The 237,793-nt window shown below is 38.0% G+C and overlaps 24 protein-coding genes, 4 long non-coding RNA genes and 2 pseudogenes across 75 annotated transcripts; 14 read left to right on the forward strand and 16 right to left on the reverse strand.

Annotated features, from left to right (window-relative positions):
- Positions 1 to 4,350: 4,350 nt before the first annotated feature.
- LOC108620305 (Golgi-associated plant pathogenesis-related protein 1) lies at positions 4,351 to 5,282 on the forward strand. The gene is made up of 3 exons (XM_018017209.2): positions 4,351 to 4,697; positions 4,779 to 5,005; positions 5,071 to 5,282. Exons 1-3 carry the CDS (start codon positions 4,503 to 4,505, stop codon positions 5,156 to 5,158), a joined length of 510 nt encoding a protein of 169 aa, XP_017872698.1. The 5' UTR covers positions 4,351 to 4,502; the 3' UTR covers positions 5,159 to 5,282.
- Positions 5,283 to 18,381: 13,099 nt separating this feature from the next.
- Positions 18,382 to 19,724, reverse strand: LOC149269694 (uncharacterized). 2 transcript variants are annotated; one of them, XR_016269115.1, is made up of 3 exons: positions 19,583 to 19,724; positions 18,671 to 19,500; positions 18,382 to 18,608 (listed from the first exon to the last, which is right to left on the reverse strand). It is a non-coding gene; the product is annotated as an uncharacterized LOC149269694 (long non-coding RNA). The 2 variants fall into 2 exon arrangements; XR_016269114.1 differs by having other exon boundaries at positions 19,571 to 19,712.
- Positions 19,725 to 19,751: 27 nt separating this feature from the next.
- LOC108609475 (protein no-on-transient A-like) lies at positions 19,752 to 22,424 on the forward strand. Its single transcript, XM_018001195.2, has 5 exons — positions 19,752 to 20,152; positions 20,442 to 21,627; positions 21,696 to 21,944; positions 22,004 to 22,047; positions 22,180 to 22,424. The coding sequence occupies exons 1-5, from the start codon at positions 20,000 to 20,002 to the stop codon at positions 22,273 to 22,275; spliced, it is 1,728 nt and encodes a 575-aa protein (XP_017856684.2). The 5' UTR covers positions 19,752 to 19,999; the 3' UTR covers positions 22,276 to 22,424.
- A 3,404-nt stretch (positions 22,425 to 25,828) lies between these two features.
- LOC149269695 (uncharacterized) lies at positions 25,829 to 27,248 on the forward strand. Its single transcript, XR_016269017.1, has 3 exons — positions 25,829 to 26,009; positions 26,089 to 26,381; positions 27,146 to 27,248. It is a non-coding gene; the product is annotated as an uncharacterized LOC149269695 (long non-coding RNA).
- On the reverse strand, positions 26,889 to 30,184 carry LOC108612157 (uncharacterized). 7 transcript variants are annotated; one of them, XM_089463909.1, is made up of 8 exons: positions 29,681 to 30,184; positions 29,511 to 29,599; positions 29,308 to 29,434; positions 28,932 to 29,075; positions 27,451 to 27,598; positions 27,289 to 27,377; positions 27,139 to 27,220; positions 26,889 to 27,071 (listed from the first exon to the last, which is right to left on the reverse strand). In XM_089463909.1, the coding sequence occupies exons 3-8, from the start codon at positions 29,401 to 29,403 to the stop codon at positions 27,004 to 27,006; spliced, it is 627 nt and encodes a 208-aa protein (XP_089320035.1). In that variant the 5' UTR covers positions 29,404 to 29,434; positions 29,511 to 29,599; positions 29,681 to 30,184; the 3' UTR covers positions 26,889 to 27,003. The 7 variants fall into 7 exon arrangements, with proteins under 7 accessions (XP_089320035.1, XP_089320037.1, XP_089320036.1 ...); XM_089463911.1 differs by having other exon boundaries at positions 29,350 to 29,434; positions 29,511 to 29,624; XM_089463910.1 differs by having other exon boundaries at positions 29,320 to 29,434; positions 29,511 to 29,624.
- Positions 30,185 to 30,323: 139 nt separating this feature from the next.
- Positions 30,324 to 31,516, reverse strand: LOC108612156 (uncharacterized). Its single transcript, XM_089463907.1, has 2 exons — positions 30,744 to 31,516; positions 30,324 to 30,493 (listed from the first exon to the last, which is right to left on the reverse strand). The coding sequence occupies exons 1-2, from the start codon at positions 31,333 to 31,335 to the stop codon at positions 30,426 to 30,428; spliced, it is 660 nt and encodes a 219-aa protein (XP_089320033.1). The 5' UTR covers positions 31,336 to 31,516; the 3' UTR covers positions 30,324 to 30,425.
- Positions 31,517 to 32,678: 1,162 nt separating this feature from the next.
- LOC108609799 (myosin-2 essential light chain) lies at positions 32,679 to 33,629 on the forward strand. The gene has a single exon (XM_018001547.2). It carries the CDS (start codon positions 32,924 to 32,926, stop codon positions 33,401 to 33,403), a length of 480 nt encoding a protein of 159 aa, XP_017857036.1. The 5' UTR covers positions 32,679 to 32,923; the 3' UTR covers positions 33,404 to 33,629.
- Positions 33,630 to 34,596: 967 nt separating this feature from the next.
- Positions 34,597 to 35,159, reverse strand: robl22E (dynein light chain roadblock 22E). Its single transcript, XM_018005048.2, has one exon. The coding sequence runs from the start codon at positions 34,955 to 34,957 to the stop codon at positions 34,664 to 34,666; it is 294 nt and encodes a 97-aa protein (XP_017860537.1). The 5' UTR covers positions 34,958 to 35,159; the 3' UTR covers positions 34,597 to 34,663.
- A 2,050-nt stretch (positions 35,160 to 37,209) lies between these two features.
- On the reverse strand, positions 37,210 to 39,264 carry LOC149269696 (uncharacterized). The gene is made up of 3 exons (XR_016269207.1): positions 38,539 to 39,264; positions 37,923 to 38,452; positions 37,210 to 37,798 (listed from the first exon to the last, which is right to left on the reverse strand). It is a non-coding gene; the product is annotated as an uncharacterized LOC149269696 (long non-coding RNA).
- A 3,098-nt stretch (positions 39,265 to 42,362) lies between these two features.
- Positions 42,363 to 44,739, reverse strand: LOC108612146 (uncharacterized). Its single transcript, XM_018005047.2, has 2 exons — positions 44,490 to 44,739; positions 42,363 to 44,433 (listed from the first exon to the last, which is right to left on the reverse strand). Exons 1-2 carry the CDS (start codon positions 44,553 to 44,555, stop codon positions 42,541 to 42,543), a joined length of 1,959 nt encoding a protein of 652 aa, XP_017860536.1. The 5' UTR covers positions 44,556 to 44,739; the 3' UTR covers positions 42,363 to 42,540.
- Positions 44,740 to 52,317: 7,578 nt separating this feature from the next.
- LOC149269697 (uncharacterized) lies at positions 52,318 to 56,298 on the forward strand. The gene is made up of 3 exons (XR_016269332.1): positions 52,318 to 54,485; positions 55,293 to 55,387; positions 55,447 to 56,298. It is a non-coding gene; the product is annotated as an uncharacterized LOC149269697 (long non-coding RNA).
- Positions 56,299 to 56,602: 304 nt separating this feature from the next.
- Positions 56,603 to 58,273, forward strand: LOC108612125 (Golgi-associated plant pathogenesis-related protein 1). 2 transcript variants are annotated; one of them, XM_089465165.1, is made up of 4 exons: positions 56,603 to 56,842; positions 57,534 to 57,641; positions 57,700 to 57,926; positions 57,988 to 58,273. In XM_089465165.1, exons 1-4 carry the CDS (start codon positions 56,765 to 56,767, stop codon positions 58,073 to 58,075), a joined length of 501 nt encoding a protein of 166 aa, XP_089321291.1. In that variant the 5' UTR covers positions 56,603 to 56,764; the 3' UTR covers positions 58,076 to 58,273. The 2 variants fall into 2 exon arrangements, with proteins under 2 accessions (XP_089321291.1, XP_017860516.1); XM_018005027.2 differs by having other exon boundaries at positions 56,605 to 56,779.
- Positions 58,274 to 58,605: 332 nt separating this feature from the next.
- On the reverse strand, positions 58,606 to 130,261 carry LOC108609474 (MKRN2 opposite strand protein). 3 transcript variants are annotated; one of them, XM_089465159.1, is made up of 6 exons: positions 129,788 to 130,261; positions 90,648 to 90,866; positions 73,416 to 73,548; positions 60,886 to 61,414; positions 59,528 to 59,714; positions 58,606 to 59,426 (listed from the first exon to the last, which is right to left on the reverse strand). In XM_089465159.1, exons 4-6 carry the CDS (start codon positions 61,272 to 61,274, stop codon positions 59,040 to 59,042), a joined length of 963 nt encoding a protein of 320 aa, XP_089321285.1. In that variant the 5' UTR covers positions 61,275 to 61,414; positions 73,416 to 73,548; positions 90,648 to 90,866; positions 129,788 to 130,261; the 3' UTR covers positions 58,606 to 59,039. The 3 variants fall into 3 exon arrangements, with proteins under 3 accessions (XP_089321285.1, XP_089321284.1, XP_089321286.1); XM_089465158.1 differs by lacking the exon at positions 73,416 to 73,548 and having other exon boundaries at positions 129,788 to 130,259; XM_089465160.1 differs by lacking the exons at positions 73,416 to 73,548; positions 90,648 to 90,866; positions 129,788 to 130,261 and adding an exon at positions 61,498 to 61,762.
- Positions 62,611 to 135,098, forward strand: eys (eyes shut). Of its 4 annotated transcripts, none has more exons than XM_089465152.1 (14): positions 62,611 to 63,399; positions 80,468 to 81,418; positions 86,039 to 86,187; positions 104,429 to 104,581; positions 104,646 to 106,795; positions 113,965 to 114,317; positions 119,224 to 119,496; positions 121,247 to 121,539; positions 121,630 to 122,290; positions 123,990 to 124,153; positions 124,279 to 125,010; positions 125,972 to 126,214; positions 129,164 to 129,658; positions 130,691 to 135,098. In XM_089465152.1, exons 2-14 carry the CDS (start codon positions 80,949 to 80,951, stop codon positions 130,876 to 130,878), a joined length of 6,324 nt encoding a protein of 2,107 aa, XP_089321278.1. In that variant the 5' UTR covers positions 62,611 to 63,399; positions 80,468 to 80,948; the 3' UTR covers positions 130,879 to 135,098. The 4 variants fall into 4 exon arrangements, with proteins under 4 accessions (XP_089321278.1, XP_089321277.1, XP_089321280.1 ...); XM_089465151.1 differs by having other exon boundaries at positions 62,611 to 63,395; XM_089465153.1 differs by lacking the exon at positions 62,611 to 63,399 and adding an exon at positions 72,016 to 73,191.
- Positions 131,823 to 133,698, reverse strand: LOC149269698 (ras-related protein Rab5-like; annotated as a pseudogene).
- Positions 135,099 to 135,148: 50 nt separating the features above from the next.
- LOC108610655 (RAS oncogene family member Rab5) lies at positions 135,149 to 141,701 on the reverse strand. Of its 5 annotated transcripts, none has more exons than XM_089465162.1 (6): positions 141,567 to 141,701; positions 137,085 to 137,572; positions 136,266 to 136,386; positions 135,488 to 135,656; positions 135,310 to 135,417; positions 135,149 to 135,225 (listed from the first exon to the last, which is right to left on the reverse strand). In XM_089465162.1, the coding sequence occupies exons 2-5, from the start codon at positions 137,348 to 137,350 to the stop codon at positions 135,323 to 135,325; spliced, it is 651 nt and encodes a 216-aa protein (XP_089321288.1). In that variant the 5' UTR covers positions 137,351 to 137,572; positions 141,567 to 141,701; the 3' UTR covers positions 135,149 to 135,225; positions 135,310 to 135,322. The 5 variants fall into 5 exon arrangements, with proteins under 5 accessions (XP_089321288.1, XP_089321287.1, XP_017858359.1 ...); XM_089465161.1 differs by having other exon boundaries at positions 141,510 to 141,640; XM_018002870.2 differs by lacking the exon at positions 141,567 to 141,701 and adding an exon at positions 141,258 to 141,503.
- Positions 141,702 to 142,261: 560 nt separating this feature from the next.
- On the forward strand, positions 142,262 to 147,897 carry Axud1 (AXIN1 up-regulated 1). Of its 2 annotated transcripts, none has more exons than XM_089465155.1 (3): positions 142,262 to 142,707; positions 144,018 to 146,169; positions 146,228 to 147,897. In XM_089465155.1, the coding sequence occupies exons 2-3, from the start codon at positions 144,100 to 144,102 to the stop codon at positions 146,960 to 146,962; spliced, it is 2,805 nt and encodes a 934-aa protein (XP_089321281.1). In that variant the 5' UTR covers positions 142,262 to 142,707; positions 144,018 to 144,099; the 3' UTR covers positions 146,963 to 147,897. The 2 variants fall into 2 exon arrangements, with proteins under 2 accessions (XP_089321281.1, XP_089321282.1); XM_089465156.1 differs by having other exon boundaries at positions 142,285 to 142,309.
- Positions 147,898 to 148,714: 817 nt separating this feature from the next.
- LOC108609472 (trans-1,2-dihydrobenzene-1,2-diol dehydrogenase) lies at positions 148,715 to 150,360 on the reverse strand. Its single transcript, XM_089465157.1, has 3 exons — positions 149,880 to 150,360; positions 149,446 to 149,822; positions 148,715 to 149,131 (listed from the first exon to the last, which is right to left on the reverse strand). Exons 1-3 carry the CDS (start codon positions 150,253 to 150,255, stop codon positions 148,862 to 148,864), a joined length of 1,023 nt encoding a protein of 340 aa, XP_089321283.1. The 5' UTR covers positions 150,256 to 150,360; the 3' UTR covers positions 148,715 to 148,861.
- A 2,739-nt stretch (positions 150,361 to 153,099) lies between these two features.
- LOC108620500 (trans-1,2-dihydrobenzene-1,2-diol dehydrogenase) lies at positions 153,100 to 155,879 on the reverse strand. 3 transcript variants are annotated; one of them, XM_089464893.1, is made up of 5 exons: positions 155,724 to 155,879; positions 154,327 to 154,561; positions 153,977 to 154,268; positions 153,672 to 153,918; positions 153,100 to 153,579 (listed from the first exon to the last, which is right to left on the reverse strand). In XM_089464893.1, exons 2-5 carry the CDS (start codon positions 154,538 to 154,540, stop codon positions 153,319 to 153,321), a joined length of 1,014 nt encoding a protein of 337 aa, XP_089321019.1. In that variant the 5' UTR covers positions 154,541 to 154,561; positions 155,724 to 155,879; the 3' UTR covers positions 153,100 to 153,318. The 3 variants fall into 3 exon arrangements, with proteins under 3 accessions (XP_089321019.1, XP_089321020.1, XP_089321021.1); XM_089464894.1 differs by having other exon boundaries at positions 154,327 to 154,585; positions 155,724 to 155,865; XM_089464895.1 differs by having other exon boundaries at positions 154,327 to 154,572; positions 155,724 to 155,854.
- A 172-nt stretch (positions 155,880 to 156,051) lies between these two features.
- On the forward strand, positions 156,052 to 186,456 carry PAPLA1 (Phosphatidic Acid Phospholipase A1). Of its 3 annotated transcripts, XM_089464863.1 has the most exons (9): positions 156,052 to 156,560; positions 179,435 to 183,300; positions 183,374 to 183,488; positions 183,947 to 184,429; positions 184,503 to 184,921; positions 184,976 to 185,533; positions 185,591 to 185,838; positions 185,899 to 186,045; positions 186,153 to 186,456. In XM_089464863.1, exons 1-9 carry the CDS (start codon positions 156,341 to 156,343, stop codon positions 186,301 to 186,303), a joined length of 6,207 nt encoding a protein of 2,068 aa, XP_089320989.1. In that variant the 5' UTR covers positions 156,052 to 156,340; the 3' UTR covers positions 186,304 to 186,456. The 3 variants fall into 3 exon arrangements, with proteins under 3 accessions (XP_089320989.1, XP_089320990.1, XP_089320992.1); XM_089464864.1 differs by having other exon boundaries at positions 156,057 to 156,560; positions 185,899 to 186,291; XM_089464866.1 differs by having other exon boundaries at positions 156,066 to 156,560; positions 184,991 to 185,533; positions 185,899 to 186,291.
- LOC108610653 (uncharacterized) lies at positions 156,702 to 178,636 on the reverse strand. 8 transcript variants are annotated; one of them, XM_089464872.1, is made up of 10 exons: positions 169,967 to 170,358; positions 166,353 to 166,527; positions 162,820 to 164,151; positions 162,051 to 162,268; positions 161,826 to 161,978; positions 161,226 to 161,355; positions 158,370 to 158,567; positions 157,576 to 158,002; positions 157,337 to 157,499; positions 156,702 to 157,274 (listed from the first exon to the last, which is right to left on the reverse strand). In XM_089464872.1, exons 3-10 carry the CDS (start codon positions 164,051 to 164,053, stop codon positions 156,807 to 156,809), a joined length of 2,991 nt encoding a protein of 996 aa, XP_089320998.1. In that variant the 5' UTR covers positions 164,054 to 164,151; positions 166,353 to 166,527; positions 169,967 to 170,358; the 3' UTR covers positions 156,702 to 156,806. The 8 variants fall into 8 exon arrangements, with proteins under 8 accessions (XP_089320998.1, XP_089321000.1, XP_089320993.1 ...); XM_089464874.1 differs by lacking the exons at positions 166,353 to 166,527; positions 169,967 to 170,358 and adding an exon at positions 178,616 to 178,636; XM_089464867.1 differs by lacking the exons at positions 166,353 to 166,527; positions 169,967 to 170,358 and adding an exon at positions 173,909 to 174,094.
- Positions 186,457 to 186,586: 130 nt separating the features above from the next.
- On the forward strand, positions 186,587 to 193,237 carry LOC108610651 (FHIP family protein GI14169). 3 transcript variants are annotated; one of them, XM_018002860.2, is made up of 7 exons: positions 186,587 to 187,007; positions 187,275 to 188,154; positions 188,235 to 188,631; positions 189,019 to 190,081; positions 190,152 to 190,742; positions 191,999 to 192,037; positions 192,301 to 193,237. In XM_018002860.2, the coding sequence occupies exons 2-7, from the start codon at positions 187,451 to 187,453 to the stop codon at positions 192,723 to 192,725; spliced, it is 3,219 nt and encodes a 1,072-aa protein (XP_017858349.1). In that variant the 5' UTR covers positions 186,587 to 187,007; positions 187,275 to 187,450; the 3' UTR covers positions 192,726 to 193,237. The 3 variants fall into 3 exon arrangements, with proteins under 3 accessions (XP_017858349.1, XP_017858350.1, XP_017858351.1); XM_018002861.2 differs by having other exon boundaries at positions 189,043 to 190,081; XM_018002862.2 differs by lacking the exon at positions 191,999 to 192,037.
- A 161-nt stretch (positions 193,238 to 193,398) lies between these two features.
- LOC149269699 (cysteine desulfurase, mitochondrial) lies at positions 193,399 to 194,959 on the forward strand. The gene is made up of 2 exons (XM_089464892.1): positions 193,399 to 193,645; positions 193,701 to 194,959. The coding sequence occupies exons 1-2, from the start codon at positions 193,522 to 193,524 to the stop codon at positions 194,957 to 194,959; spliced, it is 1,383 nt and encodes a 460-aa protein (XP_089321018.1). The 5' UTR covers positions 193,399 to 193,521.
- A 56-nt stretch (positions 194,960 to 195,015) lies between these two features.
- LOC149269700 (FHIP family protein GI14169 pseudogene) lies at positions 195,016 to 195,845 on the forward strand (annotated as a pseudogene).
- A 161-nt stretch (positions 195,846 to 196,006) lies between these two features.
- Positions 196,007 to 197,665, forward strand: LOC108611758 (Nfs1 cysteine desulfurase). Its single transcript, XM_018004550.2, has 2 exons — positions 196,007 to 196,253; positions 196,309 to 197,665. The coding sequence occupies exons 1-2, from the start codon at positions 196,130 to 196,132 to the stop codon at positions 197,565 to 197,567; spliced, it is 1,383 nt and encodes a 460-aa protein (XP_017860039.1). The 5' UTR covers positions 196,007 to 196,129; the 3' UTR covers positions 197,568 to 197,665.
- On the reverse strand, positions 197,654 to 199,107 carry Hacd1 (3-hydroxyacyl-CoA dehydratase 1). The gene has a single exon (XM_018004551.2). The coding sequence runs from the start codon at positions 198,561 to 198,563 to the stop codon at positions 197,841 to 197,843; it is 723 nt and encodes a 240-aa protein (XP_017860040.1). The 5' UTR covers positions 198,564 to 199,107; the 3' UTR covers positions 197,654 to 197,840.
- A 1,384-nt stretch (positions 199,108 to 200,491) lies between these two features.
- On the forward strand, positions 200,492 to 206,559 carry LOC108610606 (uncharacterized). Of its 4 annotated transcripts, none has more exons than XM_089464889.1 (3): positions 200,492 to 201,277; positions 205,038 to 205,303; positions 205,361 to 206,559. In XM_089464889.1, exons 1-3 carry the CDS (start codon positions 201,043 to 201,045, stop codon positions 206,444 to 206,446), a joined length of 1,587 nt encoding a protein of 528 aa, XP_089321015.1. In that variant the 5' UTR covers positions 200,492 to 201,042; the 3' UTR covers positions 206,447 to 206,559. The 4 variants fall into 4 exon arrangements, with proteins under 4 accessions (XP_089321015.1, XP_089321017.1, XP_089321016.1 ...); XM_089464891.1 differs by lacking the exon at positions 200,492 to 201,277 and adding an exon at positions 204,773 to 204,794; XM_089464890.1 differs by lacking the exon at positions 200,492 to 201,277 and adding an exon at positions 204,779 to 204,889.
- On the reverse strand, positions 202,169 to 204,642 carry Cwc25 (CWC25 spliceosome associated protein homolog). The gene is made up of 3 exons (XM_089464875.1): positions 204,370 to 204,642; positions 204,076 to 204,292; positions 202,169 to 204,022 (listed from the first exon to the last, which is right to left on the reverse strand). Exons 1-3 carry the CDS (start codon positions 204,385 to 204,387, stop codon positions 202,251 to 202,253), a joined length of 2,007 nt encoding a protein of 668 aa, XP_089321001.1. The 5' UTR covers positions 204,388 to 204,642; the 3' UTR covers positions 202,169 to 202,250.
- Positions 206,560 to 206,677: 118 nt separating the features above from the next.
- Hrs (Hepatocyte growth factor regulated tyrosine kinase substrate) lies at positions 206,678 to 210,290 on the reverse strand. The gene is made up of 5 exons (XM_018002797.2): positions 210,112 to 210,290; positions 209,850 to 209,934; positions 209,522 to 209,786; positions 208,650 to 209,015; positions 206,678 to 208,577 (listed from the first exon to the last, which is right to left on the reverse strand). The coding sequence occupies exons 1-5, from the start codon at positions 210,140 to 210,142 to the stop codon at positions 207,075 to 207,077; spliced, it is 2,250 nt and encodes a 749-aa protein (XP_017858286.1). The 5' UTR covers positions 210,143 to 210,290; the 3' UTR covers positions 206,678 to 207,074.
- Positions 210,291 to 210,509: 219 nt separating this feature from the next.
- LOC108610605 (ATP-binding cassette sub-family G member 1) lies at positions 210,510 to 229,716 on the reverse strand. Of its 14 annotated transcripts, none has more exons than XM_089464886.1 (11): positions 229,563 to 229,716; positions 228,324 to 228,425; positions 214,066 to 214,355; positions 213,551 to 213,696; positions 213,247 to 213,485; positions 212,880 to 213,172; positions 211,694 to 211,862; positions 211,537 to 211,637; positions 211,309 to 211,464; positions 211,036 to 211,244; positions 210,510 to 210,974 (listed from the first exon to the last, which is right to left on the reverse strand). In XM_089464886.1, the coding sequence occupies exons 2-11, from the start codon at positions 228,394 to 228,396 to the stop codon at positions 210,836 to 210,838; spliced, it is 1,815 nt and encodes a 604-aa protein (XP_089321012.1). In that variant the 5' UTR covers positions 228,397 to 228,425; positions 229,563 to 229,716; the 3' UTR covers positions 210,510 to 210,835. The 14 variants fall into 14 exon arrangements, with proteins under 14 accessions (XP_089321012.1, XP_089321009.1, XP_089321007.1 ...); XM_089464883.1 differs by lacking the exons at positions 228,324 to 228,425; positions 229,563 to 229,716 and adding exons at positions 214,465 to 214,805; positions 224,623 to 224,746; XM_089464881.1 differs by lacking the exons at positions 228,324 to 228,425; positions 229,563 to 229,716 and adding exons at positions 214,465 to 214,805; positions 224,287 to 224,492.
- Between the last annotated feature and the right edge of the window lie 8,077 nt (positions 229,717 to 237,793).

Below are 237,793 nucleotides of genomic sequence, written 5' to 3' on the forward strand. Positions count from 1 at the left end.
ACACACAGACACACGTGCACACACAAACAGTCAGTCAGCCAAGCATCCAACCAGTCAGCCATATTTTTGCCCCTTTGGGCCATAAAAGCTAAAATGTTTGGCAGCTCAAATGAACGCGGCAAGAAGCGAATGCGCCCAAAGTGGATTACCAACGATGGCAGCAACTGTAGCTGCCACGCCCACTACTGCCCAGCAGCCCTATTCGGACATAGTATAAGGTGTTGCAGTTCCGGCTCTCATTTCCTGTTTTCCTGATCCTTTTGATACGCTCCCATGTCTGGCCATTTCCGCACCCCGTTTTGTCTATTCAATTGAGCTGGCTAACAAGCGCAGCTAGCGGCTAGCTAGCAGCAGGAGTAACAGCAGCAGCTCAATATCCGTAATCGTACTCATATAGCCTTCGTCTGGAGCCAGCTGCCAGACAGACCGACGTGTTTATTGGCTCTGAGCTCTGATGCAGTCAGCTTGCGTAAAAGTCCGCGTCCCGCCACAATCGCAATGCGTTGTCGATTTCATTTGGAGAAAGGGCTTTTCGCTGAGTGAGGGAGACTTAAATTTTACTGCTGTATTTTGCATATATAATACAGAGAGAAAGAGAGAGAGAGGGAGAGATATCTCCCATCTCTGAGGGGATTTATAGATTATAGCTTGGCAATCAGCTGCAATTGCTTACATCTTAAATTCATGAGAGTTTTAGTTATTGTCTAGCTCTCATATTTGATATGGATATATTGGAAATATTGCTTATGTTCATGAGTTTAAATTTGACTGATAAATATTGCATGGCTTATTTTATTCCCTATTTAAAAAGCTTGCCGAGCTATATAACCTATCAAGCTTGACTCAATTTCGATTTATATAAATTTTGAGAGTACTAAGAGCAATATTGTATTCCTTAATTATAAAATCCATATCGGATGCATTTGAATGCAAATTGGTTAAAAGATATAAAGCCTAGTAATAAATTTAAGGAGTAATAAACAAAGCTAAAGTAATTTTTCTTTAGCTCGAAGAAAAGAATGGTTCGAATATCACATTTTCTAATAAGGTGGTTGTACAGATATATTTATATATGTAAAAAATATAATATATTTAAATATACAATACAAATTTTAAATAAATAAATACGTAAATGTAATTTAATAATTTCATATTCCTTTCATTTATTTTCATATTTTATTTTCTTCCAGCTCCTAGCTCCTTTAGCATCATTAAATATAGTTATATATATATATATATATATATATATATATATATATATATATATATATATATATATATATATATATATATATATATATATATATTAATATAAATTGTATATGCATATATCAATAACTGAAGGTTAAGTCCGCAATATAGTCGCATTCATAATTTAAAATGACTTTGTTAATTTAAACACATAGTTAAGCAGATATATTGCAACGTCCATGAACGCATTTGTTATTCACACGCCAGCCAATTTCATTTGTGATCAAAAAAAGGGGAAGAGAGAAGATATATAATGGCATTTTTGTGCAGTTAGCTTTAATTGTTGGGCATTTTTAATGCCTGAACAGACCCGTAGAATTGCCGCACAATTGCCGTGCGTACATATGCAATCGAGTGCATCCGGCAACAGATGTTGCGGTTGTCATTAAAACGCAGCGCAAAAACGAAATGTTTGCCAATCCATATGTACATATATATGTATATATTTACAATATATGTATATATATTTAAGCGAGAAACCAAATTTGCGAATTTAATAAAATCGACAAAAAGTAACGCTCGCATTGGTTTCACGCTTTGACTGCGGCCTGCCGTGCCGCAAATCTATTGTGAATGCGAATGGAAACGCATGTCCATTCGATGTGAATCACATTTGAGCCATCGACATGGACGAGTTAACTCACACAGCACAGCCGAGCTGAGCTTAAAGTGAGTTACCCGCTGTCATTCAATTAAACCGATCAACGTCATGAAACCAAAACTGTGCAGCAATAAATGAAATGCAAATTGTAAAGCATATATTGAATTTACATATACGTATATATGTATATGTGTATAGGTATGCTATAAGAGGAATTAATAAACAAATTAAATGATTGTGAGTGAAGTGAAGGATATTATAATCAAATATAATAATAAGGAATACTTCAACGTTTTTGGGTATATTTTAGTTTAATTTAATAGACTTCAAAGAAAACAAGTAAGAAGGCTCCAGTCGAGACTGCTAGACTGGGAGATACCCTGAACCCCCAAGCTCATTCTGCACTTCTTTTATTAGTTGAATAATTTCTTTTGTAGTAAGGCTATCATTATGAAACTTTCAATTTCTCAAGGTCGCTGGCCCCTCAAGGTCACTGACCCCATAAGGTCTTTATTTGCACGTCAAAATATTGATACCCTGAATCCATTGAAAATGAGAAATCAGAGTTAATGGTTTTGTGAAAGTTATGTAACAGGCAGAAGTAATAATCGCAAACCCCATAAAGTATATATATTCTTGATCAGGGCGATGAGCCGAGTCGATATAGTCCTGTCCGTCTATCTGTCCGTACGGGTGTGTCGATCTCAAAAGATATAAGAGCTAGAGAGCTGAAATTGGCATGCATACTCGTGTATACCGATGAACTGATAAGTTTCTCAATCTTGCTTATTGGTGTCCATATTTAAAATATTCGCTGCTATTTATAATAATCTCAGATATGACCAAAATGCTGGCTGTCGTATAAGAAGCAGGAATGGTAGAAGCCATGTATCGAGTGATAAGTGAGCTCGCAGAGAGAACCCTCTATAGTACTTCCTCTTTTCACTGATAACTCCTGCTTTGGTAGCCACCTTATATAGTAAGTTTATCGTGGAAAAACTCATTGAAAACCATTAATTTAAAAATAAATAAATAAGATAATTATGACATTAATATACATAAGCAGCTTAAGATAATGAGAGATAATTAATGATGATTAATTATCGTATAAAATGTATGGCGCAAAAATCTTGTAAAAATTGTTATAAATAGTTAAGGCAATTATTTTTTCTGATTTATAATATTTTGTAATACCTATTGATTAAACTGATTGATTTCGTCTGCCTTTCTGCAAGAATAATGACTTAACACTGGCAGTCGAAATTTCATTTGCACTTCACATTTTCCTTTGCTTTATTTTATAAACAATAATATATTCGACATCAAAAGCTGACTTCATGTCACTTCACTTGATTCAATTGGCAATTAGTGTCGCCCAGCTGTGGCAGCCGCAGCTCAGCCGTAAAAAGAAGCGGCAGCTCATTAATAACCGTAGCGAGGATAGTCACGAGAGTTGTGGTGCTGCTAATGCAAATGTTCATACATCACTCATACGTCATGTGGGTTAATCCAATCATTAGATGGATGCCAGTGACTGATATCTGAGGGGGATGCTAGACTGACAGCTGCACGTCACTTGGCGCTGGAAATATCTCTAATCCATGGCTGAATGATGCGGGGTTCCAACAGTTCCATTTACTGAATATCAATCAAACTGTTAATACCCCTTAAATGCGGGCACAAAACATGGAGGCCCGTTGCATTGATCCGGCTGCTTTAAAAGGGTTATAAGCATATTTCGGCAAATGTATTATGCAGCGTGTCGATTCACTTAAATCATATAATTGATAAAGAGAAATAAAGTTTTTAATGAGTAAATTAGTTGCACAACATTCAACACTCTTTAAACCCTTTGCTGAAAGCGAAAAAGCAAAAAACCTGTTAATACTTTGCTTTATAAAAGTTGAACAAAAAAGTTTTTCAATACTTTTAACAAGCACGGCAAAAGTTGCTTCCGATGAAAACTGAAGGCCACATTCTATTTGCTTAAAATATTTACACGTAAAAGAGAGAAATGTAAATGGAGCTTGCAGTCGGGCATACTCGACTATAAAATACTTGTTCCTTGAGCGAAATTCGAGCAAAGTAATTCAAAAGGCAAAGCATTAGACTTGTCCTATTGGGTATAAGGAAGTTATTCTATCTATAAAGGAGGCCCATGTCCATGGATTAGACGTGATCTCTTGGGTAGACTATAGAACTTATATTTTTATCTATATAATAAATCCATGTCCGTGGATAATTTTAACTGTAATTCATGCTCAATCAGAACTCATTTGATAGAATTGCAATTTTATAGTTCGTAAACTTTGTTTGGCTTCTTATAGGGTTACATATATAAATAAATGGGTATATTCTTCATTTGAATTATGTACTCGATTCTTCAATATAAACATATTTTACTTATACAATGTTCGTCCGTTTATGAATAATTATTCCTAATTCTTCATCAATTTATCAATTGCTTTCAAAATACAAAATTCCTATTCATTCGCCTTGATCGACATAGTCGTCAAATTTGTTTTGTTACTTTTAGTATTCATGTTTCGGACTGTCAAAAGTAAATTAAAAAAAAATTATGAAAATTGCTTAGTAAACGGAATTAGTTGATTTTGATTTCTGGACCAGGCTGCAACAGCTGTAAATTTAGATGGCTAGAAAACCGCCTCCGATACCGGCAACGCACGAGCGTATGCCCGGTCCTCTCGGTCAGGATACCAAGGCTAACAATGAGAAGTTTCTCAGGGATGTCATCGAAACGACCAACAAGTTTCGCCAGATGCATGGCTGTCCCAAGTTGAAGGTTAACAACGAGCTGAACAAGCATGCCCAAGAGTGGGCCAATGTAGGGAATTGTTCTTAATTAGTCACTTTTGATTCGAGCAGAGAAATTGCGCAAAATATTAATTAATGATGCAATTTGCAGCATTTGCGGGATAAAAACATTATGGAGCATCGACCGAAGCCGAAGTATGGCGAGAATATATTTTTGTCTGGCGGCATGGATGTCACGGGCGACCTGCCAGTGGAAATGTGGTATCGGGAAATAAATGCCTTCAATTTTGATAAGCCCGACTTTACGCCCACCTCTGGCCATTTTACGCAACTGATCTGGAAGTCCTGCACAGATATAGGTGCTGGCGTCGCACGTAGGTACGTATCGAGGGACATAATTGATTTCGATTCAATCGGATTTCTAATTTCATTTTGTCCTACAGAGCGGATCGTACCTGGGTTGTCTGCAATTATCATCCGCCCGGTAATATAGTCGGTCAATTTAAAGAGAATGTCCCTAGAAAGCTGTAGTTATTACAATATCATCGCATCGAAAATTGTAATACAGGTCCAGGAATTTTTATTGTACATAGCGCTAATAATACTGTAGCGGCTGCTTGGTATACATTTTATATACAAACTGAGAAATATTGAAGCAAGTGTAGTGTATTTCTTTGTTGGGTAATGGGGGCGTTTGCTTTGAAAATTTTGAAAACTTATCTTAGTTTTAGTCTATAAATGGTGTGAGATTATTATCAGAATTTAGGTTGAAGATATAATTTCTTAGGTATAGACAAGGAATACCTCTCATCTGATGTTGTGTGCTCTATAATTTTGTTTTTCCTATATTTCCTTCATAAAGACCTAAGGAATTTTTTAGCATAGCACACACGAAAGCATTTGAAAATGATCTCTCTGTTAGACAATGTTGTTCCATTCAATTTAGCTGGACTCGACATTAATATCCACTCCTGGCTAAATGTAATGTAATACGAGGTGCTTGGGTCTGAATTATTTTTATTGAATTTTCTGCAACGCCGGTGAAATTTAACGCTTCGCCGGCTTCTGGCTGGCTGAAGCTTCAGGCGCCAAATTTAATTTCGCATGTTCACATTTTTTTTTGCGACAATTTTCAAGTCACACATCATTAATTTTGCATTTTTGCCATAAATATCCAGCTAGGGCGGGGGCGTGACAGGCGTGGCAACATGACTGACATGGACACGTTGCTGTTGCCCTCTTGCGCGCCAAGGAAGGTGTCACGGCTGCCCAGGGCAAAACATGGCCATGCCCTCAACGATTGCAGCCTGTTGACAGTTTTTTGCCTCTTTTTATTTATTTTTTTTCTGTCTGTTTGGTTTTTTTTTTTTTTTTTTTGCTTTTGAGCGGCGTTCAAATTAAAAACCGCAAATTTCATCATAAAAATTCATAGTCTACTCTCGGGGCGTTAAATCGTGTGACGCCCACGTTATGATCACATTTCTCTTCCACTGTTTGGTGTTGTTGCTATTGCTGTTATTGTTGTTGTAGCCTTTGCATATTGCCATTGCGCCTTTGTTGACTTCCGTTTTGTTTTTGTTGTAGCCGGCAGCATTTTTGTGGCAAGCTGCCAGCCAACTTTGATGCGTCGCTAGAGTCAACGTATATGTATTTGTGTGTGTGCATGCGTGTGTGTGTGTGTGTGTGGGTGTGTTTGCTCGTTTGCTTGTCACTTGTTGGCGGTGTGAAATTGAAGCCAGCAGCTACAGCAACAACAACAATAACAACAGTCAACGTAACGAACACCCACCAAAAGTGGTTTATTGGGTTAGGTTCATGGTTTACGGTTTATATGGCAGTGTTTAAAGCAAACTTTGGGATCCTTTAATACCGTGCAGCATAGTTTGAATATGCATGATTAAACTTGTAGTGATTGAAGGAGTCGAGCTTCGAGTATATTAATTAAAGGGAATATAGTTAAAAGTAAGGAAACTCACAAAAAAAAAAAAAAAACTAATAGGAAAAATCAGGTCAACTTAATAGTTGTTTCCCTTCGAGCTCTTTGATATACCAGCATAAAGGCAAAAAATGTATATTTGAAATAAATAACTTAACAGTAACAGCCATATAATATTCTTCGTCTGCAGCATATAATCCGATTGATTCAAAGTATTCAATTTGCATTTCGAAAAACATTAACGAGCAGCTGAACTGAACTGAACTCGACCCTTTGGCACTGCCATAAAGTTGAGCAATGTAATTAAGGCTGACGAAGTTGACGAGCAGGTCAATTCGTCAGTCCGCTTGTCTGCCCGTCCGTCAGTCGTGCAATTGGCCAAGTTTAAACCAACGCTGTGCTACCTTTTCATTTATGCAATGCAAATGCGCACGAATATGCCAGAGGATTCAGTCCAACTGCAGCTCAGCTCAAATGCTGCTCGATGCCCTTTATGCATTGTAATTTTCGCGTAATTTCGCATGGTAAACGTGAAAATGCTCGGCTATTTTTACAACAATAACAACAGGGTGTAGCAACAATATGAACAACAACAGGAGTATCTGCTTACGGCATAGTCTCATTTATTTTAATGTGTCGACGCTGACGACGTGCAAATGGCTGTAAGTTTGCCCCAGCGCTGAGCTGCCAGCTTTTGCAGCTCCTCTTGCCCGATTCAGCTTGGCTGCTGGATTTTCAGTTGAAAAGTGCAGCTGCAACTTTGGTTCTGTTGTGCCTGTGTCTGTGTCTGTGTCTGTATGTGTGCTGTAATTATTAAGCTGACATTGCAGCTGCCGCCTGCTGTTGCACTTGTTCGTTCAATTTCAGTGCAATGGCAGCGGGCACAACGATAGTCGGGCTCATAACAATGCCAATTTTAATGATCATTACAATAAGGCAATAACCATAAAAACTGCACAGCGACACGGGACACAGCCCAGCAACGGCGGCAACAACAGCTTTAACCATATAATGCTTCGCATTTATTGGGCTTATGGGGCGTATTAATAATATTCAACTCTGGCCTCCAGATGAAAGGCAAGAAAAATGCTCAACTTGAGTTACACAATGAGATCGAATTAAATTTCAATTTGAACTGCAAATATTTGCTACAGCAACGTGTGCAACATGCAAAAATTTTTACATTCACAATTGAAATACTCGCAGTTTTTGTGCTGCATTCAAATTTACTTTTATGTTGCATTTATGTTTTATCAGTCAACATATGGCCAAATATTTTTTGCTATTTGATAAATTATCATGCGACATTGTCATAAATTTACAGGTTCTTTTTTATGCCGACTGTTTTTTGCTTCATTGCCGCAAATTTGTATTTATTGCCAGATTTATTCATTGTCAAATCAGAAAATTCCTGGTTTTATTTCGAGCAGCAAATGAAATGAACTCGCTATCAAAATATTGTAAGCTTACAGGCAGAAAAAAATTAAATTAAATTTTTTGATTGAGTTTCTCGCAATGAACCATTTCATAAGAATCCATATATATTCTATATCAAAGAATATGATTCTATAAATTTAATTAAACAATTTATTTTTATTTTGTAAAAAACAAAAATTAAATAATTAAAAGAAATTTGTGTCCTTATGATTTTCAGTCATTTTTGCAAAATACAAAAATGTATTTGCCGAACGTAGTTTTAAATTCTACTGAATGAGAGCGTCTTATATCATTATCCTTCTCTTTCCCTCTCCGACTTCACGAAGACAAGAAATGAGCGGCGTCCATATAAGACACAGGGACGCTCAGAAATCAATTATGTAGCAGCGACACACATACATACGTACATATAAGCTCTCAGCTACAAGAAAATTAAACAGAAGTAATCTCCCACAGTGCACTGCTAAAATACACTTCCTTACTCAATTGTAAACTTCTCTTTGTTCGTTGCAATCATAACACCGCTAGCCGAGTGTGTTTAGTAGCCATACCTCTCTCCGAAACATCAGTCTCCTCTCTCTCTCTCACTCCAAAACATCAGTCGCAACGTTCGGCAACAGCTATCTTACTCTCTCTTCCACTCGGAGTGAGAATTAGAGGATACAAATCAGAAAAGAGGAAGCAAGCTTACATTTCTCTTTCAGCTGCTGTTTAAGTTACTGATATTAAGCTGATGATTTTTGTTAGGACTTGCTGTTAGAAATTATAGCTCAGTTTAAGTAAAGTTAGGCTTCATTAGACAGAAACATGTATAGAGATGGTAAATGCTTTCTACTTCTATCCGTTCATGATATATACATATGTATGTATTTATTTAGATGTTAGTTACAAGTTGGTATATACCTCTTAAGACTTTTCGCCATTGTAGCAGAGCTATCGATTTTACTGATCCAAACTGATAGCGTTCTATAATGGCTGTTCAATTAGCCAGACGTGCAGGCACCGCTGTGGATAAGCTATAAATATTGTGAATGGAATAAACACACTCAAGCACTCACTCACACACAGAGATTGGATTACCGAGTGGCACCTATAGAGAAGCATTCTTGCATAAATTACAATCTGCAACGGCAAGGAAAGTAAAATGAGAATCAGAGAAACGAATTTGTGGCACAGTTGAAATCTCTGGGGAGATGGAGCGAGGGAGGTGAGAGAGAGGTGTGGCAAGGATAACCAACAGTGGCAAGGATAGCAGCTGAAAGAACTGCCTGCTGCATTAACCCAGCACTGTCTTGGCATTATTTAAAATCACAAACCCTTCAAATTGCATTTTAATAGAATTTATTGCGCCAAACGATTCGAAAAGAAATTCCCACAACAACCGACAGAGAGAGAGAGAGAGAAAGAGAGAGAGAGGAGGGGGACTGAGAGAACGAGATAGAGTGGCAGATAGGGGAGACTGGGGTCAAAGGGGGCTCCGAATAATTGCGCGCAACTGCAACACTTGACTTTCATGTTGTTCGAGTGCCATAAAATGCTCTATTCTCGGGGAGCAGTCACAGTCACAGTCAGAGTCACAGGCAAAGCCAAACGGGATGCGATAAGCAAGGCATTTTCTTGGCTTCTTTCTTGTATTATTATTTTTATTTGCAGCGCGCAGCGAAGCGCATCAATTTCCAAGCACAAAACTACAATGAATACGGCGAAAAATACGACATTCGCCTGGCCTCGACGGGCAACAGTCGGGACAACAAATTATTACTTGGCTCCACTCCAAAATGCTTAAATTACAATTTGCCCAGAATACATACATATGTATGTACGTTGGTCGAGAGCGTGAGGGACGGGGAGAGTGCGAGTGAGCGGGTAAGAAACCATTTTAGTGAGCCCGTGGCGAATGCCCATGGCCATAATTTTCATGAAAATCAACAGCCATGGGATAGGCGTTGCCCACGGCCCAGCCAGCCGTTGGCTTGCTGATAAACTGCTCTGGGAATTGCCTGCCCACCTGCTGTTGATCCTTGTCTTGCTGCTTATCAACGTTGCGTATACGCAGCATGCATAATTATTACGAAATTTATTTATCCCGCACTTGAATAAATTGTTAAGCCATTTAAGCACTCTACTTATGCCTTATTCACATTATCTATAAAGAGGTCAGTTTAATATTTCTGCTGTGATTTGCAAAGCTGTGCTTTAACTGAGCGAACATAGTGACTAAGTTTGAGTGCATAAGTATATTACATATTCATATTTAGCTATTAAGATTTGTTAATAGCGTCGACTAGATGTCCGTTTCTTAGGCTATTTTTCCTATGAAATCTTCTATGATTTCAGTATGAAATGCATTCAGTTCAAGTTTCTAATTCATGCCTATATTTAATATATTTTTCTCTCCAGCCACATAAGCATATCTTTATAATTAAAAGTCCAGCGGGCATCACAAAAAATTATCTTAATGTGAATTCCATTTGTGTGAAAGGCAAAAGCTCAAATGAATGGCGAGCAGAGAAAAAGTGCGCGTTAAATGAGAGAGGCGCAAAAACCAGAGGCCAAAGATCAAAATAGTTTAAATGCCATTAGCACAATGTGCTGTGAGCTGAAGCAAGGATAACCAAAGCTGCCATAGCCAGACTCAGCCAGGACATCAGCTGGGCCCTTCGGCCAGCGGTTGACCACAATTTTGTGGTCAAGCTGCCGTTGCTGCTGCTGCCTAGTCGCAGCAGCTTTTCTTTAACACTCGGCTCATAATTTCAGCTGTTCTTTGCTTGATGAAAAAACTAACGTGTGGTTGGTCCGTGTTTTTTTTTTTTTTGGCAGTAAACCTTTGCGGCAGTTCGCGCATATTTTAATTATTCTAGTTTTGTTTGTGGTCTTTTGAAATTGCGTGTGCCAAGACTGCAGGCCGAGTGCTCGCTGGACAACTTTCGGCGGGACAGGCATTTAAAAATGCATTAAGAGCTTTAATTAAAATTTTGTTGAAACGACTTTTTCAAACTTTGCCAGAACTAAAATAAAAAAATAAAATTGTCTGCGTTTGCGTTTTTTGTATGAGAGAGCAATGCCCTTTCTCATTCCTTATTCACCTTAAACAAGTAAAAAAAAAAACAAAACTAATATGATATAAGAAGCAAAAAGAAATAAAAAACAAAAACAAATTGCGGCTCATGTCCATGGCGACAGCTAGCGTATGTGGCCGCTAGGTGGCGCTGCCGTTGGCACTTTACATGCATGACTACGTGTCCTTTTAATATCCTGTATGCGCGACACTTCAAAACTTCCGCTAGCAAATAAATAAAATGAAATATGAGCACAGAACTCACAGCATACTATATATATTCCTCTCGTAAATAACTGCATGCTGACAGTGCCTGTGAAGCAAATGGAACTACAAAGGATATGCCTGCGCCTCATCTATGACGCTACTCTGGCTTTTGTACGCTCAATTAGGCTACAGCTCCCCGGGAAAGACTTTATATAAAGAGAGTAGAAAGATTTTCCAGAGCTCGTATTTCATTTATATTAAAGGTGTCTAGCCTGAAATTATGTTTGTCACATTTACTTAATTGGGCGGTAAATAGACGTCATTGAATGAATTACGAATACTATTAAATTGTCAATTTTGAGGTTGATCTGATGGTAAATGAATGGCTAGAAACGAGTTTTTAATATTTTAATCGTCTAGATCTATTGAAAAAGAGCTGAGTTTGGCAATTTCCAATCTTCCATAGAGACTTATGAAAGAGCTTTCCATAATGATAAGGAGGTTTTGAGACTTATTATCTATGAAAGATCTTTATGTCACATGACAAAATTCCCATAATTGTTAAAACAGTAATGCAATGAACTTATTTTGAGTATAATATCGATTAAATTATTTTAGGTATGCCAGATTACAATCTTACTCATTTATTGATGGTCAGATTCATTTTAATAATTAAAAATCCCTGTTAAATTACTTGAGTGTATTACATAGTAATAAATAATTTAAAATTGAAAAAGGGGCACATGAAATAGGAAGAGTGGCTGCTGGAGTTGCAATTGTATGAGTGGGAAAGTTGTTCTCTCCGTGCTCGTTCTCCCTTTGGCAGTTCTGCCTGTACTCGCTGCATCTGTGTTTGTTGCACCTGCTCTCGCTATCCCTGTGCATGCTTGCTGCTGCTGAGCAAGTGAAGAATAAATACATTGTTAAAGTGAAACAAAAGCGAGCATCGTGAACGATGAAGCAAAAAGACAAACAAGCAAACAAATATTTTGTTGTAAATTAAATTTATGAATTGCAAGTAAATTGAAAAATTATTTTATTTAATAATACTTCAAATATAAACTTTCAACCCGTACATTTCATCGTTCATGTATAACATTTGGCCTCGTTCATTAAACAACTTTATTCAGCTCTCCATTCAGTCTGCACAAATCCAAACTAACATATTGTTCATTTTAATAGTTTCACTTTGAATTAAAAAATTCGATAAATTTTACGCTCCAAAATGTTTCGAATAATTTTAATAATTTAAATAAGTAACTTTTCACACTTGCAATCATAATTTTATTTATTTATTTATTCATATGGGCGTACACTCATAATATTTTATATTATTACTCTTCAATCAGTTGTAAATTTCATGCTTCAATTGTTTTTATTTTTCGCTAAACTGTTTCACTGTTATTTGCATAATTATTTGTAAGCATCAGCATGTTTTGTTACAATCCATTAATGCTCTAATTATTATTTGCATAATTTGACCTATTCGTGCTAATGTGTAATGATTTAACAACAGCTACCTGTTCGTGCCTCTGTGCTCCTGCGCGCCCCTCTCGCACTCGTAACACCTGCACACAAATTTCAATTAAGAGCATTTGGCAAAATTTTGCCAAACATTTGGAGTGTCTGGTCCGAAATTAATTTGTTTGTGTAACAGGACAAACTAACAACTACAGAGTTGATGTCCAACCCTTGGCACCTGGCCCACCCAAGCTCACCTCCGTTTCACCCCACTTCAACACTCGGCGTGTTCTTGGCCAGATGCTGTTCAAACAAATTGCGTACGTGTATGTGACGCTTGGATCCTTTGCTCCTTTGGCAATTGTAATGCAAGCAAATAAACGAGCAGGTGAAACACGAATATTCATACACGACCGTCCCCAGCAATGAGTAAAGGGAGCTTCGCTTATGTGTGATACACAGGGACATACAGGACATTCAGTTACACAATATACACATGCTGCTAATGCCAACTCATTGGGGCCGAGGCAGCGGCGCAGAACGTGTGGTTCGCTGGTGGGTGAAAGGGTGGCTCGGTGGGTTCACAAAATTTCCTCAAAAACAATCTATTCTTATATTATTTTAAAACAAGGAAAATAATTTCTAGTTTTCACATTAATTTGTTATTACAAGCTGAATTTATCTAAACAAACTTAAATAATTGAAATTAAAATTAAAGAACTATATAATTTAAATTCACATACATAAATATGTATGTAACATTATGTTAATAAAAAGTTTAGTTACATTTGCATAGCTGCGACTTAGTCTAATATGTATTTTTATAGCCTAAATTGCAGCTCAAGGGCATTTGCGCATATTGAGCAATTTGATAGATTTAAATGTATTCGTAAAGAGATCCCGTTGATTCGTGTCGGATCTATCTCTTCTCTGCATATGCTCGTTCGTTCGCTCCGTGGGTCGGCTTGATCTTGCTCATTGTTGGCAGAGCGCACATTAGTATTTGATTAACATTAGAGAGCGCAGTTGCGTTAGCATTGACAGCTCTGTAATTTGTCTGTGAATTGACATAAGCATGAAATGCTTAACGGCAGACAGCATAATAACATAACAGCACTCATCATAACTTTTTCGAAAATAAATGGACGAATAAATCTAAATAAAGGAAATATTATATTGGCAATATTTTATTGACAAATACTTGGTAAAAAATAGTTCTTATATTTATTTACAATTTCTATCATTACATTATTTTATAAATTATTGTAAAATTCTATGCACAAAATCATGTAGTTATAACAAAGAATGAAATAAATTGAAATTGAAAAATTGAAAATTTATAATTTTCATATTGGGTTTTCTATTATTATTTCGACGATAAACTATCCTCTGCAATTGACTACAGCAATCGTTTAACTGCGATAATATACACAAAAAATACCTATCTATACCATCTATGTCTATTCTTCACTCCTAAGGCCCAATAGTCCTTCATAGCGAATTTACACTGCCCTATGCAATGCACAACTCTGCAGTATTTTTTAATTAGTGCAATTCGTGTACATTTAAGAATGCGCTGTAGAATTGTTGGTTTCAATTGCCAAACAGTACGAAATGCCGAGCCGCCTACGTTTCGGTTACTATGGATTGGTTGCGCTGTGAGTGGCTGGCAGGGGGTGTGCGGGGATTTGCTGTATGTCTGTCAATCGATGGAGCTGTTGTTCGATTTCGTTTTCAATTTCGCTTTTGTTTTGTTTGTGGATCGGAATCGTGACAGCGACTGGAGCCGCGAGCTGACCTATAAATCATCTAATGGCCGCAGCGTTTGGTTTAGTTTGGTTTTGGTTTTGGTTTCCAACTGAGACCGCGCCCTACCCCCCCAAATACCGAACACCAGTCAACAGCCAACACCCACCACGTGTCCACACATGTGTCAATATTTGTGCGAAATGCGGTTGCAGCCACACCGACACGAAACACTCTCCATCATTCTTGGCATAGCGGTCGGGGCTTCGATTCTTCTTTTTCTTTTGGATTTTGTTGGTGCGCTCGCAACGGTTTAGTTTTCGACATTTTTGCAGCAATTGCATTGTACATATGTCTGCGTGCTTCTGTCTGTCTGTCTGTCTCTCTGTCTGTCTGCCTGTCTGTGTGTGTGTGTGTTTGAGTCGAGGAAGACATGCTTTTAGTTGTTTAAATTTGAGTTGCATCGTGTGGTCCATACAAATAAAACAAAAGCGTATATATCAAATCGCTCCCCGGACACTTTGGCATTGCTCTTTCTATATTCATTCATGAGGTGAAATGAGCATATTGGTTTTGTGCAATGTCCATTATATTGAGCATCCGTGTGTTCACCTAACCGTAGAGATTTGACATTTGACTCACATAATCACACAATCTGGGGCGTGGCAAAACGGTAAATGGATCTGACATTAATTGGGTCACGAATGAGCATTTTACAGTTAATAATACCCGGCAGCAATGTTTTTACTTGTTTTCCTTTTCGATTTTGGCAAATTTCCTACTGAATATTTCAACTATTTCCGCTTCGTAGAAGTCATCTATTGGCTTTTTGCTTAATTTCCGTTTTTTCCTCGTTTTTTTTTGTTTCAGTTTCTACATATTTTTTTTTCTTCGTTTTGACCTTTGGAGTGTACCACATATGGACAGCCAACTGGACATCTGCTTTACAGTTCATTTGTCATCGAATTGAATTTTACTTGTCAGTTCTCAGTTTTCTTTTCCACTTCTGACGGGCAGCAGTAGAATACATGGCGTATGCGCAACTTATTTGCCGTCTGTCATAGATACGGGAAGGAAGCAAAAAAAAAAAAAATAATGAAATTAAATGCAACCGAGTGTGAAATTGCCAAGAGCCATAAAGGAGTTACTAAACGATACTGATAAGCAACTGAGGCAAGCACTGGCCAATGCTGAAATATGAGCAAAACATGAAATTTATTTATCATTTTGACTTCGTTTCGAAGCTGTTGTAAACTAGCATCAATAAAACGTGCTTGATTGGAGGCACTGAACGAGAGGAGCGTATAAAGCCAATGTTTTCTATCAACAATATTCAAGAGATCGTTACGCGTTGTGTCAATGTCTACATAAATTTTTAATGAAATTTTAATTTTTTGCTATAAATATGGGTATATGCATTCCTATAAACTAAAGAATAGCACTGTAAACTGAAAATAAAAAAAAATGAAAGTCAGCTTAAGGCTTAAAAAAATTTAGAAAGTAGTCTAACTTAACCCATTAAAAATATAAATATTTTAGAATTAATAGTCATTAAAAAAATTAATTAACATTTTAACAGAGTATTTCTCAGTCGCTCAAGCTCGCACTTAATTTTATATGTTTTTAAATTCTCAATGAGTCAAATAAAAATTAAAAACATGTATTTAAACTTTCAGCCCCAGGGCAGAGTTCGTAGCGCATAGCAGAGCGGCTAGTCCCAAAGAAGAGCTCAAATCTTGGCCCAGAGGCTGCGGTGGGTCCCAAAATAGCCATAAATTTAAGCGTTAAAAAAACAGACGTTGAAACGCAATACCAAGGAAAAAATTGCACAAAAGAAGAGAGTATAAGAATAAGTGAAACAGAGATAGAGAGAGGTAGATAGAGAAAGTGAACGAGAAAGAGAAAGAGTGAGGGAGCAAAAAATGCCTCACAGAACTTGCGCCCAAGTTATGCCCGAGGAATTGTGCTTAATTTACTTTTGCTTCCCTTTTGCAGGATCCTCGCTTCCTTTTTAATTTTTTCCCCCATTTCTTTTCGTTTTTGTGGCTTCCTGCTGCGGGCCTAATGACAGTTTAAAAACATTTTCATTTATTTGTATAATAAAAATATGCATTAGCTGGAGCTTAATATAATTAATTTGTAAAAAAAAAATAGCCAAACATTTAATTTGCGTTCGGCTAGGGTATTTCGCTTGCCTGAAGTATACCCACAAGGCATGCGCATGCCACAATTGATGCTTAAATATATTGTTTTTCATCTAAATGAAGAAGTTGCAGTTTGGCTTGGCATGCTGCTGCATAGCTGCCCCATCCACGTACCATATTTATATGCAGCAAAATGATGTTGCTAAAGTGCAAATGGTAAGTGGCAGCATCCCATGATGTTGCCTTCGGTGAGGACGAGGGCGCGCGCGGGGGCACGGCAAAGCTGCGGACCCTCAGCAAAAACATTGCCTTTTGTTTAACGCCTGCATTAAAATAAACAAGCCGCAAGCTGCCATAATAACGAATCGTTGACACTCTATAAGGAAATATTTTAATGCGAAATCGCATCTGAGGTAAATTCTGGAATTTTGATGGAAGTAATTGATTCTCAGAAAGATCTTAAATCTAATGAAATTATTAAATACTTTTAAAGTTTTTGAAGTGCATAATAACTAAATTAATTTTATAAAATTATTAAAGCATATTTGCAGCAACAGCTAAAACTTCAGTAGCTCTCGACAGATCAACAAAAAACTCACGCATAGCTCCTATGCAAAAAAGAGTATGCTAAGGCTCATACAGATACCGCTGCATATAGCCGTGTATATGGGTTCGCATAACAGCCCACACACACACACACATTCACACACATTTAGCAGCAACATCCGTGGGTGTAGTTGCCGGAGTATCCGGAGCGTCGACGGCGCAGCGGCAACAGCAGCAGCAGCGCGAGGCATTAAGCACGTCGGCAACATAAATATTTTAATTTTGCTAAAAATTTTGTGCTGAAAAGTCGCTTTTTTGCATTAGAAAGGAAGTGTGAGGCGAAGACACACAAACATACGCACACACACACGCACACAAAGCATTAACTAAACAAAATGGCGTCGACGAAAGGATGCGCATCGCAGCGCAGCGCAGCTGATTGTTGTTGTGGCCTGCCTGCTTGCTTGCCATGGCGATGCTTGTAATGATAAGCGTTGTTAGTGTTTTGCTTTAATAGGCAAAATTATGTTCATACACACACACACACACACATATACTATGGCTTTGACTCAAACACGGCTCAAAGGCATAAATTATTGCGGTTAACAGACAACAGACAGAGCAGGACACATAGCACTAACAGGAACAACAACAACTGCAACAACAACAACAGCAACAGCAGCAGACGTTGCAGTTGCCGAATGGCCGCTGGCTGCGCCGAGCTTTGGCCAAATTAAAATATTGTCGGCCTGGCCTATATGCAACATAATGAGGCACATGCAACTAAGACTCTGTATACCCTAGATTGCATGCTGTGCGCAAGGTAATTGTGCTAGCAAAAGGTAATTTTGTTATATTTAATATTTATTCTATTATTTTTAGTTGACGTAAAAATTTAAGTTTCATTTTTTTTTGTAATCACTATTATTTTATTGTTAGCTTGTTGATAATTCGATTATTCTATTTTTTCTTTATTTAATTTATTAATTATATTATTAGCTTTTTAAGAATTATAGCTTCGGCTTATTTTTATATATGTATATTGTATTTATTTAAAGAGTATTATTAATATTATTAGTTAATAACGTTTAATTATTTCTATTGTCTATTTATTTCTGTTTCTATTATTACAGTATTTTAATTCATTTAAGAGCTCAGTTATTATATTTAATATTTATTATCCATTTTTGGCTTTCCGAAATTTGAAAACAACTTACAGTAAAAGTAATGAATTGTTGAAAAGTTTATTGATTATTTTTACAATTTGACCGGAACAATTTGCCAAATTAAACTAAAGGCTTTGCTCATAATCGCATAGACCACCATTTATCTTAGATATGTTATTATAGTATCCACAGCCAAGATCCGAAATATTTGTAATTATCTTGCGTATAAGCATTGTTTTTCCCACCGTTTAATTTGATGTCCGAAGTGTTATTGTTGCACCTATATCGAGTTATAATTGGTTAGCGATATATATTTATATCTCGTTAGCGAGTAATACTAACTGTTAACTTGCAAGCATGTGTCGAATGTCCTGTATATGTGTTTGCCGTCTTGTTCTATTGTCCTCTCTCTCCCGTTATTTTGTTATTCATAAAGTGAACTCTATTGGATCTTTGGATTTTGGATTTACTGAGTCGAGCCGCGTCTTTGGGCAACAGCCTTGAATATAGCATATAAAATACCTATGCTGATAGCTAGTATTATAAGACTCTTAAAGAATCCACTCAATAGGGCGTAATCTTGATCGTGGAAATTTAACGAGCAGCAGCCCGACTGATGTGGACATTGTGATTGAGCCCGCTTATAGGGACATGCACTTGATTGATGCTCACAGTGTAGCTGATGGTTAGAGAACAAAAACCTCATTGCCTTTAGCGGTAGGTCCCGGATTACCTTAAATATAGACGGCGTCGGAAAACACTCCGGATGTTCCTTTCTTAAATAATTCTCACAAGTTCGGCCATTCGGTGACATTTTACAAACCAAATTTAGCACTTGTTTATAAGGATGCTTCCAAGACATGCTTGCCAAAACTAAGAAAAACCTTTAAATAACGAATCGTTATTCGTTCAAATACAATTTTCAATTCTCTAGTAGACTGCTACTAACAACAATTCCAAATTTATCTGCAGTTAATATTTTGTTCGACTCTCTACAACTTTGACTTTAGAGTATTTGTTAACTTAGTTTCCTTGTTTGCTTTAATCCCATATCAGAGTAAATAAATGTTGATGTTTCAATTCATTGAATTATTTTGTCTAACATTTTCTGATTCATTTTCGAGACTTTGGCATTATTTGTAGGCCCTTATTCTCATTCATATGCGTGTATTCTTGCATATGTAAAGATAGCATCGGTTATTATTATTATTTTCATTTTAATTTTTTTAAAATTATGTTTACCTTTTGTTTTACCTTTTTTATTACTTTTTACTCCTAATTTTTAGTTGGTACGCATATAATCTTATAAGAATCCCATTTATCCAAAGAAATGTTTTTCGAAATTATTTAACAGCACTTTAAACTTGAATTTGTGACGTCAAAAACGCGAGTTATATTAAATGTCAGATGCTTGAAAAACTTGAATCTGGTAACGCTGTCCTGATAGGAAAACTTTGCAAAAAATAATCGATAACAATTACTGCAAAATATAATCGGAATTTTGTGCACAAGATATGGCAATCATGTAAATGAAAGTTGCCTTTAATATTTCAAGTAGTAGGCGACGCGAATGCAGGCGAAAAGTAGCTGAGATCTAAAATCGTCAGTCGAACTCTTTCATCAGTCGAGCTTGTGCAAATTAATTTAATTTTCTGTGCTTTTATTCTGAAAATGGAAAATACCGTAGCTTTGGATGATGTGGTGCTAAATCCATTGGCTAATGCCAATGGCAAGCGCAATGCAGAGGAAGCCAACAACCTCGAGTCTGCCCCAAAGAAGCCAAGAATTCGCAAAGGAAATTCTCAGCGCTGGAACGATAAGGAGGTGAGTCTGGGCTTTCGCATATTGAGTTTTGTTTACTATACATTTATATACTAAAATTTATATAAATTATTATTATAAATTTATAGAAACATATATTGAATATTTGTATTCGATTTTTTTTTTTTTTTTTTTTTTTTTTTTTTTTTTTTTTTTTTGTTAAATACATATATTATGTTCCCTTTTTTATTAAGTCTGCTTCTTCTACATAATATAGATGCAATACCGATTCTTTATATTACATATAATGCATACACAATCTAAATCCATATACATGCATTCTTAACTACAGAATTCAAATGAGCCTGTAGTGATAGTTGACGATCTTCCTGACAATGGTCAGCAAGAGGCGGAGCGTGTGAATCAATCAAAAATGTTTCGTGCTCGTGTTGCTGGCAATGTTGGCGCTCAAGCTGAGCAGCGCCTTGCATCGCGCATTGGATCCCGTCGTGAATCGTGCTGTGGAGGTGGCTATGGCGGTGGTAGCGGAGATCACGGTGCTGATGCTGACGTCGGTCGTTATTCACACGGAGGCGGTGGTGATGGCGGTGCAGTTGGCGGTGGTCATTATTCATACGGAGTCTGTGGCGGTGGCAGTGGTGGTGTTGGTCATTACTCGGGCGGATCCAACATCCACAAAAATCATCCGCAGCGTTCTGACGAGTTTATGATAGCGCAGCGCCTGCGCAACATGAGTGGCCCAACTCTGGATCTGGATCCAGTCAATGATGGGGAGGAAATTAAGTTCTCGGGACGCAATCGTCTGTATGTTGGCAACTTGGCCGGTGAATTGCAAAGTGAGAAGGGCTTGCGTGAATTGTTCGAGCCTTATGGCAAATTGGGCGATATCTACATTGGTCCCGATAAGAAGTTTGCCTTCGTTAAGGTCGAATATCATGCCAATGCCGAGAAGGCCAAGCGTGCCTTGGATGGCACCACGGCTGCGGGGCGAGTGCTGCGTGTCCGTTTCGCAGGTAATACAGCGATACGTGTCAGCAATCTGACTCCCTTCGTCTCCAATGAGCTGCTCTATAAGGCATTCGAGGTTTTCGGGCCAGTGGAGCGGGCAACCATTACGGTCGATGATCGTGGCAATCATATGGGCGAGGGCACTGTGGAGTTTTCCAAGAAGTCGTCGGCGAACATCTGCCTGCGCATGTGCCAGGAAAAGTGCTTCTTCCTAACTGCTGCGCTGCGTCCGTGCATCGTAGAGCCCAAGGAGATCATTGATGAGGATGGATTTCCCGAGAGGTCTATGAGCAAGACTACCCAGTTCAACAAGGAGCGCAGCTTCGGGCCACGTTTCGCTGATCCAAATTCCTTCGATCATGAATACGGCTCCCGTTGGAAGCAGCTGCATCAAATGTACAAAGTCAAAAGCGCAGCTCTCAAGCGCGAAATGAAGCTGGAGGAGGAAAAGCTAGAGGAACAAATTGAGCTTATTCGCTATGAGACCGAGACTCAGCTTTTGCGTCAAGGTTGGCATCAAAACACCTAAATATCACGTAATCAAATTATAATAATCCGTATTGTGAAACGTTTGCAGAGCTTCAGAAGCGTGAAGCAGACAAGGAACGCTTGAAAATGGAGTGGGAAATGCGCCAGAAGCAATTAATGGAGAAAGACCTGTTCGAGGAGGAGCGCCGTCAGAGCTTCCAGCTGCGTCAGGAGGCTCCGCTGAGACGTCGTCCGCAGGAGAGGCCCGTTTATAGATTCGATCAGCCGATGGGCTTTATGGGTGGCTGTGACTATGCGACTATGGAAATGGAAAGCAACCCGTTTGTGGTGTTTGAAGGTGAATTGTTTTGATCTAATACATTTATCAAATACTTTATCTAATGCCATATCAAATAGATGCACCAAATAATAATGATATCGGATCGGCTGGACTTAATCAGGTATTCAAAGTGATTTATAGATAACTAGTTTCATTATTTTTCAGTTATGCCTATGTATTAACATAATATCAATATATTTGTATATGTAATATTATATTATATGTATATATACTTACACGATTCCCATTTTAGACTGGCAACTTTGGCAACAATTTTGACGAGAAGAATCCTAATATGATTGAAGGCAATAATAATATTAACGATAATCCTCCATGGTGCCGACGCTAATGTAATCCTTGGAATCTACTTCAGAAAATGATGGGAAAATAAAATGAAAAACAAAGAAAAAAATACATATGCCAATGCACAAGAATTGTCAACATAAATATTAATATTGAACACTTAATAAAGACAAACAATTATTTGGTTCAGACTAATATTAAGCTTGATTATTCATGGGATAGTCGGATAGCTGCCTATATATATGTATAATAGTATATGAGAGTAGTGAAATATTATTATATATATTTTATTTTGTTTACATATGCTTGCCTCCGAGTAGTCCGCCTTTCCATATGTACTTCCAGATATATCAGCTATGCGCTGACTGGAATGTTGGATCCATTGAGTGGGACTGTGTGGATGGTTTTAGGGTGTGAGTGATCTTGGGCGATCAATACTATTTGAATATTATATATGTAATATAATTTCATATCTAAATTCGATTCAGACTTGAGCTAACAGCATATTGCTTGAACTCTAGGCTGTCACAGTTCTGTATTTAGGCATATCTCATTCTGTAGTCTATACAGCCATATGAAGCTGAGCAATTTCTCGATTGTGTCATTTGATTTACAGGTTTGTTGACACGCTGCACACATGTCGGGCCATCAATGGCAGACAGCCGCCTAGAGCACACTTGACAACGAGTTGATTGACTGACGAGCTGTCGACAGACAGACCGACAGACAGACTGACTAGACAGACAGGCATAAGTCCTCAAGTGCATTTGCCGTCTGTTTCGCATTCAATCTCGCATTCATCAATCTGCATAGTAAATTCAGGCTATTTTTTTTTTTTATTTGATTGCAGAAGATTTAAATTTGAAATGAAAAAATGTTTTATTTCAAATTTATTGCTTTGCACTTTTTATTTGCTGTATGCAAATGTTTTATGTTAGTTTTATTTGACCGCAGCGAAAACATTGCAACATTTAGAGGAATTACATAATTAAGCGCATTATATTATTTGCCACGCAATTAGTGTTGCGGCCATATATTATGTTGTGTGGTTGTAAAGTATTTTGCATTCAGTAATTATTTTTGTTTTACAAATTTAACATTTGCCATTTAACTACTAAATAGATTAGAGTAGCGAGAGTAGCGCCTAGCCTAGGCTAGGAGTATATGGGTATATGGGTAATTCGATTTCGTATTACTTATCAAAAGGCAAAAGTGGAATATATTGAATTTTATACTTATATACCTGATTTCATATTTATTATGTATTTATTTTTAGTGTTTCCAAACACTTTATATATTTATTTCTGTTTGAAAATAACAAATATTTACTCGGAATTCAAATTTAAAATATCTGGCATAAAACTTAGTGTTTATCTAAAAGAAATGTTATTTATTTATTTCCTTTGATATATTCTCGTTGTAAATAAAGTTTAGTTTTATATCAATCTAAATTAAAGAGACTTAATTTTAATTTATAAAATAGAAAATTAGAAAATTAAATGGACTTAATTTAATTCATTATTTTAATTTATATATATTATGATTATATTTTAAGCATTTGTATTTTTATATAGAGCTCTTTTTTTGATAATTAGGTCAGTGTATCAAACATATATTTATTATAAGCCACAATGATTAACAACTGCTGTTGGCAACACAACGCACTTCCCTCCACTCGTACCACGCTGCGTATGCTTAATGAGCGCACAGTTGAAACCTTGAAATGCACTTAAAATTCTTGGCTTTAGCATTTTGACACCGATTTTGGTTTTTGTTATCGACTTGTTTGGCTTGTTGTACATGTGTGTTTGTATGTGTGTGTGTTCCGTTTGTAAATGTGAAAATTGGCACACGTGCTGCACGCTGCATTCTGCATTCTGCGGTTTTCTAAATAACTCGCCAGCCGCATTTGTTGGGTTTACAGTTTTGCAGAGAATACCGCCCCGGCTATTTCTATGGCTGCCCTCTAATCACATGACCCACATATTGTCTTTCAGCTCCGGTCAAGCTTCAATTTGTTTTCACTATTTTCTAGTTTTTCAGATATCAACACACAGCGCACTTTCAGAACATTTGTGCCGTCATGTGAATTTCCTCATTTTACACATTTTTTTTGTAACCTTCAGGTGGCTTTTATTTCTTAGTTTATTTATATATATATATTTATTTTTATTTTATTTTATTTATATATTTAATTTTCATTTCTCATTCAGCCAAAATGCTAAAGTAAAGTTGTATTTTCATACCCAAATATTATGAAACTTTTTGTACAACTGCGCTGGATAAATATTTTCAATTACATATCTGGCAAAAAACAATCGCTTGTCAATATTTGTGCCCCACAGCAAAGCCCTCTCTGCTGCCATTTGCACCTATAAGTTTGCACATTCAATTGCCAGCTTACCTTACACGGACCCAAAACACATTTGTAAAAACAATTGTTACTTTTTTTTCTGGATCTGGCATAAAATCAAAATGCTTTAAACAATTACTTTATACATGACTACATTTTCTTACCTGTTTTAAAATTATTTATATTAAGGTTTAATTTATCTTTAAAAAACATTAAGTTGACGATTGAAAAGCTCTAAAAAATAATCTTTAGGAAAACAGACTTAAAGTTTTCTGAAATTTTCTATTTATATTTTATTGTTGGCATAAGTTAATAAATTAAAATATAAACAATTATAAACCTCAGATATCAGAAATAGAGCTAAATCCTTTTAATTCCAGCTGAGCTATGGTATTTTTCCCATGCATTGCAATATGCCCAATTAATTAAATATTTTATATATATTCTCCACTCTACAAGCAGCTTTGGGGCAGAGCAAACTGAAACCCAAACGAAGAAAATGAGAATGAAAATTAAAGGCAAAAAAAAAAGTGCGCATGGAAACATCGATTATACAGAACAAGAAACGGGAACACACGCACACAAAAGCAGCAGCTGGGCGTGTGCGTATGTGTGTCTGTGTGCGTGTATGTTGTGCGTTTGTATTTTTAGTAAACGCATCGTTTCACATTGTTTCTTGTTATTATAAATGGTTTAACACAATGTGAGAGTGAGCATATTAGTTTAAAGATACCTAAATTAGGCAGGTGAACTAATTATTAAGAGGAAGATTATGGGATATAAGATATATAAATGAGTGGAAGCATAAAATAATTTTTTAAATTATATTATTATTTATAATTTTTTTCCTTAAAAAGTGTCATATTTAAACAATATGCAACTGTCACTTCAGTTAGGATATTTCTATGTTTCACAAACACATCAAAGTTCCCTTCCCTTTTTGTACATATACATATATATATACATATATATATTTTTTTTTTTGCTACCTGTTTTATGGCTTTCGGTGTAAGCACAACACAAGCTGCATAAAATGTTGGCAGCCTTTGGGGCACGCCAAATTGTGGCAGCGACAACAACAACGAAGGCAACGTAGAAAAGCTTTAGGCAACCAAAAATAAAGCTAAATTAAATTTGTGGCTTCTGAGTGTGAGTGTTGCTCGAGCTGCTGCTGCTGCTGCACTTAATAATTATAATTAATGCAAGAGTCAACAATTGTGCAACGGTGGCGATACTAAAGGTGCGTTGCAGTGGGCGTGGCTGGGCACGTTGCAAGCTGCCAGCTGCTGTGCATAGCACACAAAACTTTAGCTAAAGTTACTTTGTAAAAGCTTTGTTTCAATATGCCGTCTGATGGTTTCATAATTTTTGTCACTAAATATATAGAAAGCAGTGTGAAGAGTGAAAGAGGAATACCTTGAAGGCAGGTATATATACATGTATATATATATATATATATTTAATTTGTCAAACTTCTTTTTGTATTTCTAATTAATATAATTTAAGCCCTACAGCTGTGTCAACTAGGCAAAAGGTGTGCAAGGCAGCATAAGGAAAAAGTTATACAGTTGCTGCCCTGAAGCAGTGCATTTATGAACTTGACAGCTTGAACTCTTGATAACAATTTAAAGAGGTTTCTCAGTCACATATCTAGGAGCTCTGCTTCTCTTGGCGAGCTGACGTAATTCAAATTGTGGGCTTGGCTATATATGGCCTGCTGTTTATTGATCCATCACAGTCTCAATACCAATACCATCCAAGGCAGTTGAAGTTGATGCTCTTGTGGTTAGACAGACAGAGTAAGAGAGAGAGGAGGTGGGAGAGGGAGAGTGGGTGATCGGGCTTTTAAGTGCCCAACAATTGATGTGCTGCAGTAAATTGGTTACAAAGTCAAATGGGGTTGCGCCGGTGCAGGTGCACAGCAGCGGCTGCTCAAAGCCAATTGACACATGTTGCTGGCACGGAATACTTGACTCTGCCAGGACATTGAGTCGTCTGTTTGCGGTGCAAAGTGTCATTACGCAGTTGCCCCTCCAAGCCTCCATGGCCCCCCTCGGCATGCTACGCTGACTTCAACCTCTCAGGTTTCAATGCGCTCAAGCCCTGTCTGTCTTTGGCACTTATATCATTCTGTCAGTTTGTCCGTTTGCGTTTTAATTAACTTACATCAGCTTAATGAACTTTCTCAACTGACCCCAAAATGTGTGTGTGTGTGTATGTGGCAACCATGGCATTAGCTATGGCAAGGCCTTAAGTTTCTGTCTAATGGAGAGGCATGCTAGGTGGGTCGTACTGTTCGCTTAGAATTATTATTTGAGGGATCTTTCCTTTTATTTTAATCTACACTTTAGCCTACAACTTGACATATTACATTCAATAAAATACATGTATATTTGTATATGCTGCGAATTTACTTTACACTTAAAGAGAATCGTGCATGCCCAATTTATAAAATCTGCAGCCAGCAATGGTGAAAACAATTTGAACAACTGAAATCGAAAGAGAAATTGATGATTAAGTCAAAATCAAATGCAATACAAAAATATTTCAACTTACTTGGCAGATATACGAGGTATACATAAAACACAGGCATTATGCAGCTACTAATGAGGCCAAAAATGAACATATGGCGTTCTTGCTGATCAAAATGAGGATGAGAAAGTTTAGTAAGTTAAAATTGCATTCAAGTATTTGATATTGATTTACATAGATTAGTGATATAAACATCATGATCCCAGAAATTAGATGTACCACAAGCACTATAAGCAATGCCCATTTGAATTCTTCTTGGAAGTCTTAAGGTAAAGCAAGAAAAAACAAAAATTATAATAAACCAGGTCTAATTAAAATAATTAGAAATTTACTTACGGATGGGATATAAAAATAGCGCTAATATCCCTATTACCGCATGTAAAATGGTCCAAAAGACAAGAAATTGAACTTTCACCTGAAGGGGGCAGGAGCAATGATCCAAGCATGCACACGCCTGACAGAGGCACATGTTGAAACAAGTTCGCTATTGGTAAAAGTCAATTTTAAAATAAAAATTTTTTTTTAGTTATTTCATTAAATATAATTTGCGTAGTATCATGAATCAAATGATTCATAAATTGACTATTTCATTTATAGACTATACTATTTACTATGACAACTAATCCCTAAGCTAAAAATTAAATTTGTATTTGATTATTTTTCCTTTTTTTTTCATTTCTTCAATTTGCAGCTATTTTTTTTTCGGATTTTTAGTATTTTATAAAATGTGGAATTGTCATATATTTTTATGTAATTCGATTTAAATATCGTTAAGAATATCAAGAGAAATAATTTTAATATTAGATAAATTTAAGATCTGCATTTTTATTTTTATTTTGTATTAGTATTTTTTTTTTTAAATATTTATCATTTTTCCATATTTCCAATTTACATTTTTTGCAATGCCATATATGCCATTTCCCAGAAGACTGTATAAGCTAATCTCCTGGAGTTAAAAAAAAAAAAAGAAATAAAACAACCAATGGTAGGCTCTGCAACTCATACACATACATATATACGTATATGTATGAGTATAACGTTTTCTTTTCTAGGTCAACTTTTCGCACAGAGTGCAACATAAATTAAAATGTCATTAACTTTCGCGCTTGCCACAGTTTGTTCCCAGCTTGTTACTGAACTGCTGCTGCTTACCGTTTCGCCCAGCCCAAACTGCCAAGCGCAAACTAACAACTTTTTTTTTTTTATGTAGCTAAAGTTTCACACAAATTCATTAAGACTAACAATAAGTATTAACAAAAACCGTTTGTTGGCTACAACACTTCAAATGGAACGCAAAATTATTCAAATTCTGATTTAAATTAAATTGTACAGGCGAGATGACTGACTGCGCAATGCTCTGTCAAGAATCGGAAATCTAACCAGCTTCAGCATGTCGAATTATTAATTTAAAAAGTCAATCAGTAGATAGATAGTTGCATATCGGGCAATAAATTGAAATTCACTCTCTATTCTCTATTCTTCTCTATAAAGTTAACAAATAAAAAATTCATATCGGGCTCACCCTATATCTAAAGCTCAGCTTCATCTTATACCTAGCATGTTCTCTTCATAAGCATACATATTTTTTAATAATTTTTTTTTTTTAGCTAAACAGCAACAGTCTTGACTTTTTTGCTTTACAGTAGGTAGAACTCATTAAAAATGTTGACGACAGAAAACAAATGGAATTACAAACCCACGCAGTGAGAGTCTCGTTTGAGCATAACAAAGTGAGAGTAAGAGAGTGGAGCGTGCCCTGAGTTATAAATGGTTACTGGCTGCTGTGCTTGAAGCTGTCAAAGATTCTATTTGCTCACCTTTGGCGCATGCAGGCCCCAGCAACTGAGCAGGAAATTAAAAATACGGCTGAAAGCATCATTTACTTGACCAACTGCTGGGAGCTGACAGAAGTCAGTGGCTAGTGCAAGGCTGCTGTTGGGATATTGGTGACAGTCGGAAGCCTGGCAAAAAGGAAAATTGATATACAAATGGGTTAACAGTGCAAGGCTATCGAGCTGTAGCCTTGGCAGCTATCCGGCGTATTGCAAACAGCAAATGGAAATACGTAAAAAAGAAGTACACGGATTTATGGGGAAAAAGCACGAGCTGCAAATGGATGAACCCAAGAGCACAAGCTCAAAGGTTGAAATGCTTCATAAACAGCGAACAGCGTGAACTTTCCATTACACATACACATATACATACAGAGAAAGACACACGATACATAAAACACACATTACGCATACGCCATGTGCGACTAATTGCCTTGCTGAGCTCTTCGGTTAACATATCGCATATATATATTGTTCAACTGATTGAGCTGTGTGATTTAAATAAGAACGATGTCATTAGCCCGTGTTCAGCTTGACAGCCTGATTAGTTATTTATATGCTCACATTCGCATTAGCTGTGCGACCAGCCATTAATCGTTAAATGGATTAGACGCCTCCGCCTTCCCAACATTGTTTTCTTGTGCGAGAGCAATCTGCGGGCGTATTTAACGATTGCAGCTGTTGCATGTTAAAGCAGAGATTATATGGTCTGTATATATATAGCATACACTTACCTGACTATAATGGGCTCTGGCTATCAACTTTTCAGTCTCTACTCTGCAAATATTTAGCTCGGCTTTAAAGTTTCTCTGAATTAGAATTCCCCAAATGTCAATAAATGCTTTTGGTTTAGTGTTTTTATTTTGCCGAGGCTAACCAGATCATTAGCCATCCAGCTGTGATTAGCGTACTGCAATTTCGTGTTGTTATTGCGGCTGTTGGTGGTTGTGGTCCACGTGGTTTCGCTGTGGCTGTGGCTGTGGCTGCGCTGTTAGTTGTTTCGTGGCCAACACTCAATTGAAACAGCGCCCGTTGCTGGCTAATCAGCACTGGGATGTCATCAATCAGTCAGCAAATGGGAACACGGAAAACCAATCTTACGGCCGTGCAGCGTGGAGTGTGGACCTCTGCTTGCTAGTCTCGGCAATGTTCCAGTGCTGCACACAAAGCTAAATAGCAGCGACGAGAGTGTCCAATTAAGGGAGTTGTACTTGACCAGATGGCGCTTGGCTCTGCTTTTGACTTCTGCATGCAAAGTGCATTTAAATAGAATAAATTTAAAATAACAAAATATAAATCCGAATGGTGATAAAAGCAAACATGCAATTCGTATAGCTCTATGCCGTCGTTTGGAGCTAGATTTTGGTTGAGCTATGATTATTTTTTCATTTCCTTATTTTTGTTTTTGTTTTTTTTTCTTTTTTTTTTTTTTTTTTTTTTTTTTTTTTAGCATTTTTTTGTTGTTTCTAAAACCCTATTTTAATTTTCACAATCCCCCGTATTCATTTCTGCGAATATTTCGTTTTTGAAATTGTGATGAATGTAAGCTGCAAAGAGTGTGTAGAAATAAAAAAATAAAAAAAATATTATCATTAATATTAATATTATAAAAAAAAAATCATTGGTAATAAATATATGTATTTTTTAACTATTAAAAATTAATTAGTATGTATGACCATCGGTCTGAGATTTCTAGAGTGGTTAGAATAGAACCTAACATAGTTAAAAATTTCTATAATATAATACCTATGGCGTTACTCTACTCTCTCTACTCTTTGGTTTTTATTTCAATCTCACCAGCAGCCAGCCCAGTCGATATTAAGATAAGCGGCCCCAATAGCATGCGTACCCAGCTGCAGCGGTTCTTGTGGCCCCTCATGGTCACTTCCTTGAGTTGGGCCATATAGTCGGTGTTAATGGGTCGCAGGTCCCATATCAGCTTTTGGACGTCGTTTTGCAAAATACCTTCCAGCTCATGTTGTGGTATACATATGGGCTCCGGCTTCAGTTCGATGGGCACACGCACATTGTGGATCTTGGAGCGACGCACTTGCTTGAATATGCACAGAATTGTTTGGTTATTCAGATACTCAGTTAGCGGCGCTCGAATGCACTGGATGCAAACGCGATGGCTATATTCCTTATCCCGCTCGAACTCAAAGTGATGCAGACTGATGCAGATCTCGCTGATGTTGTATGGCTCGATGAAGCCACAGTTCGGTATGGCATTGTATTGCCAAGGCGCATTCGTCAGTACCTTGAAGAGCAGCCGCTCCCCAGTTGGGTTCAATAAAGTGACCAAACGTTTCTGCACGCGATCGTACGGTGCATAGAAGATCATGTTCTTCGGACTAACACAAAAAAGATCGGAGTTCGCTTTGTGCGCCATTTTCACTCGATATTATATGGCCAGCAAAAACTTTTGCATAACGAAAACTGATTTTACTGTTTTTATCGGTCTGTGAGTTGACTACATGCTTAATGTTCTTAATTTAGTTATTGAAATGTGCTTGCCAGCATTTTCATTGACAGCAATTTCTAGGGGTATTAGATATTTGAGCTTGAATTGTCAAACGGACTAAAGCTGATTTAATTTCCCCTATGATATAAACTATCTTAAGTATTTTATTCTTTTTGTGAATTGTTTATCTATTTTTAAGCAAATATGCTATTCAATTGAGCAGCTGCTTTTAGAAATAAATAATTATCATGTTTATAAAACTTAATATTTACAGCAAACTGTATTACTTCTACTTAGTATTCCTTTCTTTTTGGTTACCTCAACTCAATTGTATATAATAATGTAGCTCAAATAATTCCATTGCTTTAATAAATTAATAAAATAATTATTTGTATGTATTTAAATTAAATCTAGTAAGTTATGCTATTATGCTTGGATTTAATTGAATTTTGCAGAAATGCAAACTATTCTTGTTTTGTTTGTTCATTCAATTGTTTGCTTCAAGCCTGTCAAAATGATTATTTGATGCATTGCATAGCCACTAATTTTGCTCTTATGGATTTTGTGGCCTTACTAATCAGAGTTTACATAACACAGAGATCAACTTTAGTCAAGTATTTATCACATTTAGGCCATGGCCTTATGACTGTAGCGTCATTGTTTGATGCCACACGAAATTTAATTAAACCAAATAATCTACATAGCTTAAGCTAATCTAGTTGTATATGAGCATAAGCGATATATTCTGTTTCTCTCATCCAAGACTGAATTTAATTATTGTTTTAAGCTCGACAAAAGCAGCTTCGACCTATTAAGAATACTTACATACATATGTCTATATGTATGTATCAGACTTCTGCTTCCGCTCTATATGTGGAATTAACCGAAAATATCATATTCACTTGCTCTCGCCCTGAGCAAGAGGCTTCGGGTTTCTCATCGTTTTGGGTTCGGTTGAAGGTCTTGAATACAACGTGGGGCGTTCTTTTATAAATGAGAGCAAATAAGAACTAAACGGTCTTCACATTTATACATGCATTAGTTTGCTCTCTAAATCTTTTCTTAGTGTGAGTGTAAAGGGAATTCTATAAATATCGCAGCTTTTGGTATCACTTCAAATTAAGGGGACAAATAATAGAGCTCCATTTGATTTTTTCAAGTTTTACAGCATCTAACTCAACTTTTCTTCGTCTCCCATACATTCAAAGCAAAATATTGTATTTGACTTCCTTTTGACCAATCGAAATCTGTGATTGTCGAGCAACCTTTGTTGAGTGTTTTCGAAGTGAATTGTATGAATATGTTTACTGTCAGTCGGTTCGTTTAGTTGTCATCATGTCAAAATTGTTTGTAAATTTGTTTTCCCCAATCACATAAGTGGATTCCAGTTAGCCTGTACAGTTGCTAGCAACTGAGCAGAAAATGCGTATCCAAGAGTTGCACGCCTAAACGATCCCAGTCGCAGCATCGCCAAGCAACGTCATCCAGGGGGCAAACGATCCAGTTCGTCAACAAGATGGCCAACAAGGAGTCACCAGCTGAGCTCAAGCGTATGCGACAACTGCTCCAGCAGTTCGACCAGTGCGACGATGGCAAGATTGAGCTGTCACAGCTGGGCGAGTGCCTGCGAGTGCTGGGCGCCAATCCCAGCGAGAGGTGCGTACGACAACACGTCCGACAGCTGCGTGCTGGCCATATCGAACGCGTGCCCTTCGACGAGGTCATGTCGATCCATGCGAGCATCGTCTCATCAACTCGGAAAGCAGCCAAGGAGAGCAGGCCAGACACGATAGCCGAACAGCTCATATTGGGCCTGCGCTTCTTCGACGAGCACAATACTGGCTTCATATCAGCGGCCAGGCTTGCACGAGTCCTGACCACATGTGGTGAGCGTCTAACCAAGGAGGAGATGAACGAGCTCTTGGTCGGTCGCGTCAACGATCAGGGTTTGGTCAACTATGTCGAATTCGTTCATGCAATTACATCATCCAAATAGGCCTTGGCATTATCTAATGTATTAACTCATCCCACACAAATGCAATAGCCAGGAAATACAAATGAGCCGAACTAACAAAAACTGAAGTTTCTAGCACAATTCAGTCACAGCAGCACAGGTGTATTAATTACAGGTATACAAGTAGGGGTAAGGGTAAATAAGCTGGCCAAACAAGAGCTACAGGAAAATAATATTTAATAAAAGAAGACAAATTTAAGTTAATAAATTGAATTTGCTTTTATTCTTGAGCTTTTGTCAGGCCATTATTTGGTAAAGTAAATAGGTAATGAAAAATAATTACATGCTGCACTTTGAAATATATTTCAAAAGTAAGCAAAACCTTAACCTTGACCAATTTATCAAATTATCTCTATTGTTTCTTCAATATTTGCTATTTATTTATATTATTTTCTGCATGCAAATGTTTTCCTAAACTTGGATTAAAACTAAGTAAAACTCTACAGAGAAAATATAATTTTTTTTGTAAAAATTTGGAATTATTACACTTAAATTTTTGCTACATCAATTGGGATTAAAATTGATAAAATGAAAATGTGATTTTTATAAAACATTCATTGTTTAAATTTTGTCTATTTTAAGACCATCTACAGTAAATCTGACTCTCAATCTCAATAAAAACTTGTCTTTAAGTCCATTGCAAGTGGGTATGAACAGAATGAATGATAGCATAGCTTTTAGCCTTTTCGCATATGATTTCATTTAGCTTTGCTCTTGGGTGTCTAGACATACATGCATATGCATTTATACGAGAGCACCCAAACTCTTTATACATAAGTAGAGCCGTGCATAATGCATTTTACTTGTACAAGAATTAATGAAAATGAATAATAGCTGAAAATACTTGACAGTTTTGGATGAGCTGAGCTGAGCGACAAAAAGTTTATTTATGCCGTTGCGGCTACAGAGTCTTTATTTATACGACAGCAGGAGTCGGTTGGGCACATTGAAGCAGAGTTAATTCCAAATACATTTTGAGTTCATTAATAATTGATGAGCATTCATAATGCAAAGAGAGTTGCCTTTTAAACCATTCAAAGCTAGCTGCCAAAGGGAATGGAGCCCTATTTGTAGAGCACTCTTTCACTCTATCTCTCTCTCTCTCTCTCTCTCTCTCTCTTCCTCCCTCTCTCTCTCTCTCTCTCTCTCTTTTTCTCTCATGTTAAACACTCCACTTGCACAGAGAAATGTCTTTAATGAACAAGTTATAACAATAACAATTTACAACGAATAAGCCATCTTCTAATCGCTGGGATTCTGAAGGACGACTATGAAATAGTTATCGGAGGGCATCAGTATGATCTCAAAGTAGCTAGTGCGCATGCGCATAGACACGAATTCATTGGTGGCATCCAGATCCAGTATCACCTGACGCGCCTTCTCCGTTAACAAATGCATGTGACATGCCAAGTGAACCGATTGCACGTTCTCCAATGTGGTCTTGATGGGAATGCCATCGTAGTCGGCAACAACAATGCCAATGATGTTCTTAACGTTCTGAAAACGTTTCAGCATCTCCTCCACTTCTGCAGACATCTTGAAGCCGTTTACTGTCCCAAGCTAATCACACAATTAATAAATTATATTCCAATAGTGCCGTACGCTGTGTGTATGTGTGTGAGTATGTCTTTGAGCGACTAAACAATTTGTGTTGCCAACAATGATGAAAATTGAGAATTTATAGTTTACACGAATGCCTACTTCAATTGAATTTGATGAAAATGTGGGAAAATAAACAAAGGTTGATTTTATTTATTTTGTACTATTTGTTTAATTTATTTTATTGTATTAATTTATTTATTTTATTATTTTATTTATATAACTTTTTTCTTATTTATTTATTTAGAGAATAACATAGGGTAAAGCCAATACAAAGGCCTTTGGCTTGGTAGAACTTTATCTTATACTATGAAGACAAACTTGTAAATCAAATCCTAATAAAAAAAAAAAAATAATAAATAAATAATTTAAGTTATATCTCAATTGAAAAAAATATTTTAATTTGTATCAAAAAGACAAATATTAAATACAATAAAAAGAATTCTTGAGATTTAAAATAAACATAGCCCAATATTTTTGCTTACTTCTTTTCATTATAAACTACAGAAATATTCAATATGGATATGGATTACTTGACCCCATGAATTATGCTGGATATGTGAAGCGAACGGACAAGCTATATACACTTAATAGAAATGGTTTCTATAACAGCTACATACAGCTACTCAACATTCATATTCTTTAACATTGTTGATATAACAAGAACAAATTAATATAATATTAAATGCAAATAGCTAACTCTGTTGATGATTTATGTTGATACTTTATCATAGCTGTAAGTCCAGCTGCAATCTTATTTGGAACTAACAAGAACTTTATTTTGTAGTTTTGCAGAGCATCAGAGCATCTCTCTCCCTCTCTCTCTCTTTCTCTCTTAGGTGAACATTTTGGTTGTTGAATAATGAAAACTGAAAAAGTTGGCCAGAAAATAAGGAAAATTAATTGAATGTTGTTGACACTCGTTACACTGGCAACCCGAGTTGGCTACTTTCCATTCGAATTGCAGATGAATTGGCCAGCGTCAAGTTTTATGCGGAAATTATGGCACACTTCCGGCCGGACAGCTGGACTGTGTCGGCTAGCAAAACAAATAAAAAGTGAGAAAGACAGTGACAGAGAGAGAGAGAGAGAGAGAGAGAGAGAGAGAGAGGGATGGAGAGCAAATAAACTGCAGTCTGATGTGAAATTGTGCACTTTCGAAAATTAATTAAAAGTCATAAAACTCATAATGAAATTACCCAGGCAGACTCAAAGAGCGAAGGACAGACAGTGGTTAGCGGCAGACGGCAGACGCTCCAGGCCAAACTGAGATAGTCCAGCAGCAGCAGCATGCTGCATGCAGACAAACAACAACAAGCCGTTGTCTTGCCACACGGACAGGCAGCAGCGACCAGGACTGAGAACTGAAACTTTGGACATGGGTCAACAAGGTGAAGCCGTTGTCGTTGTTGTTACAAGTTCGTTACAAAATTAAATCAGTGTTCAGCTCACAGATTCAAGACATAAAATTGTGTAAAATTGATGGCAAATCACAAAATGCCAGCTAACATCGCAAATAGATGGCTCTCGGGATGGGCATGGCCAAAACTCAAATTTGTATTTCATATTTGCATGCAACAGATTGTGAACTGGCAGCTCGTTAACCATGATCCGGCTGGCAGGAGGTGTTTACGAGACTTCGTCTATTTGCAAATAGTATTTTTGTCTAGCTGGGCCAGCGTTTTGCATTTATTTGTTTGAGCTGTGGCCATAACAAACTGTTGACAATTTACACATATTTGCCAACACTTTTTATGTGGTGCATAGGTTTTCATTTGATTTACTGAAATTACAATAGATTTTAGTAAATAAAAGGCTGAGCTTGAATGCCGAATAGCCGGCTCTATGTATTGAGAGAGTAGAGATTGCAAGCTTATATAAATATGCATAATAACTTGACTTCAAATTTGCTTGATTGCTTCACATTCCAATTAGTGTAGAAATATTCCATTATCATAAATTGATTGCATATGCACATTTGTTTTTTACATATTTTACATAGTTTATAGATATTTACTTGACTTTAATTACTTGATTGTTTCATAATTATTTTTATTAGTTTAGCTTTTATATATATATATATATATATATATATATATATATATATATATATATATAACTTTACTAGCTGGCCCGGCAAACGTTGCATTGCCCTCTATATTATTTCTAGGTAAAAAATTGTTGAAAGCTATGTTGTTCAGGCTGGGATACACTGATAAATTTATTAATCGGATTTTCATTCAAGCACCTTGTTGTAAACGACATTCTTCGTTTTTTGGTCGGGTGCAAGAACAAATAATGCGGATCGTTTGCCAACACGTGAGCTTGCCACGTTCAATTGACCATGAGAAAAACACACATTTTCTAGATTGAGGCCACAAATAGTCAAAGATTGGCCCTGTGACTTGTTGATCGTCATGGCGAAGGCAAGACGAAGCGAGAATTCAAATAAATTCAAAGGGCATATCTTTTGAGATCATCGGAATCCTAGGAATAAGAACTTCCTCATCTTTAAATTTTCCTTTGAGTATCGACGCGTGAATCACATTGCTCATCAGTTTTCTTATCACCAAACGCGTTCCATTGCACAGTTTTGGTTGGTTTAAATTTCTAAGCATGCAAATCTTGGAGAATTGCTCTTTTCATAGCTGTGTTCATTTCTTGACGCCGGTCAAGTTGTTCTTCCATATTGCCCATGAAGTATATTTGCAAGAATTTTTGCTGTGCATCATCAATAGGTTGCAATGATCCAATGCGATGGCAAATCTGGCCTTGAATCTTTAAATTCAAAGCCATAGTTATAGTTATATTTACAAACACTATTTACAGAAATCTAACAAACTACATTATTCAAAATTTTTTTTTGGCAGTCATAGAAAATAAAATTTTTAACGTAAATTACCTTAAATATCCGTCTCCAATATTTTCCGCCCCAAATTATGTCATTTGGAAACAGGCATTGTATTTTTGAGTGTTCGCTAGAAAATGTCGTGATTCTAGTGTTTCGCCATAAAGCAGGGAACGCAATGGCTATGGTGACCGCTAATGGCAATGTCACTTTACCACTAAGGCAGCACAAACCGGGCGTTTCACCAGCAAACTTCAATGCGCCACAATGCTAGCAAACAACGTCCATTGGACCAATGCAAACTAAACGATTCAAGCTGTAATCAATGGTGCAATCATATCGAAACGCTGCTCGATTCAAATCAATCCTTGAACCATTTCTTATTGCCATTTCACGGGCTGCCTCTCTTTGAGAAGCACGAATTAAGGCCCTTCTTCCCTGGGTACTAACGCGGAGCCTTTCTCGGGCGATTTCTCGCTCTTCGTCAGATAATTGACTCGCGCTATTCCGTTGCCTAATTGCATTATGGGTCCGCCGGGAAAGATTAGATCTTCTAGGACGCGACATTTTTATTAATAGTAATACTGCCCTCGCACAAAACCATATAAAACAATCGAGAAATATAAATATAAATAATTTACACAAATTTATGTTTGAGACAAACAAATACCTGAACTTTCGAGATATTTAGCTTTTGTAAAAGTCCAAAAATACAATTTTTAATAATTAACTTTTTTTTTTAATTTCGAATTTTGAATTTTGAATTTTTTATTTATTTTTGATTGTTAGGTTTTAATCTTTTGATTTTTTTTTTAATTTTTGCAGATTTTTGATTTGAAATATTTATAAAGTTTAAAAGTCCGAAAATATAAAAAGCCAAAAATACACTTTTTAATAATTACCTTTTTTTTTTTTTTAATTTCGAATTTTTAATTTTTTATTTATTTTTTGAACAGTCAGGTTTTAATCTTTTGATTTTTTGCAGATTTTTGATTTGAAATATTTTTCCTTTTGATTTGAAAATTTTTTTTTTTTTTTTTTTTTTTTTTTTTTTTTTTTTTTTTTTTTTTTTTTTGAATAGTCAGGTCTGCTCGAGGTCAGGAGACCGTAGACTGACTGACTACATTTGTTTATTTACTTCTACACTATTGTCAAAACTGTCACTGTTACCAAGCCTACTGGGTATAAAAAAAATTTGAACATTTGGGGAAAAAACCGCGTTTTTCAAGTATTCGGCAAATTTTTTCAGTATTTTTAAGACCCTATACTAAACTCGTTGCGGAGACAAATCCAACAAATCAAAAACCATGAAAATTGGTTCAGCCCAAATCAAGTTATAAGCAGTCTTCACTTTTACACAACTTTCTTTTATATATATAGATATATATATATTTACTGAACTTTAATTTTTTTTATTCATATTCATATTAGTTTAGATATATACCATTGTAATATATACTTCTATATATTTATTTTTCCTTAGCATAACTTCTCCGTACTTCTCTTAGCCTTCAAAACCTTTTTTGCCTTTAGCCTGAAGTCAGGAAATTAATTATAAATTCATTATTGTATATGTACATATTTTTATTTTGATAAAATGTTACCTTTTGACCCAATGATTAATTGCAATTTAATTGAATTTTCTGTGTGGTTTCACGCACTTATAAAAGCGTAAATGGAATTTAATTAGTCATACTGCCGCCGTGAAGGAGTTATTCAATGCACATAACTAACGTTAAGTGAAGGCAACTTAATCACATAATTAACATAAAAATATGCCATACTTTGCATACCAATAAAAAGGATAACTTATGAGTGCTATAAAATCGGGGGACAGGGTATGAGTAAGTCGTGCATTAATGCCATTCGCTCGACAATTATCAAATATTCAATAATTAATTCAGTTATTTGCGTTAACTGCAAACGTCTGCAAATATTTGATGAATGTGCGCCAAGTGTTAATGAAATGCCAGCTGACCGAGGCAGGCCAGGCCGGGCCCACTCACGTTGGCCTGGCCAGAGGCAGAGTTGCCAAATGCGCTTCAGTTTTCAGCTGCACAGACTGACAGCCGAATCGATTCGACAAATTAGTAAGCAAAACTGTTGAATCGTTCGAGAATGCGCATATAATTGAGAGATTTGGGCTTCCGTGCATGAGACGTTAATGTTAATCTGATTTGCAATTTGCAATTAGTAGCAAAATATTTCGAGTGCACAGAGCACATTACCAATTATGGGCACCTTTGTTTCGTTCTAGCTCTTCCCGACAGGTGCGTGGGGCTTGGGCACGGGCAAGGTGTAGGCTTGTAATTTAATTTGGGGCAAAATTAAAATTATGATTGAGCGTGTGGGCGTAACACGTGCGTGCACGATTCAAATTGAATTTTAATTAATTAGTGTATGTGTGTGTGTGTGTGAGTGCGTGTATGAGTGCTTGCAGTGTAGCCAAGCGTATATATAAACCAAGTCAGCTTAATGTGCTATCGACCAAATTAAATGCAAAAATCTACTTAAATTCAGGCCCTTTGCCTGCTCTTGACTCTAGAGCCGAATGTCTGAGGATAAGAATTTGAAATTAAATATTATAGCATTGGCTTTATGCAGAAGTATGCTAGCAGCAGGCCTGATAAACATCCCGTCAAATCCTTGTGTTTGAGTTTGCCTAAGCAAGGCTTAGCTACCAGTATATAAGAGTGTTTGCTTAAATGAGCAAGCTTAAATATCTCTACCTGCATCTGGAGTGTTTTAGTTGATTGGCCTAGGTGTGATATGTTTGCGTCTCTGTGGGTGGCTCCAACAATTTATATGCTGGGCGCGCAAAGCCTTGACATCACCTTTTTCAATCAAGTAAAGAGCAGCTAGCACCCGTGTCCTCCATCAACTGTCCTCCACCTCGACCTCATCGCCGACTCAATAAGCTGGCATTTTATTTGCATTTTTTTATTTTCGTCACTTGATGTCGTCTGCCTGGCTGGTTGCCCGAATTCCCAGCAGTTTGTGAATGAGTCCGCCCAGCCACGGCCACGACCACGCCCACGCCGCGTCGAGTTTGGCGAATATTTCGCGCGGCGCTGTTGACAAATTCATCATCGTCTAAGCACGCGTCTGTCAAGCGCGCTAAGGATACAATAAATGTCTTTCGTGGTCGTCCTGTGCCGCGTCTCGCTCGACTGGTTGGTTGGGTGGGCGGTTGGGTGGTTTGGCTGGCTGCTTGCTCTGTGGTTGAGACACCCGCTGAGTGAAATACTCTGTCGGATTAATATGCAACAACGTTTTGCAATTTTTTGTCTCCATTTTTATTTTATTTTCCTTACGGGTTTTTTGTTTTGCTTTCTTTGCTTTATTCATTTGCCTTTGGGCTTGCGCTCTTCTCCTGCAATTCAACGCTCGGTCTCCTGCTCGGGCTCGGGCTTGGGCTCAGGTGCACTTTGCGATAACAAATTAAACAACTTTGTGCAAGCGAAAAACAAAAAAATACGAAAAAGTATATATAAATGCTTCGGGTTTTTTGCTTGCCCAGCAAACAGATGGAGGAGCAGCGCTCAACGAGTGGCGCAGCAAACAGAATTAGTTAAAAGCGGGAAACTGTTCAGGCCGGCTCAATTGATTGCAGATGTGGCTTTTGAGTCGTATTGCAAATTAAAGTGAATTTAAGTTATTGGAATTGACTATTTATGCCTGATTTATTCATTCATTGCCACAAAGTATATATAGTACTTGGAAAACGCAATGTCCATGGATGATTGATGAGCATTCTCAGTCCAGTAATTATATTCTGACAAAATTCAATGTAGCCAAGAATTATATTACACTCTGAGGAGAGTTTTTGTAATGCTCTATATATGCATGTGTGTGTATGTATTAAATTCAAATTAAATTATGTTTGCATTTAATATGTGGTAGATTAGCTCGAGCAGGTCTTTGATCATTGCGGAACTAAGGAGTATCAAAATAAAAGTGAGAGAGAGAGAGAGTGAGAGAGCGAGAGAGAAATCTATAGGAAATATAATTTGATGTACAGATGGATATGGATCATTGCGGAATTAAGAAGTATCAAAATAAAAGAGAGCGAGAGAGAGTGAAATCGAGAGAGAGAAAGAGAGTGAGAGAGAGAGAGAAAAATCTATAGGAAATATAATTTGATGTACAGATGGATATGGATAAAAGAGACTGAGTAAGATTAAGTGGGTAGTAAAAACAGATGAACTGATATAGAGACAAGAGAGAGGGAGTAAAAGGCAGAGAAGTAATGAGGGAATTAGAGAAAGAGAAGGATTTAGGAAGAGAGGGAGAAAGCGCGAGTGACGTAAAAGGAGTAATAAAGAAACAAGAGAAGTTATAAGGACGAAGGAGTGCGAAGGAAAGGGAGACATAAAAACTGATCAAATGAGGGGACGAGTGAGAGAGTTTAGGATATTGGGCTATTCTCATTCCAAATTATCGCTGCATAGTTTTTCTAGTTGTTCTTTATAATCTAAAGTAAAATCAGTTTGCTGGATTCAACTCATTTTTATTTTGGCAATGCCTAGCAGAGCTTAGATACAGTTTGTTGAGGTAAAAATGTTTACAATCGATGGCTAGTATCAGGATCAAAATATGTATATATTTGTATAAATTTACACATATGGCGGCCCATGTATAGTATTGCTTGCTACAATTGAAACTTCATCATTTAAGGCAAAGGCTCGCACTCAATTGTGGCATATTTATTGAGATGCTCCGGCCATTCGATGCGACTGATCCGCTTGAGCTCGTCGAAGGCCTGCTTGGCCAGCCAGTGGAAGAGGGCGCTGTACCATTGAGTGTGTGTGGCCCAGAGATGTTTGGCGGCATCCTCGCTCTGATCGCTCGATGTGCGCACTTTGCAGTAGCGGGACCAGAGATAGACCATGCTGCGCATCTTGTATGCCCACAGATGATTCGGCATGTAACGTATCATGTCCTGCAATCGGCCGATTTCTGAAAAGTTCAATTTCCCCAAGAACTTCTCATTCATGATCTCGAATATGGTGCCCATTATCGACTGGTAGTTCGTCTTATTCAATTCCAAGGCCACGCTGGCCTGATTCAGCAGCCTCTTAACCGTCTGCGGTTTGTCATAGTTCATTACAATGTGCAGAAATGATTTGTCCATTAAATTAATACCTTTATAGCGTTCGAGCTCGTTCTCGATGCCCGCACCGCACCACTTGAAGTCTTTCCACCAAACATCCCAATCCTTGTAGTTCTTATTCCGATATAGCACCAACCATTCGTTCCGCAAGTCTTGGCGAATGCGCTTGGCCGCAGTTCGATTTGGATGTGTGGGACAATCTGGAATCGGCTCAGCTGGAGCTATTGGTGACCCCATTGTCATTCCACCCACTATGGGGCAGTATTGGCGCTTAAAGAATTTGATTGCATACGATTTGCCCTCTGGCTGCGGCAAAGCGTGGGTCTTCCTTTGGATTCGCGGCAACTCAACGCCGCCAATTTTAAATATCTGATTCGTCTCCTCCATAAAGCGTCGCTTGGGCCAATTCTGTTCGCTGGGCGAGTCCAAAATGCGCTTGCGGCTATTGTGTTCACCGAATTTGCCGTCAATTGTATTATCGATTCTGACTCGGGGATCTGGCAGCAGAGGTCTTGGCACCGAATAACCCATCGGATATTGATTTGAGTTCATGTTTGTATTAATCGTATCTGCATAGTTTCTGTTGTCAAAATGACAAGCATTTCGCTCATTATTTTGAAATTGTAGATTATTATAATTATTATAAAAGTTTCGATTTTGTTGTTGTTGTAGCTCACGTGCTTGGTTGTTGAAGTTGAAAGTATTCATAGCCTCGGAGTGTGCAGGCAACTGCTGGCGATAATTGTTGTTGAAATACCCAACATAGTCAAAGTTATTATTGAAGTGCAGATTGTTATGCCCTGTAAACTGACTGTCGTCTGTCAATATGTTGCGAGCATTTGCATCTATATTATAGGCCTCGGGAAAATGAGCCCCACCACTCTGATAATTGATTCCATTGTAGCGCTCGTCAGTGGAGCTGTGGGCTATGAAGGCGCTTGGATGTGCCGGTTGATAATTCTCATGGGCGTTGCGTGGATCCTCATTTATGTCATAGAAATCGGGCTCTATGGCATTCACTTTCAGCTCATACACAGGCGTGGAAGTCATTCGACGCTCTGACTGGCGATCAGTCGGGCAACGCATGGGTGAGCCATATCCCAGATGACCTGGAGCTGGCGTGTCGCAATCAGTCGAGTTCCAGTTAATGCCGTGCGGTGGCGACGGAGTTCTTGGATGATTCCTTTCTGGCGATCCGCTTTGCAGCAGCTCGCGGATCCTGCGCAACACAATGGCATCCACTTCGTACTGGCGCCTGGGACCCAGCTGCTGGCGAAGCTGTCGCCAGTGCTCCTGGAACTCACTCAGACTGAACTCTGGATGCTCCAGTGTGTGCATGGCCAGATCGTGCGCACAGCTGGGACTTAGGCCCAACTGAAGCAGCCATTCACGTCGTTCGTGGAGCTGCGACTGGACTTGAGCGCCGCCGCCATGGCTATCAGGCGCTTCCCTCTAAATTTTGAGAGACTTGTATATCTAGCAAATCGAAGGACCTTACTTCAGCTTACCTGCCCAGGGCTCGGCAGCAGTCCACGCAGATTGCTGCCATCAGAAAAATCGGCACGGTGCAGCATTGTTTAGATAAAAATGAAGAGTTTTCGTTCTTAAACCGATTTTATTTATTTATTTAAATTATTATTATTTTTTTTTTTTTCAATTTTCGATTTTATTTTTCTACGTTGTAATCAGTTTGTCGTCTGATTTCTATATGCTGTCCGCTTGAGTTTAGCTGGCCTTAAATACTTACTACAGGCTGACAGAAATACAGAAATGTCAATGCATACTTGATTATACAAAACTTGCTCAATTAATTTGGAGCAAACATAAATCGATAGCTTGTCAGTTTTCTATCGAAAAGGATGAGCAGAGTGTACAAGTACGGCAGCTAACTGTTTAATGTTACCTTAAAACACTAATATATGATATTATTCTTATTCATTTAAATTTATCCATCCATTTACTTTAATATATTATTTCTGTGTTAGCCACACTTGAACATTTGTTTTGGCAACTTTGGCAACTTTGGCAAAATCAATTGACTTCTAGAAAAGAATACCAGATCCGCTGATCCATTGGCCCAGATAAACTTGGCAATAATTTATTACAATCACTCAAGTCAATGGCAATGGCGTTGGCGATGGCGATGAGGACAAAAACGTCGCACATGAAATATAAATGGATCTCTCCGAGTTGGCTCGGCTCTGTTTGGACAGACGATGCGAGAAGTGTGTGCAATATTTTAAAATTGCATCCCAAAGGATACAAAAAAGTAGAAAACAGAAATGCGAAGAAAAAGCATTGCGATAAAATGTGCTACATCGACACACGTCGCAAACGAATGGGCAAAAAATTGAAATAAATAAGATATAAAATGGAAACAAATACACCAAAATGGCCCAAAAGAGCCGATACACCACCACCCCGACTCCCGCTTCCTCTGCGCATCAGTGGGCCACTTCCCCCCCTCCAGCAATCCTCAATCTCAATATTCGAGCAGAATTTATGCATGCGAGACATTGGCGAATGCCTTGCGACTCACGATAAGTGTATTTATTTGGGCTTGGCACTGCAATACGAGTGTTAAGAGTACAGCTACAGAGCAACACCAATTGCCAGTGCCCGATACGTATACTTTTAGCCGAGAGTGTAAATTTCTGTGTCTGTGTGCGCCGGCATAGAGCTTACGCTGCGTGGCGTATGTGGAATGTGCCCAATAACGTTCGTTCGTTTCGCTTCTATTTCGCTTCTCTGTATCCGCAATCCGCTGAGTTGGCGACACGGCCACGCCCACTGCTTGCAATTAAAGCAAACAACAGCGCAAACTAATCTCGAGGGTCTCATAAATTCCGTGGGGCATTCCTGAGGGGGTTCCCCAAGACCAGAGAGCGCCAGACCACGCCAGATGCCAGGATACCAGAGCCCAGACAGCACAACAATAGACACCGTCGCCCGAGGCAAGCAATTGAAACTATGCACGAAATCTGCAAACGTTTGCGGAATCACTAAGCTGGTTTTCTAATTTCTATCCCTATGCTGTGCTATCGTATCGCAACCTCGCCCCGGCCTGCCCCTTCCCCTGAATCTTATGCACTTTGTTTATTCTTCGCTGCGATGCCAAAGTGTAAAAGGCAAAGAGAAGGGAGCTAAATGAATAAGAAGCCGGGTTAAATGCGGCTTATCGCATGTGGAATGCTTTGCCCAGCCGAGCTCAGTTGTCGGGCTCAATTTGCATATTAATTGAATGTCAAAAAGGACCAAGAAAACCAACTTGGGCTGACTTTTGACTGCACGTGTGTGTGTGTGTGTCTGAGTGATATGATCATTGAAATAGACTTGAGGCCAAACACGACTCTAAATCAACAAACGAAAAGGTGAAAATATATATGAATAAATACATATATACACATGGCTCTAGGCAAGAGTTTAAACTAAGATAGAAATTCCTTAATTAAAATTAGGTTGAAGTTTGACGAAGAAGAAGCTGTTAGACATGTGTGTACTAACTGAATATATTACATATTATGGTAGTTCAGCTTTGAATAAATATGAATTGAAAGTGACAATTTTATAATTTAAATAAATTAATTCCAGAAATAGAAGTTTTATCAAAAACAGATTTCAAATATAACATAAATTTATAAAATAATCCCTTTAATAATTATAACAAAAATAATGAAAAATTCAAGTTAAATAATAAATAGAAATCAATAAATAATAATAAAATTTTTAAATTTTTGAACAGAAATATATATATTTTATAATATTAAAGGTCATGTTCTCTGATGATCTGAATTGTGTTAATTGAAATTGAGAAACGTTGTCAAGTAGCGGCCAAATAAACATGTTGCCAACATATACATATGTAGTTGGATGTATTCGATTAAATCTATAAATCAAAATGATATCAGTTCAGTTTCGGGCTCTTTGCTGTTCACTTTGGGCCTTTAGCAGGTAAGCAAACTCCCAGCACACTCATAAATCTTCAAGTGGCAACTGGGATCTCTGAGCTCTCTGGCTTTGCTGCTCTTTTGACTTGCCGGCAGCTCGGCTAGTTCGAAATGAAAAAGCCGTAACCCGCTTATAAACGCACTTCTAAGCCTTCATCAAATGCAACAGCAACTGCAATGGCAATGGCAACGGCAACGGCAATGGCAAGGGCAACGACAGACATGAGGCACATCATCATGCCACTGGCTGCCATGACAACGAGCCGCTCTGACATGCTGCTGTCAGTGGAAATCGAGTTCTGCTCGATTTTCCTAGCTGGAGCTAACGTCTCATGTCGCATGTCTCGTGCTGCCAGCATCTAATTGGCAGCTGCATACCACATGGACAATGGCACAACACACACACGTATACACACCCAGACACACATGCACATGCACAGGCAGAAGGATCTGGGAGCTAGCAGAAACAGGAGCTGAAATAGTACCAATAGCTGGAGATGCGGCTGCTATATAATCAGAAGGCATTTTGTATGCAGTTCTTCTCATCTGCCACTTTAACGCTTTGTGGGCATCAGGTGAACGCACCTGTGGTTATGACAAGCCCCATTGTTCGGCAACACTGAGAGAAATTATTAGCAGAGCAACATTATTGAATATGTGAAGTTAGAAAGAGATATAATTTTGCTTTAAGTAGTGAATAATTTATTGATCTCATATAAAGCACGCAACTATTCAAGTTCAATTGAGACTCACTTACCTTTTCGATGCTCCCATTGAAATTGGCATGTTTTCACTATGTAAAAAAATTTGAGTTGGTATGAAAGATAAAAGATTTTGAAAAATATGTATAGAAATTATCAATGATCCATAAAAAAGATATGTATGTTATTGAACAGGACAACCAGCTGAGTCGATACAGTAGGGGTTCGTGCGTTTGAACGAAGTTATCTCGTAAACCATAAAAACTGGAGACTAAAGCCTGAAATATATAATCGTGTGTACTATTTATAAAATAAGGATATTTTTAATAAGTTAAAATCAATAAATTAATAATATAAAATAAATAAATAAATTGATAAAAAGAGTAGTATACTCATTTGAGTATACATATGTTTTTTGTAGAGCTCAGAGTATCTCCTAGTCGTTTTTTGGCTCAGTGTGAACTTTGCTTGTTGGCCAACTTTTGCCGCCTGGCTGCTTGGCTTGGCTAACAACAATTTAGAATTGTGGACTTGGCTACTAAGCCGACAAGCAAATATCTGACTCAAACAAAACATTTCAGTAACAATTGAGCCCAGACTCTGGTCATTTCGGTGCGTTCACAGTCGTTAATGCTGCTCATATGCCAGAGTCTCCGCATGGCATATCAGCTAGAAGAGTTCCCTGTAATGAACATATTTAGCACAGGGTATCAGGTAGTTGTGTGCATTTCCTCTGCTGCCATTTGTTAAATGTTATTTGCATACGCTATTGAAGTCAGCCTGCCTCTCTCTCTCTCTCTCTCTCTCTCTCTCTTTAATTCTCTCCCTTTATCACATTCAGACATTTCCCTATCCACTGCTGATTGTGCCTGGTTCTGGAGCCGCTTTCTCTGTTTTAGCACAATCAAATTTTTGCCTTTTGCCAAGTTTTCTCATATTGCAGCCCATGCTGAGAATTGCAATCACTGTAAATTTCTGCTAACATTTTTTGTGCACAGTTTGTAGTTGGCATATGAGACTTACATATGCATGTATATATCTACTGTGTCTTCCCTTCCCTCTATCAATGAGGTGTGGAAAATTGAGAGATTTCACAGATATATATTAATTTGCCACAGTCAAACGCGGACTGGCACCAGCCTTTTTGGCTTGCTGACGGCGTGCTCAGCCAAATACAAGAGCTGCAACCGCAGCGGCGGCAAGCAAACTGTCTGAAGAGTTAGATACAAATAGCTACAGGCAGCCAGGATGTGGCAAGGATAAAACTGTGCTCGCTCTCCCTTCCCCTACTTTGCTCAGCTGCCAAAGACTTGTCAGAGACCTCAAAGTGGTTTGCCGAGCTGCTTTAGCACTTGCCTTTGACTGCATATCGCAAGATATGCAAATCTCTCCCTGTCAGGCTAACTCCCAGTCAGCCTCTCTCTCTGTCTCTCTCTCTCTCTTTCTTCTCGTGATGAAATGATTTGAAATGTTGGCACAGTTTGCCTCAAGTTTTGTGCTTCAAGAAATTAGCACACAAATTACAACAAGAAGCGACGCAGCCGCCATTTCGCCCCGCCAACTAATTGCCCAGAAATGTGTGAAAATGTGCATTTGCAGCGATTTATAAAATTGCCTGGATATACGATATACTCATGCAACATTCTCATAATATGTTTTCCAATGCATGAATAACCTAAATTTAATTATAACTTGCAGTATAGTGTAAATATTTACACTCATATTTGAGAATGTCTTAGCTATGTATAAAGATGTTGATATAGTATAAGACTGTGAACTACCCTGGTTTTAACCCAAGGCTGCATTTAAGGAGTAGAAGAGTAGGGATGGCGATGAAATAACTGTTTGTTGACTTGATCTACGTAAATTTAATTTATAATTAGTTACATTAAGCTAATTTAGCTGGAGCCATTCATTGATTTAGTATTGGTACTCGCTATAGATCGCTTAACAGATTTATAGATATTCTCAAGCATTATGAGCTTAGCCTAAAAAAAAAAACTAAATTATCTAGATGCACCTTAGTTATATAGCCACATATTGATAGCAGAAATATTTGAAATAATATATATTAAAGTATTGTAAATAAAACTACATAAAATACATAAATTATATTAAACTAAAAGTTGCAATATGCTTACCAGAGAGCTGAACTACCCCATAGATATGCAGCATAGAGTGGGTATTGCAGTGCTTGCACCTTGCCATGCTTGCCATATTTAGCTGCACAGCTGCTTGTTGATTTATTAATTTAATTAATGTGAATAATAATTACATAATAAGCAAAGTTTACACGAATTCAAAATTGAGTTGAGTTCTCCCGTGGCTTTAAGAGTGGACTCAACAAGGAGAAATTGCTTAAATTCCAACTTTATCAAATACACTTACTACCGAGTAAGCATTTGTATAAGTGTGTGTGTTCTTGTATATATCAATCTGTTTGTATTTGAGTATGTGCTTGTACATATAAGGTAAAGCTTCCAGGGGTTTTAACGCTTCAGAGCATCCTCGACCGTTCCGATGCTGTGTTCCCAGCATTTCTGTTGATTCGTTTAAAGCGCTTTTTGCTGCGCGTTGGAGCGCACATAAGTCAACGATTGTGACCTTTGAGTGAGCAGAAAATGCGACTCAAAGGAACATATCCAAGGACAATTTGCAAAATGAAACTAAATTGCTAAGTGTGCGACAAAGGCAATGGACATAGCACTTAATACATTATATAAGAAAGCAACGAGAGAGGAACAGTTTTTGCAAAAGGATTCCGATCGACTCTTAGACGAACGCCTCAAGCTGCTACTGATTGTTGTTGTTGCACTAGTTTATGTCAGATTTAAAGAAAAAATAAATGATTTCCTATGATTAGAGAATTCAACTGTCGTGTGCACTCAATTTCAGCTTTGAAATATCAAATTATGCGCCGTGGTACTTTGCCTTGCGCCTTGCTGCAAAGTTTCCTTTCGAGTCAGGTTCTCACTCAAATTGGCAAATTAATTTAGCATCTTAGAGCCACAAGTTTTCGACTTGCTCTGACGTCAATCGAACACATATCGAACACCTAGAGAGTTAAATGAATACACGCTAGATACCCTGTGATAAAATTTGTGAAATGTGAAAAGTTGCAGAAATTTCCAACTCCAAGGGAAGATGAGAGTAAGCAGCTGCATTTATCAGTTACGCTATTCAATTGCACTCTGAGTCCGATATACCTTCCCCATGCCCTGCCGTTAGGGTATCGACTACATGTGCAACTCTACGGCCTGTTTGGCTGCCAGGCTCATTTAATTTAGCATAAAAGCCAAGTTGGAAATTTATGTACCAGCCAGCTTTCAAAAACTTGAACGTTCTCGCCTACTATTGGCTATTGGAATGGCGTCTGGATTGGATTGGAGGAAGCCTTTGTTTGGTTTTGCCAGAACTTGGAGAATCAGAGTCAGTGAGTAAGTGGGGGGCAGACTTGATGAACTGTAAATGAACTTTCTGTTTGAATTCGATTTAGTTTCATTGCTGCATTTGGCTTGGAACACACATATCTAATAGACTTGCCCTTGAGCGTACGAACAAGTCTTGGCCAAGTTAGACTGCGCTCCTCTGCCGTTTGGACATGTGTGTAGCACGAGTATGTGTGTGTGTGTGTGTGTGTGTGTGCTCTTCAGCATATAAGTAAAATGTATTGGATATCCATTTGCAAACGATATAAATTGTAAAATAAAGCACCATGAAAATGCAAATGCAAATGATGATGCTGCCTTAGCAAGCATCAACATTGTTGCAGCCGAGAGAGACTCCTGCGGTTACTCAGAGTTAAGATGAGTTGAGTTACGTTCAAGCAGCAGCAGCACGAGCAGCAGCACTAGCAAAATGCAATATTCTATTGTTTGACAATGCGAGCCGAACCAATCGATGTGCACAAAAAGATAACAAACTGTACAAAATGCAAATGCCTAGCTCCATTTTCTAGATATTTGCCCATTTTTTGTTTTCCAAATTAAAGTCCTCGTCCACTTCTGCATAGCACATGTCACAAAGCTAAACTTATGTTGTGGTCAGCATGCAAAGGCATTAGAGAGAGAGAGAGAGATCATTGGTGGTTTAAGATAAAAGTGTTAAGTGACATTTTTGTTGCTTCTCTAGATGCTTCTTTGCAGAGGAAAAACAAATAAAAAAGTGTATATTATGTTAAATAAACAAAATTTAGACATGAAGAAAATAAGAATAATGGTATGGTATATATAAAATATTTTTAAAGTATAATTATTTAAATACTTTTAATGGATATTTTTGTAACTTTAATTTGACCATCTGTCCAAACATTTTTATTATAATATATATGTATATATATATTTATCTAATTAAATAATTAAATTAAATTAAAAACAAACATAAATAAATTTAATTTTTTTTTTTTTTTAACTAAAAAGTAATATTTTTTATAAATTTTTTTATTTACTTTTTAAGATTGGAATAATTTATGTCTTTGTTCAAGTTCTTTATTTAACCTAAAATCCAAAGCTTTTCATTTATTGGTTGCGCCTGAAAGTATAACGAAATTATCTTCACTAGCATTTATATTTTAACATAACAGTAAACTGTTAATAAACTCAACAGCTTATACTCTATACAAATCGCACTATCAGCAATGTTTTATATAAAGTGTTTACAGTATACCTCTCAAATAAAGAGCAGTGAATACGCGACGTATACGCAATAATCCGCTGTAGGCTTAGTCTGAAAGGTGTCGATTGCTGCATTGAGTGCATGAGAGAATGTTTTGATATAAACACTGCTGCCAGTCTTAATTATAGTAGTTAAATGACGCACACTAAATATGCTGAATTTTCCTGCTGTTCTTGCAATTATTTCGCCATAGATTTCAATAGAGCAGCAAGCGGTGAGAGAGAGGGGGCAGGTTTGACATGACGGAAAATTAAGCCAGCTGAGCTGATAATTAAAAACGCAAAATGCCAGCAAATCGTGCGTAAAATGAATCTATTAACTATGTAACAGCAGCTGCTTAGCCAGATTTAAAATTATTTATGAATTTTGGGATTTGTTGCTGGGCCACGCAGCTTCACTTATTTCTCTTGCAGCTGTCATAGAGCTGCACACAAATCGAAAGTGACAAAAAAAAAAGAGGCAAGGAGAAAGGCGAATATAAAATGCGAAAAACTCTTCAAGTGACAACAAGTCAACACGAATCTGCAATTTGGCTTAAGCTGCAGCGCAGACCGCAGCGCAAATTGTTAATTCGCTTCCAACTTCAAGTTGACACAAGAAATTTGTGTGAATGCATTTCTTATGCGTTGCTCTCTAGAAGTAAATAGAGAGAACCTTGAAAGCAAAGAGAGAGAGAGACAGAGAGAGAGAGAGAGATGGAGGCACATGCTGCTTTAGTGAATTAACAATTTATAAGCTTTTGACTTGAAAAGCGAACACCAAAGACCAAATGCCCTTTCATAATAAAAAACATTAATGTAATTTTAGGTAATAGATTATGTTCTTTATTTGCTGAATATAATTCTCATATATATACATTATATACCTAATCTCTTCAGAGCATTCATCACTCGTCATAGCTCTGGCTCTTTTTTCCTCAGCTTTGCATAATGAAATCAGTTGTTTATCTTTGACTGACGCTGCGGTTATCAAAATAGACTTAATCGCCTGGGGGCCAGCAGATGATAATATTTACTTTGACACTGGGAAACAAGTGTTGCGCTTATTGGCGAGCTCATGACACACGATGTCTTTATAAATGCAAATGCAATCTGCAATCTGTTTTCGATGCAGTTCGAGCAGTTCGACGAAGCGAAATTCGTGGAAAATGTAAGTGACAAATCGCCAACTGTTTCTCAAACTCTGGCCGTTCATCAATGTGCACAATGCATTTATCCTATTCAAATTGAAGGCGGCCACGCCCACTAAGATGCATAGATCAGTTGCCAAATTTCAAAAGTGTGAACTGCAAACTGCGTTCCCTCCTGCAAAGGCGACACTGACGACAAAGCGTTTGACATTAGTTGAGATTTTTCAATGGTTTGCTCGACTATGCTGACAACGCGTTCCATGGGGGCTGCGAGGCGACTGCCTCTGGCGGGGATTGGGTGCATTAGGCAGCCATAGAAGAGCTTGAATGTCCACACCTCGCTGCTATTGGGGTCTCCCGCAAGGTGCAAAGTTCACTTTCGCAGAATGGGCCAGCGAATATGTAGATACAAGAGAATTAATTCCCTCAACCGTGCTAAGTGCCGCTCAAGGTCTGTCCCGATTCTCTGATTTCAGTTCCACCACTGGCTACAAATGTTGCACTCGTGCATTTTTACAGTTCACTCTTGCCATTTTAATTGCGTAATAACAATACGAAATTGGTTTCAACAGCCGATAAAACCCACTTCCTGAGCATTTGACTCATCGACCGGAAAGCACTAAAACATATCAATTGCTTACGTGCCCTATATCAGCTATATTTGCACCCACACCCTTTTACCGATTTCTGTTGTAATAACCGCGTTAATTATGGGAGTGTCTAGGCCCAAGTGTGCAGAGCAAATACAAAAAAAAAAAAAAAAAAAACAGAGAGCTATATAATAAATATATAACATGACATTGCTCCACTTTGACATTTGCCATTTGTGAGTCAAGGCGACTCCACAATTGTGTAACCTATATATATTTTATTATGTGCTTTATATGTAGGCATAAATAGATAATTATACCATGTAAGTGTCACGAAATTTTAGAGCTCAGATATAGACAGAAGAGAAGTAGCTATATTTACATATTGAGCTAACTTACTCAATTCAGTCAAGTTCAATCCGTCGTATTCAATAAAGCAAAGCTGTTTGTTTTTTCCGTATAGGTAATCTTGCTCAAGTCTTATCACACTATAAATATATTTATATATCTCAGTTAAACATAACTGTTTCCAAGAAAAATTTTCTTGTTGTAGTAGTTATATTGACTGAGGCCTAACAAGCTGTGCTCTTTCTTCCTCGTGTTGGAAAATATCGCAATACCTAATAGCTATACATATCAATATAAGTAGTATTGGCAATTCTTTATTAATGTAGTCATCATTACAATATATTGATGGAAACCCCGTTATGTTTTCCGTAACCTTTCGCTAAATGGATATCTACTTATAGTTCATTGGCTATTATACGCACTGTTGACTGTATACATTATTAATAATAATAAAAAAAAAAAAAAGATTATGCTGCCAATAAAAGTAGCATAAAATAAATATATATATATATATATATAAAAAAAAAGACAAATTATAAATTGAAAATTAAATGATTTGAGACTCTTTCCACAACCCATACCCATACTCACAAAAATTATATCCCAACCCAAGGCTACTCGCCGGCAAAACACGTAGTCAAACCTAGCACTTCTTAAATAATTCATAATTAATTCAGACTGAATACAATATGAACAATAGGCATTCAAATCACCCTCAATGCGCCCACACCTGTGCTTTACAGCCTAATAGAGTGTAAGCACTTTAAATAATTTATGCTATCTTCTTATTTGTGTACCTCCCACACTTTACAAAGAGTGTAAAGAAAGGCTTCTGCCAGATAGAAAACTAATATTTAATCACTATTATTCAATTACTATTCAATTTATCTTTATTTTTATTTTTTTTTTTAACTTTTTCAAGTTTATTCAGACAACAGGGGGCTGCCCTGCTTTCACTTGCACTCTATTTATTACTGCTGTTATCCATTTGCAGCTCATTTCGCGTCAACGATCATGGTAAGCATCCTAAACATTTAAATTCAATAACAGCATCGTTATTATACCCCAATGGACAGAGGCACCAGCAGCAACAACAACAACAACGTGGAGAACAACCAGAAAACTTTGTCGACTTCAAAACTCATAAGGATAACTTTGCGCGAGACAAGGCAGAAAACTTATTTAGTTCTAGATTACGTGTCTTCAAAACTTGGCAACGACATTATAAAATTTATATGCACGTTATGCGTGCCATCCAAGATGAAATGTCGCGACTGGAACGACCGGGGCGAACGACGAAAGGCTGGCACGACACAGCTGATGAGCCCGCCGCTCATCAAGGAGAATGTAATTACATTTTCGCCTGATTCATGACAGTTTTGCATAACGGAAAGCCCGCCTCGTGTGCGCAGATATTACGATTATTAATGAGACAGCCACGAACAGCATCAGCATCAGCAACAGCGTCATCAGCCACAAAAGGCTAAGGCGCAGGCCAAGACGATGGCTCAGAGCGTGGAAGACAGCTAACAAGGGTCGCGCTTGACATCAGCATTGGGCCATAATCCGCCGTCAACTAACCACAAAAAGGTAAATACAGATACAAAATACTTGTTAATATATGTATAATATTTCCATATATTATGATTATATTCAAACGTTAGCTATCCCTGTAAATTTCTGTACTCAAGAAAAAAAAATCAGAAATGATTAACAAAAATATATAAGCTTTTATGGTTCGCTTCCTTTTGATATAGAATTTAATAGCTATGTATGTTCCTTTATAATAGGAAGAAGGTCCATATACGAATAGCTATAATTATATAGCTATCGATCTAGATGAATTATAATAAATAAACGATAATGATAATAGAGTTTAATGGGTGCAGTTTATAAGTCAATAAAATTTGTTACTTTGGCACAATGTTTTTCTTTTTTTTTTTTTTTTTAATAAAGTTAAAAAAAAAAAAAAGAAAATCAATTGTGTTATTATTAAATTATACATTTATAAAGGTTTACTATAAAATAAGTTTCTTTTTATTTACAACATGTAAACACTTAAACATCCCAGAGTTTATAGCACTAGATTCCGTGAAATCAAACGAATCTAAGTAACTCATTATGTGACGATTTTTAACAACCGCTCAACTGATAAAAAACATTAGTCAGCCCGCAAAATTGCTCCAGTTATAGAATCTAGCCCTTATCAGCGGAAGCATAAATAAAACCCAGCCGTAGACGGGGCAAGCTGCTTAGTCTCATTCAAATATCTGAGTACGGCTGTGACAAGTCTCGAGGCGGTGCAAGTGCAAGTGCAAGTGAAATCCGAGTACTTCAATTAAATTTGTTATTTTAAGTGCCGCGAAAGAAACACATTTAAGTATTTCAAGCAAAATGGGTTTCGGAGCCGTAAGCTTTATATTTATTTTTATTCATATTTCACAGTTAACTCTTCATGTCTCGTGTGACAAAGTAAGCATATTAACTTCTGGAATATGCGAACACTAAATTGCTAAACAATTCAAAATATATAAATAACATTGAAATTTTAAAATTAAACGAAAGTTGAGTTGAGTTAATTCGTCATTGAAATCTGAAATGGGATTCATTTTTTGTGGGCTGAGTAATGTGGATTTATATATGCATATATTATAAATATATTTATTTACGAGTGAAACAAAGGCTTTTTGTGCGTTCATAAATTTAAATATAAAATTAAAGTCAACTACCTGAAGACTAAAAATTGACATTGTGTCACACAAATTTATACTCAAGCCGGAAAATGAAATTATTGTGTCTTAATTATATATGACTATAGTTACATGTACACAAGGGTATGCGCAGTCTTAGCTGACTTTGTCTTTCCTTGGTAATGTTAATATTTCAAATTGTGTTCAAAATATTGTTTCACATATTGTTTAGAGTTTCTTAATTCATATGCCGATTTATAATAATGAAGTTTAATATAAAATGCTTTAATAAATTTTGTATATTGTTCAATTACTTCATATTGCATATATTTTCAGTCAAAAAATTGCCCATTAATAATAAATAAAAATATAAAAAAATTATATCTTGATATTGTGAACTGCGCCTGACAAACATACTCAAATGACTTTTTTCTCTCAGTGTCACGAGAAATAAGAAAATCCATTCATTGCAGTTCGAACTTGAGGTACTTCAGGCCCATAACCAATATAGGGCCAGGCATGGGGCACCGCCATTGGAGTTGGATGAGAACTTATGCAGAGTTGCCAGCCAATGGGCGCAGGTAAGACATTCGCAATCATACATATACGGATATATCTGACCGATTACCAACATTACAGCATTTGCTAAACACAAACAGCTTTCAGCATCGCCAGAACAATCAATATGGAGAGAATCTGTATATGGCATCGGGTGCCAATCTGAATGGTGCAGCCGCTGTGAAGTCGTGGTACGATGAGATCAAGGACTACAATTTTAGGTCGCCTTCGTTTCAATCAAGCACTGGCCACTTTACCCAAGTGGTTTGGAAGGGATCCAGACTTCTGGGCGCTGGAATTGCTCAAAGGTAAGCATTCAATGAGCACTCTATACAATCAGATTATTTTACTCGTAATTTTACTTTGCAGAGGAAATACAGTTTATATAGTATGCAACTATGATCCACCTGGCAACATTATGAACAACTTCAGGGAGAATGTTTCGCCTCCAAACTGAGATTTCTACAGGGAGAAGTCATTCTCTATTTATAACCTATAGTACATATATAAATATATGTGCATAAACTTTAACATATCTGGTTTCATACCCAGTAAAAGGTCGTATCCCTATATACTTATCGCTTTTTTCCATACTTTGTTTACTCATTACTTTTATCACCCATCCTAATTAAATAAATAATGAATTTAAAAATCATTTTATTTTATATTTTATGCAATTTATTTGAAAAATCACTGTTCATAATCACATTAAACACAATATTATTATTAAGTGCTTTGGGATCATGTTTCCCCAAAATTAAATGAGCTGAAGTAAACAAATAGGTATTTTAAAAAGCTCTCATATAACTTGAGACCGATTCTCGATGACTACAAAAATTTATATATATTTTACTTACACTCTCAGAAAAGATTCAGAGACCGATTCTCGCATCGGTTGCTCAACGAACTCCGAGCGCTTGCGAGCTTTGATTAATAATAAAGAAAATAGTAGGAGTAGTCATAATAGGAGTAGGCATATAAAACGCATTAATGAAGAGATTGCAGAATTTATCAAAAATTCAGGCTAGAGAAAACGCATTTAAATGACTAACAATAAATATATAAGGTAAAGTTTAAGTTAAAATTGAACAAAGTTAAATGAAATTAATACACATAAGAATATCAGTTTTTAAGTGCGTGTGTTTAGGAACAAGTAACTAAATGGAAAGATAATAAAATCTATTTATGTATTATTATATACACGAAACAGGGTATCTCTAGATTGGCGTATGCTATCGATAATTTATATCGACAGTAATTATTGGCTACTCTACATTCATAGTTAAAGTGCTGCCAAATATCAATAACTAAACAGAACTTAAATCTGTGATATTTCACCTCCTTAAAATATACCTAGTTTTACCTAAATTAATTAAACGAATTGAAAGCGGACTGCGACTTTGATTAGTTCAAGTCTGTCACTACTCTTCGATGGTGCAGAGGGTTTGGCGTGGATGCGAACGGGCTGTATACGTATTGCTGCAGATAGAGCCATTGGTTTTGGCCTTTGTGTGGGCCACTTTGAGATCCTTGCCAGTAGCGACAACTGATTTGGAGAGCCGTTGCTTGGGCTGATGGCGCTGCACGTGGACGCCCGTTAGGCGGAGTCGGCGATAGAGAGAGATATATTTGCCAGCCGTTGTCGTTCGGGGCACAATGTACTTCTCACAGAAGCTGGTCTTGGTGCGGGCCGCATCGCTGAGCTGGGCATAGCTCAGTGCCTGCAGGAAGGCCAGCACAAAGGTGTAGCAATTGTGGCTGCTCTCCTCGTACCGGGCTATGGACCAACGCGTTGAATCGCCACAAATCTAACGGGGATGGGGCAGACAGACATCAAGCATCAAGATTTGCATGCAATCCGCATATATGCATGTGCATATATGCGCATGTATATGAAGTGGGAACTCACCTGTTCGAGCACCTCGTCCCAGTAGTAATGCCACGGCTCTGGCACATCCCCCACAAGCAACGATTGCCGCCAGTCGCGGGGATTATCTTCGTGCCGATGCCGCCGCAGTCCATCCCTATCGAATTCGACAATGTCGCCGCCGGATGTGGTCACCGCGATATGCAAATCTGTGGCGTTGCTGTAATCGCTACGGAAACACACGGGCAACACAAAAACGCATCAGACACATTTTGCATATTACACAAGCCAAATACAAAAAAAAAAAAAAAAAAAAAAAAAAAAAAAAAAAACAAATAATAATAAAAATAAAAAAATACAAAACGTTAATCTCTCAAATTTCTGCACGGCAATGGCTTATGCAACAGCTTCCCTGATAACACCAAATTGCCGAACAAATGTCTGGCTTAACAAGGCTACAACACTGCATATTTTCATCTAACGGCTACCATTCAATGTAGATCATAATATTTCCGCTAAAATTAAAGTTCAGTTATAGTTCAGTAACAATTTAAAGACAAAATATTTCGACCATAAAAAATAAATCAAACACACAAAATTGGATCAGCTGAAAATAAGATCAAATGATGCTCATACTGAATTATTTACACTCAAAAGTATTTATTTGTGTGGAAAGTATTTATTATTAACTTATTAGTTTATGCAGTTATTTTGTTATACAAATTCAGAATGAAAATTTGACTCTTACTATTAGTTAAAATTGTCTAATTGTGAATGAAATTAATGAAATATTCGATAAATTATCGATTTATTTTTGATTTATTTCTTCATTTCGCTACGACTGAACCTAACGTACAGTCTTTGCTATATATTATTAATTTTAAATATTTTATTAATGTAAAATATTATTATGAAATACCATTCACAAAATCCTGTAACTATAACAAAGAGTGAAATAAATTGAAATTGAAATTTATATTTTGATTTAACCAAAATTCTTTTTAATGAGTTATATTTTTGCAGGTTACCAAAAGTATGCTACATATAAATTGTTAATATTCGTGAATATCTCAACAATTCAGGCATCTTAACTAGAAACAAAAAATGCAAATAAAGACAGAGGAATCCAATATAAATGTGAAGAAACATATGCGCAGAAAATCACATAGGATAGCGTATTCTAAAACAAAGTCCACATACGAGTCTATCTGCCTAATCGTTACGTCATATGGATAAATGCATCAATTTGAATAAATTTTCATCTATTTTCTTCTATGTAAAACTTTTGCCTGTCATGTAAACATGATCGAAAATAATCCTAATTTTTACTGTAAGAACTTCTGTCTCGTTGTCTGACCAATCAATTATTATACGCTCGCAAAGTAGCGCCATTTACTTACTTGAGAAAGTCTCCGATGGAGGGACGCAGAACGATTGCACATGGGTGCTGCGTGGCCCGGACAAAGGGATAGGGCAAGCGAAAGGGCAGTAGTCTCGAAATGGTCATGGAGCCAACACCAGATGCGTTTGCTACAGCATTTGCAGAGCCTTCTGCATTCGCATTCCTATCCGCATCCGCATCCTCATCCGCATCCGCATCCAGTTGCGCATTGCAATGGGGACAGCTGAGGGGCAGAACGAAGCAGAAAACTTTTACGTTGCAGTGATGAAAACACAGAATGCCCGGATCTGAGGTAATTGTGGTTGTAGATTGTCTCCATGTTGTTGTTGCTATTGTTGTTGTTGATGCCGTTGTTGCTGCTGCTGTTGATGTTGTTGTCGCCAACATGACTGCCTCCTTGGTCAGCTCGGATTGCTCAGCTTGCACCCGTATTATAATTGATACACTTTGTCTCTATTGTATGTTATTGTGGCTCTCGTTGTTGTTGTCGTTGTTGTTGCCTCTTTGGTCCTTGTGGTTACGCAGTGCTGCAATAAAACGAACATTTCTTGTAAATAAGCCAAAACCAGCCGAAAATGTGACCAAAGCTGTTTGTACGATTTGTCCAAACCTTGGCCGTACCACCAGCAGCTTTTGCGGTCATGTCCTATACACACGAAGGCAGTCAGACCTTGCCACGCCCCCTAAAACGGACTGTTTGTCATTATTATTGGCAAACCTCTTGAATGTAGAGTTTCATTGTGCCTACATTTTGATTAGTCTGATTTCGACTTGGTAAAGAAAGAGATAGAGAGAGGGAAAAGTGAATGAAAGAGATGGGGATATGTGAAATTTGTTTTGGACATAATTTGCTGCGGTTAAACATTTGATTAGATGTGCTTGAAAAAAATTGTATATTAAACAATAAGTACCCCAAAGAATTTATTTCAGTAAATTTGTTTTTATTAATAACATATAACTGGGAATATGTTTTTATTTTTATTTATTTTTTGCCATTAAGTTTTTTAGCTTGCTTCTATTCGTATTATTAAAATGTATTTATGCTATTAAAATTTGTTTTCCTTGATATCATAAAATAACAATGTTTCTGTAAAATAATTTAGTTATCTTGACTTTAGCTATATTTAGAAAATCAAAAAAATAAATTACATTTATATCCTGCCTCAATAATAAGTTTTTTAAATCACGCTGCAAAAGAATGAAAAGCTTTTGCGCGACATATACTTGCCTTTAAATATTGATATTGATTGAAAAACAGAAAAAACAGAAATCAACAACAATGAGAAATCCCAAATAAATTTTCATCCGGGACTTTGAAACTTTTTAACAAACTCCCTCGCACCCAATCTATTTACATACACGTGCAATATTATTTTTAGACGCTCGAGCAAATATTGTCATGTGTTTTGTCACATGCTCGGCGCTAAAAAGCCGGCTGAGGTGAAAATGGGCGAAAACGTAAACAAACCGGCAAAATGAAAACAAATCTCAGAGTGAAATATGAATTGAGTCCAGGCGCAAACTCAACACGACGCCAAGCGCTAGCAGCGCTCGTGCGAGAGCGAGCCGGCAATAGCGTGCGAGGGAGAGTGCAAGCGCCGAGCTAGAGCTAAGTTGAGAGAGAACAGCCCCAAGTTGCATTTCGCTTTGCTGTGGTGAATTGCTGCAGCTCACATCAAATTTCCCTGACGCTGTCGCTGCGGGTCGACGTGCAACGCGTCAGCCCGAACCTCGAGGCGGGACCAGTTGACGGCGAGCCGTGCGAGCAGTCGGTCGTGTTGTAGTCGCAAAGGGCAGCTAAGAACTGACTCAAAGCGTTGCCACAGACGCCCAGTGAAATTTGTCTTATGATCATCATCATTATCACAGTGAATAACAGCTGAGAAACCTAAAACAGAATTATTAACGCAAATTGAAACAGTCTTGACTGGTGTTAAGTGCGCGTCAAAAGAAAAAAAAAAAAAAAAGAAACAACAAAGAAAAGGATTTTATTGTTGTGCTCAACTAGGGTTGACCAGCCTGAAGGATATGCCGCATTATCCTGCCAAAACAAAAATATAAACACTCAAGTCGCAGCACGCCGCCGCCCTTGTCGCCAAAGTTACGTGCATCATTTTATTGTCCCCTTTTGCCCTGTGTGTAAAAGTGTGCGTGTGTGTGTGTGTGTGTGTGCCGTCGTTGTCGTCGTCTGTGTGTCACCACGTTGCGGTCTCCACGTAGCCTAACCACCCGCCGCTCGAACTTTTCCCGCTCCGGTCCGCTCTGTTTGTAGTTTATGCGGTTTGCGACCAACAACCGCGCGACCCCCGCTCAAACCCTTTTTGCGTGTGTGTCGGTGCCCGTGTTCGTGTCCGTGTGTGTGTGTGTGTCGCTGCCACTGGCAAGTGGTCGCCTCTGTTGCATGGCAACACTTGGCTAATCGATGAGGTGCCGAAAAACGCCAGACACACACACTCAAGCGGCCAGCTAAACAAGGATATCACAAGGATAATGACCTAAACCGATCCGGTAGGTAAGACATTCCAGCAAAATGTCAATTTAAATAGGCCAAGCCAAACAAATTCACAAGCATTAACTGATTCTCTACCAACTTTTCGTGGCAGATTTGCGGCTGCTGCTACTCATTGCTGTTGTCCTTCTTCTTGTCGTTGTTGTTGCTGTTGCTGTTTTGGCTGTCAGCATTGTCAGAAATGTTAAATGTGACATTTTCGCTTTTATCGTCGCTCTCAAAAAAGATATCCAAAGTTGGCAGCCAACACAGCTCAAACACAAAATTTTCTTAAATGATTAAAACTGCAAAAAAAAAAAAAAAAAAAAAAAAATGGCTCTGGCTTTATTGCTGTGCCAATTAGGGCGTGGCACTTGCGGGCGTCAAATAAATTGTTTACTTTGGCCAAGTCTGCAGCCGCAAAAAGTTGGCCCTTCAAAAGATGACAGCCTTACAGCAGACATTTTGATATGGGTCCAGTCGTCCAGTCGATATCGAAAGAAACTCGTTACATTTAGCAACAGTAAACGCAAATCAAACAGTTAAATGCGGTCTGGATCTAGCTTCCAGCTCTTGATGAATACACATGTAATTCAAATGCAAATGAAAACGATGATGGAGCAGCCACAGCTAAGCTCCGAGATGTGGGTTGAGCTAGCTGAAAGGGTTGGCAACAGCTTGAAAACCAAATAGTTGCAAGTTTATTATATTTTTAAAGAACATTTCTAAGGAAACTCTTATCAGTTCTCGAAATTTGAAATAATATAAATTTATGCGGTATTTTAGCTTTTTCTTATATTTAAATTTTATTGTCATTCTCATACACGACAGTGAATTGAGTACATAGTCGAGTCTCGAAAATGCCGATGTAAACAGAATTTCGAATAGATGATATAGTTGATATATCTTTATTAAGTTTATATATTGTATATTTGTTGTTCGTGTTTTTTTTTTTATTATTTTGTTTAGTTACTTTTATTTATTACTATTACTATTATTATTGCAATGTTTTTTTTTTCAAATCAGCTTTTCTGTAAATTAATTTAATTCAATAATGCATATATATTTCATTCTATTCATCATCAACAACAATTCATTCATTTGTATATTGACATTTTCATTCGTTACAAATTTATTGCTTTTCCAGCCACGCCCATAATGAAAAGGGCAAAATGCCAAAGAGGATATCGCTATGATTTGCATTCTTAAAGCCAAACTCAAAGTTGGCCAGCAAACTTGCAAAAACATGCTCTCCAAATAGACCAAATAAAGCATTTTTCTCTGATTAGATGTAAAAAGTTTTGATGACTGAAAGCATTTACATTCTATATGGCATTCAAACTCAAATTTACTTTACTGTATTATAAGGAATAAAATAATTTAAAATACGAATATTGAAACTTAAATCCTTACTTTCTCAACAAAAAGTTCAACACAATTATATTGACAAAACCAATTAAAAACATCATATTCAGTTCAATTTATATTTTACAAATAATTCGTCAAAAACTATTCACTCTAAGGTCATTTAGAGCTTGCGAATAAAATTTAACCACAAAATAAATAAAGTTAGCAAATGGAAAGAGCCAAAACAAATAAATTTGAGAACTCCTCAGAGAAATATAAAATATCAAATATATATACAAATTTATTTGGCTACCAATTGAGAGCAAATTAAAATTCATTAAAAATATATTTATGCAAATTTGTTTTGGGCATATTTTATTTATTTATTTATTTTTTTTTTTTTTTGCGAATTTAATTTAATTTTCAATTTCAAATTTCGAAGATTTTCAGCAGCAGCTGCTGCACGACACATTCAAAGTTCAAAGTTCAATTTGTTTGGGGTTCTAGGCAATTGCCGGAAGGCAAACACCAAAGGCAATAACAACAACAACAACCATATATGAGCTGTATGCTGAGAAAAATTAAATTGATTTAAGAAATTGTCATTTATACATTCAGTTGACTCTTTACACAACACAAGCCAAGCAACGAATATAAAATACCTCATAAGAGACTTTTAGTATTTTGATTGTTGATAACAGTTCAAATTTCTTTAAATTTCCATTCATATCCTCGTTTCGTGAGTCATCAAAGGTATTCCAATTATGCATCACACATTGCTTGACAAAATATTTGAACTGTCAGCAAGGGCAGAGATAACGAAAAGGCGACGCAAACAAGCGGCAGAACAAATGCAATAACAGATATGACAAGGACACGCTGCAGCCTGACTTTTCTGCCCTTTATCATCTGTTTTCCTTTATGTTGTTGTTGCTGTTGCTATCACGGTAGCAGCAGAAATAACAAACAACAATCTCAAGTGCGAGCTAAGAAATCCGAACAAACTTTATCTTGCGAATCAAACATGCCAACCATACACACGCACACACAAACACATACGCACACACATGTGAGTTGTAAGAGCAGTTGTCAGAAATGAAATTACAACTTGCATCCTTTGGCCAAGGACTTTCTTCAAAACGAATTGTTTGCACAGTGAAAGCATAAAAAGGGCAGCTGAAAGAAGATGTAAAATCTGAAAAAATGAAAGCAAAACTCACGCATTTTAGTGAATTTAATGAGATCTCTGCACACACACACACAGTTAAATGAGAAGTGTGCGCAGAAGTCGGCAATCAAATATTTATGCACAATGTCAAGCAAAAAGAAAAAAAGTTGTTAAAACATTCTGCCAAACAGCAGCAGACACATAAAAAATGCAAAGCATATAAAAAGACATAAAATGTGAGAAACAGGATCTGCAAATCTGGCTCAAAAATCCTTTGACACTTGCCAAAACCTAAACGCTAACGAAGCTAGTCGAATTTGTAATGCTCTAAAGCAAGAAAATACCATTTATTATCTAAGAAATATTTGATAAATGGTAATTTAAAATATTATACTTATTATTTGTATATATTAAAAAATATATATTTTTTAGTTTATAAATATGTCAGCAAATTAAATGTAATTTATTTATGTATTTATTTAATGTATTCAGTAAATAAAATTTACTATTATTAGAAATTTTATATTCTGTTTACTTATATTATTTTTTGTATAGATTTATATAATTGTGAAAATATAATTTAATATCTTTATTGTATTATTTTAGTTTTAATATATTTATTTTTATTTTTTTTTTTTATTTTTTATTTACTTATTTATTTTTTTTTTTATTATTATTAATATAGGTTACTTTAATTGGAAAAGAAATTTTAACAGCATTTTTATAAACAATTTGACACTACAACAACAGCAGCTGGTGCTCCCCTTTTAATTTACTCCAAATTCAGCGTTATTCTGGCTAATCTTAAAGCCAAGTAAAATGCCCCGTGTGCTGCAATCAAACTTGAAATTTCGTAATGTTAAAGTGCGAACAGCAAACCCGGCTGCAGACAGGCAGCACGAGGAATGGCCTTAAATGGTCTACACTAACGGCATTGCTAAGCCAACTGCCGACAGGCAGCAGCCAGTTAAAAAGACTCCAAAATGTTTATTGTCAGCGAGCTTTTTCTTTGCTTTTTTTTCTTAGCATCCTTGAGCTGCCGTGCGCTCAACTAAATTACAACAACAGCCACAATATGACGAAGCTAAATTGAAGTAAGCCAAATTGACAATAAGGTTAGCCGTGGTCCATGCACCACGAAGAAGTTGCTCAAGCGAAGGCTCGAGAGTGAATTAATTCAGAGACACGCACACACTGCGTCACGCTCTGAGAGGGACGCACTCAGGTGCGCTCGGCATGTGTGATACCTGTGCCAGGGCCAGGCGGACCGTACCTACCGTATCAGCCACGCCCCGGCCATAAGCCCATACGCCGTACCGTTGGGCAGCCGCACAAAGCCCAAGTGTGCGCGCTTTGAAGTTTCCGCTTCCGCACTGAACAACGCATTGTTGTCGTTGACGTTGTTGTTGTTGTTGTTGCTGCTGCTGCGAGACACTCATTTCAAGTTGGTCGCACATTTGCACAACAACAAACAAGCACACACGCGCATGCAACCGTACACACACGCACACGCTCACTCACACACGCGCAACGTGCGTCGATTACTCCAGAGCATCTTCTTCGCCACTGCGACGATGCTGTTATGCCCTGAACCCATGAAAGATGAGTCTTAAAAAGGCTATTTTGGTTTACTGGTGAAATTTGTAGCATGTAAATATCTGAATGAAGCCTGCGCTGGATCTTATCATTCCAAGTTTATCTATGTCAGAATTAAAACGGTTTAATACCATTATTCTCTTATATCAAACACTTAACGAGCTGTTAGTTTTTAGCATAGATTTTAGACCTCTATAAATAGAAATGAAAATCTATTATTAAGCTTAATATTCTAAATAAAATTCATAATAATATGAGGGCAAATACTTAGCCTCTGCTTGGATTCAAATTAGTGTTCATTTTATAGAAACTCTAGAGTAAAGATTGCTGAGATGATAAACAGCATAGCAATTTCAAAGGATATTATTTGATTCTCTCATTACATTTTTCATCCAAGCTGAATACAAATCTTAAAATGAATATGTAAAAGTATTTTATGTAAAAAGTATTTTTAGGGTATTCTCAAGTCGAGCATTCTCCCTTTTTACGCACTTATGTTTTGTTGTTTTTATTGGTGCTACTGCTGCTGCTGCTCTGGCTTAAATCATGTTAAATTTTAAATTTAAAGCTCTCATTATGCTGTCACCCTCTCAGGGGGTCGCTGCTTCTTCAACACATTCTACCGAACACCTAATTTAGTTTAGTCTTTGTTGTCACTGAGTTAGCACTTCTGTGTGCGAGTGTGGAGCTGTGTGTATGTGAGTGTGTGTGTGTTCGCTCCTGCAATATAGCTGCGAGAGGTTCTTAATGTGTTTTGTCATGTAAAACTTGTGTGCTTAAAGTCTGCTCAAAAAGCGCAATATATTTAAGATTTAAGAAGAGGAGAATCATATTTTATTTATATATCATTTATATATTTTATATTATATCTAGTACTTTTATTGCTAATTAGTTGTGATTTTATATAGTAATTGATCTTCTATTTACACTTCAAAATTCAACTGATATCAACTCAAGATCGATATTAGTATAATTAAAAAAGTAAAAAAAAATATATATATATTAATTTAATAAATAAATAAATATAAATATAATAAATACATTTAAATATAAATATAATAAATAAATAATCAAATTAATTATATTTTAAAAGGGGCAAATTACTTAACTTTTAGCTTGTTTAAGACAATAAGCTAAAGCTGAATACAAATTATATTGTTAAAAGAATAAAATAAAATAAAAATAATAAATTTTGTATTTTTAAGGTACTCTTCGAGGTCATGTATTTAGGAAAATCTATGGTATTGTGATATAGCTTAATATTTAATTCAGTGCTTAAACTCAAAATCAGACTAGCGAACATCCATCAGCATGCTAAAGCTGATCTAGATCTATATATGTACATTATTACCTTTCGGCATTTACTTTGAAAGTCCCCGTGGAAAAGCATATAAATAACACAAATCTCTTTTATTTATGTTACTTAATTTAAAACGCGCTATTACCCCAAACAATTACGGCGTCTCTGGCATCGCCGCTATTAATACACCTGAAAGTGAAACACTCTCAAGATTTCTGGCACCTGTCATTAAATCTGAGAGTTTACTTCGACTATTTAGCGCACACACATACACACACACATACTTACACCTGCATGTAACAGTCTTGGCACTTGGGTGCGCAGATTTGCTCGACGCCTCGTTTGACTTAGGGCCCTGCAGCATTGGCCATTTCAGAAATTGCTATACGATGCCAAGCTGCCCCAAACACACACAGACAAACACACACACACACCTTGAGCTGTGCAACCTCACCTCAGTGACAAGGGTAAAACGTAAACCCAACACGGTAAACAGCTGTGCTGGGGCTTCACACACACACACACGCATACTTACACACACACACTAGGGCATATCTATGTATGTGCTGTGTAACTTTTTTCATTTCGCTGGATTCTTAATTAAATTATGAATTATGCACAGTTAGTTAAATAGACGGACAGCATTTGCCACACACACACACACACACACACACATATATATATATAGCAGAGACGAGTGCGAATATGAGTGTGAGTGTGAGTGCGAGTACGTGAAGCATGCCGCATATTTCTCTGGCTTTCTTGCGGCTTACATTGGCAGCGGATTTGCTGGACGAGAAAATAAAATGTAAACAAAGCTCTCGCTCGTTGTTTTATGCATTTCTGTTTTATGCAGCGCGCGGGGTCGTCGTAAATGGCATTACTAACCCAAATGCCAGTTATTGGCAAATATACAGAGACACGCGTGTGAGCAGGTGCGAGTAAGTGTCCACGCACACACACACACACACACACACACACACACGCACACACACAGATATACGATGGCAATGTATGTTTAAGTCGCTTATTTATTGCAGCGACCTTAAATGGGCACAGCACAAGTGAAAGTGTATCAAGTTACCAACTAACTTTGTTTGGGCCCTTTTCTTCCACCTCCCTCCACATACCTCACACCCTCACACTTCTAGCTACATTTGTATCTTCTTTGTATTTGTATCTCGTATTTGCGCATAAAATTGTGTGCGTAATAAAAACGCATAAACTTATCGTTATTTATGACCACCGCGTGAGCGCACACACTATATCAAAAAATCATAAAAATAAAAAAAATAACAACACCGTAAGAAAGAAAAATTCCCATTGTGATTGTGCCACGACGCCAGAGTTCTTAAGTTTGGCTGGGCTCGTTGAATCCGTTTCACATTGCATTACATTGACTGTAATCCGCATAAGATGTGATCGAAATTTGACTATATATAATTCAATTTTAGTGGAATGGCAAACCCATAATAGTTGTATGTGTAAAGTGTGGAAATAGTTTGCTAAATATGTAGTTGTCGATGGTTAATAATGAGTATTAATATATTATTATTTTTATTCATACATTATTTAATAAATAAAAATTCTTGAATGGAATGGAATAAATACTCTAAAGTAGTGGGCGCATTGTTGGCATATATTTAATAAATAATATTATTATTGAAATTTTCTTTTCAACTATTCTATACGTGTTCCATTCTGAGCCTGAGCAAATTCCCAACTCAGCTCAGTTTTCAAACCACTGACAAATTGTTGACATTTGCTACGCGTACGGACATGTAGATCACAAAGCTCTTTTAATATTTTCAATTGAATTGAGCTTAGCCTCAACCGCATTGCAGCTCAAACAGGCGCCTCAAAGTATGTCTGACACATGTCGAGTTGGCGGTGCTGCGTATGGAAAGCAATTCAGTGGCCAATTGGATAAGCAGTCGCTAACCAATTGCCAACATCATCAAAGTCAAACGCAGCAACAGCCAGCAGCAGCAGCAGCAACAATAACAACAGAAACAGCGGCTTCAACCACAATTCTCGCCATGTAACAGCGGCAAAGGACATGTGGTCAGCGGTGCCTATGCGAGCGGTGGAGACTCCTGCGCCTCTACAACAGCAACAGCAACAACAACTGCAACTGCAACTGCTGCTGCTGCTGCTGCTCTGCATTTGTCTGGTCAGCTCTTCATTTGGTCAACAGATGCTGACAGTAGCCAACAACAATAGCAACAGCCATCACAAACAACAACAACAAGCAGGTTTCGGGCTCTGTTGGTGGTTTTTATGTCGCCAGCTCTGATGTGCGTCCCTTTTGCCTGTCTTTGCTTTTGGCCAACTCTTAATTAACTTGCCTCAACGCCGCGCTGTTCGCCAGCGAATTCCTTTGAGCGCATTTTATTTTTATGCTTGCCAACAACAACAGTAGCAACAACAACAACAGCAATGTTAAATGCTTGACTTTTCCGAAAATGGTTTTTCATCAGCGCTTCGCACACTTTGTAAGCTAATTTAATTGCAGCTACGTGATGTCGCTTAATCAGAGAAAAATATTGCAATTAGGGCGTGGCAGTGCCACCCTAACCAAGCTCGATTCCAGCGTAAATTAACATTAATTTGCTGCTTATTGGAAATAGTTGGTAATTAAAACTGTTTAGAGAGCGCGTCCGAGCTTACCTTATTTAAAATGTTATTCAATCTGATATAATCTACGCTCGCAACGTCTCGACCATTAATTATTTTCAAATTAGTTTACTATTAATATAAATTTTTACAACAGTTTGACACGTGCTACATTTTCTTTTTATCATCATTTTTTTTTTTTAGTTTTTAAAACTGACTAAAAACATTGTGTGTAGGTAATTTGTTCATGTGTTTTTACTAATTGCATTAATTGGTTTCATAATAAACACGAAGTAATGTGTAATTGGGTTAGATTTGATGAGAATGTTGATGATGTGCTTAATGATTATAAGATAAATGATTTTTGCCTATCTCCCTATATCAACTCATTTTTATTGATAAAAAATAAATATTAATATTTGGTTGATTTCAAAATTTAATTCAATTTGTTTAAATATAATGAATTTGTTAAAATATTCCCTGCAAATTATATGCTAAGCATATAGAACTCTTAAGGCAACCTAAAATAAATATTACAAATATTTTGTAATTTATATTTCCATCATAGGCAAATTATGCTGCGATATGCTAACATACACTAGAATAAAGGAAAGTGAATCCAGCCTGTAATGCTGCACATAAAGCAAATAATTTAGCTCTGACGCTGATAGTGATGGCAAACAAATTGCAAATTATAAAGCTGCATATAAATTAGCTCAATTTACTTTGTCAATTAGCTATACACCCACACACCGAGGCGAGAGAAAAAAGCAACCAGCCACAGTGTGTCACAGAAATATACGCGCTCAGCCATTCACCGTACACAAATTTTTAATTACAAACGTTAGCGCCGCACACGCACACACACATGCATAAGCCCTAAAACACTCTAGATAAATATGCCACGCCCATCAACCAAACAGCGCAACAGCACGAGGCAAGCAAAGAAAAATTAGTTTTTCTTCTTCTTTTTTTTTTTTTTTGTAAAGTGATAAAAACTTTTATTACCAACACGAGAACTACAGCAACAGCAGCAAAGCAGCAAATATTGTCTGCAAATGGAGTCGAGAGCGCCCAGCTGTATGCAACATTTTTTAACACGATTGCAACACACACACACACTTATTGCTTTTCTGGCAAAGTTGTGCAAAGCAAAGTCTTTGGGTAATCGGAGCAGAGTTGCTGTGCGGCTGCCTTGTATAATCGATGTATCCATGCCGTTACCATATCGCCTCTGTGCCTATCCCAAAATTGGCCGCCCGTCCTCAGACGCCACCGCTCCTCCCACACCATCGTTGACCATGTTCTTTATGCTGTTTATGCTACATGCCGTGCGGCTGTGTTGGCGTTTTATTGGGTTTGCGGCGTGATTTTGCGGCGTGCCTCAAAGGCGTACAACGTAAAAGGCAATTGCCTGCTACGTACAACAATTTATGTAGCATACATTTGTGCTGGCTGGCAGAGGCTTAGCCCCATAGAAAAATATATATAAATACATACATATATACATTGTATATATACATATTGTGCACTTATTGATTTTTGATAAATAAGCTGAATCAGTTCGTGAAAGTTCCTTTTGCCCAAAGGACTTGAGCTAAAGAAGTGGCAAAGAAAAAGTGAAACCAGCCAGAATATAATCAGAAATAGCTGTGAAATACGACTGAAGCATAAGAAACAATTGCTTCAAGAATTGCTTTTTATACAAGTAGTTGACCAGTTTTTGCTCGAGAAGATTAACGATGCTTGAATGCTACGAATATCACATAAGAGCAAGCGATATCTAGTGGTAAGTATTCGACAAGTAGATACCCTGAAACCCAACTGCTTACGCAATGGCTGGGTTTGAGTTGGGGAAGATATTTCAAAACTGATATATATATACGAATTCATGGAGCTTAGCTCTTTTAATGGAGAGAAACCCTAAATGAATTTATCTATTTAATAAACAGCCCGGAAGAAGTCATACAGAATTGAGGTAAACATAATCTTGAAAAACTGTTGGAGGCTTACCTGAGTCTCTAGGTTATAGAGGACAGACGGAAGTTGGGCCTTACTGAGGGAGATAGGCAGAAAAATGGATGAAGAGATGGATCTTTATCTGTCCGGTTCTTTAACCGGGAAGGTGGTCTTCGATCGAGATCCGCTTAATTGTTGATCATAAAAAAAAAAAAATATTATATTATATATAAATATATATTATTTACTTATTATAGAGATGCATTTTGAGGATCATCCAAGAATTTCATTGTATGTTACAGGTTAAGAATAATTAAAGGTATTGTAATAAAAATAAAATTTAAAGTACTTTAGCACCTAGATTTTCTTTTCACGTAAATAAGCTGTTTGTGCATTCAAAAAAATAATAAATGCAAAAAAAAATTTATTTAAAAAAAAAAAATTAAAAGAATTTTAGTTAGATATTTATCGCAATACTTGCAATTTTATTAAGCAAACAAAAAATTCACGAGAGAATCCATATTTTAGAAGAACCTGATGTCCCCTATTGTCTTGAATGCTCGTTCTTCAGTTTCAGCTTCACCTTATCCCAATAGAGGGGTTCTAATGTAAATAAGTAGCGATATCTAACAGAGTAACAACACAAACAGCGCCAACGAAAAACGACAACAGTATAAATGACAAGACAAATATTTTTGTGTAAATCCAGTGGAACAGATTACTTTAATAAATATTGGACAAGCGTAGGAAATAAACGTGTTTACATAGTGAGAAGGAAAAGCGCAGCGCCCAACAAAAGTGCGGAATAAATACAGAGAAACAACAAAACGGAGCAAAATGGAAACGCAAAGAAAATCAACGGCCATTTAAAAAGTAGAAGGAGAAAAAAACACTTTTAAAACACATTTAGAAAACAGCCACGAAAAGAATAGCAAAGAAATACAATAGCAACAAAAAATAGGAAGAAAGCAACTTAAATGCGGGGTTGTTGGGTCAACTATCAAGGCGGGGCTACCATTGCCCAGTGAGTGGGGTGCAGGACGCAGGACGCAGGAGCTGCGGGTGCGGAGAGCTACTCGCACAGTTATGGGCGCATTAAGTAAGCTGAGCAGCAGTTCACGACCAGAACAAACGAGCCGCTTGTATCACGTGACGTATACGCAATGTGTTCGCAGTATATGTGACTGACTGAGTGTGTGTGTGTGTGAGTGTATATCGAGTCGCAAAAGTCGCAATGTCTGTGCTGGCTGCTGGCACTTAATCTTCCAGCTGCAGTGCAGGATATACGGCAAATATATCTGCTAGCTTCTCTAGTCCACAAAGCCTCACAAAATCTCGAATTGCCTAGCTACAGATTCCTGAGCCCAGGGAGCAAATGCCTTAGGCCAGACAAAAGTATAACCGTATAAAGTATAGCTGCAACTCTAATGTCATTTGAGTTGATGGATTTGAAAATTTATTTAGAAATTGGCGCAAATATTTAAAAATTTTACTGTCAGAGCATAGAAAGAGAGCAAACTTAGAAAATTTAATAATAAACTGATCAATTATATACAACAAAATATATATTAAAGATAGGTTCTACAAAATACCATCTTACCCAACAAAATAGGGTATTTCCTAGCTGGATAGTCTACACTTGAGATCTATTCTTTGTTCAACTTTACTGGTGAAATAAATATTAGTAGCTAGATGACAAATAAAATATTTAGAAGCAAACAGTTACAACAAATTGCCTTCAATTAATTATGTAAAATATATTTTAGTTTTCTCAGATAATCACAAAATTGCATGTCAGTCAGTCATAAATATAGCTCCAGCTCGTAAGCTTTGGGATTTAATTTTGGTTGCAATCACAAAAAACATTTATTAAATTCAATTTAATAATTCAGCAAATTCAAGTATAAACAAAAAGTGAAAATAAAAAGTTTTTTTTTTGTAAATTTCTTTTCAATTGAATTTTGAATTCGAGACATGCTAATAATAAATTTTTATTTGTAAATGTATGTAAATAAATACATATATAAAGGATTAAGAGACCTTTTACTACATATAAATTCAATTATACAATATCTACAGAGTGTGAGTGCTCGGGTCTAGCTGTCCAGAGCAATGCATGAGTTATGAAAATTATTTGCGGCAGCTGCGGTCGAGAAATTGCACATAATACGTCAAAGTCAGAAATTGATTTAAGTCAATTAATTTAAACGAGCCACTACAATAACAGGCCACGCCCCTGCCACACCCATGCGCTCGCCGTCGGCTGGACACGCTGCCATTTTACGGAGTCTACTTTTCGGGGCGCGTGGCGGGTGGTGGGAGGCGGGAGGGTGGGGGCAATGGCGTCGTCTCAAGCGTAATAAGCAATTGGAAGTGGTTGCCAGACACGTATAACGTGTTGGTGGTGGGACTGAAGTGGTTGTGTTTGAGTGGTTAGGGAGTGTGGGGCAAAGGTAGGACTACCTTGGTTACCAGCCAGCAGACGGGCACTGTAATTGTATTAGTGCAGCGCAAACATGAGCCACGAGGAGGCACTGAGGAGCCTCCGCTAATAGGGTGGGAATTGTATTTACTCATATGTCTTGCACAGACAAGTTAATTATTTTATGGTCAGCGTGTTTATTTTTGGCAAATCGATTTTCACGCGCTCTAATGTACGAAACAATAGAAGCACACATGCACACACGCACACACACACCCACACAGACACCCCCACACACACGCATACTTTTATTCTCCTTGTTTACGGTGTGTTGGCTACTTTGTAACTAGTTCAAATTATAAAATATTTGGCCAGCTCGCAATTTCTAGCGCTTTATTTGTTCTAGCCAAACGCCCAAATATTTGCAGAATGTTTGTCTGAATTAATTAACAACATTTTAAAAGTCAGTACGACTCTCTCTCTATATATATATGTGGGCGTTGCGTAGTAGCTGAACTCAAGCAAAGACACTGACTTTCAACTTTATTTGCATTTTATGCCCTCAGCATATTTCGAGTTGAGGCTTTGTACCAAGTGGACAGTGCAGGATGGGTATATTAGCTTTATGTTTTATAAAAAAAATATATATACGTATAGGAGTTGGCATGAATCATCATGGGCAGGACAATTAGGTAAAAAATTATAATCTAATATAAATCAGACTACTATTTCTAAATTTCAATTATTATTATTTTTATTTGAATCATCCTTATTACTATTAATATTATTTTATTTTTATTATATTAATGTTATTTCCGTAACAGTATAAAATTGTTTTCTTAATAAATTTATATAAATATAAATTAGTTAATTTTAAATAGTGTCTTTTTATTTTTATCACTTTACTATTAATTATTATTATTTTTATTATTTTTCAATCAAAATAAAACATTCTTAAGAATAAGTCTCATTTTTAATTTTATTTATTTATTTATTTTTTTTAACTAAGTTAATTTTCAGTTGAAATTTTTACTTTACTAAGCAACTCAGCCTTAGTTGGCAGCGCATAGCGTTGCTGCCTACAGCCAACTGCAATGTTTTTACTTGTTTCTCTTTTTTTGTTTGCCCGCCGACGCTTTGCAATTCAAAAACAAAACTTTTTAGCTTCCATATATATGTATATGTATATATATATACATATATATAGAGTAACTTGTCTCACAAAATTGGAATATTCTACATAAATGTCTATATATACAGAGAAAGGGAGAGAGAGAGAGAGAGAGAGAGAGAGACCAAAAGTCTATTCAATGCACGGCTTCTCGGCCAGCTGATATGCCCAATGCAAGAGTATTCATGAAAATAAAAAATAAAACTAGCTTCGTATAATAAACAATAGGGTTTTAATTAAATTTATGTGCACAAATTGCCTGCATAGTCACAGCAAAAAAAAAAAATAAAAAATAAAAAAAAAAATAAAAAATCAACAATAATGGAATGCTGCAGCAGAGGCAGAGACAGCAGTTACTTTAAAGAAATAAAAACAAAGTCCTACAACTAGTTGAAGGTTTTTGTTTTTTTTTTTTTTGTTAGACAAAAATTTTGCTGTTGTCGACAGTTTGAATGCAAAATATTTGAAGAGACTTTTGTATTTTCATACTTTATAGAATTTATTTATATATTTTTGTTATTTGATTGGTTTAAGCCGGCAGACTAAGACAAGTTTGGCTATTTATTTGTGCATTCATCTTTAGCGTTGGCTCTCAGTTTAGCTCTCAAACTACATTTGTCTACAAGTGAAACTTAACTCGATGGCAAGCTTTTAACCTTAATTATGTTCCTCAAGGCATGCTGATATCAAATGTGCAGCGCCTTTGACGTGCAGCGACAGACAAGAGTCAGCTTACGGCCCTGCATCACTATTAAACAAGCTGAGTGCACAGTCAGTTGCAATTTCTTGCTGCATTCAACTTGAAACCTTTCAAGGAAACTTCACTCAACAGCCAAGTGCACACACAGAGAGCTATATAAATACATATAGATATGTTTATGTGTGTATGTATGTGAAGAAACCTGTTCATAATTACCCAGCAGATTACACATTTCGCCTAACAAGGCCCATTCATTAATGTCATCAAAAAGAGCAACAGCAGCAACAGCAGGAGCAACGTCTGCAAATCTGCAACATTTTTGTTGACACACCCAGCGGCCAAGCGGCGGACGGACCACGTTAATGGCTAGCCCCCGGCGCTGCTCACTAACACAGCTGAAAGTCCGTGTAAATGCCATAAGGAAGAAAATAAACAGAAATGGAGAGCAGCGAAAAGAAACAGAAACAGGAGCAGCTACAGCCACAGCCACAGCCAGGACGTGCTTCTCGGCTGATGTTGGTGACATGGCTTTTTAGCATGAAAGCCCAGTGAAACACACACAAACAAACACACACACACACACACACACACCTATACATAGTCACACACAGTCACATTTTGCGCTAGTTAAAATTTCCGAAAATTTGCCACTGCAGGTGTAACCAATTTGATAGCATTCCAGCTTCTGCCTCGAGCTCGACATTGAAGAGCCGAGTTGTTGCATGCCAGAAGCTAGCAGCAGCAGAACCACTCGACACCACTCACGACCCACCTACACACACACACCTACAGTCAACACTCGAACATATCACAGAGCAAAAAAGTTGAGCGCAGTTGCTGGCATTGCCATGCCACAGCCTGGACCCCATTTGGTTTGGCTTGGTTTGCTGGCAACGTGTTGCCAGAATTATGGCTAAAATCCAAGCCAATTCCATTTTGGGCAACAATGCAGCTAAGCAGGAAATCAACCTTATCATTATTTTGATGATCTATTGCAGCAAAGCCTGAACGTTGCGTTAGCTTTATGATTCAACTCTGTCTCTCTCGCTTACTCACTCTCTCTCTCTGACTGTCTCTCTTTCTCTCTATGTCACTCTGTCACTCTGTCGCTGTGTCTCTTGTAGCTCTTACTGCCATAATTCTACAGCATTATTATCCACTCGTTGTTGCTGCTGCTGCGTTTGTTGACTTTCCAAATGCAACATTCTGCACATTACACATACGTCCCGTTGGCCTGCTAACTTTTATTGCCTGCTCGCAACGTCAAGTCGAATTTATGTTGATGTCGCTGCAGCTTCAGTTACATTTTTGGCTAGCGATTTAATTGACGTTCGTTGGTCTGTCGCCAGTTTCCAATTTCTAACTTATCATTAGCAATTACCTCTCTACTATATGCACTCACATAAAAAAAGTCGTGAGTTTTTTCTTCTCGCCTCACATGTGACTGGGATTTAGCGCAATTCTACGACCTATATTATTTCCCTTCACAGTGCTCAGAGGCAGCTCAGCTCAGCTCTGGCGTGGTCTGGCTTCGTCTGACTGGGTCTGGCTTGGTCTGCTCTAGTCCATTTTGTTTTAATGGCCAAAACCTAAGCACCTCGCACACATGTGCCAAAATATGTGAATTGTGAACAAGTTGGAGCTTTTATTTTGACACATGATGCGACGGACGGAAGGACGGGCAGACAGAGTGAAATACTATGAAATGTTTTTGCCACATGCCCGAAACTCTGAATAAACTTCAGCAGTTATTGAACGTATACAACAAAAGAGAGAGAGAGAGAGAGAGAGAGAGAGAGAGAGAGAGAGAGAGAGAGAGAGAGAGAGAGACAGAGAAAGAGAGGGTAAGAGAGAGGGAGAAATAAACTGCCATGAGTTGGATTAGTGCAACAACATTGAGTAGCAGCTGTGGTCCGTCGCTGCTTCAACTCCGCAGCTCAGCCAGAAATTGACACAAACGAAATATTTTCATTTTAAAACATTTTTATTTACTTTTTATTTAAATCGCTCATAATGCGCACTCAAAAATAAACCGTTCAAGTGTGTGGGTGTGGGTGTGTATGTGTGTGTGTGTGTAGCTAGTATTCCTTTGTTTAAGCAATAGCAGCAATGTGAAGCTTAGTATTAAAATCCAGTTAGTATAAAATAGTCGACTGGTTGATACTCTATAAAAATATACACAAATATTCTTTTTTTTTATAGTATGAGTGAAATAATGATAATGAGAAATATGATAATGTAAAATTGTCCACACAATAAAATACTAACACGATATTCTCCAATTAAGAGGGGAACTTTATTGTCAGCCGGCATAGGATATATTTGCTTTAACTTTAACGATAATGAAAATCTTGTTTCAAATCCATTTAATAATAATACAATATAGTTAATCAACAAAAACTTTGCTCACAACGAGGTGTTTATACACACAACAAATTTCTGGCTGGGATTTTGCATATATGTAGTCTGATAATTATTATTTGTATAATATACTTATATTTTATGCGTCAACTTATTATCCTTATTCTTAAACATATTTGTCAACAATTCTCAAAATATCAATCTGAATATCTCCACTTCGAATGCCCAGCCCTACAAACTTAACTATCTATTGATATTTTAAGTCGCTATCTATCATATAAAGTATATATTTATATGATTTATTTTAAATATATTTTTAATATACATAAATAACTTCAGCTACAGTTTACCCTCACAAACCGAAAACATTGCTCTTCATATAATTTCATTGCAACACAATTCCCACTCGTACATTGTTAACAATGTTTTTCTGTTCTATTATTTTCTTGCAGCTGGCAAATTGAAAACATGCAAAATTAAATTGCAGCTGCAAAAATGTGAACAATCATTGGACCAGGGAAGAAGTTGAGCAACAGCAGCGAATAGCAAAACGAAACGAATACGAACTATAAAACCATACAATAATACATAAAAATAATACTAAAATAATAAAAAGAAGAAGAACAAGAAGAAAAGGACAGTGTAGTCTCCGTCAGTGAAATGCGATGCCTGGCAGACACCACAGACGGCAAATGCAATATAATGGGAACCAATAAAAAAGAATAACAAAGTAAATGGAATAGTTAAATAATTGCTACAACAAACAATGCGAACTAATAAAGCACCTAAAAGGATTCAAATTGCAGTTGAGCGCAACGGCAAAAAGCAAATAGAACAGCAGCAGCAGCAACAATCGAACGTGCCACGGGGCGTATGATTGATACGAAAAAGCAGCAACAGCAAAAAACTAAAAAACAAATTTACAGTAACTAAATGCTAAACGCCATGGAACGTGAAATGTGCCGAAGGCGTGATTTTATTGCTAATAAATGCATTAAATATGAGAAAGCAATACAAACAGCAACAGCAACAATTGCTGCAGCAAATGCGAGAACAGCAACAACAACGCCGCTAACGGCCAATGGAGCAACCACCACTGTGGTGCTTAGCAACTCAGCCACGGAACCATTAACGGACATGCAACGAAACCACCTGCTAAAGATGCCAACAACAACAGCAACAACGACAGCAAACAAAACACTGGAATTACCAACAACAGCAACAACAACAACAACAACACAAAGCCTTGGCAGGACATTAAGAACATTGGCACACAACTGGCCACAGTCTGGACTCCTGTTGACGCTCTGCCTGAGCCTCAGCCTGGTATGCAGCAGCCAAGCGGGCTTCGCTTGCCTCAGCAATCCGTGTGTATTCGGCGTCTGCATCGATGGCCTGAACAGGTGAGTCAAATGCGTTCCATATGCTACCTCAACTAAGTGCGAGGCCCTGGCTGCAGCCATTGCTTATTATCGCCAAGCCAATAAACTCCGTTCAACACATTTCGAGTGGGCAATAAACTTGCACCACTTGAGAGCAACGGCAGCAACGGCAGCAGCTCGACCGTTGCCATCAATATCCCAGGCCCAGTGCCAGCACCACACAGCCGGCACAAACATGTTGATGCCGCCACTTTGCAGGCAAATGAATTTGCCACACAGTTAGCCCGCCGCAAACTCTTCCTAACTGCCCAGCCCCCTTACCTCTGCCAGCCCCTTATCTTGCCTCTTTTTATGCATGTGCCCCTTTTCTCACAAATGAGGCCAAGCTGTGGTCGCCCCGAGTGCCCACTTCAGCGGGTCGGCCATTGAGGAGTGAGTGGTTTCAATTGCATAAGCTGCGCATTATTAACTTACGAGTGTGTCCGATGCACATCCTTAGCCTCACTAAATTATGCAACTAATGCGGTTTAGCCCTACGAACTCGTAGAACGCCCCACATTAGACTCAAGCTGTGGAAAAACTCTTGAAGTAGGTGAAGTGAAGCGGAAATGATTAAAATAAAAATTAAATCAATTATGTGTGGGAGGTGTTTAAAAGGTGTTTCAGGTGAAAGTTAGTTGAGAATATGTATAAAAAATTTTAGATTTAAGAAAAGATAGAAAGAAAATCGATATATGTACATATATCAAATAATAAACAGTATAAAATAAAATATATTTTGCATATAAAGAGTATTTCAAAGAATTTATACAGTCTAATCTTATATACAGAATAATCTTATAGACGAAATATATCTCTAGACATTCAATATTTATTTAATAGATTCCTAGTAGATTTCAGATATGAATTAAAAAATTAAAATGAAAGTCAAGTAAAAGATATTTGATATGTATAAGAAAATTTAGTTTGAAGAAAAAATTGAGAGAAAAAATATAAAAAGTCTTCGAAAATAAAATGAGCTTGTTGGACGAAATAATTAATAATCTTATATTAATATCTAATAGATGCCTAGCCGATTGCAGATATAAATTAGAAAAGAACAATGAAAGTCAAGTGAAAGGTATTTGATAATATGTATAAGAAAATTTAGATAAAAAAAATTTGAGAGAAAAATATATAAAAAGCCTTCAAAAATAAGATTAGTTGGTGGTAGGAAATATACAATATATTGAGAAATTGATTACATATTTAATTTAATAATTTAGTAAATTCTTAATAGATTTATTACATGAATTAAAAAGCACAAATAAATAGATAGCAGACGAGTTAATAAGACATATTCAATCAGCATTTAAACGACGTCAACAACAATGATACGAGCTGCAGAAGCTGAAGGCCATGGCCTACATATTCTACAAGTAAATTCGTTTACTTTAACATGAGCAAACGATCCATAGACAAAGTGAATATAGTCAAAAAAGCATATCAAGCATATTTGCAAATGGTAAATATATATTCTGCTATCTATCTATCTATATATATTTATGTATAAACGCAAGTGCTTGAGCTTAACTTAAAGTTAATATTTGAAACTTGAAGCTGCTACTCAATATTCGGCAATGGAAACACAAGAGAACTTTGGCCTCTCAGTTTCAATTGAGAGTTTACGTTCAATAACTTTGCCAATGTTGACGCGCTCTACATTAGTTATTCTGTTTAACTTAAGCTTCAGAGCATATAACCATGCATGGCTATAAATATTATTGCACAAACAAGCCAAAGATGATGCGAACAGCTGCCAATGCTGCTTGGCGCCTCCTTGCTGACTCCTTGCTGCTCAGCCAGCAGCAATACGACTAAGTAACTGCCATTTTATTCTCAACTCGCCGCGATATGTGGCCAGAAATGGGAGCTAAGCTAACTCTAAACCTCAACGGAGCGAAGCTTAGGGCCACCCAATCTCATAGTCTGTGAATTTGCAGCATAAAAAGCGTTTACGATACTTTTTACGATAGCTTCACGGAGAGCTGCAAGTCAAATGCGAGTCGAAGCAGACGGTTGAAATGTTTTCTAGCGCGCTTTTCTTGACATAACCGCCATTTCGTGGTGGCTGCGTGGCAGTGGTGCGGGGTTAGAGCACCACAAACACACACACACAGAGAGAGAGAGGCAGCCAACTAGCCGGATAGAAGTTTATGCGCTGCCAAGAAAAATTTATAGCTGCAATTAAATTTAACACGATTCCATGAGATTTAAACGGATTAACTGAATAGTTTTTGGCCCATCTTAAAGTTTTTTGGCCAAATTCGGTTATGGCCACCAGCGCACTAGACTTATCCGCGTACATTGATATTTTATTGGCTTATCGTGGTTTATGTTCAACTAGTTTGCGGCAATAGCAGTATTTATGACTCGTATCAGAGATGAATAAGTTTTATGGCCGTCGTTAAACTGCTCAAATGAAATGCTCAACAAATTTGTTTGCCAACAGTTTTGCCAATGAAACTTTAACAAATTTGCCGCTATATAGATAGTATGGACAAAGGCAAAGATGAGCTTTAATGGAGTGTGTGGGGTTTGCCAAAGTTGGAGGTTATTAGATAAATATGCTTGGAATACATTTATAATAAGATAATACATATCGAGTGATGTGGAGTTGAGGGATCTATAAAAGTGATTTATGCTTGAAATAATTATTACGTCATCTTTAAGGTTTCTGATACAGTCAATTTAAATTAAAATTTTTTAAATTCATCATTTAATTTACAAAATATTATTAAACAATTTAATAGGGCCTGTTAAATAAGAGCTTTTACATTATTATACTGGAACTCTCATTTCAATTGACACTATGAAACCAACAACATAGCAAAACAGCATAACATCCTTAAGGCGGCTACCGCCTCTCCTTGCGCTTCTCATCTGCTCCCTTTGCTACACCTTCTAATATTAGGCTTGTAGCACATAAGAGTATTTCAGAAAATACCATTGTATGCGAATTTACTAAACTATTTATCACTCGAAAATGCATGCATTGTTTCATTCGTCTTTTGCTGCCATGCAGCCAAGCCATCGCATGTAACATACATGATGCTGCCGCTCCTGCTGCTGGTGCTGCTCTTGCTGCTCCTAGCTAATGTGATGCCCCAAGGCCATTTATCTACTCAGTACAATTGTTTTTTTTTTTTTTTCTATTCGGCTTGCCAACAAATCAACAGGCCTCTGGGGCAAGCAAGTCCATGTCAAAGGCATGAGCAAAAATGTTGATGCTGCTTTTACTGTTGCTGTTGATGCTGTTTACCCAATTCAATGCTTTCTCCAAACAGTGCTATACTATTGCATCCTAATGTGATCCATAATAAAAGAGTGCCTGCTACATGCCTGCAACAAAAGTTCTTTAATTAAGCTGTGTGGGCCAAAAAACCTATACAGAGAGGGTGTGTGTGTCTGGCATGTTGAGGCATGTCGGTGACATTCCCTTGACAACGGATTCAGTTTCGATATGTTACCGTTACTGTTACAGTTACCACTACTGTTGCTGCTGTCGTAGCCATTTCCTTTTCAATTTCAATTCACTCTTAGCTGGAAAAACTAATCCCAATTGGCTACCAAATATTTATTTCCACTACTCAAGCGTAATGTTTCGAGTACGTTGCCCATGTTTATCGCACTCGCCAGAGCACTGAGCAAAAATCCAGATACATTCCCTCCTATTAGATAAATATACAATTGTATGCGCACACACACTGCCACACTGCCACACAGCCACTCCAATTACTAACAAATGGTGTTAACACCAGTTCACACTACACTGAGACAAATAGAGTTGACTTCAAGTTGCTCAAACTTATGTATGTGCTTTGAAAGCACTTGAAAGCTTTGAGTGAAACAAAGTGGTTTGATAAACCAATGGATTAATTTTATGAAAGCTTTTTAAAAGTTTTTCTCATCTCCAAAGATAAAACCTTCAATATTCAAGCAATTTGAACTGAAGCGTAGAGTAAAGGGAGGAAAAACACTTAAAGCGGGTTTAAAGCTGAAATACATGTTGACTGTAAATTAAAGCCTCATTATTCTTCCAAGTGTTCATATTCGCTTCCTTAAAGCTTTAAAGCTTTGGTAAACTCATGTACAGGACTTTAAAGAGGAATCTAAAAACTGTATTCACCAGATTACAAGTGAAATTAATTAAATAGAGCTTATGAAATTTTAAATTCCAAATAACTTTAAATTCACTATAAATTTATTGTATATAATTTTTTAATACTCTTCATTCTAGCTTAACTCTGTTTTCCGGTTGCAATTTGTATTTTCTCACAGTGCAGGTGCTGCCCTCACTCACAATCTACCTCCATTTCTCTCTGTCTTTGCATGCTCCACCATATTGTGCTATTTGTAAAACTATTTTTATCTAAAACGTTTTCTTGTTGTTATTTCACTTTTCTACTCTTCTTTTTTTCATTTTATGGGTTTGCCTACAAAACTTTTTTTGCTGAACGTTTGATGCATCATTGACACACCGTTGCGCCCACACCTACCGAATGCCGACTCCCGCATGTGCCATGATAACAACAACAACAACTACTACTACTACCACTACTACTGCTACAACTACTACAACAACTGCAACAATGAGTACAGCTCGTACTCGTGTTACTGCATTGACGGCTACACAGGGATCCAGTGCCAAACGAATTGGGACGAATGCTGGTCGGGCCCCTGTCAAAACGGCGGCACATGTGTGGACGGTGTTGCCTACTACAACTGTACGTGTCCGGAAGGATTTTCTGGTAAGTGTGTGCGGTTTATTTTTGCGCTACGCCAACACAAATACACACACGAAAACACACGTACACACATGCATACAGGCAGACAGACATACGACTACATACAGATCCCACAGATAGTACAACAAATACTACGAATAAGTACTAAAAACTTGCACGGCTCACTGAACAGCCTCTTGCGCTCTCCATGTGTGTGTGTGTGTGCCATGTTACAGCATCGCACACCACGTGCAGAATGTATTTTTATTAAGCCAACGCAAAAAAAAAAATAAATAAAAAAAAAATAAAATAAAGAAATGAAATAAAACAAATACGAGACGCCCACAGCAGGCACTCTAACACGAAATGCAACCACAAAAACGAAGCCTCGTCTGGCCACCTACGGCCAGAACTCTCGGCGAGACTCTAAATGCACCGACGCACGCCAAACGTATTTGTAAAATTTGCAAAAAAAAAAAAAAAAAAACAAAAAAAAAAACAAAAAAAGAAAAAAAATACAATACACGCTTTACTCTGAGTGAAAGTCCTTAAGCTAGGACAGGAAAACTCATGGCTAAAAACGTCAAATTTATTGTAGATTCCATATGTGTACTAAAAGTGTGCTCTAAAGAGTAATATAAGTGCATTTTATAATACATTATAAATGTGTACTAAAAGCGTACTAGAGCTAAAATGCATTTCATAGTAAATTCTATATGTGTACTAAAAATGCATTTAGTAATACATTATAGATATGTACTACACAAGTACTAAAGAGATCTAAAAATTCATATTCACTATATGCTATACAGAAATATTATTGAAATAGTACTTTTACATAGATATTAGAGTAGAAAAAATAATTTAATATAATATTTCTATATTCATACGAAAACATATTTTTCTACTCTGACATTACTTTACTAAACATACCAAAAAGAGTATTCAACTGTGCAACTTGGCCAAACTGGCCGCTTTCTGGCTTTACGTTTTTTACTGCATTCACTCACATGTGTCTATTATTCTTTAAACGCTTGAGCAAGAAAGCAAAACTGGGAAATAACACAAGTAAAAAAAAAACACAGACAAATTTTAAAAGAAAGCGGAGAAGTTTCAGCAGCACTTAAGCCGAAAGTTAGTTACGCTTACAAATTTCGTACTAGATTACTAAATTAAAACTACAAATTTATGCAGCTAAGCTAAGCTAGCAACAAAAGTTTTAACACGAACTTAAATAGCTTTAAGTTTTACTTCAAACTTAGAGAGAAAAAATCCAAATATTAATTTTCTACAGCTCATTTCTTGCTCTGAGAAAATGCTCTATAATATCTAACAGAAACGACGAAACTTCAATATTATGGAGCTGTGGCATAGCTCCTGCTCCTGCTGAAGCCAACTTTAATGTTGTCTATTGTGGTAGTCAATGTTGGGTTCTTAACCTGCCACTTACTACGTGTGAATTGTTGTGTGGGTCGCCAAGCATGTGTCTGTGTGTATATTTATATATGTGCATGCGTGCGTGTGTGTGTGGGCGGAAGTCTCAGCATGAATGTATCTAATGTTCATCCTTTTGGCTTCGTGTACTTTCCGTCCGTTACGTATATATATATAAACACATTTACTTTTGCTACGTGTGAGAAGCACTTAGTGGCGTCTCTTAATATATATGTGAGCGTGTGTGTGTGTGTGTTTGAAAAGTATCTGAGAGTTGACTTTATAAAATTTAGTGAAATTTATAGCCATCGTGTAGGTGTTATATGCATTACCCATCAACGGCAACTAATACCAAATACAAATTGCTACAAATTTGTGGTCCATGAAACTTGGCAAAGTCAATAGCTCGGGGGGTGTGCGGGGCGCACAGGGTGAATTGGATGCTGGGGTTGGTGGCAAGGTGTTAGGTAATTGACACATAGTTTGGATTAGCAGTTTTAACCCAAAACTGTGAAAACATGTCGGAGCTTAGCAAATGCGAATAGCTAGGCGTAACACATGTCGCTTAAGCTAAGCATTTAACATGATTTTGTGACTTGGATCAGTGGGGCTACATTAGCTTAGACCCAATTTGTAGGATTTCGCAAATGCAAAGTAATTGATGATTACTTAAGTACTAATTAATTATACATAAGGCAGGAGCACCTCAGAAATTTTTAATTATGAAAATGAAGCAAATGACAAACACCTGTAAGTGCTCTTGAGGCTAATATGAAGTGTTCAAGCATGTTATTTGATTCTGTTGATTATACTTTTCGTGACAACATGTTTATGAGAAAATCTAAAAGTATTTATATGTATGCATACATGACTCTGTATTAATAGGGCCTCTACTGAAGCACCCTAAATTCTCTTATCTCTCTCCGAACATACTCAAGTCGCAAATAATGCTTTAATATATGTAAAGACCTTGCACAACAGCGTATTTAATATTCGGTTCTATCTATCCTTCCTGCTCTACATTATACTGTAATTATCTTTACTATTATGTACCCAACAGTCATCTATTTGTTACTTCGCATTACTCATACGAATCGTTTGACGCCACTTGTCTGCGGTTTGCACTCTTTCATATTCCCCTAACACAACAATTGGATTATATTAGCATAAATAAAAGTGTAGAAAAAACGCGGACAAAATCACAAAAGCATTAAGCACTGCAAATGAAATTAGCGCAAAATAGCAAAAAAAAAAAAAAAAAAAAAAAAGAACGTTGTTCACTCGACTAGCAGACAATTGAATACACTACAGAATTTTTTCTGGTAGAAGATTGAGTTGGTCAAAAAGGTTAATTAATTTAGAAATTCACGATAATGAAATATGTACCAATTGGGTTTGACAACGCTCAAACCTGCTAATACCAGTTAATATTAAAACTATATCTGTACACATATACATACATATTATTTCAAGAAATTTGACTAACTTTTTTATTCGATACAAATGCTATAACAAGTTCGTAATGCCTTTCTGCTTGGGACAAAAAAAAAAAATAGATAGAATTATGCACGGCGCTGGTTGTGGTAAAGTGGATCAAGCAGAAAATAAATACAATAAAGCCAGAAACTAAACACTGCACTGCGTGTGAAATAAACTGCGCATCATAGAGTAAAAAATATATGATTTTTATACGAAATAAAAAAGAAATAAATAAATAAATACAAAAAATCGTATGCTAAATAAAACTAAAATTTATACAAAAATATGCTTTGTAAAGCAGCACACGCTAAATAACTGCATATAAATGCACATATATTGTATAATAAGCAAATGGTTAAAAAACGTGAAAAAGCAGGAAATGAAGCTGAAAACTGCAAAAAAGCGTAAAAAAACCTGCACATATAAATTCTATATATACACCTACTATAAAATCAAATACTTTGAATGAATAGAACCAAAAGGGGAATACTAAACAGAAAAAAGTGAAACAAAAAGAACAGCGCGAAATGTATATAGTTGGAGAGTCAGAGAGAGAGAGAGAGAGAGAGACCGAAGCAAGGGAGAGTAACTTCATGGTTGCCTTTTTAACCGTATGTTGAATTTAGAAACGGTGAAAAAAAAAAATGCAAAAACCTACCCCAAAAAAAGTAAAATAAAATAAAATAAACCAAATTTGTGCTACCATTAAAAACATTGAAAATGATAAGCTAAAATTGAGCGACTAAAAATACTTTGTATTCTCATTACTCATTATATATTGGCATTACTTAATAAGAAATTTCAGATACCACCCTATACACATAACTCTTCGTTTAAAGAGTACTGAGACTGTTTGAATTCGAAGGAGCCAAAAGTTAAACTTCCCAAACCACACAACATTTTTTCTAAAAAAATTGAAAACGTAAAGCAAAGAATCATTGAATATTTTTTAATTATATCAAGGTAAATTAAAGATAAATATTACAAAAACATTTTATATTGCATTATAAATTCCCAAGTTCAATTACAAACCATTCAGTAAATTCTGAAGAGCAAATAACAGTAAATTAAAGCCAATTCAAAATATAAAAAATCTCACTAATTAAATTTAATTTAAATAATTTTTATAATTGTAGATTTACAGATATAAATGCTAAATATTTTTCTATTTAGATTTCATTAAAATCTGTTAATTAAAAGGAAATTACTCTAGAGAAAAGTTAGAAAAATACAAAAATAATGAATTGCCTATATTATAAACAAGTTTTGAATACACCCCTCAAGCTGCCCTCATTATCTACAGGATATTTACATCAAAATGGCTTAGCAATGCTGAGTTGAGCAAACGCTCTAATTAATATTATGAGCGCTTCGCGTTTGTTTGCCTTTCACCTTTTGATGTGCATTTGCTTTTACAGCTGCATTTTGGGCATATCGCGGCCCTTTGAGTTGATCGTTGCTCTGTCAGATATAGGAAACTCAACAAACATTCTGACGCCCAAAAGTCGGCTATGTTTTTCGGTTCTTTTATTTATTTATTTTTTGTTGGTTTTTATTTGTGCCCCACTTACCGAGTTTTCTGGTTACTATCACAACGAACAATTGGCAGGTAGATAGCAAGCTTAGCCAAGTTAATTGTTAGTTTTGCTTTGCTTTACTTTGATATGGTTTTGGTTCCAGGCTTGTCTGCTCGTTTGGTTTATTTTTTAGTTCTTTTTTGCCTTTTACTTTTTTTTCGGTTACTCTCCTTAATTATCTGTATGCTTTAGCTGCTTTTCGCTCTTATATAACTGAAATAAAAAAACATTAAGAATATCAATGTAGTAGACAAGGTTAAAGAAAATAAGTACGCAAATATAATGAGAGTAAAGCTTGAAAGCCACGGCAAGGCAGGGCAAGCCAAGCCAAGGCTGTGGTTTGGTTTGGAGAACTACCTGAAAGTGATATCAAAGTTTCATAAGTTGAAATGAAAACGAAGCCCGTAGAAGATTTGTGTATATATAGAATGGAGGCTTTTAATATATAGTTATATATTCGTTTAGTTTTGATGCTTAGAATATGCTTAAAAAGCACTTCCTTAACAAATGATACACATTAAAAAGCTTTTGAATTTTTAATTATAAAAAAAATAGGCTTTATATTTCATTATCTCCAATACATGAACTACAGATAAAAGTTCAACTAAACTCGAAACAACCTGCTAAAAGAACTGAGAGAAACAGAGAGAGAATCTTTCTCATTCTGTGCGCCATCTGTAAATAAATTATTTGTCTAAAAATACTATATTATTGCTATAATTTCTTTAAGTATAATATTTTTAATATCAATTCTCAGCTAAGTTATGGACAACAGCAGCAGCAGAATCTATTGCTCATTGCACAACTCTAACGGCAGGGCAACTAACAATACTGCAACGCTCAGCAGGATAACCTTGCCCTCCTTGGCACAAACGCACACCCCTCCATGCACACTCACATACACTCGCACACACAATAGTTTTTATGCCGAGCTAAAGGCATCTTTTTGGCTCCCTTTATGCAATCATTGCAGTCGAGCCAGCATTTGAGAGCATCGCATAGACCAAAGGAACTTAGGGGCATTCAGCGCGAAAACAATGCAAATTGCAGTTGGGAGCCATTGCCAGGCCTATTCACATTGAAATTCGCATTTCATATTCAAGCAAACAACAGAAACTACGGCTGCAAGTCAACAATAAGCAAAGGTTTTAGAGGGAAAAAAGGAAAAGCCTCCAACTCAGTTGCGAGATACTCGCTTGGAAGTTGATTCTAATAATATAGACGATTGACAAAAAAAATTTGGTTTGTTTATTTTGTATAGTTGCAAAAACTGACTTAACATTGCAATTAAAAAGTTTTGATGAGCTTCCTATGAATAAATAGAAATAGATATTGTTGATACGATAAAGAAACCATCAGTTTAATATATTAGCTTGTTAAGGCTTTGAACTGTTATTTGTTAGACTGCTAAAAAAAAAAAAAAAAACTCTTTTCACTGCTATTATTTTATCTCACAATCCATATACCCCTTCAAAGCATTACCATTGAGGTATTTTATTTTATATAAAATTGCATTCAAATTGCAGCATTGCAGATTTATTTACATATATATATTCTCATATATATATATATATATATATATCCTCATTTTGCTGATTGTGCTTTAACTTTAGCTCGACTTTTATTTGCATGTTTTTATTGCAAATTTTCCCGAGCCACCTCTTAACTTTTCCACCTTTATCAGCAGCTGAATATGAATATGTGACTATGTGATTGGAAACGGGGAATGTATTTGTTCACCTCACTCTCTCTACAACTGCATCTCTCTCCCTTAAGCTCGCTCGCTCTCGAGTCAGCTGCACCTCTGTGTCTCATGCATTTTCACGTATTCAATGCACATTCATTCAATCAAACATGCATTTGGCTCAGCTGCTCATTCATTCATACCTTCATTTCGCGTACCGACAGATTTTTTGTCTTCCTGCTGCCTTTTTAATACACTTACATAAGGGGTATTATGGGTTTCTGAAGTAGATGCAGATGCAGATGCAGATGCAGATGCAGATGCAGATACAGATAGAGATACAGATGCAGATACAGATTCAGATACAGATACAGATTCAGATACAGATACACATACAGATACAGATACAGATACAGATACAGATACAGATACAGATACAGATACAGATACAGATACAGATACAGATACAGATACAGATACAGATACAGATACAGATACAGATACAGATACAGATACAGATACAGATACAGATACAGATACAGATACAGATACAGATACAGATACAGATACAGATACCAGTGGAAGCAATCTAAATTCATAACGATCCTTTATCTCTATGGAAGCGCATTTAAACTTCCACATGCCACTGAGAACCCTTCCATTACTATTTTCGTTTTTCTCTTCTCTTTCTTTTTTGCCAATCGGCATTGCCTTTGTGCAAATTTTGCGTTACATGCGACAGCTTCAAGCGATTGCTCCATTTTCGCTTTGGTTGTGCCAGCTGGCCCCACCAGCTCCCGCTTATTCATAACTATGGGGCAAATACTATTTGGGACATTTAAGTCGCATCGTTCTCAATGCAACTTTAAAATGTTGGCAGTGGGTGATTTATCGAGGGACCAAAAAAAAAAGGGAACTGAAAAAAGGAAACAAATCGAAATTCATTGAATTTCACGTGGCTCAACGATTTACATAAATTTTTTATTTCATTTGCTCAATGGGCGTTAGATAGAACGAAAGAGAGATAGAAGGGACAAATAGAACGAGAGTGAGCGCTAACATTTCAGTAATATGGTACCCAATATTAAAATACATTTGCGGCTATCCAATTGTCCTCATTTTGTAGCTAATCAATTGCCTTTTGGGGATTTTAGTTTTGCCAATTTTACTGTGCGTGTGCGTGTGTGTAGGTGTTTGGGTGTGTGGTCCTGTGTGTGACGTGAAATAAAATATTCATAATATTGCATATTGATTTTATAATGGAATCTTTAGAGTTTATTGAACTTTTATGCAGCTTTTGACACGCTTCATATTGGATTTGGGATTAGCATTAGCTATGTATATATAATTCTATGTATAAACAGAACAATTTATTGTGTTTGATAGCAATAAAAGCAACGCAAACGCGCTCTGTGTCCGAAATTGGGTTAATTGTGATATATAAATAAAATCAAAATATGCTAATTGCTAGCCATAGTAATTGACTTTTATGGGTCTTTTTTTCGACTAAAGGGCTAGAAAATTTGATTATATTTGTAAAGCAATAGTAATATATTTTATAGAGCTTGAATATATATTAAGCCTAAGAAGATTTTATCTGTAATATATAGTAATAAATGTGGCCTACAATAAAGATTTTCCGAAACTTTTAGTAATTACTCATGGATTTCGGAATTTTCATTTTTGAACTCATTAAAAAAGGAAATTCGGGGCATAATGGCTTAGAGATGCATAAGTATATAACCACTCTCGCAAACTAATGTAGGCGGACTGTTGATACTTTAAATATTTATTCCTGTGCGTAAAAAGAATTTATTACGTCTTTCGATAAATAAACTCATTTACCCATTTTCGATAATAATCGATAAAATGATTTCGTATTCTCAAAAATATAGATTTCTGGATTCCATTTGTCATTCTTGAAAATTCTAATCTACTCGTCGATCAAAAAGGGGCTTCTATATTTTCACTATTAATGCTAAACAAGATTTAAAAAATATTACTAAATTCATTAAAGCCTCTCATATTAGCTAATTCGAATAAATGAAAAATAAATACGACTGTACTTCTAAATGCCAAGAGCTACTCAGAGCCTTAGTTAAGACCATTTAATTAATTAGCACACATTGCATTTCCCTAGCCATACAATTCACTCTGGAAAGGCCTTTACAGAGAGACAGAGAGTAATAGAATGAGAAAGAGAGACAGCGTAACGTAAACATGTTATGCTGCTGCTGTGGCAGCTGTAATGCAATTTTCTCACTTATAAATTTAGCCATTGAAGTTCAACACAATACTTTCTAATTTTACGCAACGTTGCTGCCAGTCGATAGAAATTTTCACCATGCATTTCAATGGCAATGCAGGAAAGCTTCGACAGCCAGCCAGCCAGCCAGCCTAGATGTGCCGATTCAATAGAAATTGGCAGACAAAAAAGAAAAAAGACGAAAAAAAAATATATCAGAAATTGTATAAAATACCAAGAACTAAAAAGTAAAAGGAAAATGAAATCCAAGCTACAAATATAGTACAAAATTAATTAATTAAAAGCTGTAAAGCACACACACAAGCACACACCAATACATATATACATATATTCTTTACAACAGGAGAGGCAGCTGCAATTGCCGTGAAAATGAGCTTGCCAGGATTCAATGGGCTGGGGCTTACAATTGTCCTGGCGCCGCTTGGGGAATTCCAGCTGATGTCTTCCGTTGGCACAGCGAAAAAGTGCAATTGAAAGCGCAACAATGCGCACCACAAGACATTCAAGCAGCCACCCACACCAAAAGCCAAGGGATATGCGAATTCGAATCGCTTGGGCGCCAACGCCCCCGCCCCCGCCCCCATTTATTTTGTTGACTGAGTGACGTACTCGAATTGCTTTAGCAGCATTCAGCGCTCGGATTTAAGGTTGCCTTCTGTGATTAGTTTCCCCGCAGTGTTCACAGATGAGCTGAAGTGCATTTCATTGCTCACTGTCACATCGAGTAGTTTCGGGTCGAAAATCCTAAAGCCACCAAAATAGATTGCCTTTCGCTTGGATTAAGCGCGCATACACATCGCATGGAAATACTCCAAATAACAATTGCAGATATATAAATTTATAAATAAATATATATATATATTGCAATTATGTATATATGTGTATACTATTACCAGAGGGCATGTCACATTTAAGTCTAATATATGATAGCTAAAGCCTGTGGGTGTTTGCTCATTTCCATGCAATTAACTTTTATTACAGGTGTTGTTCAGCTTTAGCATATACGGTATATGCACTAAGTTCAGAGGACTCTTTAAAAACTTTTTATTCGTTAAATCATATTGAACTGATTTGGCAATTTTGATGATGTAATAATTTTTAAAATTTATGCATGTCAGCTTTTTTCGTTTAGCCAATGTTTTAGCTGTTGTCTTTTGATGTTTAAACTCGAAGTATTCAATATACGTAAGTCAAATTAACAGCACTTTCGCCTATAGACACATATATGTATATTATTGTAGTAAGAAAATTTAATTAAAAAGCATTTCATTGAGTTTTCATATAGATTTCACTTTTACTTCAATTAACTTATGGCATGAAGGTAAAAGGAACAGCAGTATAAATCGTATCGTAATTGTATTGAAATGTAGTTAATATCACTTTTAATTAATATGTTCTCTTTGATCAAGAACCTCAGCATTAATAATATATATATATATATACTAACTGTACATATATGGTATATATAGCTTGTCGTTCATCTCACAGAACTCGTATTTCTATGACAATTTGTTGCTCAGCAATAAAATGGAATTTCTTAATTATAGCGAAATGTGAATGGGACTGTGAGTGTTTTGCAGCATTCGCATTCAAATTATGCAGAGCTGTGCACTCATTCAATTATTTATACCATTATATGCATTTATTCGTTCGCTCTTTTAACGTACACATACTCACACACATGCACACTGATGCACACGCTCGCACACACACATTAGCACACACTAGCACACACATGCACAGGAACAAAGAGCCTGAACGAAACTTAAAATGCAAACGAAATGTGCAATATATTCAACTCATGGAATTTTTAATACACTGTAAAGTAAGTTGAGCAAAGAAGTATATTTGAATTGAATTATGGCCGTCTTACTGTCAGCTCACTGTAAGCTCAAAGTACAGTGTACATATATTATATGAGAGCAGTTGCTTATAGACTTTAATACAAGTCAACTGAAGTAATATATTCCTCTATAAGCTTGAGACTCTGCTCCTTTCTCACCTCTTATTGTTCTCCCACACTCTGGCAGTCATTCAACAATTGTCGCCTGTGCAGCGCATCGCAAAGTCGTTGACAACCGTTTGCCACATACTTGCTCTTCTGATTCATATATATATTTTTTTATTATTATTATAAACGATTCTATACTCGGAAAGCTTTCAGCCACTCCTGCTGCAAAGCTGCACCCCTTACGATCCGTAAAGCATACGTAAGAAGCAAATATGAATCACAAAATGTGTGCAAATAAAATTCAAATTTCAATTTGTGCATCGACTACAACAAATACAAGCTTTGAGCGGGGTAAGCGGCATGAGCGGGGGGTCAACACTGCTAAAGCTTAAAGTTCATGCGTATTGAAGACTCGAAGCCAAAACAAATGTTTTTACCTTGTTGCACAAGTGTTTACACTGCGCTGGCAGTAGCCAAAACGAAAAGGATGTGAGCAGCGCCAGCAGCTGCAACATCTGTGGCAGGATGCAGAAGACAAGGCGAACAAAAAATTATGCATAAATCAAGCGGTAAAGGTGGAGAATATTATTCTACGTAGTTAAGATATGGAGATCTAAAGTGGTTAGGAAAAGCGAAGCAGATGCTAGATATATAATATGCAAAAGTTTGGCCAATAAGATAAGGAGAGAGTGAGGGGGGAGAGAGAAATAGCGAAAGAAAGAGAGAGAGAGGGACGATGAAAATAAGAGACGCAGAAGAAGATAGAAGACAGAAAGGAAATAAAGATACAGTAAGAGTGAGATAGTAAAATTGAGCTTGAAAGAGCGAGGAAGAGGAGACAATCATATAGAGATAAATACATAAAGAGATAAATATCGAGAAAGAGAAAAAGAGCGAAAAATAGGGAGAAAAGGTGAGAGAGTTTCTCTTTCTAGAGATAAACATTGATAGATATAACTTTTAAAACCTTTGAACGGTAAATATATTTCTATTTACATCAAATCCATTCGAAGTTAATACCAGAGAATCCAACGATGTCTACGATTTCAATAATCTCATTTGATGTCACGCCTGTCAATTTCCAAAAGCAACGCACAATTTATCAATATTTGTACATGTCTGAATCATTTGGTCAATCGGTATGCAAAGTGTTCTCTTTTAGCAAAATACATTTTTTGATTAATGCTGCATTTCAAATATTTAGACATTCAACGACAAAAAAAAAAAAAAAAATCGAAACGAAAGAAAGAAAACAAAATAAAATGGAGCAAAACGAATGCCAAAAGTAAAACCCGACCGAGAATTGTGTTGTAAATTTCTGATTCAAAACAAAAAACTCTGCGCACAAAAAATAGAAGGAAAGAAAAACCCCAAAAATAAAGAAAAATGCCGACAACAATTGAGGTAGCAGAGAGTGGCAGGAGCAGGAGCGGGAGCAGGAGAGCTGGGTGGTTGGCTGTAACATGATGGCAACCGGTTTCGTCCATTAACCACCAGAAAAAAATGTGCGTCCAATTCGAAAAATTCATTCATAAAACATGCCGTCGACTGCGGCGCAGCGACTGCTGAGAGTGAAAATTCAAGCAGCCCCTCCACAGGCACCTCCACCTCCACTCAGGCAGACAGAGCTGACCATTTGCGACCCCTAGACTCAGCGGCAACCCCCTGAAGCAGCCCTCGCTTTTCCATTCACGCACATGCAGCAATAAAATGAAAATCGATTTTCACTTTAACGACTTCACACATAACAAAAAAAAAAAAAAAAAAACGAAAAGAAAAAAAAAAACGAAAATAACAAACAACAGAAAAATTGTGCCTTGTGGCAAACGCTGAAACCACAAATAGAACAAAGAATGAAAAACAAAAATTGAAGGAGAATAGAATAGAGGAATATATCGGCATTGCATAGGTCCATAGAAAGGTGACCAATGCCAAGTCGAGGGCTTTGGGGACTGTTTAGCTGCCAGTAGCTGCAGTTGGTCAAATCAAACTCAATTCACAATGCTGCCACAAGCAACCGAAGCCACCAACGTGACCCACCCAGAGCTAACCGCAGGTGCGTCGAGCTCGCCCACAACTGGGTTAAGAAGAGTGGGGCTGACATCTTGCACTCTCTCTCTCTCTCTCTCTCTCTCTCTCTCCTTCTCCCTCTCTCTTTCTCTCAATCACCCTCGCTGCTGCTTGACCACTTCCTGGACTTCAGCCTGAATTGGAGCGTAATGTGACATTTCATGTTGCGCCTTTGGCAACAAAGTTAAGTTTTCCATGTTGCGTTGCGGCTTTGACTGACTCCTTGTGCAACGTGTCGTATGCTTAACACAAAGTGAATTATTTTCTGAGTGTTTGCCCTGCAATGGCAGCTACAAAGGCCAAAGCAATACGCAAAAGCGAAAATGGCCACAGTTACCACTCAAAATACACACTATTTATGAGAAACGAAGACCATGAAAGTCGAACCGCTTGCAGGCTGTATCAACGAGATTTTTCGCTCAAAAACAAGAATAAACAAAAAAAAACCTTTTTTATTAATAATTTAATTTTTCTCTCGTTGGATCAGTCTTATGACAAGCAAAATATTTTTTTTTTTTTTTTTTTTTTTTTTGTAATATAGTCCAGAAATCGTATATAAAAAATGTATAAATATTTTTACATAAATACACGTTTTACTAGCTGACTTTACAACCCACTCTCTCGGTGTCGCTCTCTCTCTCTCTCACTCTCTCTCTCTCTCTCCATTTCTCACTTACCCAAAATGGAATGCCCAGATCTGTATTTATGCAGGCCATCAAATGCATCTAAAGTTAACAACGGCAGTAAATAAAATTGAGGCACGAATATTTGTACAATTTCAAGTATGGCTCCATCAAATCATAAACCAACGGCATGGCCCATAAACAAATTGAATTGCCAATGGCCAGCACCAAACAGCCAACGTCCATCGTCCATACGCTGCTGATTTAATGGATGAGCCAGTGGCTGTGTTGGCTCAATGAAATACGCCAATGGAAAAGAGCATTCATTACTCAAGAGCTGAACAAAGAGCTGCAGTTCCATTATAGGCGAATTTGAACTTAAATTATTGCTCATATATTGATCTAATAGCAGAAGAGGTGCAAAATCTTTGCATGAGTCAAATCTTTAAGCGCGCAGCCTCAAGGTATGCAACATAAATTTAATACGCCTATATGAGAGTAAGGCGGCGAAAATCATGAGTGTAGCGGTTTTATATATCAGATCAAACACACACCCATACGTCATAAGGCATGAAATATTTGCTGAGCAGAAGTTGAAACAGCTCACCTCAAGCTCATGTTGACAAGTTTGCCACAATAAGAAAAGCATTACTGAGAGAGGGAGAGAGAGAGAGAGAGAGAGACTAAGAAAGAGAAGCTAGCAAAAAGTCAAAGAGCATGTGTGTGTGTGTGTGATGCTGTTTAGTCACAAAGTTCTCATTGACTTAACTTTAATTACAACTTTTGTATTGGATTATTTACTTACTGTCTTGAACTTAAACTTAAGTTTCCTATTTCCTGCTTTGTGAGCTCAGTAGAATTGCCTATAATTTGAGTTTAGCTTCAGGCTATGAATTGAGTATACAACAAAAGTTTATCAAATAGGCAAGTTCTCAGACACTTTTCTATTTCAAATGAGCTTTAGAAATATTGATTTTGAAAACTGGTTTATGAACAATCTTTATAAATCTTTGAAGTCCAAAAATGCACTTCAAATCCAGTATTTTAAGCTTAATAACCTTAAAGCATTGATTTGATTTGAACTTATCCGTGATTAAATATTTATTGTTAAAGGAAATTCAATGAGCTTATAGTTTACCTATCTGACATTTAGCTAAAAATTTATAGCTTACTATATTACAGCAAACCCATTGAATAGGTAATTATTCAATTATTGGACAGCCAGAATTAGTCTTTAGACAAATTTCAATCTACAATTGAAACTATTTATTACAAAGCATTTAACTATATGTGCAAATAAATGATGATTTGATTGGCCCAGGTTAAAATTCAAATGCTACAACTAAACACAAATCAAGCTGTTGAAAGCCAGAGATAAATGAAGATTAAATGCTTACAAAATAAATCAAGTGAATATATATGTATATATGAAAAAGAATTTTATGAATATAGGACATAAAAAGTATTTATTAGTAAGTATTAATTTTGTAATATTTCCAGAAAAATTTCGCAAAAAAAAAAATGCATGTAGAGATGGAAATTTATGAGAATAGAAAAATATATTTATGTAAATATATAAAATATGTAATATTACTTAATCATATATATAGAGCAAATACTCATTTTATGAGGACTAAAGTTTTATGAATATTTGCTAATATTTGTCGAACTAATCAAAAATGTTCTAGCCTTTGCACTTTACGTAGCTAATATATCTTGAATGACATACTCATATAAAGCTTAAATATTTTTGGAATATCTTAAATACATAAATTCATAAATCATTTGAAAGCCATTATGCTCACTTCATAAAGCCCATTTTATGGCTGATGTCTAAATCTCTTGACATACATATATATTGAATAAATGTTTGTAGAGCATCTGTTAGTCAACAGCAGAGTTTTATTTTATTTTTTCTTCCTTTACTTGTATTCTGCAGCTGGCTCTGACACAGTTTGTTCATTGTGTTGATTTAGTGCTTATGCAAATTTAATATTCGTTCGTCTGTGCGGGCGCAACCCAACCGCCCATATGCATAGAGGGGCAACACAGTTGCATTATAAACAAACTACACTCACACTCTCACACAGTCACACACCCACGAATTCCCACACTGAGCAGAGAGACATTTATCTTTGGTCTGGCCATTTATGAGTGTGCATCTGCATAGCTACATTTTTATGTCCATCAGTGTATTTTGTGTTATTTATGAGCACAAGTGATAAATTGTTGTTGCCACGCCCTCTGCACACCTGGGCGCTACATTATTATTATTGTGTATTTCATTTATTTTTTGCGCTTCTTTTGTCAATTGTGCTGTGAATTAATGCAATTTCTGTGCATTGAATTAAAAAGTTACCACGCCATAATTTAGACAAAGTGAAGCAAAAGAATTTTCTAGCTGCTCGCTACGGTGCAGGCTTTTTGACACTTTAGTTTCGACACTTTGAAGTGCTTTTGTACAAGTTTTTTACGTCCGTCTGACAGACGGGACGGACAGACAGACAGACAGACAGAGGCACAGACACTTGAAAGATACGAAGCAGGCAAAAGTTTTGGCACAGAATAAACTTGGAGCCAACTTGTTGCCAAAATAGAAAACTAAAAGGATCTAGATGCGGGCCGACAAAAGGAGGCAGCCAAATAAATTCTCTCCTAAAAAAAAGGAGAAAATAAAATGAAAAAACTGCAGACAAAACACTTCGCGAGCAATAAATTTGCAACACAAACACACGCACGCACGCACACACACACACACGCGCACACTGAGTTTGAGAAGCAGAGAAAAAATCACTCATACGCACTGTTGCCAGTGCCACAAACAACGCAAGGAAAATTATAGCATACACAATAGGGCGCTTCTTAACACTACCAAAGACTTCCTGCTGTTGCCTTTGTCCGTCCTCTCCTCCGTCCGTCCGTCCGTCCGTCCGTCCGTCCGTCTGCTTACCCGTCAGTTGCTGCCACTGGCAACCACTGACGGCGCACTCTTCACCTCTCTTCCCCATCTCCCTCTACCGCTGCCTTGTCTTGTCGTCAGCGTCTTTTGTAGTTGTTGAGCAGAAAATTGAAAAGTATTTTCAAGCATTGTTTTTCGTTTTGTGTTGCTTGTGCTGCTCACGTTGTGTCTGCGTCCTGTGTAACAAATAACTAACTTGAGGGGTATAACAACTGTTTAATATAGCACCATATCAAACAGATCAACTATATATTTCTCATGTATGCATACTCAATATAAAGCATACTCAACATAGCCTTGACTTGACTAAAATAGTTACTTGATGTGGATATCTATATTGTTGTGTGCGTAACAACTTCGAAATTAATATATAAATCTAAACATATGTATGTACTAGCTCTCCCTATCTCTCTCTCTCTCTCTCTCTCTCTCTGTACTTTATTTGTTTCCTGTGATTTTTTTTTTTAGTTTTTTATTTTGTATATATTTTTAAAAATTAGTTTTTAGTTTTCTGTTAATTTTGTATTACTTTTTGTATTTGTTTAGCTGTAGATTTTTAAAATTACATATTTAACTTTTTAGTTTTTTTAGTTTTATTGTTATTAATTTTATATATATTAATTAAGATTATATTAATTACGGATTATTCTTTTTTTATTTTAATATTTTATAAGTTTTGTTTTAAAATATATATATATTTTTTTAAGATTTTTTAAAATTAATTTTTAATTATTATTTTATATTTTTGTTTTTTTTTTTTTTTTTTTTTTTTTATTGTAACTTGTAACTTTTCTACTGCAATCTTGTAACTAGTCTACTGCTATCTTTAGTGGCAGCTTACACTCCTTTTACATTCTATTCTTCTGTAGAAACGTAAAAGTTATATAAGTTCAGAGTCGAAGCGAAACATCTATTATGCATTAAACTTTAAGAAGAACTGCTAGAGCATAACAACTTCGACTTGTGCAGCTAACAAAATTTCTAGAAATTTGTTGCTATTTGAATGCTTGACAGTCATCAGTTAAAGGACGTATACACTTCTATATATAGATGTTTATGTGTGTGTGTGTGTGTACTTTTGAATTGTTTATATTGGATGCACCAAAATCAGCACTTGAAGTTTTATTTTGATTGCCATCGATGCGCCTGAATCGAAAAAGTTGTGCGCTTTCCACTTGGTCGTGCGTTGTCAGATAGAGCAACAAACAGCGTTATATAAGGTTGTAATGGATGCTAAAAGAGAGTGAGTGAGTGAGCGAGTGAGTGGGGGAGTGAGAGAGAGAGGAATAAAGAACTCTTTCATTGCTTAATATAATGAAAAGTCATTCAATTTCACTTCGATAGTATGCATTTATTTGTAACCATATAGTTGAGAGTTGCTTGGAAAAAAAAAAGAAGAGTTTTCAACGTTTTTTCTACACTTTCTTTTTTTTTTTTTTTTTTGTATCAGGGTAAATGAATGATGCTTTGAATGGAATATATCGATGCACTAATTGAAAAGAAAAAAAAAAAAAAAAAAAAATCAATAAATAAATATATGTATTTGGATTTTGAGGCGATCTTTCTCTAAGCAAGGGAGTGCAATTAGGACAGCAGCTCCTTTGAAGCTGGTCGCATGAAAATAGATCTAATAAAAGTTTATTTGTTTATATTAAATGAAAATGTATTGGAAATCAAAAGAGAGCTACAAGGGTCAGTAATTTGAATACACTTCAGTTGTGTGCACATGAAAAATGTATTGGTAATGCATAAAGAAAATCGCAAACAATGCTCAACTATAAATAATATTTGCCAAAAGGGCAGAGCTCTTAATAAATATATAATATGAAATGCATATATGTACATATAGAGTTTGCATTTGCAATGCGAGTAAAAATGACAAGTTTTATTTATGAGCCATTTACACGCCACACTGGAAACGACAATTTTAACCAACTGACATAAATTTTTAAATAAAAGGACACAGAAACTGTTGCAGACTTTATGTGACTGAAACGAAACAAAACGAGACGAGACGAAACGTCACGGAATGGAACGTTATGAAACAGGACACGAGTTGCACATTGTGGTGCCATCAATTAATGTCACTTTCTCAACTCTCCCTCTCCCTCTCTCTCTCCCTCTCCCTCTGTCTCACTTTCTCTTTATATGTCTGTTTCGCTTGCACTCATTGTTTTTCGGTCGTCACATCGCACGCGAATGTCAACGCCATGAACGAACAGGCTCAAATTGTGAGGAAAATGTGGACGAATGCATGTCAAATCCATGTCAAAATGGCGGACTTTGCCGTGACCGTAACAATGGGTACACCTGCACCTGCCAGCCCGGCTATCTGGGGGATCACTGTGAACTGGATGTGGCCGTCTGCGACACGGGTAAGTTACGGCTTGTGGGAGCTAACCAAATCGCTTTTGCACTCATTGTGATCCTTGGTTACAGGCACTGGAGCCCGTTGCCAGCATGGCGGCGAGTGCATTGAGGGCCGTGGCTTGGAGTTTAGCTGCCAGTGCTCGGCGGGCTGGCATGGCCGCATCTGTCAGGAGGAGATCAATGAATGCGCCTCCTCGCCCTGCCAGAACGGCGGCGTCTGTGTGGACAAATTGGCCGCCTATGCCTGCGCCTGTCCCATGGGCTATACGGGCGTCAACTGCGAGGAGGAGATACTCATCTGTGCGGACAATCCGTGCCAGAACAATGCCCTCTGCCTCATGGAGGAGAATGTGCCCACATGCTACTGCGTGCCAGATTATCACGGCGAGAAGTGCGAATTCCAATACGATGAGTGTCAGCTGGGACCGCGCTGCATGAACGGAGGCGTTTGCATTGACGGCGTCGATACCTTCTCCTGCTCCTGCCCTCCACTGCTGACGGGCATGCTGTGCGAATGCTTGATGGTGGGTGAGGAATCGCTCGATTGCAACTACACTGCACCGGCGACAGCTGCACCACCGGTGGTGTCCGTTACACCGTCGGTGCCGCCCTTCTCGACCTTAGCACCGCCCACTGTGCGACCGGTTACGCCACCAGAAACGACCATGGCCCCAAGTGCACACCCCACTGCACCGCCAGCATCAGCTGTAACCACTATGACGCCAATTGAGTTACCTTCCTCGTCCGCATCGTCTTCATCGGAGGAAACTCTGGTAGAGTTCCGCGTAACGGTGGCACCACCCGAGAGCGACAGCCACAGCTTAGACAAGGTGCCAACAACAATAAGGCCGCAACCACAGCCAGAGGTCCCAGAGCCAACAGCCGAGGCACAGCCACTGCCTGAACCCACCACACCACCGGTTGGCGGCGTTTCTTCAGCCTCCACCTCGTCGTCCGAGGAAACTCACGGCATCTACACTACTCTACCCCCAATGCCGGCGCCGGGTGTAACCGCCTCCTCATCAGCCGAAACTTCTTCGGAATTGATTACCTCCGAGGAATATACAACAGTGCGGCGCTTTGATGTTAGCGGCAGTGGCAGTGGCAGTGGCGCCGGCAGCGGCAGCGGTTCCAGTGAGGAACCCACCACCACAATGCGAACCACTGTAACACAACCGCCCAGCATAACAATTGCCGTCGATTATGCATCATCGAGCAGCTCCGAGTCGGTGGAGCAGCCCATAGCCGCAACCACACCCAGCAGCATCTATGTGCATCGCGTAACCACATTTGAGACAAGCATCTCGGTAGACTATGCACCCACACCGACACCCTATTTTCCGCCAGAGACCACCATGAGCCCGACCAAGACGCCACTCGAGGAGACAACGCGACATTTGTGGACCGAACTGCCCACCACAGCGGCGCCATTCTTCACGGATTATCCAGCTGAGGTGCTCATCACAACGCATCGCACCAGCGCCGGACGATTTACGACGGTGCAGCCACCCGTACAGCAAGAGACCACCACAGCACCACTGGACTATGAGCCGCCCAGCGTGGAGCTAACCACGGCACAAACTCCGCACATTGTGGTAACCATTCTGGAGAGTAATGCAACGCTCCCAACCACAACACTATTGCCACCAATAACAACCCAGCGTGAGCCTCAGCCGCAAACCACTCATACAGCCACTGAAACACCAGCGGAATGGGAGTCAAGCACCACACAGGTACCACCGGCCGTAACCGTGCCCGCGCCTGTGGAGATAACCACATCCCAGACTATGACAACAGAGGACTTGGTGGGGCCGCCTGCGCCGCCTTTGATGACCGTGGAGTCGCCTCGCGAGACAACCACGCCCAGAACTGGGGTCACTCCGGCACCCACACCATTGCCCACAGAGCCACCAACTGTGGCCAGCTTGCCTGCAGTTACGGTGCCACCAACTCCGCCATCCACACAGTCGGCACAGACGATGCCACCACCCACACCGCCCATATATGTCTACAGTACACCCGGACAACCAGAGGTAGCGGCGCCGACCAAGTCCCAGGTAACCGAGAGCAGTGAGGACACTGATGGCGCCAATACGGTGGCCAGCGGTGGTGCCGGCAGTGGTGCTGGCGGCTCTGAAGGCAAATCTGGCGATGTTGACTGCATCAAGCTCGGCTGCTACAACGGCGGCACTTGTGTAACCACATCGGAGGGTTCCCGGGTGAGTAAACCATACCAAATTTCTCCATGAGCTCCTGTTCAATCGATAGCCGTTGTATTTGTGGTTAACAAAAAGTAAATAAATAAATACACAACTTCAACAATTTTCTACCCCATTGAGCATCTAATTGGCCATAAAGCAGCCCCTGTGGGCGACTCCTGTTACATTTATTCCTGTCATACTGTCCCTCCCGCTGACCCATAGAAGGGCCATTACATTGGCGCCAACGTTCTAATTACCTTGGCCATAGGCAAACAAGAATTACACCTGACAAACATATGCTCATTGGGACCTTCATGGGCTATGTGTTATCCAGTAAAATTGACCTCAATTTCAAAAGGGCTTTTGCTTTTTTACTGTATACAAATATTTACATTTTGAAAAGCTATTCAAACACTTTGAAGAGTCTTAGCTGAAGTGAAACTTTAAAGCTCTCACAAAGCTTAAGCTGAAGTTTAGTTAGTTTGATGTGTTTTCATATTTAGAATATTTTTATATGAAATCACAAATCTAATGCAATTTACATATTATATTATATAAATATGTTACATATTTATATTATTTTGTTATATGTTAAATTATTTCATATATAGAATCTTTTATTTAAATATATATAAATATATACTCGATAGCGATGGGCGAATGCTGTCCAAATTATGTTCAGTTTTTGGCTTCGATGAAAGTGCAAATTGTACGATTCTTTTTAATCAGGTTTTGAATGGAATAATTCCAATAAGCGTTGAAGCTTTAAGACTTAAACTAGTTCAAAAGCTCACCAAATGAGTATATTTATATAAGTTTTCAATCAGCTTAAGTTTGCATGTGCTTTAAAGCTGTTTAGAGCGAAGTATTATTTAAATTTATTTTTTAAATCAAAATGTATTTTATCTTATTCGAAACTGTTATACAAAGAATACTACAAAATCTACACACACTCCTAGAGCAATTCCATTCAAAGGGTATTTTTAATTAATGCTATTGGATAATTACAAAGTGCTGACAGCACGAACACAGCAAAAAATCAACATGTTCTCCGTTACTACCTTTTGAAGCTGAGCTAAAAACAAAAATCTTTAACACATGGCGGAAACTAGATATTATCTAGTTAGTAAGCTGTACTTCTAACATCTGTGCTTGGCAATTAAAATTAGCAAGAAGCATCAAGAACAACAACTAATATGATATGCATAAATGTTGAAACTAGCGTTAAGATTAATGATTTTCACAAAACTCATGAGAATTGCCGCTGATAAATAAGTTCTCATTTGCGCAGCAGAGAGAAACTTTAATCATAGCATTTAATAGCGGGCAAGATTTACTGGACGAGAGATAGAAACCGCACACACATACAATGATAAGTCGAAACGGCAAACAGACAGCTACAGCTACACAACCACCTAAAGCCAACACACACACACACACAAGCACAGCGAGCAGAGAGAAGCATATGCTGACCTCATGCGCCTGGCCCATTGCATAAATAATCATGTATGTAGCTTGTCGAGCAACAAAAGGGGAACAACAACAACAACAACAACGACACATCGAGGCAACAACATCTGTAAGCTTCTTACTTAGTTTGATTCAAACCAAACAGAGCCGAATCCTAGCCAACAGCTAAGATGGCAACGAACTAGAGCTAGGACCAGTCGAGTCCCTTACACAAACCATTCCAAATTATGCTCAACTAACAATACATGCAAGGATTTCATTAAATTCTGATTGAAATATGACACATGTAACTGTGTGAGAGAATTTAAATAGATTGAAATGTAAAATTCATTAAATCAATAAAATAAAAACCAATATAATTATAGACTAAAGTAAAAACAGCTTAATTAAAGTGTGCCTGAATTAAAATATATAGATTTACAGTTAATTTGATTGCCAAATCCAATTTATTGTGGAGGCTAAAAACTTTCTAAATAGCAGCAAATCAATCAAAAACTTTACAGGCCTACCTACATTTCAAATTCAGATAACAGCTTCAAAACTGATGGCACATACTATATATTTATTTTCATATATGTTAAATTTTTACAGCTAAATTTATAAAAATTACCTTCAACTCATTTCACTGACAGGTAAAATCGTTTGGCAACTAGGCCGAACAAGCTGTCTGTTTCATGAGGCAGATATCTCATACAGCATCATCAAATGCCAATTGCTTTTGCAACAGAATAGTTAACAATTTCTCTCCTGCCAGTTAGCCTCAAATTTCAGGTAAAATCACACAAAATAGCACAGCAGCAAAATTTTGTTCCACAACAAAAAGCCACAAAAGTGTCTTCCCCTACCCCTAGCCAACCAGCCATGCCCAGAGTAGTCGAGGATTCAGAACTAAATGGGCCAGATGTAAAGTATGCCTATTCAACAATTTATGAAAATAGTTGCGGTATGGTAATTCTACGAAAAAATAATGTTTTTTCTCTGACTGGGACTTTGGGACTAGAACCCGCATAACTGAGGGGAATGAAAGCATTTTAAATTAATGTCTGACAAATTGAGCACAATTAGGAACAATACAGAGAGATAGCACGGAAGCAGACAAACAAAATACATTTTTACGGGGTGTACTAATAACTATCAAATCGACAGTTGTGAAGAAAAAACTAGTTAAGCCCATTCAGGATAATTAGGAAATTGTTTACTGAAATGTATTTATGTCCGATGGAGAACTGTATTTGAATCAAGTTACTTATAAAATGTTAATTTTTATTATAAATACTATCTTTAATTTTCATTCCCATTTTTTATTAATTATAATTTCAAAAAAATTATATATATAAATTTTAAATTGAAAAAAAAAAAAAAAAAAATTCATTATTAACACTTATTGGTTTTTCATTAGCTGTTTCTGTGTCCATTTACAAAACTTTCCTGTATCATTTAGAATTTAACGAAACACGTTAGGCAACACTGAAATCTCTTATTAGCCCAAAGCCGGTCTGTTTCGGTGAAGTTGCTCCATCTAAAGACACACACACACACACACAGGCACACTTACAGCTGCAGCTACTAATAAGTTAAATATTTAATTTTCATAACAAATTTCATGCCTGAGCATGACAGAACCACAGAAAAGTAAAAGCACAAACAGCTAAATAGACGAAAAGCTAAACAAAACAAATGACAGGTGTGTGTGTGTCTATGTGTGTGTGTGTGTGTTGAAATTATTTCATAAAGCAAATGCCACTTTATTGTTGCCAAGTGATTTAACTACACACAAAAGTGCTGAGTGTGTGTGTATGTGTGTGTGTTTGTGTAGTTTATCCGTTAATTTAGAGTGCCGAAAACGTGCTACCTCCCCATACCTACCTACATACATACACATACAAAAGCTAAAAGGCAAGATAGACAGAGACACACAAACATACAGTCGGACAGACACTTACATATGTCAGCTGTCATTTCGTTTACCCTTGTGTGCAGAGCGCGCGGGACAGGGGAGTAAGTGCGAGGAGTGCGAACTTATGAAAAAGCATATTTTTAACGCGTCTAGCCACCAGAGTGAAGGCAGCGAACAGAGAGAGACAGAGAGACAGAGCGAGAACTGCACGCAAAGTGGCACTCGCACTCAGCGAAAGTCACTCGTAAAGTGGCATTAAGCACATTTCAAGTGCCAGCCGCCGAGTTTGGGGTTTTTGCAAATGTTTGCCTGGTTTTTGACTCACAGTCCCCCGTTGTTCTACCTCACTATCTCTCTCTATGTGTGTGTGTGTGTGTGTGTGTGTCGTATTCTCTTTTCATTTGCCACGCGTCACATTTGCATTGCGCGCTCTGCCAACGCCAACGTCAACGCCAACGCCAACGCCAAAAGCTGACGCCACTAATGAAAACTTTGTTGAGCCCCTTTAAAGGCTCACCACATGTCTGCGTGCGTCTGCCTAATGTGCCCCGCCTGCATTGGTTAGATGCTCCGCTCCGCAGGTCTCCAAATGGCTCGGCAAGGTCTCAGCTCGCATTTGGCTTAATGCGCTCTGAGTGCCGCCTTAGCGCTGAGCATCTGCTCCAAAAAGTGTGCTCTTCCTACACAGCCCTTCATCATTTCCTAGTTGCCACTTGAGGGTCCTCTAACAATTAGTATTGTACATACATGCATGCATATATACATATGTAGAGCACTTCAATGCAGCAAATACAAACCCTTTTATCATTAAGTTTCATATGAATACATATACATACACTTATTAGACAGGTGCCAAATTTATATATAAGATTAAACAAATAAATAATTTATAAATATTAAATATGATGTATAAAATATATATATTAAATAATAAATAATAAATAATAAATAATAAATAATAAATAATAAATAATAAATAATAAATAATAAATAATAAATAATAAATAATAAATAATAAATAATAAATAATAAATAATAAATAATAAATAATAAATAATAAATAATAAATAATAATAAATAAATAATAAATAATAACTAATAAATAGTAATTAATAAAGAAAAAAAAATAAATCAGGATACTTTTCTGAGCATTTAATCTTTATATAAAAATATATTATCCTTTTTTTAGTTCTTCCCATAAATATAATTAATTTATCCACATCGAGCGCTATTATAAAAGTTCCAATAAAATATAAGTAAAGTTCTACTAAAAGCTCAATTTTACCTCAAGACGAATCTGAGTGGAAAGCATAGCAGAACAAAGAAAACTATTAAACATTTTTTTTTTTTTTTTTTTTTTTTTTTGTTATATTATATTTATGAACCATCATAAAGCAGACTTAAGCAAACTAAAAAGTTCACTTAATTGCAAAGTTTAAGCATAAAATATAGATTTTCAAGCCATTGGCTTTAATCATGATGGGCTTACAGCCCAAACTAAGAATCATCAAAAGCGCTAGCTAAATAAATATATAAACAAAATACAAAAATAAATCTTCCTTTACCTAATACATGCAAAAAGAATCAACATAAAAAATATAACAACTGGAACACACATCTCAAATAATTGTTGGCATTGCGAACATGAACAGCAAGTGTTGAGTTTTCATTTTCATGCAACTACTAAAAACCGGGAAAAGCTGATGTATCAAAAGTTTCCACATAACGGAATGCATGCAAAAATGGCGTGCTCAAAAGCAAAACCAAAAAAAAAAAAAAAAATGAAAATAGACACAACAAAAATACTTGTAGCATGTAGCTACACAATTTGTTGCTCCCGCGGGCCACTGGGGGCTTCGCTATAGCTATACGACCTGACCCTGGAAAACAAGGCCTCGCCCCCTCCAGCTGCAACACGCGGCGTTGATTATTGTGTAATACCTCGCCGGAGCTCGACAAATACAAAATGAAAATATGCTAAGGCGGGCATGCCCGACTAACATGGTATCTACTGAGCCAGCGCTGCGCTGCACTCTTACTAATTCTCCAGCTTCCTTTCATGCATATATGTTACACATACATACATACATACATACATATATTTTTGTGGTATATATTATGTACAAAAACACACGCAAGTTTGCAAGAACAATTCAGCCGCAGGCTGTGCATTTTCTTTTGAGCATGGAAAATGCGTGCGCGGTGTAAGTAATCCATCAGATTTTTAATACATATTTTGAGTTACTTAAATTTGTGGCAATAGCTCTGGTTAGCGTAGTAAATTTATGGCAAATTATTAACTGATTAAACCCTAGAATAGTTTTTACCCGATGTAATATATTTTCAATTGTTTCCATCTTCGTAAGAACAAACATACATCGTATCCTTTGACTGCCTATCATAAAGGCATCCACATGGTTTTGTCTGCAGGTTTTGTTTGTCCTCCACATTGAACGCACATTATTTTTATAGACAATGAAAAGTTTTACTAATTAGATTCATTAGAATTTGCGTTGAAAATTAGAAATGGACATAAACACATATAGAAAATATTTTTTATAAAAAAAAAAAAAAAAAGATGAAGATATTTCGAACAGCGAGGTCACAGCAAATTGCAGTAATTTGAATTTATTTCTTGAAAGTGCGGCAAACAGAGTCTAGAGCCAGCACGAGTCCTACACGACTCCAGTTTCAATAAGCAGTAGCCGGGCCAACGTCAACATAAAATGCCAATAAATTGAAAAGCAATATGAATTAACTTTTTGGCTCCCTCGCTCGTTCGCTCTCTTGCAGCCCGGCTGGCTGCAGCCGAAGTATTGTCCTGCTGCGTCATTGTCCTGGTTTTAATAATTTATGCCCCACCAAAGGGACACTTAAAATGCAACTGAACTGCAACAAAGAGCCAGCAATAGCACCCAAAACTTTCCATGTAACTTCTACTTTAACAACCCAGACTGAGAGAGAGAGAGAGAAAGAGAAAAAGAGAGAGTGTAATGCAGAGACGTGGAATGGGAGGGGCAGCAGAGCCAACCCCTTCAAATTGAACAAATGAAGTGCAAAGCAACTGAAGACTGCGAGCCGGCTGAGAGGGCAAACTATTAACTGGCAACAGCCATAAGGACCTTCAATGAAACATGAGCGACGGTTGCCACCAGGCCAAGCACCTAATGGAACTTGGTCATATGTTTCGCAAAATATGAAAAATGTTTCCATTTTGTTCTCTCTCGCTTCGCTTTTGGTGTATGTGCTTCCAAGTATTCCCTCATGTTCTCGTGTGCCTCTTAGACACAGTTTTATAACACTTTTGAAAAGTTCTCAACTTGGCTTATACTTAAGGCTCTGAACTGAAATTAATAGTTTTAAGTTTTGAGCACTGAAATGGAAGTGATCTAATTATAACGGTATTATTGTCTTTTAATGGATATTATTATAGGGATAGAAATCGACAATTTTTCGGTGTAATTAATTAATGGAAATTATCATTTAATTATTTTTATATATAAAATATATTAAATAATACAAAAAAATGAATATTAATTCTAAACTCCTCTTATATATTTATATATGCGACAAATATATTATTAAGTTATATCCCAGTCTTAACCATAATTTAAATTTCGATATCATCAAAAAAAAAATAATAATAATAATAATAATTTTCAGCTAACATAAAATATAAATTTTATATTTGAAGCTTTTTAAGAAAAAAAAAAATATTTATAATTGCCTTTCATAAATTCCAACTATAAACAATTGCTAAAAACATTTTAATCTAATTTATCATTTCTTCTCACTCTCTCTTTTTGTCCGTCTCTTTCAGTGCGTTTGCCGCTTTGACCGCCAGGGGCCGCTTTGCGAGCAGCACATTGTCATACGGAATGCCGCCTTCTCCGGCGACTCGTATGTGTCGCATCGCATCTATAAGGACATACCGCAGCACGAGGCTCTGGATGCCGTGCTGCCCATGCACATACAGCTGAAGGTGCGCACGCGGGCCACCAATGGACTGATCATGCTGGCCGCCGCTCAGGGCACCAAGGGCGGCCACTATATGGCCCTATTCCTGCAAAAGGGCCTCATGCAGTTCCAGTTCTCGTGCGGACTGCAAACGATGCTGCTGAGCGAGCTGGAAACGCCCGTGAACACGGGCCACGAAATTACCATTCGAGCTGAGTAAGTGAAATGCCCGGCCACGGAATGCAATTATGTGGTTCACAGAGAACTGGGCCCCAGCCCAACCCATGGATCACGGGTCAGGCAGGCTGTCGGGCTGGCAACATTGATAGAAGGGAGGTTGGCACGTTAATTAACTTTTTAAATTGCGCCTGACACGAGTGTCGAGTGTCGAGTGCCCAGGGGCAACTGCTGCCGGGGTTCAGCATGTGGGTCACTGTCAATGCTGCAGGAAACGGCAGCAGGATGCCGCCATGGAGCGCAGGCCATTAAAGTTGCCTTATGTCGATTTCCATGCCGTTTGGCCACCACAAATTATAATGCTTCAAGTGTAGAATAAATTGCGCTAGTGCCGCTTCGTATTTTTTTCCCCCTTTTTTTTTTGTATTTTTTCGGCAATATCCCAGCCACAGCTCCTGCTCCATTCCAACGATCCTTGGCTTCGCATTCATGCGTAATTAGTTGGCGTAGTTGGTTTTTGGCTCAAATTTAATTTGCCGCATTTTCTGCGCTCGCTCGCCAAACGGAAGCGGAAGTTGAATGGCTGCAGCGAACCCCAGAGACAGAGACTGGGGAGCAGCGTAACTTTGCGCCAAAGAGAAAGTAAAGCGTAGCTCTTGCGTAATTAATCGTTTAACTAACATTTCCCGAAACTCTGCGCACCACTTTCAAATGCGAAATGTAATGGCGCAAAGGACAATTGCGATAACAAAGGCAATGCCAAAGAACTTAGACAGCAGCTGGCCCAGCCCGGCCAGCAATGGCCCCTCAAAAACCTCTTCAGATAAATTATGCTGTGGCTAAATCAGAAATAAGCTGCACAAATATGTTAAGCACAAGTCCACTTAGCGCAATGAGATCCACAAAAAGAGCATTTCATGTGTGCTAATATATTGCACAGAAATCTCTTCAAGAGATAAAATTAGCAAAAGGCAGAAATGCTTGCCAAATTGTGAAAGACAGTATATTAGTTAGCATATGCATTTATCTATCTACATATTGAGCGGGACAACCGTGCGTATAATTATAAAGTATGGCTAATCAGTTTCTATAACAGCTCATAGTTAAAAATCTCAACCAATTGGCTTTCCCTATAGATTAGTCAGATATGATATTCATATGTGGTTAAATTATATCTATTCTACTATAGAGATCACTGTCCACAGTCGGAACCTTAATTAAATACAGTCGAGTCTCAATTATTTGTACCCCGATAAATCGAAAAAAAAAAAAAAAAAAAAAAAAAATGCAATCCCCTTCAAAGAAATTCGTTCTCAATAATTCTCGATAACTTCAATTTCTGTATAAATCGAATATAATTGGTCTCCTTGTCATTACGAATTATCGGGATATAATATGCTACATATTGAAACATATTTCCAGGGAAGGTACAGAATAACAACCTTGCTGCTAGTTACAAATTTGAAAGCCCTTCAACACATTTCATTTCAATAATAGTTCAAAATACAGAGTGCAAAAAATTACTTAAATAATTTCGCAATGATAACCGCTATTCAGCCCAAACCGCATAATATTGCAGCAATTGCTTGATTGTAAGCGCTTTTAACTAATTTATCGTTGTGCTGCTACTTATGCTGGCCGCAGAAACCGAACATGTGATCATTTACATTTAACTGGCAATTCGCAAATTTACAATTCAGTCGAGTGCAATTACTTAGGACGAGGGGAGTAGGGGCCAGTGGGGCCCCTCGACGGGGTTCGATAGGGTCAGCCATATGGAAAATGACCAAGTAATCATTTTACAAAATCAACAAGCAACAACGAATTCCCACAACGCCGCAACGACGAGTGGCATAAACAGCACATTAAGGAATAAATATATCAGGCAAATAGGTCGCTCGGCTGGCTTTGCCGTCAGACCTGAGAAAGTGAAAGAGAAAGCAAATAAGATGAATGTAGTCAGGAGTTGCTGACTGCTCAATACACGCTCAGCATTTACAGTGGAGATTAAACGGAATTTTTATGGAAGAGCTCGACCTAAATCCGATTCAAATAGAATTCATACGACTCTTCCACTTCATAAATCAAGCATAAATGCAAACTAATATACTCCTTCTGCTGAAGTCTATAAAAAATCAGCACACACTCAGCAGACTGGACTGGCCTATATAAGTAATTTACTGCTTAGAGCGAGACGGCTATAGTAATGGGCATTTGATATCTCTTTCTTGTTTTTATGACTATCGAATCGACCACAAATTTACTTTTTAGCACTTGGTCCCAGCTCGGGGCATACTCATGTGGTAGAAAACTGGGTCCGCCACAGGATTTACGAGCAACAAATTTATGTTTGTTGCCTATTTTTATTTGACTTGCGTGCTTAATGGCCATGCCACCAGGACACTTCATGTTCATGGCTCGACTACAACGCCTCCGACTGCTGTTCTAGCTCCGACTCCTGCTGCTGCTCCCAGCTCATTTGCCCAGAAGCGATTTAGCGTCTCCCAGTCGACGCGACAATGGCAATGAACATAGACCTTCCAATGAACTAGTTCGTGACACACTCACACACACACACACACACCCACACAGAGACACAATTATGATTGTCCTGCGGCGAAAGTGCTGCTTGAACTTTTCCCTCATTGTTGCCTTTCGCAAAATTTTCATTGAGCCGAGTCGCGCCTAATGAGCCTAATGCTCCACGCAATTGACATTTTACTTAAGGATTTCTCAAGAAGTCCATGTAATTAGAAAGCAATAACAATTACCGCACAATTATGAAGCTTTCGCTTAATCTCGGCTAAAGCTTGAGCCGTTCCGCACTTCCGAGTTTTTCGCCATAACAAAATTAAGTGCATTAAGCATTAAAGGCCGCAACTTTGCCGCCAACTTAAATTCGAGTAGGAACAAATTAAAACGAAAATCAAACAAACTTTTTGCTGCTTAATCAATCGCAGCTAATTGCTCGATATATATTATATATAGTGAAAAATCTCTAAAATTGTTGTCCTTGAGTCGAGTTGATTCATTATTTTCTGCCACTGACTGTGGCTAAAAGCCAATTTCATGTGCTTGAATCGAATTGCTGGGAAATTTGTGTTTTTAAAACAGTATTAGCAAATTATACGCTTAACAGCCAACGGCTGCTAACGGCTTTAAATGTTTGATAATGTCTTTTGAAGAGTCTTTATGTTTATTGATTCTGAGCGCCATATTTCTGGGTGCTTAAATGCTAACGAAATATTTTCAAATAAGCTGATTAGCTTATTGATTGAATTTTTTTAAGGATATTGTATGATTAAATATCTTAATTAAAAAAAGAGTAGCTCAAGCATTTAATTTTAATTTTAATTTATTTTATTAAATTTTATATTTTAATATTATTTTGATTTTTAGTTGTATATTTTTATTAAAATAATTATATTTATATATATACATATACATATTTATTTATTTATTTTTAATTTTGTTATTCATTTAGTTTTATTTATTTATTTTAATTTTCTTTTTTTTTAATTCTATGACTATTTCACGTATATTAAAAAATATAATAAATAAATATCTATAATATTTTTATTTTTTAGTTTTTTTCAGTTAATTATTTCAATAAATAAAATATATATATTAAAAAGTTTTCTATAAAAAATGTAGTAGTTTTTTATTGAACAATTTCATAAATAATACCAAGCACTAAATTTGTAGTGATATACCTTTCATTCAAAAGAATCGTTAAATATTTTCCATTATATTTCCAGCAAATTCCATTTATAGTAAAAACTGCATGGAATGTATGCAATGTTTTCATACGTTAATATATCTTTTTAGCTCTGCCCCCTCACATTTATTCTCACTCTCTCTATAAGTACAAATTGAGCCAAAATATAAATAAAAAAATTGTATCAATAAAATTTTGGTGTCCCATTGATGTCTCCCATCTCGCATTTAATGTCAACATTCAAACGTAATGAACGCACTGAGATATGAATCCCAGATCGAGTATAAAATGAAACAAAAACAAAACCAAAAAAAAACCTGACAAACAAAACAAAATCAGAATTTTCTGGCCAAAGAGCGTTGAACAGAAAACATTCAAATAACGCCAGGTGACATTTACCGTTACAAAACAATAAAAACAAAATTCCACAACAACAACAAAGGGGCAAAGGAATCTCTCGATGGGGTACGGTCAACAAAGAAAAAAAAAAAGAAATGCCGAGCCGGAGCCTTTATTCCTGAATGCCCAACAGGCGCGCCAGAAATTTGACAGTCGATTGACAATACAGCCTATTGGCAGCAACGGGTTGCACAGTGGCGCAAACTCTATGAAAATTGCATAATAGTGAAGAAGAATGTTTGAATAATTCATATAATTTACTAATTGTTGGGCATATATAGAGTTTAAAATTAAAATAATGCATTTAAATTATATTAAGCTTATGGATTTTTCTTTTGGCTCATTTAAAAAAGTTTGCTCGCCACGGTGCCATGGTCATGGGGTTATGTTTAAAGGAGGGGTAGCGGGTGCCATAAAAGGTCAGTTGAGAGAAAAAATGTTGTCCATTGGGGCTGGGGGATGGGGAATGGGGGGTTTTATGAGGCATCTTTGTGCGGGCGTCATAAATATTTGCACGCTTCGGCATGCTGAAAATAACTTTTTCTTTTCTCATTTTATTTTATACATATAAATATATTTGTTGTTGTTGTTGTTGTTGCTGAATACCCTACGCAACGAAAAAGTTGCCCGCAGTGTGCGGCATATTAAATATTTTATATGTGCACTACACAGTCAGAACAGCTAAAAGCGGGCCGAAGAGCCAGAGAGGAGGGCGGGGAAGAGTAGCCCAGGACCAAAGGACATGGGACGTGCAGCTGGGCTCGCTGTGGGCGGTGAAACTTTTATCGCTGCTCCTGCTCAACCGAAAACGCTTCTGTCTGCTTTCAGATTGGACTTCAGCCGCAATTACACGCACTGCAATGCCTCGCTGCTCGTCAACGACACGTTGGCCATGTCCGGGGATCAGCCGACATGGCTGAAACTGTTGCCGCCGCGACTGCACACGCCCGAGGTCATATTGAACACTTGGCTGCATTTGGGCGGCGCGCCCCAGGCGCCAATTGGCCTCATTATCGAACTGCCGCCAGCTCAAAGCGGCACCGGCTTCACCGGCTGCCTACATACACTGCGCATCAATGGACAGGCTCGCGAAATCTTTGGGTAAGTCATCCTTAATAGACAGGACTGCACACATAGCCGTTGGGCAGCCACTTGGTCATTTGGGGGCGCAAATAATGAGTGAGGCAAGTCAAGGAAAGTTATGAATGTTTATGCCACATACGCGCATCTCAGCCGCCGGCCCAAGCGTGCCACATGCCACCAAGTTGCAGGTAGCCCAGTAAACAAGCTCTGCGGGAATATGCAGTAAAATCATTCGCAGGATGAAATGGGCACCAAGCCGAGTCGGTGCGAGGCAGCGTCTGGGCACAAAACAGTTGCTAAACGTGGGCACATCAAAAGAAATTAGCTAACGATCCTTTCTGCCATTGAAGTTTATGGCGCTACCTTACCAAGCAGAAAAATCATCAAATCCCATTCAAAGAAAGCAAAGTCAGGCAATTAAAACTGAATCTTCGTCATAAAAGAAATTAGAACAATCTGAAACAATATCACGCGATAGTCAACTAATTGGTACTACTTTTTATCGATAAGCAAAGTCGATATTTGAAAGAGTAATGCATTCTATAAACAACGGTCGATAAACGATAGTCGATAAGTACCAGCTAATAGACAGTATTCGAAAAGGCGCATCCGTAACACAACAGTCGAGTAACAGTAATCTAAAAACATAATTTGATAAATGTTAGTCGATACACAGAAATCGATATACATAATTCGATAATAAAGCTGTGATAGTAGATCGGATTTGATAGACAATTGGTAAACTATATTTTATATACAGGATTGATGAACAGGGGTCGATAAAAAGTAATCGATAAACAGATTTCGATAAAAGGCATTTGATAAGCCCAGAAATGTTGTTCACTTCATAAAACACATGGTTAGTGCTACGGCAGTATTTAAGTAAATTAAGACAAATAATCAATAATAGAATCCCGATATGAAATCTATTTTTATGAAATCTATTTATGAGTCGAAAAGGCTGTTTATGACAGTATAATGAAATACAAAGTTAAATAACATGATAATCCATGTTAAAACACTAATAATGCTAGATATATACATGCTAACCAATACTAATATATCCCACCATATACTCGAACCAAGAGGAAAATAACATTTTATTATAATAATAATAATAATAATAATAATAATAATAATAATAATAATAATAATAATAATAATAATAATAATAATAATAAAATAAATATAATTCAAAGATCTAACAGAAACAAAGATAATTTTAACGGAATCAATCGATAGCCCATAATATCTATATGCCCAAACGTTATGTATATATATATATTCATTAGCATTGAATGTTTACTCTCTGTATTATTATTAATATCGATAAGCATTAGCTGCGTTAACCCTTTGACAGTTTAATCCAGCAAATAGATGGAAGACAAAATGTCAACGTTAAGGGGACATTACGAATTAAACCAATTTGAGCACTTTGCAAACGAGGGATTGTGTATAGATAGTCGTATAAGAAGGAGAACGAGTCGAGAAATGCGAAAGCCATTTGTCAGCGCATTAAAACGCGCTCACCAACAGCCGGTCAGGACGGACAAGAAGATAAATTGTTGGCGGGGCGCCACGCTTGCAACAGTGGGCGCCACTGAAAGGGGTACGAGGGAGCGGAAGTAGGAAGGAGGGTGGGAAACGGGGGCGTGACAGTTGTAGGCCGGAACTCGAACAATTGACATGCGAATTAGCAGCGGCGTAATGAAATTGGAGATGACGCTAACCAGCCTTTTAACCCATTTCTCCCCCCACCTCGGCCCAGCGACGCTCTGGATGGCTTTGGCATTACGGAATGCGGCTCACTGGCCTGCCTGTCGAGCCCGTGCCGCAATGGCGCCGCCTGCATCAAGATTGAATCGAACGAGCTGGACGAGAACGGTGACAAGGCTGAGAAATGGAAATGCAAATGCCCCACCGGCTACATGGGCCCGACCTGTGAGATATCCGTGTGCGAGGACAATCCCTGTCAATATGGTGGCACCTGTGTCCAATTTCCGGGCAGCGGCTACCTCTGCCTCTGTCCGCTGGGCAAGCACGGCCATTACTGCGAGCACAGTGAGTGTCATTTAACGTATTCCCCTTTGAATTCATTTACTTTACTCCATTTTCTTTTTTTCTTTTTTTCTTTTCTTTTTTACTTGACAGATCTCGAGGTGGCACTGCCCTCCTTCTCGGGTAGCGTCAACGGCCTCTCCTCATTTGTGGCCTACACGGTGCCCGTGCCCCTGGAGTATTCACTGGAGCTGAGCTTTAAGATCTTGCCACAGACCATGTCGCAGATCTCGCTGCTCGCCTTTCTGGGCCAGTCTGGCTATCATGACGAGAAGAGCGATCATCTGGCCGTCAGCTTCATACAGGGCTACATAATGCTAACCTGGAATCTGGGCGCTGGACCGCGACGCATCTTCACACAGAAGCCCATCGACTTTCGGCTGGATGCACCGCGTGTGCCCTACGAGATCAAAGTGGGTCGCATCGGACGTCAGGCCTGGCTTTCGGTGGATGGCAAGTTCAATATCACCGGCCGCTCGCCCGGCAGCGTCAGCCGCATGGACGTCCTGCCCATACTCTATCTGGGCGGCCATGAGATTGCCAACTTCAATACGCTGCCACACGATTTGCCGCTGCACTCGGGCTTCCAGGGCTGCATCTACGATGTCCAGCTGAAGGCCGGCCAGGTGACGGTGCCGCTGCAGGAGACACGCGGTGTCCGAGGACGCGGTGTCGGACAATGCGGCACGCGTGAGTGCCACAGGCACGCCTGCCAGCACGACGGAGCCTGCCTACAACATGGCGCCACCTTTACGTAAGTCAATCTTAAAGTGGATAAATAGATATGTTTCGCTTCTTTTTTTTTTTTAGTAGGGTGAGCTTATTTCCTTGAAGACATTAAGATATATTTTTGAATAGGCAAATAAATTATATAAGACATAAAAGATTTCATGTCTTGATAAAAATGTTTTTCTATGCCAAGGTAAGCCTTCACTATAAAGAAAACTGAAACGAGACTTATATCAAATGTAGAGCATTCAATATTCCATAGTGTTGAATATTCAAATTTTGATTGATTGTTAAGATTCTAGCATGAGTTTTTAGGATTTCCTTTTGTAGTGATTTAAATTCACTTGTATTTCACTTTCTGAATTCAAACCACTCAAGTGATAAGACTAAAAAAAAAGTATTGCTAAATCAAACTAAGCCTTTTTCAATGAATCTTGGAAACTTATTGATTTATCCTTATTTTCAATCAAATAACTATAGGAATGAAACCCGCTATTTTTACTATTCAACGAAGCTCTCTCTGCGAATTACAGACACACATACCATACATATAACACCATATATTTATTATTTAGCTCCCCACATACATTCATTTGGATGTATCCAAGCCAAATTGAATATTTATCAAAGGATTTCGAAGTTTCTACATAACTGTTAAACCATTTTTTATAGAATTTGTTGGTAATATAATATAACACGAAAAGACTTTAAGGCGTATCAACTCCTTTTTATACCCTGAACCCATTGAAAATGGGAAATCAGGGTATAATGGTTTTGTGAAAAGTATGTAACAGGCAGAAGGAATCATCGCAGACCCCATAAAGTATATATATTCTTGATCAGGACGACGAGCTGAGTCGATATAGCCCTGTCCGTCTGTCCGTCCGTCCGTCCGTCCGTCCGTCCGTATGAGCAAAAGGATCTCAGAAGATATAAGAGCTAGAGAGCTGAAATTTGGCAAGCATACTCGTGTATACCATAGGCAGTACAAGTTTGCTTTATTTTTTCGATAACTCACCCGATAACTTTTTTATCGAGAATAATCGAAAAATCGACAATGTTTTTTCAGCTTATTTTGAACACTTTTAGACCTGGAGACTTCAAATTTGCGTTGTATATAAAGTTAATGGATACAAAGATTTTGTAATTTACAGATTTTGGATACCACGCCCCCTTCGCCCCCAATTTGTAAAAAACGCATTTCAAGTACTAGAGACTTGTGCTTTGAAATGTACACACATTTAAGCCATATGATTACGCTCTAAAAGTTTCATTAAGATCGTATGTCTGCAAAAGAAATTATTCAACAAATAAATTCTCGTTATATTGCCCACACTGCAGTGCAGCCCAAGCGCAGCCGCTGCTAGCTGCGCAGTTTGCAAAGCGCGTGCTTATACGTGCATGTGTATGTATGTGTGCATAAAAGAAGTCCAGAATGATTAGAATATCAGTTTGGAGGGTTCAGGGTATCTCCTAGTCGAGCAGTCTCGACTGGAGCCTTCTTACTTGTTTAATCCTATCAAAGTTATTGTTTTATAAAATAAATTAGCTAAAGGTTATAGTCCGACTGTATTGTAGTTGCCTATGGGCCAGAATTGGTTTGCCAATTGATGTCTAAAATTTATGGCAGCTGTCGAGCAACGGCTGTTAGTAAAGTCCACTAAAAGTTAACCAGTCTCAAATAAAATCTAATGATTTTTTCCTTTCTCATATTTCCGCCACAGTTGCATCTGCCAGGAGGGATGGTATGGACCGCTCTGTGCCCAGGCCACAAATCCCTGCGACTCGTTCAATAACAAATGCTACGAGGAGGCCACTTGTGTGCCGCTGGTGAATGGCTACGAATGCGACTGTCCAGTGGGACGCACGGGCAAGAATTGTGAGGAAGGTGAGCGGTAGTTGCATAACTTTTACGATTTAATATTGATATATGTACATATGTATGTGTGTGTGTATATGTATATTCAATAATGGTTTTATTGTGTACATAATATCTGATTATTCTCGTTGTAGAAATACGTTCACTTAGCGACGTCTCACTGACCGGTCGCCGTTCGTATCTGGCCGTGCGTTGGCCCTATCTCTATGATGGCGGGGATAAGCTGGGCGCCAAGCGCTCCCAAATGGTCAGCTATCGCAACTTTACCAAAAAGCTGCTGCCGCCCAAGCCCATCTCGACGCCCAGCACACACTTTGTGATGAAGCTGCTCAACGAGGTGGAGAAGCAGCGCAGCTTCTCCCCGGTGCCGCTGATGGGCTCCAAGACGTTCGAGGAGCACCATCGTGTGCAGTTCTTTTTCATCGAATTCCAATTACGTCCACTCTCCGAGCGTGGTCTGCTCCTCTACTTTGGCACGCTGAACAACAATCAGGATAAGAAGATTGGATTCGTTTCGCTGTCGCTGCAAGGTGGCGTGGTCGAATTCCGCATTTCGGGACCCAGCAATCATGTGACCGTTGTCCGGAGTGTGCGGATGCTGGCCATCGGCGAGTGGCACAAGATCAAAATGGCCCAGCGCGGTCGCTGGCTAACCTTGTGGGTGGAGGGCAGCGCCTCCTCGGCCCTGGCTCCGTCCGCCGAGGTGCTGGTCGAGCCGGATGCCCTGCTCTACATTGGCGGCCTCAAGGATCTCTCCAAGTTGCCGTACAATGCCATCTCCGGCTTTCCCATACCATTCCGTGGCTGTGTCCGCGGCCTCGTCGTCAGCGGCACTCGCATTGTTCTCAACGAAACGAATATTGTGGGTAAGTCACAAATGCACAAAATATGACAGCAAATAATTGATGGCCCCCCCAGCCCAGCCCCATTCCCAGTCTCAGTCTCAGCACGCAGCATAAAAGATTTCCCATTAATGAAAAGTATAAATATACTTTGCGTATATATTGTATATATATCAATTAAATTAATAACCATAAATAATGGGCACATGCAAGTCGAATGAGTCTGTGGAAAGTTATGCAAACTGAGAGTAAAGAAAAATGGAATTTGAATTCCAATTGGAATTTCGGCAATTTTTCAAAATAAATCGAGATATAAAAGAGCTTTAATTTTAATAAATATAAATGATATATTTTTTTCATAAACGGCTATCTGATCTAACCCATTTGAGCAATATATATGAATCATTTCCAATCAACCAAAAAGAAGTTTGACTTTTTCTCTAGAAAAGTCTACAGCAAATTAACTTAATTTTAGCTCTAGCTCCAAAACTTGGAGATGTGTTTTATGTTCATTAGCTACGCCACCAAAAGTATTTTTATTTTATTGTTGAAATCAAAAGCTTAATATTTATAAATGAAATATGAAGTTTAATATTAGGTATTAAGTAAATTGATTACTGTAATTATGCGACTATAGATGCAAACTGTGGGAGATACAGTTTATTTTCGATTTTCCACGCCACTGAAGAGTTAATTGAATAGATGAAACCTTAAGTAATGAATCTAAATATTACATACAGATTGTTCGATTTGCCACGCTAAGGCAGACGGACAGCCACACAGGTTTGAGCTTTTCCCTGGTCTTGAATTGATGTACTGATTGATTGAAAATTTTATCAGCCACGCCTCCTACTGGCAGTTACATGTAAATTTAAATAAATGAAACATGATACCAACTTTTCTTATTGGCAATGTGTGCAGAGCATCTTTATATATATAATTTAATGACATAATATTTTAATGTAATGCATTTACTTATTTATAGAATCGCGTAACATTCGGGACTGCGATGGCACCGCTTGTGGCGGCGATTCCTGCGAATCGGGCGGCCACTGCTGGCTGGACGAGAAGCTGCAGCCGCATTGCATCTGTCCGGATTATGCCAAGGGCGATCGTTGTGAATACTCGGAAACTTGCAAGCTAATACCCTGTAAAAACAATGGACGCTGCTTGCGCAGTGGCCGCTGCTCCTGTCCCAATGGCTGGGGCGGCTTCTACTGCGAGATTGGTAAGTAGCTAAATGGGGGGCAACGGGGAAACTGGTGAGTGGCACATGTCTAAGCCAGGTCAATGACCTCAGTGGGGCTCTAATTGAAAGTTTTCGGATGCGCTGCGCAAAACTCTGGGTTTTTTCTCTTCACTGTTCATAATTGCCAACTCGTGTGTCGAGCTGTCATTTCCTGACTGCAACTGGGATAGAACAGGTTGGGGGGCCAGGCAATTCGTCATCGAATTAGTCAAGCGCCAGATGTTTAGTTAGTGCTTAATGTCCGTAGCAACAATAAAAAGAGTAGAAGCAACAGTAACAACAACAACAACAACAGCAGCAGCAGCGGTAGTAGCTGGGCAGCAATGAAAGGCATAAATCATTTCACTTGAAAATCTTCAAAACGAGTTTCATAAATCTCCAGAGCCAAGTTGAAGTTCAATGTGTCAGCAAAGTAAAAGTTGAGCTTACAGCAATATACAGAAGCTACAACGAGTAAAGATCTTAAAATGTCAGAAAACTGATTTTATTTCATTTACTTTTTTTTTTTTTTTTTTTTTTTTTTTTTTTGTATATAGAAATTGCTTTTATCTGATGTTCTCGGTTCAAATGCCGAAACAAGTTTTCAATTTCGAATGCTAAAAGCAAATGACAAAACCCAAAAACCAAAAAAATGAGAAAAAAAACAATAGCAACAACGAAATACAATCTAACACAACAATATTATTATTATAATTAGAGATCTACAGCAAGGGAGAGACATGAAAAAAAAAAACACCATTAACAGCACCACGAATCTTACGGTTCGATGCGCAGCGGGGTCAGGAAGTTGATATCGCAAAAAAGTAAAATAAATAAAATAAAAAAAGAGACAAAAATAAGCTAAAATTAGTGATCTACAATATAGAAATATATATGTACATGCAAAAAAAAAATATATTTATATACAACAATATAATAGAAAAGCGTAATTTGCATGCCTGGGAACATGCTTTAATAATGGAAAAAAAAACAAACTTCATAGAAAATTCCACGAATATTAATATATATTGTAGTAAACAAATAGAACAGAACCCTGGTGGGTTGGGAAAATATTTGTAAAAAAAATAGTAATAATAAAAATGTGAGAAACAATAGATTATATGTAAAAAAAAAAAAAAAAAAAAAATATATATATATATATATATAAATATATATATATATATATATATATATATATATATATATATAAAATAAAGCAATGAGGGATCCATAGAAAAAAAAACGAAAATCCATTTGTATATGTGTAGATGTAGATAGACTGATAAGGAACTTGAAACATATTAGCTAACAAAGTTTATAGTTTATATGTATTAAAAAAAATAATAATAATAATAATAATAATTTTGAAACAAAATTTTTGCTGCATTTGCATAAATTTAAATCATTTATTGGCGGCATTGTGTGGTTTTAGTTTTTATATGAATTTATAGCAGATAAAAAGTCTTTAAGATTCATAAATAATAATAAAAATATAAAAAAAAAAATACATTTAAAAAAAGTATAAATGAATTATAATTATATAAATTATAATATATAAATAATAAATATTAACCTAAATTATATAAATTATAATATATAAATAAATAAAAGATATTAATTTAGTAAATATTAACCTAAATAATGTTTCATATACGCAACATTCATAATATTATTCCCAGAGACAAAAATTACCTTACTAACTATCTGATCCTAATATCTATTACTGAAACTTTTTCCGTTTTCAATAGAAAAAAACCCCAGCCAGTGAAATGAGATAAAAATTAAGAAATAAAACCCCAAACAAACTATTTACGCAGGAAGCCTCAAAATGTTGAGCATAAAACAGAGTTTTATCACTATTTGTTTTGTGGGCAGACTGAGTTATTCAATTGAATGTTTGGTATACAATCAGTATGCTAGCTGGCTAGCTAGCTGGCGGGCTGGCTGTCTGGCTGGCTGGCAGCCTTTCACTTATTAGCAAAGTGAATTAACATGCCACTAATAACAATAAGCCATAAACAAGCTGGTGAAAACACGAAACAACAAGTGCAATCAAGTTGAGTGGCAGCAAAATGGGAAAGACAACAAAACGCAAATTCATAATCAGAATCCAAAAAGTGGAAGCCACGGCAATAGCTATAGACGAAGCAGAGGGAGAAGAACACGTAGATCTTGTCGAACAGATAAGATAGAGCGCAGCCAAAAGAAGCGCCAAACGAGATCAGGGACTTGCAGACAGACGGTAAGACAACGGCCAAATGGCATAATGAGCCAGACATAATAAGAAGACAGAACTGAGATCTCTATGAGTAGTCGCAAAGAAATACCCTATACAGGAATATAAAAGTCTGAATATAGTGCGCAACTTTATCAAGAGATCTACTTACATATAGTCTTGCAATATATTGTCGATTGAGGTTATATTCTCTTATGAATTCAGATTTGAGCAATGCTTACACTATCAAATTCCAATTGTAGTATTATTAAAGGTATTGCAATATGATAAATTATATAATTTAATATTTTATTACTACTTTTTTCAATTTGTATTTTTATTACTTTTTTATAATTATTATTATTATTATTTTTTTTTTTTAATTGAATTTGTTAATCTAAGGACAAAAATAAATAAATTAATTGATAACATTTGTACTATTGTCCAATAGGCACGTTCTAAACGTTACAAAATCACCCACAAATTCAATATACTCTACTCTACTGTTATATTGATCAACATTAGTCTATTGTTAATGATGAAGTAAATTGCATTTCTGTGACGCTGTTGCCGATGCTGTAATTTCATTATGCATTTGTAGCACACACACACACACACACACTCACACACGTACACCTGTAGCATGTGTGCATGCAATATGTTTTATGCATTTTAACTAACTTGCCGCTCTCTTTCTCTATTTGTCTCTCCCCTTCTCTGTCTCTTCTTCGCAGCACTAAGCAAACCAACAACACCGAGCTTCCGCGGCAACAGTTACCTGATCTTGCCACCCCCTCGCATACCAATGAAAGACAAACGCCGCGGCCCTTCGCTCTATGCACGTCCACCGCGCGAAGCCGTACAAATATCGCTGAACTTCTCGACCATCGAACCGGATGGCCTATTGCTCTGGAGCGAACACAATCAGCTGAAATTCTTGGGTCTCGGCTTGAAGAACGGCCACCTGAAGCTGGCGAGCAATTTGCTGGGCAGCATCAATGATACCGTGCAGGCGGCAGCAAGCGGTTTCATTGCCGATGGCGCCTGGCATGCTACGAGCGTGCTTCTGGATCGCACACGGCTCGAGCTGCAGCTGGATGGGTCCGTTATATTCACAGAGCGATTGCCCGAGCTCAATCGTAGGCTGACATCAACATCAACAACGACATCGTTGCAGCGACGAGGCGCCAAGGATCCAACGATTAGCTATGAGGATATTTTCTACTTGGGTAAGTGCTGGTCACACTTTGCATGCTAATTGGAAAAGGCTCTCTTGAGCTTGTGACGTCACGGAACTAACGTATTTCACCGATTGCATGTTTCTCAGCAATTAAAATGAAATAGTTGCGCAGACTTACCTATGTTTTGTAATTCATAAATACTGCTGATTGTTTATTGTCCGTCTTTGAAATCATCAAATGCATTCGCGACGTGCGCCTCTCAGCCAGAAGTGTTAACTCGCATGGAACTGTAGCGCCGGCGCAAATGTGCAATACACTAGTAGAAAGACGCGTCACGAATCAACGGTGCACAAGAGCGAGCGGGACAGCTGCGAACTTTCAACACGGCACGAAGGCAGAGAACGTCTGCACTGTGCCTGTCCAAAGCTAATTTAATACTTGTTGCGTTTTCTGTTTGATTCTGATATCCACGTTGCAAGCTCTGTACACTTACAGAGTTTACATGCCTAGCGTTCACACCAAACTTTAGATCACTTCACCCAGCAACAAACAAAATTATGTGATACATTCACAAAAACACACAATACACAACCGCGTCTAGAGGGCTTTCAACAATTACTAAGCCTCAGTTAATAGAGATGAGCAACGGCTCAAAACATTGAGTGATCGTATATCGATTAAAAAATATCGCTATTATGCACAGAAGATCTATTAACACGAGCTTACAAAATCAGAGAAATCGCTGTTATATTTAAATACAAGCACTGACCAGAGAACAGTGGTCAGTGATACAAGCAAATCGGTCGACATAACAAATATATGTGATTTAATAAAAGTCATATAATCAAATGGAACATTCAATTTACTGTGTAGCTACATATAAACACTTTTTATTATTTTTTATTATTAGTTTTCGTTAGCTATACAGCTGTTTATTTTTTAAATCTGCAGCATAGCACTGTTACTTAACAGAGAACTGTTAGCACACAGCTGATAATAGCACTTGCAAAGAGTTGGCAGCGCACGATTTTTCTCACATGCAATCTTTAACGGATATTTGAATTTTGGGCTATTTAACAGGTGGATTTCCCAATCAGGAATCGGTTAGCAAACGGACGCAAGGACGCTTTTACGAACCATTCAAAGGCTGCCTTCAGGATATACAATTCGGTGCAGAGCCAACAGCCATTATAAGCGATTTCTCAGCATATCAAGGCGAAAATATTGGCTCATGTGATTTGCACGGTGATGAGCCGATTGTAGTATAAATCGACAGATAAATCAAAAAATTTAAATGAATTAAAAAAGAAATTAATATTGATAAGAGAAAAAATCGTATAACCTAACATTCGTATATTATTGTGAATTACAATTAAAAATTTGTGGACGAAATTTCAAATAAAAAATAAAATAAACAATTTAGATTTAAGCCTAAGTGTTAAGGGAGTTTATATTTGCGAAAGCCTCCTTTGAAAACAAACAAAAATTTTAAAATATATACAGTCGAGGCAAACGAAAAGAAACATAATTTTGTAAATTTTATAGAATTAACTGATTTAAAAAAAAAAAAAGAGAGAAAAAAAATGAACAAAAAGTTTAGGCAAGTAAAAAGAAAGAAAATGAAAAGAATGTGGTTTATCAATAAATCAAGAAAAAAAAACTAAAAAAAATACTTGAATAAAAATTGTAGTTTAGGTTCTAAATCTAGCAAAAATACCAGATACTTCTCTTACGTACATAAGTGATATTTAATGTGGAATAATGGTAAAAGAAAATGATAAATGAAAGTAAAGACATGCTACTTAACTAAAAGACATTTCTTACTAAAATATACTATATATGTGTAATATTGTTTTGTTGAGCCAACGTTTTTGTTATGCAAATGTGTGTTATATATTTATATCTCTATATACCTTATTGTGTTCTCTAATCAAAACTTCTTTATACTGCCCTCTAAATGAAAAAATTAACAATTTTCTGCCATTATAATTTTGTATTCAATATTTTTGAAATTTAGTTAGATTTAATATTTTGTTTGACAAAAACAAAAAACAAAAACAAAAAAAATCAACATACTCAAATTGAAGCCATTTAGTTGCCTTGTAGTAAGTTAGTTATATAGCTCGCGCTCTTATTTATGGTTTTCGTCAAGAATCTATTCAGCAACTTTGACTCTACATATAAGTTATGGAAGCTAAATTATACAATACAAATAATTATTCTAATAAAACTGAGATCAAGTAGTAAGCAAACCAGCAAAAAAAAAAAAAAGAATAAAAATGAAACAAACAAAAAAAGACATTTACATATATATATATATATATATACTTTATTATACAACCAAAAGGAAAGGAAAAAAAAAAACAACAACAATGTAACCCAAATTACAATAAGTATGTCATAATTATTTCGAGTTATAATTTGAACAAATAAAAAACAAAAATAGAATGAGTTAATATTTTGCGTGCTTATTTTCTTTTGCTTTACTCGGACTGTACGCTGATGCAGCCAACTTGCCAGCATTGTCAGATGACAAAATTATTCAATTTTCATTAGAAGGCATCTTCTGAAATGACGTCATTTAAAAAAGATCCAGCGATTCGACTCTCCACTCGGCATTTCTATAGCTTTTTTCGTGATTACGGATTCTACTTCGACGTGCGCATGAATTTCATTAGCTGTAAATATAGCTCCTCTACAGAGTTTGTAATACATATATACTAAATCATTGAAACTAAAGGGAGAGTTTTTCACAAACCTTTTTGAAATACTTTAAATATATCTTTAAATACCTTTTCTACCCCGAAGTATCGCATATCATTCGCTTCACAACCTGATTACAAAAATGATCCTTTTCACTTTAAACTCAGCTCCAACTGAGGGCACCGCACTTGATCGCGACACTACCGAGAATATTTTCACCTGTTTTAGCCGATATCTCCATGAATATATAGCCATTATCTCGAGCATATTTGCTCATTTCGGCAGAATCAACGCACATATTATCCCACAAATCTATTTTATTATCAGCTATGGCTATGACCAGAGTCGGGCCAACTGAAGCAGGTGTTACATATAGGATATAGGTACATATGGTTTTCTATTTATAGCATTTTTCGCACAAACCTTTTCGCGTAATTCCTAAATCCACATTTTGCTGCAAATATAGCTATACTGATCCTGAACATTATAGACAATTGGCGCGACCTGAGCATCACTGTAATACATATGAGCCAGGCTGTGCCAGCTGATCAAATCAATGTACATTGATATTTACTACCGTTCCTCGCCCGCCACTTCCCAGGCATCAAAGTTAAGGTCTTTATCCAAATATAAACTGGAAAACGATGCAACAAGTGTTCGTTCCGGAGCCTTTACAGTTTTCCCGTTGATAAAATAGGAAACCAGAGAGGATTTACCCACCTCTGCAGTGCCCAATATTACCAATTTGTAGCGTTTGATCAACCAGGCTACTGCCTCTTTATGTTTAGCTTCAGGCACGCTCTGACGCGACTGACGGAAATACTCCATTTCATATATGTAGTAAAGCTCGGTTCTATTTGATTTAAAATTAGCCCATATGATTAATTATTAGTTCTGAATCAGTTCAGCTCTTTCTCAATATTATTGTAAGAATATAGAATTAATCGTATATATATATAAGTAAATATTATAGCTTCTGTTCCAGCTGGCGATTTGAACTAGTTCATTTTTCACTTTAATAGGTGCTAATTTATTGCATTACTTCAGATATTTTTTTTTTTTTTTTTTTAAATTAACATTTTTGATTTATGCTAGTGAGCAAATCTAAACTATTTTCTGGCTGTTCATAGCTTGAGAAGATTTGGGGAATGTTTTTTTGGCGAATTTCTTTGCAATCTAATTGTAAGTCTTTCATAGCTATTAAATCCTAATTTTCCTAACAAAAAAGCCCCACTTTTTTTAGTCCATTGAACTAGTTCTTTTTAACCTGCATAACATTTACGCAACTTCCTTATAGCATTTCCTTTGAGTTTTAGATATGTATTTCTTCTCAAATTCTTGTTGGAACTAGTTCAATTTACACCTTAATAAACAAATATATTTTTTTATACAAGAAAAAAGATTAAGACTATTCAAATTGATGCTCAATTCTCTTAATGAACCGAACCAGTGTTAAATAAAAAAAGATTTTACTCAAATTTAATTCTATTTGACAAATGAATTTCAACTAAATTCCATAAAATGTTATTTCGATTTTTATATATGTATATATATACGATTTTTATTATAAATGTTTAATTTTTAAATACATACATACAACATAAAAATTATAAATTGGAAAAAATACACACAGCTGTTTAGGTGTCGCTTCTTTTCTCACGCTGTTTCTTTTTTTTTTTTTTTTTGCTTGGTTGATCGCTGGTTGATATATATACATATATAGATGTATACATATACATCATGTACATCTATATATAGTAAGTAGATTTCAAATCAAATACGATTTGTGAACCGAGATAAACAAATTGTGAACTTAAAATACTTTTAGCAAGCTTTCAATTTGTTTTTTTTTTTTTTTTTATTTTATACTTCAACTTGATCGGCTTAAGACTTCATCTTATATGTTGCATAAGAGGGTTTACGATAATTGATTTGTATCTTATTTAGTTTTAGTTATAGCAATAAATCTTTGATTGTTGCTAGAAGGTGAAATAATAGTAAAAAAAAAAAAATAACGAAGAATAAAGCTAAACATAAATGGAACCAAAAAAATTATATCTATGAATAATTTCTTTCGTTTTTATATTTTTTAATTCTTTTTTTTTTTTTTTTTTTTTAATTTTCATTAGATTTTTTGTTTGTTTTGCTTTTTTTTATACGTGTATATATATAATTTATATAAATTGCAACTATCACACGTGCCCAACGCAGCTGGAGAGAGCCGGATAGGCACACACATTGCCACAGATCGAGGACGAGCGATTTTTCTCTACTACGGATCTGATCTGAACTGAACCAAAACTGAACTGATCTTTCGGTTTATCATTATCTTCTATATATATTTATGTATATATATGATTTTCTCTTATTTGGAACGCTGCTGAGAACAACTGCAACTGGAATTTTTTCGAATATCGGTTTTTTTCCTTTTTTATACAATGCAAATTTTTGTTGAACATTTCTACGACACGACGTGAACTTGAATCCGCTTTCATTAATGCTTACGTTAAATTTTATTTAGAATGCGTCTACACGCATTTGGTTTGAGATGAAATCGAAGTGAGAGCTCTCTAAATGGCGGCTATGAACTATGGGGTCAGATATAGTAAAAATATTGTTTTAAGAGCGCTTTAATCGTTTGGTGTTAACGGGGCTATGTGTTGTTGTTTTTTTATTTTATTTAAACTAACTTTTTCCTTTTATCTTTTGTTTGTTTGTTTGTTTTTTTTTTTTTTTTTCATTTAATTTAATTTATAATTAATATTATCTTTATGTGTTTCATCATCATCATCAATCATGAAAATTAAATTGTTTGCCCCTATGAGCCCGCATTAGTTTTAAATTTTAAATAATGATTTTATTTATAATTATCAGCATAAACTTTTCAAATCTCTCGTTGGAAATTTCATTTTCTGCAATGACAAAAAGCAACCAATTTAAAATTGAAATTCTATACGATCCAAATAATTTCGCTGATGGGCGCACACAACACACACCTACAAAGGGACATCACTTGCAACAGTTGTTCGTCGTTTGAGTTGATTCGTTTCCATTTGGCTTTATAACAGTTCCTGGATTGTTGTCATTCTTGGGTAGTTTCTTGGCTGTACAACAATTTACAGATATTATTATTAATATTATTTGCATTCTATTAAATTATGATTCATTACTTACCAATTGCCAAGAAGATATCATTGACATTCATGCCCGTCTTCGCTGACGTTTCCATAAACAACAAACCATTCTCTTCTGCATATTGCTTCGCTTCATCGAACTCCACTACGCGAATGTTCGATAAGTCCGCCTTATTGCCAGCCAGCGCAATGACAATGTTCGGTGAGGCCTACAAAAATAATATAAATATTGTTTGTATAGTAAATAAAATCCACATTCTTTAATTATTCCGAGATTTCATAACAGTTTCACCTTAAGCATTAAATTTACTTTCAATTATCTTTGCTCTCCATTTTGTAACGCAGCGTTTGAGTCCTATAAAAAATCCTAATCATAAAATCCCTTTCACTCAACTAGTAAATATTACGTTATTACGTTTCAATGTGATTTTGTTTTTAGGTTTTTTTGGTATTTTTTGCTCAGCTAACTATTTAAGATCACCTATCCATAAGCTTGTTGTCAATAGCATTACAGATATCCTAGAATTTATTACGAATTGGATATCAAGCACTTTATCTTGGACTTTATTCTTTAAAAAAATATTGCAGTGTCCATAATTTCGTAATGTATGCAATGAGCCGTAAACAATGGCGGAAACAATAAATGAGTTCAATGCACAGCAGAAAGCTTCAATTCATTAAATATATATACATACATATGTGTATAAAACAGACAGAAATAATTCCATTTGTGTTTATGAGCATATTCTGCATTTTTTCGCTTCTGCTCGATCACTCGAGAGAGAATGAAGAAGAGATCAAACGCCATGTTTACTCACTTGTTTATGCAGTTCCTTGACCCAGGTTTTTGCACGCTGAAAACTGTCCTGATTTTGTATGTCATAGACAACGATGGCGGCCTGCGCACCTCTATAATACATGGGAGCTAAGCTGTGATACCTGCAAAATGAGAAATTATTTTAGACAAATGTTTGAAAGAGTTATAAACAATTAAATTAAGTAAACTAATAAATATTGTTATATATTTCTAACGGCTTTCAATTTTTCGCGCCAGCCTCGTATACAATATAATCATTTTAACGCTGGGGTGAACAATCATGTTAAGTGAGGCATAAATATTTAATTTAATGGTTACAATAACATTGAGTTATTAGCATTCACATCAGGTAACCTTAACAGCTAAAAGCATTATCATTTACATTTACCTAGAGGCGTTAGCATGTACAGCAATATGAATGTTAATGTAAACATTTATGTTTACAAGAACATTGAAGTCTTGAATTTCGAATGAAAACTGAAATGAATGTAAATGCTGATATTTACATGATACTAACAGTTAGGGGTACATTAACATTGAAGCATTAAATTCCACATACATTGAAGATAAAATTATTGCCTATGTTAATATTCTGGATTATTTGATTATTTGAAACATTAATATTCACATGAACGGTAACATAAGCATGAATGTTAATTATGATCATTATAGGAATAACATAAATGTGTATAAGATTCATAATTCATATTAATTTGAACATTCTTAATTACACTATAATTGAGTTTCAACATGACAATAAAAAAAGCTACAATCACTAATATTAGCATTAAACTTAACATCCATTTATTTTTAGTCTTACCGCTCCTGACCGGCTGTATCCCAGATCTCGAACTTGACCACTGTATCCTCTATGCAAATGGTTTGTGTTAGAAAGGCCGCACCTATCGTGCTCTCCTGATATTCATGGAACTGGCCCTTAACAAAGCGCAGCACCAGGGACGATTTGCCAACGGCCGATTCGCCAAGTAGCACCAATTTGAATTGGCAACTTTTATTCTGCGAGGTGCCATTGGGACGTTGTGCGGCTCCAGAGCTGGAGCTCCCGCTGCGTGGTGTTGTTGCCATTATTTTTCTGTTGCTGTGGTTGATGCTATAATTGCGCTTAAAACGTAGGAATAAGCCTTTTGATGCGAGATTTGTTCCGGACGGTCAAAACAGATTCAATTTTCTCTCAATCTCTCTGGCCAGATCTTTCTCTCTCTCTCTCTCTCTCTCTCTGTATGTATATATTTCTCGGTATATCTTGCTCTCTTTGTCTCTGTCTGCTCGTGTATGTGTATATATAATCTAGAAAAGAGAATAAATATTAATGCACAAGCTTGTGAGAATTTCGCGGCTGCTGATAAATAATTTAATAATGCTGTCAACGTCATTGGCCGTGCAGCGCCTCTTAGTATTTGCATCGGTGCTAATCGAAATCAATTAAACATATTCTCATATTCTATATAGAGAAATGCTTATCGATGAACTGAAGGGGCAGAATATAAATCAGAAACGCCCCATTATAAATGTTTCGGAAAGTATCAAATGAAAGATAATAAAAAAAAAAAAAAAACACTCAAAGTTGCTGTAATTTAAATTAAAGAGCTTTTCAAGCAAAAGCTAACTAATACTAAGGCTCTTCAAACAAGGCCGACTGAAGGCCGAAAGCTTATCTACAATCAGATATGACCGCATACATATGTTATAAATGAATAACTGAAATACACAATATACATTTCATAAAGTTTTTGGGTTTGTACTATATATTTTAATATATGTACGTACAGTATATGCTAATTGAACAACAAAGTTCAATGTTAAGAATTTGTGTGGAGGAGAAATACTTGCGTGTCAGCAACAAACACAAAACAAACACACTCATACATACATTCAGTTAATTGCGAATTGCGCTAATCACAACAACATAAGCAAAGAGCAACTAGGGGAACAACTAAAAATACTTCAAACACGCGCAACACAATAGGCGAAACCTTAAAAATGTTTAGGCGCAATTATTGTTCTCATGCCTGTGTGTCAGTTTTTTTAAAGCAAATAAATACAAAAGTGTTAAGACTTTACTCATCTGGTTACAAAATTGTTTTTTTTTTTTCCAACTTCACCAAAACAGAAATTTAGACAAATGTAAATTGTTATCAGTTAAATGTCTATCTTATCTGAGTTACTCATATTATAGTCAACAAATTTGCTCACTTTAGCTACTACAGAAATAATACAAAAAAAAAAATTAATCAAAACGCGCCTATAAAAAACAGTATAGGTCTGTAAAGTAAAGGCTAACAGTGTTACCGAAACAGTAATTTGGTTTAGGCACTGATGTAATTTACATAAATTTCAATGATGTTAGTCAACATAAGTAGAGCTTGCGGATTTGCATTCTCACCAGAGCACAAAATTCCCCAGCATTAAATTATGCCGCAAAGCACACATTGATAACACGAGAGAAGGTCCATTGTAAAGTCGAGGAAGTCTAAAATTTGCTTGCTATGAATCATATTTATTATAGTAGCATAAGTAATAAGAATTTCTCTGTAAAAGTTATGTTTAATTTAAGTTAAATCAGATCGCGACGCAGACACGCGTTTACATTTCGTCTGTACAATTAATTAACAGCAAACTGCTAAACTGTACAGAGAAATCCCGACTAGAAGAGTGACAAGAGAGGAAACAGATTTGGAAGTGAGATTGATAACCACGGATCTCGTGTTGATGAGAACAGGCTAAAAGCGGATATGTTAAAGAGAGTGAGAGAGAGGAGCCGCAGCAGCTGCGGGTACCAGTACAGGCAAGGCATTGCTGGACTATATGACAAAAGAGCGCGACAAAAATCAATGCAAAGTGAATTACATATATACAGGGGGCAGCGGGTAAGCGGACAGGCAGGCAGGCAGCAGCAATGTAAAGCAGAGAAAGTGAAATGCGGCGCATTTCGTTATTGTTGTATTATTAAATTAAGCGTCAAAGCAATATTACAGCGACGATGCAGGCAGACAGCATCAACGTGAGCGCAAATCGAGTAAAAACTTGATGCACTAACATTTTTTTACGTTGTCTATTGTATGCTGTGTGTGTGAAACCCGTTGAGGTTTTGGCGCTTTAGAGCAAAGTGCAAACACACACAAGTAAATATCAAGTTGTCAAGCACGACTTACACACACTTACTCACACTCGCAAATATGCCAAATGTATGAATGCGAGTGTCGCTATTTTTTTTTTTTTTACTCTCTCATTCTCTCTCACTCTCTGGAAATAAAAATTTTCACTTGTTTTTTTTTTTTTTTTGTATTCTGTTTGTCGTGATGTCGCGACGTTGCATTTAATCTGAATTGTATTAGAGATACATTATTAAAGTCTCCCTTGTAGCAAAGCTCGATTCCGATTTTAATTAATCAAAAGATCACATGATTTCAAAAAGCAAACATTGTAAATTAAATGAACAATATTGATAAATGCTTTTGCAAACACGACTGGAAATTCCAACAGCTGGCCTCCCCACACACAATTATGAATCTTAAAGGACGTTGTTTTGATCGTACCGAACGGAGGAAATAGGGAAGCATTCGACGTCGAGCAGAGAACACAAGCAGCGCGCAACCCCTTCAAGGAAAATTCAATAAAATATAAAACAACGGTATAGCGACAAGTCCGGAAATTACCGTAGGCAACACTAGAGAACAGCTGACGATGCGTCATTCACACAGAAAACGAAACGGCTGACACACACACGCACACATGCACGCCACAAGAGAGAACAAGTGGTAAAGGAAAAGACCAAAAGAGAGCGCACTCCTATAATTGGAGCCATTGACATAAAAACGTTGCTTATAAATAATCTGCGATCAATGGAATCTGCAACTTGTTTTGTTAAATTTTAATTTATGATTCTATTAAACTATAAGCACAAATATTTACATATATATTTGTAGCTAGTTGTAGTAACAATATCAACTCCTAATATACACAAATATTTAAATAATTACTATAGTACGAGTACAAATTCAAGTCAACAAGTGTAATAATTGAAATTGGAAGAAGAAAAGATAAAACAAACCCCTATAGGTTCCGTTTCAAACACGTCGACATAATTTTTGTTCATTTCAACGGCCTCAGCATTAATGACAGCGCATTAAAAAGGCGGATACAAAAACAAAGGAAATAAAATATGCGATTTTGTTTACATTAAGCCACAGAGTGCTTCACAATTTCGCTCTTGCTCAGGGTGGAAATATCAGAGGAAGGCCTCATAAAGCGGGGGCGTTGAAGCTGGCATGACGATAAGCAACGATTGTAGATAAATCCGTAAACACACACAAACAAACAAATATTCACACACACATACATACGCATGCACACATTCATAGAATGAGCTCCACATTCTAAGACGCAAAAAGCGAATGAACAAAGAAGCAGGTGGACAGGGCTAAGAGCTGCAAAGCTTAGCAGACAACTGATTACTAGACTGTGCCTTTCTTCACTTTCCCGCACCTGTAATTCTATTATTCACAGTTATATTGCCCTTTGGTTATCATACAGAAAAGCAAACGCACATTTATTGCGCTATATGTGGCCACTGTGCGCTGCATTTAAGCACCAATACTTCTGAGAGAACTCTTTCTGTCTTGCTTACTCACATGCTTTCGCATGCAACGCACCCAATTTCAGGGACAGCTATCGCGCTCGCTCACTCAGGCTCGCAGAGTAGCAGTATTTGCATGTATCAGTGAATATGTGCCCGTGTGTGTGTGTTTCGTGGGGCGAATTGATTGCTGCTCGCGCTCTCTTTCTCTCTCTTGCTACTCAGCGCCAGCTATCGATGACGATTGTAATGGTGGACATGAAAAATTTTACACAACTTTCTTAATTAATGGAAAAACAACAGCGCCCTCTACACATGCACTTCTATGCTCTCACTTTTTGTTACGCACTTTAATTGTAACAACAACGTTTTGTACACTTTACTGCTGCAACTCACTCTTTGTTTGTGTTTGACTGTGATTTACGATTTCTTATTTGCGTTTTCGAACGTAGCACAGCCACGGAAACTTGGAAACAAACGCACGCAGAGAGAGATAGACAGCGACTGAATCTATCCCCACGACTCTCCACAGTTTTAGGTCTTGTTTTTGTTAATTTCGTTGCGCTGCACGTATTGTGAGACGTGACTTGCACTATTTCTGTCGGCCCTTTAGTTTTGGGTGCAGTCCGCGAGTATTATTGTTTTTACCACTCTGTTTTTTTTGCGAATTTTGCCTGGATTATTGCTGAACTTGAATCCACTTACAATTTTTATTAGTGATGTAAGAAAACATCGGATACTCGATGTACATTTTGGCGATATTGATTGATGCTCATTCGATGTATCTTTATCGTGACTTTCGATTGAAAGCAACCGATTTCCATAAAATCATCTATACAATATTCCAATTTCGGTATTTTAAAAATTAAGTTATAATTTTGAAAATATACATATTTAAGGAGTATATCAGGCCAACCTTAGCTCTGAACTTTTCTAATATATCTGTATTTCTAATATATCTGTATATTCAATAAGAGGACTAATATATCAACTACAGATCTATGTGGAATTTAATCACAATTAAACTTATATTTGTGCTGTACAATTCAATACAGAATATTTTTTCTATTCGATTGCTCTGATTTTGATTATTGGGCTATCGAAATTAATAATCAATATCTGCATACGCTTCAATTTTTTTTTTTTTTTTTTAATTTTATTTTTATGCATCAGTTTAGTCTACAATAATAATGGGTATTTCAAATTCTGTAATACCAAATTCATGAGCGAAGCATGTGGTCCATTCGTTCATATTTAAAATGTCCATCTATCGATAAAGTTCTCTTTTCACACTTTACGTGGCGTTTGATTACCGTGCATTGATTTGATGTCATATTTGACCAATTACGACAAAGCTTGCAAATTATATGCCAGTGTTGGTATTTTCGGTATTTTTGCTTTAAATGGTCACACTATCATTTTGAGTATTTTGTGAATGGCAGTAAATGGTAATAACATTGCGAGGCGAGAAGTGAAAACGTTAATCGAGAATCTGAAGAAGTAGGATTTGATTAAATAATTGAAGCTCAACGTCAAAAGTGCGACCAAACAACCGTGCAAACGAATTAAATAGTGATCGGCAGCAATACATAGACACTGTGCACGTCTTGTTGCGAAGTCCCTTGCTCACGTACACACACATAGCCATTGACATTTGTGATCTGTGCTCTGCGCCTCCTTTGCTCGTACACTCAAACACACACACACACGTACACTGCGGTCTCCCTGCGTTTCGTCGTAGTTTTCACAGCTGCAACGCAAATTCGAAAAAGGAGTTTGCAAATTTGCATCAAGTGCCCCGGAAAAGCGCAATCAAAGCGCACTGTCCTAAATAATCGGATCAAAGGTGTGCAAATTATTGATTTTGCTTCGACTTAAAAAATTTTCATATGAAATTCATTGCATTTTTTTACACCCGCCCCATTGCAATTTCATTTAAATTCATTTTCCGCAAGCTGTTGCATACCAGATAGCTGCGTAAGTTAGGTAAAAGGAAAAATGTAGTTTTTTTTTACTAATCCTGACTGCATTTGCACGTGGCGCTGTGTGCCTGCCTAGGCGTGCCCTTCGCATACACACACTGCATACATCTAGCTGGTTCGGAATTTTCCTTTGCCTTACCGCGCCACACACCAGCAACAGCAACAACAACAGCTCTTTAGACAAGACGGAAAACGGAATTGTAGCGCAAGAACTTTCATTTCGTGATCTGTCCAACACTATAAAAGATAAAATGATTGTTAAGGCTGAGGCATAAACTGATGAATAGCTTAAGTAAATGAATTAATTTTGTTGCTGACTGATCCAGCAATATCGACGCAGACAAATTGCACAGTACAGTGATTACTCACAAAAGCAAACAATTATGCTCGAAGCAGTCAATTTTATTAAGTGCATTAAAAGAATATGTTTTACCTATTTCTGGTGCACATGAAATAGTTGAGCTGCAGAGTGAAAACTCTTAACGTGGCCGTTGTTCTTCTTGAGTTGGCCAATCTCAATTAATATTTCCATTTGTGATTTACGTTAAATTAATTTAGTCTTTATACTTTATATAAACTTTTACTGCTCTAAGAAAGCGTTATTTTAGATCTAGAGCTTCGAACTAATAATTTCTTTTTTTTTTTTTTCACAAATTGAGAAAAGCAAAAACTCTTTGCCAGGCCGATTAAAGCAATTGAAACTATTTTTAATACTGTCAAAAGTCAATTTTGTTTGATTATGTCATCGATAGGCTCTCAGATATCGATGCTTAAGCTTACTTTTTAAAGAGGTTAAAAATCCTGTCTGTTAAATCTTAACACTTGAACTAGCCTCCTTGAAATGACGAGCAGGATCCAGGATGAAAGGCTTTACTGTACAAAACTTTACAAATATTTGTTTAAGTTATAATATTGCAGTAACACGACTATATTATAACTTTCTTTTCTTTTGAAGTTATAATACTTCAATATGAACCTAATGCATATATTATTATTATGATTAAAAAACTATATTTTAATAATTTATTATTGGCATAACTTAATCCTAAGTCTTATAGCTTTTATTTCATTTATTTAATTTAATATTACACAAAAAATATTTACATATATACATATTCATCAAAATTCACTTTAACTTCACTCACAAATTTATTCCCAATTTCTATCTCTTCAGATGGAACTGTTGCGACAGCCACGTTTAGCTGCACGGAGGCCAACGAACTAAGCAACAGCTGGGTGAGCCGTTGGGGGCGGTCATGAGAAGCATGTTCCGTCCGATCAAGAAGATTTTTACGTACATACAGAAAAATGCCAGCAATGGAACCATGTTCGGCAGCACAAACAGCGTGAATGCCGACAATGAAGCCACCAGCAGCAGCTGCAGCGGCGGAGGCGGAGGTGGAGGTGGAATTGAAGGTGGCGGTGGAGATAGAATGGAACAGCCAAAGGAGCTGGTGCTGGAGGAGCAGCTGCAATTGCCAGCATTGGATGGAGGCACGGGCCAACAGCTCGAGGATGACGACATTGAGCGTCAAATAAAAACATCAATTATCGATGCCAGCAAAGTACATGCGGCCAAGTCGAAAATTGTGCTGCCGCTGCAGCTGCAGCTGGACGATGAGCTGGCGGACTTTGCGCACGAGCCGGTGTCGCTGATAGTGGAGGAGGAGGACGATATGGAGGAGCAGTATCTGGAGCTGGAAAACTTTCCCAACAATGAGATTATTGTGTTGAGCGATAGCGAGCTCAATTCATCGCTCGCCTCGGACAACATATCCGAGGATCCGCTGGCAATAGATGACTTCACGCAACCATTGCTGCGCGAGGATGACAACGAGGTGGAGCTGGAGGTAGAGGAGGAAGCGGAGACCAGCGGTAATTTGCTGTGGCTCAAGCTGGACACGCCAGCGCCAGTCAGCAATGTGGACAACATCAGCAGCAGCAGCGGCCTTGTCGTCGGAACTCTGCCCAGCTGCAGCAGCAATGGAACAACGGCTGTAATCCAGCCAACCACAAAGACCAAAGAAGAGGAGCTGCGCAGCGACGGTGGCTCCGATTCGGGACTGGGCAGCGAGAACGATCGACACAACACAACAATAGCCGCAACAACAGCAACAGCAACATCAGTAAACGGCTCCCAAAAGCCGCTGCGCTCGAATCTGAAGCGGCGACTGGACGACGTTGCCATGGAGCTGGCCTTGGTGCCGGACATGAACAGCAGCAGCAGTAGCAGCAACTGCTGTTCGAGTACACAGAAGCGCTCGAAGCGTTGCATCAATTTTGATAGCGTTAAGGTCTACTATTTTCCCCGGCAGCAGGGCTTCAGCTGTGTGCCCACAGCCGGCGGCTGTACTCTGGGCATGGGCGCACGGCACATTGCTTTCAAGACGATGACACTGGCGGAGCACGCGGCGGAGCTTAGGCGTGCTCATCGTAGCCAGAATCAGGAGCAACAGCAGCAGCTGCAAACGCGCGGCTCTAGCAGCGATGACAGCGAGGAGTCCGAGGAGGATTATCTGAGCGAGGGCAGCAGCTCCGATGCGGACGATGGCTCCAACGGATTCCTGCAGCCGGTGACGCCCAAGCAACGACGGGCGCTGCTCAAAGCGGCCGGAGTGCGAAAGATTGACGCCAGCGAGAAGATCGACTGCAAGGATATACGCAATTCGCGCGAGGTGTGCGGCTGTTCGTGTCGCGAATTCTGTGACCCGGAGACGTGCGCCTGCAGCCAGGCGGGCATCAAGTGCCAAGTGGATCGAGCGATGTTCCCGTGCGGCTGTACGCGCGAGGCCTGCGGCAACACCGTGGGACGTGTCGAGTTCAATCCTACCCGCGTGCGCACCCACTATATACACACCGTCATGCGGCTGGACATGGAGCAGCGTCAGAGCCAGGGCCCACCGACGTCCGCTGGCAATAGCGGCCTAACTGTCTATGGTAGCAGCAGCAGCAGCGCCTCCGGCAGCAGCAGCAGTGCTGGTGTCGTTTCACCCGCTGCTGCTGCTGCCGCCGCCGCCTCGCACTGCTATTTCATGCAGCCGCAGTCCAACTACAGCTCCGGCTATGCCTCGCCAGCTTACACGCCTGAGTCGAGCTACTACCAGACGCAGCAGCAGACGCCGGGTCAGTCGACAGCCTCGCCTGGAGCCACAGTCAATGGCAGCAGCAGCAGTGGCGCGGCGCATCAGTCGAGCTATGCTGCCGGCTATCCGCAGCTGGACAGCCTTGATGCGAGCCTCTTTACGAGCGGCAGCAATGCCACGCCCTCGTATGGTGAGCTGATAACGCCCACCTATCATCCGACCGTCAGCTATGGCAGCACACAGGTGAGTGCGAAGATGATTCACTGAGGGACGGACTTATAACAGATTCATTTGCTTGCAGCTCAACTCCTACAATGCCTATCAACAGACGACGACCTTGTCGGGCGGCATTGTTTCGCCCGGCGCGTACAGCTCGTGCGCGGTGCCGTCTGTGCCGCCCTTCGGTAATGCCACCACCACCGCCTCGAATGCCACGCAATATCAGCACGCGAATGTGCTGGAAACCACCGCCGCTGCCACCATGAGCACCAGCAGCAGCCTAGCCATCACGGCCAGCAGCTGTGCCACGGGCCTGGGCCGGCTCACGAGCAGCGTTCCGGTGGACTTTATCAATTTGAATGCGCCCATTAACAGCTCATCACGCATCTCGCAGATCAATGATCTATTGCAGCACAATCGTAATACCACCGCCGCTTTGGTCGCTGTCTCCGAAGGCTATACCACTGTGCGCAGCAACAGCAGCAGCAGCAGCAGCAACAACAACAACAACAACAACAACAACAACAACAGTGGCAACAGCCGGGGTAACAGCAACACCACCACCAACTCCAACAGCACCATTAGCACCGACATCGATTCAATTGATACGCCGCCCATTGTGGAGGAGGCTTCGCAGCGCAGCTGTATGACATTCGAGGAGTTGCCACCGCCGTTGATTAATCCCACGCCCATCGTTGCAGTTGTGGAGCAACAGCCGCAGCAGCCGCACAAGCAGTTGATCGCTGTGCCCACAACGCCGCAGCCGCGCCAACCGCTGGAATCCAGCATCGGGATCGAGTCCTGCAACAGCAATTGAAACAGGATTTTCTCAAAAACTGTGGATAGTTTTTATAGCAATTTTACACAGCAGAAGACTTAATTATATTTAAGTGGCAGCGTCTAAATCAAAATGCGTGTTTAGGATCTATCAACATAATGTTTGTTTCGGGCCACCATCGTCCCAACGTGCCGCCCGCCTTCCTTCGTCTCTGACGTAACCAAAACTTCAGCTGGCAGCTGGAAATCATCCGTTATGCATGATATGCATAATGTCCGGCTCGCCTTGTATAAAATCAGTTTTAATTGTTACAACTCTAATTAGTCTTAAGTAAAAATTGTAATTTAGTCACTTCGTTGCTTAGGTTTGGAAAGTATGTATTTTTTTCTCTCTCTTCGCCTTACCCCAACAACAAATAACAATTAATATATATGTAGATATATATAAATATATTTTGTATTCCGCTCGAGCAGAAAATCACTTGCAACCACTTCCTTCCGTATGTCTAGCGTTGTTTCAACGAATTTAATCCAGCTGGGCCTTGAACAATTCAATGTATCCAATAAAAGTGATTTGCTTTTAATCAATTTAGCTTTCAATTTAATTGTCTTTGAACTAACTTATTGCTTTGCATTTACATTTGAAAACTAAATTCGTAAATTAATTTTCAATCTCTGTAAAATGTTTGTTTTTTTTTTTTCTTTAATTCTTCTGTTCATAAGTATTCCCTTAGCTTTTAAGTTCCCGATTTGACCTTAGCTGATTAGCCTTAATGAACCAACGGCAACAACAACAACAACAAACACACATTAGACATGAATTAGTAATATTTATGTATATGCAGCAAAACAAAAAGAAACTTCAATAGAAAAGCAGAAAGTAAAACAAGAAAGAAAAGAAAACTTTAAAATGAACCTAAATAAAAAGTAAAAAGTAATTGCAATTATTTAAATAAAATATTGAATACAAAAATATATGATATGATTTGTACATTTCTTTAATACGTGACCTGAAACCGGGCAGGTTTTCTGAATTTCGAAGTGGGCGTGGCAAACTGTTATAACATCTTGATTATGACCTTATCTATAAACCAGTCAATCTGGAAGCCTATAAGGGCTACAGACTTGAAACTTGAAATGAAAAAGCTATAATGCGGCCTTTCACTGAAACTGGTTTATTATTATTATTTTATTTTTTTATGAAAATTATGCAGACTTCAATAACTTTAAAAACTTTTTAGATTTGTAGACAAAAATATGAGAAAAAAATATTTTATTTTATTTATAACTTCATAAAAGTCATATATATTGAACATTAAATTAAGAGTTACATGTGTAGTAAAGGCTTTTCTTATCAAATATTATTTCTCTAGGTATTTTGGGATTTAAAAAAAAGCCTAAAACATATTTTAAAATTCAGTAGAGTTCGGCTTGGCCAGTAATATTATACTGCATAATATATATGATTCTCATGAATTCAACTCAAGATGATTTCTTTTCATTATCATTTATGATTATAATATAATTTGATATGCTATCTTAAACTATTAATTTCTCTTGGTTCTGATACCTTATCTGATTGTAGACCCCTCAAGTTTTTTGATCGCCTAGAGATGTGTATATAAAAATGCATAAATAGTTGTATTTTTTTTTTCACATTATAGTAATATTTATTTAGTTATCATATTTATCTATGCATTTAATATATTGTTGAATTAAGTTGAGCCTGGATCTTCAGCGTCAATCAACTTTTGAGAATAAAAGTTTGATAGAATTAAAAAAAAAACAAAACTATAACTATATATGTATATATATATATTCATATATAAATAACTATATGTAACTATAACTATATATGTATATATACATTCATATATAATATGTTCTATATATATATTCTTTTAAATTCATATAAATGCATATTCATTTCCAAATCTCTCTAGGCATCCCTTCCGAGCACATTATCATAGTTAACTCCAATTCGACTGCGTATCTGATCCGTAATAGCAATCACCTCCAAGCTATCAGCATGCGTGTACTTGGGACTCTCCAGCAGACGCTTCTCGATGCAGCGACGCACTTCCTCCGCCTCGTAGCGCAGCCCACACGAGTTCGTATAATGAAAATCAAATTTGGCTCTGGGCAGTGGCCAGGATTCGGGCGCATGATTAGCCAGCGTCAGCTGGGTGGGACACCAATAGTTGGAGAGCTGAAAAAGCGAGTTATAAAAGTGTTGTAATAGAAATTGTTATACAAAAGCAGGCTTTGAGAATTTTAATGAAAAATCTTTTTTAAAAATATAATCTAATCTCGTGTGTGAGTAGAGAAAAGCTTGAAGATTTGCCACATAAAAAAAAAAAAATAAATAAATAAATAATATAAAGTAAATAAATACAAATAAAACTATCTGGAATTTGCTGAGAAATCCTTTCAAAATCACTTGACTATACCCTAAATGTGCAGTGTCAACACTTTATTCTCATCGGGTTGGGAAGGTCACAGCTGTTTGTGCGGTAATCTCACCTTAATCTCGCCTTTGGTGCCCACGATGATCGCATCGTTCTCCAGAGTCTCCAGGCCAGTAATGAGCGCAATCAGACGTCGATTATCGCCATAGTCCAATATGAATTCGGTTTGAACGTCGACGCGTTCCGCATTCAGCTGAGTGCCGCTGGGAATGATCTTGACGGGCGCCGAGCCAAAGACGAACTGGCCCAGCTGCAGCGCATAGATGCCAATGTCCAGGGTAATGGAGCCGCCCAGGGCGCGGCTGGCCACACGCTCCTCATTGGCCAAACGGAAGCCGTGCTGCAGCTTCACTAGTTTCACCTCGCCAATGGCATCGCCAAGGAGCAGCTCGCGCAGCCGTTCATAGCTGGGAAAGCAACGACTCCACATGCCTGCCAGGACAGTTAATTATGAATTGGTAATCCCAACATCTTCGTTGATTCACTCACCTTCCATGAGGAATACGCCTCGCTGCTCGGCCAACTTGTAGAGCTCCTGGGCCTGCTCTAGGCCCAGGCACAGCGGTGTCTCGCAGAGCACATGCTTGCCCCGGATGAGCATCAGCCGCACCACAGCATAGTGGAAGGGATTCAAGGTGCCCACATACACCACATCCACCTCCTTGTCCAACGAGAGCGCCTCGAAGCCATCGTAGTGCCTCGGGATTTGATTGCGCTGCGCAAACTCCTGGGCACGCGGACCCTCGACGTCTGCGACGGCCAACACTGCGTGGCGCGAGTTCGGAATCGTGCCCAGGGCAGTGACAAAGTCTTGGGTGACTCGACCAGCTGCTGCAATGCCCCAATTCAGGTTTTGACTTTGCATTATAAACAGTCGACAGATATACCAGATGTATGCATATGTCTATAATTCCGTGTGTTGTCGACTCGCCACTGTTGACACAACTGCCGGAGCGGATCGGACGCGATGTGCGCCAAATGCGCCAAGTGCGCGTCCTTATCAGACCCAAATATCTGCATTCACTGCATTTGCACTTTTTCATTACATTCTCTGCTGATAACAGAGAATAACACGAGCCGCTAGTTCACAGTGCTCTATAGTAGGTATACCTTAGGCATACATATATGTATATATATATATAGATGCATGTATATATCGTCATGTTCCCTTTGTTTATATTCTGAGATATATGAGCTTTCTCGTTGGAGCAAAAGCCTTTTGAATACTAGAAATCCTTTGAGTTCGATATAGGTATATATGATAATATATATGTATATATGTATATATTTATTTTGTATTTCTTATTTCTTTTTGTAAATACAAATATAATTTGCAATGGAAAATCTTAAAATGTAGAGCTTAGACTAAATTCTGATAAAAGGATAAACCAATTGTAAAGTTAAATAAAATACAATAAAATAATACCAATAAAAAAAGCTAACAAATTAAAAAATATCATTTGAAAAAATTAAAATTAAACAAGTAAGAAAGCTCTAGTCGAGACTGCTCGACTACGAGATCCCCTGAACCCTTGGAGCAATAGATATTTCAATAATTTTTCGCGTCTTTCAGCTTACACAAGAAACACGCACACACACACACACAGGCACGTACGCACACACAGGCATACATACACACACACGCATACAGACACACACACACACGCATACATACACAAACGCATACACACACACACATACACATACACACACACATACACAAACACATACACACACATACACAAACACATACACACACAAGCACCCACCCATAAACACGCATGGGCTGCAGTGTGCGCTTACTATGAGAACTTAATTGTTTAATAACTTTTTTTATGGACGTACGATCTTCATGAAACTTTCAGATTTTGATTATAACATGGATATGCATGTAATTGCCAAAGCACAAGTCTCTAGTATTTGAAATACGCTTTTTACAAAAGTGAGGGTGAGGGGGTGAAATTAAGGGTGGGGGGTAAATTTTAACAAAAACCGAAATTGTATAAATTGCATGTAAGCATACATTAAAAATTTGGAGACTCTAGCAATAAAGGTGTAGAAGATATAATTTTATAACTGGTTTTCGATAAGGTTTTTTATCGATAAAAAAAGATCGGGATGAGTTATCGAATTTTAATGATAAACTTGATATGCGCGCTGTAATTACGGACATTTTAAAAAAAATTTGAAGTCTCTGGCTCTTATATCTTCGGAAATCGACGCGTTCATACATACGGACAGACGGACAGACGGACAGACGGACAGACGGACAGACGGACAGACAGACGGACAGGGCCAAATCAACTCAGCTCGTCGCCCTGATCAAGAATATATATACTTTGTGGGGTCTGCCACGCCTCCTTCTCCCTGTTACATACATTTCAACAAAACCATTATACCCTGATTTCCCATTGAAAATGGGTTCAGGGTATAAAAAATATATAACTTTTATAAAATATAGAAAGTATATACATGACAAAATTAATCTTTATAGCCCATATTATCATAACACATTTTTTTTTAATTTTTTATATATTTCATAAAGAAATTTTTAATTTTAGTTTTAAATTTGGTAAAGCCATTTCTACATTTAATTATTTGTAACTTCTTTATAGCTGATGAACCTTGTTCGTATTTTACATAGATTTGCCCCAAGGTTTCCAATATCACGCATTCTAATAACTCTTGTCACATGTCCAACAAATATTCAGCCTTATCAGTTTCTTATATATACAGACGAGCCTTCTTTTTAAGGCGCTGATTAAAAGTTGATGATCTCACGTATTACTAAATGAATTGCTTCTGAGTTTTAACGGTCATTAAAGGTCACAAGACATTTGAGCCATAACCAGTTTTTAAAGCCCTATAATGAAATGGTTCAGAATTATTTCACATCATTTTCATTTCAATTGTCTTATGCTTGGTATATGGTTCGGAAAAAAACTTTAATGTTTGTCATAAATTTTAAATCGTGTGACAATCTAAGATGTCTATGAAATACTTGTTCCGTTATCCTATTTTTTACCACATATGTGAATTTTATAAACTTAAAATTATATATTATATATATCATATTATAATAAAAGACCAAAATAATTAGAAGTCTATATTTTTTAGGTATGAGTATAAAAACAATACTGAAAATGTTTACTGATTTTTCTAGATTTATATAATATATATTTAGTCTAGAGAAGTCAATTTATATATTTTTACATATAAACTATAGACAATCTTTTGTCTATTTATATTATATGTATATATCAAATATTTTCTTCAATATAGTATTTCTCATATACACAGTTATATAGTATATGTATAAATAGTATAGCATATATGTTTATATATTGCGAAGCTCTCCTATATATATTCTACCTATAAATACATATTATTTATTTATAAATACGTATTTATTGTCAGGCTGCAATCGTGACTGAACTTTCAAGTAGTTTCCTATAGCTTGACCTAAACAAAGTCAAAGCCAGTGACAGTCGGGTTGCTGGCAATGTTTAAAATATAGTATATAGACCACTTTTCATTGAAGGCTTATCACTAAAATAAAATAATAATTTAGAGTACCTTAGCTGAACTAAATGACTTGGCATAGATTGTAATTGAAAATTCTCGATGACGATTAGAGAGACTCATGAGATCTTACTTACATAGCACACATGTTTTATAATATGAATTGAAAAAAGAAATAAAGTATAGGTTTTTTTCTTTATATATATATTTATTTTAATAATTTCTAAATTTATATTTGTTTTATTTTTATTTTTTATTATTATTATTATTTTAAATTTATTATATCATTGTTTTGTAATATTAAAAATACATATTTTTTTGCGATCTTTACTTTAAAAACTCTTTCAATTATTTATTTTTATTTTAGTATTTACAAATATATTTTAATATTATATATTATACTTATTTATTGCTCATCGTATTTATTAAGCACGCCGATCTGTTTCCGAATCGTATCCTCGATCTGGGCAAATAGCAAGCTGTCCGCATAGCTGACAGTCTTGTTCTCCAGCTCGCCGGCGAGTATGGATTGACGCACTGCCTCCGCCTCGTAGCGCATGGCCTCTGAGTTGGCATAGTTGGTCGTATGCTTGCCCTTGGGCGGCAGCCACTCCTTCTCCGTGCCATCGATGTCGATCAGCTTGTTTGGCGTCCAGAAGTCGATCAGCTGGAATGAGGAAATCAATCAATTGAAACATATAACCGAAGTGCAAAATGTGTATATCGCTCTCTCAGAAAATGGCAATGGAATACACTTACCGTTACTTGTCCTTTGGTGCCCTTGATGATGGCCTTGTTGTCGAGCTTCTCGCGCGATGAGATGCGCATGCGTGCCGTACGCCCGCCGCTGTAGGTGAGCGTGGTGCTGACATCGTCATCGATGCCCTCGGCATTGGTGTGACCAGTCGATTCGATTTTCTGCGGCGGCTCCTGGAAGGCCCACTGTGATACTTGTATGGTATAGATGCCCAGATCATAAACGACGCCGCCACCCAGCTCCCGCTTTCTGTAAGGAACAGAACAGATTAGCTCCAAGCAATTACAGTTGTCCAGCCACTACTTACTGCAAACGATCCACATTGGCCAAGGGAAAGCCAAAATTAACCTGCACATCTTTGATCTCACCCAGAGCTCCGTTGTCAATGAGCTGACGCACATGCTGATAGGAGGGGAAGAAGCGTGACCAGACAGCTTCCATGAAGAAGCGTTTGTTCGCCTTGGCAGCGGCCAGAATGCCCTCCACCTGTTTCCTGTTCATGGCCAGCGGCTTCTCGCAGAGCACATGCTTGCCATGGTTCAGCATCAGCAGGGAGACCTCATAGTGCTGCGGATTCAGCACGCCAATATAGACCACATCTAGACGTATGTGGACATTAGTCAAGAGTTATAAATTAAAAAGGAACTCAACACCTACCCACATCTTTGCTCTTAGCCAGCTCCTCGTAGCTGCCCAGGGCCGTGGGTATTCCGTGCTTCTTGGCAAACTCTGCGGCTCGCTCCTGGGCGCGTGCAGCCACGGCCACCACCTGGTGATCGCTGGCGGGCAGCGTACTAAGCGCAATGACAAAGTCCTCGCTAATCTTGCCAGCGGATGCGATGCCCCAGCGAATCAATTTGCCCGACGACATGTTTACCGGTTCTTCAAACACCTACGAATGAGCTCAAAGCGAGAACTGCTGTTAGTTAAATATGAAAAAGTTGACACCGGTTATGCGTACTGGGTGTTCTATCAGCTATGGAGAGCGAGAGAGAGCGACGAAAAAATGAGGAACAGAGGGAGATGGAGAGAGAAGGTGAGTATGTATTTTTCGATAAGGTTCAATGGTAGCACTTCAGCATTTATCTGAAGGCCCTTTGCAGAGGGTAGATAATGAATATTCCAATATTAATGTTTTGTAATCTTTTATATATATATAAAAAAAATAAAATAAATAAATAAATAAAAATAAAAATAAAAGAAAACTATTTATTATACAATACAATATTAAATAAATACAATATTAAAAAAACAATATAACTTTATAAAAACTTTAATATTAATTTATTTATTTACTAGAACTTTTAATAAACAAAATTAGGCGGCATATATGTATGTATTTATAAATTTTAAATGTTTGGTGAGGCTCCCATTATTTTAGAAGCAAAATGACTGAAGTATTCGTTAAAATTGTATACTCTAAATACATTATGGATTTTACAAAATAAATTAATTATGTCTAATGGAAGTGTTTTTTCGAATGGATAGATACCGATTTTAACATTAACATTTTTATGAAATTATCACTAATTAATCTGTAGCTTAATAATTCTTTACTAATCGCATTATTTACTCAACTATCCCCTATATTAATATAGTATATTTATTATATATGTATGTATATTTACATTCGTGAACAGGAGAACTCATGTACATAGTAATTATTCTGTTAATGTATGTATATTTATTTACATATACATACATATGCCTGCTAGCTATACTTGCAGAGCTCTTGAGTCTATAACAGTATCTGCAGAGACCGTAAGAGACAGAGAGAAAAACACACATACACATCTACTATTGAAATGAATTACAGTATGTCTATTTTAAAAGCTCTTTTGTTTTGATTATGAAGTGTAGTTCGGGAGAAATCAAATGCAACAGGTGGAATAGCAGCCATATTTTATATAATAATTGCCAATGCGCGTATTTGGACTTAAAATGTGTGCGCATATTATTCTCTCACTTTTTATTTCGAGTTTCTATTACTTTATATAGAGCGGCTACGTAAATACCGGCTAAGTTTACATGTATATAGAAACATATTGACACACCTTTCTTACAAATCAGAATATTCTATTGAAATAAATTATGACGGGTTTGTGTTTGTCAACCGTACACTAGTGATATAGCATTAGAACTATTTCCAAAAATTAAAAACTTTCCACAGTTATAGAAACGACAAATAGACAACTTTTAAAAGCTTACTTTAACAGCTGTTATCACTGTTAAATTGTTCTATCGTGAGAGATTACAAAAAAATAATCAATTATTGACAAAGGGAAAATTATTTTATTGTGATCAACATCAGTTTTATCTATACTAAGAATTAAAAATAATAATAATAATAAAACAAAAAATAAGCAAAACGAAAAAAAAAAATGAGAATGAAATAACCGCCAATTAAAAGCTTGCCATTCACAAGTAAACGTTTCGCCAAATTGAACGAAAGAGCACAACCAGGGCTAATCATTAAACGAGCGAGTCTGAAACGCTGCAGCCCTGGTGTAGGTACTGTGCGCGTTGCAAGTAAATTTTTGACTGCCTTATTTTCTGAACTATTTTGCCAACTGTGCGAACAAACAGCATAGTTGCTGTGCCGCAGTTTGCATTGCGCAACATATAAACGTCTGATCAGAGCGCTGTGCCGTGCTGAAACGCGATTGTAAACATGTCCGAACGCTCCAAAGGTGACGTGTCGTCGTCGTCGCGCGTCAACAACAATGCAAATCGAATTGTTAAAAATCCACTGCTCAGCGCCTCCGTGACGGGTCTCAGCTATGATGACTTTCCCAATAAGCCGCTGCTGCTGCCAGCGGCACCGCCTGTGGTGCACCATGCACCACCCGCACAGCCAGCTAACGCTCTCATCGCTGGCATTCTCAAACGCGGTAAGTGTGTCAGACAAAAAGAGTGAGAAAGAGTGGAGTGCAAGTTTTTGACAAAGGGAGAGAGAGAGAGCGACACAGAAAGAGAGCAGCGAGTCAATTGTCACTTGTTGCTTCCATGTACCACATTTCGACTGATAAGCGTTAACAGTTAACGGTATTTTTATTGGGCAACACTTAAAGTTCGTCTTTACATATATATTTAGTTATTGTTGTTATTTTGATTTGCCAGCGGCTCCCTCTCTTAATCTATTCCATGCTGCGAGTCGAGTGCGAGCGATACGTGGGCAGCTCCAGTGATACCTTGCGCCGCTTGCAGCACCACATAATGCTCCAAATCAGCAGTACAATCAGCAACAGCAACAGAATGGCGCCCAGGCAAATGGCAGCGATGGCCGCCTCCGTCAGTACAATATCTCGAACATCAATGTTGATGCTGCGCTGGTTGCCCGCCGCGTCGAATGCCGTTAAGGCCACCTTCGGTTCGCAGCAGGAGGCCATATATGTGGCCTTCATAGGCTCCGTGGTGCCCGCCGTATAGTAATTGCGATAGAACAGACCATCCGCGGGCGTAGACTGCAAACGCAATATGCCTGATTGCCAGTCCTGGGCAGTGACATCCAGCGTCCAGAAGCGATCGCCACAGTTTTGTTCATCGCTCTTCACATAGTCGCAGCGATTGCCAAACTCCCAAGAGAGATTGGGACCAGTCGTATCCTAAAGATATATCAGTATGTCATATAAAACTGTGGCTAGTTCTAGATATTTCTGTAACAGACCTGCGCATCGATGCTGGACACGACCTTTAGGCTAACCGCCAAAGTGGCCGTTTCTGTGCCATAGCTAGTAAATGTGACTCTGTCCGTGGTGCCGGGCGAGGTGCCCGTCGGCGCTAGGACAGTCAGACGCACGGTGCCTGTTTCCCGCGCACGCAAATAGAAGCTAAAAGAGAGAGAGGCGGGAAGAGAGGGAGTTCGCATCAAAAATAATCCTGCCTCCAGTTTCTTTGCTCACTCACCCCGTTGGGCTTAGCTGCACTAAGAAGCGTCGCTCATCCGTCACCTGCACCGTCTGATAGACACGCTCCGCGCGCATATTGGTCACTTCAAACAGCAGCGTGGCGACCTGACCCGCATTTAGGAGCAGCTGCGACTGAGTATTGAGTTCGATTTTGGTGCCGCAGCGCTGTAGCAACATAGCATTCAAGCTGGCACGCTGCGGCTCTCCCGTGGCAGCGGCAAATTGAGTTTGATTCAGATTCGTCGGTGGCTGTACTAGCTCCGTTTCCGAGAAGGTTTCTACTTCACTCTTGGGTGAATCCACTTCGTTCTCTAGCTTTTCCCGCGTCTCGGGAAACTTGAGCTTTGCCGAGCGCGCCAAAGAAGCCAAGGGACTCTCGTGCACAGCATGGGAATAGTAGCTATCGATGCGTTTAATAATTTCACCTGTAATTGAGCAAAGAATTGGTAATTGAATTGACCGGAAGTAGTTTCTAGAAGCAGGATTCCGATAATATGTATGATTGTTGTTGTTGTTGCCGTTAGTGCAGAAAAGCAGGTCTTTGGATGGCGTCAACAATCATTCCGCTCAAATGACGCCCAAGGTTGATACGGTTATCAAGCACAGGCGAGCAGCGTTATCTCTACAAGCGAGCCCCGATCACCGGTTAGCTTGTTGTTGTTTTTATTTTTGTTTTTCTATGTTTATTTCGTGGTTCAGAAAACGACGCATCTTAATTATATTTGTTCAGTTATATGCGTCTAGCGAGTTCGCCAAGTTGCCTTTTAATTGATTAGCTGTGTTGAAACTTACCAAGAAAAACATCTGCTTTACGCTCGGCGCGTATAAAAACATTGTAAGCGGCACTCGGTGATTCTGGCGTCAGCTGCAGCTTGAGGATTGTCGCCTTGCGCAACTTGTTAAGCGGTACGTAGGCATCAAGCTCATCGGGGTTGGTATTTCGTGTATCATTGCTTGATTTAAATTTGACGTGTTTCTTTAAATTGATATCTAAACGAAGATAGAGAGTGAATATAAGGCACACATAAACAAATTAACAGGTGTATTTTTGCCATTCACAGCGAGCAGTGTGCACAACAGCTGTTTGTAATGCAGCGCTGCCAGACTGCTTTGTGAGCATATTGTGTACATAATCAATATATATTAAATATTGTGCGCTCCAAAATACTAAAAAATAGTGCATGTAATTGCAGCTATTTCATGCAGGTAGTTGAGTAATTTATTATCAATAGCTGTAACTATTAAATATGTGTATATAATCACTATAACGGCTTTTGAGCTGGCAACTCTACGCTGAGCAGCTGCTCTGTTATGACTGTTATTTATGGTGTTTTGTTGTTGTTGTGCAAGGAAACTAATTCTGCAAAACATTTAACATATAAACGATTGTTATTCGAATTGTGAAATCAAACAAATCACAAAGAAACATAATTAATTAAATAGCGCTGAAGTGTTAATTGTGGAGCCGCGCCATTTCATTTTTAAACAAAGTCAACTTGCCAACTGACATGGCCCGCGGCGTAATATAAGATTACCAATTCGTGTGCATCATCAACAAAGTCGCCTTCGATTTTGATCAGAGGCCACTTTTGAACTTGGCCATGGCAGTGGCCAAATGCATGCCAGCCGACTAATTGTGTATGTATTTGTCTATATAATTGTGACTAATGCTGCAACGTCAAAAATTTGGCAACAGTTTAAACAAATGACTACCTAGGTTTGTATGAATGTGTGTGTGAATGAGTGTTTAATATGTTATGTTATTTAGTATTGAATATTTTTAAATTTTCATAGTTATAAAAATACAATGTGCAATATGTTCAGCATTGTGGCAGGCAACTTCAATTGATTTGTACAAAAGGAAAATGTTAAAACGGCGCTCGAGCTGTATGTGTGTGTGGGGTAGCGTGTTTCTGTGATTGTGTGTGAGTGGGAATGTGGGCTGTCATCGGCTGCTCTCTCTGTCTCTCTCTCTCTCTTTCACTCTCCCTCGGAATAACTTTCGCAACTCTATAACTGTGTTTATGCCAAAGTTCATAGTGTAGTCATGATAAATAAACAGTGCAAATAATTAATAAAGCGCTAAACAAATAACAATGAATAAATAAATATTGAGGTCAAGTAAAAGCCCCTCAACTGAGCTTAATATATTAAGGAATCTTTTAACTGATATTAGTTAGGTTTGTCAGCCTTTTTTACTCATAGAAAGTATAGCTTATCGATTGATCGTTGATATATACATATCGACTTTAAGCTGTAGTATTTTGAGTTGATTTTGAAAGTTGTAAGTGAGCTCATCTTGCTTAAATACTTTTCCTGAGCTGGATTATTTTTATGTAATCTTGAATATGTTAATATAGAGCTCTTCTTGATTTCGTTAATCGTCTTTCCGTTGCGATAAGCCGCCTTTCACATTCAAATCTGTACTAAGATAGACAGTACGAGAGTGCTTGAGTCATTGTTGCTTTTAGTCTGGTTGCATTAGCGTAATCTATTTTGGGAGTGTTTGAACTTTGCACCCAGACTATGTGGACACAGACGTTGCTGTGTGATTAATACGCAAGTCGTTCGATTCGAGACCAATTTTGATAGCAATCATATAAATAAAATTAATAAAAGTGACTTGTGGTTAGGAAACATTCGCAATTTGTGCTGTGCATAGCCGAGAGAACGTTGTGTTAGTAAAGTATTAAAACGTGCCAAGACATAAGGACATAAAAAATATACGAATATTTTGTATACTTACGCTTGGGACAAACAAACATAAACAAAGATCGGCAAGTGCAAATTGTTGTAGTTAAAGTTGTGCTGGGGTCGATTTGGAAGCTAAAGTTAAAAGTACGCCGAAAATGTATTGCTTTTTTTTTTTTCAGTTACTGTAAAGTTATTTGAGTGTGTCTTTTTTTTTATTGTAGACCCTTAAAGCTAAACATTTATTACTTTCATAAACATAAACATATATTTGCGTCTGTATATAATATTTGAAGAAATTCTTTTGTACTACAAGTTAATGTTAGGTATTTAGCATTAAGCTAGCGTTATGGTTTAGGAAAGCGTTGGAGGGGGATTTAGCTTTTTTTTTTTAATTTTTTTTTTATATATACATAAAAAACAGAGGAAATATAAGTTGGAATAGGAGTGGATAGGGTAGGGTAGGATAGGTGGTTAGTTAAAATATAAAACTTAAAGCTAAGCACATATAAATAAGTACAGTTGACTCTTGAGACATTTTACAACACTGGCTTTTTAGTAAAAATATAGATATTGAGATAGAAATAGGGCGTATTTGTAAATGGGTTAAATTAACATATAATAGTATATAGAAATACATACATACATAGACATACATATTTATATATGTATATAGTTAGCTACAAATCAACTTAAATCGAAACTAGCCTAGGCGCGGTCATACGAATGTGCCACGAAATTGAAGATCCCTTATTGTTGAACCCGTACACGCTGAACTTTTACAACACTATTAGTATGAAGTACAACCCTGTTTTTGTTTTTTGTTTTTGTTCTGCTGCTGCTTCAACTCCAACTACTTGGTTAGTACTAAAGTAGTGAGATAGCAATAGATTGTGTAATGTGTGTGTATGTGTTTGTGTGTTTGGGTTTGGATTGGGGTTTATTGGTTGAACTAACCACCATTGGGCGTTGCCAGTGTGGCACGTCGCATGTTGGCATCGATGCGCACATGTAAACTGGATAGCGTCGTATCAACAGGTAGCTCCAGCTCCTGGCTGCCTTGATACGCATCCGAGACGAGCGTTAACTGCAATTAGACATTGGTGAAGAGAAAGAGAAAGAGAGAGAGAGAGAGAGAGAGAAGTGGTTAAAGCATTTATCTAGTTGTTGGCTTTGGAATGTCTAGTTTCCTTTCTATAAACAAATTTGCCCTTCACTTTTCTTTCCATAACCTAGTTTTGCACAAAGATGCAACATCATCAACACAACAAACAGCCAAACAACAACAACTACTACAGCAGCCGCAAATCGCGTCGTCGTGCTCTTGAGCACCTGTCTGAAAGGTAATCCAAGCTGCTATTTGCGTCTCAGTTGGTTGCTTGGGCAACACTTGTTGCTGCCGCTGTTGTTGCTGCCCCTGTTGTTGTTGTCGCCACTTTCAATTTCAACACTTGGCGGCAGGCCGAGCTACTAGCTGCTGGCTGCTGGCTGTTTGCTGAGCTCCATCATAATTTTAATTACACTAATTACGCTCGTACGATCGTTTGTGCTCTTTACCGTATTGCCCGCGATATGCTGTCCATGCTCGGTGCTCACAATGTGAATTATTTCGCCGCCCGATCGTATCGCCACCTCGCCCAAAATGCCGCCCACAGCATCTTCCGTCTCGTTCTCATTGGCCGATCGCTCGCCGTACCACAGCATAAACAACTGCAAAGAGAGCATGATCAATGACAGTCATTCATGTTTTAAGTAACTCTCTTTAAGATTTAATTTACTCACGCGTATGCGTTTCTTGAGCAATGTGATTGCCGCATCCTGCACAATGTCCGTGTGCGGCGGTACGGCAGCTGTCGATATGAATATGGCGCTGTCGTAGGGCACCAGTTCGGCGGCCTGTAACACGCCCACAAAGGCATTGCCGCCTTCAAACTCTTTGGTGCTGTTCAGGCCCGCGATGAACTCTCGCGTATTGTTAAAACTGAAAGCGGACGGCACACCTAAAACGATCAAATTTAGATTGGTAATAAGTTAGAAAATATTTTACAGTGCATATTACAATTTTTTTTTTTTATGATTGTCAGGTTTTTTCTTACTCTGGGTTGTTTTTTAATATTTATTATTTAAATAAAAAAACATAAAGAATTTAATATCTCAGAAAATTTTGTATACTTATTACTTGAATACACTTAAAAGATTTATTGATATATTATTTGATTTATCTAATAATTATCGAGCCTTGCATTTGCTAAACTACTCTTGATTAGAAGTTATATTACTATAAAATTCATAAAAGTTTTCGTTCAGTTAAGTATCGATTAATAGTCGAAGATTAAGCTTGCAAGCGATAGGTTTCGAAATCGAACTTTAGTGTAAAATCTTTATGTATTATTATAATTTATGTATAGTATTATCGTTAGATAAATTCAAAATCAATATATTTTCTATAACCCTTCAATTTCTACCATTCATATTATTCATATGAACATCGCCCGCTATCTGTTATGAAACCGATATCCACTTTAATCGATAAGCTTTTCAGGCTACATACCTGAGGCATTCAGCGTGACGAGCACGATTTTGATATTGATATTCTTATCCTGCAACGCATCTATATACAGCCGCTTGGTCTGGTCCAGCGATGCCGCTGATGGATCCACTATTACCGCCAGCGGCATGCGTATGTAGACATCTTTGATGTAGTTGCGCAGCTGATCGGCGGGCAGCAGTTCCGGCTTGGCCAGATGTATGTGCTTCGATTGTTTGCGAGGTGCAGATGTTGTTGGCGTTGGTGTTGTTGTTGTTGTGGTTGTGGTTGTGGTTGAGCTGGGAATGGCGACTGGCGGTGCGTTAGTTGGTACGGCACTGGGTATTGGCTCGGGCCAACCACCGAAGCCGGCAAAACCACCGAAACGTGCCGCCAGCACGGGCAGTGGTGCCTCGGTTGTTTTCGTTGTGATTGTTGTTGTTGGTGTGCTCTGAACTGTGGTCGTGATGCGATGCTCCGTGCTGTCCAGCTCATCGTAGTAGTACTCCACGGAGCTGGGGTTAAACGGCTTAGCTTTGTGGCTCACGGGCAGCTGTTGCATATGAGCTTGGGGCTGTGCAGGCTCATCCCGATAGATGACGCCCTCTGCCTGATCCTTAGGTGTGTTAATGGGCTGCGTTTGCTGCTCCACCATCATATCGTCTTCGGCATAGTCGGGCTCCGTTTGAGGAAATCTCTCCGCCTTTGCTTTGCGCACATATTCGGGCACAGTTGTCGTTGTGGCTGTGGTCGCCTCCTCCTGTGGCTCTTTGTGCTGCTTTTTCGGCTGCTGTTCGGCGTGCTGTTCCTCATCCTGCATATCCTCGTAGTAGTACTCCTGCGAATGCCTGGCCGGCTTCTCGACTTTCGTCTCCTGCTTCTGTGTGGGCGCATCTTCCATAACTTCGGCAGCCGTATTCTCATCGTACTCTGTGGTGGCCGATGCAGCGGTCGGCACTGACATCTCGGTAACAGACGCCGGCACCTTGTCCGTGGTCGATGGCTGCTCCATGGATTGCAACTCATTGACCGTCTGTGCGGGCAGAGCGCTTTCTTCAGCCTCAATGCTATTGCGTCGCTGTTGTGTTTCCGTCTCGAGTTCGGCCTCCTGTTGTGCCGGCTCATAGATGTCATCACTGTCGCCTAGATTACCGTCTCCCACATCGCCGCCATAATCCTCGCCCTGGGCCTGCAGCAGGGTAAGCAGCGTGAGCAGCCAAAGACCCAGCAGGCAAATTCTACTCGTTCGCAGTATCATAGCAATGGAATGTGTTTGGGCTTTGATATTTAGTTAAGTCTTCTGTTCGTTATCTCCCGTGACTCGATCAGCATCCAATTCGAAAATCTACAACAAAACTGTACAACAAGAAATGTCATAAATCAAACATTTTTTGAAAGCTAGCAAGTGCGACTCTTGATTGATTGACGCTCAGTAAATTGACGCAATTATGCGCCATCATTATTATTATTATTATTATTATTAAAATTTATCATTGCTAAATTGCCGTTGTTTTCGTTAGTTTCGACACTTTCGCAATGCGAAAAAGTGAAATGCGCTTACAATTATCCTATTATTCTGTTATTAACAAATATTTTCAATTTAATTATCGTTAATGGAGTCAAAATATAGAAAGGGGCAAAAATATACTCGCAGCTTTAAAGTTGGCTGATTCTGATAGAGTGCGAGAGAGAGGGAGAGAGAAAGGGAAAGGAGAGGTCGAAAAAGAGTAGGTAAAGATCAACAAAAAGAACAAAGCACAATAGTACTATTTATAGAGCTTGAAATGGAAATTAAGGGAAGTTTGTTGTGGCTTTAGGGTAAGGGCAGAAACAAATTATAAGTATATTTATTTGGGATTATTGATTATAGAATATCAATTATCGGTTATCGTTTATAGCTTATCGTTTAAAGATTGCTATTCTTGTATGTACGATGATTGATATACGTATATATATTATGTATATATTTATATAATTTTTTTTATATTATTGCATGATAGACCCATATATCTACAAATATATATATCCTTAGCTTGACTTTTATAGGTAGTTATGTATTAAAAATTGCAGATATATGTATATATAATAACTATTACAATAAAAGCCATATTTTATTTTAGTAACATCACCTTAGAAATATAATATATAAATTTTCTGTATCTCCCCTCTTTGAAATATCAATTGTTTTGGTATTTAGCCAACAATTATTTAACAATTTGCTGCGGCCGCTATTAAAACCTAGTTATAAGTAACCAAATACAAAATATGAAATAACAACAATTTACGCTGATCACGCACTTTTCAATTTGAAACTTGATGAACGCCAAGCGAAATATTTTCCAAAAGTCATGTTCATGAACACGAGTCAATGTAAAACATTAAAAGCCAACGAGCAATAAAATGTGCTTTAACAATAGCTCAAAGAAAACCCACAAAAAAAAAAAAAAAAAAAAAACACTGATGGGTAGACAAGAAAAAAATTAAATTAAATTAAAATTGCTGTGGCTAAGCAATTTTTATAGAAGGAGAAAAGTTTGCGTTGTGCTAAAAATATAAATTAATAAAAATAAAAGCCAAAAAAAAAACAACTTGTGATTAAATTGAGTAGCGCATTAGAAACTTGTATAAATTGATTGTAAAATGGAAAAAAAAATATCAAACAAATCAACTATATGGTCAAGGTTTTTGTTTATATTTATTATTTGTTTTAAAGTTTTATCGAAACCTGCTGCAGCTGCGGAAAACGAAGAGCAGGTGGCGCTTAAGCCGTTGACATTAGCAAATGATTAAAGAGTGAGACGCACAAATGCAACAACAACTACATAGACTACCACTTTATGAAGACATGTTTTTATTAGGCCCCATCAAAACATCAGTAAAAAAAAAAAAAAAAAAAAAAAAACAACTAATAACTAAATAAAACTGATGCCTGAGCTTGATTCAATCTTACGTTTTTAATGGGCTTGGAACTGATTGACGGCGCCTTATGCTAGTCATGAACTTTATGCATTAGATACATACCCTATAGTAGTTACAAATTAAAGACAGAATAGTTACGATATGACATATTTTATATAATATATTAGAATACATGTTTCTTTGTAAATAATGAATATATAATATATTTTAATTTCAAAAAAGTTCATTGGTTGGTCCAAAATTTGATTGGCCTTTCTTACTACGTAATTTATTTCTCTGAAAATTCTCGCTCTCTGTCTCATTCTATATTTGGAAGACTTTATATAAATGAATTTTTAGTTATTTACTAATCGTGTTCTATATAAGCTTCTTTTCTAAAGGAAATTCAAGAGAACCGCACAAATCTTTTTAAACATTCTCCAATTTAAGGATAGGATATTTGCTATTCGCACTGTTTTTCTTACATATTGCGAATATGCCTAGACAACTTCCAATGCTGTTTCGGTCAATTTGATCAACTTTTAACATTTAATTATCTAGATGCAATTAGCACTTGGATTGCGCGTCATGCAAACAATAAATATAAAAGACAAATACATGCATATGTATATATATGTATTATATATGCTTTTATTTACTTTTATTTTGTGGATGAATGCATTTTGCGCTTATTGGGTTCGAGCTGAAGAGCGTCGTCTTGTTTGAATAACAAATTAGCAACAAATCAATTTGAATGATTGATTTCTTGGCTTCGCTTTGGCTCTCCGTGTGGCTCGTGATGTGTGCAGCAACGTGGTCAACTCAAGCAAACAGCTGTCATTAATTAACGACATGCAAAAAATACAATAAAATTATAAAAAAGAAGAGATGTATATATATATATATATAAACCCCTAAAACTGAAACGTTTTTTATATGCGTGAATAACAACAACAGCGAACATGTGGAAATAAATTAAGTTAAAATATTCTGCGTTCGATTTTCTCGTTTTTCGATATCTTATTTTGGCAGCTGTTCACGACGCCTTTTTTAAATTTATTTATTTTTTTTTTTTAATCGAAAATTGATTTGTACATTTTTCAGGCGTTGCAAGGTCAATGCGTATTTCATAAAGCCGGTTCGTTCGTTCATAGAAGAGAGGCCATCGCCGCTGCCACTTAGAGGCAGAATTAAGCTGCTGCTGCTGCTGCTGCTGCTTCTGCTGCCCTGACATCAAATCCCCTATACGAATTGAGAACTTAAATTCCTCTTAGCGTACGCATTTAAAATGATATGCAGTTCCGCTTTCAATGAACGATAAATGCGGAATGCAGTCGAATAACACGTTCGATTTGTCAATCGACTGATTATTGACCTTATCAAAGGCGTTCAGTTTTCATTCATGAAACTATGGCAAAAGCTTCCCAACGAAGTGATAGAGGCACGTAGTACTGCATTGTATATAAATATACATATATGCAGTGTATAACTCTCTAAAGGTTAAACACAGTTGCTAGCATTGCAAATCATCAGTCATGCAATTCATCCTGCCACTTGTCAAAAATTATAATACTATTTCCTTGCCTATTTATCAGGTTTGAGAATGAATATATTATACAAGGCTTTTGCACAATTTGAGGTTGAATAATGCATTCGATTATATCAGAGAGCATTTAACATTTATTTATTCATAAAGATGTAAAGAAAATGCTATTAAATTTGATATCTCAAGTTATTTGAGAATATTATTTAACGATGAGACAATAAGATGATGACAATGAACTTTACTTTATCTACTTTGTTATAACACACACAGAAAATGAGCCAACTTTTCATTAGCTACTTGCTAGTATTTTTTATTGCTATATATATTAAACATGCTTGAGATAATGAAGTTTCTCTTTATTACTAGCCAACAAATGAACAAGATTCCAAGTCAAAATGTTAGTAAAATATCGATAAAGCTCTTTCGAGAACCTCTCGGTTTAATTATCTGGTCTACATCTAAATATCATATTAAAGTTAATATTGAATACCAATTATATTAAATTTTATATTTCAATTAAATAACAATGCCAATTTTAATTTTAGTTTAGTGCCAGCCAATTTTTGATAAGCAAACTATAATCTACAAAAAGATAATTTCAACCAACCAGGAATTTCTTTTTATAGCCTAAAGAATTCCTTTTCTGATAAGATAAATATTAAAAGACAATCAATTTTGTAGAGCCGGTTCTAAATGTTCTCAGATAAGGTGAATCAGTTTAAATCGAAGAACTTTGATATATATCTAAGATACTATAATTATATTTACATATACATATTATATTTATTTACGTGCCATTATTAAAGGCATTCAAATCTTTGTATCGTTCAAATGAGACGTGCTTATTTTAATCAACAACAGCGTCAACATCATCAAGATTTTAACTCTGACATCAATCAGAGCTGAAGAACGAGAGAGGGCGAGAGAGGGAGAGAGAGATTGATAGAGAAGGGGCGAACGTGAAGTACATATTTCACATTTCGATTGCAGCTGACGTGAGATTGTGAATTCTGCGAGAACTGAGCAGAAAACGATTCGTAGTTGAACCGATCCGAACTAAACTGAACTGAAGTGAAGTGTTAGCTCAGACTGTAATTTGTTTATTATTATTTATAGGCAATTTATTTTTTTAATTAACAAAAGACAACAGGGAGCAGCAAATTACAAAACCAAAGCCAAATGCGTCAGTTCATCAATCAGCAACAGCAGCTGCTGATACTTATTATTTTTATTATTATTATTTAAAATTCTATAAACAAATTAGAAACGCGCAATTATTCGAGTTCCCTGTGATGTGAGTAGGTGTGGGCTAAAGGGGCGGGCCGAGGTGGGACGGATGTGATTCAAATAGCGCGTAAGCATTTGAGATATGCTATGACTTTTTTTTATTGCCCAGCAAATTAATGAAAAATAATTGCAAAAATTATAAATTCAAATTGCGTTTTTGCACACTTTTCGCATTATATCGTATTTGATATACCCTAAGCGTATCAACGGCGGCCAATAGCTCGTTTACTTTGAAGTTTTTGGCAAAGAAATTGATTATGGAAAGTAAACATTTTGTTTCTAGAATTTTGCATTCAAGAAATGTTATTTGAGAAAAAAGTAGAAAACTTGTGACATTGTCTGATGAATGCCAAACTATCTAATATATTATTGAGGATGGCAAAATGTAGTATTGCTGAGATAACTGCGCGGCTAGAAAAGTAAGTTGAGATATACAAAAATCTGGCTGCAGATAAATTAATCTATTTATTATAGAGAACATCAAACTTCTTCAAAAGTCGTTAGTATATTAAATCTAGTACAATATAGATCAATATATCTAGAAATTCCAGTTCCTGGCCTGAAAATCGGTTTCAACCATTTTTTTTCACATAAACTCAAATTCAAATGTAATTTAAAGAACCTCTAAAATTCTTGTACTTTTTATTAGCCTTTTAATGCTTTAAAATTCACTTACTTTTTATGCCCAAAACCCGCTTACAATGGCAAAACCAGAAATATTCTATTCTTAACTTCACTTTCTATTACAACAAATATCTGAAAGGCATGATTTTCATAATTATATCCAAATGTTTAACTAAAATGTTATCTGAGATAGCTGTCAACACGCTTTGAACTAAATGAGCAGAGAATTCCAAGTAAAGCCCATTAGTATCAACTAAATATAATTAAATAATCCACTATATGAAATTCAAGCGAGTACAACTACACAGCTACACCGCGGAGCCAGGGTATCAACCTAGTTTAGCACTACACACGCACACACACAGAGTAGGAGAGAGAGAGAGGGAGAGAAGCTGCAGTTCGTTGTTTGCTTTCTAGCAAATTGTGTTTGTTTTAGAAACGTAAATAATAAAAAAATTGCAATTGCAGTCATAAGATACAATCGGTCTCTGGCGTTTGTTTTCAAACCCTTTTGGAAGAACCCACGCGCCGTCGAGCAGCAGCAGCAGCAGCTGTTGTTGTTGTTGTTTTATTGTTGATTTTTCTTGACATTGAAATTGCAGTAATTTTGTAGGTGATTCGTTTTGATTGTTGCTTTTATTACTATTAATTTATTTATATATAATTCATTTGTGATTTATAAATAACACTTTTTAGATATGCATAAATTTGTGTTCTTCTTTATTTGACTTTTGACATTTCTAGCAAACGATTCTTTTTGTTAGCTTTTGCTCTTGTTGTAGTTGTTGTTGTTGCTGTTGTGCCCCTCACACTTGCCTTTTATGCGACTTCTTGCTGACGACGTGGCTGGCTGGACGGTCCGAATTGCATATATTAGCAATAAATTGCGAGTATTATAAATAATTAAGTTTTGTTTTTTTTTTCTTCTTCTTTTTTGAAAGTATGGATAGTTGGCGCTGGCAAACAAATGACTTAGGCAACGAACTTGTTTAGCGGCCGCTCTTTATAAGTTATGCGACGATTGAGATTTTTGCTGTTGTTCAATCAATATGTAAAACGAATGCACTTTATTTATGCATTTTGCGCACTTCTTTGCATTGCTTATGAATTGCCAAGGCTTATGCAAAGCACAATACCAATAATAATAATAATAATAACAATAAATAAAAAACAATCACTTGCACTTTAGTACAAAACTGACAGACAAAACTCACGCACACAGAAAAAACTCAAAATTCAGCGTGCTGTTGCTCGTATATTGATTAACCCGTTTAATTTTGTTGTTGTTGTTTTTATTTTGGTTTTTATTTTTTGCTTCTTGCTGCTTGCGTTGATTTTATGTTCATTTAGTTGAGACACACACGTTGCGTGTTGTTGGTGTTGTTATTGTTGAGCTGCTTTTAGCACTTGCGGCCGCGACGACGTCTCAAATGAAACTGAAAGCAGACACAGAAAACAGCGACCAACGAACGAACGAACAAACCAAACCAAAACCAACACCAACTCAGCACCACGATCGCTGTTCAGTTTCAGCGCGACTCAACTTGGCTCGATCAGCGCTGCTGACGTCGACGCTGACAGCAGCCTCAACAGCAACAAGCAGCAGCAACTACAACAGCATTCAGTCTCGTTCGCTCTGTTTAGTTGGAATCTTAAGAGCGTGATGCTGATAAAGTGGCAACGTGCTGGCCCCCAAATTTGAATAGGCGCCATATAGATATAGCTATGTATGTGTGTGTGTGTGCTCTATGTGCGATCATGTAGTATTAGTGCTTAGAAATTATGACAAACGTCAGAATGTTATACAGTTGACGTAGATTGACTGTTTAGATACCCATCGCATCATTTGTAGAGTTTCTGGAAAGATATATCATCTTTGTTGCTTTTGACTAATGGGCAGAGGCAAATATGAAATATTTACTTCCATTAACTCAATGTATTACCTGCATATGATCTTCGACTATTTGTTAATATATGTATACATAGGTATATAATATATATAGTAACAATTAGTGCGTAAAAGTTAAAAAAGTATAGTATTATTTATAAAATTAAATTCTCACTCCTTTTAATTTTCTATATATATTCCATATTCACTTTATATAAATTAAGACTATGACACAAATCCTGTATATTAATATTTATATACAAAAAATATGTTTCTTCTCATATCCAAGCTAAACTATATTTAATATCTATTTATTTTGCAACAAAGTTCTTTGCACGTTGACCTTTTTATTTGTCGCTGTCATTAAGCGCATTAAAAATAAATATATGTATATACCTATATATGCTTAACACAAGTCATCAAAATTCATGCAAAAAAAAAAAAAAAAAAGATAAATATATATATATATATATAGTAAATTATAATAATGTGCAAGGCGAACTGAGGTCTGTCACACTCTGTAGGAGGAAGTTCGTCTACCCAGGCGCCGCGTTAAAATGGAGCGTGTATCGAATTTAATATGCTTGCTCTGTCTGCCTCATAAAATTCATAAACATGCCTCCCATGTAGAGCCGGCTACGTTCGATTTGTCTACCAATAAAAAAAAAAAAAATAAAATAAAAGAAAAAAAACCTACTAAAACTTAATAAATAAACACGGAACTGTTTTGGACATACATTACTGAGTGATCCAAATCCTATGACTAAAGTATTTCAATTTGGGTCCAAAACAAAATATAAAAGTAAAATAGCGTAGAAGAAGAAAATTAAAAGTAAACTGGAATTTTGCTTTCTTTGTTGTTAAGAATTTCTTTACTATGAAATCGCTTTGTGGCTTGTTTATTGTGTTGGCGTCTCAAGGTTCTTTCAATGTTGCACTTAAAACTAAAGCGTTTGCAGAATGTTCAGCAACAGCAAACGAGAAATTCTACACGCTAAATATTTATATTCTTTTGTATTTTTACGAGACATTTTCTTAACTCGTTTCCAACTAGAGCAACAACAACAACAATAAAAGCCAAAACGCGGCATTTGTTTTGTGCTCTTTTTTTTTCTTTCTAACTTTCGTGCAAAATTTGAAGGAATTCCTATACAATTCATTTTTTTTTTTAACATATCTCTGATTGCTGTAATCTGAGAATTTGATACTCGTATATCGTATGACATATGCCATAGATATTGCGCTAAGAGAGCATCTTATCTATTGCGATGCCTGCAAGCATTTAGCCAGTTGGCTTTAGGTATCATATATGAAATGATACGTGCAGTATTCCATCATTCCATTAATTGCAATTAAATATGTATATATATTGCTCTTTAAAATAGTGTTGGTTTTTTATCTAAAGAACCATTAGATTTTCTTTCGCTTTCGTCGGTCTATCGTGTTTATTCTCCTTTTATTAGAATCTTTCTCTATATTATATATAAATATATATTATCTCTTTATCTCTCTCTTTTTCTGCTCTCTCTCCTTGTCTGTCTCTTAATCTTTTTCTCTGCCTCTCTGTTTTTGTCTTCTTTCTCTCTCTATCTCAAGATCCTATGTCGAAAGAGATATCTTATTTAACTATTTCCATTATAATTTGTCTGTTCACATATACCATATTACCATATTTAGCAAGTGTATTAAATCTGCGACTTGAAGTTTCGTAATGAATGTTCTCTTATTTTATTATACTTTTTACTTAGCCTTTTTATTTATTTTAATTTTTTTTCGTGCTCGCGCTTTTTCAATGAAGTTGTCGCTTTTTATGACAACAACAGCAAATTATGCGTCCATCTCATCTACTTGTTGAGCAAAATATTAGCCGGCATTATTGTTGTTGTGGTTTTGCTTAAAGTTTTTGTTTGTGTTTTTCTTCACTAAAAAAAAAAAATCGTGTACGCGCTGTGACCTACGTGCGTTCCTCAAAACTTCCTCAATGTGCCTGAAGTAGTTGGTTGCGTCTTTGAAAATGTTTTCTTTTCTGTGATTCGTTGAATTTTTATTGCAACACTTAGTTTATGACACTCTTGTATAAATGCATATATATTTTATGTAAATAAAAATATATATTTTAAAAATGAGTTCAGGAAGGAATCTACTTATATCCTATTTAAAACAAATTCAATTATATATAGCAAATTCGTTTATATTTCAACGTCTCGACATTTTATTGATTGAAAACGTAAAAGATACATATATGTATAATCGTGTATAAAATATATTAATAAAACCACATCGTTAAAGAAAGCTGGAAATCTTGAATGAATTCGACTTATAACTGGAATCTCTTACCCACTCCTTTGATTCGTTTTTATATGACGTTATGAATTTCAACTTTATTCACTTAAATTTCACGCTCTATTATTCATTGTTTTTTTTTTTTTTTTTAATATATATATATTTTTTTTAATGTAAATTTTATAATTGTTTTTGTTGCTTTTTACAATAAATTTATTTATTGCACATTTTGCGTTGAGAATTTATTTGCCTCACGCAATTTTCATGCAATTTGCGTTTTCGTTAAAAATGTTGAAATTTTTTGGTGTTATTGTATTTTATTTTCACAATATTTTGTTGTTTTTATTTAAAGGAAGTTAAATGTAAAAACCCAAATATACTGATTGAGATTAAATGTTTGGCAATCGTTTCGTGAATCTTTATAGTACACTCGCAATATGCATTAATTTACTTGATTAACGCTAAATTTGTGATGATCGATCGATCGTGCGATTTGATTAAAAACACGCTTATAAAGTCAAATTTTCATTATTTTTCTTAATTTGTTGTTGTTTGTTAGATGCTAATCAATCAAAAAATTTACCAACTTGTAGCATTCGCTGCTCAATAAACGTTTCACACTTTTCGAACTGGTGAGAGGCTGTATAAGTCGCGATTATATATAGTCTATATATCCTGACGGGGGTGAGCACAATTTATTATTATATATTCTTGAATACTGCTGTATGAGCTAACGATCGTAACGATACTAAAACAACGTTTCCTAATTACACGCCCTTTTGTAGTCGCAGCTCATCAACTTGACTTATAGTTGTGCAATTGTATGTACATGTGTGTGCGTATGTGTGTGCTTAAATTTGAGCGTGTCTCATAAATTGTTTAAATATTTAGCAATTGGTTGCAAGCGGACATAGGCATAATACGCTGCAAACAGAGCGCACCTTATTGATAAGATTATATTGCTAAGAATCTATAATGGAATTACCAGGCAGTTGTCCGAAATGCGTCACAAGGCCACTGACTCTGAGAGACTTGAAACTGGGTGTGTATGTGTGCGTGCGGCTCTTGGGCTGGGGTGGAACTAGACATATTTTTAAGGGAATTACCCAGCTGACAGAGTTTAACAGGCATGAAGCCTTAAAATGAGAAAAAACAAGTAAGAACGTTGCAGTCGGGCGTTACCGACTGCGGAATACTCATTCACATCCCATCAACAATTTAGTAGTTAAGTTTCGTTCTAATACTGTAGAATATACAGGTTTTTCCGATTTGCCACGCCCCAACTGGGCGTAGACACCTCATTTTTGGTCAGTTTTTAGAAAGAGATAACGTTACCCTAACTGCAAAGTTTGAATGCTTACCCTAAAAAAATGTGAAAATTACAGGGTACTTTTCGATATGCCACGCCCCTAAAGAGGCGTAAAAATTATTTTTAGGGAATCGATAGAGGAGGCCACCAGTAACTCAACTATCCAAATTTGAAGCTTCTAGCTATTATACTTTAGGAGATATAAACTTTTGCGGTTTGCCACGCCCCCTGTGGTCGGACATATATCCGACAAAACTTTTTGGTCTTGGGTGATCAGTCCGAGTATATATACAAAATTTGAGGTCTCTGCCATCAATAGTGTCCAAAATATAGGAGAATTTAAAAAATCACTATATCTTCAGGTCCGATTTGCCACGCCCCCAACGGGCGTAGACTTATAATTTATCTTCAGACTTTATAGAATCATACCATTAGCTGACGTGCAAAATTTCAGCATTCTAGGTTTACAACTTTAGGAGATACAGTTTTATCCGATTTGCCACGCCCCCAAAGGGCGTAGATATATCCGCCATAGCTCGTGATCTTGGGTGGTCAACGCGGACCTACATACCAAGTTTCAGCTTTCTAGCTCTTCAACAAACATGATTTCTGGTATATCGGAAAATGCATTTTCCGATTTGCCACGCCCCTAGTGGGCGGATCGGGAAAATTTTAACACTTTATAAATCGGAGATATACACGAGTATGTGTTCCAAATTTCAAGTCTCTAGCTTCAATAGCGCCGAAATAGATTGCGTTCATACGGACAGACGGACAGACGGACGGACAGCAAGACGGACATTGCACAAAACCAATATACTGATTCACTTTCGTGAATGAGTATAAAAAGCATTTCACGTGAATTTTCAGCTACCTGAGTTCGTTCTCTAAGTCTTTTGTTTTTGTGCTTGCCACTTGGATTAGGGGCATGACTGCCGGTTTACGATGCTTGCCGGGCATGGAATGTGCTGTGAAGTAACTCTCTAATCATTCGAATTCGCAATGTGGCTAAAGTTCAAGTTCTTTGTAGAATTACGGAATGGGGGCATAGCAATGCGACAGACTCGGAAAGGAAAATATTTGTAGGAATTTATTTGAGTAAAAGTTATAGAAATTTGCAGTAAATCGGCATCCCTATGCTTCAAAAAGTTAGAGAATATATAATATCTGAATCTAATCTGATTCTGGAGACCTCAGCAAGAAGAAACTCTAATAGCAACGGAAGGAATTCCTTTGGTTCAGTATACGAAATGAAATATTTGATAATAATATAATAATAGAAATAATTCATAAACTGAAACTTAAATCTGTATTCGTGCTTTAATCAGTGTAGGAACAAGCTGAGCTGAGCTGAGATCTTAACAGAAAGTGTTATTTCTAGTTTAAACAGGTTCAGCACATTTTGCAATTAATTCTTAACAATTAAATCGAAAACTATTTTTATTTAATTATACATCAGCTCTATGAAAAGCCTAACGTTTTACATATATTAGCCGCGATTATACCTCACTAAGCGACATTATTATTGGCCTTTACGAAATGTTCTGAAGAGAGAGCCAAGTGTATAAATGGCTTCGACAACATTAAGAAAACAAGATAAAAACAAACAAAAAGTGTTGAACATTTTCATCGTCTTCTTCTTCTTCTTCGTCGTCATCTTCTAGTGTTTTGTTGGTTGCTTTTGGGCTCTTGTTGTGATGGTTATAGAAAAATCGTGCACTTTATTTATATCATCGTTTTGCCGCTGGCAGACAAACCGTCGTCTCGAGCATCGCACAGCAGCGTCTCCAAGCAGCTCCAAGCACGCATTTTTATTGAGCTTTTGAGTTTTATTTTGATTTGATTTCGCTCTTGTTTTTTGGGCATTTCGTTGCCGGAGGGTTCAATGCCAAAAATGCCAAAGCTGGTGTTTATTTATTTATTTTATTTTCTTCGTTTCGTTTCTTTTCTTTTTGCTTTTCAGCATTTCTTATACATTTTTGTGTTGGATCCCTCATTTTTGGCATGCGACCTGCACGAGCCTTAAACCCAAATTGCTGGCAATCTTTTCGGGGCATCTTTATTGGATGTGCAGAGTGTATGTATGTGTGTGTGTGTATCCTGCAAATGATTTCATCGTCTCTTGACGTGCTTATGTGTGCCTTAATTGTTTTATTTGAGTGCTATTATGTGCAGGCACTTGGAGCAGACGACAGCGACTGGTTTTTTTACCCTTTTTTTTTTTTTTTTTTTTTTGCCTGTCTTAAGTGCTTATGCTGGCTCGATTCGTTTATGATCGTTATGATGTCATGCCACAGCAAATTCCTCTTCATTTCTTTTTAGTTTTTTTTTTTTTTTATGCCTAATGTGCGGTTCGGGCCTTATTTGAGCTCTGCTGTTCTACTTTTCATATGTGCCTAGACTTTGCGGTTAGACAATCGCACATTTACGTAGGTATATAGACACATATATTTGCTTTAACAATTTGTCAAAAGTGCGTCATTGTCATTGTCGGGCTTTTGTAAATATTACAAAAAAATTATACACATAAAAAAAATAGGTAAAGGAAAAAAACTACAACAAAAAAGAGGAAAAAAATTTCAAGACAAAACTGGAAATTTTTGCTGTTATTTAATGACTGTTAAGCCGTACGTCCCCCTTACAAATCGTTTTCCAATACAGTCTATGTGTAAAAATTTGTTTAAAGTTGTTTGTTGTCGATGTTTTTGTTTTTTGTGTCCGTTGTAATTTTCTGTATTTGTTTGCTTTGGTCGCTTTATGGAGTTACATTAGTCAAACATTTGGCTGACGCCTTAAAAAAAATGTGAGATGACAACGCAGAAAAGCGACAAAGTCAAGTGAATTGAAATCTATATACTATATAGAAAATATGACATAATACCTCAAGTTAGGTGGAGAACAACTATTTATTGTTTTTGTTTTCTTATCTCTAAATGGTTTTCCGGTACTTTTATTTTCCTGTATGACATATTAGAATATGTGCAGAATAAATAATTACAACTATTTTGCTGGTTTTGACAAATAGTTTCTCGTCTTTTTTGGCCATTAATGTCAAGGAAAATGAATAGTTGTCTAATATTTATTACTCTAAAAATTATTTTTAGTTTATTTTCTATCCTAAAAGTCTTTCTCAGTAAGTTTATTTGTAGGTTTCTCGCAATTTATATTTATAATATCTGTAGCTAATTGCTTATCAATTCCATCAATTTTTATTAATGATTTTTCGCTTAATATGCATATTCCAACTTAATTTCTGTTATGTAAACTTGTTATAATCTATCGCTGTCAAGTCTTGCAATTACTTCAGCTGCATTTGCAGCGCAGCAACCAATTAAATGTTATCGGTTAAAATATTACAATACTTAATTAAGACTTAATCAACAATCGTACGTTTCCTTATGAGAAAAATTTCTTTTACGACATTTCGAATGTAAAGCTTAGGGACATATCGATAATTACAACGCCTGTTACGCATAAGTACAGTGTTGCTAAATACTCAAATTGCGCGCATTTAAACTAAAGCATAAAAGTGATTCAGAGCAAACAGATATATATGACACAGCCATTCGTGACAATTGAGATTAACTCGGTCGTTATATCAAGTACCTGCTCTATCGCAAGCTGTCAGCTGGAACTAATCACAGCTATGCAGCAATCACACACACTGATGCCGGACACTTGATAAATTCTAAGAGCTCTATCTATCTAGCTGTTAGATATGAGCTACTCTAAGGTGATCTCACTGCTCTGGCTATCGCTTTTATCGCTGTTGCTGCAGCTGCCGAGTGCTCGCAAATATGCCAAACGCGAGCATAAATATTTACGATTTCAAATTGCAATGCTTGGAATACTTGAACACTGGTTACAGCGGCTACAACAAGGTGTTAAAAAAAAAAAAATCAACCAAAGGCCGGCACACAGCCACACAGTCCACAGTTCGAATCACGTTTTAAGATCGAGGTGAATTCTTACTACCGACGCTTACCCAGCCAAATGGCACGTTTGCTATGGCATCGGTCAACAGCTTCAAGCCCTCTGTCTCAGTCTCAGTCAGCCTTAGCCCTAGCCTCAGCGTCAACTGCATTTGCACTGACTTTCTTTCTGGCCCAACGACTAAATAATACACACACACACACACATATGTATATATATATATTTATACACTCGAAGATGATAGCAATACGTAAATAAATAAAGAAAAACCAGCTAAAACTAACAACTTCTTCAAATGTCATGACATTTGAGCTCGGCTAATGCCAATTTTTGGCTTTTTATGAAGCTTGGACTAGCGCAAGCGCATAAATATTTGATTTCCAATCAAATAATTGAGCAATGAGGATCGCCAAAAATTTATAATCATTTTATGTTAAGCTCTTCAAGCTATGTAAAAATATTTAAAGTTGGAAAAATGTTTAATAAAATAAAAAGAAATAAGATGGCATAGTTTTACTTTACTCCATAAAATATATAAAACATATATAGTTTTACTGTTAACTAAAGCTAAGAGTACATAAACTAAACTAAAGTATTGTCTAAAATAACATACTCATTTCATTTTCGCGAATGAATATAAGAAAACGAAATGGATTAAAAATGTATATGCGAGACTTTATTCGATCATAGATCAACTGACATTAACTGTGCTGCTTCGCTATACTCTGCTCTTTAGCTAATCACTAGATAATGACCAATTGGAGGCCGCGTTGATTTTGATTAGCATATTGATTAGTTTATTACGTTTACTTCCGGAAACTGAGGCTACGAGAATTACTCATTTGGTTTTCGTTTCGATATGCTTTTGCAGAGCCCAAAACCCTGGTGACCGTTGGACAGCCGTCCGGTATTGACGAGAGCGAAACGCTTGACGAGATTAACTTGAACGCCAGCAGCAGCGACGACTCGGTGCCAGCAGCGAACGCATCCAACAATCCCTATCAGAGCGTTGCGGATGCCAATGCGAATCCGTTGCTAGAGCCGCCGCTTGCCGCAGACTCTTTGCTTAGCCAGGCGGCGTCTTCATTTGGCGCCTTGCCCTCGGTGGCCTCCAACGTGTTCTCGACGTTCTCGAAGCGCATATACGCGGGCACACGGGAGGCGGACGAGGCTCAGCCTCAACTAGATATCCAGCCGACTTATATACAGCAGGCGGGACAAGTCCACGCAGCAGCTGCTGCACCACCGCCCTTCTACGCTGCACCACCAGCACATGCTGGCGAGCCTGCACCAGAGCCACCGAAATTCTATGCACCCACAGAGGTGCCTGGCTTAGCAGCTGGCGCTTTGCCACCGCCACCCCCCTCGGCTGGGCAGAACACTTATCGCATCAGTGCCAGGAAGAAGCTATACGCGCCCATTCCCGGTCTCTCGGAGCAGCAACAGCAGCCAGTGCCCGCTGCTGATCCCTTCCAAGCACCATCATATCCCCCACAGCCATCGGCAGCAGGCGCAGCAACTTACGAGCAGCCTGCACCACTGCCCGTTCAAGAGGAACGCAAGAGTGGTGGCCTCTTCTCGCTCACTAGTCTAGTGCCCTCTGGCGTGTTACAGAACATTTCGGGTCTAGTGCAATCGGCCACAGGCAGAAGCAACGAGCCTGCGGCACCGCCACCACAGGCCACCTACAATCCAGCTGATTCTGCTGGCTATTTTGAGATCAACACATCCTCTGCTGCCGTTCCACAGCCGTTTGGAAACTATTTCACGCCAGCAGCTCCGCCGGCTGCTGCGGATTATTTTGCGCCATCCGCAGCACCGCCCACTGTAGGTGGTTACTTCAATCCTCCCGCAGTTGCTGCAACTCCGGCTAACTTCTTTACGCCAGCAACAGCGGCTAGTGGGCTAGCAGCACCTGTTCAACCAACAGCAGCATTTGCACCACAGGCATTTACTCAGCCAGGGGCAGTCTCCCAACAACCCGCTGTCTCTCAGTCACAAGCAGTCGCTCAGGTACCACCATCAGTAGCACCAGCAACACCGTCAGCAGGAGTTGGGGCATCGCCACAAGGGGGTGTAGCTGCAGCACCACAACTAACAGGAGTTGGGGCACCGCCACAAGCGGATGTAGCAGCACCACCGCCAGCAGGAGTTAGGGCACCGCCACAAACGGGTGTAGAAGCACCACCAGCATCAGTTTCAGCAACTGAATCAAAGACAGCGACACAAATAGCACCACCGCCAACTTCAGGTGCAGCACCACCACCAGCAACAGCTGCAGCACCACCACCAGCAACAGCTGCAGCACCACCACTAGCAACAGCTGTTGCACCACCGCCAGCGGCATTTGCAGCACCTCCGCGACCAACAACAGGAGCAGTACCGCCACCAACGGGTGCAGCGGCACCACCGCCAGCAGCTGGACCTGCTCACTCGTCGTATCGCCTGCAGAAGGGTACGCGTCTCTACAAGAGTCCACTGACAGCGCAGGAAACAGCACAGGCGCCAACCGGCTTTGGTCAGCCCACAGCATTAGCAGCCACGCCCTTTGCGCCCTACACAGCACCTGCTGCTATTTTTAATCCATTTGGTGGAGCAGAGCCAAAAGAAGTTGAACTATTTGCAGCACCAACTTCATCAGCTGCACCAGCGCCAAGTCAGGAAGTTCCTCTGTTTGCAGCTGCACCACCACCAGCTGCGCCTGCAACATCGTTCTTTACACCACAGACATCGACGGAGCTCTTTCAGCCCCACGAAGCAAGTGCACCAGCTGCCTCGCTCTTTGCGCCGGCACCATCCGATACAGTTCAGGAGGTTCCTCTCTTTTCCAGCTCGTCTGAAGCAAAACAAGGAGTTCGAACGGGCCCAGGCAACAATCTTTTCGCGTCGCAGACTCAGAGCTCAGAACTGAGCAGCTCCTCAAATCAAAGTCAGGAGGTTACACTATTTGCACCGCCTTCAACTGCAGCTGTTTCGGAAGTTCCACTATTCCCAACATCGCAGAGCTTGCCCATATTCTCCCAAGGAGCAACAGCAACTCTATTCACGCCACAGTTGGGTGACAAGCCAGAGCCACTGCAGACAAATCAGCAAAGGGAGCCAGCGCAGGAAACTTCCTTGGCTACTGCAACAGCACCACCAACCGTTGGTGCTGATCAGCCAACCGTAAGCAAGGTCAACGAACCAAGTGAAGAGACTCCCAAAACACCGCCAACTGCTTTATTTCAAGAACTTTCAGCTGTGCCTGTCTTTTTTCCACCCATACGAACAGCAGCCACTGAAGCTGGTGAAGAAACTCCACTATTTGTGCCAGTACCAGCAGCAGCAGGCACTGCTGAAGCGGGTGAAAGCGTAGAGCTTTACCCACCTGCAGAGACAACAGCAGCAGAGCTCGATTCCAAGAATCAGGAGTTCGATTCAAAGAATCAGGAAGCTACACCACAAACAAGCGCGCCACAGCCAATACTTAACGCCACCAACCTCTTTGCACCATCAAGTACAGGTGGGTCAGCTCAGGAGGCTCTAGGAGTAGTGGCACCACAGCCAACAACCGCTGCTCCTCCACTAAGCACCAGCGATTTGTTTGCACCACCTGCGCAGGCACCGGCCGCTGTCTCTCATCTGCCTAGCGTTGCGTTGACCACTCAGACAACAACCACATTCTTTAATCCGTTTGCGCAGACAGTAACCACACCGCTGCCCCAAGATCCGTTGCCGCCGCCCATTGGCTTTGTGGAGCCCAGCGCTCAAACAGACGGCAACTCACTTTTCGCCGCACAGACAATCGAGCCGGTGTTGCCTGAAGCAGAGATTGCTAAACCTGCAGCAGCAGCGGCAGCAGCACCACCGCCACCACCACCACAAGCAGCGGCCAGCCAGGACAACGCCTCACAGGCGAATCCATTCCGCAGAGCCGCCGAACCTGCACCGACATCAACAGCCGCGACTGCTCCTTCGGCTCTGCTTAGCTTCTTTACGCCGGCTTCGAACGGCAACGATTTCAATTTCTTTGGAACAGCACAGCAGGCGGGACAGTTTCCGGAGTTGCCTCCATTGCATAACGTAGCACCACCCGCACTAGCGCAAGAGCCACCTGCTGGCGACGTCGCCACGACCCATTCCACTCAGGCACTTGGCTTTGAGCAACTGATCAGCGACTCTCAGCAAGCTGCACAGCAAACGCAAAATTCTAACGAAAATATCTATCAAAATTCAAGTGTGAACACATTTTCCGGCTATTTCGGTAGCCCCATAGAGGGGTCAGGGCCAGCCGCACAGCCTCAGCCACAGCAACAGCAACAGCACCAGCAAGATCAACAGCCGCTGATTGGCTGCAATTCAGCTAATTTCTTTGATCACTTCGCCGCCGGCGGACAGGGGCAGGAGGATCAACGCATCCAGAACTTCTTTAACAATCCACCGCTGCAGGATCAGCCAGCCGCACCAGGTGAACTCAAATACGATATTGTGCACAGCGGCTTGCCAAACAAGCGCTTCGAGCAGCGCTCCCAAACGTCTGTCTCCAACGTTGTGGAGCCGCCCTCATCTGCCTGCTCGGAGTTCTCCACAGCTGCACCGGGCTCAGCTGCCAATCCAACAAACAATCAACATCAGGCCGATCGCCAGTCCGATTATCTATTGCAGTCACATCTGGGCGAACTGCCCGAAGAGCTCCTGCAGCAACTGAGAATGGCCAACGATAAGAATTCGTCCACGGTACCAACTGGCGAAGCCTTGGTAAGTCTCAATTCGAGATGAAATACGCAATGCATGTACAGATACAGATACAGATATTGTACTACATTTACAGGTATACACGCCCGTATTGCCGCATTGGTTCTACAAACGCAATGTGGATGGTAAATTCGTGTGGACACCATTTAGTCACTATGACTCAGCGCTGCTGGAAACTAGCCTGAATAGCGGTAAGTGAGGGGGACAACAGGGAATGTTTTGGCAAAGCCTGACTCAGAGTTGAAACGCCTAAAATTTCATTAACTAAGCAAGTAGGAAAATTATAGTTGGGTTGCCCGAGTAGTAGATACCCTGAATTTGGTATCCAAAATTTTATTAAAGATATAAAACGTGCAATGTTTTCCAAGATAATTTTTAAATGTTTTAATCGATTACATTGAAATGTACCTACACCAAAAACTTCTAGCTCTCTAACTTCTATAGGACCTGAGATTGACGCGTTCAAGCATACATAGAGACAGAGAGGGCTCAATCAGCTTTACTTTAATGGATCTGCCACGCCTTCGTCTGCATTTAAGAAAACCATTATTCTCAAATTTTCCATTTTCAATGGATTCAAAATATAGCTCTCGCTGATTTAAGAGACCTACTTAAAATTATAGTAAAATTTTCTTTCTACTTTCCACAGAGGAAACCGACTCATCAGCCATTGTGCCCGTCGAGGGCGGTCGCTACGATGTCAACATCAAAGAGCGCACCAAGACACCCGTCTACTGGGAGGGCAAAGCCATTGAGGTGCGTCGCTGTTCCTGGTTCTATAAGGGCGTCGATGGTAAATATGTGCCCTACGCGGAGCAAACTGCAGAAGCACTTGAGATAGAGTATAAGCACGCGACCGAAACAAACGAATGGCATAAGAAGATACCGCTGGCCAATGGTGAGCAGGTGACCATGCATGGACCCAACGTCATTGTCCACTTCATGCCCCCATCGCCCGCCGATACGTGGGGAGGCAGCGTGCAAGGCACCTCACGGCCGCTGGTTGTGAAGCGGGATTTGAATGACTTTAAGATACAACAGGGCGAATCTCAGCGCGTGGATCATTTGCTGTTCATGGTACATGGCATTGGCTCGGCTTGTGATCTGAAGATGCGCAATGTCGAGGAAGTCGGTAAGTGAAAAAAAATAAAAAAATAAAAACTCATTAGAATTAAAAACTCATTCACTATACCCCTATTCTTTAGTGGATGACTTCCGATACATTGCCCAGCAGCTGGTGCAGTCCCACTACAAGAACTCCACGGACATGGGCCTAGTGGGACGCGTGGAAGTGCTGCCTATTGAATGGCACGGTCATTTGCACTCTGAGGAGCTTGGCATTGATGAGAAGCTCAAGTCGATTACCTTAGAGTCCATACCACGATTGCGCAACTTCACAAACGACACGTTGCTCGATGTGCTCTTCTATACCAGTCCCAAATACTGTCAGAAGATCATGAACACGGTGGCCGATGCCTTAAATGAAACCTATTTAAAGTATCGGATGCGGCATCCGGAATTCAATGGCGGTGTCTCGCTGGCCGGCCACAGCCTCGGCTCGTTAATACTCTTCGATCTGCTGTGTCACCAGGAGCCGCTCAAGGAGAGCGAAGAGGAAAATAAGGTGAGCTAATGAGCAGAGATCAGAGACTATATTTTAAGCAATATAATATAAAAGCTAAATATTCAACAGGAGAATCCTGATCAACTACCACAGAAGAAGGGGACCGAATCGAAAAACGTACAACTGCCCAACAACGATGCCATGATGCCCAAACAGGTCAGCTACGCCATGGGCATTGGGCCAGCTGGCACTGGGCAGCCGGTGATCAACTACACGCAGCTAATTTTCCATCCGAAGAAGTTCTTTGCTCTGGGCTCACCCATTGGCATGTTTGTGACCATACGTGGCATCGATAAGCTCGGCCTCGACTTTCGGCTACCCACATGTGCGGGCTTCTACAATATATTCCATCCGTTCGATCCGGTGGCGTATCGCATAGAGGCGCTAGTCAATCCGGATATGAAAGGCATTCGCCCGGTCTTGATTCCACATCACAAAGGACGCAAGCGCATGCATCTTGAGCTGAAGGAGACAATGACGCGCGTTGGAGCGGACATAAAGCAACGATTTATGGATACATTCAAGACGACATTAGATAGCGTCAATTTCTTGGCTACGGTGACCAGGGTGAAGAAGGAGGCCGAGGAGACGCTGGAAAAGGAAGTCAACTCAGTAAGTTACAAGTAGATTAACATTGACAATCGATTTGGTTACTAACCAATTCTATAGAGTAATTCACAGATATTCCATAAACAAACTGAGGACACGGATGATTTATCAGCAGCGACTACTTCTACACATGCACGTAATCGTACCGATTCAGAGTCCACGACAACGTCAGATCCTGAATTCATTGAACTTGATTTTCCGCTGGGTAAATTGAATGACTCGAAACGCGTGGACTACGTGCTGCAGGAGGCACCACTGGAGTTCATCAACGAGTATATTTTTGCACTCAGTAGCCATGTCTGCTATTGGTGAGTAGTGGATAAAATAGTGCCTAAATCTAGATTGTAACTTGCAACTACATTTTATAGGGGCTCTGAGGACACTATATTGTTTGTGATGAAGGAAATTTATGCGGGTTTGGGCATAAGCACCGATAGCCAAGTACCACAGCAAACTATGACCATAGAGAGGCCCAGCTCACGAAGTAGCAGTGTCGGTCCGTCGCTATTGCCGATGTGAGTTGAGTTGACATTTGGACACACTCTTGTAGACCCCTTCCGTTTTATACAACCTATTATTACAAATATTTAGAGACAATTTATTTAACTATGTTATTTGTTAGCAAAATCATACAAAGAATTTTTAAAATGTGCAACTCTAACTTGGTTAATGGTTTTATGAATTTAAGAAGAAGAACGGCATTGATACGAATATTCATAAACGAAAATGATCCGCAAAAGAATGTTAATCTAAGGAGCTTAACAAACAGTTAATGTCTATATACAAACTATTCATTGCATATCCTCTTTGTGTGCTGTTGTTCTTTTTGTAATAACCCGTTTATAATATAACTTCGTAATTTGTATGCTAAAGAAAGTGTATGTCTATTAAAATTAATCAATAAATTGCGATTCAGCAGAAATAAATCTATTAGATTATTCAATACTTTAAAATATTTATTTTCGATAGACTAGGCGCGAAATGTATATTATCGGTGAGTATAAATAAAATACAATCGGATTATTAGAGACTAGTGTTGTAAAAATGATTCACAATGGATTGAGTTATCGGAATCGGGCGACCACCACAAATCTATCGCTCGACTACCACCAATTCATTCATTACTTTCTATTTGTTGTAAATATTTATAAAAATGAACTAATTTCGCGTAAAACCAATCCAAAATATAGCAAAATGAGGCATTAAGGTGTAAACAATGTTCGGTGCATGTTGTTGAACAACAAACAAATCAATATTGTGTATTTTCCACCTGTCAAGTGCGCGCACAAGGACGGGGCCGTGCTGTCGTCGACGTCGTCTTTTCGCTATAATTTCCCAGTGCCAAAAAATTAGACAGTTAAAAAAGCTTGTGGTGGTGTTACGCGCGCTAAAAGGCGATACCTGGTTGAAAGAATCTTTTTCAGCACACCAAAAAAACGCCAAGACGATGACGAAGTGGACTATAAAAATTCAGCAGGTAATCAGCAAACTTAGCAAGCAAAATGTGCCAACAACAATTCGCAGCGCTTCAGTGACTATCAAACGCCACTTGCTCGCTCGCCTGCCCAAATAAATACATTTTGTCTGTATGTATGTGAATAAGTGAGTGAGTGTATGATGCAAATGTTTGTATGTATATTTGTGTATATTCTTGTTGCATTATTGTTGTGGCTGCTATTGTTGTATTCGTTGCTGAAGATGCATTAGTTAAAGCTTAACTGTTTGACGCTTTCGTTTGTTTCAGCTGTAAAAATCTATTTGTAAATTTATGTATGGCAACGAAAATACTCACACAAAGCTCGGACAAAGCACAAACTGCAAGATAACAACAATACATGCCAAATTACTACTGCTACTACACTTATCGCAGCAACGCCGCCAAAGCTCAACGGAATAGCCGAACGGAACGAACCCAAAATAATGAGTTGGCTTCGTACGAGTCCATTGCGTCAAAGTCTGACGCGCAGCGGTGGCAGCTCTGGCAACGGCAGCTCTGGCACTGCAACGACGATGCGTCAACGACCCATAGACGCAGCCACAGACTGTGATCCGCGCGCCTGCTACGATAGCTTCTGTAAGCATTGGCAGCAGGCGCACGAAATTATTCAGCATCCGGGCACGCCTACGCACGATGATGTGCTGGGCGTGGTCTCGCATTTAGATTATATGGTAACGCTGCTACTCGTTGAGCTGCATCACTGCAACAAGGTGTCGCTACCCTCGGCCGATGCTGCTCCCCCAGCAGCGCCCTGCCTGGAGTACTTGCTTAGCGAGAATCTGCTGGACAAACTGTACGAATGGGCCAGCTCCACGGGCCGGTATGCGAACGCTGTGCGTCTGGAGCAACTGAAACTGTACGAGCTACTGGTGAGCCACTCACGCCACCAGCTGCTGTGTCACGAACCATTTCTGCGGCCGCTGCTCAAGATACTCGCTTCGAGCCAAGGCGAAATCTTTCCGCCTGACTTGGAGAAACGTTTGGTCATATTACTGAACCAGCTGTGCGTTGTCCTCATGCAGAATGTCCACCTGCTCGATCTATTCTTCTTTTCGGCCCAAACCCAGGTGCAGGAGCAAATACAGAATGGAAGCTTGCCTGCGCCCAAAAGTGGAACAACAACCAAGTGAGTCGAGCTTATAAGCTGGGAAGGCTAGCTAGCTATATCTTCTGCTTCACGATCATTAATATTTATGCCCTCCTTAGTTTCATCATATTTTCGCTGCTTATACCATACGTGCATCGGGAGGGCAGCTTGGGTCATCAGGCGCGCGACGCTCTGCTGCTCTGCATGGCTCTGTCGCAGAAGAACTCCAACATTGGCCACTACATAGCACAATACTCGTCCATTTGCCCGCTGCTTGTCACCGGTCTGGGTGGACTCTATTCACGCCTTCCGAACAGCATCGAAATCAACTCCATTGATTGGCATCGCATCACGCCCGACGATGTCGCCGAAATACCCGAGCTGACGCTCTTTATGAATGCCCTCGAGTTCTGCAATGCCGTGGTGCAGGTTGCCCATGAGATGATTAAGCAACAGTTGCTTGACTTTATGTATCAGGGCTTCATTGTGCCGGTGCTGGGCCCGGCTATACTGCAGGTGAGTCTCCGTTTTTTGCTTTGTGCTCTCACACGTAAAAACTTGTCTTCGATGCATTTCTGTGGTGTTGGTTGCAAAAATATGTCAATTGTCCTTTGGTGCTCTTGTCTCAGTTTGTGTTTGCTTTCCACCTATATATCGATCTATAAAACTACGTTTATGCGCAATCAAAATAAAATGTACTTCCTCAATGGGAGGAATATCAATTCATTGCTTTATATTCATTCAGTAATAATGACTCTCATTTGTGATGTGTGCTACATAAGCGTAGTATATAGTATGTGTGTGCTATCCTATTCTTCTCTTTTTGGGCCGACCCCAAGCTAACCAAAACACAAACACCTCGCCTCGAAATCTCGAAACAACTTTTTGCGCTCCAATTCGCAGACACTGAAGGGCAAACATTTTCAGACGAACATCGACTCACAAATCTCGGCTATGTCCTATCTGGACTTGATATTACGCTCCATTACGGAGCCCGGCCTTATGCGTGCCTTTGTCAAATTTCTCTTGGATACGGAGAAATTTGACGGTGAACGAATTCTGGATGCTCTTGTGGAGCGGCTACATTCGCCCGATGCCAATTTGTGCATGGTTACGATGGCGCTGTTTGATACACTGTTGGGTCTGCACTGTGAGGACCTCATGCTGGAGCTGTTGCTGAAGTATATGCTGCCTGGCAAGCATGTGCCCATCTCGCATCGCCACAAGATCAACAAGATCGATCCGTATCTGAACACAACCGAGTTCTTTTTGGAACTAACGCCTGATGTGATGAAGCGCGCTCGTGATCTGGCGCGACCAAAGAGTGTCCAGGAGCTGGTTGACCCCGCAGCAACCGCAACGACAACGGCAACAGCACCTTCTATTCTGCTCAGTTTGCCCTCGCCGGTCATGAGCAAGACGATTGGAGCCAACTGGAACTACTATGGCCACTACACCGGCGACAGCCTGTATGCCAATGTGCAGGCGTATCTGTTTGAGGCTCACTCGCGGATCGCTCAGTGTCAGCGCGACTGCAGGAAGTGGGCGAACAGCTATCGATATCAAAAGTGGCCCAGGCAGGGTCAGGCACGGGCTACGGCCCATGCTCTGGAGCTGGCCAGGCAGTTCTTCAGCGAATTTGGCACAGCAGCTCCGGTGGTTGCGGCATCTGTTGCCAGCGAAGCGGGCGAGAAGCAGCTGGATAGCCTGCAATCGATAGGCGAATCCAGTGGCTACGAGTCCTTCAAGTGGCGGCCTGCCGATGAGGATGCCGAGGGCATCGATGTGACCACAACAACAACAGCATCAGCCAGCGACACAGATCTGGAGCACAACAACAATAGCAGCAGCATTAGCAGTGGGCGACGCGATTCGTGGCGCATATCGCACAGCAGTCGCAACGAGATATTGCTCACCGACCTGGATTTCTCGGAGGATTTGTTTGCGCAGGGCACCGTAAGCTTAGGTGAGTAGCGAGATGATATACTTTCATAGAGAACATTTTGATATACGCTCTCCTTCCACCACTTGGTCAGGTCCCTTTCTGAATGCCATTTGGAGCAAACTGCAAACCTTTACGAGCAACTCGTTGTACGTGAACCTGCATTTAACTGGACTAATCACACGACTCGCCTGGTACCCACTGCCGCTCATCCACTCGCTGTTGCTGCGCTCCGACATTGCCATCACCTCGGACACGCCGTCGTTCCATCAGGTGCTGCGCATGCTCAAGCAGCAAATCGATGCTGAGCTGCCAGTCGCCGAGAACTCGCTGGAGATTATCGATGTGGCGCGCTCGTACCTGATCGATCGCGAGTTCCGTTTGGTCAATGCGCGCAAGATCACTGACAATTCACCGCTGCATCAACAGCTCCAATACCAACAGCAGCATCAGCACCTAGCGCAAACCAACAGCCACACGCAACAGCAGCAGCAGCAACAACAGGCGCAACAGCGCTCCACCTATGCAACGCTGTCGGCAGCAACGCCTGTGCAGGCATCGCCCACCAGTGCCTATGATCCGTTCAGGCGCAGCGACAACAAGCGCCGCAGCATTAGCAGGTCTATAACGAGCATGTTTAGCCGCAGATCAACATCGTCCACGCCGGCGTCAAATGGAAACTCAGGTACGTGATGCTGTGCTACACGAATGTTCTAACCATTTTGCACAATTTACGTTTTATTAAACGAAAAACAACAATAAAAAGAATACACAAGTAAACAAAACACTGCAGCGGATGTTGGAACAAAGACGGTTATGGGATCTTAGCCATTAAATGCACACATAGACACACACACACATACATAGAGAAACATTTTATAATTGATTCCTATGGCCAACTAATCATTCCTCGAATTCGCTTTATTTCACTATAATTTGTAAAACATTTTTATATATGACAGTTTATATTATGAATACGGAAGAATTATTATAAATTATCATATTAAAATAAAAATATATATTCTTATTCAGTATTCATAATATACATTTTCATATATTTTAGTTGCTTTCAAACTCGTTAGTTCTTAAGCTATATAAAATACTTGTAAAATATTTCTGGACCATCAAGTTTCCCAAACTTAAACCTGATCAGCTTAAACTCAGATTTATTGATAAATTAACAGCACTAACTCATTTTTTGGCAATCAAAACTTAGAGTCTATTTATGTAGTTTTATATTTATATAAAATAATAATTTACATTTTATCAAGTTTACATTTTTAACAGTTTGAACTGAAATTTATTATTTATTATTATTATCAAAAAATTTATAAGACAACAAACCATATTGATAGACAATTGACATTTAGGGCAAATATTTTATTTGATATGTATACATTGCTGCCATAATATAATATTACTCATTAATGGTGTCATGCTTCAGAGATAAGGCTACACATAACAAAATCCTCGTATAGTATTTCTAGAATATCTCTGCTTACTAAGCTGATCAGTTTAATCTCAAATTACTTAATTCTAAGTAAGCAAAACTAACTAAATTTAGAGGCAATCAAATATTTGGGTAATTTATGTATTTATATGTTGTTGCTATCTGATATTACTCTTTGAATTTGACGTGCTTCAGAGATAAAAGGCTACGTGATACGCGCTGTATGTCCGCATGCTTAGTTAATATCATTAAAAGTTAATGCTTAAATGTATTTAATGATGACTGTCATATGTATTAGTGACATGAATATGTTGGCCATTGGAATCGCACTTGATGCAGCACACAACAAACACATTTAACGTAGTTTTTGTATAATGTCTGCAGACGTCGTTGCTTATAATGAAATTGTCTCTCTTTTTCTTTATTGTTTACTTGTTTTTGATCGATATGAAAAACAAACAAAAATTATTCTACTACGAAATACTACTTAGCTTCATCTGGCTTATCACAAATTTACGCATTCTTCACCGGTAAATATTTCACGCTTAAGTAAAAGTTCTATAAATATTTATACAAAATTAATATGATATACTAATATATAACAACCCGTAATACAACCCGACTAAAAAACTTCATTATTGCATTGAAGCTGTTGAGTGTATTTAGACGCCTCCTGTAGCTTTGTACATATATTGCTCTAACTGTATCCACTTAAATAACCTATGTTTACTGTTTCTCGTTAACCCGTCGGCTGCCATGGGCGAAGTAACTAATTCAATTTGGTACATTACAGGCGCAGCATCCACGCTGGTGGGTGGCAGTGGAGGTGAGGGGAGTGGTGCACGTAGTGCTGCGCTGGATAGTGCGCGGGGCAACACATGTGAGACGAGCCTGAGTACAGCACCGCGACAGGAGCCACAGGCGAGTGTAGGCAGCAGCAGCAACAGTTCGATTGGTGGCTCCACACAAACCTTATCCGGGACACACTCGTCGAGCACGCTGCACGGCGTGGAGAGCGGTCTACAAACGGGCAACTTCAACTCGGAGCCGGTGTCGCTTGATTCGGTGGCCTCCATCGGCATCATAGCAAACACCAGCGGTACGGAGCGCACACGGGACTTGGCCCTGTGTGCCGTCCTCCTGGACGAGTGGCTAAAGGAGCTGGCGGCAGTGGCGTTGGAGCAGAGCGTTGTGCTGGTCACGGAGCAATTGCTTTGACAACGGACAGGTAGTTACGAAATACGCAATGGTTATTGGATTTGTTGACGTTTATTTATTTCACCAGTTTGAATTATGTTTTTTATGGAGCCCATTATTTGCTGTTAAATTATCAATATTGTGTTAGTGTATATGTGTATTTTTAACCAATTTCGTACGAACAAAGTCGCCCTTTTGATCAGAAACAAAACAAAACAAAAAAGCAGAAATCACTCGTTAATCTATTTAGTTAATAAGCTTAAAATTGTAATCAAAAATCGTTGCTAGCTGACAAAACAGACAAATTAAGTGTTCAAATGTAAAAATTTATTCTAATTACAAGCAATAGGCATATACATATTATATTATATATTATATACATCTTTATATAAATGCAATTAGAACAAGAAAGAGGAGGGAAAATTATACACCACAGCATACCATTTAAATATGCATACATATTTCTATTTTTGCAATATATATTTTATGCTTTTATGTATATACAACATGAAATTATAACAATTTTTAACTAACGTGAAAGTATTAAATTGGTCCAATTAATTAAAACAGCACAATCAACAAAAAGTGTAATTGTTTGTAATGTAAAATGGGTAGTTTCTAATAAAAATTTTTAAAATCTTACTTGGGCGCCAACAATTGTGACTGTCTGGCAACGCTCCGTGTGCCTGCATAACATTGATTGACAGGCCAGTGCTGCAAAACGCATACGCATTCGGCTGCTTCTGATTAGATTGTGAAATAATAGAAGTAAATAAATTGTAAAAAGCAAACACACAGGCACACGTGCAGTACAAACATGCAGAAAATGTTGGGCCGATTGCAGGCTCACGTCCTACGTCCAAATATCACATCGACGGTGTTCGCTCTGCGCCAGAGCTCGACAGGTGCAGCGGCGGCAAAGCCAGCGACCACATCAAAAGGTAAAAATCTAAGTTATCTTATTTAAAGACATCGATTTACGTATTGTCATGTTAGAATTTCGTGAGCGCCAGGTACGTTTCAATATCAAGAACGAGCAAACAGAAGGGCGGCCCTTATACTTGGATGCACAGGCCACAACGCCAATGGATCCGCGCGTCCTAGACGCAATGCTTCCCTATTTGACCAACTGCTTCGGTAATCCACATTCGCGCACACATGCCTATGGCTGGGAGACAGAACAGGCTGTGGAAGTGGCACGCGAACAGGTGGCCAAACTAATTGGCGCCGATCCCAAGGAGATTATTTTCACATCCGGCGCCACTGAATCGAATAATATAGCAGTTAAGGGCGTAGCTCGATTCTATGGAACTAACAAAAAACATGTGATCACCACCCAGACGGAGCACAAGTGCGTGCTGGACTCGTGCCGGGCACTGGAGAACGAGGGCTATCGCGTCACCTATTTGCCTGTGCAGGCCAATGGCATCATTGAGTTGAAGCAGCTAGAGGAGGCAATGACTCCGGACACATCACTCGTTTCCATTATGACGGTCAATAACGAGATCGGAGTGAAGCAGCCCATTCAGGAGATCGGCAAGCTATGTCGCTCACGCAAAGTATTTTTTCACACGGACGCGGCGCAAGCTGTGGGTAAAATACCCATCGATGTGAATGCCATGAACATTGATCTGATGTCGATATCGGGCCATAAGATCTATGGACCCAAAGGCATCGGTGCCTTGTATGTGCGACGCCGGCCGCGTGTGCGTCTCGAGCCCATTCAGAGTGGAGGTGGTCAAGAGAGGGGCCTGCGTAGTGGCACTGTGCCCGCTCCCTTGGCCGTGGGTCTGGGCGCAGCGGCTGAGCTGGCACTGCAAGAGATGGACTACGACAAGAAGTGGATTGACTATCTCTCGAAGCGCCTGGTGGACACCATAACGAGCGCTCTGCCTCATGTGATACGCAACGGCGATCCGGTGCACACCTACAGCGGTTGCCTCAACCTGTCCTTCGCTTACGTCGAGGGCGAATCGTTGCTAATGGCTCTCAAGGATGTGGCGCTGAGCAGCGGTTCGGCCTGCACCTCAGCCTCGCTAGAGCCGTCGTATGTACTGCGCGCCATTGGCACCGATGAGGATCTGGCGCACAGCTCCATTCGCTTTGGCATCGGACGCTTCACCACCGTCGAGGAGGTGGACTACACGGCCAACAAGTGCATCAAGCACGTGGAGCGACTGCGTGAAATGTCTCCCCTCTGGGAGATGGTACAGGAGGGCATCGACCTAAAGACCATCCAATGGTCCCAGCACTAGTTACCCACAATCATCACAATTGATTTTGTTGCACCCAACCCAAGCAAATAATTGAAATGCATTGCATGTTCAACGCAAATAGAATAGGCAGCAGCAGCAACAGTTCGATTGGTGGCTCCACACAAACCTTATCCGGGACACACTCGTCGAGCACGCTGCACGGCGTGGAGAGCGGTCTACAAACGGGCAACTTCAACTCGGAGCCGGTGTCGCTTGATTCGGTGGCCTCCATCGGCATCATAGCAAACACCAGCGGTACGGAGCGCACACGGGACTTGGCCCTGTGTGCCGTCCTCCTGGACGAGTGGCTAAAGGAGCTGGCGGCAGTGGCGTTGGAGCAGAGCGTTGTGCTGGTCACGGAGCAATTGCTTTGACAACGGACAGGTAGTTACGAAATACGCAATGGTTATTGGATTTGTTGACGTTTATTTATTTCACCAGTTTGAATTATGTTTTTTATGGAGCCCATTATTTGCTGTTAAATTATCAATATTGTGTTAGTGTATATGTGTATTTTTAACCAATTTCGTACGAACAAAGTCGCCCTTTTGATCAGAAACAAAACAAAACAAAAAAGCAGAAATCACTCGTTAATCTATTTAGTTAATAAGCTTAAAATTGTAATCAAAAATCGTTGCTAGCTGACAAAACAGACAAATTAAGTGTTCAAATGTAAAAATTTATTCTAATTACAAGCAATAGGCATATACATATTATATTATATATTATATACATCTTTATATAAATGCAATTAGAACAAGAAAGAGGAGGGAAAATTATACACCACAGCATACCATTTAAATATGCATACATATTTCTATTTTTGCAATATATATTTTATGCTTTTATGTATATACAACATGAAATTATAACAATTTTTAACTAACGTGAAAGTATTAAATTGGTCCAATTAATTAAAACAGCACAATCAACAAAAAGTGTAATTGTTTGTAATGTAAAATGGGTAGTTTCTAATAAAAATTTTTAAAATCTTACTTGGGCGCCAACAATTGTGACTGTCTGGCAACGCTCCGTGTGCCTGCATAACATTGATTGACAGGCCAGTGCTGCAAAACGCATACGCATTCGGCTGCTTCTGATTAGATTGTGAAATAATAGAAGTAAATAAATTGTAAAAAGCAAACACACAGGCACACGTGCAGTACAAACATGCAGAAAATGTTGGGCCGATTGCAGGCTCACGTCCTACGTCCAAATATCACATCGACGGTGTTCGCTCTGCGCCAGAGCTCGACAGGTGCAGCGGCGGCAAAGCCAGCGACCACATCAAAAGGTAAAAATCTAAGTTATCTTATTTAAAGACATCGATTTACGTATTGTCATGTTAGAATTTCGTGAGCGCCAGGTACGTTTCAATATCAAGAACGAGCAAACAGAAGGGCGGCCCTTATACTTGGATGCACAGGCCACAACGCCAATGGATCCGCGCGTCCTAGACGCAATGCTTCCCTATTTGACCAACTGCTTCGGTAATCCACATTCGCGCACACATGCCTATGGCTGGGAGACAGAACAGGCTGTGGAAGTGGCACGCGAACAGGTGGCCAAACTAATTGGCGCCGATCCCAAGGAGATTATTTTCACATCCGGCGCCACTGAATCGAATAATATAGCAGTTAAGGGCGTAGCTCGATTCTATGGAACTAACAAAAAACATGTGATCACCACCCAGACGGAGCACAAGTGCGTGCTGGACTCGTGCCGGGCACTGGAGAACGAGGGCTATCGCGTCACCTATTTGCCTGTGCAGGCCAATGGCATCATTGAGTTGAAGCAGCTAGAGGAGGCAATGACTCCGGACACATCACTCGTTTCCATTATGACGGTCAATAACGAGATCGGAGTGAAGCAGCCCATTCAGGAGATCGGCAAGCTATGTCGCTCACGCAAAGTATTTTTTCACACGGACGCGGCGCAAGCTGTGGGTAAAATACCCATCGATGTGAATGCCATGAACATTGATCTGATGTCGATATCGGGCCATAAGATCTATGGACCCAAAGGCATCGGTGCCTTGTATGTGCGACGCCGGCCGCGTGTGCGTCTCGAGCCCATTCAGAGTGGAGGTGGTCAAGAGAGGGGCCTGCGTAGTGGCACTGTGCCCGCTCCCTTGGCCGTGGGTCTGGGCGCAGCGGCTGAGCTGGCACTGCAAGAGATGGACTACGACAAGAAGTGGATTGACTATCTCTCGAAGCGCCTGGTGGACACCATAACGAGCGCTCTGCCTCATGTGATACGCAACGGCGATCCGGTGCACACCTACAGCGGTTGCCTCAACCTGTCCTTCGCTTACGTCGAGGGCGAATCGTTGCTAATGGCTCTCAAGGATGTGGCGCTGAGCAGCGGTTCGGCCTGCACCTCAGCCTCGCTAGAGCCGTCGTATGTACTGCGCGCCATTGGCACCGATGAGGATCTGGCGCACAGCTCCATTCGCTTTGGCATCGGACGCTTCACCACCGTCGAGGAGGTGGACTACACGGCCAACAAGTGCATCAAGCACGTGGAGCGACTGCGTGAAATGTCTCCCCTCTGGGAGATGGTACAGGAGGGCATCGACCTAAAGACCATCCAATGGTCCCAGCACTAGTTACCCACAATCATCACAATTGATTTTGTTGCACCCAACCCAAGCAAATAATTGAAATGCATTGCATGTTCAACGCAAATAGAATGTAAATGGAAAAATGTTTTTGTTTAATTTCAATTTGTATACAGAAAGCCCCCTGTAAATATTAGCTAAAGCTCGCTCGACGCGTCGATGTCAGGTGAGCCAAGGTGAGTCGCACTCCAAAGTGCAAAAGTTAGTATTTAATTAGCATTGTTATGGCAGCTTGGGCCAGTTCCAAGCGAAGGTTAAAGTTCAGTTGGCTTTCTTTTTGCTGTCACCGCCTAAGATCTTGCGACGCAGCGTGAACATGTGCATGTAGAGCTGCGGGAATATGGGAATGTAGCCGAGCATGACGATCCAGAGGAACGCATAGTAGGAGAACGTAGCATTCAGCTTGTTGGGCATCTCCAGGCTCCAGACACTGTTCTCCCGGGCGTAGCGCTGTGCCCACCAGAAGCACAACAGCTCACCTGTTACTCCAATGGGGTACAAGGCAATGAAGGTGGTGTAGCGCAGGAAAACCACGAACTTGGGCACAACCTTGATGATATTGAGGGCATAGAAGCCATAGCGTATAATCTCAGTGATAGACCAGGCGAAAAGCGCAATGGGCAGACCGGGCGACACCTTGCCCGTGGGTGTGGCCATGACAACACCGACTACCACCATCATGCGGCTGAACACCTGGAAGGTGGTGACCACAGGATTCGACTTGACCAAGCCAAAGACTGCGTTCAGGATCTCCACAAAGGCAGCATTCTGGAAGATGATGACGGCGAGCCGTGTGTAGTCCCACAGCGTAACTTGAGTCCGGAACTGGGGTCCTTCCAGCACATAGTAGTTGATCAACTGATACAAGATATAGCTCCAACCACCCACTTGAATGGCATTGTAGGCAAACAGATATATTTTAGTTAACGGAGACGGCTCTTTGGAGGCCGTTTTGATCGGTTTGGCTGCTGTCTTTGCGGACATTGTCGACTAACTGTGAACTTTCACCCTGTCAACAACGTATTACATATGCTTCTGATTAACTAGTCGCTATAACGCAACCGCCACTACTGATAGCCCCACTTTCACCTAACGACGCGATTGCTGATTGTTGTTGTTTTATTGTCACAAGTATCGATAAATGTTAAGCAATGGCAGACTCATCGATGAATAGCTAAGCAGCATATGTTCTGTTAACGATAAGAGTGCGCGCTGTTAAAATCAAATCTGCAAACGTAAAAACTCTCTCTGACTGCTTGGCGCGTGTTACTGCTGCCCGTTGCTGTTCGCCTGGTAGAAACCGAACCGAAAACCGAACGTGTCTGAAAAGTCTGGCACGGTCTGTGCACATGGGTCGCGCACACACCTGCCAGCACATGTGGGGCGATTCTTTCCCCAACTTTGTTGCTCAATTTGCCGCCGCTGCAGCGCGCTGTGCCGCTGGCCGGTCTTAAAGCTTTCCTGCCTAGTACGCTGATCACGACACGGCTACTGCAATCACAGCAAAAAAATGTCCCGCAGTGCAAGAAAAAAAAATGTGGCTGCTTACTTGTAATTATCGATTAAGAGCTGTAATTGGAGGGTACTTAAAATTGTATGTTAAAAGTGCATGCCTTGCATACATACATCGCTTGTGTATATGAGTATGTACAACATGGGCTCTGCATGCCATTCCGAGCTTTGTGCGCAATGGCAATTTTTGTGTAATCAACACGTGCTATGTGGGCGGAGGCCTAACAACCACGCCTACCGTACAAATTAATTTGCAAGAACAGAGTTCTCCAGGCCCAGAGCAGAGCACTGTTATCATCGGCTGGCTGGCTTTCTGGCTGGCTCTGCCTTATCAACAACTGGCATCGACTGACTGGTGGTGGTCGACCGAGGGTTGCGACGCGGTGACGGTCGTGATACAATTGGACTAGTTTAGACAGCGCCCACAAAAAGGCCGATTGGACAAAGCAGGAAAAACGAGACCCCGCCAAAAGTGAATTCCCTCTTTTTTACCAGGCGACCAGCAAAAAGAGCTCGATGATATCTCATCACATTTAACACTGGTGGAGAAGGTGCGGCCAAGTTGTGTGTGCGAACGAGATGGCAATAGTTACAGTGGCAGGGGTTTGGTTCAATTGCCATGTGACTGGTCGTATGTGTGTGTGTGTTTGAGTTGCTTTGCTTGTGTGCGTGCGTGTGTTTGCATGCTGAGTGAGTGTTGGCTATCTGCTCTTTTGCCGCCGAGTCTGTGTGTGTGCGAGTGTATGCATAAGTAAGTAGCGGACGTTTTAAACGATTATTACTGGCAGTTAAGCTAATTGTTCGCACTTTGAGCTGAATTGCAGTCTAGCTGTCACTTTTTTTTGTTACAAGGTAATTCACGCTGAGGCTGTTGCCCTTTATATATAGCACGCATTTAACTAGATGTGTGTTAGTATGTTTATGTAGTATTTGTATTTAGAGCCCTGTGTTACTAATTGGGAGGCTTGACTAGCGGCAGCATTATTATTTGCCACTCTTGCTAACGCCCCATAGATGGCGCTCTGATAAATTGCAAATTTCCCTTGGTCAGCTCGGCAATTATATTCGACAAACAGGCTGAATACGCCCCCAAATGCGCCCGGACATGCCCCCAGCGGCTTGCCAAGCGTCACAAAAACAAGGAAAAAACCTCTGCAGGCGCGCATACACACACACCCATACGTATTGAAGTAAAGCAACAGCGATATGTTTGTTTGAAATTCTAACGCAAACAACAGGGCTCCTCGGCCCCCCTTTGGGCGCATGGACACGCATACACACTCGTTGCAGCACGTCGCACGAACATTTTGCGCAAATTTGAGTAGTCATTTTGTTTGTTCACATCACAGGCCAACAGAAATGACGCCAACAATTGCGACTGCGACTGCGACTGCGGCTACACACACATACACGACCGCAACTACAACTATGACGGAACGGTTTTAGATGCCACAGTCTCGTTGTTGTTCTTGCTGTTGCTGTTGCTGATGGGCTGGCTGACTAGAAATTGAAATTGATTGCAATGGCGCCTTATAATCATGGCCCCCGGCAACGGAAGCGACACATTGGGGGCCCCGGACATTTTGTTTTGTGCCCGTCATTTTGCTTATTGCACAAAACTTAGCTAGGCTCGCAGCAAACGCGAACAGAGTTCCCGCAGGTGGCTACATTGCCGCAAGCGGCAACTACAACTACAACTACGGCACGTATTCGCCTCCAACTAAACTAACAACTACAACTAACAAACAACAAACAAACAAAGCAAAAAAACATCTATTATTGTGGGCGTTCAACGTTTTCCCACATGCATACTAACAGGCGAACAGAATGCTCAGCTACAGATTGCCATGTCAGACAGTTGCGTGCCCCAACAACCACACGACAAAATAAAAGATAAAAGTCAAACTATACACAGGCACACAGACACACACGCACACACAGAGGCACAGTCATGCACGAGTACAGACAATATATACATACATATATCTGTCTGTGCCTGTCTGGCATTAGTAAATACAGTACATCTCTGTATGTATGTGTGCGTGACTGTGAAGAAGCTGCCAACAGTGGGAACCAGTTTTTAAGTGCGTGGCTGTTGGGGCGCTTCCAACGCTCAGCTGCTGCTACTGCTGCTAGTGTTTTTCTGTTTTGCGGTCAGCGTGTGATAAGCCTTGAAATTTATATATGTATGTATGTATGCATATTCAATAAATATAACTACCAGGCGCATAACATATGTATGTAAACATAAATATGCATGCAGGTATACAAATATTCATGCATATGTTTTATGTGCGTTTATTTATGTGCCATACTGTGCCAACGTATTTACGTACGTGTACATATGTATGTGTTTGTGTGGTGGGAATGTGTTTAATCAATTTATTAATTACACAATATATCAACAATTATTTTTATGTACATACATATGTTCCTTGTATATTTTATTAGAACCATTTTGAAAAATAATTGAAAAGTAATGATTTAAAAATAGTTTTTTTTTTTCAATATTTAATAAATATATATTATATAAATCATATTAATAATTAAAATTATAATTAATTTTTATCATATATAAAAATATAAGTAAATACATACATATATGTATACATATTTACAGATGTTTCTCAGTGCATGAGACTCCTGGAGCTACTTGCTCAGATGCTTCTAAAATGTAGATGTATTATATATTTATATTAACTAAATAACCACCAAGTATCGATCCTCAATTAAATAACTGAATTTTAATATATTATATAATTGCTAGCTGTCTAGTTGGAAAATAAATGGGCTAAACTGCAATGCGCATATAGATTTACAGTTTGCTCATATATTTACATATGTAGCTGAAAGAGAAAGAAATCTATATAAACTTCAACTTTGTTTTTGTTTTTTTTTTTTTATATTTAATTTGCTTCTTATGCTTACGCTTACAACAAACAAGTCATAAAAAACGTAAGCTAATTATTTATAATCTTGAGTCGCATACATAAGCGTTACTTACGCAAGCTTTACTTTGCTTTATATAAATGCTCTAACAGACGCATAAATTACAACAGTCAAAAATAAAAGAAATATTTAAGCTTTCACTTCATAATCTTGAATCGCATCTATAAGCTGAATACAGTACAAACTTACACTTAAATACTTTCGCTAGAATTATTTGCGAGCAAAGTTCGCATCCATGGCGGCCGAAGTGCGCTGTATGTTGTTGAGATTGGAGCGAATGCGATTGCCGATGGATGTCTGATTATCGATAGCCTTCTTCACCTCCTTGTTGATGAACTGTTGGTCAAAGTCGCGGGCCTGATTAAGTGCCTCCTCGCGCGCATATTCCTTACGATGCTTGTGCACGACCTTGGTGCGATCGGCCTCGCGCCACACAGCATTGTCCATCATCTCGCGCAGACGCGCCTCGCGCTCACTTTCGGTGAGCTTCGGCTTTGCTTTCTCTGGCTGACGAGGAAGAGGAGGAGGCGGAGCCATAGCTGGCTTGGGACTAGGCCGACGTCGCTCATTGCTGCGACTCCTCTGACGTTGATCTCGGCGAGGACTGTGACTGCTGCTGCGCCTGCGTCGTTCTTCCGGTCTTCTATTCTCTCGCTTTGTTCGCTCATCTGTTCGGCTGCTGCTTCTCTCTGGTCTTCTTTTCTTTTCGGTGCCCTGTCTGTCTTTTCCTCTGTCCCCCTCCCGACTGCTGCTTCGTCCGCCTCTTGATTTACTCTTCTTGGCTTTCTCTGATCTCTCATTGCTTCGGCTACGTCTTGTTCTGTTCTCCTTCATCAGTTTCATCCGCTCATCTGCTCTGCTGCTGCTTCTATCAGCTCTACTCTTCTTTGCCTTTTCCAATCTTTCATCTGTGCTGCTATCGCTTCGGCTACGTCTTGCTCTGCTCTTCTTGGTCTTTTTAGATCTCTCAGTTCCCCTGCTCTCCTTTCCCAGCTTTGTTCGCTCATCCGCTCTACTGTTACTTCTATTCCTTCTCTCTCTGCTCTCCTTTGTCTTTTTCGATCGTTCATCTGCGTTGCTGTCGCTTCGATCACGTCGTCCTCTGCTCTCCTTACTCGACTTTGTTCGTTCATTTGAGCGACTGTCGCCTCTTCTTCCCTTTTTCTCTCGCTCATCAGCGCTTCTCTCACGTCTGCATTTGCTCTCCCTGATTTTCTTCGATCTCGTCTCACTGTCGCTGCTATTACGTCTGTCTCGACTCTCGTTTGCTCGTCTTGGTTGGTCCTCAGAACTTCTGCTGCGACTTTTACTGCGTCTTCTTCTGCCTGCCTTTGACGCCTCCTCGCTGCTATCGCTATCATCGCTGCTGCTGCTACTGCTGCTACTCCTATTGGGACGCTTTGATTTTTTCTTGCTCTTTTGTTTCTTCTGTTTTGTTGCCATATCCAGCTGCTTGGTCAACGTGCGGTACTTGGCATCCAGCAGTTTGTCCAATTTAAAGTCCTCACTTGTGTTATCGCCTTTGAGTTTTTTCATCTGCTTGGCCAGCTTTCTGTCCAGATCCTCGTTGCTGTCATCGCTGTCGTCCTTTCTGTTCTTCTTTTTCTTTGACTTTTTGCTCTTTTTGGATTTTTTGTTGCGCTTTGCTGCCAGTTCCTGCTCCGTTTTGAGTAAGCGATGGATTTCCTTTAGTTTCACTGGATTCTCCAGCAGCTTGCGTCGCGATTCCATTTCTCTCTGTTTGATGAGCATCAGCGGATCTTCCATTGTCTTGCGCTGCATATCCACCTGCTCGGTGGATTGCATATTACGATATTCACGTATAGAGAACGGCACACACTCGTGCTCGACATGGTTAATGGACTGCTTAACGCCCAGAGTGTTTTGCTCCTGTCGCTTCTCCTCCGCCTGCAGCTGCTCAAATGATTTGTCTATTTTGCGACCCAGCAGATACTCCTCTCGATTGATTAGCTCTGCGCTGTCTGGAATTATTCGGGGATTAGTGTTTAGTTAACTAAGCAGAGTATTTATATACTTTTATACATCCATTCGAGCTTCGCTTCGCCTCCATTGCTACTGTTTAATACGCCCGAGTTCTCTCCTATGCGCCGCAACTCTTCACGATCCCGCTCCTCATTGATCTCCTTGCGCAGATCATCCAGCTTGCGTTGCTCTTCTTGCTTTGCCTGTTCCGCTTTCCAAACTCGCTCCTGATTTTTCATCGTGTGTGGATGCCATGATTTTTTCAAATTCTATTTGACACATACATATATGTATAAATGAGTTTTTGAAATATATGAGTTTAATTTTAATGAGTTCCAGTTCTTACCAAATCTCCGCCACCCATATTGAGGTTTGCTTAGTTTTTATTTAAGCAAAATATACGTATACAAACAAGCGTCCTTCTATTCCCTCTTATCTTTTTGCCGTAACATATGATAAGCAAGGTATGCTGGTCGAAAGAATTTTTGTTGCGCGGCGGGTATGCAGCCCATAGGATGGTATATATGTTTTATAATATAAATAATTAAAACCAGTCTATTGGCAACGCTAAGAACTTTATATGAAACTACTCAAAGCCATTCTTTCATATATTTTAATAATTTTTCAAATAATGTTGCTTATGCCTGCAAGCAGCGATCAAACAGCTGTTAACAATAAAAATTTATCGACCGCCGCCATATTATAGCAACAACTATCGATTTATCTACGATAGACAATAACTAGAAACTTAGCCGCCAACTAAAAGATAGTGTGAGTTAGGAAAAATATGATTAATTTATAATAAATTAAGGTGTATGCTTTTTGGCAAATAGTTAATTACAATTAACAGCAGTATGTATTTTATAGTAAGCACTTATCATATCTTCGGGATTAAAATGTGACATAACGGAATTTTTCCCTTGACATTTTAAAATTAAATTTGTAGCAGCGAAATTTGTATAAAAGTTGTTATTGAAATGTTACAAACCTATCCCATACTTTCAAATTCAATAGTTAACCTATGGCATCAGTCAAATAAACTTCTTAGCCATGGCACCGATTTACAAATTCAACGAAACTTTGCTGACAAGGGTAAAGATAAAGATGATGGAAAATTGCAAAAGTTAAGCCTGCAGGATGTGGACGTGGTTGGCAAGCGGGTGTTTATGCGCGTCGACTTCAATGTCCCCATGAAGGAAGGCAAGATCACCAACAATCAACGCATTATGGCGGCGCTGCCCAGCATTAAATATTTGCTGGAGAAAAAATCGAGATCTGTGGTAAACAATTAATAGAGTTTTCAAAATATTTTTTTTCCGATACTTTTCTTTTCCCAGGTGCTGGCTTCCCATTTGGGCCGTCCGAATGGTAAAAAGAATTCGAAATTTTCATTGAAACCCGTTGCCAAAGAACTGGAAAAGTTGCTAAAACGCCAAGTGAGCTTCATTCCCGACTGTGTGGATGAATCGGTTTTGAAAGCGATCCAGAATCCGCCAGAGGGCACTCTCATGTTACTCGAGAATCTGAGATTCTATGCGGAGGAAACGGGCAGCAGCAAAGACAAAAACAAAAAAAAAGTCAAGGCCGATCCTGTTAAGGTTAAAGCGTTTCGCTCTAAATTGGCGAAATACGGTGATATCTATGTGAATGATGCCTTTGGCACAGCCCATCGAGCGCACAGCTCGATGATGGGCGAGGGCTATAAAGTGCGCGCTGCAGGATTTTTGTTGGATAAGGAGCTGAAGTACTTTGCCAAGGCGCTGGATAACCCGAAGAGACCATTCATGGCCATTTTGGGCGGGGCCAAGATAGCTGACAAGATCCCATTAATTAACAATCTGCTGGACAAGGTGGATCAGATGATTGTGGGCGGCGGCATGGCGTTCACATTTCTGAAGGTCATGAAAAATATGGAAATTGGCAAATCGCTCTTCGATGAGAAGGGCGCCAAGATGATCAAAGATATTATGAAATCGGCTGCGAAGAAGAAAGTGAAAATTTTGCTGCCCGTCGATTTTCGTTGCGCCAAAAAGCTGGACAAGGACTTCGGTGAGATAAAGAACATCGATGTAAAGCAGGGCGTGCCCAAGGATCAGATGGGCCTGGACATAGGCAATAAAACGATACAGCTATTTGGCTCGGCCATTGTGGAGGCCAAGACGATTGTATGGAACGGCCCACCCGGTCTCTTTGAGAACGATAAATTTGCCCTTGGCACCAAGGAGTTGCTGGACGCCGTCATTTGTGCCACAAGGAAGGGCGCTACGACAATCGTGGGCGGTGGCGATACGGCCACAGCCTGCAAGAAATTCGGCGGCAGCGACAAAGTCTCGCATGTCTCCACCGGCGGTGGGGCGGCGCTGGAGCTGCTAAAGGGCAAGAAACTGCCAGGCGTAGCGGCATTATCAAATGCCAAGAAGTGATCGGTAAAATGTAAATCTCCGACTTTTATCTAAAGCCATTAAGTTAAAATGCAATTTGGCAATATGCTTCGGACACATTACATATATTAAAAATTCGTATTTCTCAGAATTAACCTACAGATAAATTGAAGAAAGTAATGTTAAAATTTTGATACTTTTTGGCTAATCATATATAGTTATATATATATATGTTGTTCAATATTTGGGATTTGTGGATATAAAACAAATTCGTTTTTTGATTAATCATATAATTTATTTATTTTAAAATTGATTTGGACTGTTAAAGCCTTTTCAACATAAAGTCCGCTCATGGATTTAATCCATTGTCGATTATATAATGTTTATCTTTTTGGCTAATTGAAACGCTGGAATGAAAGTTTCTACAAATTGTTCATAAAATAAATACGATTGACAACTAATGGAACAGGGATTCTAAAAGATTAGATAATACAAACATAATTCTGTTCATTTTGGTTGTCGATTACACTTGATAAATAATATAATAAGTCTGCAGCATCAACCTGTCTAACATCTTCGAACTCCGATACTCTTTATAATGCAATTAAAGTTGTTGGTCTGCAATATGTTTTTTTTTTTCTCTGTATAATGGATCGATAACAATGGTGGTTTAATCAAAGCTGATCAGCTCTGCAGTCGCGGGCTCGGGTGCTTTGCTCGGGGCAGCTGGTTCGGGCTCGTTCTGGGGTGGAGCAGGCGCAGCGGCTACAGCCTGAACTTGTGTGTTCGCAAGCTCCACTGCAGCAGCGGTCGGTGGTGGAGGTGCTACTGCTGCTGCTGGTGCTGCTGCTTGGGGTGGTGGTGGTGCCTGTTGCGGTGGCAGTTGGGCATTTGGAATTGGCGGATGGGATTGGACAATTTGCTGCTGCTGCAGCATAACATGACCCAGATGTGGTTGCGGTGGAGCTTGGGGCTGGGCAATGGGCTGAGGTTGTTGCTGCGCTTGTGGTTGGCCTGGGATTTGCTGTGGCTGCTGCTGCTGTTGTGGAGGCATCTGTGACATCATGGACTGAGTCGGATTGGCGTAAGCATTTTCGGGTAGTGGCTGCTGTTGTGGCATCATATTGCCAGGAGGCGGCATCATCATGCCCTGAGCTGGCGGTGGCTGTGCCATGGCGGGATTGTACATGCCTGGCGGCGGAATACCGCCTGCAAACTGACCATTGGGTGGTGCATAGCCAGGGGCAGCTACATAGGGATTATAAACGTTGTTCAACTGATGCGAGGGCGAGCCGTGTGGAGCCACTGCGGAGGGTGGCAGATAGGGAAAGGGCGAAGATTGCCCCATCAAATATTGGGCCTTCTGTTGCTCCTGGCGCAGTTGCATTTCACGCTCCTGTTCCTGGATGCGTTGCAACGCGAGCTGGCGTTGATATTGCAGGTATTCCTGCTTCTTCTTGCGCATAATCTCCAGCTTTTGGGCCATTTGCAGTTGACGCTGTCGCTCCTGTTCCTCCGCAATGCGACGCAGCTTCTCCACATGCTCCTGTCGCAGCACATCGAGCGCTGCGCGCGAATCCTTAATCTGGGCCAGCTTATCCTGCAGCTGCTCGTACCACATACGCTTGTCGTCCATTTCCTTGATATAGGTCAGCTGTTGGGAGTGCAGTGAAGTGAGCGTCATGAACAGAGTTTGCACCGAGGAGTCATTGGAGATGCTGCGTCCGCGGCTCGAATTCGACTTCATGCGATTAACAAAGATCTCCACCTGCGTGCGCATATTGGCAGCGAATTCATCAATTTGCACCTCGTCGGCGTTCTTTGACAAGGGCAACGTTTGTAGCAGCTGTTGCTGCTGTGGCTGTGGAGTGGGCGGCATCGGACTGGGTGCCGATGGACTGGCCATCGATGAGGATTCGCTAATTTTGCGCTGCTCCCAATAGCTGCGGTTCAAATATTTGGCCAACTCTGGGTTGCTTTCCTCCTGCTGCTGCTGCTGCTGGGCTGGCAGCTGCTGCTGTATTGGCTCTGGACTGGGCGAACGCTGCTGCAAGCGATAGTTGGCGACCGATGACGGCTGCTTCTTATGCTCCGCCTCGGACTGACTAAGTGCCAAGGCCAGTTGCAGTTCCTCCTCCTCTTTCAGCTCTTGCTCGCTTTTGCGTGCAGGTGTCTTTGCAAATAAAGGATAAATAAATCAGGGATTTAGTTTATTCTCCTGCTTAGGCAATGCCAAGAAACCAACCTGAACCTGCTGGGAGAGCGAGCTATTCAGATATTCCGCTGGCAAATCGCTGTCCGCCGAACCACGCGCACTCGACTTGGCGCCCGCTGGGCGTTGTAGTGCCATAAAGCAGCCATCGCACACACGCACATCCTTCTCAATGCCGTATTTGGGCAACGGGCACTGCTTGGCCGTGCACTGGCCGCAGAACACCTGGCCACAGTTGCGGCAATGATGCTTGCGATTGGTGAACGTGAATTCAACGCGACACCGATGGCACACCCTGCCATCGGCCCAGTTGGGAGCCGTATCGGCAGTGAACATCGCATCCGCTTCCTTTAGCTCCGGAAAGGTGTGCCCCTTGGCCTTCAGTATGGTCATAGTATCCTGTGCAAATTGAATGTAATTTTTTTAGTCTTCCGGTTTTTTTATTTTCTTACATTTCAAAATAGAGTGACATGAAAAAGGTAAAATCTTTTAAGTTTGCTGAACTACAATAAAAAGATTGTGTAAGAGGCGATGTGATATTGTTTTTAAGAAAGCGTTTAAAGAACTGTACTTCTATATAGCTACTGTTATATCGTAACGTATTCGCTATTTAAAACGTTAAAAAGCTTGTCAAGATAGTTTTAGAATTCCTAGTAGTAGATTCGTAACGTCATAAATACTTTATATGTACGTCAGCAAATTGTATTTTAAAACAGGTATTTGTGAAGGTATACTGCTAGCTGAAGTACGCCTAGCCATATAGATTGGTAGCAGGTGGTAAATGCTTTTCAGCTATCATATGCCTCTACAAGCATATGTTCCTAATTTAAAATTAATTAATTTGCCCAAGTCTAAGAGATTTCTCTTGACATAACAATTTCCAATTCCCCAAACCCAAATCTCACCTTAATTGCCTGATATTTGTCCGACGAGCGAAAAGCATAGGCCCATGTCTGCACAAGCTCCAGCATTTTTTGCCGCACATTCTCATGTGGCGTTTGTTCTAGGAAGCTGCTAAACATTTCGCAGTTCTCCTTGGTGAAGACCTCTTCGTGCACGGGTGCTCCACAGTTCTTGACAATGCTCTCGAGCACCAGCAGCGAATAGCAGGCCGAGTGTGGATTTGGTGAATTCATTTTCTTCTTAATCGCTGCAAAGGCATTTTTTGGTCTGAAATGTGGAATAGAGAAAATTAGTCAAGTTTCTCTCTTCCTCCATACTCGTGGCACATACGTGACGTCTTTTTGATTGATTTCATCGCAAATAAGCAGAATTGAGGGCCAATCTGGCTCCAGACGCAAGTGGCTCGTCGCATTCTCTGTGAAAGACCGAAAATATATGTAATCACTTAATTCTTGCGCATCATATATGCGTTCTAAGTTCATTTCCCTTTTTTTGTTATACTTTTTCTTTGCATTATTCTTTTTTCGATGAGTCATTTTTTGTTGTACTATCTCTTAGCTTAATTTACTGTCATATATACTGCGTCACTTACCCAGATTTTTGTCAAAACTAGAGCGAAACATTTTGTTATTGACAAACTTCTATAATTGGCTAAAGAAAACTTGTATTTTGAAGCGTAAATGAGTTTTATTTATTTATTTCGTGCTCCGCTGCCTCTAGTGCTAGCTGCTGATTTTATTGCGAGTGATGAGCTGGTTTTGCGATATATTATCGAGTAAGTATCGATATATGCAGTGCCAAGTGATCAGGGGTGCACAAAAGCTTTGGCAATGGCGCGCGATAGTATTGGTGTTTAAATGCATGCTCAGAAGTTCAAGGTTTTGGTCAGATAATGTCTCGTCATTCTGATTCTTTTCAATTTAACTTAATTCAATTATTGGAAATGATATTTGAGTTCATTATCAATAAGATTAAAAGCTGTTAAATTCATTAATTTTTTACTTGTCCATTTTATTCGAATTTATTTCTTAATATAACTTAATTAATTAGGTATTTATATGACATATATACATATGTATAGTCCCTATACGCATATGAGAACTATATAACCGTATAAAATCTACATATTCGCTATTATTATAATTTTTTTTTTTTTTACATATTTTACAGTATGTAGTACAGCAATAGGTAAGCATTAGTTAAAGTATCACACGCCGATATAAAAAGGTTGTTCACTTGAACTAAGCGATAAGTAACATAAAATCACATTTAATTTATATTAAGCTCAAAATACTAGGCAACCAATGCAATCCAAATCAAACCGATTTAAGTTTATGCTTTAGCGTAAAATACGCCAGGATCTTGAACAACGTTATGTGGCCCAAGATCATCGTGATGTTATAGCCAAAGTCGCCCTGTTCCATGCCAAACTGACGCAGCACCGTAATTGCATTTCTATAAAAGAGAATCTTTATAAGTATATATGTATTTTGAAACATGAAAGATTAAAACATACTTGAAGTGACAGTAGAATTCGGTGGGTGGACACTCTAGCTTATCGCGATGATTCCCATACAATGATACAACCATATTCTCCAGAGCATAACGCATGGGCGAAAGGGCAGCTATGAATCGTAAGGCTGCGGGTATGTGATTTAGCAGGATGAGGAAGCCCGAAAACATGAGCATAAAACATGTCGATACAGCTCCAACAAAGGTGCCATTCTGCGAGGGAGAGAAAGCATATATTAACAAATATTATGAGATGATATATATGTCCCTATCTTACCACCGGATTAAGTAAGGTGCCCAGGAATACGCCCAAGCCATCTGCGCAGATGGTTACGACAACAGCAGTTAGTAAATATTTTACAAAGCGATCTAATTCAACTGGCTGATCGGTCATCAGATATCCAATGGTTATATAGACGGTCGAGAAGATTATCTGCAAGGGCATGGTATATTAGATATAGGACAAATCAGATCAATAATCTGATTTAATAATATATAAACTTACATGCACTGGCGTGGATGTTATCAAGGTGGCCACATAGTAGGTTCTCAGTTTGTACCAATTGTTAAAGGTTTCCTTTTTGATTATCGCAATTTCCAGGGGATCTATAAGCAATGTATATTATTATAAACATATAGGAACTACATTTGATTTCACTTACAGCGCAAGATGCCAGGCATTATGGTCGTATACCAGAGATAGACGCAGTGTATCATAATCATGCCCACGTTTGATATTTGCTTCGTCGCATTAATGCCGGAATCGCCAAAGAATAGTCCAATCATAACGGCGCTCAGAATGTGCATGCCCAGCTTCAAATATGTCAAGGTCTAGTAAAAATAAGAAGTAAATTAATTTTAAATTAATTATAAAGGCCTGTATAAAAATAAAAACTTAAATTTATAGTACAATAACATTAACAAATAATTAAAAGCTGCCGTATAATTAAGGGTAGAGGGCATCTATATATGTATATTTGATCTTCAAGTTGAGCCCGACCAACAGTAAAACTTTCTATCTAGAAAACTAGCTCTATATTAAGTAGGTGATTAAGGTAATTTATGCATAACTGTGTGTATATTCAAGGTTTTGAACTATGAATAAACATTAATCTAGATATGAATATTTATGGATTTCGTAATATAATAAGAATTTATATAAACTTAAGTATTGTGCAATAGAGTTTTTTTTATGTGGAAGACCTCCTAAGTGTTTCTCAATAATTGCAATTATATTTCCTGTATTCCGTCTCTGTCTCTCTTCTTTATAATTTTTTCTTTTTCATCTCTCGTTCACTCAGTTATCTCTATCTGTCTTTCTTTCTCTTTCTATATTTCTATAACAATTGTGTCCCTCTATCTCTCCATCTTTCATCTCTCTCTCTCTTTGTCTCTCTCTCCTTCGCCACTATCTCTCTGACCTCTCTCTTTCTCTGTCTCGTTTCCCTCTAATTTTCCTTCTCCTCTCCGCTTGTGACTCTCTTTCTCGCTCTGTTACCCTCTCTATCTTTCTTTCTTGCTTTCTTTTGTAGTCCCTCTCTTATGTTTCGAATTGTGTTTATCTGTTTCTAATTGTTTTTTTTTTTGTTTCTATCTCCCGCTGTCTATATTTCTGATTGGCAGAATCGTATGAGAAACAAATACAAATCAGCTAAATAATATTAAGTGTCTGGTCAAGTATACATATATGTATGTGCTTAACATATGGACACATATGTATAAATAAGTAAATTCAAGTTCAGGCTACGCAGATTTGGGCACGTCTGATCTCATTGTCTTTTGCAAGCTCTATAAAAATGCTGAGCTCTCTGAGTATATATTTTATGCATTAAGGAAAATTGTACACACCCAATCCCTAAAGAACTGTAGGTGACAGCGTCCAATTAGCAGCCATAAGCGTACCCATTCAGGCGGTGGGTAGGTGTGCTTAATGAGCTCCTTGGCTGATTCAGCCTTTTGTATTTTGGACTGCGCCGCTTGGCCTTGGGTTTGCGATTCGTTGAACTTGGCCACCTGAGCATCGGTTGGTGGCTCTGCCTCGTCCTGCAGTAGTTGCTGATCGTATCGCCAGCGTGCGTCCCTGGCACCTTCGGTCAAGGCCTGTGTATGATCGTCGAAGTCACCGTTCACGCACTCCAGCACTGTCACGTGACGCCAATGACATTTTTATGATCAGTTAAAGGCGGTCGCCAATTAGTGGTGTAGGTCTACTCACAGAAATCGGCTGGATTGTGATAGGCGGGGCACTCGAGTCCGATCGTTTTCAGAAACAGCACCGTATTTTGAGGCGTGCCCTGATAGGTGCACTGACCAGAGCTCAGCACGTAGATCAGGTTGAACAGATTGTAAATGTTTGTCGAGGGCTGATGGATAGTGCACACAATGGTGCGACCCTCGTTCGCCAGCGTCCGTAGCAGTTGTATGGTATCAAAGGAAGACGAGCTGTCCAGACCACTGTGAAGGGATACAGTCTCAAGGTTAATGCTACATCTGATCGTGCTGTTGTAGATGTTGCTTACGTTGTGGGCTCGTCTAAAAATAGCACAGCTGGATTGTCAATTAGTTCCAAAGCAATAGACAGGCGCTTTTTCTGGCCACCGCTCAGCTTGGAGCATCTTGTTTGCTTGGCCTTGGTCAGCTTCAATGTGTTTAACAGGTGATCGATCTGAAAGGCATGGAAAAATTTAAATTTAAAATGGGCTGAGGACATTCATTTCATTTTTAATCTTTAATCTGGTTTTTAAAGAAAGAAAACTTATATATACTTGTATATATACATTTTTAAAGCTATTAATGCTAGATGCTGTGCTCTTTATGCTAAAAAGATATGATAAAAAATTTCTTCTAAAAGTTCTACCAGTTTCTTAAAGCTGCTAAAGATTTTTCAACCATTTAAGATAAATTTTAGTTGAAGCAATAAAACATTTGATTTATTACAAAGAATGAAATACTACGAGAAGTTGTTTAAGGCATGTTCGCTTGATGGAGTATTCTACTAAAACACTCTCTTATTCGGCTTTATCTTGAATCTTACCAAAATGCGTTTTTCCTTCAGACCAACACACTTATTGGATATCTTAAGTGCTGCAGCGAGAAGCATCGTCTCCTCCACCGTGAAGAATGGATAGAAGTGATCATCCTGCATGATGTAGGCGCACAATTTGCGTGCCTTGCCGATTTCAATGGTGCCCGAGACACCATTTTTGGTGAGGCCCGTTAGAATGTTCATAAGACTAGATTTGCCGGCACCCGATGGGCCCATAATAGCAGTCATCTCGCCCGATTTGAACGTACCGGTAATGCCCTTGAGCACCGACTTTTTTTCTGCAAGCAAATTGCGAATAGTCAATATAAACAACATAATGCAAATATTTCAAAAGAGTTCAGGTAAGATTTTTATCTACTTTTGCGAGTGTATTTACGTTTAACGCACCTTTCTGCTTCGGCTCTTTGACCTGGTAGACCAGATCTTCAAAGTGTATGTCGATGCCATAAACTGTTTTTAATAGTTTGCTACTATCCATGTTTATTTGTTTATATTTAATTAGTTCGCACTGTGAAGCTTTTTGTTCATCTGTTTTAATATTAATTTTGAAATGTTTCGTGTTTTTTTTTTCTTTATTATTTTTTATTCAACTCGATTCGTTGTATTTCAGAATTCACTTTATTTTAAGGTCGCTTAGCAAATGCTTTGGCTAATGCATAATCATTGCTGCAATGCAATTAGTTTCAATGTAAGAGAGCCCCTCTTGCACAAATGTTTAATTACACGCTCTAAACAATTAAAAAAAAAAAATGTAAATTAAAAATTGTAAATCAAAAACACAATGATGACAAAACACTTTAGGCTTCAGCCTGTTTCATTGTAATTGGAGCGCGAACTGAATTGACATACACGCGGGGCCGAGCTCTTGAACCGCTGAACCATTGCATAAAACTGCCAAACACCAACCACTCAACCACTGCTCAAGCACCGAGCCGCCAAGCCACTGAACCGACAAACGAACAGCTGTTAACTGCGGAAGAAGCGACTGGGCGGCAGAGCCAGAGGCCGAAGCAGAAGCAGAGGCAGAGGCAGAGGCAGCGACAACTGCGCAGCCGCGTCGACGGCCAACGGGGACGTCAACTGCGCAGCCAGCTGTGCTTTAAAAACCAAAGCAAAATCCAATAAATTAATTCGTACAATAACAATGAAGAGACTAGCAGCAGCAGCAACAACAACAACAACAACAATAGCTATCAGCTATAATACGCATATCCAAATCAATTTGGCAATGCAAAACGCGTCGACAGAATGTCAAAAACAAAAACAAAATTCAAAAATAAAGTCAACAATCGAGCTACGGGAAACCAAAAATGTTCAAGTTTAAAGTTTTGGACGTAGACATTTTTTTGGGCGAACAGAACACGCACGCACACTTACGCACACACACACACACTCACACATACACTCGGGCTGTCTATTTGACTAGTGAGTCAACGGCTATATACATATCTATAATTGTCTATGGAAGATATAATAATAATTATAAAAACACATAAAATGTGTCCCATAGAATGAAATAATTTGCGAACGACCTTCCCGTCATTGGTCTAACATGACAATGCTCAAAAACGTGGAACAGAAGAGGAATGCGTACTCTCGCTTCGCATATTATGAATATTATTATTATTTCTGTAAATATGTAGGCAAACATCAAGTGTAAATAGCGGTGGAAATGGGACAGCACCGAATATTTTAATATACTTCACGCTTTGAAAGACTAAGAATTTTAATATATTGGAAAAGTTGCAAACAAATCTTGCCAAATAAGAAAACCAGTTTGCCTTTTTTTTCGGTTTTGATGAACCGTCTCGATTGTTCCATAGCATATAAAAAAAAAAATGAGAAGATGGTGCTAGATAATAAGCTGAATTTGTATTATAGAAAACAAATGTATAAATGTTTATTTTATTTTTGCTTAAAATGGAAACTAATATTTTAATAATGCAGAAATTTTTTCAATTTACTTTTGTATATCAAAAGTCATCAGAATACACAAATCAATTTAGTATCGCTTACTTTCTAAGTAAGTATTAAACTGGTTAATAATAATATGTAGAAAAAAAAAAAAAATAAAAATAAAAAAAAAAATATATATTTAATTTAATTTTTATATATATAAATTATGTATAATATATAATTAATAAACATTCAATTAAAAATAATGTATCATTATTATTATTATTTTATTTTATTTATTCATTTATTATTTGTATAATAAATGCATATATATAAATAATCTAATTTACTAGGTATAAAAAGATTTAAAAAAAATTTATATATATAAATTTATTTTACTGTTATTATATACATACATATGTATATATATATATATATATATATATATATTTTTTTTTTTTTTTTATTTTACTATTTAAATGAATAGGACATTAAGAAAATGTTTTAGATTGCAAAGACATCATTATTTATATTAAAACTCTATAAGATTTTTTATCATGTGCTTGATTGATTTAATACCAACTCATAGATAACAAACAGCATTAGTTAGTTGAGTACGCCAAGATTTTGTTTAATCTCTTGTGAGCTCATAATAAAATTTACCGCAATGCGCGCATGAGCTGATGACCAACAAGAGGATGATAGTAAACGACGCGTCGTAGAACAGTCAAGTAACAGCAACAGCAATAGCAACAACACCAACAGCAGCAGCAGTGGCGGCGGCAGCAGCAGAAGTAGCTAAGACAACAACCTCTGCAGATGAACAACTTTGAAGAAATATGGTATTTGTTAATGGCATTTGTGGACATCAAGTAGTCGACAAACAGAAGTGAAACGACAAAAAATGGCATAAATTGCAAAATTCGAATTACACAAACAACAACATGCCGAAATTCGTATGGAAAATAAAAAGAGAACCGTCAAGACCATCGCGGTCGCTGCACAATAGTATAAACAGCAGCAACAACTTCAACAACAACAACAACACCTGTTTTAGTAGCACTTGAATGTCGACGGTTCGGCGACCGTCGCGTCGCGGTTGAAACCGCGAAAAGTGAATCTGAAGTAGCCGCCGCGCTGTTTGTTGCCGCTGCAACAGCTACTGCAGGGGGCGAAGGGAAGCTGTATACAATATTACTATAATAGAGCCACAGCCGGCAGTCTTTGTCAGTTTCTTGCTTCAGCTCTTGCTGTGTTGTTAGTATACTCTAACAGCGGGTATCACGAAAAAGCATAAGATCAAAATATAAAGCGGCAAAATTCATACTACTGCCGATATTTATATCATTTTTTTTAACTTATCAATCTTATGCAGTTGCTGAAGTATTCAATAGGATTTGACAGTTCTTAGCTGTTGCCAAGGAACTTTCATTTAATTGCTGCAGTATAGGAAGTGATTGGCTTAAATAGCTGTAATAGCTGTCGTAAGATTGATCGGTCGCAATTAAACCTCTCATTCCTGCTCACTAGCAGACCTTATATATCTTTTACATGCATTTAATATTACTAATACATTAAAATTCTTATGAATGTTGAGCTACAATTAGACAAGTTAATAGGATTTAATAATCAGGAAACAGCATTTTCTGAAGAAGCTGACGGCCATGAATCAATATGGGAAATGTAAAATAGTGTGTTTGTGTTTTCATTTATAATTTAGGATATTCCATACACAATATACAATACATTACATACCATATTTTATTTTAATATACATATATAAAATTTAAATAAATTTTAATATTAAAAAAAAATATCATTTAAAATTTACTAGAGCTTCCTCTCTTCAGCTCTAACAGACTTCATTCTTCAAGCAACTCCCAGATTGCAGTGTATATAAATTTCGCTGTACAAATTATGCGTTTTATTGCGTTTGTTTTTGTTTTTCTTATTTGTTTTACAGCATTTGTCGCCGGTTGCGCAATGAAATTCCTGCGCTTTGAATACTCTCGACCGCAGCCTCAGACTGTCTTTAGAATTCTCGTTTATTACTACGTGACTCAAGATCTTAATACACAGCTCTTACAAAAGAGTCTTTTGTGAAATAGGTGTCAATAGAATGCCACTTGGCGGCTAACAAAGAGCTGCGCCTTTTAACCAAAATTAAGGCCAGCAGTCCATGCGGCTCTCAGGCTGCTATCAAAATTACCATAATTAAGTTCAGAATTGGGCATGTAAGGGCTCACCCTATATAATATATAGACTATTTTTCAATGTATGAGTACGCTGTCCTTCGAGTGCATAGCTAAGCTGCAGGTCGCTAGTGCAATAGAAAATGTAAATATGTATATATGTATATATATATATTGAGATATGCATATTTATATATATCATGTACTCGATACCTTGGGAACTCAAACACTTGACCGACAGCCGGCACTGCCACTTGCTATCAATTAAAGTAAATTGTATTAAGATTGTCGTTGGCTTTTACACATTTTTTATTACTTGAATATCTAATGGAAGTAATTATATGCCTGACAAATGCCAAGACGTTCCCTATAGAATATTAGTTGAAAGAATTTATGATTTTCTAAGACTTCAACTCTTCAGATGATTGGTAAAATATGTAAATAAGGTATTTCTATTCACTTATATGTTTATATATATGAATATGCATGCATTCAGCTCTTAGCATAACATGATTTGCTGATAAAGATACAGTTTTGCATGCGCCAACAAAAAGTAATAAAGATATTTAGAAAGGCGTGATTAACAGTAAGTTAGCACAAAACTAAGTGCACATATAACTACTTAGCTTTGCGAATAGTGAGGCCAAAAATATAAGCTGATATCTGGTTAGAAGCATATATACTGCTCTTTCAGATATGATTCATAACTTTTTGGCTTTAAAACAGTAAAAAAAAAAAAAATGAAAAATTTTAAAATACGAGTCTCTGATTAGGATTATAATTATTTTAGGTAAAATATACATGTTTGTATTTCGGGGTATGTTTCATAAAAAGATAAGATTTTACTCTAGACGTGTCTAAGAGTTCTGAATTTCTAGCTTATAACGACAACTAATGGAATGAATGGTTTACTTGTAAATAGATTATATCTGATATTTTAATTTCAAATTTTGTTCAATTTTAACATTCTGTAAAAAAGTAATGAAATATTTGGGAAACATTAAAATTTGGAAAATATTGAAATATTTCAAATATTGAAACTTTTGAAATATTGAAGAATATAAAAATAATAAAGTTTCCTTTCATAAAATGTTAGAATATTTCACGGAAAGACAGCTAACTTCTTAGAAAATTTAGCATTTAGATTATAAGTTTTAAAAATCGAAAAAAATTTCTAAAATTAGAAAGTGTTTTGCTACAAAATATACCACTCATAAAATTATAGCTACTACTCTTATGTTGACCTTCCTTTATAATGAGATAAGATTGGACTGGATTGGAAAAATTTAAAAGCTTTATAAATTGGCTTTTAGATTATGAATTTAAAGATTTAGAAATTCGAATGAAAAATGTTAAACATTTGTAAAACATGGAACATTTTCTGCTACTAAAATATATATTCTTAAAATGATACAAATTCAAGCAATAGTGATTTAGTTTATTTTCGAATTACCTTATCTACGATCTATTTGGGAAACTCCACATGATTCAGTATATAGGTTTTGGCCATTTCTATTTGAAATCAAATGTGGCAAAGGTAAACACAATCTTTTCAGCTTGCTTCTATTTGTTTAGTGCTTGCATAAACAAAATAATTATACTATTTTAGGGTATTAATTGCATAAACAAATGAATGAAATGTGTTTAAGATCAAAGTTAGGTACTTAACAATCCCAAAAGAGCAGAAAACAATAAATATAAAATTCATAATCATTGCTCGTTCAACGTTTATCTGCTGATCAGTGAAGCTTCAAGGTTGCAGGAATCTGAAATCAGCTAAATACACTTAGCAGACATGATCGATTCCGTCATAAATACGTGTTTAGCTATTGGCATTCTGTTTAAACAATTTACTGTGAATCATTGTGGAATTAAAAGTGAAATTAAGCGCCGAAAAATGAAATACGCTGTTGATTTGATTAGGTGCGACTAAGAAGTTGCACGTCTATCTGGTTAAAGTTTACTATTAATTTAGTATTAATTCAATTACTTAGCATGACAATTAGGCAAGTTCGATCGCACCTAGAACAAGTTGTTAATTAACAAATGTCGTCGTTAAAGAGATTGGCTTGGCAAAAGGTCTGTTTACGCTCGAATCGCTAATAGTTTTGTGAATGCAACTCTTTAGTACCCAATTAGCCAAGTTCAATCGCACCCAAAACGAGTTTTTAATCTAGAAATTTTGTTGAAATGGAAACCAAAAGCTTATATTACGGTCAAGTTCTCGGACGATAAAAGTGTTACACAAAATCAAGTCAGCATGAATTTTTCTGTTATTGTTGTTGTTGCTGTTGGTGTTTTTTTTTCTGACCACCTTGCATGTTCTGACAGCCAACACATAAAGAAGTTGATCCGCAAGTTCTTGCCTTGTCATTTCACTTTTTATTTTTCATATCCCACAGCAAACCAATTAATGTCAACAGACACAAGAAATATCAGCAAAATGAATCGGATTTGTGCTCAGTGCATGAAGCGTGAATTTGAATGATGGAATTTTAATTTACCCATAGTTATTTTAATATATCATCAACAGCTAAATAATGAACTCTCCTTTTCTGAGCAACCTTGGATATTTAATACAGATCGCTGTTTTATATGCCTGTTTATTTCAGAATCGAGAAATTTAATCCAAGCCGTTGGCAATTATCAATTCAAGCTGTATAGTTAATCTCATCATAATGATTAAATAAGTGCTAGGCTATTTACGTCAGAAAGCCAATTAAAGGGTTGGTTTGCTTTTTAATGCGAAACAGGTTCAGTTGAACCCAAAGCTGTTGGAGAATTTCTGAAAGTCGCCTGTTGAGTTTTAATAAGTACAATTGATAATTACTATAATTGATCAATTTTAATTGAATGCCGAGAGCTTTTAGAAATCTAAAGATATTCTACAATGTAAATACATTATAATATTACATTATGGTAAACTTGATAATTTTGCTATAAAATGAGGGAAAAACAACAACTTGAAGCATGTTATATTTTGTTGACTTTACAAAGTACACAAGCCTAACATTCATTGTAATATCTATTAAATTCGCAGTTCATTCAATATTTCTCGTCTAATCTATGCACAAAGGCTTTATCTTAATCGAATTCATTCTGTTATTTATGACTCACAGCCACAGGCTTTCAGACTAATTAAAAATGTGCTAGGTGCAGCTAGACCCAGGGACATCATTTCACAGTCTAGCTAGGAATTTGCCGCAACAGGTGAGCCAGTTACGGAATCGCCATAAAAAAGCTCTAGGAAAAAAGAAAACACTCACAGAATTTCGTATTTGCCAATTATAATACAATTTTCAGAGTCGAGTATCGCAGCTACAGGTGGTTGGGCGGCGCCTTTTACTCAAATACATTTCGGATATAGAGTTTCTCATGCTAGCGGCGGGTTCTGAATGGTTTGCCATGATGTTTGGCCCAGTACGATAAGTACGGAGAAAGATAAGCGCCAGAGATGGGTGTGGGACGTTCTCACCCACACACTCACACACACACACACCCACACACACACACACACACACACACACACACACACACACACACACACACGGAGACAGAAAGTTACGCACTTTTCATTGCTTGTGTTTCTATTTTCTGTTTATGGATATAAATACGTATGTATGTATATACTCGTATATGTATCTATCAAATGTACACACACTACATCGGGTTTGTAGCCTTGTCGGACTCTATGCAAACCGGAGCGTATTGCATTACAAATTGTATTTTTCCACGCCCTCGACTTGAGGAGAGTATTTTGACGCTCAGTCAGACCCCGACTGCGACCCACTCTGTGCGCCCATTGTTGCTAGTGACAATGATGACAATGATGATGATGGGGTCCGTTGGGACAGACAGACAGGGTCTGGACTTTAAGGGCTATGATATCATCATCAAATGCGATTTGGCAACAATAATTGCACCACTAATAAAATGTAAATAAATGTATCGAAGGCAACTCATCATGCACGCATAATTAATTTGTGGCCAACAGAAAGGAAGGCATACATAGCGTATGCGTAATTTGGGCAATACAAATACACGTATACATATATGATATATGTCATATTGCATGCCAAAAATAAGAAGAAACATTTACTGAACTTTGATCTACAAAAGAATAATAAATTCTTGATATATGTATTTCTTATGGCGTGTTCTGTGCATCTGTATGCGTGTGTGTGTGTGCTCCATTTTCTAGATGATTTCATTACACAAAATAAAAGAAATAGAAGCCACTAGCTAATACAAAACATAAAAAGCAAACGGAGCAGTCAAATCGAAATCGAAACCAAAGCTACAAATAGTTCAATTAGGTTTAAATATTTTAACTGTGGAATTGTGTCAAATACGTTGAATAACTCACGAATTGTTTTACGCCTTGCTCTTGATATTCAATTCAATGAAAATGAATGAAAAACAACGCAACAAGTAACGTGAAAAGAAAGAAGAAGAAGAAGAAGAGGAGAAATACTCTTTTATATATCGAAGTGACTTCCTACATGCAGCTGGTTTTATTTAAAGAACACGAATCGTTGCAGAGTTTTGCATATTTTTTTAATACTTTCTTGTTTTCTTTACTTATTTATAAAGACGGAAACATATATAGCGGTAATTATTATATATGTGAAATGCGAAATTTATGCTTTCAAATCTGTAACACGCGCGACGAGCACTCTATTGAGAAAACATATACATATGTATAGTAATATATAAGCATATATGTATATATATCTGTGTGTTTTACTCAGTATCTCAAAAAAACACTTCCGAATCGCTCAAAATGCGGCGCGAGACTGAGACTGGGTCGACGTTCAGGCAGCCATTGGCGACGGCGTCGGAACGAAACGGAACTCGCGCAAATAGTTTCTGAAGCGTTGCGGGGTCTCTGATATCGTATGTATATATCTACTCTTTTTTTTTCTATTTATTTGGAGAGCGCTCGCCTAGGGTCTATCATTGTTTTCCTAATGTTTATTAATAAAAGAACTACAACAACACACGGCAAAAATTGAGCGTATAGTCGGAGAGCATCTCGCGAGAAATGTTCGCGAGTCTCTGTTTTTGTTTGGGGTGCTCAATGTGTCGCCGCTGCTCTCAAGTGATTTGTATAGAATTCTCCGTCCCTCAGAGTCTTGATGCTCAGCTGGCCACGGTGCACAATTGAGTCTGTCCAATAATGTGAATATGGCTTAGTTTAATTGACCGGTTGAACTTGTTAGCTATTTAACATTAAATAGCTAAATAGAAAGAGAAACCCGAGCATATGTTTAGTAATTCACTAATTATTAATCGTATTTCCCGGTAGGCTGGTTAAGATGGAAATTCAGTAAGAAATTCGGTTGATCTATGCTTTTTTTTTTTTTCCATTGCGCATGTGTTTTATTAGTCTAATCTAGTAATTTCGGGTGGCTAGCTTAATTTTTTTTTTGTATATTTTTTGCAGATAAGCTCTATAAAATAGCTATAGATAGTAGTACACGCTTCTCATTGATACACTTATGGCATTGAAAAAATTGTTTTAAATTGAATTCGTGTTTCATTTTTCTTCATATAGTACATTTATATTTGTATATTTATGTGTATAAGCTCAAAGCTAAAGCTTAATACTTAATCAAAAAATGAATTGGCAATAAAATGCGAAATACTTATATAAGAAGTAAATATATATAGAGATAACATTATATTCATTAAAGACGATTTTATTGAGGGCCAATTAAAAACTAGAATCAACGATGCTGCCGTCTATTAAAAATTAAATATATTACTATAAATATAATATATAATATGTTATTAAATTCATTTATAGGTTTTTTGTAAAATATTTTTTTTTTGACCAGCTTCTTATTTTTTGGAAATCGGAGATCAAGATAAATTGGTTGTATTTCTCTGATCGCACCGATATTTTGGAATACAATTAGTATAAATTTAACAATAATTTTAATGATTGTTAATCAGCAAAAAATTCGTGTCAAAATATTAGCAGGCTTCAGTTGATAGCACTTAGAGATTATTTTACTTTGAACGCATTAAAGATGGGATTAGCATATACAATAATATTTTTGTTTTTTTTTTTGTTTTAATTTACGGAAAGGCTTACTTGATTTTATTTCGTACTTACTTTTTTATTTTTATGTTTTTAATTTTGTTGATTATCTTTGCATAATTTGTATTGGGAGTATTTATTTGTTAATCTAAATAACTTGCTATTTAATTATTTACATATGGTTATTTTTTTAAATGACAATTTCTGATTTAAATTTATTTTATATATATTTGTATTTTTTATAAATTTCGTATTTTTGAATTAATTAAAGAAAAATTATCTTTAATAAGAAACTTGATTTTTCTAATAATAGACAGAATTTTATTTGTATGCAGCTGTAAATTTCGAAATATAAGTGCTTAGATACATAAATAATGTGAATTTAACTCATTCACATTTTACTGTCCTCACCGAATGAGTTATTACGGTGATTCTTTAAAATGGGGGTTTCGATTTGATTCTCAGGCAAGTTAGACATTAGCTATAAGCTAGCTTGGCTTAGTGCAGCTACTACAGTTCGAAATTGTTACCACCGTGCCAAACCCAAAACTAAACCTTAAGTGCTGAGCTCACTTGCCTTTTATAAACAATCACTTAACAACTATTATTATCAATGGTTCAGGCCGGATGACTGGGAGCTTATAAACAGTTTATCTCTCTTGTTGTTAATACGACACATACGCGAAAGGCGTTTTTCAATTCGTAGGCATACCTTTACACGTATTTACTATAATTTAATAAATGCTAAATAATTACGTATTACGCTGTGCAATATGCAATTAAATGCTAAATTCCGGTTTTTCGTAACCCTTGCTTCAACACGACTGCAGCCTATAAAATAAGCAATAACATTCAATTACCAAGAATGAATACATTACATTAGCTACTTGATGCATTCTCCAACTCTTTTCGAACTATCCACGAGTCTAAATATTAATCTGATAGCCACTAGATAATTTCCAACTGATTTACAACACAACTTTATATTAGTTTGTTGTATTCATTTTCCCCCACGGCATTTATATTGCGGGCTTTATAGCTAATTACTTAGGTTCATATGATAACTGATAGGGCCTTATCAGGAGAAAGGTAAATGAATCGGCCCACGTACATCCCAAACATATTAGATTATTCAATACAGCGAGCCCTCGCACAGATAAAAACCCAATTTACTAGTATCGAGCTTGATATTGAAATTATAGCAAAGGCACTTCACTAATATGGTATTTATTAATATTTAGCAGGCAGCTAGTTTTGTTCAGTCATCATTATAGATAATATTGTTTATTGCATTTTTAGTATATCTTTAATATTTTTGATATACCCTTATTGGAACTTTGATCTCGTGATGAATAGTCTTTTTGTTTTTATTTTTTTATTTTTTATTTATGTATAATAATTTTCAATTGTATTAACATTAAATATCCGTGTTTTTTGTCTATTTGCTTGATGCATATATTTTATGCACTAGAAAATCCGAACAATACCCAAGATAAATTTATATATTTAAATTTGTAATTTATATTATTTCATATTATTATTGTTTTTTATATTTTATCACATATTACTTGCCTTTCTGTCGCTTTTAAGTGTTTATATTGTCGGAACAAGCATATATATTATTCGTTGTGGTTGAAAGATATGCGGTTAATAATTAATAATTTCATAATAAAGTACAATTTGTTAGTCATTGTTAAAAAATCTTGAATATAAATTTAAAGAATTGCAATACTGGGCTGTCCATTTGGGGGAGTTGAACTTTAATGAATGAATGACATATTGTTATAGATTTTATTTATTTAAATTTTTTTTTTTTTTTTTTAAATTTTATTTGTAAACAGAAATCATTAAAAAATTTTGAACAACTTTTTTTTATTAAAGAATGCATATCAATATTAATTAGTGCCTGTATCTGTATTATTTTGTTAAATTTCTTATAGATTTCTATTGCAAAAAAATAATCATTATTAAATACATTCATCTCGCTCACGATTCTTAGCTAAATCTGAATCGCCTTAGAAACGGCATGCCTCTAATTAAGTTAACAAAATCCATATACCTTAATTTTTAACTTCGTGAACGAGTTACGAGTTTGTAACATATTTGTTTTTTAAATATTTTTATAAAATGTAAACAAACTATATTTACTAAGCCTATTTATACTGAGATAAAAATATGAATTATAAAATAGACTAGATTTGTAATTTTAGAAGGTTAGCTTGTGATTTACTGACTAATATGTATACACATAGATTTATAGTGTGTGCCTTCAGCCAACAAATATTTTTCGTTAGTCTCCAAAGAATGCAGTCTATTCTATTTAAAGTTTATAGTTAAAAAAAAAACCAGTTGCTAAGTCAATGCTGCAAAATACAATAGTAACTAAATTATAGTGTTTGTTTACTGTTTGTCTCGTGTACTAAGAAACAATACATGCTTACATGTGTGTGCGTCTGTGCGTTTGTGTTTGTTATTCAATAGAAATAATAACAACAATAAAATCAAGCACAAAATTTAAACTGAGGCGGCAAATTTCGCTGCGTGCTTGATTCAACATGCGATCGCAAACGCTTTTGACATTGACATTGAAAACGAACACCGAACAGGCATATATATATGTATATAGAGACGCCACATAAGCTACAGAGACTACCTAACAACCGGCTGGCCTTCTCTGCATAGTAATCAAACAACAACAACATTAGTTAACAGGCTTTGACTCTTTGGCAGAGCTACAGCTGACCAAAATATAATATTTTCAAATCAGCTTCCCCTGCGTATTTTCCTCTCTCTGTCTCGCTGGCTTTGCACTCGCCGCAAGGTAGAGCCGGCTTAAAGCGGGGGAGCTGAAAACTCGAATAAAATGTCGTCACGACTCGGTTGACTGAACTCGTTCAATATTTATACATATACATATACGTATATACATTTTTTCCTATCCGTTAAGTTGTGAGCATTTAAATGAACTGCAGCATCGGTAGGTACTATAAATTAACAAGTCTCGCTTCAAGTTTGAAACATTTATATTTTGTTTAACAAATTTTGAACAGTTTATCATTTTTTTATTATAATTATAATCTGTTGAAATTAATAGATTGTATGGTCCGCTGAGCGTTAAGTGCTTGAGTTTTGAATTAAATAGCCGCATGCATTTATTTTAATTCATAATTTTTAATATATTCAAGGTGTGTGTTTTTTATGGGTTGGTATTAATTTATTCTTATTTTTTCAGAACAAGTTTTGTATACAAAAATTTTTATTTTGTAGTGTTTTAAAAGAATAGTTTATGATTTTATTGATTTTTTTTTTCAAATTTAAAAAATATTTTCATTAAAGAAATTATTTTTTGTTGAATAGAATATCAAAGCGTCTTTGTAAATGATTTCTCTAAAATTTGTTTACGAAGAAATTACAAGGGAAGTTAATAAATATTTATTTATATTAATTAAATTATTAAACCTTTCCAGGAAGAAGCAGAAAATGTAAGAAATATTTATTTTCGATCTTAAGCCATGAATAAGTAATTTAATACTTGCAAATATTTTCATCTCATTTAGTGTGAAGCGTTAACTACTTATTCTAAGTTGCCAATTCGAAAGGTCATAAGATCGCGTCTTTAATCCATTTAACGTTCTAGCTGTCTAGTTGATAAGAAGCTGTGTAAATGCCTTAAGTGGCTAAGACTTGACTTGTTTTATTTATAGACAAATATTGTTGCGCTTATTTGATAAATCAATTTATGCTATATTTGGTAAATAATTAAATGTACTAAATATATCGATTTATTAGCTATTTAGAATGACTTTTACTTTCAACCAAATGGAAAATACTTCAAGATGTGACATGATTTGATTCTAAATTGTATATTCGAATATGTTAGACGAGCTCTAGACACGACAACTCAATTACGAATACGTGTAGATAATTACAATGTGGGTTAAAGAACTGGCTAATCCGATGACGGGAAAATCATTAAGTAATGCATAACTTATTCGATTTTCGTACATTCATATTGCAAACACGTTTTGCAAACTAATAAAAAAAATCGAACTAATCGAAAGAAATTTGAATTGTAGCAGGGCTTGTAATTGCTAATAGCTTATAGTCCTTACCTTTGGATTGGGGCATTTCCACACGGTAGCTGAGATTCTTGAATCGGATGCAAGTATCCATTGACCCTACCATTATTTTGTTCCCTTGAGTTTGCAAAGTGCCTATAAAAAACAAATAAAAATAAAATTTGGTTTTGACCAACCTTTTAATGTAATTAAAACAAGTAAATGAACTCTAGGCGAGACTGTTCGGCTACGAGATCTCCTATGTGCATTTGCTAGATATCTAATATTTGAAATGTGTTTCTTGCAAATTTTAAGCAAGTGGGAAGGGTTGAGGGTTGACATGCAAAATGTGATAAAAATTGTATTAAATATATATACTTCAATCTAAATGCTAAATTTGAAGGCTCAAGCTTTAACAAAAATTTTTTAAGGTTTTTAATCGATAACATTACAATTAAAATGGTTATTGATTTTGCGGTTGTTGTACAGGCCGAAAAATGATCAAGTGGCTTGCTTTTGAGATCGACTCATTCATATATCATATCGATTCAGCTCATCTACCATGCCCTATTCTGCCTGTTACATATACTTCAACAAACGCATTATACCCAGATAATATTCCGAATTAGTTAATTCGCTTTGAGCATAAGACTTTATGAATGATTGTAACTAAAATTATTGATCATACTAAGCGAAATTAAAATGTTTAAGTATGCGTAAAAAGGCTTGGGTGCAATTTCAACCTTTGCTTAATTATGCTTTTAGTTAATAAACCGTATACATACCATGCTTATGGCTTATGGCGTACATTGTTCAGTCAACAAAACAGGTCAAATTACCCAAACTAATATATGTATGTTGTATATAGGCTTTAATTAGACATGATGAATTAAATATTATCTCTGAAACTATGGTAGTTGAAACGTTAGGGATCTGAATTGAGAGTTTCGAAATATAATCGCGTTGATAGTCAAAAATTAATAAAATGTGGCTTGTATATCTAAGCATATGAGGGGCGTGGTAAAAGGGAAAACTGTCTTTTATACATGTTATTTAATCTTTTAGCTTCAATAATACGATTTAATTTTTAAGTTGACTTGGATTTTTTTACTTAAAAGCAATGAAATTAAATTAGAGATAATGAGTTAATTCTCATAAAATTTGATAAGAATAAGTTAAAAAAGTCAAAAGTTTTTGAATCGTATTTTCATAAAATGTTGGTAATATGAAATAAAAAATACATTATGAAATATTTAACAAAATAGCATGCTTCATTAAAAATACTTTAATTACCGTTTTATTGTTTCGTGTTCAGTTTAAATAGGGTTTTTACTTTTACTTGTGAGTGAAACGTTTAGTTCTTAGTTTTCAGCAAGCGAATGCATTGAAGTATGCCAAGAGACTGTTCTGGTGTAATATTGCAGCCACAATGAAGCTGTGTCGCACTCTAAGTATTATTGACAACCTATGTTTATGTAGTTTTAGCGGATTTAATTACTAGATGCAATTTAATTAACAACCGGGTGATTAAATACAGCCGCGCTGTACCGCAAAACCAGACAGCCTCCGTGCTGGAAGGCTCGGAATCGATGTAAAAATAGCTAAGCAGCTACGATCTGATATTCCACGAACAACATGTATAAAGAGAGAGATACGTATATACTTATATATAAATCAAACGGAAATGCATACGCACTCAAATAGTTTGAGCTATTGTCGAAATGAAAAGTTTTGATTGACTATTGGACATTTGAAAATTGCAATTTGTTAATAAATAGAAACTTTGAACTTTGTATGGGTTAATAAATAAGAAACACATTCAATTTACAATGCCAATACATTTTTTATATTTCCGCGGGATTAAACTTGTTAATTCAGTGAATATAAATTGAATGTAATTTTAGAAAGATTGTGATGTTTGCTAAGCAAAATAGGGGTTATTACAGAGCCCCTTGCATAGTTTATTAAAATGTATCTCGATAATTATCAGCCTTCAATTTGCAATTGAAGTTCAATTTTGTGTTATATATAAATATTTAATGTGTGACTACTTTATTAACTTAAATTATTGATCATTATATCGTCATTAACTACCTAACAAGATAATAAAAAAATTATCAGCCTATATCTAGATCGCTTACAAATTCAAAATTAAATGAACCCAATTATATTATTATAAATGCAAAAATATTGAAATAATAACATACTTTGATTTCACATTTTCAATTTGTTCCGCGCATACAAATATTTCATTTGAATAATGTCATACTCATCTGGTATATGTCTTCGCTAAGTTAAAAGCTTTTACGCTGAGCGTAAGTTAAGTTTCTTACCACTTCAAGTTAATCTTAGCATTTGCGGTTTATAGCAATTAGCCTTCGCATAGCGTAGCGAATACACAAACCTAATTGTATTGCAATGTGATTTTTGCGCTATTCAATATAAAATAATAAATTATAGAATAAATACAAAAATATTTTATTAAATCATTATTTTCAAAATGAATTTATTTTAAATAAAATAATAATACTATACATTTTTAAAATGGGAATACCAGTCTAAGAGTGACTTCCAAATGTATAGAAATATTATTATTAAAATATTTTAAATAACATAACAATATGCTTGATTTCAGACTTAATGATTTGTCTTTAACAAAGCCCGATAAAATTTTTATTCAACTGCAATACCGAAGACTCCAATCAGAATTCGTCTTCAATTACAGATATTACGTTAATGTGCCCATGAACCAAATTAAATATATATTCTGAATGACATTCGTATTCGCATTCAACTGATGGCCAAGTGATTGAACCAAATCAAAATATCGGCAAACAGACTGAATTATTAAATAGGAATTGTCAGCAATGCTAGACTGCCAGCCTTGTCCTCCAGCCAGCACCCTTGCTTGTCTGCCTGTTGGGCTCCGTCATTATGCCAATCTGTGGCAACATTTCGCTATTTGTCGCTCGCTTTAGGCGTAACAGTGAATGGCGCGAAGGTCTGGGTGTGTGCGAATTGTCTGCTTAGTTTCGTTTGCTTGGCGCACTAAAAATCTCTTGTGATTTTTTCAATCAAAATTTGAAAGCCAGCATAAGCTGCACAGGATTTGCCGAATGTGTCCTGCCAATGATCCTGGCAGCAGCAGCAGCAGTAGCAGCTACCCGTGAGGCTCTTCGTCTCCATATGCCTTATATGCGTGAATTTGCTTTGTCTTATTTTCATTTCGTTATACTTTGGCATTTATTTGTTGGCTGTTATCTATTTGTGTTTGCCCTGCTCTCATTTCGGCCATAAGGCGACAATCGTTCTCATCATCATCATTATCATCATCATCATCATCAAGAGGGTGGGGTGGCTGGGCGCTCGTTTACGCGCTCAGTGTCTGGTAATCCAAGGATGATGATATTCCCCAAAAACTAAATCAAAGCGAAATCGAATCGAATTTATTGTCATCTTCATTTTGCGCCTCAGATTATGCCACACAGATTTCTTTCGCTCTCTCCCTCTCCCTCGCTCCTCTATCTCGCTCACTCTATCTTTTTTTTTTTGTTTATTGTTCGTCGTCAGAGGCCACGCGGCTTCCAGCTCTGTTGTTGGGTTTCAATTTCGGTGTGAACTTTCGCTTTTGGGTGCGTTCCGGGCAGGACGCCAGGACACATTTATCTGTGCATGGCAGCTGCATGGCGGAATGGGTACTGTGGGTCGCTTTCGGCTACAGCGCGCTGTGCTGCCCCTGAAGCTACAGGTTATGATGCTGTCTCTTGTTTGTTGTCTCCGTTCTTTTTTTTTTTTTATGTTGGTCTGGTGTGTGTTTTGGCATTTCATCTCCCGTTTTGTTTTTGTGTGTCGCCCTCGCAATTTTGCTGATTGTGATTGTTGTTATTTTGTTTGCTTATAGACATACGTATATATATTTTTTTATGTTTTTCTTGTTCTTCTTATTTTAAGCAGCTGCAATCAAAAATACATCATTGATGCGATACGAAACGCTCTGGGGGCATCTCATTTGTATGCTTAGCCCCCCAAATGTCATCAGTTCAGATTGGAAATATCATTGCATATTTGAATCACTAACCTTTTCTTGTATTTAAGCTAGACAGTTAGGTAGTACAGAGCTTTTAGGTGCAATACTATTACATTTTTAATATTATTTTTATTTATTTTATATTACATAAATTCAGTTATCAAGAAATTATCAATATTTAAATTTTCTCAACATGAAGAAAGAATCATAGTAGCAGAGAAGCAAATATGCAAAAAAGGATTCACTTTTATTTTTATATTTTCATAACAACTTTATCTGCATTTTGAAAAAAAAAAAAAAAAATAGAATTTGATTTTTATTTTTCTTATGCAGATTAACTTTTCATGTAATAAAATAACTTTCTTTGTAGGCCGGCTTCTTCTCTGCAGTTTTCATCATTTTTTATTAGACTTACAGACTTTTCCAAGTATAAACAAAATAAGAACTTGCATTAACTTTCAATATTATTTATATTTTTCTTTTATTGGTATTTTAAAAAATTTCCTATAATACTTTTGGTCTCTATTATTTTACATCACATTTTTATTATACTGAATATGTTTTTATTATCAGGGCATTTCTTTCCTTAATTTTTAATTTCTGGAATATCTTATGTAAGATATGTTCATATGAATATAAATATTCATATAGGATTTCTTACATATATCAATTTATGCATATGTAAGTTGCATGGAACGAATGCTATGCCACTGTTAATTAAGCTATCAGCATTTCTCTAGATTAATTGCATACAGTTAATACAATTGAAGCATGTTGCAAATGCTATTTGGGAACTGTTTAAAGAGTTGTTGCTGCAAACTGATGCTGACATGGCGGCTAACCGTAAAGAACGAACTTCACTTTCGCCGGCAATTAGTTAGTGGAGAGTTGGCTGACTTGGCGTGGCTTGGCTTGGCTTGGTTTGGCTTTGGCATGTTGCATGCAACGTCTGCTTCCCTAACATTCGCCCATTGAAACAGAAATTAAATTTGTGACTAATTGTTTTCAAGTTAAGTACGAGGCAAACGCTAACTCTGTTTAGCTGAAGGCGTTCGTGCAGTGCGCAGCATTGACAGCAAACGCGACACACATGCAGTGTGCGTGTGTGAGTGTGTGTGCGTGGCACATTGCAACCGCGGTCCAACTGCCAGCATGGTTTTGGTTTGTGCCACGCCGTCTGCCTGCCACTGACGTTTGCTCCAAATGCTGCAGCTGACAGCAGCGACTGAGGCCGCTGCAGCGGTGGCGGTCTCTACGTGTGTGCGTGTGTGTGTGACATGTCTCCTTGCTGGCCCCTTTTTCTCTCCCCAACTCTCTCTCTCTCTCTCACTCGCCCTCTCTTTCTCTCGCTCTCTCTCATGTGCGTGTCGCATTGATTTTATGGGCTTTCATATTTTATCATTTTTTGTTTGCCACTCTTGGGCTGCAACAATCATTTTGTTGCATGTCTGTCTGCGGCTGGCCACAAAGCCACAGTTTCATTTTGCCTCTCCGGCTGTCAGTATATAAAAACAGTAAATCATATTAACAACATTAGTTACTTCTTACATTATATGTTACAAATTCCAAAAATTCAGTGAACATTTAGGGAGAGTGAAAAAGCAGTGAGTGACAGACTAAGAGATACCCATTAAGACGCTGCTGTTGACAAGATTTTGGCTATTGTTTATTTCTTTAGCAGCTATTTACCGTTTTATTATAAAAAATAATTGTAAAAGAGTTTTTAAAAAGTTCGATCAAAATTAGTTTTTCTATTGTTATTTTTTTTTAATTATTTCCTTTTTTTTTTTACTTAGAAATTAATGATAATTAATAAACTTTGCTGACTTGGCAAACTTTTACCATAAGGTAATTAAATTAATTTAATTTAATATATTTTAATGAATTAAAGAAATAAATAGTATAAAGATTTTCATATTTTTTTAGAAATCGTATAGCATCCTATATATCCCATATATGTACACATGGGGTAGGGATTAAGGCTAATAGCCTTATATATATTTAAACGAAATCCATTTGTCCAAATTTACTTCTCTTAATGGCTTCAGACTTTAATAAAATAAACTATGAAATAAAAATAGATTTCACAATTGCCTAGGCTTCTTTGCTAAATGTGACTGTAAAAAACTACAAACCTAAACAATTATCCGTTGTGCATTTGCAATTCACTATTTAACCTTATTTCCTGCATTTAAGCAGTTTGTATTTTTTTTTTTTACAATTGCGGCGCACACAAATTGTTATCGATTTGTATTTTTAATTAAATTGACAGCTTTGCACAACTTTCAGTGTGCATTTATTTTTTTATGAATGTAATATATAGGTTTTTGCCGTTGTAATGTCGAGCACGTGGCCATGGACCATTGGCATATGAAGTTGTCAACTGCATTTCGAGATAGAGCAAAAATAATGTCATGTGTGTGTGTGTGTGTATGTGATAATGTGACCTATTGCTATCTGGCCTTCATTCGCCACATGTTTGACTCGATTTGTAAGTAAAATACAAAAATAGAAGACGAACACAAAGTATTGCAACAATGAAGAACAAATTTGTTTTTGATAGAAAGTCATGTCAAAAACAATAGCCCAACTATTGTCATACTTTACTTCTCCGGTTTTTCAAGTTTCTCTTTTTTCTACAGAGTTTCCAGAGGGGTGGCATATAGCACTGGAGCAGCGCGCCCAGCGTTGAGTTGACCCTCATCAAAAGCTAACTAAAAACTTTTCTTTTATATTCCTGAATGGATCTATCTCTGTATGTACGTATCTGTGTTTGTGACTGAGTTTTCTGCTGGCTAAAGTGGAAAATAAATGATTTCACAGGATGACCATTTGCGTGTTATATATGTACATACATATACGAGTCAGCTTATGCGTGTGTTTGTGTTTGTGTCTGTAAACGGTCAAAAAGTTGAAAACCAAGCTACAGCTTTTTGTCAAATCTGAAGAACAGGCAAACAAATACAACATCTGTGGCCAAAACAAAAGTCAGAGCTAAAACGAAATAAAAAGCCAATAGAAATTTAAACAGTTTGACGCATTAAATACTCATTGGGCGTCCGGGCTTAGACAATATCCTAGAAAATAAAACTTGGCGAACAGAGTATTATAAACTGAAACATATATTGTATGTTCTATATATTAATCTTATATATTAATTGTGGCACAACAATTATTTTCATACATAGTATAATATATAATGTTTAAAGATTACGGACCATAAAATATATACAAATTATTGATTCAATAAAATCAATTTACTTTGACTCGATCTTAAATAAAATGCAATTATAATTAGATAATTAAAATAAATTAAATAATACATTCAATTCTTGTATTTTATACGCTCTACTCGCTAAGTACAAAATCAGATGCCTCTCTCTCGCTCTTTGGGCCTTGAGCTGATTCGTGTCACGGTGTTTTAACGAGCATCGTTTAGGGAGAGAGATACGATTGATGTTCGTAAAATGAGACTCGGTAAGTAACTCATATACTCAATGCAACCGCTTATGTTTATATACCAATGCAAACACAAAATTCTGTTTCATTTGATTCAACTAACACGGTTGGGTAACCAGACTTAAACCAAAGTCGGGCTCTAGCCGATCGAGAACGAACGCTAATCGATGCAATCAGTTGATCTCTGAGTTCTTTATCAGAGTGTGATTAAGAGACAAACTAAACTAAGAAGGAAGAAACAAAAATAGTTTCTATTGTCTGTTATATCTCCGTATATTCTGAATTATGTTTCACTTAAATAACTTTTAACCTTACTTTAACATACCATCTAATTATAGGGTGTTTCCAATGTGAACCTGTTTTCTCTGCAGTTCCATATGCTCCATACAGTTTGCTTTCGACTACAGGGTATTACTAATTTGAGCTCTCACCAATTGTTTGCATTGACCTCAGAGCTTTGCTTTTGCCAAAATACGCAACCAATCTGGCAGCTAACAACAGGCTTATCCTTAACAACCAAGTGCCCCAGCTTCGCCGCAAATCCCAGCCTCCTTCGTTCATATTTAATTAGGGAGCAGCGTTCAGACCAACCCTTTTGCATATTTCACATCGGATTGGCTTCTCAACTGCTGCGTCAACTTAATTACGATGCGATGCTTATCACGATCATAGTCAACCCCATCGTCATCAGTCGCATCATCATCCGCATCGTCCACATCATCATCATTGTCTTCTGTGCCTGCAGGCTGGCTACTGTCAGGGAAGTGCCACTTCATCAGTCAGCATCGATGCTGCCGGCGGCTGTTGTCCGCGGCTCCTGTTGCCACCTGTCCACGTCCATTGTCATCTCTAGCTTTATCTGCCCAATGGCCCAACAGTCAGATGGCAGCTCTGTCTGCGGTGCGCGAAGGGGGATGGGGGGTGGGTGGGTTGTGTGGTGCAAAAGGTAGTCTTTGTTTGCACAGTTCCTGAGGCGCGTTCCACACAGATTTCGTTGGCCCCGCCGTGCGCCGTGCTCCGTGTGGTTTTTGGTGGCTTTGCCTAGAGGCCAACTCTGCACGGCTTAGCGCTAAAATGTGTGCCTATCTCGGTCTCTCGCTGCCTGCATACATCTGTCTCTCTCTCTCACTCTCTCTCTCTCTCTGTGTGTGTGTGCGTATATGTTTGTCTATGGCCTGATGGAATTTTAATTAAATACTCGGGTGTCTATGTTAATTTATATGCGCATATGCTTAGCAGCCCGCCAGCTACTGCAGAACTGCCGAGAGTCTGTAGTGCGAGCCGAGCTCCCAATGTCATTGATATGAATGGGGTTTGCAGGGGAGGACGCCGGCTGGAGTATGGGTAAAAGGTAAAGTGCCTGCGCATGTTTATGATTAAGAGCTTTATACGATATGTAGTAGTGGCGCGCGTGTCCTTGTTCTCAGCTCGGTTTCATTGTTGAAAATTTAATTATCATTTTTAATGCTTAGTGAGCACTATTCTCTCAGATCCCTCTGCCGTTGCGGTTATTGTGGGGAGGCCAAAAAGGTTCTTCGTGTTCAGCTCTTTGTATTTTTCGGCAATGCCACTTGATATTATCACGTCCCCAGCGTCTGCTCAGCTGACTCTCTCTCTCTCTCTCTCTCTGCTCTGTCTATCTGTCTGTTTTCTATGGCTTTTGTCTGTGTTCTGGCTGTCACCTGGTTTTCGAGATGAAATGCTAAGAACTTGATATGGGATATATTCTCGTAATTTGTTGTGCGGGTTTTCTTACTCACACTCACGTCCTCTTTCTCTCTGTCCCTCTCTCTATTTTTCCTTATCTCGCTCTCTATCTTTGCGTGTTTGAATTTGCTTAGCGAATGGCTGAATGACCCAGCAACAGATTGACATTTTCTCATTAAATTGGGGGCATGGCAATACGCTTAACTATTCCCCTTTTGAAATGGGCTGGTTTGCTATTACCATGCTTAAGTTTGAAGCTGCCATAAATGTAATTAATAAATTATCTGATGGGATGGCTTAGCCTTGCTAAAAGGCGTACACAATCCGATAA

The sequence above is a fragment of the Drosophila arizonae genome, chromosome 3 (assembly GCF_054131065.1).
Source record: "Drosophila arizonae isolate 15081-1271.41 chromosome 3, UAZ_ARI_1.0, whole genome shotgun sequence".
In the NCBI taxonomy this organism is placed as follows: domain Eukaryota; kingdom Metazoa; phylum Arthropoda; class Insecta; order Diptera; family Drosophilidae; genus Drosophila; species Drosophila arizonae.

Coding starts and splice junctions, on each gene's coding strand:
- LOC108620305 (XM_018017209.2), top strand. CDS start 4,503: ATGGCTAGAAAACCGCCTCCGATACCGGCAACGCACGAGCGTATGCCC. Junction 4,698..4,778: donor ATGCCCAAGAGTGGGCCAAT/GTAGGGAATTGT, acceptor TGCAATTTGCAG/CATTTGCGGGATAAAAACAT. Junction 5,006..5,070: donor GGTGCTGGCGTCGCACGTAG/GTACGTATCGAG, acceptor TTTGTCCTACAG/AGCGGATCGTACCTGGGTTG.
- LOC108609475 (XM_018001195.2), top strand. CDS start 20,000: ATGGAAAATACCGTAGCTTTGGATGATGTGGTGCTAAATCCATTGGCT. Junction 20,153..20,441: donor AGCGCTGGAACGATAAGGAG/GTGAGTCTGGGC, acceptor TCTTAACTACAG/AATTCAAATGAGCCTGTAGT. Junction 21,945..22,003: donor CCCGTTTGTGGTGTTTGAAG/GTGAATTGTTTT, acceptor CATATCAAATAG/ATGCACCAAATAATAATGAT.
- LOC108612157 (XM_089463909.1), bottom strand. CDS start 29,403: ATGTTAACCGAAGAGCTCAGCAAGGCAATTAGTCGCACATGGCGTATG. Junction 27,599..28,931: donor GGGGCCTGCATGCGCCAAAG/GTGAGCAAATAG, acceptor TTTTACCAATAG/CGAACTTGTTTCAACATGTG. Junction 27,221..27,288: donor TGTTTATATCACTAATCTAT/GTAAATCAATAT, acceptor CATTTTGATCAG/CAAGAACGCCATATGTTCAT.
- LOC108612156 (XM_089463907.1), bottom strand. CDS start 31,335: ATGGCGCACAAAGCGAACTCCGATCTTTTTTGTGTTAGTCCGAAGAAC. Junction 30,494..30,743: donor ATCGACTGGGCTGGCTGCTG/GTGAGATTGAAA, acceptor CACTCTTTGCAG/CTTACATTCATCACAATTTC.
- LOC108609799 (XM_018001547.2), top strand. CDS start 32,924: ATGGCCAACAAGGAGTCACCAGCTGAGCTCAAGCGTATGCGACAACTG.
- robl22E (XM_018005048.2), bottom strand. CDS start 34,957: ATGTCTGCAGAAGTGGAGGAGATGCTGAAACGTTTTCAGAACGTTAAG.
- LOC108612146 (XM_018005047.2), bottom strand. CDS start 44,555: ATGCTGCACCGTGCCGATTTTTCTGATGGCAGCAATCTGCGTGGACTG. Junction 44,434..44,489: donor TGCTGCCGAGCCCTGGGCAG/GTAAGCTGAAGT, acceptor CTCAAAATTTAG/AGGGAAGCGCCTGATAGCCA.
- LOC108612125 (XM_089465165.1), top strand. CDS start 56,765: ATGGGTTTCGGAGCCGTAAGCTTTATATTTATTTTTATTCATATTTCA. Junction 56,843..57,533: donor TTCATGTCTCGTGTGACAAA/GTAAGCATATTA, acceptor CATTCATTGCAG/TTCGAACTTGAGGTACTTCA. Junction 57,642..57,699: donor TTGCCAGCCAATGGGCGCAG/GTAAGACATTCG, acceptor CCAACATTACAG/CATTTGCTAAACACAAACAG.
- LOC108609474 (XM_089465159.1), bottom strand. CDS start 61,274: ATGTTGGCGACAACAACATCAACAGCAGCAGCAACAACGGCATCAACA. Junction 59,715..60,885: donor TCCATCGGAGACTTTCTCAA/GTAAGTAAATGG, acceptor GTGTTTCCGTAG/CGATTACAGCAACGCCACAG. Junction 59,427..59,527: donor GGGACGAGGTGCTCGAACAG/GTGAGTTCCCAC, acceptor CATCCCCGTTAG/ATTTGTGGCGATTCAACGCG.
- eys (XM_089465152.1), top strand. CDS start 80,949: ATGCTAAACGCCATGGAACGTGAAATGTGCCGAAGGCGTGATTTTATT. Junction 119,497..121,246: donor CAGGCTCGCGAAATCTTTGG/GTAAGTCATCCT, acceptor ACCTCGGCCCAG/CGACGCTCTGGATGGCTTTG. Junction 121,540..121,629: donor CGGCCATTACTGCGAGCACA/GTGAGTGTCATT, acceptor TTTACTTGACAG/ATCTCGAGGTGGCACTGCCC.
- LOC108610655 (XM_089465162.1), bottom strand. CDS start 137,350: ATGGCAACAACACCACGCAGCGGGAGCTCCAGCTCTGGAGCCGCACAA. Junction 136,387..137,084: donor GATACAGCCGGTCAGGAGCG/GTAAGACTAAAA, acceptor CTCATTTTGCAG/GTATCACAGCTTAGCTCCCA. Junction 135,657..136,265: donor TCAAGGAACTGCATAAACAA/GTGAGTAAACAT, acceptor TTATTTTTGTAG/GCCTCACCGAACATTGTCAT.
- Axud1 (XM_089465155.1), top strand. CDS start 144,100: ATGAGAAGCATGTTCCGTCCGATCAAGAAGATTTTTACGTACATACAG. Junction 146,170..146,227: donor TCAGCTATGGCAGCACACAG/GTGAGTGCGAAG, acceptor ATTTGCTTGCAG/CTCAACTCCTACAATGCCTA.
- LOC108609472 (XM_089465157.1), bottom strand. CDS start 150,255: ATGCAAAGTCAAAACCTGAATTGGGGCATTGCAGCAGCTGGTCGAGTC. Junction 149,823..149,879: donor AGGCGTATTCCTCATGGAAG/GTGAGTGAATCA, acceptor CTGTCCTGGCAG/GCATGTGGAGTCGTTGCTTT. Junction 149,132..149,445: donor GCACCAAAGGCGAGATTAAG/GTGAGATTACCG, acceptor TCGCTTTTTCAG/CTCTCCAACTATTGGTGTCC.
- LOC108620500 (XM_089464893.1), bottom strand. CDS start 154,540: ATGTCGTCGGGCAAATTGATTCGCTGGGGCATCGCATCCGCTGGCAAG. Junction 153,919..153,976: donor GCCAATGTGGATCGTTTGCA/GTAAGTAGTGGC, acceptor TGTTCCTTACAG/AAAGCGGGAGCTGGGTGGCG. Junction 153,580..153,671: donor GCACCAAAGGACAAGTAACG/GTAAGTGTATTC, acceptor TCCTCATTCCAG/CTGATCGACTTCTGGACGCC.
- PAPLA1 (XM_089464863.1), top strand. CDS start 156,341: ATGTCCGAACGCTCCAAAGGTGACGTGTCGTCGTCGTCGCGCGTCAAC. Junction 183,301..183,373: donor TACCAACTGGCGAAGCCTTG/GTAAGTCTCAAT, acceptor CTACATTTACAG/GTATACACGCCCGTATTGCC. Junction 186,046..186,152: donor GGTCCGTCGCTATTGCCGAT/GTGAGTTGAGTT, acceptor GTTATTTGTTAG/CAAAATCATACAAAGAATTT.
- LOC108610653 (XM_089464874.1), bottom strand. CDS start 164,053: ATGATACTGCGAACGAGTAGAATTTGCCTGCTGGGTCTTTGGCTGCTC. Junction 161,979..162,050: donor TGCTCAAGAAACGCATACGC/GTGAGTAAATTA, acceptor CTCTCTTTGCAG/TTGTTTATGCTGTGGTACGG. Junction 157,500..157,575: donor GTGCAGCTAAGCCCAACGGG/GTGAGTGAGCAA, acceptor TCTCTCTTTTAG/CTTCTATTTGCGTGCGCGGG.
- LOC108610651 (XM_018002860.2), top strand. CDS start 187,451: ATGAGTTGGCTTCGTACGAGTCCATTGCGTCAAAGTCTGACGCGCAGC. Junction 188,632..189,018: donor TGGGCCCGGCTATACTGCAG/GTGAGTCTCCGT, acceptor TCCAATTCGCAG/ACACTGAAGGGCAAACATTT. Junction 190,743..191,998: donor GGCGTCAAATGGAAACTCAG/GTACGTGATGCT, acceptor AATACTACTTAG/CTTCATCTGGCTTATCACAA.
- LOC149269699 (XM_089464892.1), top strand. CDS start 193,522: ATGCAGAAAATGTTGGGCCGATTGCAGGCTCACGTCCTACGTCCAAAT. Junction 193,646..193,700: donor GCCAGCGACCACATCAAAAG/GTAAAAATCTAA, acceptor TTGTCATGTTAG/AATTTCGTGAGCGCCAGGTA.
- LOC108611758 (XM_018004550.2), top strand. CDS start 196,130: ATGCAGAAAATGTTGGGCCGATTGCAGGCTCACGTCCTACGTCCAAAT. Junction 196,254..196,308: donor GCCAGCGACCACATCAAAAG/GTAAAAATCTAA, acceptor TTGTCATGTTAG/AATTTCGTGAGCGCCAGGTA.
- Hacd1 (XM_018004551.2), bottom strand. CDS start 198,563: ATGTCCGCAAAGACAGCAGCCAAACCGATCAAAACGGCCTCCAAAGAG.
- LOC108610606 (XM_089464889.1), top strand. CDS start 201,043: ATGCACGAGTACAGACAATATATACATACATATATCTGTCTGTGCCTG. Junction 201,278..205,037: donor AAGCCTTGAAATTTATATAT/GTATGTATGTAT, acceptor CAAATTCAATAG/TTAACCTATGGCATCAGTCA. Junction 205,304..205,360: donor AGAAAAAATCGAGATCTGTG/GTAAACAATTAA, acceptor TTCTTTTCCCAG/GTGCTGGCTTCCCATTTGGG.
- Cwc25 (XM_089464875.1), bottom strand. Junction 204,023..204,075: donor GCTCGAATGGATGTATAAAA/GTATATAAATAC, acceptor GAATAATTCCAG/ACAGCGCAGAGCTAATCAAT.
- Hrs (XM_018002797.2), bottom strand. CDS start 210,142: ATGTTTCGCTCTAGTTTTGACAAAAATCTGG. Junction 209,016..209,521: donor ACAAATATCAGGCAATTAAG/GTGAGATTTGGG, acceptor CAATTTGCACAG/GATACTATGACCATACTGAA. Junction 208,578..208,649: donor CGCTCTCCCAGCAGGTTCAG/GTTGGTTTCTTG, acceptor TTATTTGCAAAG/ACACCTGCACGCAAAAGCGA.
- LOC108610605 (XM_089464883.1), bottom strand. CDS start 214,555: ATGGATAGTAGCAAACTATTAAAAACAGTTTATGGCATCGACATACAC. Junction 211,863..212,879: donor TACAGTTCTTTAGGGATTGG/GTGTGTACAATT, acceptor TATTTTTACTAG/ACCTTGACATATTTGAAGCT. Junction 211,465..211,536: donor TAACATCCACGCCAGTGCAT/GTAAGTTTATAT, acceptor ATGCCCTTGCAG/ATAATCTTCTCGACCGTCTA.